This window comes from Protomyctophum parallelum (assembly GCF_964188405.1).
Source record: "Protomyctophum parallelum genome assembly, chromosome: 15".
NCBI classification, from domain to species: Eukaryota; Metazoa; Chordata; class Actinopteri; order Myctophiformes; family Myctophidae; genus Protomyctophum; species Protomyctophum parallelum.
In genome coordinates this window covers 2,937,037-3,185,559 of record NC_139710.1, presented here as the reverse complement: position 1 = coordinate 3,185,559, position 248,523 = coordinate 2,937,037, and the positions used below count along the sequence as shown (strand labels likewise).

Here is a 248,523-nt window from a genome sequence, read left to right as displayed (position 1 = left end):
GCTTTTATGGGAGGACTGAGTACAAATCACTCTGACTGTACATGTCTGCTGCTGCAGTCTCTCACTCTCTCTCCTCCTTGCTCCGGCTCGAAGGAATTCAAGGAATGTACTCTCAGACCGGCCAATGAAAGGCAGCGAGATCTTGTTACATAGCTATGCTACGGCCCCACTCTATTCTATATCCCATACCCCGGAAGGTACTGCCTGTGTAAGCAACCCGTGGCTGAATGCGTAGAGCAGATGGACAGAGTGTTTTTTTTTACTGAGGCCGCTGGTTCAAACCAGGGCTCCGACATTTTAAAATTTTAATGTTCTATGAACAGGGCTTGGCTGTAAACAAGTGTTATGCACACTATCTGTGTGTATGATGAATTCCTGTTCTGTTTATGATGAATTCCTGTTCTGTTCTTTAGCTACATAGAAATGTCTATTTGTAGTCTCTAAATGTTTTGATGAATTGAACAATGTGGACCCTGTTGTAAACAAGTGTAATGCTTAATTGGGTCGTCCACTCACAGTTAACAGTCTTTGTATTGAGTTTGTGCTTGAAATGTACTGTAAATTCTGCAAACTGTTAATAAATATTTCAATCAATCAATCAATCAATCAATCAATCAATCAAAAGTGTGCGTGTGTGTGTGTGTGTGTGTGTGTGTGTGTGTGTGTGTGATTTTTTTAAATAGCAGACCTACAAGCTCATATCGCTCATATGTCTGTCTGTCGTCTGTCTGCCCCCCCCCCTGGCCCCTCCCCCCCCCTGGCCCCTCCCCCTTCCGTGTGTGCGTGCTTGCGTGTGTGCGTGCGTGCGTACCCCTCCCCCCCCCTGGCCCCTCCCCCCCCTTTGGCCCCTCCCCCTTCCCTGCCTGCCCCCCCCCTGGCCCCTCCCCCCCCCTGGCCCCTCCCCCTTCCGTGTGTGCGTGCTTGCTTGTGTGCGTGCGTGCGTGCGTGCGTGCGTGCGTGCGTGCGTGCGTGCGTACGTACCCCTTCCCCCCCCCCCTGGCCCCTCCCCCCCCCTTTGGCCCCTCCCCCTTCCCTGCCTGCCCCTCCCCCCCCCTGGCCCCTCCCCCCCCCCTGGCCCCTCCCCCCCCCCCCCCTTTGGCCCCTCCCCCTTCCGTGTGTGCGTGCTTGCGTGTGTGCGTGCGTGCGTGCGTGCGTGCGTGCGTACGTACCCCTCCCCCCCCTGGCCCCTCCCCCCCTGGCCCCTCCCCCTTCCCTGCCTGCCCCCCCCCCCCCCGGCCCCTCCCCCTTCCCTGCCCCCCCCCCTGGCCCCTCCCCCCCCCTGGCCCCTCCCCCCCCCCCCCCTTTGGCCCCTCCCCCTTCCGTGTGTGCGTGCTTGCGTGTGTGCGTGCGTGCGTGCGTGCGTGCGTGCGTACGTACCCCTCCCCCCCCTGGCCCCTCCCCCCCTGGCCCCTCCCCCTTCCCTGCCTGCCCCCCCCCCCCCCGGCCCCTCCCCCTTCCCTGCCCCCCCCCCCTGGCCCCTCCCCCCCCCCCCTGGCCCCTCCCCCTTCCGTGCGTGTGTGCGTGCGTGCGTGCGTACCCCTCCCCCCCTGGCCCCTCCCCCCCTGGCCCCTCCCCCCCCCTTTGGCCCCTCCCCCTTCCCTGCCTGCCCCCCCTGGCCCCTCCCCCCCTGGCCCCTCCCCCTTCCCTGCCTGCCCCCCCCCCCCCCGGCCCCTCCCCCTTCCCTGCCCCCCCCCCCTGGCCCCTCCCCCCCCCCCCTGGCCCCTCCCCCTTCCGTGCGTGTGTGCGTGCGTGCGTGCGTACCCCTCCCCCCCTGGCCCCTCCCCCCCTGGCCCCTCCCCCCCCCTTTGGCCCCTCCCCCTTCCCTGCCTGCCCCCCCTGGCCCCTCCCCCCCTGGCCCCTCCCCCTTCCCTGCCTGCCCCCTCCCCCTTCCGTGTGTGCATGCTTGCTTGTGTGCGTGCGTGCGTGCGTGCGTACCCCTCCCCCCCCTGGAGAGAATCAACACCCAACCGCCTGAAGACAGGCCTAGGCTGGAGGAGCCCTGGATGAGGAACAGACCCAGAGAGAGATCTCCCCATCAACCACAGGGAATTCCATACAATCAACGGCCGGACTACAGACCACAGATCCGCCGGAGACAGAAACCTTGGCTGAACAACAGACGGCAGGACCAGCAGTCAGGACATCAGCCAAGAGCCGGAGAGAGACCACACCACCAGACCCGGACGGGTCCAGTAAGATATAACACACACATCGACACACACACACACCACACAGAAAGAGGTGACTTCTTAAAAGCCATCAGGACCATGAACAAATTGATCATAAGTACACATCATCTGCAGAATGTAAATTCTTCGAGCAGACCACCAGCAAGTATAGCAAGGAAAACCCTTGAACTCATTAATTTGATCAAACCAGCTCAACCAACGGATAAAACCACCCTATTACTTGAAGGGATATCCAGACACTGGTGCCATACAACAATCTTAGCCCTAGAGGAACACTACACTACACTGATAAACACAACCAAACAAGAATTAACAGATAACCTAACAGAGGACGAAGAAAAGAAAGCCTTTACCATAGCAATCAGATGGTCTAGAAAAAACTTAGGGAAAAGGTTAAAACAATTAGAGATAAACAAAGCCCAACTTATAATCACACAGCTTAGAACAACTAGAACTGTCATGTCTACCCCATCCCCCCCCACTGTTGTCCCTCTGAATGTCCCCAATTCACCCCCTACCTCCCCCATTCCTGCGATGCATATCTCCACTCCCCCTGCCCCATCTGCTGGTAGAGCACCCCATTGTTCTCCATTACCACACCCCTGTGTATCCTCTGCCCCCCTCTCCCCACCTTCCCTGACCCCCACCCCCTCCTCCCTATGTGCCTTCCCCAAAGTATTGATCACCAGGGCCCCACCGCCAACCCTAATTCAAGTCCAACCTAGAAGAGATCTTTCGGAAGTAGACTTCCCTCGCCTGACCTCACCAATACAGATAAGTACACCGCAGAGGCAAACACGGAGCCAAAAAGACAAGGCCAAGGGAGCCATTCCAGATGACACGCCACAGCCCCAGAGGACGGCCCGCAGCAGGACGGAACCAAGAGAGGAGAGGACCCCACATGGCCAGACCCAGGACACAGAAGCAACCCCTACCTGGACCACGACAGACCCAGGAGAGAACCGAGGACAGGAAACAGACGAACCAGAGATCATGGAGCCAAGGACCCCAGGAGAAGTTTACAGACACATCTCCACACAAAAGAAAAACCAGCGTTGGAGATTACACCCGGAGAAAAACATCGTCATCATAGGAGACTCAAACCTGAGCAATATCCCATCTCTCCTCCCATCTCTCAGACGACAGGATCTACAAGTGGATGGCTACCCAGGAATGAAATTCCAACACACGAAGGTCTTACTGGAGAGAATACCAAGAAACACCACAGTAGCACACTGTATCCTATCCGTTGGGATAAACGAGAGAAGCCAAAATAATCAAAAAACAACACAGAGGGCCTTGAGAGAGACCATCGTAGCAGCACAGAACGCATTTCCAACCGCAAGTATCCATATACCTTTGGTCAACTACTCAAATGGCCTCCCACACAGGGAGAAAGACAACTTAAGAGAATTAAATCGCAATATCACAAATAAAAATAGTTTCCTCCCAAAATTGGATGAAAGGGATTTTAAAGTGGGTCCTGATAACATACATTGGAAAAAAGAGACAGGCAAAGCAATGCTTGAAAATTGGCTTACTAGTTTAAACTTATTGACCCCATAAACCCAGAAAGGAGGGGGAGTAAGTCTAACATAATTAATTTGTCGCATTACTTCCAACCAGACCAACACCAGACCGAACTGCTGGAAAAGGGGCTTTCATTTGTTCCAACTCTGGACATCTACAAACAACAAACCAACAGATTAAAGAAAGACCTTTCCCAGTATCACCGCAGACTGAAACTAGCCACACACTTTGGAATGGACCAGACAGGAGAAATGGTACAGCCATTTCGACCAGGTTCAAACTGGGAACCGGCTGATACGGTACTCCCAAACAGCCTTAAACAACTAATCAAGGATGACCTAAATACGGTAAGACACATTCCAGGGCACATTAAAGAAAAAGATAACCTCACATTAGCACAAACCAGGGCACTTAGAGAACTAATTAACAACAAACAGATCGTAATCAAACCAGCAGACAAAGGCTCCTGCATAGTAATTATGGACAGACACCAATACCTGTTAGAAGGTGAGAGACAGCTTAACAATCGGGATCATTATAGGCCATTAGACCAACCAATTTACCTAGAGACAGCGAAAAAAGCCCAAGCCATTGTTAACAAACTGAGGGAAAAAAGACACATAAATGCCAAGCAACATAAATATTTAATAGGACAGGACAGCCCTCGAGCTAGGATATTTTATCTTTTACCAAAAATACACAAGAGCCCGGATTCATGGACAATACCATATGAAGTTCCACCCGGTAGACCAATTGTGTCGGACTGTGGCAGTGAGACTTATCAGACAGCAGAGTTTATTGAATACTTCCTAAACCCACTGTCGATAAAACACCCCAGTTTTATAAAAGACACTTACGATTTTGTGGACAAAATTAAAACTATTATAGTAGGAAAAGAGGCCTTGTTGTTTTCGATAGACATAGACAGCCTCTACACAAACATTGAGACAGAAGCAGGCCTACTGGCAATTAAAGAAGTATTTAATAAGTACCCAGACACAAATCGACCAGAAGAGGAATTACTCCAATTACTAGACTTAAATCTAACCCAGAATGATTTTTCCTTTAACAACAAATGTTATCTACAAATCAAAGGGACGGCCATGGGAAAGCGATTTGCACCATCTTATGCAAACATTTACATGAGCATATGGGAACAGACAGCACTAGAAAAATGCAGACTTAAACCAACACATTATTATAGATTTCTGGATGATATTTTTGGAATATGGGAACATAGCAAGGAAGATTTCCAGGAATTTATTGATGTTCTTAATAGCCATCACAGATCCATAACGATAAAATTTGTGACACACACTGAAAGGATTGACTTTCTTGATGTAACAATCTTCAAGGGCCCAAACTTTAACACAAATGGGAAACTAGACTTAAAAGTATTCTTTAAAGAAACAGACACCCACGCCCTATTACACAAAACGTCATTCCACCCGACACACTGTTACACAGGGATAGTCAAATCACAACTACTAAGATTCCATAGGATTTGCACGCAAAGAAGTGATTTCAAAATAGCTTGTAAAACACTATTTAAAGCACTTAGACCAAGGGGATACACTAGGACATTCCTCCGGAAAGCTCAAAGTACTTTTTTAGAAATAAGAGTACGAGATCCAGGCCCTAAATTGGCCCTGATAACCAGTTATTCAACACAGAGCACACTAGCCAACAACAGAATAAAAAGGAACTTTGAGAACCGAACGGATGATCTTCTAAAAGATTATAAAATTATATCAGCCTACAGAAAAAACAAAAACCTTAAAGATTATCTAGTACACAGCAAACTAAAAGAAATCAACGCACCAGCACGCGAGGGACCAGAATACTTCAAACCCAAACAATTAGTCAAAAATAGAACTACAAAACGCGTTTTAGAGATTAAACAACGATTAACAAGCAGAACGAGCAACTGCATTTACTTAATCACATGTAACAAATGTGGTTTACAATATGTCGGAGAAACAGGGAAAACAATAGGTACAAGGCTGGGACAACACAGATACAATATTAACAATGGAAGAAAGACAACCACAAGATTTGTGCAACATTTTATGGCTCATGGCATTGAAGCTTTAACATGCACTGGACTGCAACACAATCCCAACTGGACAGTGGGACAAAGACGTTTTAATGAAAAACAGTGGATTAAGAACCTCAACACGGATTTCCCTGGAGGCTTAAACATACCTAAAATCAGATCTTGAACACAACAAAACCTAAACGCAGGATTAAACTGGAGAAATCTAAAAATGATTGGATCAGACTTCCTTCAAATACATGGCGAATACATTTATTCCTTGCACTGTACCTACACATGATGCGACCTGCGGTCGCATCATGGGTAGGCACAGTGCACTGAAGTCTTTCAAATCCCCCCCGAGTTAGTACCTGTAAACCGGAGGAAATTCTTTTATAATTATTATTGATTCTCTATTAGAGACATCTTATCTCTACTAAAACCAAAACCACAAATGAAAAAATCCAGAACAATGGAACACAAACCCATTGATTCTGGTTGGACAGGGTGAAACAATGGCTAAAGAAACCACACCCATCAAAGCTAATTGGCCAAAGACTACTAGGTCACGCCCACCATTAGGAACACATAAAAACCAGGGTGACAGCACAACTAATCATTCTTAACAGAATCTTGCCTGAAGAAGGACCAACCAGTCCGAAATAGCTATAGCATGCATCAGATGAACCACTTGAGAGACCATCGCAGAACTACTGAAGATACACCTCCACCGGGACGATGGCCTGGAAACAAGCCATATCACCAGGAGAGAATCAACACCCAACCGCCTGAAGACAGGCCTAGGCTGGAGGAGCCCTGGATGAGGAACAGACCCAGAGAGAGATCTCCCCATCAACCACAGGGAATTCCATACAATCAACGGCCGGACTACAGACCACAGATCCGCCGGAGACAGAAACCTTGGCTGAACAACAGACGGCAGGACCAGCAGTCAGGACATCAGCCAAGAGCCGGAGAGAGACCACACCACCAGACCCGGACGGGTCCAGTAAGATATAACACACACATCGACACACACACACACCACACAGAAAGAGGTGACTTCTTAAAAGCCATCAGGACCATGAACAAATTGATCATAAGTACACATCATCTGCAGAATGTAAATTCTTCGAGCAGACCACCAGCAAGTATAGCAAGGAAAACCCTTGAACTCATTAATTTGATCAAACCAGCTCAACCAACGGATAAAACCACCCTATTACTTGAAGGGATATCCAGACACTGGTGCCATACAACAATCTTAGCCCTAGAGGAACACTACACTACACTGATAAACACAACCAAACAAGAATTAACAGATAACCTAACAGAGGACGAAGAAAAGAAAGCCTTTACCATAGCAATCAGATGGTCTAGAAAAAACTTAGGGAAAAGGTTAAAACAATTAGAGATAAACAAAGCCCAACTTATAATCACACAGCTTAGAACAACTAGAACTGTCATGTCTACCCCATCCCCCCCCACTGTTGTCCCTCTGAATGTCCCCAATTCACCCCCTACCTCCCCCATTCCTGCTATGCATATCTCCACTCCCCCTGCCCCATCTGCTGGTAGAGCACCCCATTGTTCTCCATTACCACACCCCTGTGTATCCTCTGCCCCCCTCTCCCCACCTTCCCTGACCCCCACCCCCTCCTCCCTATGTGCCTTCCCCAAAGTATTGATCACCAGGGCCCCACCGCCAACCCTAATTCAAGTCCAACCTAGAAGAGATCTTTCGGAAGTAGACTTCCCTCGCCTGACCTCACCAATACAGATAAGTACACCGCAGAGGCAAACACGGAGCCAAAAAGACAAGGCCAAGGGAGCCATTCCAGATGACACGCCACAGCCCCAGAGGACGGCCCGCAGCAGGACGGAACCAAGAGAGGAGAGGACCCCACATGGCCAGACCCAGGACACAGAAGCAACCCCTACCTGGACCACGACAGACCCAGGAGAGAACCGAGGACAGGAAACAGACGAACCAGAGATCATGGAGCCAAGGACCCCAGGAGAAGTTTACAGACACATCTCCACACAAAAGAAAAACCAGCGTTGGAGATTACACCCGGAGAAAAACATCGTCATCATAGGAGACTCAAACCTGAGCAATATCCCATCTCTCCTCCCATCTCTCAGACGACAGGATCTACAAGTGGATGGCTACCCAGGAATGAAATTCCAACACACGAAGGTCTTACTGGAGAGAATACCAAGAAACACCACAGTAGCACACTGTATCCTATCCGTTGGGATAAACGAGAGAAGCCAAAATAATCAAAAAACAACACAGAGGGCCTTGAGAGAGACCATCGTAGCAGCACAGAACGCATTTCCAACCGCAAGTATCCATATACCTTTGGTCAACTACTCAAATGGCCTCCCACACAGGGAGAAAGACAACTTAAGAGAATTAAATCGCAATATCACAAATAAAAATAGTTTCCTCCCAAAATTGGATGAAAGGGATTTTAAAGTGGGTCCTGATAACATACATTGGAAAAAAGAGACAGGCAAAGCAATGCTTGAAAATTGGCTTACTAGTTTAAACTTATTGACCCCATAAACCCAGAAAGGAGGGGGAGTAAGTCTAACATAATTAATTTGTCGCATTACTTCCAACCAGACCAACACCAGACCGAACTGCTGGAAAAGGGGCTTTCATTTGTTCCAACTCTGGACATCTACAAACAACAAACCAACAGATTAAAGAAAGACCTTTCCCAGTATCACCGCAGACTGAAACTAGCCACACACTTTGGAATGGACCAGACAGGAGAAATGGTACAGCCATTTCGACCAGGTTCAAACTGGGAACCGGCTGATACGGTACTCCCAAACAGCCTTAAACAACTAATCAAGGATGACCTAAATACGGTAAGACACATTCCAGGGCACATTAAAGAAAAAGATAACCTCACATTAGCACAAACCAGGGCACTTAGAGAACTAATTAACAACAAACAGATCGTAATCAAACCAGCAGACAAAGGCTCCTGCATAGTAATTATGGACAGACACCAATACCTGTTAGAAGGTGAGAGACAGCTTAACAATCGGGATCATTATAGGCCATTAGACCAACCAATTTACCTAGAGACAGCGAAAAAAGCCCAAGCCATTGTTAACAAACTGAGGGAAAAAAGACACATAAATGCCAAGCAACATAAATATTTAATAGGACAGGACAGCCCTCGAGCTAGGATATTTTATCTTTTACCAAAAATACACAAGAGCCCGGATTCATGGACAATACCATATGAAGTTCCACCCGGTAGACCAATTGTGTCGGACTGTGGCAGTGAGACTTATCAGACAGCAGAGTTTATTGAATACTTCCTAAACCCACTGTCGATAAAACACCCCAGTTTTATAAAAGACACTTACGATTTTGTGGACAAAATTAAAACTATTATAGTAGGAAAAGAGGCCTTGTTGTTTTCGATAGACATAGACAGCCTCTACACAAACATTGAGACAGAAGCAGGCCTACTGGCAATTAAAGAAGTATTTAATAAGTACCCAGACACAAATCGACCAGAAGAGGAATTACTCCAATTACTAGACTTAAATCTAACCCAGAATGATTTTTCCTTTAACAACAAATGTTATCTACAAATCAAAGGGACGGCCATGGGAAAGCGATTTGCACCATCTTATGCAAACATTTACATGAGCATATGGGAACAGACAGCACTAGAAAAATGCAGACTTAAACCAACACATTATTATAGATTTCTGGATGATATTTTTGGAATATGGGAACATAGCAAGGAAGATTTCCAGGAATTTATTGATGTTCTTAATAGCCATCACAGATCCATAACGATAAAATTTGTGACACACACTGAAAGGATTGACTTTCTTGATGTAACAATCTTCAAGGGCCCAAACTTTAACACAAATGGGAAACTAGACTTAAAAGTATTCTTTAAAGAAACAGACACCCACGCCCTATTACACAAAACGTCATTCCACCCGACACACTGTTACACAGGGATAGTCAAATCACAACTACTAAGATTCCATAGGATTTGCACGCAAAGAAGTGATTTCAAAATAGCTTGTAAAACACTATTTAAAGCACTTAGACCAAGGGGATACACTAGGACATTCCTCCGGAAAGCTCAAAGTACTTTTTTAGAAATAAGAGTACGAGATCCAGGCCCTAAATTGGCCCTGATAACCAGTTATTCAACACAGAGCACACTAGCCAACAACAGAATAAAAAGGAACTTTGAGAACCGAACGGATGATCTTCTAAAAGATTATAAAATTATATCAGCCTACAGAAAAAACAAAAACCTTAAAGATTATCTAGTACACAGCAAACTAAAAGAAATCAACGCACCAGCACGCGAGGGACCAGAATACTTCAAACCCAAACAATTAGTCAAAAATAGAACTACAAAACGCGTTTTAGAGATTAAACAACGATTAACAAGCAGAACGAGCAACTGCATTTACTTAATCACATGTAACAAATGTGGTTTACAATATGTCGGAGAAACAGGGAAAACAATAGGTACAAGGCTGGGACAACACAGATACAATATTAACAATGGAAGAAAGACAACCACAAGATTTGTGCAACATTTTATGGCTCATGGCATTGAAGCTTTAACATGCACTGGACTGCAACACAATCCCAACTGGACAGTGGGACAAAGACGTTTTAATGAAAAACAGTGGATTAAGAACCTCAACACGGATTTCCCTGGAGGCTTAAACATACCTAAAATCAGATCTTGAACACAACAAAACCTAAACGCAGGATTAAACTGGAGAAATCTAAAAATGATTGGATCAGACTTCCTTCAAATACATGGCGAATACATTTATTCCTTGCACTGTACCTACACATGATGCGACCTGCGGTCGCATCATGGGTAGGCACAGTGCACTGAAGTCTTTCAAATCCCCCCCGAGTTAGTACCTGTAAACCGGAGGAAATTCTTTTATAATTATTATTGATTCTCTATTAGAGACATCTTATCTCTACTAAAACCAAAACCACAAATGAAAAAATCCAGAACAATGGAACACAAACCCATTGATTCTGGTTGGACAGGGTGAAACAATGGCTAAAGAAACCACACCCATCAAAGCTAATTGGCCAAAGACTACTAGGTCACGCCCACCATTAGGAACACATAAAAACCAGGGTGACAGCACAACTAATCATTCTTAACAGAATCTTGCCTGAAGAAGGACCAACCAGTCCGAAATAGCTATAGCATGCATCAGATGAACCACTTGAGAGACCATCGCAGAACTACTGAAGATACACCTCCACCGGGACGATGGCCTGGAAACAAGCCATATCACCAGGAGAGAATCAACACCCAACCGCCTGAAGACAGGCCTAGGCTGGAGGAGCCCTGGATGAGGAACAGACCCAGAGAGAGATCTCCCCATCAACCACAGGGAATTCCATACAATCAACGGCCGGACTACAGACCACAGATCCGCCGGAGACAGAAACCTTGGCTGAACAACAGACGGCAGGACCAGCAGTCAGGACATCAGCCAAGAGCCGGAGAGAGACCACACCACCAGACCCGGACGGGTCCAGTAAGATATAACACACACATCGACACACACACACACCACACAGAAAGAGGTGACTTCTTAAAAGCCATCAGGACCATGAACAAATTGATCATAAGTACACATCATCTGCAGAATGTAAATTCTTCGAGCAGACCACCAGCAAGTATAGCAAGGAAAACCCTTGAACTCATTAATTTGATCAAACCAGCTCAACCAACGGATAAAACCACCCTATTACTTGAAGGGATATCCAGACACTGGTGCCATACAACAATCTTAGCCCTAGAGGAACACTACACTACACTGATAAACACAACCAAACAAGAATTAACAGATAACCTAACAGAGGACGAAGAAAAGAAAGCCTTTACCATAGCAATCAGATGGTCTAGAAAAAACTTAGGGAAAAGGTTAAAACAATTAGAGATAAACAAAGCCCAACTTATAATCACACAGCTTAGAACAACTAGAACTGTCATGTCTACCCCATCCCCCCCCACTGTTGTCCCTCTGAATGTCCCCAATTCACCCCCTACCTCCCCCATTCCTGCTATGCATATCTCCACTCCCCCTGCCCCATCTGCTGGTAGAGCACCCCATTGTTCTCCATTACCACACCCCTGTGTATCCTCTGCCCCCCTCTCCCCACCTTCCCTGACCCCCACCCCCTCCTCCCTATGTGCCTTCCCCAAAGTATTGATCACCAGGGCCCCACCGCCAACCCTAATTCAAGTCCAACCTAGAAGAGATCTTTCGGAAGTAGACTTCCCTCGCCTGACCTCACCAATACAGATAAGTACACCGCAGAGGCAAACACGGAGCCAAAAAGACAAGGCCAAGGGAGCCATTCCAGATGACACGCCACAGCCCCAGAGGACGGCCCGCAGCAGGACGGAACCAAGAGAGGAGAGGACCCCACATGGCCAGACCCAGGACACAGAAGCAACCCCTACCTGGACCACGACAGACCCAGGAGAGAACCGAGGACAGGAAACAGACGAACCAGAGATCATGGAGCCAAGGACCCCAGGAGAAGTTTACAGACACATCTCCACACAAAAGAAAAACCAGCGTTGGAGATTACACCCGGAGAAAAACATCGTCATCATAGGAGACTCAAACCTGAGCAATATCCCATCTCTCCTCCCATCTCTCAGACGACAGGATCTACAAGTGGATGGCTACCCAGGAATGAAATTCCAACACACGAAGGTCTTACTGGAGAGAATACCAAGAAACACCACAGTAGCACACTGTATCCTATCCGTTGGGATAAACGAGAGAAGCCAAAATAATCAAAAAACAACACAGAGGGCCTTGAGAGAGACCATCGTAGCAGCACAGAACGCATTTCCAACCGCAAGTATCCATATACCTTTGGTCAACTACTCAAATGGCCTCCCACACAGGGAGAAAGACAACTTAAGAGAATTAAATCGCAATATCACAAATAAAAATAGTTTCCTCCCAAAATTGGATGAAAGGGATTTTAAAGTGGGTCCTGATAACATACATTGGAAAAAAGAGACAGGCAAAGCAATGCTTGAAAATTGGCTTACTAGTTTAAACTTATTGACCCCATAAACCCAGAAAGGAGGGGGAGTAAGTCTAACATAATTAATTTGTCGCATTACTTCCAACCAGACCAACACCAGACCGAACTGCTGGAAAAGGGGCTTTCATTTGTTCCAACTCTGGACATCTACAAACAACAAACCAACAGATTAAAGAAAGACCTTTCCCAGTATCACCGCAGACTGAAACTAGCCACACACTTTGGAATGGACCAGACAGGAGAAATGGTACAGCCATTTCGACCAGGTTCAAACTGGGAACCGGCTGATACGGTACTCCCAAACAGCCTTAAACAACTAATCAAGGATGACCTAAATACGGTAAGACACATTCCAGGGCACATTAAAGAAAAAGATAACCTCACATTAGCACAAACCAGGGCACTTAGAGAACTAATTAACAACAAACAGATCGTAATCAAACCAGCAGACAAAGGCTCCTGCATAGTAATTATGGACAGACACCAATACCTGTTAGAAGGTGAGAGACAGCTTAACAATCGGGATCATTATAGGCCATTAGACCAACCAATTTACCTAGAGACAGCGAAAAAAGCCCAAGCCATTGTTAACAAACTGAGGGAAAAAAGACACATAAATGCCAAGCAACATAAATATTTAATAGGACAGGACAGCCCTCGAGCTAGGATATTTTATCTTTTACCAAAAATACACAAGAGCCCGGATTCATGGACAATACCATATGAAGTTCCACCCGGTAGACCAATTGTGTCGGACTGTGGCAGTGAGACTTATCAGACAGCAGAGTTTATTGAATACTTCCTAAACCCACTGTCGATAAAACACCCCAGTTTTATAAAAGACACTTACGATTTTGTGGACAAAATTAAAACTATTATAGTAGGAAAAGAGGCCTTGTTGTTTTCGATAGACATAGACAGCCTCTACACAAACATTGAGACAGAAGCAGGCCTACTGGCAATTAAAGAAGTATTTAATAAGTACCCAGACACAAATCGACCAGAAGAGGAATTACTCCAATTACTAGACTTAAATCTAACCCAGAATGATTTTTCCTTTAACAACAAATGTTATCTACAAATCAAAGGGACGGCCATGGGAAAGCGATTTGCACCATCTTATGCAAACATTTACATGAGCATATGGGAACAGACAGCACTAGAAAAATGCAGACTTAAACCAACACATTATTATAGATTTCTGGATGATATTTTTGGAATATGGGAACATAGCAAGGAAGATTTCCAGGAATTTATTGATGTTCTTAATAGCCATCACAGATCCATAACGATAAAATTTGTGACACACACTGAAAGGATTGACTTTCTTGATGTAACAATCTTCAAGGGCCCAAACTTTAACACAAATGGGAAACTAGACTTAAAAGTATTCTTTAAAGAAACAGACACCCACGCCCTATTACACAAAACGTCATTCCACCCGACACACTGTTACACAGGGATAGTCAAATCACAACTACTAAGATTCCATAGGATTTGCACGCAAAGAAGTGATTTCAAAATAGCTTGTAAAACACTATTTAAAGCACTTAGACCAAGGGGATACACTAGGACATTCCTCCGGAAAGCTCAAAGTACTTTTTTAGAAATAAGAGTACGAGATCCAGGCCCTAAATTGGCCCTGATAACCAGTTATTCAACACAGAGCACACTAGCCAACAACAGAATAAAAAGGAACTTTGAGAACCGAACGGATGATCTTCTAAAAGATTATAAAATTATATCAGCCTACAGAAAAAACAAAAACCTTAAAGATTATCTAGTACACAGCAAACTAAAAGAAATCAACGCACCAGCACGCGAGGGACCAGAATACTTCAAACCCAAACAATTAGTCAAAAATAGAACTACAAAACGCGTTTTAGAGATTAAACAACGATTAACAAGCAGAACGAGCAACTGCATTTACTTAATCACATGTAACAAATGTGGTTTACAATATGTCGGAGAAACAGGGAAAACAATAGGTACAAGGCTGGGACAACACAGATACAATATTAACAATGGAAGAAAGACAACCACAAGATTTGTGCAACATTTTATGGCTCATGGCATTGAAGCTTTAACATGCACTGGACTGCAACACAATCCCAACTGGACAGTGGGACAAAGACGTTTTAATGAAAAACAGTGGATTAAGAACCTCAACACGGATTTCCCTGGAGGCTTAAACATACCTAAAATCAGATCTTGAACACAACAAAACCTAAACGCAGGATTAAACTGGAGAAATCTAAAAATGATTGGATCAGACTTCCTTCAAATACATGGCGAATACATTTATTCCTTGCACTGTACCTACACATGATGCGACCTGCGGTCGCATCATGGGTAGGCACAGTGCACTGAAGTCTTTCAAATCCCTCCCCCTGCCTGGCCCCTCCCCCTTCCTGGCCCCTCCCCCTGCCTGGCTGGCCCCTCCCCCTCCCCCTGCCTGGCCCCTCCCCTTCCTACTCTCCCCCTGCCTGGCCCCTCCCCCTTCCTGGCCCCTCCCCCTCCCCCTGTCTGGCCCCTCCCCTTCCCCTTGCCTGGCCCCTCCCCTTCCTACTCTCCCCCTTCCTGCCCCCCCCCCTCCCCCTGTCTGGCCCCTCCCCCTTCTGGCCCCTCCCCCTCCCCTGCCTGGCCCCTCCCCCTTCCTGGCCCCTCCCCCTCCCCATGTCTGGCACCTCCCCTTCCCCTGGCCTGGCCCCTCCCCTTCCTACTCTCCCCCTGTCTGGCCCCTCCCCCTTCCTGGCCCCTCCCCCTCCCCATGTCTGGCCCCTCCCCTTCCCCTTGCCTGGCCCCTCCCCTTCCTACTCTCCCCCTGTCTGGCCCCTCCCCCTTCTGGCCCCTCCCCCTCCCCCTTCTGGCCCCTCCCCCTCCCCCTCCCCCTGCCTGGCCCCTCCCCTTCCCCCTGCCTGGCCCCTCCCCCTGCCTGGCCCCTCCCCCTGCCTGGCCCCTCCCCCTGCCTGGCCCCTCCCCCTGCCTGGCTGGCCCCTCCCCCTCCCCTGCCTGGCCCCTCCCCCTTCCTGGCCCCTCCCCCTCCCCATGTCTGGCACCTCCCCTTCCCCTGGCCTGGCCCCTCCCCTTCCTACTCTCCCCCTGTCTGGCCCCTCCCCCTCCTGGCCCCTCCCCCTCCCCCTTCTGGCCCCTCCCCCTCCCCCTGCCTGGCCCCTCCCCTTCCCCCTGCCTGGCCCCTCCCCCTCCCCCTTCCTGGCCCCTCCCCTTCCCCTTGCCTGGCCCCTCCCCTTCCTACTCTCCCCCTGCCTGGCCCCTCCCCCTCCCCCTGCCTGGCCCCTCCCCCTTCCTGGCCCCTCCCCTTCCCCTTGCCTGGCCCCTCCCCTTCCTACTCTCCCCCTGCCTGGCCCCTCCCCCTCCCTCTGCCTGGCCCCTCCCCCTGCCTGGCCCCTCCCCTTGCCCTCTTGCTTAATTGATTAATTGATTAATTGATTCATTAGTTAATTGCTTAATTGCTTAATTGATTAATTAAAATGGCTTAATTGCTAAATTGCTAAATTGATTGATTAAAAATGCTTAATTGATTAATTGCTTTATTGCTAAATTGATTAATTGATTAATTAAAAATGCTTAATTGCTTAATTGCTTAATTGCTTAATTGCTTAATTGCTTAATTGATTAATTAAAAATGCTTAATTGCTTAATTGGGGGGGAAGGGGCCAGGCAGGGGGAGGGGCCAGGCAGGGGGAGGGGGAGGGGCCAGGCAGGGGGCGGGGCCAGGCAGGGGGAGGGGGGCAGGCAGGGGGAGGGGCCAGGCAGGGGGGAGGGGGAGGGGCCAGGCAAGGGGGAGGGGCCAGGCAAGGGGAGGGGTCAGGCAGGGAAGGTGGAGGGGCCAGGCGGGGGGGCAGGCAGGGAAGGGGGAGGGGCCAAGCACGCACGCAGGGGGAGGGGCCAGGCAGGGAAGGGGGAGGGGGCAGGCAAGGGGGAGGGGCCAGGCAGGGAAGGGGGAGGGGCCAAGCACGCACGCAGGGGGGGGGGCCAGGCAGAGAAGGGGGAGGGGCCAGGCAGGGGGAGGGGCAGGCAGGGAAGGGGGAGGGCAGGCAGGGAAGGGGGAGGGGCCAGGCAGGGAAGGGGAGGGGCCAGGGGGGGGAGGGGCCAGGCGGGGGGGCAGGCAGGGAAGGGGGAGGGGGCAGGCAAGGGGGAGGGGCCAGGCAGGGAAGGGGGAGGGGCCAGGGGGGGGCAGGCGGGGGGGCAGGCAGGGAAGGGGGAGGGGCCAAGCACGCACGCAGGGGGAGGGGTCAGGCAGGGAAGGGGGAGGGGCAGGCAGGGAAGGGGGAGGGGCCAGGGGGGGAGGGGCCAGGCAGGGGGAGGGGCCAGGCAGGGGAAGCGTAGGAAGTGGAGGGGCAAGGGGAGGGGAGGGGCCAGGCAGGTGGAGGGGGAGGGGCCAGGCAGGGGGAGGGGGAGAGGCCAGGAAGGGCGAGGGGGCAGGAAGGGGGAGGGGCCAGGCAGGGGGAGGGGCCAGGAAGGGGGAGGGGCCAGGAAGGGGGAGGGGCCAGGGGGGAGGGGCCAGGCGGGGGAGCAGGCGGGGAGGGGGAGGGGCCAGGGGGGGGAAGGGGAGGGGCCAGGAAGGGGGAGGGGCCAGGCAGGGGGAGGGGCCAGGCAGGGGGAAGGGGAGGGGCCAGGCAGGGGGAGGGGGAGGGGCCAGAAGGGGGAGGGGGAGGGGCCAGAAGGGGGAGGGGCCAGACAGGGGGAGAGTAGGAAGGGGAGGGGCCAGGCAAGGGGAAGGGGAGGGGCCAGACATGGGGAGGGGGAGGGGCCAGGAAGGGGGAGGGGCAGGCAGGGAAGGGGGAGGGCAGGCAGGGAAGGGGCCAGGCAGGGAAGGGGGAGGGACCAGGGGGCGGGGGGCAGGCAGGGAAGGGGGAGGGGCCAAGCACGCACGCAGGGGGAGGGGCCAGGCAGGGAAGGGGGAGGGGCCAGGCAGGGGGAGGGGCCAGGCAATTAAGCATTTTTAAACAAGCCACACCCACAAACAAAGCCTCACCCACAAACAATCAAGCCACACCCACAAACAATCAAGCCACGCCCACAAACAATCAAGCCACGCCCACAAACAAGCCACGCCCACAAGCAAACAAGCCACGCCCACAAACAAGCCACAGGCAGGGGGAGGGGGGCCAGGCTGGGGAGGGGGAGGGGCCAGGAAGGGGGAGGGGGAGGGGCCAGGAAGGGGGAGGGGGAGGGGCCAGGCAGGGGAGGGGCCAGGCAGGGGGAGGGGCCAGGCAGGGGGAGGGGCCAGGAAGGGGGAGGGGAGGGGCCAGGCAAGGGGAAGGGGAGGGGCCAGGCAGGGGAGGGGGAGGGGCAGGCAAGGGGGAGGGGCCAGGCAGGGAAGGGGGAGGGGCCATGGGGGGGGAGGGGCCAGGCGGGGGGGGGCAGGCAGGGAAGGGGGAGGGGCCAGGCAGGGGGGAGGGGCCAGGCAATTAAGCATTTTTAAACAAGCCACACCCACAAACAAAGCCTCACCCACAAACAATCAAGCCACACCCACAAACAATCAAGCCACGCCCACAAACAATCAAGCCACGCCCACAACAAGCCACGCCCACAAGCAAACAAGCCACGACCACAAACAAGCCACAGGCAGGGGGAGGGGGAGGGGCCAGGCTGGGGAGGGGGAGGGGCCAGGAAGGGGGAGGGGCCAGGAAGGGGGAGGGGCCAGGCAGGGAAGGGGGAGGGACCAGGGGGCGGGGGGCAGGCAGGGAAGGGGGAGGGGCCAAGCACGCACGCAGGGGGAGGGGCCAGGGCCAGGCAGAGAAGGGGGAGGGGCCAGGCAGGGAAGGGGGAGGGCAGGCAGGGAAGGGGGAGGGGCCAGGCAGGGAAGGGGGAGGGACCAGGGGGCGGGGGCAGGCAGGGAAGGGGGAGGGGCCAAGCACGCACGCAGGGGGAGGGGCCAGGGCCAGGCAGAGAAGGGGGAGGGGCCAGGCAGGGAAGGGGGAGGGGCCATGCAGGGAAGGGGGAGGGGCCAGGCAGGGGGAGGGGCCAGGAAGGGGGAGGGGAGGGGCCAGGCAAGGGGAAGGGGAGGGGCCAGGCAGGGGAGGGGCCAGGCAGGGGGAGGGGCCAGGCAGGGGGAGGGGCCAGGAAGGGGGAGGGGAGGGGCCAGGCAAGGGGAAGGGGAGGGGCCAGGCAGGGGAGGGGGAGGGGCAGGCAGGCAAGGGGGAGGGGCCAGGCAGGGAAGGGGGAGGGGCCATGGGGGGGAGGGGCCAGGCGGGGGGGGGCAGGCAGGGAAGGGGGAGGGGCCAGGCAGGGGGGAGGGGCCAGGCAATTAAGCATTTTTAAACAAGCCACACCCACAAACAAAGCCTCACCCACAAACAATCAAGCCACACCCACAAACAATCAAGCCACGCCCACAAACAATCAAGCCACGCCCACAACAAGCCACGCCCACAAGCAAACAAGCCACGCCCACAAACAAGCCACAGGCAGGGGGAGGGGGAGGGGCCAGGCTGGGGAGGGGGAGGGGCCAGGAAGGGGGAGGGGCCAGGAAGGGGGAGGGGCCAGGCAGGGAAGGGGGAGGGGCCAAGCACGCACGCAGGGGGAGGGGCCAGGGCCAGGCAGAGAAGGGGGAGGGGCCAGGCAGGGAAGGGAGAGGGCAGGCAGGGAAGGGGGAGGGGCCAGGCAGGGAAGGGGGAGGGACCAGGGGGGCGGGGGCAGGCAGGGAAGGGGGAGGGGCCAAGCACGCACGCAGGGGGAGGGGCCAGGGCCAGGCAGAGAAGGGGGAGGGGCCAGGCAGGGAAGGGGGAGGGGCCATGCAGGGAAGGGGGAGGGGCCAGGCAGGGGGAGGGGCCAGGAAGGGGGAGGGGAGGGGCCAGGCAAGGGGAAGGGGAGGGGCCAGGCAGGGGGAGGGGAGGGGCCAGGCAAGGGGAAGGGGAGGGGCCAGGCAGGGGAGGGGGAGGGGCAGGCAGGCAAGGGGGAGGGGCCAGGCAGGGGAGGGGCCAGGCAGGGGGAGGGGCCAGGCAGGGGGAGGGGCCAGGAAGGGGGAGGGGAGGGGCCAGGCAAGGGGAAGGGGAGGGGCCAGGCAGGGGAGGGGGAGGGGCAGGCAGGCAAGGGGGAGGGGCCAGGCAGGGAAGGGGGAGGGGCCATGGGGGGGAGGGGCCAGGCGGGGGGGGGGGCAGGCAGGGAAGGGGGAGGGGCCAGGCAGGGGGGAGGGGCCAGGCAATTAAGCATTTTTAAACAAGCCACACCCACAAACAAAGCCTCACCCACAAACAATCAAGCCACACCCACAAACAATCAAGCCACGCCCACAAACAATCAAGCCACGCCCACAACAAGCCACGCCCACAAACAAGCCACAGGCAGGGGGAGGGGGAGGGGCCAGGCTGGGGAGGGGGAGGGGCCAGGAAGGGGGAGGGGCCAGGAAGGGGGAGGGGCCAGGCAGGGAAGGGGGAGGGACCAGGGGGCGGGGGGCAGGCAGGGAAGGGGGAGGGGCCAAGCACGCACGCAGGGGGAGGGGCCAGGGCCAGGCAGAGAAGGGGGAGGGGCCAGGCAGGGAAGGGGGAGGGCAGGCAGGGAAGGGGGAGGGGCCAGGCAGGGAAGGGGGAGGGACCAGGGGGGCGGGGGCAGGCAGGGAAGGGGGAGGGGCCAAGCACGCACGCAGGGGGAGGGGCCAGGGCCAGGCAGAGAAGGGGGAGGGGCCAGGCAGGGAAGGGGGAGGGGCCATGCAGGGAAGGGGGAGGGGCCAGGCAGGGGGAGGGGCCAGGAAGGGGGAGGGGAGGGGCCAGGCAAGGGGAAGGGGAGGGGCCAGGCAGGGGAGGGGGAGGGGCAGGCAGGCAAGGGGGAGGGGCCAGGCAGGGAAGGGGGAGGGGCCATGGGGGGGAGGGGCCAGGCGGGGGGGGGGGCAGGCAGGGAAGGGGGAGGGGCCAGGCAGGGGGGAGGGGCCAGGCAATTAAGCATTTTTAAACAAGCCACACCCACAAACAAAGCCTCACCCACAAACAATCAAGCCACACCCACAAACAATCAAGCCACGCCCACAAACAATCAAGCCACGCCCACAACAAGCCACGCCCACAAGCAAACAAGCCACGCCCACAAACAAGCCACAGGCAGGGGGAGGGGGAGGGGCCAGGCTGGGGAGGGGGAGGGGCCAGGAAGGGGGAGGGGCCAGGGGGGCGGGGGGCAGGCAGGGAAGGGGGAGGGGCCAAGCACGCACGCAGGGGGAGGGGCCAGGCAAGGGGGAGGGGCCAGGCAGGGAAGGGGGAGGGGCCAGGGGGGGCAGGCGGGGGGGGAGGCAGGGAAGGGGGAGGGGCCAAGCACGCACGCAGGGGGAGGGGCCAGGCAGAGAAGGGGGAGGGGCCAGGCAGGGAAGGGGAGGGGCCAGGCAAGGGGGAGGGGCCAGGCAGGGAAGGGGGAGGGACCAGGGGGGCGGGGGCAGGCAGGGAAGGGGGAGGGGCCAGGCACGCACGCACGCACGCACGCACAGGCAGGGAAGGGGGAGGGGCCAGGCAAGGGGGAGGGGCCAGGCAGGGAAGGGGGAGGGGCCAGGTGGGGGGGGAGGGGCCAGGCAGGGAAGGGGGAGGGGCCAGGCACGCACGCACGCACGCACAGGCAGGGAAGGGGGAGGGGCCAGGCAAGGGGGAGGGGCCAGGCAGGGAAGGGGGAGGGGCCAGGTGGGGGGGGGGAGGGGCCAGGCAGGGAAGGGGGAGGGGCCAGGCACGCACGCACGCACGCACGCACGCACAGGCAGGGAAGGGGGAGGGGCCAGGCAAGGGGGGGAGGGGCCAGGCAGGGAAGGGGGAGGGGCCAGGCGGGGGGGGGGAGGGGCCAGGCAGGGAAGGGGGAGGGGCCAGGCAGGGGGAAGAGGAGGGGCCAGGCAGGGAAGGGGGAGGGGGGCTGGGGACAGGAAGTAAGCTATTACACCCACTTCCTGACGTCCTAGAGAGACGGGACCACCACCGTTGCAATCGGGGCAAAAAAGTGAGTCTGGGGAACCCGCTCCCGTTGCTCAAAGACACTCCTAGGGTCTAGGGTCAAGGGTTGACCTTTGAAAGGCTTCGTTTCGGGCCTTGTGCTTTTAAAAATCTATAAAATATTCAGATAAAATCCTGTCTCTACAAACAAGACTGTTTCTGAATGTTTGAAGCATGCCGAATCCAATGGAATGGGTTTCGTAGCCCTACGACATTGCCAACTCTCCGCCAAATCAAAAGAGACACGTTTTTTTTGCCCCAAAAGCTCAATTAATTAAATAATTTTTCAAACACCACTTTTTCCGACTCACTTTTTCCAGCTGGATCTAATGAAATTGGTCCCGTTGAAGAAAAATGTTTTGTTATTTGTCTAACCACTTTAACGCTTATAAGTCAAAAACCCTTATATATTACGGGCCCATCTTTTAGTATGTTATATAGCTTGTCAAGACGAACAATCTGATATGTGGTTCATATGTGGTTCTCCACACACGGTCGTGTAATTCCTAACCCTAGGGTTACACTTTGAGGCGCGATAGCTCCTCCCACAAACGTCGAAAATGGGCGTGCCTTGCATCCACGCGTAGCTATCGATTAGACGAACGTGCTGATATGTGTCTCCCCGCGCACGGATGTGTGGTTCTCAAATTTTAAAATTTCAATTCCCCCTTCAATACACTGTCAGCTTCACCATGTCTATAAGGCTTCCGCTTTACACATGATAGTTGGAAAACTTTTGCTACGGGTGTCGCACGACAATGGCGGACATATCAGAGCGAAGATCTCGAAAAACTGAACACACCCATGTAAATTACTTGGCTGACGGACTTATCGTTCTCGAGCTATCGCGCGTTGAAAACTAACCAATTAACTAGCCAATTAAGATAACCGTAAGTCCCTGTGCTGGGAAACACATATCGGCGTGTTCGGCTCGTCGTGCTGAGTCCGAAAATGGTCTCGGTTTTTTCCAGAAGGTTTCGGGGGGCTGGGGACAGGAAGTAGCCGTTTACACCCACTTCCTGACGTCGTAGAGAGATGAGACCACCACCATTGGAATCGGGGCAAAAAAGTAAGTGGGAATACATGCCCCTTGATTAGAAAAAATAATAGGAAATATCTTCTTTTTGGATGCATTGGTGCCATTTTTACAAACTTTGGCGCCCTTTTTCACCACTTTCCCAACGTCAGACAGTCTCGTCGTTGATATATTCGGATTCAGCGGGAAAAAGTGAGTCTAGAAAGGTATTTTAAAAAGAAAATGCACAACACTCCCTGTAGTTTAACCGTTAGCGCCACCTTTAGGCCCTTTCCCAAAGTCGTTTTGTTTCAAACAAGACATACTTTTGTTCAGAAGGTGAAGCTGAATCTGGGGAACCCACTCCCGTCGCTCAAAGACACTCCTAAGGTCTAGGGTCAAGGTGTGACCTTAGACAGGCTTCGTATGCGGCCTCCCAGCTCTAAAATCAATAACATATTCAGAAAAAATCCTGTTTCCACAAACAATACTGTTTCTGAATGTTTGAAGCATGCCGAATCCAATGGAAGGGGTCTCTAAGCTCTACGGCACTTCTAACTATCCACAAAATCAAAAGAGACACGTTTTTTCAGCCCCAAAAGCTCAAATAATTTATTTATTTTTCAAACACCACTTTTTCTGACTCACTTTTTCCAGCTGGATTTAATGGAATTGGTCCCATTGAAAGAAAATGTTTCGTTATTTGTCTAACCTCTCTAAGGCTTCTAAGCTACTGGATATTAAGGGCCCATACAAACTTTGGCGCCCTTTTTCACCACTTTCCTGAGGTCAGACAGTCTCGTCATTGCAATATTCTGATTCAGCGTAAGAAAGTGAGTCTAGAGAGGTACCTTTTAAAAAAAATAGCAGATCTACAAGCTCATAGTGCGAGTGGTGCGCTACGAGCTTGTAGGTCTGCTATTTTTGAAAAACACACACACACACACACACACACACACACACACACACACACACACACACACACACACAGACAGACAGACAGACAGACAGACAGACAGACAGACAGACAGACAGACAGACAGACAGACAGACAGACAGACAGACAGACAGACAGACAGACAGACAGACAGACAGACAGACAGACAGACAGACAGACGCATGCACATATAGTAGGCTATTCTTTATTCAATTGTATGCATTGCAATTATTTGAAAACAAGACTTTTCAGAAAACCGTGTATTCATATTAGATGTTAAATAATTGGATGGCCAAAACAAATTTATGTTTTATGTTTTACTTTTGGCTGTCTGCTAATCACAAGGTAATTTTCTGCCTGTAGCACTTTGAGATTTGTTTCAAATGTAAAGTGCGTTATAAATACAATTTATTATTATTATTATTATTATTAAATATCTCATATTGCTTTCTCTAGCCCCCCCCTCTCTGTGTCTGTGTAACCCGGTTGGGTATATAATATTTTTTGGTTTCATGTTTTCTGTTTAAAAACGTTTTTGTTACTTCATAACTCATTTTTTAGGAGTTTGTTTTGTCTTGTTTTAAAAGAAAGCACTCATGGGGTTAACATTGTGTCTGGAACAGGGGGAGTGTGCTGCTGACGGACCGGCAGGAAGTGAACACCAGAGAGGATGTTGTTGCTCCATAAGAGGAGGGTGGCTGTAGCAAAGCAGTGATTCAGATAAACTGTGTCTTATATTCTCTAGTCTGCATTGCACAAACCTGCATGCACAGGCTGTGTCTCCAGAGAGTTTACACAACAATCAGAGAGGACAGTCATCATGTTTGGAGAAGCAACTGAATGTCTCCACGGAATGCAGTGACAGTGACTGTCTTTGTGTTGAGATGCTAACGCTAATGCTAACGCTAGCTCAGTGAGGTTAGTGGGATGAGAGGAGACTGTCTGTCTGTCTGTCTGTCTGTCTGTCTGTCTGTCTGTCTGTCTGTCTGTCTGTCTGTCTGTCTGTCTGTCTGTCTGTAGGATAATGCATCTCACAGGTCTGTCTGTTTGATTTTTTAAAAAGATTTTTCAATAGCTAAAGCACAACAAAAGGGGTTCCCCATTGTAGCTCTGCTATTTTTGAAAAACCTAAGACACTTTTAGAATCTGATCTCAGGTCAGAATGGGTAATTAATGAAACTGTCAGGATGTAGAGGACATTTTTAGAATCTGATCTCAGGTCAGAATGGGTTAAGCTGTATGCCTCACTGTGTGGAGTCTGGAATCATTATTTTGTGTAAGGCAACATCAAGGCTTGACTTAAACATTACTTTCCCAACTTTGTAAAACAAAATGTAACACAGGCACAGATATAAATGCACTGAATGATTTATTAAATAACTGTGCAACAATTAGACCAGGTTAATGTGTGAGCAGGCTAGCCTGGCTGCATTCCACATGTTATACTGTCAATACTACACTGCTGTGTCACAGAGGAGTTGTTTTCATACTGTAATTAACAAGGAGAGCAGCGGTTGTAAAAAAGCTCATCAGAGAAAACGATGGATTGTGAATTTGTTTTTTAAATCATTCTGACCTGAGATCAGATTCATACGAGGTTTCCACTGGGACACACACACTGGTCTGATGAACCCATTCTGACCTGAGATCAGATTGTAGAAATGTCAGACGTTCTTCGATTCTTTCAAAAATAGCAGACCTACAAGCTCGTATCGCGCCACTCGGTGGCGCGCTACGAGCTTGTAGATCGGCTATTTTTCAATAGCCGATCTACAAGCTCGTATCGCGCCACCGAGTGGCGCGATACGAGCTTGTAGGTCTGCTGTCTGTCTGTCTGTCTGTCTGTGTGTGTGTGTGTGTGATTCTTTTTTTAATAGCAGACTTACAAGCTCGTAGCGCGCCACCGAGTGGCGCCATATGAGCTTGTAGGTCTGCTATCTGTCTGTCTGTCTGTCTGTCTGTGTGTGTGAGATTTTTTTTTAAATAGCAGACTTACAAGCTCGTAGCGCGCCACCGAGTGGCGCGCTACGATCTTGTAGGTCTGCTATCTGTCTGTCTGTCTGTCTGTCTGCTGCTATGGTGCACGTTGGCTCATTTAGTGCATGGTGGTTCTCAAACCTTTTTAAATTCAAGGGCCCCCATAACTCTTAGAGGTACCATACCCATTTGGAAACCACTCAAGGACACTTTGAGACCCACTGGTGTAGCAGAGGGTTTCCAGTGAGCCAACATGCACAATAGCAGCACTCAAGACAATCTTTGTCTTGTTGGTTGATAAAGTACTCCTGATAAAGTACTCCTGATAAAGTACTCCTGACTGTAACGTAGCTTCTCTGCTCTCCTCTCCTGTACAGCGGTGAAGTTTGGTCGAATGTCCAAGAAGCAGCGAGACAGCCTCTACGCGGAGGTCCAGAAACACAGGCTTCAACAAGCACAAGCACAGGGTCAGGCGGCCCACCTCCTGCACTCCCACCCTGGCCTGAGCGGCCAGACGCCCGGGGAGGCGTCCTATCTCTCCGCCCAGTATGGCCTCTCCGCTACGGGCCTCACGGAGCTCCACCATGAGCTGGGAGGATATCTGGAGCAGCGCTCCCCTGGGGAAGGTTCAGCATCCTCCAAGGTCTGTCATTTGTCATGTGGATCCCTTTAATGGTAATTTGGAATGTTTTGTTTTTGTTTTTATTTTAAACCATGGTGTGAAATTATGCACCATTCACAACCAGTTTACTACGGAGCCCGTGAATGGCCATGAATTCAAAATATATTTTATCTTGTACGTACAAGATAATATCTCGTCCGTACAAGATATTATCTCGTACGTACAAGATAAAATATATTTTGAATGCATGGCCATTCAGGGGCTCCGTAGTTTTCAGTTCAACAGCATTTTATTAATTATTCAAGTTTCACCGTATTTCTTTTAGGTTGGGATGTGTTAAAACACCTTGAGGGCCCTATTTAATCCATTAATAAAATGTGCCCATCGTCAGCAAGCGCCTCTAGGCTGTAGAGCGATGCCATCAGTTTTCATATAGCACTAATTTGAGATTATCAATCTCCGTCTCGGGGCACATGACCGTGCACTTGAACTTGACGGTCATGGGCCCCGATGGTGTTAATTGTGCCCCAATATTTCCCCGAATGAATGAGGTATTTGGTATCGGCATAATACTTTTACGGTTCAGTTTTCCATAGCTTTACTTGATTGGCGCAAAAGATGTGTCTTGGATCGTAATTGCATTAAGCCAAGCCAAGCCAAGCCAAGGAACGTCAGGTTACGTTTTGAGCACTATAACCCCCTGTGCCAGGACGTCAATAGAAACGCTGGCACCTGGTCTGCGTTTCTATTGTAATGTATTGGCATGGATTGTGTTTTAACCCATTTTGCGCGGGCACCCCTTTTGGTGTTAGCATTACGTTCTGCTTTAGCTATTGAAAAATACTACAAGCTCATAGCGCGCCACCGAGTGGCGCGCTATGAGCTTGTAGGTCTGCTACTTTTTTGAAAAATCGAAGAGCGACTGACATAGAAACATAGCTTTTTCAGAAAACTGTCAGGATGTAGAAGACATTTTTAGAATCTGATCTCAGGTCAGAATGGGTTAATAAAATGTAGGCTTTAGCACTAAATCATTGATCAGCATTAGTCTATCAAATGTACCGTAGGTCCTGGTTCACTTATTTGACTGACTGCTGTATATAAACGCCACACTGATGCTTTTCAAAGTGGGGGGGGCAGCCAGGGTGTGCAAGAGATAAGGAGCCAATTAAAAAAAGGCTCCAATAAGCCGTCGCTGCGTGACGTGTCGAGACGTTGTAGATCGGCTATTTTCAACATTTCTTTCTCCTACTTTTTATGGTTATTTCTTTAAACCATTCTGACCTGAGATCAGATTCATACGAGGATTCCACTGGACACACACTGGTCTGATGAACCCATTCTGACCTGAGATCAGATTCATACGAGGTTTCCACTGGACACACACTGGTCTGATGAACCCATTCTGACCTGAGATCAGATTCTAGAAATGTCAGTTGCTCTTCGATTTTTCAAAAATAGCAGACCTACAAGCTCGTAGCGCGCCACTCGGTGGCGCGCTACGAGCTTGTAGATCTGCTATTTTTCAATAGCTAAAGCATAACATGATGCTAACACCAAAATGGGTTCCCGTTCAGAATGGATTAATATGTTATTACCGTACATAATAATAATAATAATAATAATACATAAATAAAAAATACTTGGGCAAATTAGTAGCCCATACCTTTGCAGGATCAAGTGTGCATAATTTGCAATGTTTTCACCCCATTCTTAACTGGTTTGTTAAACAAGTGCGAGGTAGCCTAGGATCATTTAGTCTTCGGTGACATCATGTTTTAGAGACATTTGGTCGTGTGTATGCGTGCGTGTGTTTGTGTGTGCGTGCGCTCCAGCCTTGAGGCCTCATCCTGTTTAGCCTGTTCTTAGTAGTAAAGTCAGGAGGTTAAAACAAACCGAGACTGGAGACAATGTTTACACTTTACTCTTCAGATGTCTTACTACATTTTCAGACAAAAATAAATAATACATGCATTCTATTAACCCATTCTGACCTGAGATCATATTCATACGAGGTTTCCACGGGACACACACTGGTCTGATGAACCCATTCTGACCTGAGATCAGATTCTAAAAATGTCAGTCGCTCTTCAATTTAAAAAAAAATAGCAGACCTACAAGCTCGTATCGCGCCACTCGGTGGCGCGATATGAGCTTGTAGATCTGCTATTTTTCAATAGCTAAAGCATAACATGATGCCAACACCAAAATGGGTGCGTTTTCAATAGCTAAAGCATAACATGATGCCAACACCAAAATGGGTGCGTTTTCAATAGCTAAAGCACGACATGATGCCAACACCAAAATGGGTGCGTTTTCAATAGCTAAAGCACGACATGATGCCAACACCAAAATGGGTGCGTTTTCAATAGCTAAAGCACGACATGATGCCAACACCAAAATGGGTGCGTTTTCAATAGCTAAAGCACGACATGACGCCAACACCAAAATGGGTGCGTTTTCAATAGCTAAAGCACGACATGATGCCAACACCAAAATGGGTGCGTTTTCAATAGCTAAAGCACGACATGATGCCAACACCAAAATGGGTGCGTTTTCAATAGCTAAAGCACGACATGATGCCAACACCAAAATGGGTGCGTTTTCAATAGCTAAAGCACGACATGATGCCAACACCAAAATGGGTGCGTTTTCAATAGCTAAAGCACGACATGATGCCAACACCAAAATGGGTGCGTTTTCAATAGCTAAAGCACGACATGATGCCAACACCAAAATGGGTGCGTTTTCAATAGCTAAAGCACGACATGATGCCAACACCAAAATGGGTGCGTTTTCAATAGCTAAAGCACGACATGATGCCAACACCAAAATGGGTGCGTTTTCAATAGCTAAAGCACGACATGATGCCAACACCAAAATGGGTGCGTTTTCAATAGCTAAAGCACGACATGATGCCAACACCAAAATGGGTGCGTTTTCAATAGCTAAAGCACGACATGATGCCAACACCAAAATGGGTGCGTTTTCAATAGCTAAAGCACGACATGATGCCAACACCAAAATGGGTGCGTTTTCAATAGCTAAAGCACGACATGATGCCAACACCAAAATGGGTGCGTTTTCAATAGCTAAAGCACGACATGATGCAAACACCAAAATGGGTGCGTTTTCAATAGCTAAAGCACGACATGATGCCAACACCAAAATGGGTGCGTTTTCAATAGCTAAAGCACGACATGATGCCAACACCAAAATGGGTGCGTTTTCAATAGCTAAAGCACGACATGATGCCAACACCAAAATGGGTGCGTTTTCAATAGCTAAAGCACGACATGATGCCAACACCAAAATGGGTGCGTTTTCAATAGCTAAAGCACGACATGATGCCAACACCAAAATGGGTGCGTTTTCAATAGCTAAAGCACGACATGATGCCAACACCAAAATGGGTGCGTTTTCAATAGCTAAAGCACGACATGATGCCAACACCAAAATGGGTGCGTTTTCAATAGCTAAAGCACGACATGATGCTAACACCAAAATGGGTTCCCGTTCCGAATGGGTTAAATTGTATTGTTGAGATGCACTGTGACGAGTAGATATGATTTACCTCGGTGGTACAGCTTTGTTCTGTTTTACCTTTACCTTCCTATATCTTGTTAATGAGAAATGTGGCCTCGGTGACCTAAGTGCTGTTTTGTTGTAAATATAGGCTTGGCCGCACTGAACGCACTGGCAGGTATGGCTCCTCGTCTGAGCAGTCACATGATGACTCGGAGAGGCGCGAGAGACGCGACAGGGACCAGGAACGCAGTCACGACTCACGGCGCTCCGGAGAGGACCGACAGGACAGGCGGAGTGACCGCCACGAAGGAGAACGCCGCAGCAGCCGAGACAGTCCGGAGGTAATGTCACTGGGAATAATATCACTAATCATTAAGCCATTCTGACCTGAGATCAGATTCATACAAGGTTTCCACTGGACAGACATTGGTCTGATTAACCCATTATGACCTGAGATCAGATTCTAAAAATGTCAGTCGTTCTTTCAAAAATAGCAGACCTACAAGCTCGTAGCGCGCCACTCGGTGGCGCGCTATGAGCTTGTAGATCTGCTATTTTTCAATAGCTAAAGCATAACATGATGCCAACACCAAAATGGGTTCCCGTTCAGAATGGGTTAACATTGTATTTCTATCTACAGTATTTACCACTGTACAACTGTATTTAAGTACAATGTTTTATTTTTTTCCTTTTTTTCTTTTTTTTCTTTTTTTCTTTTTTTCTTTTTTACTTTACTGGAGCATTTCCATCATCACCAATTCACTCATTCAATTGTAGAGCTGCTATCTTGGCCTCACCTGGTTCACAGCTGGTTTGAATGTCTTTGATGAAGTTGCATTTGCTCACGTCTCTGCAGGCCCTACTCTGCTCCTGACAAGTGACAGTATCAAACAGCGACTGGGCTCCGCTGTCTTTTTGATAAGTTCTCAGACTGATTAGTGGTTGTTCTTTTTTTTTTTTTACGTGACATCACAACGTTCCAGAACGCAGGAAGTTTCTTCGATCTATGTCTACCCCCATGGCTGATACAGGTACTGTATATACAGCCCCATGGCTGATACAGGTACTGTATACAACCCCATGGCTGATACAGGTACTGTATACAGCCCCATGGCTGATACAGGTACTGTATACAGCCCCATGGCTGATACAGGTACTGTATACAACCCCATGGCTGATACAGGTACTGTATATACAACCCCATGGCTGATACAGGTACTGTATACACCCCCATGGCTGATACAGGTACTGTATACAACCCCATGGCTGATACAGGTACGCACCATGATGATGCAACCACAAATCACTTCAATATCGGATCAGGACATCAAATCTAATTCAACAATATCCTTAAAATTCTTTACTGCTTGTCTTTCTTATGTTGTTCTTCCACTAGGAGACAGGTATGATTAAAGCACTGATATTCGGCATAATGATTATCTTGAAGATTATGAATCTGGATCAAAACAATGTCAAATGTTTTGTATTTCTGGGACAAAATGTGGCTGAATTTATAGGATTTCAAAATCTGATCCGATTAGCTAGCTAGGGATGAAAATGTTTTGAACTCTTGGGCAGACAGTTGGTTTATCACGTACCCACAGCGTCGTTTAGTAACATAGAACGCAGCGGCTGTGACGGCCATGTTCGACCCGGCCGGTTCCTCTTCCTTCCACATCAAGGTTGCTCACAGTGACAGTTCAGTGTGCCATTTTGGCTCGCGCTGATGGCAGGTCATAAACTGTAGCAGTCCTACAGCTAACAACAGGTATCAGCCCTGGGACTGATAATAACATAATATCAGTTATTATGCCCTTCTCAGTCCTTTTATCACTCCCCACCCCTAGGGGAAATTATGGTTGGTTATGTGATACGACTCGGTTGTACTGTGCATGGTGAAAAGGCCCTCTAAATAAAAATAAAACCAAACAATATTCTGACTGAACTGTGAACATTCATTTAATCTTTTATAGTTTAACATTATTGGGACAAATATCAGTCTGCTGAATGATCAGCATGGATGGTGAATGGTTACTGTGTTTGTTCTTCCAGGTGATACGTCAGCTCATCTCAACAAGCCAACAGTTACTATGGAGGAGACACTGCCTACAAGCTTCGTCCAAAAGGTCTGTGAGTTCAAAGGCTTATGACCGTACCACAGCCTTGCTGATGTACAGGTCTATACAGGACCATTTTCACCAAAGTAGCAATATTAGCTGACCTACAAACTCAAAACGTGCCACGATGCCGGCCATGCAATGCGTTGTGAATTTGTAGATCTGGTATTTAGCAAATAGTTGTATAAATATAGATAATTATATTGTGACTAAATAATAACTATTGTGACTAAATAATATCTATTGGATGACAGGTTATTTTATTTTCCATTTTGTGAAAAGTAATGGTTTTGGACGTACAACGTTTCTATCTCAGCAAAGTAATGCTGTATTCTGGGTCCTGACTTCATGAACACTGCTAAAATGCAGTGTGAAGGTGACATTTGATATATTGGATACAGAACTTAAAACCGTTTAAAAAAATGGAAAAGTGCTACACTAATGAACTCATTATTAGTATAAAAGCATCCATCAAATGATACACAGCCAACTAAGAACCGATGCCTCACGCAAAATGAGTAAAAGAAGAAATGTAGTCACACACGGTTATTAGGAAAATAAATAACTTTTTAACGTCTTAAAAGCTTCTAACTTCAACTGTCCCAACCATAGACGGAAATGACTTGACCAGTGATCATGTCTTACTTTCTCTCATAACCCCTCAGTCCGCCAGGAAGAAAAGCGTGACTATGGTGGATGTCCCGTCTGCTGTGTACCACTACAGTGAACCTGGAGGAGGATACGCCAACCACCACAGCCACTATAACAGGGTCAGCGCCATCTTCCAAGCTGCCAAGAGGGACCTGTTACAGGTCATCCAACTGCAGGTACTGTGTGGCCTGGGTCTGTTTCTGCATACTGAATTACAGACGTGTATCTTTAAAACCTGTTAAACCCCAGGGGGGTAAAGGGGGTAAATCCGCAACATCAGAGTTGGAACCAGAGACCAATTGGGTCTCCATTGCTCAGAGGTGGACAGACGCTGCCCCCGCCGGTGGGAGCAATGGGGCTTAAGAGGTTTTAAGCACTTGAACCCTAGCATCCATATTCTGGGGGAGGGGAACATTCGGCGTAAAATAGCATGTCTACAACTATCTTCTACAACACCTTCACAACACTTTCATTCTAGAAATGTTTTTGTTTGCTGAATATTGTGACTGTGATTGATTGAAATACACCTGGTTTTCCCCCCAGTGGATTATCACGGTCAATACCGTCTTCCACTGCAGTCTGAAAACACGCATATTCAGTCGGTTGGTCTGTCGGTCGACCCATTGTCCTCTGCAGCTGATTGGGGTCGCATTCTGGTCACACGCTATTGAGCAGCCTAAAGGGCCATTCACACTGAGCAGTATAACTGTAGCCGGCCAGCTGTGTTGTTGAGCAGCCTGCACCACTCAGTTCACACGAGTGTGATTATTTTTGTAGTTTTCTTGCTTTTTGATGCTGGTTATGTTACGCAGATGCACAATGTTGTACATGTGTAACACATACTGTATGCTATGTATGTTATTTAGGTAGGTGTATGCCGCTTTCTTTACCACAGACGCTACATGTTGTTTGTTATTAAGACAGATAGACTAGGTTATGTTTACCTGCTATCCTAATGACTTTGTAGCATCAACTTGTTTTCTAATTACTCTTCACTTAACTGATTATTGACTCATGCAGCTTATTTCAGTCTTGTCGTTTGTAAGTCACTCTGTATATGAGCATCCATTGATTTTGTAAATGTTATGATCTTCTTTTAGGATCCAAATCTGCTGGAGGGCAGAGTCAATATACGTCAGGTGAAAGCTGGCTGTCTGTTGGCCAATCAAGGAGACCAGGTCAGTCTTGTCTTTTGAGGTGTCACAGACCATTGCTTTTCTTTATTTATGTAATGTTTTCACTTTTTGGGGGCTAACCATATTCCTTAACAATTATAAACTTGACGTGCCTATTTTGGGCAGTTTATAATAGTCAAAAACATAGCTCAGCTTGTATAGCGGCTATTTTGACTATTTGTCGTTTTAGAGCTTAACCCATTAAAACCGGGACAGCATCTTTGTCATTTTATACTTTAGCTAATCAAAATACCAGATCTACAAGCTCATAGCGTGTCACTTCGTGCCGCATTATGAGCTTTTAGATCTGCTATATCAATAAATGCACCAAGTCTCTGTGTACATGTGTATGTCTGTAATCCACGTAAGTCGAGAACCCCACCTACTTCAAATTCGACACACGCGTTCACAGTTCACACCCCCACAGGGAGTGCAGTGCCCGGTGTCGAGTAGAGACTGACACGGGAGTGGATTTCCAATCCTGTCCTGTCCCAATCCTGGACCAGGGTAAAAAAAAAAATCCTGTCCTGTCCCACTCCTGTAGAATGACTCCTGATCCCATCCCGCTCCCACTCGAGATGACTCCCACTCCCATCCCGCTCCTGTTTTTTTTGTTTTTTTAATACCGCATTGTGCTAACGCAAGTCAAAAGAGCGTTGTCTCACTGAAAGATGACTACAAATATGGGTGCTTCTGTTCTTTTGGTTGGCGCCACGACCAGCTGAAAATGATCATTATGATTCTAGATAGATGACATTCCCGCTCCTGCACGCTCCTGTTGACTTTCATTCCCGTCCCGTCCCGATCCTGGGATTAATAAAAATGTTAATCCCATCCCACGGGATTCCCGCGGGACCCACGGGACCCACGGGAATCCTGACAAAATGTCACTCTCTAGTGTCGAGTCCTTCGGATAGGCAGTTGTCCAGAACCAGCACAAAAGCCTCTGCACCCCTATTATAGGGATGTCCGATATTGACTTTTTTACAGATATCCGATATCCCGTAATGACTCCTAATTTCCGATACCGATATCAACCAATATGAACCGATATATACTTTTTCCAGTGGTGGAAAAAGTACTCAAAATATTTACTTAAGTAAAAGTATAAATACTGCAATATAGAAATACTCGTTACAAGCAAATTCAACATGTACTTGAATAAAAGTACAAAAGTATTGGTATCAAAATGTACTTGAAGTACCAAAAGTAAAAGTACTCATTATGCTGAATGTCTCATTCAAGTTTTCAAATGTATAAAAATAATTTGAAAATAGCAGACCTACAAGCTCACAATGTGTCGCAATACACTGTGAGCTTGTAGATCTGCTATTTTCAAATGGCCGAAATATAGGGCTGAAGTATAATGTATGATTTGTAATAATAATAAAAGTAACTAGAACTGCACTCTGTCAAGTGCCTACTTGCTTATGGCCTACTACCGCTACAAACTGTCAAATCTCAGCTTCTCTGTGAAAGAACGTTTGAAATATTGAATTATTAGGTTACTACGCACCTAGTTTTTGGAGGTAAAAAAGGAGTATTGTTAAGTATGGTAAGAGACGGCTTAATAGTTAATATTTAAGCTTTTCAGAAAACAGTTTATTTAGAAGACATGTGTAGACTCGGGTCTTAAATGGGCTAAGTGGTTCATCTCTGCATCTCATGTCTGTATGGTACCCAGGATGTGAGCGTGGCCTTCGTGATCTCGGGGCTGCTCCATGTGTACCAGCGTATGATCGACCGCGAGGAGGACTCCCTGCTGTTTGTGGCCCACCCAGGGGAGATAGTGGGCCACCTGGCCGTGCTGACCGGAGAGCCTCTCATCTTCAGTGTCAAAGCACAGAGGGACTGCACGTTCCTCTCCATCTCAAAGGCCCACTTCTATGAGTAGGTGTTTGCATGAAAGGTGTGCGTCAATGGCGACCACATGCACAGCCATGCATATTGCATACTATAGAAGAAGTAGCCCATGGACACTTAACGATGTCAAATAATGGCAATTATGACAATACTGAGCCTAGCACATCTGCCTTCTGTGTGTGTGTGTGTGTGTGTGTGTGTGTCTGTGTGTGTGTGTGTGTGTGTGTGTGTGTGTGTGTGTGTGCACGTGCGCAGAATCTTACGTGAGGAGCCCAGGATAGTGTTGAACTTTGCCCATACAGTGGTGAAGAGGGTGTCGTCCTTCGTCAGACAGATTGACTTTGCTCTGGACTGGATGGCTGTGGAGGCTGGCAGGGCCGTCTACAGGTAGTTATGGAACTCTACCTACAGTAGTACAGTAGAAACCTTTTACGGATCTATTCGGTTCCATTTCCAAACTTTCAGAACGAACAACTTAAGTCCTATATGCAAAAATAGTGGATCTGTAAATTCACAACTTGTTGGATTGTGACATGTTGTAAGCTTGTAGATCCAAATAAATCCTATAATAACATGCCCAAAATAGAGACACTACCGTACCGTACATACCTCATTCCTCATAGACTTTTCAAAAAGTATTTATTTAAAGACGTTTACGCTGCGGACAAAGCCAACTCGAGTTGTGAGAATAAACACAATGTTTTGGGCCAAACAAATAATTAGAAAGAAGGAAAAAACGTCAGGTTACAACACCTTTTTGGTTGTTTTTCTTCTTTGTAAACTGTAGCACTCAAATGTCCCCTCAGACAGGGAGAAAAGTCGGACAGCACCTTCATCGTTCTCAGCGGCCGGCTGCGCTCTGTCATTGCAAAGGATGATGGGAAGAAAGAGCTGACAGGGGAGTATGGTCGTGGAGACCTCATTGGTGTGGTGAGTCCAAAATAAGTGGGTGATTTGATTTGATTTGATTTGACAAATGGTACAATCCAGGACCTATTAAATGACTAAAACATTATCTAACCAATCTGTACGGTAGAGTATGTTATTACAATATCATTAGTACAACTGCAGTTGTTGGAGGTGGTCTCCCTATACTCTTCCATTGAGAAATGTACACCCTGGTGTTGGTGGGTAGGACTGACCTACTGACTGATCATTAGTGAAGTTATTTGAAGAGGGGAGAGGAGACGGCGACAACAGACTTAAAACTTATGGACTGTATATAAAATGGTGGCATTTCTTCCTCAGCCTAGTGTGAATATGTATATTTTGGAAGCCAATTTTAGCCAAGCAGAATGGAATATGAGAAATCAAATTTGGATAAAATCTGAGGGAGTAATATAAAAAAAATGTTTTACATAAGTCAGCCTCCTGGTGGCGCTATAAAAAGCAGATGTGAAATACAGGGCAAAGGTTTTTCCTTGGCCTCTCGGGAGTGTGCAACTGTGCATACAAAGTTTTACACAGATCGGTGCAGTTATAGGTAAAACATGAATAGGCCATTTATAGCACCACCATGAGGCTGATTTGAGAATTGTCAAGTGGCATTTCTTCCTCTGCCTAGTGGGAATGTGCGTGCAAAATGTCAGGGAAATCACACAATGTGTTCATGATTTGCGGCATTTTGTTAGCCAATCATGAAAAATCTGAAAGACCCGTTTCGTTTAATGGCTATAGAGTGCAAAACATACTCTCCCCATGCCTTCGGCTTGGTGGAAGCAATAAATAAACAGATGTGACAGCAGCTAGTGTTTTGGTCCCCTATTAGGGCAAAGTCACTTTTGAATTGAAGAAGATATGCTTGATTATCAGCTAGCATAATTTACATTTATCAAGTATGTGTGGGAATCCATTGGGAAAACTATTTCCACTGTGTTCTTTATTGAGCTGCTTTCTATTATAATATGAAACGACAAATAGAAAAAATTGCAGCTCTACAATCTCAATGCATCACGTGATGCTATTTTAGCAAATTGAACACTGGCTATTTATTTCCATGTCTTACTAGAATTGTCCATTGTCCAGGTTGAGGCTCTGACCCACATGAACCGGGCCACCACGGTGCATGCCGTCAGGGACTCTGAGCTGGCCAAGCTCCCTGAGGGGGCTCTCAACTCCATCAAGAGACGCTATCCTCAGGTAGTCACCAGACTCATCCACCTGCTGGGACAGAAGATCCTCGGTAACATGCAACAGGTCAACGGACCATTGGCAGGTACACATGGCACTTGCAAGTAGGCCTATGTTTTGACTTCTTACAGTGGCTCAGGAGGTAGAGCGGCCGTCCTTGAAATGGGAAGGTTCCCAGCTTGGATCCCCGACTCCTCCTGGCTATGTGCTGTGTGTCCTTGTGTCCTATGTGTCCTTGTGTCCTATGTGTCCTTGTGTCCTATGTGCTGTGTGTCCTTGAGCAAGACACTGTGCCGCCTAAACTGCTCCCGATGAGCAGGTCGGTGCCTTGCATGGTTTCCTTTGCCATCAGTATGTGAATGTATGTGGAATCCATTGTGAAGCGCTTTGGAGAAAGGCACTATATGAATGCAATGTGTGTGTGTGTGTGTGTGTGTGTGTGTGTGTGTGTGTGTTTTGTGTGTGTGTGTGTGTGTGCGTGTGTGCGTGCGTGCGTGCGTGTGTGTGAGTGACTTACTGTATTTTACTGGTAAGATAAATATAGGTGCTCTCCCTTGGCTCAAATACCATGACTTTTGGATTTTATTCTTGAGTGATTATTGGTCTGATTGGTCATCAGACATGTGCAGTAAGTGGCTCCACTGCTTGCAGCTAATCTGCCCAGTGTGCACGGCACGGCATGCACTGACATTCTCCTGGCGTCCCGTCCAGCTCGCGGCCTGGGCCTCCACACCCCCGGCAGCAAATGGGATGCAGGGAACCCAGTGTCCAACCTGGCGACTGTCACCATCCTACCCGTGTCCGACGAGGTGCCACTCACCGCATTCACTCTGGAGCTGCAGCACGCGCTCAGTGGCATCGGTACGTCCTGTACAGAGCAGAGTGACGCATTGACATTGTATTTCTATCTACAGTATTTACCACTGTACAACTGTATTTAAGTACAATGTTGAGTTTTTTTTTTTTTTTTTTTTTTTTTTTTTTTTTTTTACTTTACTGGAGCATTTCCATCATCACCAATTCAATTGTAGAGCTGCTATCTTGGCCTCACCTGGTTCACAGCTGGTTTGAATGTCTTTGATGAAGTTGCATTTGCTCACGTCTCTGCAGGCCCTACTCTGCTCCTGACAAGTGACAGTATCAAACAGCGACTGGGCTCCGCTGCCTTGGACAGGTCGGAATTTGCCTTGCAACATGTGAAATTATCAGTTGACACAATACACAATGATGAAACTGAAATTTGAATTGTATAGTACCTCTGCTGGCCAACAGAAGTCATGCCAAACCTATCCCTGTGTAGTGTCCATGAGTACCGTTTGTCCAGTTGGCTGGGACAGCAGGAGGACATCCACCGTATTGTCTTGTACCAGTCGGACCCCACCCTGACGCCCTGGACCCAGCGCTGCATCAGACAGGCCGACTGCATCATCATTGTGGGACTCGGAGAACAAGAGCCCACCGTGGGGGAGGTGAGGCCAAAGAACTGTATGTGATTTGACTTTAGATGATGAAACAACCACATTGTCTTATTTTCAATCATTTCAAATCAGTTACCCTGTAATATTAGTATAATAATAATATAATAATATTCATGCTGAACCTTGTTAGTCCGTTTAGTAAATGGACTGTAGTGGAATATGCCCGACTCTGTCTCTCTCTGTCTGCCAGATACACATTCTGGCATTCCACCTACCCCTTAAAGGTATATTCAGTGATTTCACTTAATTCAAATATCACTTATTTTTTTGTTTTGTTGTGATAATCCTCCCTACTATAGAGTGTGCTGGAGTTCCTCCCTGTCCCCAGTTAACCCCTGGGGGTCAAAAAACCTTAGGTTTCGTTTTTGACTCTCTATCCTGATTGGACGAAAGGCTGGGTCCCACAGCCAAAAACGAAACCTACGGTTTTTTGAGTGAAATCACTGAATATACCTTTAAGAGATGTGCACCTAAATGCCTCATCTTATTCATGTTTCCATCTGCATAAAGGCTGCTTGCCTGAAGCATAATATTGTGGCTAATAAGTGTGTGATTGGTCTACTCTACAGTACATGTGATTATTTGGCACTAGATTACTTTGTAATTAGGCTAATCAGGATAAGCAGCTATTAGAGATAATTAATGAAATACCGAAACACTATTTAGTCGTAGTCGTATTATGATTAGGATTAGTGCCATTTGATTGATGTAACGCGGCACAAATTAATCCCTTTCTGCACCTGTGAAGATGGAGTATCCGCGGTACCCAGCGTAAATACCAACAACTGGGTAAGCAGGATGTTGCTGGATATAGTGCATGCATCACATGGACTGCTACATACATAGAGGCTGAACCCCTGTAAAAACAAAGCCTGCTCTCGAGTACTTTGCAAATCTTGTTTTCTGTACTCTATACCAGTGGCTCTCAAAGTAGGGTCCGGTGTTGACCCCCAGGGTTCCTTGAGGGGTCTCCAAATAGACCCATAAGAAGTTGGTAAACTTCTTGTGGGACATACCCCTGCCCACAAAGTTGTCTCCTGTGCTCCACACAACAAGTACAACGTGGAAGTGACTTGCCCTCTCTTCTTTTTATTTATTTTTTGATTCTTACTTACTTATTCATTAACCACTTAAATGGTAGCCTCGGAAACCCAGACGTTTTTATTTCCAGGGAGAAAAGAAAAAAGTCTGGGGCCGAGTCCACTTCAATACGGCATACAGTAGCGCAAACGTCACTCACTCTCTGCTGATTTCTGATCGTCTGCACCTTTGTTAAATTGACACACGTACACACACACACACACACACACACACACACTCCTCTCTCTCTCTCTGTCGCTCTAATTAATTAGTCTCATGTCGCGCAGCTGCGTCTAGATTCTCCCGCGGATCCTGCCTATGCCATAGAAAGCATAGGTGGACCCCAGGCTACTTAAATGGTAAAACCTTATGTAATTTGCATTTAATAATGACATACCCACAAATAAGTATGGCATAGTTAATGTCTTTAATTATATTGGTCCCAGTTTTTAATACGGCGCCATACCTGTGTGTGTGTGTGTGTGTGTGTGTGTGTGTGTGTGTGTGTGTGTGTGTGTGTGTGTGTGTGTGTGCGTGCGTGTGCGTGCGCGTGCAGCTGGAGCGCATGCTGGAGGGCAGTGCGGTGCGAGCTCAGAAGCAGCTGGTGCTGCTGCACCGCGAGGACGGTCCTCCACCCAGGGGAACAGCTGAGTGGCTCAACATGAGGAGCTGGATCTCCAGACACCTGCACCTCTCCTGCCCCCGCAGGGTGTTCTCCAGAAGGAACCTGCCCAAGCTGGTACGCAGCAGCACACACGCCATTACATACTGTAGGTTCTAACCACTTTTAAACGCTTCAATCTCAACGGACTTGAGTTAAAACTGGACACACACGCAACCGGCAGACTCCATTGGTTGTTGACATGTTATTTTTCAGAAAGTAGCCTACTAGCCTACATAGGTGCATCTTGAACTGGGCATGCTCAAGCATGTGATGGAGCTCCGAACCACTCCGACCTTCTTGAACATTTCACTCCACTCGCGTTCTCTGATGCACACATACAGTCATACATACTGTATGTCATGGCCATCAATCCTGTGGGTCCTGTCCCAAGAATAACATGCTGGAAAACACCAGTCTATCCATCAAAGTCAGAAGCCCTGACACATGGGGATTATTCGACTTCCTGGGCTGCCAACTAGTTTAACCCATTCTGACCGGGCACCCATTTTGGTGTCGGCATCATGTCGTGCTTTAGCTATTGAAAAATAGCAGATCTACAAGCTCGTATCGCGCCACCGAGTGGCGCGATACGAGCTTGTAGGTCTGCTATTTTTTGAAAAATCGAAGAACGACTGACATTTTTAGAATCTGATCTCAGGTCAGAATGGGTTCGTCAGACCAGCGTGTGTCCGGCGGAAACCTCGTATGAATCTGATCTCAGGTCAGAATGGGTTAACATTTCATACAACCACAGCAAACCACCGTGTCACTGAGCATTTTGTAGAATGCACTGGCCTATTTAGATATCGCTACACTGCTTGGAGTGCATGGAGTTTTGCGTGACTCAGTGTTCTTTTAAGGTAAAAGCAAGCAAAGATTAAGTGTTTGTATTAGAAGTACGCCTCATTCCCATGAATCCCACCAGACACCCTCCATGCAAGTGTACTCTTGACTCGGACCTATGTTGTTAGTTAGCAGAGATACACACAATAAGATAAACCATAATAGTAATAATAATAGTGTCCGGGTAGCTCAGTCGGTGTAGAGCTCTCGCCTTTGGACCCAAGTTCATGTGTTTGATTGCTTTGTGTGTGAGCATTCAGGTTGGTAGTTTTGATTTCAGCCAAGGGTAGCAGTCTACAACAGAATGATGCTGTCTTTTTGGATTTGTGTTCTCATCTGCTGCATTATCAAATATGAATTGATGTGGGTTTATTGCCTCCACTGGTGCATAAGAGCACACATTGAATATGTTCACCCACCGGGGACATATATACGATAGCCCTGGTTGCTGTCATTTGCTTTGAATGCTTTCTCGTACTTGCATGGAGTATGTGTGTTAAGGCTGCTTTAGAGCAAGGCTTATGGTTGGACGTATGGTTGCTAAAGCAATGAACCTTAGGTCGCAGTTAACTATGTAATCGTACATTTCCCGTCAGTGTGTTGGTCGGGGTGAGAGAGCATGTGACATCACGTGACATCATCAGGGATGGAGATCCCTGATGTCATCAATATTGACCAGCAACTCTACATCTGACCTCAAACCCTTAGATCTCCATATATGGAGCTGACCGGTTCTGACATTCCATTATGTTGATCCTTCCCCATCCATCCTTCCTCTTCGATGTCTCCCTTTTGACTGATACCTGTCCATTTGTACTCTAGACGGTTAGAAGTTATTAGTGCAGCCGTTCTCAACAGGCCCGAGTTCTCAACAGGCCCGAAAATTAAGATCTGACCCCCCATGCCAAAGCGCCAGCGCTCGCCCAGCAGTCTGTTGTCACCCAGGTGTATGCGTGCACGTGACCTCGCCCTTCAGGGATCTTACTGGTACAGTATGCAAGGGTAATTATAAAGAGTGTGTGTGTGTGTGTGTGTGTGTGTGCGTGTGTGTGCGTGTGTGTGTGTGTGTGTGTGTGTGTGTGTGCGTGCGTGCGTGCGTGTGTGTGTGCGTGTGTTTTCAGAGAGAGATGTACCAACGTGTGTTTGAGAAGCCTCCAGATCGTCACTCAGACTTCTCCCGCCTGGCCCGTGTTTTGACGGGAAACTGTATCGCTTTAGTTCTGGGTGGAGGAGGTGCCAGGTACTGCGATGTTACACACACATAGTCACATACACACACACACACCCTGGCAAAATGCATGCTAAGTTCACTACACTACGTATTTGTCGCTGTTCCTTTTCTTACTGTGTATCTGTGTTCATTATTTGTTTGTATGTCTCTCGCTTGTCGGTCTCTGCCTTCTGATATTCTCTCTCTGTCTGTAAGTAAGTCTGTTAGTACAGTCTGTCTGTCTGTGCATTTTTTTCCTCTCCCATCATTGCACTGGCTTGTCTTGGAGCCTTGACAAGGTGCGTACTCTTGTCATATACACACTTGAAAGTATTGTTAATATAATATATACAATAATATATAAGTATAAATTATAGACATACTGCTACTATATGCTATACCTCTTTCTCAGGAAATGCTGTTTTTATCCAGAGTTCTGTCAGTTCCGTGCCCCTGTGTATCACAGCGTACCGAGCAGGGCTGAGGGCATACATACTGACCGCAATTATTGATTTACTGGGTTTTCTTCCCACCTGGAGCAACCATGTTTAAAAATGTATTTACTGTACCCATGGTACTATGAAGTGCTTTAGTGAAAGCAACAACCAACTGTCAGGTGTGATGCAATCTGATGTCTCTGATGGTTCCATTAGGGTCAGCCATGCTAATAATGTATATGCTCCTCTGGGTACTATACTGTAAGAATCATCCACCAAATCATATCATTGCTCTCGGGCAGAAACCTCGTAGTTCTGCAAATGAGTGCCCTCTTTTATACTTCATCAAATAGACGATCTACAAAGGTCACTAGTGCAATGCGTGTGCATTTTTGAAACATTTTGGCATGCTCAAAATAGAGCGTCGCAGTCCCGCCGAGAGAGACCCGGAAAAGAAATCCCCGTTCATTTTCCTCATAGACTTTTCAGAAAGTATTTATTTAAAGACGTTTACGCCGCGGACAAAGCCAACTCTTGTCGTGACAAATCATGACAACAAACACAGTTTTTCGGGGCAAACAAAGAATTAGAAAGTAGAAAAAAACGGCAGGTTACAACACTTTTTTTTGTTGTTATTTGTAATTATTTGTTTGGTCCAAAATATTGTGTGTGTTGGCTTCGTACGGCGCTTAAAAGGTCTTTAAATAAATACGTTTTGAAATGCCTATGGGAAAAATGCATTGGGATTCATTTCCTGGGCCTGGCGTCGTCATGAAAGGGGGCGGGACTGCGACGCTCTAGGGAGGCCACATTGAAAGAGTTTTTGTTTGAATAATAACTACAGTGGGTCTATTAGAAGTTAGAACACAGGTTAGTGTTTCCATTTCCTGAAAAGTAACGGTTTCGGACATACAGGTTTCTCCCCGACAACGAGGATACTGTATGTGACATTGCCTAACAGATGTGTGTCATTTCAGAGGCTGCTCACAGGTTGGCATCTTGCGGGCACTGAACGAGGCAGGCATCCCTGTTGACATGGTGGGTGGAACCTCCATCGGCTCCTTCATGGGAGCGCTGTATGCCGAGGACAGAAGCACTAGTCGCATGAAGGTCCGGGCTCGTGAGTGGGCCATGGTGGGTGAATATTATATTATATATTATATTATATATATATATATAGTGGGCCATGGTGGGTGAATATTATACAAACCATTTTGTTGGTCTGTTATTTTCTACGTGTGACACCATCACTAGGTCAGCGGTCCGGGCCATCAATTAGGGCTTACACAGGACTCGTCTTAACCCATTTAGGATGGGAACCCCTTTTTGGGTTCTTGTTGCTACAGTAATGTATATAGTTACCGTAGTAACATAACATTTCTCTGATGATCTACATTCTACAAGGTGACAACATTGCAACATGTTGTGAACCTGTAGCTAGGCTATTTTCGCGGGGACCGCATGTAATTCCGACGGAGCATTAGTCGGACATGCGTCCGCAAGTCGGACATGCGCTGCTCCCGTGCTTGCGGTTAGGGTTAGGTTAGGGTTTGAGGTGGGTTGTCGGACCAATGACTAGTCTGAACTACGTACTGCAACCATTAACGCTGGTTGCTACTCCTTCCAGTACATCCTGGATTTGAATCTAGCCCGTGTTGCTCCTGAAGTGGGCACAGTATGTTTAACATGGAGACCACTACCCAGATTGACATATCACTCCCATACCAAAAGACGTGTTGTCTTCATAGACCTGTATACCTTATTATAATATAGCCCATAAGTTGTGTATTAGTTGACATAGATTGTTCTTTCCAACCTCAGGATATGACATCTATCTTCAAGAAGCTTCTAGACCTGACCTACCCAGTCACCTCCATGTTCTCTGGAGCTTCCTTCAACTCCAGCATCAGCTCTGTCTTCAAGGGGAAACAGATAGAGGTGACACATTCTATGATGATGTTGTACCACTGTTAAACATGGTGATTTATTTTACACAGAGACACAAGATGACAGATATTCTTTCTCAGTTCAGTTTTAAATCCATTATGACAGTTCACCTTTTTCTTGTCATTGTGATTAGACAAGGTTTTTATGCAACAAAAGTATGTGATGTGACTTCACATTGTATGTTAAAAAAAAAATAATAATAATAAGCAAACATAATACTTACATTAGTGTCTTTTACCCGCTGACCAAAGCCAGTGAAAAATAAATCATAATAATAATCAAACATAATACTTCCATTAGTGTCTTTTACCCACTGACCAAACCCAGTGAAAATAAATAATAATAATAATCAAACATAATACTTCCATTAGTGTCTTTTACCCACTGACCAAACCCAGTGAAAATAAATAATAATAATAATCAAACATAATACTTCCATTAGTGTATTTTACCCACTGACCAAACCCAGTAAAAATAAATAATAATAATAATCAAACATAATACTTCCATTAGTGTATTTTACCCACTGACCAAAGCCAGTGAAAATAAATAATAATAATAATCAAACATAATACTTCCATTAGTGTCTTTTACCCACTGACCAAAGCCAGTGAAAAATGTTTTAAACCTGCTTTCCTTTCTGTCTCTAAACAGGACCTGTGGATCCCTTACTTTAACATAACAACGGATATCACAGCCTCCTCCATGAGAGTTCATACCGATGGTCTGTCTGTCTCTGAAAAGACTCTTTATATATATTATATCACAGCCTCCTCCATGAGAGTTCATACCGATGGTCTGTCTGTCTCTGAAAAGACGCCCCACACTACTCTTTGATCATATTTCATACTTATTTTGTAAACATAATGTCCACACAGTGCTTTGTTTGAATGTATAGAGGGTGTGTATACTTGTGAACATCCCACATAGTCTTTGTATGTTTGTTTAACCAATTTAGAATTTTAGAGTTAAAAACATTCACTTTGAATTTTCAAAGATTTGCGCCACATTTTTATGGTTTTTCAAAAATAGCATACCTACAAGCTCGTGGCGTGCTATGAGCTTGTAGATCTGCTATTTTTCAATAGCTAAATTATAACATAATGTTTAACCCATTCTGAACGGGCACCCATTTTGGTGTCAGCATCATGTTATGCTTTAGCTATTTAAAAATAGCAGATCTACAAGCTCATATCGCGCCACCGAGTGGCGCGATACGAGCTTGTAGGTCTGCTATTTTTGAAAAATCGAAGAGCGACTGACATTTCTAGAATCTGATCTCGGGTCAGAATGGGTTAATCAGACCAGTGTGTGTCCAGTGGAAACCTCGTATGAATCTGATCTCAGGTCAGAATGGTTTAAGGTCTGCCTGTGTACATTGTCCTGGTCATGTGACATGTCATAACATCCTGATGATGGCCTACAGGTTCACTGTGGAGGTACGTTCGAAGCAGCATGTCCCTGTCTGGCTACCTGCCTCCTCTCTGTGACCCCAAAGACGGCCATCTACTCATGGACGGGGGCTATATCAACAACCTACCTGGTCAGTAATGTCATACAGTAGACAGACAGTAGGTGTATCCTCCTTTTGCAGTTTGACCAACAACCAGATTAATTTGTAAACGTGTCCTGGCCTTCCCCTGCCCGTCTCTATAGCGGATGTGGCACGCTCAATGGGTGCCAAGGTTGTGATCGCCATCGACGTGGGCAGCCAGGACGAAACCAACCTCACTAACTACGGAGACTATCTCAGTGGCTGGTGGTTGCTATGGAAACGTTTCAATCCCCTTGCCGAGAGAGTTAAAGTGAGTTTTGCATAATAAACGAAGGCTCCTAATTGTTTTACTTTTGTTGTCTTGTCTTATAACGCAATATCTTCATATTCCCCAACACCTAACTGACAGGTGCTGAACATGGCTGAGATCCAGACACGCCTTGCCTATGTTTGCTGTGTTCGGCAGCTGGAGGTGGTCAAGGGTAGTGAGTACTGCGAGTACATCCGGCCACCCATCGACCGCTACGGCACACTGGAGTTTGGCAAGTTTGATGAGATTTCAGTGAGTGTCCCTCTGATCACTGTGGGGGAAGGTGCATGGTGCCCTCTTAACACAAGCTCCCAGTTGGGTGAAATAATTGTACTCGTTTCTGATGCGGTTTCACTTAACAACCCGATCGCCCTGGACAAAGTTCACCGTCCTTTCAATTAGTAACGCCCAGCGCCCAGGATGAAGATTGATCAAAAAGACGGAGGTTGTTGATATCAAAACCGATCGCATCGCTCCACAGTCTGGGAGCGCCTGTTGCGCAACACTTGATGTTGCGCAACAGTGGGACGTCATCGAAAATGTTCCCCCCCCCCTGTTTAGCAGACAAGACCGAAAATCTTAAAACATTAATAACTCTTGATCTAAATCATAACGTCTAATTCTAAGCAAAGATTATGTGTTAAGACGGCCCACCGCGGTCCCGCCGCTAGTCGCGGTAGATTTAATCATACCTCCCGTTATTGTCGATTGAAACTGATATTTCTGCACGTCTGAGAACAGGAAATGAAGATGTCCATATCCATACAGTCAGCATCCCTGTGAGTCTCCCATCTGTCTCCCTAATCCTGGCTCATTGTTCCTGCAGGAGGTGGGCTACCAGCATGGGAAGACGCTGTTTGATGTGTGGCAGCGCAGCGGGGTGGTGGGCAAGATGCTAAAGGACAGGCAGCAGGAAGAATTCCAGAAGACTAAAAGCCAAAGGGGCAACGTGAGTCATTTCTGAATGAACAAGAAAGAACATGTTTTTGTGGTAGATCTCTCCTTTCTCTGTTGCCAATCAATTAAATTGATAAGTTCGGTTAACAGTTTTTCATTACTAAATTGATTGTCATTGTGTGTCTTTCAGGTCACTTGTCCAAATGCTTCCTTCACTGATCTTGCAGAAATCGTGTCAAGAATCGAGCCAGTCAAACGTGACGTGGTGAATGGTTAGTGATCATTGAAATAGCTACCTGAAAATATAGTTTCCAAAACACTACAAAAGATTGCATCATTCTCTTTTTTTTTTTAATCAGTCAAGGACTTATCTGATATCTTTTTAAACGTACTTATGTCTTAATCCTCTTTATGGCCATCTTGCAAAAAAAGGGTGGTGCGCTTGATCGCTGTGTTTTCGGCTCATCGTTTGTGAATGTCACTTCTTTTACAAATGACGTATACTACTGTATGTCATTTTGAAATACAGCTATTCAAATGATTAATTTGAATAGACACAAGACAGAATACTATGCAGTAAGCAGTACGCACATTTACCCATTCCTGGCTATTTTCCTTATTCTTGCACTATGTAATTGTATATAACTGTGTTGCCAGTCCCTCTGTGTACAAGCATCAACTACAGTATATGCCTCCTGTGTAAATGTAATGTTAACTGCCTGCAGAGGAAGTCTCTGATGAGTACCAGACAGACTATGAGTACCAGACAGACTATGACGAGGAGATGGCAGAGAGCGCCCTGTCAGACTTGGACATGTCCAACCCATGCACAGAGGGGGAGGAAACCGCTGACACTGCAGAGACTGTAAGTATCAAAGTCAAAGGAAGGGCAATCTGCTTCTGCTATTATTTGGTTATTGGTGCTGCTGACAGTTGTATAAACTGAGAATGACCAATGAGTATAAGGGGAGGAAGAGGCACTGTCGGATATGTTTGATCTGGCCAGGGATGCACATTTTAAAATGATTGAAATAAAATGATGAAATAAAATCTGTCCATGATCAAATGACATTCAAGTGCAGTGCAATATACTAAATTACAAAAGGCTGTCAACATTAATCCATAAGCCTCTCGTGCACCGAACATAGCTCACCTATAAACTGACAACGATTTTTTTTTTTTTCTTTTTTTTTTAGATAATTAAACTTGTTGAAAGTTCTCATCTAACGACATGCTCAAAATAGTGGTGTCTGGTTGAAAGTAGTCTCTCGAGGCAGACAGCAGATTCAAAGGAAAAGAGGCCGCTGTTTTACCTTTGTTTGCCGATGGGTTCCCATATTGGGTTGAAAGTGTTAAATAAGCGACACAAATAACAGTTTTTGCTGACCCCCCGAACCCCTCCCCCCACCACCTGATACTCTCCTGACTGCTGACTTTACTGTACCTGTTTTTCTCAGGATGATGACATTCAGATCCGGCGGCGACATCGGACAAAGACTGACTCAGACAGCACTGGTCCATGATATCCATCACACCGACTGTCAGACAGGCATGTCTAGACCAGTGGCTCCCAACCTTTTGTGGATCGTGGCCCACTTGAAAATGCGGCCCACCCATTTGTGGGTCGCATGCATTCTCAGAGCGAGTTTATTTTAATGATCAAATATCAGTCGATTGTGTTCCAGCTTGGACCAATGGAACTAACGTAGTAGTATACGATAAGTTCCTATTCGATTTTTTTAATATATATAAATTAATGATATTTTGCCATTACAAGCTTAGGCCCTCATTTATCAATTGAGTGTAAAATCTGCCCCAAATTCGAGTGTAGGTTTCGTAGTACACCCACTTCGCCACGGCATTTATAAAGTGATCGCAAACAGCTGATCCTTCCTTAATTTCGTTCCGACGTTAATAAATGTGACGGCTGAAATCTATCTGGCACGCCCTGTGAAATCAAGCCGAACAAAGTCAATAAAAACGTTTCCCTCTCATACACACACACAGACGCACGCACACGCAACACCTGCATGAATTAAATAGAGCTGTAGGCCTATCCGGTCTGTTTCTCCTCTCGCCTCGCTTGCCTTGCTGCCCGCCTCACCCACCCACACACATGCACGCACATATCGCAACTTAATTGCAAGCAATTGTCACTGTGTGTCACCAGTGTATAGGGTCCATTGGCCCAGTCAGTTTAGAGCTGGCCCAGTTTAACTTCGAGCCTTGTGCATGCAAATTTCTGGTTAGTAAACCACAGCATGCAAGCCACTTTGGGCGGCGGTGGCTCAGGGGTAGAGTGCCTGGATGGCAACCGTAAGGTTGCCAGTTCGAACCCGGGCTCCCCCAGAGTTACTGTCGAAGTGTCCTTGAGCAAGACACTGAACCCCTAATTGCTCCCGATGTGCTAGTTGGTGCCTTGCATGGTTTCCGCTGCCATCGGTGTATGAATGGGTGAATGTAATGCACAATCTCTGTAAAGCGCCTTGGATAAAGGCGCTATATAAATGCACCATTTACCATTTACCATTTTAATGGTCCCCCAAACCGTTCACACTTCACACCTATCGGCCGGGGATGCGCTGCACCCCCCCCCCCCCCCCCATGCTAATTTGCCCAGTCAATCATTTGATCCACCCAACGGCCTGCTGTGTGTTGTTAGTTGTAGCCTATATTAAATGATTAAAGTATTTATTAATTTAATATAGCCTACAACAATATATTAGCAACATCTCCTCCTCTCCTGTGCTGTCTGTCTGTCTCTATCACTGTGGTCCGTTCATGACACCGTGAACATGCACGTTTATGACGATCTATTTAGATTACCTCGCTAGTCGCTGCAGTGGCTGGGCTGTCAACTGTCAATATGAATGTGCAGCCTAAACCAGCCTCATGCACTGGCACTGGCGGGCTGGCAGCCTGGCTGGGTTAGCCTACCTATCTCCGATGTGGTCCCCTGCATTTGCACTGGCACGCCGGCACGGCACATTTGGCATTCGAGCGACACGTCGAGTTTATCCTTAAAACGACGACATGTAACATCGAGAAAGACATGGCTGTAGATTGCACTATAGCCTACCCGTTGGTTGGTAGACTTGACTATAGCTGCAGCACTGCAAATGCCTCTCGATCCATGTCATGGAAGTTAACTATTCCAGGGGGGGGGGGGGGGGGGGGGGGGGCACCAGTATGCGCTCATGCAAAACACTGTTTAAATGGCTTAAGCATCTAACTTGCAATATTGTTTTTAATTGCACGATTTTAATTGCTTGCACACTTGGAAATATTCTACCAATTTCATATGACGTGCCTTTACAAAATATATTTTATTAGTTTTATACATTTTAGGAGTGAAAACATATGTTGCCTGTGACAGCATGTCAGCAGTTCAGATAATGCTGCTCCGCTTGTGTACGACAGAAAAACAGCCGGGGACAAAGCCTACGACAGCTCCCGAACGTTTTTGTCCTGGCTCACGTTCAAGTTCAAGGTTTTGCGGAAATGATAAATGCCGGAAATTGCGGGAATTCCAGCGTGCACCCATATTTTGGCGTACGCCGCTTTGATAAATGAGGGCCTTAGTTTTTTTTTGCAATTCTTTGAGGGCACACTTGCAATGAACTGACGAGTCACGGCCCACCAGTAGGCCCCAGCCCACAGGTTGGGAATCGCTGGTCTACTACACTTTTCAATGCAATATGTCACTGTGTAACACTGTAACAGTAACACTGTGTTACTGTTACAGTACAATATGTCACTGTGTAACACTGTAACAGTAACACTGTGTTACTGTTACAGTACAATATGTCACTGTGTAACACTGTAACAGTAACACTGTGTTACTGTTGGTGACTGAACTTTGGCCTTGCACTACTACGTTTACAAGCCATACATTTTTTACTCTTCTACCTATAGTAACATAGGTGTACTCTTCTACTTAGTAACACATCATGTCTGTAGCCTTTTTAATGTTGAGCAATATACTGTAAAACGACCCGTAGCAACTTGATCAATACCGTTTTATGTCATTAATATCGGATAATCAGAGCTATAATTTCTATTGTTATGCTATGAGTAGTGTAAGGCATTATACTTAACACTGCTTACTGTACAGTACCTTGTATAGCAATGTACATGGAGTTATTCTCATGCAAGCCATTCAATGCAAATGTCTGCTGTGGTACCTTGTGGCCATGCTGGTCAAAGATCGGCTCCTAATGTACTAATTGTTGATTGATTAGTAGTTGTTGGGAAATTGTTATTAAGTTATTCATTTTAGTTCAGAGTTTGAGTCACGCACATTCAATGTACTGTAGCTGTTATGGGAATAAGCATTAATTTGCTTGACCTGTCTGTGTATGTTTAGTAATGTTGTTAGTGTACTGTAGACTATTGCAGAATGTAAAAAAAAAAGCAACAAACAAAACAACAAAAACAACAACATAGTTTGCCTTTAAAAAGTGAACAATTTCTTAAATGGTTGCCTTTGATGTGATACTACCAAAAGTATTATTATTATAATTTAATTTTTTGTATTTAATTTTTTGTTTTGTTATCATGTTCTTTATATTTACCACTTAAACACCAGCATCCGTATTCTGGGAAAAACCACCACAGTGAAGAGCAGATTGTGTTGTAGTGGACTCTGACGTATGGGTGGTTAACTAGTGGTTAACTAGTGGTTAACTAGTGGTTAACTCTGCTCTCTGTGGACTCTAACGTATGGGTGGTTAACTAGTGGACTCTGACGTATGGGTGGTTAACTAGTGGTTAACTAGTGGTTAACTCTGCTCTCTGTGGACTCTGACGTATGGGTGGTTAACTAGTGGTTAACTAGTGGTTAACTCTGCTCTCTGTGGACTCTGACGTATGGGTGGTTAACTAGTGGTTAACTAGTGGTTAACTCTGCTCTCTGTGGACTCTGACGTATGGGTGGTTAACTAGTGACTCTGACGTATGGGTGGTTAACTAGTGGTTAACTAGTGGTTAACTCTGCTCTCTGTGGACTCTGACGTATGGGTGGTTAACTAGTGGTTAACTAGTGGTTAACTCTGCTCTCTGTGGACTCTGACGTATGGGTGGTTAACTAGTGCAATGCCCATTCAGGGCGTGGCCACTGAGAAAAGCTCATCCAATCAACTCAATGTGAACCAGAAAAAGCACAGGTCTCCGCCAGGTCACGTACGTTATTGTGGGCCGGCAATGTTCGTTTCGGCCATGCCTTTGGGCCTGGCGGAGACAATGAATAGTTCTCGAGATATGCAAAAGAAGTTATGCACATTTCTGCATAATCTGCCGGTGGTGTACGCAGATTTCTAGGGAGACTGTATTCCGGCGACAAAAGTCGTGAAGAGATTATACAGGGACAATTATAAATGTGATACGCCTTGCTGCACTTTGTGTACTAGAGGGTTTTCTGAGATGAATAAAATGTCATTGCAACATTAATGTTCATGTGTTTTATATTGGTTTTCTGGGTATTGCTGTCTCCCTGGAATTCATCAGTCATGTGCTGGTCCAGTGGAAAGAGTGCTAAAGTACGTATGCCAGTCGGATAGCTCAATATCCATATGTATACTCTTGACTTTTGGGCACAGTTCAAACACAGTTCTGCTTTTTGGCTGTCATTTAGAATTCCCACCACTTTATATATCCTTCCTCAAAGCGCTGCACTGAACCAACGTTAATATGCAGTAACTGCACAAAGAAGTTTTGCTCACTCCTTTGCTGACCCTTACCCAGCGAGCACGGTCAGGACCTGGACGAATTAGTGACGTCTCTTTTGTGGCCAGATCAAGTCAAACCAAGACTAGTCCGATCTGGCCCAGAATATCACCTGATTTCAACCAATATGAATTCTGCCCACTAAGACGGACATCCCTGAATGAATCAGTGAGAGTCCGATCGAGGTCAGATCAATTAAGTCATTATCATAACTAGTCAGATCTGGCCCAGAATAAGCTATATTATTTCAACTGGTGAAGACATCCTGGAAATGATGTAAAGATCATCCCCATATGAGCTGTGATCTGGCCTAGTCCTGAACGTCACTGGAGTACGTCATCATGACGTCATTTATCTTGATAGGTATAGTCTTAGAAATGTCTTGGCTATTAATGGGTTAATTGTGGGAGTTGTAGTGTGATGTGATGCTGCGCCCCATCTCAAAACCTGTCCATGGTCCAACAGCAAGTACAGTATCCAAGGCCCAGATACCTGAGCCTGGTGTCCTGCTAGAAAGGAACTATTGTTTTACACAACAAAAGTCCCTCACCAAAATCAAGGCATTCACAGACAACAGTGATTCAGACATTTTACCTTGGGGTGACAAGACAGCCTGGGATAGAGAAAAACACCCCCGCTGACACATATTGACCGGGCACCCATTTTGGTGTCGGCATCATGTCGTGCTTTAGCTATTGAAAAATAGCAGATCTACAAGCTCATATCGCGCCACCGAGTGGCGCGATACGAGCTTGTAGGTCTGCTATTTTTGAAAAATCGAAGAGCGACTGACATTTTTTTAATCTGATCTCAGGTCAGAATGGGTTAATCAGACCAGTGTGTGTCCAGTGGAAACCTCGTATGAATCTGATCTCAGGTCAGAATGGGATAAACTGATCTACTCTATTCTTGTACTCCCTCTTGGCCTTGCCACGTGGAGTGCTGCACAAATGTCACCATGCTGGTGTATGTTCAAAGTGACTTTGAACATCATAAGCACTTCATGAAACAGAACAGGGTTATTTTATCTGTTCTGCTTTCATTCACTAGCAGCTGTTACTGTTTTGCTATGAATTTCTTTGTTTCTTCCATTTAGTTACATCTCGATATTTATACAGATGATAAATATATATATTCCCCCTGTGTTCAACTGAAAATTAATTGGTTCAGAACCCTAACAGTTGGTTCTGAATACTGAACTGAAACCAACAACTGCAATGGTAACCAAAGTGGGCGTGTCACTATTCTACAAGGGTTATGAGTGATATGTCTTTTTATGGGTATATGAGGATGTAGAAACCATTTAGACATTACTTTGAAGAGTCAGGAACTCTCAAACTCAAGGTTGTACCCCAGCACACAACGCAAACTCAGGAAAACATGTAATAAACGAGTAAATGAGGAACACACAACTAGACTTAACTTAAAAATAGCGTGCGCACGCACACACTCACTCGTGCACGCACGCACACACACACACACAAGCTGTATTATGCTACTTCTGGAGATACTGATGAAATGGTTCTCCGTTTAGCATTCTAATAACACATCCCTTGTCCTATCTATCAGAAGGGTGGTACACAAAATCGCACACAGTTTGTGGCCTTGGTTTGGGAGAGAACCTCTGTGAGAGTCTGTCACATATTTACAGGATGTGACACTGTGAGTGCCTTTGCTGGTCATGGCAATCTGAAGAAAAAACACAGATTTTCAGGAGACATTCAAACAACGTGGCCAGACGTTTGGATGTTTCAACAGAGCTCTTTGACCAAGTGCAGCAGCTCAGCTGGTACCTGTCTGGGACCACCTCCAGTGACCTGAACGAGATCCGGAAGGAAGGCTGATTCCAGTCAACTTCTACCATGTAGAGAATGTCTTATTTCTCCATGCCCAATGTGCCAATACCAGACTGGAATATGGAGATGCTCTCTGCAGACTCACCCATCTGCACCAGATCCCATACAGAGTGGATGAATATGGAGATGCTCTCTGCAGACTCACAATTTACAATTTACAATTTAGGCATTTAGCAGACGCTCTTAATCCAGAGCGATTTACAATAATCAAGAACAAAAGCATGGGAATACATCACAAAAGCATTTATCATAAAACATGCGTAAGCTAAGAAAGTAACAGTGGAATATCTATATTATGAGACTATACATATAAACTATATATATACTACTATGCTATACATACGTACTATGGCGTGCTATGACTATATACAATGCAATTATAGTGCCGTCTACATAACATGCTATAAGTCTGTATCAGATGCTATCTAAGTCTACAGAAATGCTATCTAAGGGGGTAGGGTAAGTGCTATGGGCCATGATGGAGTCTAAAAAGGTGGGTTTTCAGACTACGGCGGAAGATTGGGAGTGATGCTGCAGTTCTGACTGCAATGGGAAGTGCATTCCACAGTTTTGGAGCCAGAAGGGAGAAGAGTTTGGGACGTGTGGAGCGTTGTCCCGGCGTTTTTAGTGAGGGTACTTCCAGCTTCCCTGCGTTGGCTGATCTGAGTGCGCGGGAGGGTTTGTAGGGTTCAATCATACTTGCAAGATATGGGGGAGCCATACCTTTGGTTGCCTTGAATGCCAGCATCAGAGTTTTGTATTCTGTGCGGGCAGCGACCGGGAGCCAGTGGAGGGAGCGGAGCAGGGGGGAGACATGTGAGAATTTTGGCTGGTTGAAGACCAAGCGAGCTGCGGCATTTTGGATCAGCTGGAGAGGCTTAAGTGCACATGCTGGTAAGGAGGGAGTTACAATAGTCGAGTTTTGACAAGACTGTTGTCTGGATTAGGAGCTGGAGCAGGATTCCTGGGTGAGGAACGGTCTAATTCGTCGTATGTTATAGAGTGTGAACCTACAGGATCGAGTGACAGCTGTGATGTGAGCTTTGAACGAGAGCTGACTGTCCAGGACAACACCGAGATTCCTGGCTGTTTGGACAGACGTTACCAGGGCGTTGTCTACGGAGATAGTTAGCTCCCGCATAGGGCAGGACTTAGCTGGGAAGAAGAGAAGCTCAGTCTTGTCTGGGTTCAGCTTGAGGTGATTGGAGGACATCCACTGTGAGATGTCAGCCAGGCATGCAGTGATGCGCTCTTCCACCTGAGTGGCAGAGGGGGGGAAGGATAGCAACAGTTGTGTGTCATCGGCGTAGCAGTGATAGGATATATTGTGAGCAGAGATGATAGTGCCAAGGGATTTAGTGTACAGTGAGAAAAGGAGAGGACCAAGTACAGATCCCTGTGGGACCCCAGTTTGGAGGGTTCGGGGGGATGATAACAGACCTTTCCAGGAAACCTGGTAGGTCCGGTCGGTGAGGTAGGAGGAGAACCACTTTAGTGCCGTTCCACCGATGCCTAGGTCCGCTAGGGTGTCTAGGAGCAGCTGGTGGTTCACTGTGTCAAATGCTGCCGATAGGTCTAGGAGAATCAGTACTGCAGAGTGGGAAGCAGCTTGGGCAGCATGCAGTGATTCTGTGACTGCCAGCAGGGCAGTTTCTGTGGAGTGGGCCTTCTTGAATCCGGACTGGTTGGGATCCAGCAGATTGTTCTGTGAGAGATGGAGAGAGAGCTGGTTGGAGACAACACATTCAATGGTTTTAGAAATAAATGAAAGGAGTGATACCGGTCTGTAGTTCTTGACATCTGAGGGGTCAAGGGTTGGTTTCTTGAGGAGTGGTGTTACTCTGGCTGACTTGAGGGCAGATGGGACGCAGCCTGAGGTTACTGAGGTGTTGATGATGGAGGTGATGAAGGGGAGCAGATCAGGTGCGATGGTCTGGAAGATTGGAGACGGGACAGGGTCAAGAGGACAAGTGGTAGGTCTAGAGGATGTTACTAGTTGTAGAACCTCGTCTGGGGAAAGAGGAGAGAAGGAGGAGGTATGATGGGGTTAGTGTTGGTTGAGTCAGATGCCGCTTTATGTGGGAGGGGAGGAAAGGAGCTGCTGATATCATCAACCTTCTTCTCGAAGTAGTTGACAAAAACATCAGCAGTGAGGGATGAAGGTTGAGTGGGGGGAGGGGGTTTAAGGAGGGAGGAGAAAGTGGAGAAGAGCTTCCTTGGGTTAGAAGTACAGGATTGGATTTTGGTGTGGTAGAAAGAGGTTTTAGCAGTGGTTAGTGAGTGGGCGAAGGCAGAGAGGAGTGAGTGAAAGTGGGAAAGGTCATCTGGTAGCTTTGTTTTGTGCCACTTTCTTTCGGCTGCCCTTAGAGGTGTTCGTTCAGATCTGAGAGTTTCAGATAGCCAGGGAGCCGGTGGACATGAGCGAGCTGGCCTGGATGAGAGCGGGCAGTGTTGGTCGAACGCAGATGAGATAGAGGAGAGAAAGGATGAGGTTGCAGTGTCAGGTGAGAGGGAGAGGAAGGACTCCAGGGAGGGTAGAGAGGAGAGAATAGAGGATGAGAGGGAGGAGTGGTTTAGGGACTTGAGATTGCATCGGGACTTGAGATTGCATTGTTCGGAGGGTTAATAGGTTTAGGCGGGAGGGTGGAGAGAGAGAGGGAGAAGGTTATGAAGTGGTGGTCAGACCTAATTAAGGGGGTAACAGAGAGTGTGGAGGGAGAGCAGGCTCTGGAGAACACAAGGTCCAAAACATTACCAGCCTTGTGAGTGGGGGGGGAGGAAGATAGGGAGAGGTCAAATGAGGCCAGAAGGGATGTAACGGGAAGATACTTCTCTGCGGTAGGAAGGTTGAAGTCACCCAGTAGAATCAGAGGGAAATGAGCTGATCAGAGAGTCTAGTTCTTCCAGAAAGTTCCCGAGAGTTCCTGGGGGGCGATAGAGCACCCATCTGCACCAGATCCCATACAGAGTGGAATATGGAGATGCTCTCTGCAGACTCACCCATCTGCACCAGATCCCATACAGAGTGGATGAATATGGAGATGCTCTCTGCAGACTCACCCATCTGCACCAGATCCCATACAGAGTGGATATGGAGATGCTCTCTGCAGACTCACCCATCTGCACCAGATCCCATACAGCAGGGTTCCCCAATTAATTTTCCTCAAGGGCCATATTTTGACTAGCGTACCAGGCTGGGGGCCGAGTCTGCACGCGCGAGGTCGAGGTCTTGCCCTGAAAATTCATTTTCAGGGCAAGACACCATTTGAAAAGGATGCCCAGTTTGACATGCATAGGCTACTGACCCCCATTTAATGCCATTTATATCTGGGACCCTTAAAAAAAAACAAAAAAAAAACTTTTTTTTTCTTCTTTTTTTTTTGGAAATTCTTTCATGGGCCACAAGGGGGCGCTCTGTGGGCCGCAAATGGCCCGCGGGCCGCCTATTGGGGAACCCTGCCATACAGAGTGGATGGACAACTGTTGATGGTGGACAGTTAGCAATTCAATGGATGCACACAGCCCCTGTACCAGATGTACTTCTTTGCACGCTTCCTAACTGCAGTTGTCTCAGCAATGGGTTGAGATGTACAGACCTCTGCAAATTCCAGAACTGTACAAACCAAGCACCAGAGGGTGATTCAATGCCTACAGTTGAACAGGACAGTTCTGATGAGGAAGAGGTTGCATAGTTCAATATCATTGACTGCCAATGATGTCTATTGACGTCATTTCAAATCCAACGCACAGACCGCCATTGACATCTATAGACATCATGTGGTGTCAATGTTTACGATAGAGGGCGCTCTTCCGCAACCTGTGAGTTAATAATAACAGGTGAAAACATGATCAAAAGAAGTCCAAGACGGTTTAGTGTATACATTTAAGCCATTTGAAAATAGCCGATCTACTATTTTCAAAATATTTGTATACATTTGAAAACCTGAAATGGGACATTCTGCATAGTGAGTACTTTATACATTTGTACATTTTGAATTCTGGACTTTTACTGCAGTATTGATACTTTTACTTAAGTAAAATGATTGAGTACTTTTTCAACCACTGCTTATAATATTCATCCGTTCCTGTCTGTCTGTCTGTCTGTCTGTCTGTCTGTCTGTCTGTCTGTCTGTCTGTCCAGAATTCGTACGATTTAAATCTATCTTTTCCTTGGCCCCTCTAATTATCACTGTAGCGCAGATCTTTATTGCACGCACACTCTCTCTCTCTCTCTCTCTCTCTCTCTCTCTCTCTCTCTCTCTCTCTCTCTCTCTCTCACACACACACACACACACACACACACACACACACACACACGCTTGCTCAAGCACACACAAACACATACTGCAAGAGCATGTGCAACAGAACACTCACACATAAGCATTACTTCGTTGTGACTTATACACAAATAATAGTCAATCTACAAGCTCACAACACGTTGCAGTGCGGCACATTTTGAACTTGCAGAGCTGCTATTTTCGGTTGGCAACACTGGCACGCAACTACGTTTCAATCAGGCATTAGATCACTTTGCAATGGAGTGGAGCAGCTCTTACAGAAGTTAAGCACTTTACATTAATGTAATAATGGGTCCGTGGACCCCTGGGGCCCTTGGGGGATTCCCAGGGGGTCCCCAGTAAACGTAGGTAACGCAGCTATAGTGATTTGAAGTATATAGACAGCAGTGAACTACAGTCGACTGTTTTCACATTGAAAATGACATTTATAAAAGATAACTGAGCATGAATGCTTAGAATGCATCCCAGTGCTTCTCAATAATGGGTCCGTGGACCCCCGGGGCCCTTGGGGGATTCCCAGGGGGTCCCCAGTAAACGTAGGTAATGCAGCTATAGTGATTTGAAGTATATAGACAGCAGTGAACTACAGTCGACTGTTTTCACATTGAAAATGACATTTATAAAATGTTCATCGACTACCTTTTTTCACTGACTAAAACTAAACAAAAACTAAATAAAAACGAATCTATGATGACTAAAACTAAGACTAAATATACTGACAATTTCGTCAACAAATAAAAACTAGACTAAAATGTTAGTAAGGGACTAGTGGACAAGAGATCCAGTTTTATGCTGGGTTGCATGCTGAAAATAGCAGATATACAATCTGAGATTGTATATCTGCTATTTTCAGCATGCAACAAAAGTGTAAAATATGTCATTACAACGACATCAAGGCCTGTCAAAACACATTTTAGTCGACTAAATCAACTGTAGATTTAGTCGACTAAAATCGTATGACATTTAGTCGACTAAAACTAGACTAAACACTAGAACATTCCAGGTGACTAAAATGTGACTAAAACTAAGTGAAAACTATTCAAGAGACTATTACTAAAACTAAAATAGAAATTTGCTGCCAAAAACAACACTGCACAGACAGACAGACAGACAGACAGAGACAGACAGACAGACAGACAGTGAGAGAGAAGAGAGACAGACACACACAGAGGGACAGACAGACAGACAGTGAGAGAGAAGATAGACAGACACAGAGGGACAGACAGACAGACAGACAGACAGACAGACAGACAGACAGACAGACAGACAGACAGACAGACAGACAGTGAGAGAGAAGAGAGACAGACACAGAGGGACAGACAGACAGACAGACAGACAGACAGACAGACAGTGAGAGAGAAGAGAGACAGACACAGAGGGACAGACAGACAGACAGACAGTGAGAGAGAAGAGAGACAGACAGACAGAGATGGCGCGCTACGAGCTTGTAGGTCTGCTATTTTTTTAAACTGTCAGGATGTAGAAGACATTTTATAGACAGACAGACAGACAGCAAAGTTTCCTGGACTTGGAACGCACCATTATGCGTTGAACAAATATGTTTCTTAATCCATATCGTACACCGCATGGTGTAGACACATGCAGTCAGCTGCTTGAAATAAAACAAGAGAGGACATCCCATTCGGTTGTAGTTTGAAGGTGGCTGCTGGGCGTATTTTGAATTGTAATTAAACCATCCATGTGTGAGCATTAGTAGGCCTAGTGTGATTATTTGATGTGCCAACATCTGCCATTGACCCCCGTTATAAATGTGAAAGTACTATATTTCCAAAACTATGTAACATAGCGTCACCGTGAAAAGAGCACAGCCAAACCTTGGCCAGTCGGCTAATACACCAACCAGCATAGGCTCCCCTTGGCATCCAGATTTAACAGGTACAGGGGCGGGGGGGGGGGGGTAACAAGCATACTCGCCGCATTTAGCGATTTGGCGAGTTAACTTGAGGATTCGCCGAAACGTTACGAAACCTCGCCGAAACGTGACGGAACTCGCCGCGGGGGCGACGCTCCTTCACATTCTGGCGAGTGTTCGTCACGTTTCGGGGCACTTTTAGCAGCTTTCTGTTGCAAGTTTCTGAATGTTCTCAGAGTCCGCAGGCTGGTCTACAAGCTCACAACTTTAATGCTTAAAAACAAGACAGGTTAAAAATAACTTATTGATTGGAAAAGTGTTTAAAAAGAATTATCATTTGTTGTTTGGCATTGTTGTTAATCTTTGTCTCTCTGTTTTCAAAGGTTATGGAACAGAGTATGACTTAACAGTAATAGTATTTGGCTGCTAAACATTATAAATGCAGCTCTGATGCTGTCAATGACATTGATGGATACATTTAAATGGGATCCATCTTTTATAATGTAAGCAAGGACTGTAGGCCTATAATTTGTAAAATATATTGTAAATCTATAACTTCAAATAACTAGATGGTATTCACTACCTGGGTAGTGGGCAATTCCTGCTGTCAAAATATGACCCCCCCAGTCAAAAATACTTTGTTTGAAATAGACTCAAGCTTTCCAAGGTATGATTTGGGGTCCTAAGGATGAATACAAAATTAATATCAACATCTTAAAACCAAAATGTGCGTGTGCGTGTGAGACGCAACTTGGCGCCACCATGAGGCTGATTTGAAAACTGTCAAGTGGCATGATTTCAGCCTATAGTGGGAATAGGCGGCACTGTCTAGTGAGCTAATCTAGTGAGCTAATTTAAGGCTTCCGGTGGACGATCTCTTCAAAATAAGAGTACCCTCTAGAGTATTGAAAAAAAGTTTAATTTGCACATTAAAACTACAAATTAAGCATTTAAATGATGCTATATGATGCTATAAGACACACATTATGTTTCTGTGTAAAAATAAGTAATTAAATCATTATAATAATAATAATAATAAAGTTATCTAAATGGATAAATGCTATTCACTGGAGTGCATGGACTTTATAAAGTGGACACTGGACAAAAGAGGCCTCCGCGAGGCAACTATCTGGACATACCCACGCGTTCGGGGAGATGTCCTCTACCACACCACACTCTCCGCTAAGCGGGAGAGGTGTAAAATTCCCAGCAGCAGACCTTCTACTGGGGTCAATGCTCACAAAAGTACCGTTTCCGGACCCAGAATGGACACTGGACAAAAGACGGCTCCGTGAGGCAACTATCTGGACATACCCACGCGTTCGGGGAGATGTCCTGTACCACACCCCACTCTCCGCTAAGCGGGAGAGGTGTAAAATTCACAGCAGCAGACCTTCTACTGAGGTCAATGCTCAAAAAGTACCGTTTCCGGACCCAGAATGGACACTGGACAAAAGACGGCTCCGCGAGGCAACTATCTGGACATACCCACGCGTTCGGGGAGATGTCCTGTACCACACCCCACTCTCCGCTAAGCGGGAGAGGTGTAAAATTCACAGCAGCAGACCTTCTACTGAGGTCAATGCTCAAAAAAGTACCGTTTCCGGACCCAGAATGGACACTGGACAAAAGACGGCTCCGCGAGGAAACTATCTGGACATACCCACGCGTTCGGGGAGATGTCCTCTACAACACCCCACTCTCCGCTAAGCGGAAGAGGTGTAAAATTCACAGCAGCAGACATTCTACTGGGGTCAATGCTCACAAAAGTACCGTTTCCGGACCCAGAATGGACACTGGACAAAAGACGGCTCCGCGAGGCAACTATCTGGACATACCCACGCGTTCGGGGAGATGTCCTGTACCACACCCCACTCTCCGCTAAGCGGGAGAGGTGTAAAATTCACAGCAGCAGACCTTCTACTGAGGTCAATGCTCAAAAAAGTACCGTTTCCGGACCCAGAATGGACACTGGACAAAAGACGGCTCCGCGAGGCAACTATCTGGACATACCCACGCGTTCGGGGAGATGTCCTCTACAACACCCCACTCTCCGCTAAGCGTGAGAGGTGTAAAATTCACAGCAGCAGACCTTCTACTGGGGTCAATGCTCAAAAAAGTACGGTTTCCGGACCCAGAATGGACACTGGACAAAGAGGCCTCCGCGAGGCAACTATTTGGACATACCCACGCGTTCGGGGAGATGTCCTCTACCACACCCCACTCTCCGCTAAGCGGGAGAGGTGTAAAATTCACAGCAGCAGACCTTCTACTGGGGTCAATGCTCAAAAAAGTGCTGTGCCTTGGGGCATTGACATGAAATCACTGGCCTATAACATGCATTGCAAAGTAATACTAATTATTTTGGTAATTACTGGTGTTTGAGCTTACAAAAATGCTGGGACAAATATATGCCCTTTTGTCAACAACAACAGATAGCAAGAGCTGATGGTACTGATCGATTGTCTTATCACACAGCCACCCGTTAGCTTTCTCTACGCAAGCTAACCTCTAGTTTTGGAATGGGTGTCACTTGTGTGCGGCGATTGCATCTGTCTGTGCATTTATGCATTTGTTTGTCCTGACGAAACTTGATTATTTCTTGACTGTTTATTTTCTCGTATGACACGACATAGAAACTACTTGTGACTAATGTCTTTGTGTGCTGTCGAGCGGATTCTATTTTCATCAGCTCAAAGGTATAGCCTGCTGTGTCATTCGATTCATTTGTCCAGATATGCCATTTATGATCTTTACGGATGTACAATGACACATATGGTGGCCTGTCGTAAAATACACACATACTGGTCAAAGCATACTCATTTTGGTGGTACAGACAGGATAAATTGAACGTGTTTTGAATTTTTGTGCCAGCTCTTAACAGGAAAAGTAAGGTCTGTGGGCTTTTCCAAATTGTCCTCCGTTATTGTTCTATTATTATCCTTGTCTATTGTGATGCCAGCATCACCACATTTCACATAGAAATATAAGCACCCATTTACTTTTGACTCTCGCACAGCATTTGCTGCTGGTAAGATTTCTATCATTGTGTCATTTGCTTTAATTACAACATTGTCATAAATCAAGTCTGCCCAAAAGTGTCCAGTTTTGGCCATAGGGCCTATATGACAAATGATTGAGGCCAACTTATACTTAATTTTACCGCCGTCACAAATAGGAATTTCGATTACACCAGATGGTTCTACATGCCTGCGGCTCACCGACCCACGATCAGTAACACGCGACAGAGAAAGAGTAATGAAATCAGGAGAGTCATTCCAACATATTTGTCGCTTCATATCACAACCACATGCTGTACACTTGTCTGGTAATGCAAAAATATTAGTAATAGAAGAATTGCTTTCAACTGTCCAGGCACAGAATGTACAGATGTCTGTATGTTTTGCTTGACCAACTGTGTGGACACCACACATACTCAACCAAACTACTAGTTTGTGTATAAAATCTAATGGGTCATTGTGCATTCCTAAGGCCAAGTCTGGGATGCTATTCACTAGTTGTTGAGTGACACCACGGATTGTTTTGCAATCAAATGTGTTACCTAGATTTTGAAAAAACGCTTGAATGAGAGCTGCTAAATTCCCCGGCATATACTGAACCATCAAAGTAGGTGTCAATGGTTTCAATTTATCTTGTACTACTTGTAGATGCAGTATAGATTGTAGAGTTGCATTTAGCCAACAATTATTTTCATTATTTGCAAACCTGCATATACTATTGCAAAATCCTGTCTCTGTGCCTCTGATTTGTGGCTTTGTTTTGTCTGGCACACTTGCTGAGCTTTGATTTTGTAAGAACATATTTGAATGTGGGGATGGCCGGTGTTGATAAGAGCCCCTAAGATGTTTTGGCAATTTTCGTTTTTTGTTCCAATTTTCTACAGGTGCTGGGTTTACGCACTCTACCTGTGTTGTTCTGTATGCTGCTTTGTCACAGAAATCTATGGCTGACTGGTTGTAAAATAAGCGCATGTGCTATACACATTCGTCAAGTCTGTGTTTCTCATTTCGTAAAAGCAACACTTTTGTGTTTTTGAATGTGGCTCAGATAGCTGTGCTTTTCTTACACAGGTTTATTTGTGCAGCATAGGCTCCAGAGAATCTCTGCAAATCACCTGAGAGGAGATCTGACCATATTGGAATAGTTGGGAGCATTTTGAACAGCTTGTTTAAAATCAGTTCCCCATGGTAGGTATTTTCACCTGTGTCATTGGTGGTTTTCATTGCTTTATTGGCTTCAGTCCTTACTGTGTCAAAATGTTCTTTGAAGGGAGATGTACTTTCACTGACATCCTCAAAATCACCAAAGAAGTCATGATCAATCACAGTGTCATATGGACTGTCTTGTTGATCATGCTTTGTATCAACATTTTCTTTCTGTGGCGCTAGATTCTGTGTCTCAGACATGATGGTGTCAAGACTGGCTTGCACCACGCTGGAGTTCCTTTTACTACCAAGTACAATACAAGCAGCTTGTACTATTGTACTTGTTTGTTGTAGTGTTTTGGCATTAACTAAAGTGCTGAAGATGTACATAGCCAAATTATACCTCTTATCTCTGTGTATGTACTGTTGTTTGCAAATGTGACTTGCCTGTTTCATCAAATGACTCTTACATGCCCTTATGGTACAGAAATCTAAATCTTTGTTATCTGCCTTTCCTACCACTATTCTCCAGCAGCGTAACAAGTACATACTCATGCTATCTTGATTGAAGATACGCATACTGGCTTTTAAAAGCACTATGGACCTGTCACTATTAATCTGAATCGGTGTTGTGTTTGTACCAAATATCTCCTTCTCTTTGCATCTCAATTGTGTGAGTAGTTCCTCTATAGCCGATTGAGTACGCGGAGGCCTCTTTGTCCAGTGTCCATTCTGGGTCCGGAAACCATACTTTTTTGAGCATTGACCTCAGTAGAAGGTCTGCTGCTGTGAATTTTACACCTCTCCCGCTTAGCGGAAAGTGGGGTGTGGTAGAGGACATCTCCCCGAACGCGTGGGTATGTCCAGATAGTTGCCTCGCGGAGCCGTCTTTTGTCCAGTGTCCATTCTGGGTCCGGAAACGGTACTTTTGTGAGCATTGACCCCAGTAGAAGGTCTGCTGCTGGGAATTTTACACCTCTCCCGCTTAGCGGAGAGTGGGGTGTGGTACAGGACATCTCCCCGAACGCGTGGGTATGTCCAGATAGTTGCCTCGCGGAGGCCTCTTTGTCCAGTGTCCATTCTGGGTCCGGAAACGGTACTTTTTTGAGCATTGACCCCAGTAGAAGGTCTGCTGCTGTGAATTTTACACCTCTCCCGCTTAGCGGAGAGTGGGGTGTGGTAGAGGACATCTCCCCGAACGCGTGGGTATGTCCAGATAGTTGCCTCGCGGAGGCCTCTTTGTCCAGTGTCCATTCTGGGTCCGGAAACCATACTTTTTTGAGCATTGACCTCAGTAGAAGGTCTGCTGCTGTGAATTTTACACCTCTCCCGCTTAGCGGAGAGTGGGGTGTGGTAGAGGACATCTCCCCGAACGCGTGGGTATGTCCAGATAGTTGCCTCGCGGAGCCGTCTTTTGTCCAGTGTCCATTCTGGGTCCGGAAACGGTACTTTTGTGAGCATTGACCCCAGTAGAAGGTCTGCTGCTGTGAATTTTACACCTCTCCCGCTTAGCGGAGAGTGGGGTGTGGTACAGGACATCTCCCCGAACGCGTGGGTATGTCCAGATAGTTGCCTCGCGGAGGCCTCTTTGTCCAGTGTCCATTCTGGGTCCGGAAACGGTACTTTTTTGAGCATTGACCCCAGTAGAAGGTCTGCTGCTGTGAATTTTACACCTCTCCCGCTTAGCGGAGAGTGGGGTGTGGTAGAGGACATCTCCCCGAACGCATGGGTATGTCCAGATAGTTGCCTCGCGGAGCCGTCTTTTGTCCAGTGTCCACTTTATAAAGTCCATGCACTCCAGTATATAGCATTTATCCATTTAGATAACTTTTTTATGTTATTTAATTACTTATTTTTACACAGAAACATAATGTGTGTCTTTACAATAACTGTAATGTAATAATAATACTAATAATGTAATGTAATAATTATTTAATTAACGAATTAAATAACTTAATTTTATTCTGAAGGCAACCGGATGTCTTAAATTAGCTAGCTCTCAGACAGGAAGTTCTAAATTAGCTCATAAGACGGAGCCACAGGTGCTAATGGCTTAATTTCTTTCCCTAGGATAGAAAAGGCAAGGAGCGCTCGTTTTACCACGCCGGCTACTAGTAGTAGTCAAGGAAAGCGCCACCCGCGCGGGCGGAACCTCACCTTCTAATATAAACATAAACCCCATTCTGCCAGCTGCCTCGCTAGCCTAGTGGACTACTCCGCCGACTTGTAATAATACTTCACTGGTTCGTGCCCCACTGCCGCCACAAGTTTTACAACCGCAGACTTTTTAATAGTTTTTGGATTAAGGTTGCATTAAAAAAACTGGATTAAGGTTGGTGAAGGATGCGTTGCTCCCCTGCTTGCGGTTATGTTTAGGTTAGGGTTAGGGTTAGGGTTAGAGTTAGAGTTAGATTAGGGTTAGGGTTAGGGTTAGAGTTAGGGTTAGGGTTAGGGTTAGGGTTAGAGTTAGGGTTAGGGTTAGAGTACTAGTAGGCATAAACACTTGTGTGCGGTCCAAAACACAACCCAGCGCTTCCTACTCCACTGACAACCAATCACAGCGCGCTTTTCTATCCTAGGGAAAAAATATATGCATCCCGTAGGACTATAGCGCCTCTCAAAAACTAAGGGGACCCATGGCCATAACAATGTGTCTGACCCACAAATGGGTCTGTGACTGCTGTGCTGACCCAGTGGTTAAAACGGAAACTGTTAATACAGCTGTGTGGAGACTATATTACTGATACAATTTAGGCATTTATCAGACGCTCTTAATCCAGAGAGATATACAATAAGCAAAAACTAAAAGCATGGCAATACATCACATAAAAAGTAGTTATCATGAAACATGCTTAATCTAAGAACATAACAGTGGAATATCTATAGCCTATAATGAAACTATAGGCTACATCTAAAATACTATATATACTGATGCAGAGCTTGTGTGTCTGACAGGCTCTCTGCTGTGAAGGCGGCGGCGCACACGAGTTGCAGCGGCTACTCCAGCTCATGTTGCTTATTGTATTGTGCTTGTTGTAACTTATTTGTCAGTATGCGTCCTTTATACAGAGACAACGCTTGCAAATATGTGTATGATAGACAGTCTCTGTTGCATACAGTAGGTAGATTGCTCATTCAAGCCCATATGAGCGTCGCAGTGGAAGCATTAACGCGACTAGGGTTGCTGATTGATTGAGCACGGAATGTGATGAATGATGAGAGAGCAAGAGCAAGCCTTGAGCGCCCCTCACTTCACACGGGTGTGATTTTTTCTCTCATCAGGGCCTGTGGGGCATTTCCTCCGCCACTGTCTTGTGGAGCTCTGTTGTGTTCAGAATAGCTCTGGTGAGACCCATAGCCGTGGCATAGGCTAGCCGCTATAGGCTCTATATTGCCACGGCTATGGACCAGAGCTAGTTCAGAACCATGGACAGCTACTCGTGTCACTGATAGGAGCGTCTGGGCTGCATGCTGTCTCTCTGTAGTGGAATTCACCATAGCTGACAATAAATTATCTGGATTGTCTACCAGGCTATAGTTTGAAGTATGAGGAGGATTAGCTAAATAATATAGATGACAGATTGACAGTTGTCTCATGAAGAGAACATGGGCGCATTTGTACCCAATCTGACGCACTATGAGAGAGCTATAGTCTCGCTGCGTAGCACTAGCCAGACGTAATAATCTACTGCCTTTGCAATGCAAAGACATATATAGGCTATGAGAGAGCGGCTGTCGAAAGAAGCAAGCAGAGTGCGCTTCCTGCATGTATAAATTAAATTGATCCTAAACCTAGCTCTGATAGCGTTAGGATAGGAGGACGTCTCTCACTATATGGACCAGAGCTATGCTTAAACTCAGCCTGAATCTTTTCCTAATTGTCAAAGCCTCATGGAGTGAAGTGGAGGCTGATGATATACTCCACAAATCATTTTATAAACCTAAACCAACCATTTCTCTTGTGAGGGCATCCGACATTATCCCTCAATTGTCTAATTATTTATCTGTTTCTCTAATTCTACAAAGACAATTCAAATAGCTTTATTGGCATGAGAAAACATACTTTTAAATTACCCACTGTCGTGGGTGTCCTATAGGGGGCGCTCCTATGCAGGGAGGTCGCAGAGGTTTCAACCTTTTTCATTATTTGAGACACGGACCACCATGTGATGACATGACATTCAGGATCTCAGAGAGACTAAACAATATTCTGTTATCGTTGGATAAGATTTTGCAAACGTCGATAAAAATAATTATTGTGTAGACTTCTTCAAAATGAATTTGTTTAACAATAACTTTTACTCTTGACATAGCATAATTATGGTTTCATTTTACTCTCCATCATTTAGGTGGGGACCACCTGGAACCTCTTAAGGACCACTGGTGGTCCCCGGACCACTGGTTGAGAGAACCACTGCTTTAGACTTTTGGATGAGAAAATGTCTCAAGTAAAAAAACAAACCAAAAGTGTTTTTCACATGCCTTAAAGTAACAATGCAGTGTTTCTCTGTTCTAATAGACCTTGAAGTCATGAAAGAGCTCTTCAGAAGGGAGTACGACTGTCTGTGTCACTGATACGTGATAACATGTTCTTGTTAAACAAGTGACAGAGCCAAGGATGGAGCCCACACACAACAAACATTTTATAACATTTGATTCCATCAGTAGTTACACATCTTTATTTATTCACTTTTATATAGTTATTATTCTATATAAGGTGTGAAGGTGGCTTGTCACATGTTCCAGGTCCCATAAGACCAAACTTAGATGAGTTCTATATCGGGGTGCAGCATGGGTCTATGCTGTCAACACCTTCAGAAGAAATTTTTAATAACTAGATCCAGGAACCGACCGAGAACAAAGCTATAGGTCACGGGAATTCAACTTTATAATAGCCATTTTCTTCAGCTAACCATGACTGCTATCTGCCTGGGACATTCCTGCTGGGGTTTGTTGTTCTGTCTGTGTGATCTGGGATGGATGGATGGGGGAATGTGGCTGAATTGAGCAGTAAACCTAAATGGACTCAGATCTATAGGTGTGTCGTGTGTGCATTGTGCTAATCGATGCACACCCGAGAAGTTTAGATTAGTGTGAACACTTGTACCGTACGAGGATCAACATCCGTGCCCTATATCTACGTACGGGTGCACCGGCCTACACTTCATGTCTACTTGGGTACGGTACGGTATCTGGTATGAAACCCACACCACAATCCCTGAAGAAGAGCATTCCAGGTGGTAACGCTGGTTTTCAATAGATTATCCTGCATCGTGGCTGTGAGTGTGGCCTTTACACTTCTGCACCAATAGGTAATAGGAAGCACCTACTATATACTGTGCACTCTTCTCCTGTTTGTGTGAAACCCATACACAGAAGCACATCATTTGACCTCTTCCTCCCTCCCTCTCTCTATATCTCTCTCCCTCCCAGGCCTCCCTCACACTGAAAAAGGCAACATACCAGTTAGCGTATATGTCATTTAGGGTGGTTTGTCATCCCAGATTATGGCAGATTTGCAGCTGCTAATGGTATAACATGATATCATGGTATAACAGCTATAACTATACATGGCAAGCCTAAAGTGTTTAGAATAATTTAAACTTTAACTTAAGATGACAGCAGTCATGTTGATTTGAGATAACTGCATGAACCCAAGTACAGTATAGTAGCAAACCAAGACATGAGCAGGGGGGGGGGGGGGGGGGGGGGTGATGCAGACAGACAGCAGCCTTTGTTCTCTGAACTGTAGCCCATGTAGTCTCAGGACCGCAGGTCAGGCCTTTTGTTATAGTGTCCATGTGACGCAACAGATTGAACTCAAACTGACACTAATTCAGAGCACATTTACAGTAACCACCTACTGTCACCTCCTTTAATCCATGTACTGTATATGCTGGATTTCATTTCATAAATAACATTCTGGTACAGTAAAAGACACAAGTGAATGACATAAAGAGACATTTATTGACATTCATAGTTCAAATTCTGGACAGATACTGGTCGGCATTAAATTGGCATTTCTTTCCCCTTAAATGTATAAAAAAAACAAATTAAATGAATGTATGCTTTGGAAAATGGACATAAATAATGTCAAGTATACCTGATTTTAACATGCACGGTACATCATTATCAGACCACTCAACATCTTTTAATGACTGGCTGGTTTTGTAGCATTACTTTAGTAAAAATAATAATAATATTGGTCCTTGAATGCTATTACAAAAATATATTATTATTTGGCCACACATTTGTAAAAAGTATTGGTCCCTAAATGTTATTACAAAAATATATTATTTTTGCTGCACATTTGTTCAAATCAAATATTAAGATTAAAGTGTGTTCTCATCGGGGACCAATGTTCCAGTTATTCATTTCCTGTCCCATAGTTTAGTTTAGTTTAGTTAGTATTTGCACACAATCACACAGATATACAATCAACACACCTGTCTAACTATACAGTACATGCCTGTAGTTCCATCAATACTCTCCATATGATGTACATTACTGTACATGGAGTACATTCTGTGTAGATCATCTTTACACCTGTGTAATTACTACAGCTATTGTTAAACACACTTGTTAGTTTACTTTAGTTTACACACAGAAAAATAAAAGTGTCAACTAGAACCTAAACTGGTTCCAGGAAGGACCTTTCAACCAAGGTTATATTTAAAGAACCATTTAAATGAAGGGTTCTATAAATAAACATGCAAAGGTCCCTCTAATAATTACCATTCACTAAATAAAGAAAGAACCATTTGAACACCATTATTCTTCTGTGTGTAGTGTATCATTTGCAAACAGTGATAAAGCATAAAGGTATACAGTTGAAAAAAATACTATTCTAAAAGCTTTCTCTCCATCTGATCACTACCATCACACTGCAATGAACCACTTTAATCCTGATCCTAGTATCAGAGGTCAGAGGTTAAACCCTGTCTGCAGTGAACACCTCGTTTCATCCAGGAGACATGAAGGAAAAATAGATTTACAAAAGCTTTCTCTGTAAAGACACAAAGTAGCTCCATCTGATCAATACATCACACTGCTGCTCAAATCAATGAACCGTTTTAACCCTGGAGAGACACGTATATGGAAAGTGTAAAGTTTTTAATCAAATTAAAACATGCTTTAACCCATTAAGACCTGAGGGGAGGATTCCACAAGTTGCCTTCTAAATCAGTAGTTCTCAAACTGTTTCGTGCCCATGAGGACCCCCAAAATGATGATGTATTTGTCCGTGGACCCCTCACCTGAAAATGTTTTGTGCCAGGGACCCCCCAGAAGAGAAGATTTGCGTAAAGAAAATGATCTAAATTATTCAAAACGCTGTTTCAAAAACACACTTTCAATATATTAAAAAAAATAGCAGATCTACAAGCTCTCAGCGCGGCACAAAGTGACCCGCTGTGAGCTTGTATATCTGCTATTTCTCCAATAGCCAAATCTGAAATGACACAACAGATGCTTTCCCGGTTTTTATGGCTTTAAGAGGCTAATTAAATGAGAACATTTACTCCAGGCTTTAACAGGTTAATTAACCAGCGTGTGTTAGGTGTTCCTCAGAGGTTAACAGCTGTCCTTCAGTATGAATTATTAACCTTCATATTTCTTGAAGCAGACTTAGTAGGACGGTTCTGGAGCAGGGTCCGGGGTCGGACCAGGGACCGGGTTCATCCAGGGGACCATCAGAGGAACGTTGTAGTACAGAGCAGGTCGTTTGGCGAAAGCACCATGCAAGAAGAGAACACCTTGGAAGAACCAGTCGCTGTCCTTCACACACATCAGTGCCCCGCCCTCGTCACGCTGTAACAACAGGAAGTTGTGTTTTTCAGAGTGTGTTTTTATGTGATAAATATCATGGTTATGTTTCCATCAGTGTGTCACTCACCCGGGAGGGAGTAGTCACACCATATGCAGTACAGATCGTATACTTGGTGATGAGGGGTGATGGGTGATGACTCAGGTCTCTGCACTGCTGGTTGGTGATGACCGTCACATTTCCCTCATGGAGACGGCCAGTGACCCCTGGAGGATAGGCTGGGGAAACACACACAGGATGTACACACACTTTATAAATACAGAGGACATTTATATTCCATTAAATATATAGATATATAGACATATAGATATATAGATTATTTTTAACAGTTTGTTTGCCTAAAATAGGTGTATGTATTTATTGTTCACACATTTTCAAAAATAGCGATCTATAAGCTCATAACATGTGATGTGCTGTGTGATCTTGTAGATCTATTTCTACTCTGAATATAATATTGAGATGAATTTCCAGTGAAGTGACGTACAGGAAGTCCCGCCCTAATTCTCTACAGGAAGTGACGTTACTGCTGTACAGATCTGTTTACATCGCAGGCCATGAAAGCTGTGCTGTGATTGGTCAAAGAAAGACAGCGCCCCATTATCAGTACATGCTGATAATGTGACCAATCAGATTCCTTGTCAGCCTGTATGAATGTGTGTGTGTTGTTTCCTCACTTGTGCCCCGCCCCCATCCAACTATGACGCAAGTAGATCCAGCAGGAACTACGTCATCAGCCTGAGGGAGACAGATGGGTCCAACATGGTTGGTGAAGTTGACAGGATGGGACAGTCTGGCCAGATCCATGCCACCCCAAGGCAAGCTGGTCGAGTTGGGATGGCGGTAGACCTAAAGTGAACAGACACATGTTTAGATAAAAACACAAGACCTGTTTCCAAAACATTTTCAAAAGAGGCTCAGTTCGTAGATCTATTTTCAAAGGATTTTAACAAATCATGTTTGACTGAACTGAAGAGCAGATAGTTCAGTGCTTTGCTCAAAGGACACATTGGCTGTTGGAATTGAACCTACAATAAGCACCAAGCACCTTCCTGGGGGGGGGGGGGGGGGGGGGGGGGGGGGTCAGACCACTGCAGTAAGGACTGAGTCTTGACCTTTGACCTCTACCAGCTGAATCACTAACTTCATAATAATTAATGAATAATAAATGAATAATTATAATATAAACATTATAATGTATCGCTCGTTATGTAATATGTTCTGACATATTGAAGTTCATACCTCTTCTATCATGATCTTCTGAGTGTGTTCAGAGGTCGAGTTGCGGTCGTGGGCTCCGAAGACCACATAGTCACCAACGCTGGAGAGACAACAGAAACAAATTATTATTTAATTTTAATTCCATTATCAATAAGTAATTATTTAACAAATTTTGTCTATAAGTAGCGCAGCTATGGGTTGGTTTTAAAACATTACAAATTTAGTCACTTTAGCCCTATTGTTAAAATAGCCGATCTTCGGTTCATTAATACCACAATAAGACCAGGGTTTAAATGGTTAAATACACATTAAACATTAAAACCTGAGGCTGATTCTATAAATTCACTCTTAGCTTGAATGTTGTGTCCATATATGGACATCTTGCACCTAGAATGACTAATGACCAATAGTGGGGTCAGGTTGGAAGAGATGAAGTGACAGACAGAGAGAGATAATAAACTGTGTTTAATTATATCTCAACTCTATGTTTATTACCTGGCATAGTCAGTCACAACAAAGGAGTCGTTAATCAGGGTCGCACCTCCCCAAAAGGTTCCATCTTTACCCTGAAAGATAAAAGTTAAAATGTGAATCAAAGACAGAATAAACCTTTTGCCGTGTGACGTCGTCGTACAATGGAGCATAAATGAAACACTCCTCCAACATAATATGGCCATGTTCTATTAGCTCAGTGGTTCTCAAAGAGGGGTCTGGGGACCCACAGGGGTCCCTGGGGGGGTTCTTGGGGGTCCTGAAGGGGTTCCAGGTGGTCCCCGGCCAATTGTGTTAGGCCTACTAAAGTATGAAAATCACTTCAAACACTTTCTATACAATTTGAAAATAAATGGTAAATGAGCTGGTAGATCTGCTGTTTTCCAAACATCTTGAACGACAGCGTTGAGAACCACTGTATTAACTGAAGCAAGCAAGAATGTAAATATGAATTTAATTTAGCATCAATGTAGAGTTTCTTTTGATCTTCTCTATTTGAAGGAAGACAAAAAGCAGGATGCATGGTTTCCTCTATGTCTGGATATACCGTTGAAGTATAATTCACCTTCATATACTGTTGTATAAAGTACATTTACCTCCATATACTGTTGTAACAAGTATAATTTACCTCCATATACTGTTGTATAAAGTATAATTACATAGATTTACTGTTATTGAGGGACAGTGGGGCACTAGCCCCTCCTATATACAACTTTAAGGTTTGTCTTTCAACTATGCTTGTTTAAGAAAACACCAATCCAATCCAATCCAATCCACTTTATTTATATACCACTGCAGTAAGGACTGAGTCTTGACCTTTGACCTCTACCAGCTGAATCACTAACTTCATAATAATTAATGAATAATAAATGAATAATTATAATATAAACATTATAATGTATCGCTCGTTATGTAATATGTTCTGACATATTGAAGTTCATACCTCTTCTATCATGATCTTCTGAGTGTGTTCAGAGGTCGAGTTGCGGTCGTGGGCTCCGAAGACCACATAGTCACCAACGCTGGAGAGACAACAGAAACAAATTATTATTTAATTTTAATTCCATTATCAATAAGTAATTATTTAACAAATTTTGTCTATAAGTAGCGCAGCTATGGGTTGGTTTTAAAACATTACAAATTTAGTCACTTTAGCCCTATTGTTAAAATAGCCGATCTTCGGTTCATTAATACCACAATAAGACCAGGGTTTAAATGGTTAAATACACATTAAACATTAAAACCTGAGGCTGATTCTATAAATTCACTCTTAGCTTGAATGTTGTGTCCATATATGGACATCTTGCACCTAGAATGACTAATGACCAATAGTGGGGTCAGGTTGGAAGAGATGAAGTGACAGACAGAGAGAGATAATAAACTGTGTTTAATTATATCTCAACTCTATGTTTATTACCTGGCATAGTCAGTCACAACAAAGGAGTCGTTAATCAGGGTCGCACCTCCCCAAAAGGTTCCATCTTTACCCTGAAAGATAAAAGTTAAAATGTGAATCAAAGACAGAATAAACCTTTTGCCGTGTGACGTCGTCGTACAATGGAGCATAAATGAAACACTCTTCCAACATAATATGGCCATGTTCTATTAGCTCAGTGGTTCTCAAAGAGGGGTCTGGGGACCCACAGGGGTCCCTGGGGGGGTTCTTGGGGGTCCTGAGGGGGTTCCAGGGGGTCCCCGGCCAATTGTGTTAGGCCTACTAAAGTATGAAAATCACTTCAAACACTTTCTATACAATTTGAAAATAAATGATCTACAAGCTGTCGCATCGTGGTGAGCTGGTAGATCTGCTGTTTTCCAAACATCTTGAATGACAGCGTTGAGAACCACTGTATTAACTGAAGCAAGCAAGAATGTAAATATGAATTTAATTTAGCATCAATGTAGAGTTTCTTTTGATCTTCTCTATTTGAAGGAAGACAAAAAGCAGGATGCACGGTTTCCTCTATGTCTGGATATACCGTTGAAGTATAATTCACCTTCATATACTGTTGTATAAAGTACATTTACCTCCATATACTGTTGTAACAAGTATAATTTACCTCCATATACTGTTGTATAAAGTATAATTACATAGATTTACTGTTATTGAGGGACAGTGGGGCACTACCCCCTCCTATATACAGCTTTAAGGTTTGTCTTTCAACTATGCTTGTTTAAGAAAACACCAATCCAATCCAATCCACTTTATTTATATACCACGTTTCAAAACTCAGGGTTTACAAAGTGCTGTACAGGAGAAAATAAAAACAAATGCACTAAAGCTACCACACAGAATAACAACAGCGAGAAAACAAAGTATAAACAGTGAAAACACCTGAGACGGAAAAGCAACAGCATCACAGTCACAGTGAGACAAAACATATACAAGGAGCAAAGGAACTCAAGCCAAGGTATAGAGGTGCGTCTTTAGGTGAGATTTAAAAGTCTCGATGGAAGGGGCCAATTTGACGTGGGAGGGGAGTGCGTTCCATAGTTTGGGGGCTACAACAGAGAAGGTCGCCTCTGGACTTTAAGTGGGTCTCCTTTGTGACCCTGCAGATTTAGCTGGCCCTCAGACCGCAGTGACCTAGGAGGAGTATAGACCTCAATAAGGCCAGACAGATAAAGAGGAGCCAGGCCATTAATAGATTTAAACTTTTAAAGACAAATAAAATCATTTTTAAATCAACTCTGAAGCAGACAGGGAGCCAATGAAGGGAGGCCAAGACAGGTGTGATATGCTCACGTCTGCGAGTAACATGTGAGTAGACGTGTGGCAGAGTTCTGGACTAGCTGGAGTCGAGCAAGGGAGGCTTGATTTAAACCAACGTACAATGCATTACAGTAGTCCAACCGCATAAATAAAGGCATGTAGGCTATAACCCGCTCAAAATCGCTAAAGGATAGCACATATAATTACCATGGATATAGGCCTACTGTTGTATAAAGTAGCGTACATTTACCTGGATATACTGTAGTATAAAGTATAATTACCATGATGTAAGCGACCCAAGGCCAAGAGTGAGGAAAAGATTCTTCGCCATTTTCCACGCGTGAAACAGGAACATTGTGCCTCTTCCCGCACTGTGGCCTCGGGGCCACAGTGGTTTGAGGAGTAGTTGGAGTGGTTGGAGTTGTGGACGGAGTGGTTGGAGTTGGAGTTGTGGACGGAGTGGTTGGAGTTGGAGTTGTGGACGGAGTGGTTGGAATTGCGGACGGAGTGGTTGGTGCGGGAGTTGGGGCCAGGTCCCCCATCCCTACACATGAAGACATGATAAAACAACAGGACAGCTCTATGAATAACAGATAAATACAGGCGACAAGACACAGATCATAGATATAGAATTACTAAAGACCTATAGGCTAATAGTCTGATACTTGCTATACTACAAGTAAGACACGCAAACGCGTGAAGCGAACGCAGCTCGTGTGTGTGTGGTTGTGTGTGTGTGTGCTACAGCTGCGCCCTGTGTGTGTGTGTGTGTGTGTGCGTGCGTGCGTGCGTGCCACAGCTGCGCCCTCTGGTGGCGGGCCGGTGGTGTAACAGCGTGACACACACACACAGCGTGACACACAGACACTCAGCCCCTGCTGTCATAGTAAGTGGCTCACTGCGTTCGCAATAATTGTATGATGAATTAAAATATCTCTATATGCTAATAGTATCCTAATCATTGCTATAGCCACAGTAAAAGGGGTCTCCCTGTTATTTTAACCAAAGGCACGTAATGCAGACAAATTGGATTCAACTGGAACATTCTAAGATGTATATATAGCTATGATAAATTGCAAAAACAAAGAAAAACAAAGCACAACAACATCCTCATTATGTCAGTTGTCTTACCGCGGAGCAGTACCACCAGCATTATTATTCCCACAGATATGAGCAAACCGAGGCCAACAATCAGAATAGTACGGAGGCTCATCTTGGCTGCGACAGAACCCCAGATCTGAAACACACACACAAGAGCACACACTTTGATCACAGCAGCTGTGCAATGCACACTAATAGGCCAGTGCGCCGGTGCGGTATTTCCGAACGCGCCTTGCAGTATAGCACCGCAGCGCGCTCAATGCTTATATGACATATGATATCAAGGCATTTAAGTAATGTAATAAGTTGCTATAACCCCGTACCCCTGTCCCACACAAGTGATACTTGTCCAGACCATAGACCACAGACACAGGACCATATGCATTGGGGGACAAAGTTCTTAAGAATGTGTTGTTGCGACTGTAGGCCACTGTTTACTATGAAAACCTACATTTCCCGTCAGTCAGTCAGTAAGTGTGTCATGTCACGCCTCGTGTCATGCCTCCATATATGGTCACACCTCATGGCATCACGCTTCGTGACACGTCACGCCACCATATATGGCCGTTTCCATATATGATATAAGATCACGACACTGACCTCATCAAACCCTGGATAGCCATACATGGAAAAGACTGGATCATCACCTAGATCTCCATATATGGAGCTGAGCCGGCCAGCAACTCTACATCTGACCTCAAACCCTTAGATCTCCATATGGAGCTGACCTGTTCTGACATTCCATATGTTGGTCCTTCCCCACCCGTCCTTCCTCTTTGATGTTTCCCTTTTGACTGATACCTGTCCATTCAAACTCTAGACGGGCCCGCCCCAAAGTTATTAGTAGAGTTCTCAGGCACAAAAATGAAGGCCCGGCCCTACCTGGGCCCTCATCAAACCCTGTACACTCAAGACACTGCCCCCGCTGCCTCCATATATGGAGCTGACCTGTTCTGACATTCCATATGTTGATCTGACCTCATCAAACCCTGTACACTCAAGACACGCTCCATGGCCAGTACAGAATTAATTCAATATGTTGATCTGACCCCCCCATGCCAAAGCACCAGCGCTCGCCCAGCAGTCTGCCGTCACCCAGGCAGATGTGTGCACGTGACCTCACTTCTCGCCCTCAGGGCGTCTTACTGGTATAGTCTGATTGGCAAGATGGTCTACTGTTATTTATCTTTCTATTCCCACAACAATATAGTCTACAGAAAAATATGGCATATTTTGGACATCATTGATCATGACTAATACATTTTTAAGAAATATAATGTAATGTAATTTTTTTTTAATGTAATCGTTTGACAGCCCTAATACTATATATATAGGCTATATATATGTATACACATACATACACACACACACACACACACACACACACACACACACACACACACACACACACACACACACACACACACACACACACACACACATATATATATATATGTGTGTGTGTGTGTGTGTGTGTGTGTGTGTGTGTGTGTGTGTGTGTGTGTGTGTGTGTGTGTGTGTGTGTGTGTGTGTGTGTGTGTGTGTGTGTGTTGCTCATTCCACGGACGCGTGGTCATGACAAGCTGTACCTCGTTGTAAAGGTGACTAATCAACGATTAAAATGATGTAAAACACAATACCAATTGGTATTATTAAAGTGGAGAAATAATGGACCAAAGTTAAGTTTCGGATCACCGCCCTCACGGAGCACGGCCCGCTCACGGAGCACGGCCCGCTCACGGAGGACGTCTCGTCTGCGAGACTGCAGCTGCTATTGGGAGATGAACGCTGTCCCATTTCACAGACATGCACAGAGCGTGTAACCTGACTCTGCCAGATGGGGGCGGTATTGAGTAACCATGTTCCCCATGTGTGTAGCAAGCTTCTTGGATCTGGCAGCGTCAGGTTACAGAGCGTGTGCCCTATGCCACCTACACAGGGTAGTGCCAGAGAGGCAGAGGGCGCTACACTGTAGCGCCCTCTGGTGCTGTAGCGGCGACAGCACCAGAGGCAGAGAAACTCCGACAGTAAGATCACAACGTGACAGGAGGAATGATTACGCTGAACGAGAGTACATGGTGGACTGTAAATACTGCGGCCAGACACATGCCAGAAGGAGATGCCATGGGAAATTGTGCACAAAATGCAACAAATCAAATCACTTTGCAAAAGTTTGCAGAAGCAGAGATACAGGCAGATAGTGAATAATAAGAAGATGATCTTAATATTGAAGCCATCAATATTGAGGAGGTTACAAGCAGTGCAGAGGAGGAGGAGAGATACAGCTGCACAGACAAATGCCATTTCAAAACAAGCACTCATAACAACAGCATCAAACAGTACAATGTTGTCAGCTCAGTGGATTACTTTCTAACCAAGGTCACGGTGACTGCTAAAACATTCTGTCTTAAGTCGCTATAATAATAATAATATAGTCCTGAAAGTCCTCACCTTGGCTTGGACATTGGCCTATAGAAGCTGCTTTAAAAGTACCAGCGAAAACAACTTATTTTTTCCGCGCTGCGGGGGGGGGGGGGGGGGGGGGGTGCGGGGAGGCGGGGCTGCGGGGGGGGGGGGGGCCTTGAGGATTGATCAAACTCTTCGGCTCTGACCATGATACATTGCATAATTTACATTCATTCCACATAGCTTGAACTTTTCCACGAGATTAATTCACTCGGGCAATTCTCTACTGCCAGCTAATAAAATACAGTAAAGAAATCGCCTATTCCGTTGAAAAACAGAATATATTGCCCTTCATTTTAGGGCAGTGTGTGTACTGTATACTATAGCATAACTACACAACAACTACGCAACTTCACTGCATGACATTACAGTAATTAGTTATTTGCCAGCACCTGCTCCAATAATAGGCCTATAAATCAAACTGGAGCATCACCATCGGCGCACAAAAAGAACATAATTAAAAAATAAAACACAGGCAAATCGTATAGGCTACATAAGTACAATAATACGATCAGGTGCAATTAAATGTCAAAGAGAAAAGGTGTGTTTTCAGTAGAGATTTGGTCTGGGTCTGTAGGAGCTGCTCTGCATGGGAGTTCACAGTGCAGGGCAGTCTTCAGACAAGAAAAAATATATATATCGCTGGCAACGGCAAAATCAGTTCTCCGCATCGCCAAAATAAATCTATAGCCTAGGCCTAGTTTCATTGAAGATCTTTGAATTTTCGGTGCGCGCACTCACCATGTGAATCCAAGCAGGTCCTCACAAGTATAGGTACACCGCCAGGCTCCACAAGGTTCTCAGCGCAATGGCGCATCGATAAAAGTTGGGATTTCACTAGTGGCATTATTCAGGCAATAGGCTACTCAACAGATTATTATAATTCCAATATATTTTCATTTGGGTGTAAGTAATGTTTTTATATGACTTATCAAACATGGTAGCCTATATTTAATGTCCACTGAGCTGTGGTGCGCTTGCCTACACTCTCTCAATGAAGTGAAGAACTCGCCAGAATGTGAAGGAGAGTCGCCCCGGGTATGAATCGGGAATGAATCGTTGAATGCGTTTTAGCCAAGTATAATAAACCAGCCGTGTTATAAAATATCAATGTCGTTACTTATAATATATTTCAGATTACAACTCACATTTGTATAGTCAAGACGTACTCTCCATTGTTGTCTCCACTGCTCCATTGTTTCAATTAAGCTCTCTCTGCACCTGTCGCGAGGCGAGAGGAGAACTGACTGACTCGTATACGGGTCTGAATGCCCAATGATTCTACACGGGCTGGTCAACCCTCTCTCTCTCTCTCTCTCTCTCTCTCTCCCCGTGCGTGTGCGTGCGTGCGTGCATGTGTCTCATAACTTCCTCAAAACATCAGATTGCTGCACCTTTGAGGGCCTTTCATCAATGGAGAGTTGCTACGTTGTATGACTTTCAGGGTGTTGACCTTTGTATTTTTTGCTCTCTCTTTCCCATGCCGGCAGTATAGCTCAGAGGTAGAGTGGCCGGTATACAGCCGTATCTCCTCCAGAGTAGTGTCGAAGTGTCCTTGAGCAAGACTCTGAACCCCTAATAGCTTCCGGTGTGCAGGTTGGCGCCTTGCATGCATGATTTCATCTGCCATCGGTGTATGAATGTTTGTGCGAATGGGTGAATCGTGAATGTAATGTACAATCTATGTAAAGTGCCTTGATTGAAGGTGCTATATATACAGTATATATTTCACATCACCCCTATCCTGGCCACCCTACATTGGCTGCCTGTCTCATATACAGAATACATTTTAAAATACTTTTATTCACTTTCAAAGCTAGATCCGGACTTGCTCCATCTTACATTTCTGACCTATACTCGACCCCTACGAGCCAGCTCGTGAGCTACGATCATCCGGCACGACCCTTCTCTCAATACAATCAGGCTGCAAAAAAACCTGTAGGCGACCGGGCATTCGCTATCCATGCACCGTCTCTCTAATGCCCTGCCCCTAGAGATCAGGCTTGAGTCTGTGCCCGTTTTAAATCACTCCTTAAGACTCATTTTTACAAAGCTGCATTCAACCCCCTACCCATGTGATCTGTGATTTCATTGATTTCTTCTGTTGTTGTTGATTTTGTGCATTATGTATAATATGTATAATAATGCATTTTATTCTATTGTGTGCCTTCTTGCTATGTCTTTACATAATATGTTTCTCTGTTAAAGCACTTTGTGACTGGTTCTTAAAAGGTGCTATACAAATAAAGCTTTATTATTATTATTTACCATTTAGGAGCCATCATGTCATTCAACATTGTTCACGACTTTTGAAGTTTGATCAAGTTCATCCGGCTGTTTCTATATCCATCATAGCAGGTGAAGAAACTCACAAACTTAGATAGATAGATGGATAGTTAGTTGATAGAACTAAGATTAAAAACTGAAATAACATTGCAATGTAGTAGGCCAGCACCAGAGACAGGAAACAAGATGGGAGTCGGATTTGAACTCGGATGCTGATTATTTGGAAGCCTGGGCCAGGTACATAAACTGAACACCTGTGGCCTATATAGCTGGCATGACAAAGAGCAAAGCCAAACAACTTGCCAATTACTGCTCTGTTTCAGCTGTTAGGCCTTGTCTGCATGGAGGAGAAGGTGCCATGTGTATCCTTTAGGTGCCCATGAACTAACCCAACCCTGTTATATTTGTTTTCTTGTGAAATCAATTGTAATTTGCGCATTCAAATAAAGAACTTACGAAGAAGAAATTACATTGAAGCAATCTAGAATGCAGACCTGGGTCAGACCTGCAGGGTTACATTAACAGTGACTTATTGTTAATTTCTGTCCAATGTTAATTTTTTGAGATCGACAGCCAAGGTCAAAGGTCAACAATGCAAAAGCTGAGCCACCAGCCACATGGTAACATGCTATATGCAGAACTGTAATGTTAAGGGCAATTACAATATGGCACTCCATAATTGTAACCAGGGGTGGTCTTTTAGATGGACCCAGGGCAGAAATTATGGGCCCCTGGGCCACCGCCATGCAACCCCCCCCCCCCCCCCCCCCCCCCCCCCCCCCCCCCACCCCCCCCCCCCCCCACACACACACACACACACACCACACCACCACCCCGGAGCTTTTTTCTTCTTCTTTTTTTTTACGTGGCTCATACTGTCTGCACACATGTATATAGTATACGCATAATAATTATGACATATAGGCCTGCAATATTCAGGATTTACAGCAAGGGATTGCTTAAAAATAGTAAACAGCCAAAAACTAAGCCAAATAGCCTAAATGCAAACTGAGGGTTTGTGTCCTTGTTTAATAACAGTGACAAGGACCGTTTGCTTTGAAGGAATAATTGATTGAACATGCACGCCATAATATGATTTGATTTGGGTGTGTTCTAAAAGAAAGTGTTTGTGTTGATTATTGTGTAATTTGTTTGTATGTGTAAACTTGAAACATTATTGTAGGCCTACTATTTTCCCTTCATCTTTATCCTTTTTAGTGTAATAGTAGCTGTCATTCTCTCGTAGCCTATTATTTATTTCTCAATCTTACCACGAACCTCGCGTCTCGGAGGACAGTCAAGACAGGCAGTGTCAGTAGACCAATCACAGGCAGGCGGGGCGTTACCATGCCTCAGCCATGCCTATGCTCGGACACAAACGGAATTCACGCCTTTTAGATGGGTCCCAGGCAGGGGGGCAGTCAGACAGATATTTTGTGAAGCCACAAGAAAATCGGGATTTCCTGAAAGTTCATATAATGGCCTGTTGTGGCGCTGTCATTGGGCCCAAAAAAAACCCCATAGCCCCATAGCAGTCCATGTATTTGGGCCCAACTTCACCTAGACTGTATTACCTTAATAAACATGGTCATGAATACTTTTTGCTTCCAGTAACTAGTTTAAAGTCTAATTTCTAATGTCATAATATTCTTTTTGAAAATTATGGTACCATTTATAAAAAGAATGACCATAAAGTCGAGCATGTTCTGAGGGGCGGGAATGGATTCCCACTCGAGTCAAAATAAAAACCAACTAAGAAGAAGGGGGGAAGTCCCGCCTCGTTGTCTGGCAGTGTTGGCAAAATATTACTTTAACACTAATATACTACTTATTACTTATTACTTTAAAAAAAAGTAATAAAGTTACAATACTTATTACTCCCTGAGAAAAGTAACTAGTTACTTATTACTTTACTTATTACTTTTTTCTCTCGCCCCCAGTATTGCATATTTTGTCCCCAAAAGTCTTACTTTGCATTTTCAACATTAGCAGTCCCCCCTCCCCTATTCTGCAGTGTTTATATAACTCATGATGATGGATCCATTTGTACACATTGATTAGAAGTAGATTTCGACGTGGAATATAGCTTCTTCCGTATGCACAACTTGCAGCGGACAATAATGTTCATCTCGTCTTGATCACGGACATACTCAAAATAATGCGAATACTTCCAAGTATTGAATGTTATAACGCTTTGTTGTGCCGGTGTCTCTGTCTCCTCCACCTCCTCCATTGTTAGTTTATTTACATCTCTTCTCTCTAACAGTGCAGTCTAACGAGTTACACACACTAGTTTAGGTTGTTGTTCCGTGTTCCGGACGGTTTAAGGCCCGCCCTTCTGCATCCGATACTTCACACATACGTACCGACGAGTGTGCATCGTTTCCATATCCGCTCTAGAGTCTAGATCTAGAGCGGATCAGCAGTCTGCAAAGCAACTCCTCCCAAACCCAGTCTACCATTATAAATAAACACTCAAACCCACAGTTCCACCAAGGCTCGTGAAAATAGTAATAATATTACTTTTGAAAAAAAGTAAATGTAATATTATTACTCAAAATGTGAAAGTAACTAGTTAAGTTACATATTACTGAAAAAAGTAATAATATTACTGAAAGTAGTATATTACTTAAGTTACTTGCCAACACTGTTGTCTGGGCCAGCCAATGGGCCAGCTGGGCCCAAACGGATCTAGAAAGATGGCGACTTACAATTCAAGGACTGACAGGCTTCATTTTATGTTCATGTTAGACCCGGGGAACGCTTTGTCCATATTTTTTACAGTCTATGGTCCCAGGGACACTTCATGAGTTCAGTACTGAGCTACTTTGGTGACAGCTAATGGAGATCTGAACAAATAAAGAATATCTGTGTAGCCTAAGTGGTGGAAACCTTCTTTGTTCTTGATTCACCTGAGGCGGAAAAGAACTCCCCATTTAGGCTACAATAGAGCATCGATTGATTGATTGATTGTTATTACTATTACATTATTATTGATTATACATTATTAACAGTTTGCATGGATGACAGGCACAGGGAAGTATAGTAGGCCTACAATAGCTGCATAAATAAGGATCAAGAAAGCCTTTCTGCTTTGTACTATCTTGGTCCATGTACTCAATTAATCATAAACTGAACAACATTAATAACAACATTAATTAGCATTAGGCTAGTTTTCAAATTAATATTGACCAGATCCCTCACATCTGAAAATATGTTGTGCCAGCCAGGAACTAGCCTACACAAGATTTGTGTTGTTAAAATGTTTCTATACATTATTCTGTAACACTTTGAAGAAAATCCCCTGCTTGATATGGTAAACAAGAGAATGGTTAAAAAGTGGTTGAAAAGTGATTTATTGGAAAGAAAAGAAGGGAAAAAAAGTGTTTTTTCTTTATTTTATTTTTTCTCATTTAAAAAATAATAATGTCTGTAATTCACTTAATTAACAACATGTTGGGAAAATTTGAGAGCAAGAGTGTCTGTCCTGTTGTCTGTTTTGTTTGTCTGTTCACACTTGTCATTGTTTAACTGTCTTTTTTATTATGTATTGTATGTGGAACATTTACATTGCCTGTCTTTTTTTTCTCCATTTTATATAACTGAACTACTCATTATCATTGTCGATAATCTTCTGATGTTGTCATACAAAGAATGCCTAATAAAAACAGTATTAAAAAATAAAAGTGGTTTAATTTGCTTTCTAGTGCGATAGGACCCCCTGGAACCCCGTCAAGGACCCGCAGGGGGTCCCCGGACCCCAGATTGAGAAACACAGAACTAGCGCATGTGAACGGATGTTGTTGTTCTTCTTCGTTGGTTTTAGTCCCACTCGCTGCTGGAGAACTGGAGTATATTAATACTTTTTAATATTGCAAATATTTAGTTCCATTATTGGGACACTTAGGTGAGTGGATGAAATGATGTTTGTTGCACTGCGGACACATACTGGTTTTGCTATAAAATACACCCAGGCAGGCATTGACTGTTTGTTTACCAGTGGGTTAGCCTAGCCTCAGTAGCCTGGTAGCTAGAGTCCCATTGAAATGCATGGGGCCTTTGGGCTAAGCTAGGCTAGGCTAAGCATAATAGTACATACTAGCCTTGTACCAATTAAGACTGGCAGCTATTTATATATCGATCCGACGATTAGACATGTCAGAATTAAACAAAAATAATAATATATGTTTAAAAAAAAAAGTCCTGGTCCGAGGGAAAGTTTATACTAACTTTGTCCAGGCTAGGCTAGGTGAGGTGAGGTGAGGTGAGGTGAGGTGAGGTGGTTGGGTGGTTCAGAAGTGGAAAGCAAGCAGACAGACAGTAGATTTTCTATAGAAGAAGAAAATACAACTAAAACTATAAGCAACCCAAATAGGTCTTGAAACATGATGCACATAAAGTTATGACTGTCTGTTGTTGTGGGGGAATTCAGTGTAGAGTGTACACTGGCTGTTGCATACTGTAATATTTACATCATTTAGAATGCATTTCATGTAGGCTAATATTCAAGGTTTTTATTTTTACATAAAAAGTGTCACAACATACTAATTTGGCATAGGCCTACTGCTCTGAATTAGTATGTTATGGAATTTCTGTAAGGCTGCAACGATTGGAGATAGATAGATAGATAGATAGATAGATAGATAGATAGATAGATAGATAATGTATTGATCCCAGAGGGGAAATTCAGATGATCCCATAGCTCATACAAGCATACAATAAGGTTAAAGGGGGGGCACGTATTAAAAAGACAAATATTTTAAAAATATATTATGAATAAGCATCATCATCATACTATAATTCAGTCAATGTCTGTGTGTCTGTCTGTCAGAAACACCGCCATATCTCCTCACCGCCTACACCAATCGCTCCCACTTTTCACACAGGCATTGACCATAATAATATGGAGGTCTTAACGAAGCCCTTTTTCCAATTTAACAAATTATGAATTAATAATGAATTTATTTGTGAATTAAAAAAGTGAAAACGCACCCAGGGGTAAGGGCTAGTAGAAATAATTAAAAAGGTGTCACGAGATATTGTACATAATTATGCTAGAAAGCCTATAGTCCAGTCCATAAGCCTAGCGGCTGGCTGTGGAGTTGTAGAGTCTGATTGCTGTTGGTACGAAAGTGTTCTTGAATCGTTTGTTCTTACACGAAAAAAAAACGGAACAGATCTTTGTGACAACTTTTCTGGTCTGCCAAGATTTTGTGGAGGATGACTTACATTGTCCATTATGGCCCGCATCTTGTTTTGTGTGCATCTCTCTCTCCACAACAGACTCCAGTGAGTGAGTCCGGCCTTCCCCCAGTACTGAAGGCTCATACATAGTCTGTATTTTCGGTGGTTAGGTGACCACCGAACTACAACATGACGTCACGAGCCGCGGTGAAGAGCAAACCACCGCCACCGCTCCAGCCCTTCTCTCTGTTTTTACTCACCACCGCTCAACGTTATTTCAGCTCCGGTGGTCAGCTCACCACCGGAGCGGTGGTCACCTCACCACCGAAAAACCAGACTATGAATAGGCCTTAAGCCAGCCGCCTTCACCAGTTTGTTCAGCCGCTTTGGCATCTTTATCCATCACACTGCCTCCCCAGCAGACTGTAGCGTAGAAGAGGTCACTTGCCACTGCTGTCTGGTAGAACAAAATCGATGAATCGTAATCGAATTGTTAATTCAATTAGTTGTCAACTAATTTAGTAATCGATTAATCGAATCGGCACTAATCGCTGGAGTTCTTTTGCAATTAATCATGTGTTTTTTCCATTTGTTCTACATGTAACTAAACTAAAGAGGAGTGAGCCACCTCTCTTCCCTTACAATCTGATGATAGTTGCACATGCACAGTAGCGACTGCAATGCAAAATATGACACAACAATGCAGTATCACATGGTATCCAAAAACATCTAATGTCTGAGGCCATTTTACCCTCGACATCTTATTTATAAGATGGCATAGGCCTACTGATGGCATAGGCGGAGGGAACACGCCGCCAGCACCCATAGCGTCCCCAGCGGTAATCGAACCCAGGACCTTCTAGCTGTGAGGCGACAGCCTGTGCCACTATGCCTCCTTCCTCTTTGTATCTGCCAAGTTTTTGTTTCATAAACATCCAGCATAGACATGTTATGATCTGCCAATCAATTCCGTGCATGTGATGTGATTCTTATATTCTTCTCTAAGTGTTTGGGTGAAGGCCTGGTGATGCGAGGTTTGTGTTTGGTAGTAGGCACTAGGCTCTAATCGTTGCTTGAGGCTACCTGGACCCCACTTAGACAGAACAGACAGGTCATGCTGAATGTAGAACTGGTATACTCAGTATACAGCACTATGACCTGTCTGTGGCTCTGTCTACAGTATGACCTGTCTGTCTGTTCTGTCTACAGTACGACCTGTCGGCCTCCATGTTCTCTCCAGATGAGACGGCACAGTGTTCCAGCCCAGGTGGAGGAGGTGGGTGACCATGAAGGCTGCCAGCCCAGTGTCCAGCAGGTCAACATCTCACATTTACCTCCTGTTCCAGGGTCTGGGAGGGGGGGGGGGGCTCTGAGGACCTCAGGGCTCTGGGATGTTAGATTAAAGGTGGCAGAGAGTGATTTATCGGCCCATTTAGTGATTTATCACCTTAAAAATGTTGTCTAAAATGATGGGCGAGCCAGTTGAAGTGTAGCCTCGGAAACCCCTGATAAAGAGTAGGACAAGTGAATATTGCTCAGTAAAGTAAACTTTGTGCTATTTCCACCTATTTAAGGCCTTAAAAGGCTACTGATTCACAATAAAACCAAATATTGGCATTCTGATTGTTCTGAGAGGTACACTACCCGTAGACCATCTGTGCAAGTATGATGTAAAAACAACCAACAGGTAGAACTGTTGACTGACAATGAATACATGTTTAGCCATAATTTCAAAAAATATTCTGGGTTGTGACCTTCCACAGGCCCCCCTTTTGAGATGCCGACCATTTAAAAAAAAAAATAACACTGTACATCTGCATAGTATAACTAGTATGTATTGAAACTATGAAACATGAAGAGTTTGTCATGTAAGGAATGAGGAGTGTCGGGCGTGTGTGTGTGTGTGTGTGTGTGTGTGTGTGTGTGTGTGTGTGTGTGTGTGCTGTTGCAAATTGGGAGAGAGATGGAATTTGCCATTTGGCACAGTTTACTTTAGACACAAACTCTTTTGAGATTTAGCAGTGGGCCCTGATCCAGAACAGATTGAGATAGTCCTAAAAGAAGGTAGCATGCACGACTCTCGTCTCCATCACTTTGACCATTTTACCGGTCGCACGCTCGGGGGGGGGGGGGGGGGGGGGAACATTTTTAACCCATTTTGGGCGGGGACCCCTTTTGGTGTTTTAAGCAGTTATACTTTAGCTATTGAAAAATAGCAGATATACAAGCTTGTAGACAGATAGACCCTGACGAAGACCTTTTGGTCGAAACGCGTTGGTCCTGTTATTAAATTATTAAAATTTTCACCAAAGACGGAGTGCCTTGGATTATTTTCTTTTCAAGTCTGCAATTCACATTTTTGACAAGCAGTACTACTTGGAGGAAGGATACTTTTTGTCTATATGGTTTTACCTGTATCACCAAAGAGCACCCATCTAAGAGCCACTAACAGATCCCTGCAGCGCTTCCATTCCTCTATTTCTATACAAGCTTGTAGATTGCTATTTTCTTTTAATCACAATGTGGCGCAAATCTTTGAATATATATTATTTCAGAGGTTTTTAAGTCAAATCTTTGCTTTTGGTCCCTGGAACAACATATTTTCAGATGGGGGTCCACGGCCATTGACATGAAAAAGGTTGCGCACCACTGACAACACTTTTTAGAATTGTCCTAAGGTCTAAATGGTTTAAACAAGAGAAGAAAACCAGCACTCGCAGATCTGTCCTTTAAGGCACGTATTTATTTTTGATAGGTATATGTATGGTATGCTGCAAACAAATAGCACACAACGAATGCGTTTCGGGCAGAAGCCTTCGTCAGCGTTGTATACTGCGGAGAGGGGGTGGGGGGGGGGGTCAGTACTCAGTCAGAAGACCTATATAGCAAATGGTAGAAAACCATATTTAAGTGCTAAAGTGGCTACAAAGCTTATTCTTTGAAGAGAAGATACGTTGAGCAATGCAACACAACTAGAAAACACGTTTTGCAAAGATTAACAGAAGGCATGTCTTAAGGCCTCTCTTCTCTAGAAATACACAATTAAAGTCCAGTCCATCCCTCTCTCAAAAGGTAGTCATTCACTGTACAACGCAAGGGACAAAAGTAGCCTACAAAGTTAGCTATAGTTAGGGGCCTCGTCCCAATCATTCTTAATAATTAAAGAAGGAGCAACTCCAAATGCTGTACTACAATTTAAGACATAGTCAAATTTAAATACATGCAGAAACATGGATGGAAAAATCCACCAACCAAGTTTCTAAGTCACATGCATTCTTTAAATTAATTACCAATTGAAATCCTAATCTAAGTGTGTGTGTGCGTGCGTGCGTGTGTGTGTGTGTGTGTGTGTGTGTGTGTGTGTGTGTGTGTGTGTGTGTGTGTGTGTGTGTGTGTGTGTGTGTGTGTGTGTGTGTGTGTGTGTGTGTGTGTGTGTGTGTGTGTGTGTGTGTGTGTGTGTGTGTGTGTGTGTGTGTGTGTGTGTGTGTGTGTGTGTGTGTGTGTCACAGCACAGCCATAGCAATTCACTGTAAAGATGCGGTTCGTGTTTGGAGTGGAGACATTGGTTCGGTCTACACTTTACGAGGAAGGTTCCAACAAACGCATCTTCAACAAGGACATACACGTTGGCACGGTAAGACTTTCATCTCTAACATTTAAAGTTCCGCTGACATGCCCCGAAATTAATATTGTTTTTAACCCTGGACGGGAACCCATTTTGGTGTTTTAAGCATTATGTTATACTTTAGCTATTGAAAAATAGCAGATCTACAGCTACAGCTATATACTCTGTGCCGCACTATGAGCTTGTAGATCTGCTATTTTGAAGTCTTGAAAATGTGACAGTAGGCTTACAGGAAATGGGGAGAGAGATGGGGGAGTGACATGCAGTAAAGGCCGTCGGGACCGGGAGTCGAACCCGCGGCACACTGCCAAGCTGGATTACCAGCCAAGGTGCCTGGACCGCTGAGAGCGAACATTTTTAACTCAATTCTTTGCTTCTGGGGGGAGGGGTCCCTGGAACAACATATTTTCAGATGGAGGTCGACGGCCAATTACATATATTTTTGGGGGTCCTTGACATGTAATAGTTTGAAAACCACTGACAAAAACAGAAAACTGTCATGATTTAGAAGACATTTGTAGAATCGTCCTCAGGTCTAAATGGTTTTCATGAAGCCTCTTAGAAGAGTTGCTCAGGTAGGAGTGCAGGAGTATAGGTTCTATAATAATGGTCATTAGGCTGGGTAAATGGAGAGGAAGTATTTCAGCTATGCACTGCAAATGTACTGCCACCACAATTACACCATCCATGGTCTGTAGCACTGCACAATTAATCTGGAAATTCAGACACCTATGCAATCTCATTTTGTGAAGAATCGTGCAGCACTAGTTGGCTGTCCAATTCATTTTAGTTACTTATGGTTTTTTTTAATAAATATTTTCAGGGAAAAAATGTGAATAGTGTGAGAATCCGCATTGTCCGTCCCTTGGGTTTTGAGTAACTGAAGCCTTTTGGCTTGGACAGAGAGTGTCTTTTCATCTTAGTCCTGCAGCAAGTCCTCAAAAAAGGCCTTAGTTTTTTAGATACCCCTCCCTGAGGTAGAACCAAACACAACCATGTTTTTTCTTATCTTTAGGTTCTCCCATATATGAAAATATGAAATGGATTTTTATTTTGGGGGAAAAAATACGTTTTTGGCTATTCTTTAGTTTAGACCTACCTCAATCTCTGAAAAAGGCAAATCCGAATGGGGTAAAGGGGACAAAAAAGCCTATAACTTGAGAATGTATCTTATAAAATAAAAAACTTATAAAATGTACTATGAACCAGGTTTCTACCCTATGTCACTAAAGAGTCAGAATGTAATTTACCTAAAGAAGTACTGAAATATTGTCCTTTAAACATACAGGCATTTAGGCAGAAATTGTACCTTTGTGGTGAAGACCTTTACTTTCTCTAATTTTAAAGAAAAACATACTGTATATACCTGTCTGATATGCTGTTGCTGCATTGCCTAGGATGCTATTAAACAATATCCAGTGATTGTTTGGAGTTATCTAGTACAGTTTTATTGCAAATCAGATTTCTTTAGACGTACCTAGTCTAGCAATAGAGGCCCTCATATTTTCAGACACCGGTAGGCCTACCCCTCCCTGAGTTAGAACAAAACACAACCACCATATATATAGTTTTCTTGATTGTTGTGAACTTTTATTTTGGTGTGAAAATTGTACTTTTGTGGTGACAGGGAAAGAGCGCTCCTTTACTTCAGTGGTTCCAAAACTCTATCACGTCAAGGACCCCCAAATTGATACTAATGAGTCCACGGACCCCCATTTAAAAAGATATGCCTGCAGGGACCCCCATAAGAGAAGATTTTTAATTTCAAGGACACCCAGTTTGCATTAGGCTACGGACCCCTATTTAATGGCATTTCTATCACTGGGACCCCCAATTTATATAGTAAAATCAATGTTAATTTAACTCTACAAATGGAACCAAATGGACCCGTCAGGGTTCCATTTGTACACTCGTTAGGGTCCATTTGGTTCCATTTGTACGCTCTCTGAGTTACAGACCCATAAGGGTCCATTTGGTTCCAAACTATCATTTAGCTGGGTACCCATGGAACTCCCTCAAGGACCCCTGGGGGTCCCCGAACCCCACTTTGGGAACCACTGCTTCACTTCCTTCTTCTTCTTCCTTCTTCTTCTCATTTACAAGAAAAAAACATAAATTCCTGTCTAATATGCTGCCATAGGTGATTATAGGCTATAAGTTAATGATGGTCATCATTTTTGGGTAAGGAAAGTCCAGGTGGCTTTACAGTACCATATCACCAAACTATCAGAATATGACAAATCACACCCGAGAATCACACACTTCATAATTAGTTCACACAAAGACAGAGGTGTTTACAGGAAAGGTACAGAAATGGATACAATTTGCTTTTTGAACCCACCAAACGGTGCAGGCAGTCAGCTGATATGTTGAGAACCTTGAAGTGGAAACAAATGTTGCCGACAACGCCACAGATTTATGCGATGATACATTTGTAACTAATGATGTGCCATATGTATGTCATGAATCATGATATGTACCATTAACAAATGTCACCGACAGTTACTCAAAACTTTAAGTGAAGGACAATGGAAACGTACTGAAAGTAATTAATAAGGGTATGATTGCTCACATCCATCATATAGCCTTACAACATGGTTACAATCCTCTCAAACTGTCCTAAAACCAATAACATCAATATATAAACAGGCTATAAAAATCATGGATGAAAAAACGATGAGATGGCACCTTTGTGGTATTTAAAAAAACCCACACACACACAGTTTTACGTTTGAAAATTGTGTTTCTTTTCCTACCATATTTTTTTTTTAATGTTTACATGGTCATGTGTCACCTTGAATATAGTTTTGTAATTTAGCTTAATTGAATTGCACTGTTTATAGCACTTTAAAGAAGACAATAGGACAATGACCATTCACACCTAGTGTCATCCCTAATCAGTGTGTTTGGGCCCATGCTGTGAGTGCTTATAGGCAGGAAGTGACACTCTGCATTCAGATTTGAATTGTTTGAACTTGAACTTGACGCCAACATTGTTCCACCTTCCTTTCCCCCTGTTTTTAGTATTGTTAAACCATATAGGAAATAAATTAAATTTTAATTGCAAGTTAGAAGTTGTCCCCGTCTGACGGTAATGGCTGAAAGGCAGAGTTAGACTGAACTGTGTAGAAAAACATGGTGCTATTTTATCATGATCATCAGTGAGGACCAATTATATGAAGATAGGTTGAAAAGTGGTGAAGTGGTCCTTTAAGCATTTAGCAAGAAACTATAGGATCAACAATGTATTATTAGAAACTAATAACTATAGGATCCATGAACAATGTACTATTGAAATAACCATCTGTACATTTGTAACTATAGCATACCAGGTAAATAAACAATGAACATCCACAATACAATGTAACAGTGTTTACACTGCATTTAGTCTCTCTGCTCTTAGGCTCTCTGCTCTTATGGCTTCGGTACATAAATACTGTTAGGCCTATATAAACAGAGGAACTAACTTTAATTCAATTACATTTGAATAAATTGCTGCTACTTGTCGCAAATGTATTTTATACTAAGTGAATGCAAAAACTGCTGCTGTCAACTTTCAAAAGTATAAAACTAACGTCTCCTATATGGATGTATAATTGTAACTATCTCTGACAGAAAATGCACAATCTTTGTATAGTTTCACAAGATATTACTCAAGTATTACTCAAAGTGTCAATGTAACACAGCTGTATACACCTTTATTTTATTCCTATCTAAATTCAATATTTATTTGTACATATACTCTATCTCGATTGTCTTGCTTGGCTGTGTAGTACTTTAGGCTACTTCACTTTGATTCATTGATTGAATAGTTTGACGATTTAAAGATACATTTAAAGACTTGCAAAGCGATAAAAGGAAAATCAACCAGGTGCTCGATGGAAATGCAAAAAGTAACAGTGAAAAGTATGCTGGTGCATTTATTTATACTGTGTGTATGCGTGTGTGTGTGTGTGTGTGTGTGTGTGTGTGTGTGTGTGTGTGTGTGTGTGTGTGTGTGTGTGTGTGTGTGTGTGTGTGTGTGTGTGTGTGTGTGTGTGTGTGTGTGTGTGTGTGTGTGTGTGTGTGTGTGTGTGTGTGTGTGTGTGTGTGTGTGTGTGTGTGTGTGTGTGTGTGTGTGTGTGTGTGTGTGTGTGTGCGCGCGCACACGTGTAGGAGTCCTGCCGTGTTGGAGACGTTTAACTTCCTGGAGAACGCAGATGATGAGGGAGACATTATTGATGACATCACAGATAAATAGACCGAAGAAACACAAAACAAAGGTGCACGCACACACACACACATGCACACACACACACACACACACACACACACACACAATTGGTAAATGAAGGCCCTACTACTTGATCATACTACAGCGCGAAGACTCACAGACCCTCTTCTAGAATGGCCCGGGGAAACCTAAATGGCTTTTTGTTTTTCTGTTCACGTTGTATATATTTATTAACCCATTTTGGGGCGGGAACCCCTTTTAGTGTTTCAAACATTATGTTATAATTTAGCTATTGAAAAATAGCAGATCTACAAGCTCATAGCGCGCCACCGAGTGGCGCGCTATGAACTTGTAGGTCTCCTATTTTTGAAAAATCGTTAAAATGTGCCTCAAATCGTTCAGAAAATTGTCATGATTTAGAAAACATTTATTTAAAATTTCGACGTCAGGCCTGACATTATAAAAGTACAAAGTTACATACCGGTAACTTTGTACGTCGCCTAGTTATCAGACTAAATGCTCTTGAAGAAACTGTTTGTGAGCTTTATAGGGGATCTGTCAATGCCTATAAGTATATATATATATAGGCCGAATAAGGATCTTGAAGATACAATCCCTATCCAGATTCCCCCCCACTCTCTAAACCAGGCTACATACACAAGCCTGGATCCAACGTGGGGCGAGACCCAAAAACACCTCAACACCCTGTTTGGAGCCTTGGATACAGGCCCGGAGTCGCAGACATGGCAGAGGAAATATCACCTGTTCACCCAACATTCATCATCAACCTCAGCAGAGTGATGAGAACCTGACCAACAGATTCAACATCCTGAGTCTTGAGGATTTCCCTCAGCTGGATGGTCATCATCCCACTACCTTCTCCCCAGAGTCACCTGGAGATATGCCCGCCCACCAAGGTCATCCTCGACTCTCTTCGGAGGCACCAGATTCCCCACAATTTCTGGAGCTGACACACCTAGAGGCATCAGTGGCTGCTGCTACCAGTGTTCCTGTTGCTGTGAGTATTGGTCGGGCACCCTTCCCTACTGTCACCTCTGCTATGGTGAACATAGAGGTACACCACGTGTATCTGCGTTGTCAGTAGTGAGTTGTGTTTAGTTTTGCAGCCCATCATCAGCTCCATTGACTGTCAATTGTTGACAGACAGTCAGCACACTTTGATCTACGACCTGACCGTACCTTATGCATTTGTGCCTCACAGTGACCACATCTCACGGCAGGCATAGTTAACTGGAAACAATATTAACTCGACAGTCTGTGTACTAGTTAAGCTGTTACCCATCATACTAGTAAGTGGCGTGTTGTAAACTCAGCATTTTAGTACACAGTGTGTTGGTTAAACCTAACACAGCATACTAGTAAACAGTGCATTGTTAAAACCCAGCATGCAGGTCAGTACAGAGGCCACAGTGATGTCATAGTTGGCACAAAGGCAAAGTGGGAGAGAGCCGAGGCTGCCTAATTAAATAGCAGGGCCTAGGAAGGGCGTCTGGAGATCTGTTGCCCCCATCAGGTCACTTTGATGTACTGTATCCTTTTTTTTCTCATTTATTGGGGACTTCTATCTACAGCTAAAGGGCACATCCATGGGCTCCACTTTTGCGCCAGATTATGCCAATCTATACATGGTTTTTTTTAGTACAACTTTGTTTTTAATCCTGAAAAGAATCCTTTTTGTCAGAAAATCCTGAAATGGTACAGATATCTAGATGATGTATTTTGCATTTTCCAGGGAAAAACTGAATAATTGGCAGACTTTGTGTCATTCCCTAATGGTGTTTATCCTGAATATGACTTGCAACGAGTGTCATTCCTAGACATGTGGATAGAGCAACAAAATGGAGGCCTCATCACTACCCTATATAAGAAAAAAACTGAACGTAACACTTTTCTTCTAGCCAGTAGTGCTCACCCCAAAGCTCAAACAAAATGGCTTACCAAAAAGTCAGTTCTACAGACTTTTTGACTCTTGCCATTCTGATGAAGATTACATAGAAAAAGCCCTGGAAATGAAAAAAACGCTTCCAAGAAAGGGGCTATTCTAGTAAATGTGTTGATGATGCCTACCAAATTGCTCTAGACACATCTGTCTTATTGACAAAAAGTGTAAAAAAGGAAAAACAATATTCAGTTTCCTGTATCACTACCTACACTCCCCAGGCCTACATGATTAAGAGCACAGTCATGAAATATTGGCATATTTTGACATCAGATCCAGCTCTCACACAACATTTTAAGGATCCACCTCTGTTTGTATATAAAAGAGGACCAAATATACGGGGCAAATTGGTTAGAGCCAACATATTGCCGCAACCAAAACAGACTCTCCTGGCCCCCCTTAAACCAGGCAATTATCCCTGTGGAAACTGTGCCCAGTGTAACAACACTTTGAAAACGAATGTCTTTAGACATCCCAGAACAGTTACAGCCTTTCCAGTAAAGGGTGTCATAACATTTAACACAAAAAATGTTATATATTTGTTAAAATGCCCATGTGATATAATCTATATCAGTAAAACTATCCGTCCCCTAAAACAAAGGATCAGTGAACATAAAAGGTCAATCAGAAGAAAAGATGAAAACTACCCCGTAGCCTGTCACTTTAATAATCACTCTCATCCTATCTCCTCCCTTAGGTTCCAGGGAATAGATAGGGAGGGGGGATAATCATCAAGTTCAAAATTTAAACGCACCCATTTAGGAGTTGATTAACACTATAAATACAAGACTTTTGACACCAAAAGTAACTCTGTATCTTGAAAATAACCCCCCACCCCTTGAAAATCTAAAAAAATAACCCAAAAAGGGCCATTCCGCCTGGTATGCATAAGTTATTCTTGCTGTTTTTCTATATGCTGTTGAATAAATACTTTCAAACACATTTGGGAATTGATAAACACTATACATAGAAGAACTGTAACACCTCAAAGTAACTCTGTATCTCCCAATTCCTCATTAAAATGAAAAATACCACAAAAAAACGAGTTTTCTGGCTATTCCGCCAGTTATGCATTCACTAATCTTACTGTCTGCTAATACTATTAAAGACTTTAAAGTCAGAATACTTTGTTGAAGATTAGATCTTAATTTCAAAGACAAAACAGGTCATTTTTATTCAGTCACATTGACAAATAACTTTAACTTCTCAGTCTCTTAATAGCAGCTCTTATGTAATTCTGTCACTCCTGTCCAGATGCCAGCCTTTTACCCAGGAATTTATCATATTCCAGTGTGGTTCGGTCACTCCTCTTGCCCAGGTACGACATGAGGGCATCTCCAAACTCCTGTGCCGTTTTCATCCTCCTCTTCCCACTGGGCAGTGTAATCTGGATTTGGAAGATAGGATCGACTTTAGGCAGAAGCGTGGTACTTTCTCTGGCAAACTGAACCTCCAACTTCATCCTCTGCTGCTTTGCATTGTTGTTCAGAGTTGTATCCACAAGGAACTTCTCAACTTCCCCACTGTCAGTGAAGGGGCCACCTCTAGACTTCAGTGTGTCCAGCATGTCTAGTCTCTTCCTCTCCTTTCTTTGAGCCATCTCTTGTTTCTGGTCTGCCCCACTCTCAAATGTTGTCTTCATGAGTTTACTCCAGTTGAGTTCAACCTCCCTTTTTGCTTGGGCTGCTGCCTTGAAACCTCTGAAGGATGGAATCTGTCCAGCCCTAAGCTCCTGCCTCTTCTGCAAAATTATTGACCTGCTGACTGTGTTTAATGTGCGTAGCTTCTTCAGTCTGTAGTCCATCTTGCCACATTGTCTCTCCACTCCAATGTTGTGCACAGGGGTTTCATCTATCTTGGTTGCCTGTTCGCTGACAGGAAGGGGTCTTCTCATCAATGCCATAGTCCCTCCTCTGTCTGGCCAGGACAGTCTGCAGGTGGGGCTGCATGAGATTGGTTAGCTTCTTCACTTCATCCAAGTGTTCGGCAGCCATGTCTGACACTGAGTTCAGGACCTCCTCTGTGTAGGTCTTCTTTACACCACTGAAAAGCTCGTCAGACACTCCAGGATACTCGGGTGTTGTGAACATTGTGTAGTTGTCACTGATTGGCTGGCCCAATACTGTATGCAGCCCCTTGTAGAACTCCCTGAGCTGAGTATTGGTAGCATCTTTCTCTATGGTTCTGGCATAGAAGGGTTCCACCAAGTGCACACCCAGGCAGGCAAACACCACAAGGACCACCTTGAGGTAGGGAAGCTCCATCACTTCTCTGACGAGGCAGGCCAGGCGGTTGTTTATATGAAGGTTCTGGCTCAGGAACTCTGTCAGATGGCCAAAGTGGTAGGTTAGGACTGCTGCTGCCCTGGAGAGACACCCAAACCTGCTGTCTTTGTAGGCAAACAGCACACTGGACACCTGCCTTTGCTCAAGGAAGAGGAGGAATTCCTTATAGCGGTTCCAGGGTTTGTGGGCATACTCAGGAGCCAACTTGAGGCACATGTCCAGTGCCTGTCCAGCTACACTGGCATTCTTGCTGTCTACATCCAGATCCACCATGAAACTCTTTAGCACTTGCTCCATCTTCATATCAGCCTCCAACAACTGCATTACCTTATTCATGGCACTGCTGAAGCCCAGTGTATATGTAACTAAATATCTGCCCTGCTGGTGTTTCCAAGTTGTAAATCTCTGCCAGCAGCTTTGAAAACCCTTTGTTGTGCTCTGTACTGTCAGTCATGTGTGTATCTACTAGTTTATACACATCCTCTACACTGACTCCTCTGACCGATGCCAGTATTTCGAACCCCATATCCACTTGCATTGCTATGTCCTCAGTGGTCTCTCCATGATTTCTCCTGTTTGTTTGCAGTCAACAAGGAGCCAAGATGCATTATGTAAATGTACCTTAATACAATAGAACTTTGGAATATCTGACAGGTGAACCAAAGTCCTCTCTAAGATTTAATTTATTTTTTTAATTAAAGAAAATGTGAAAAAGTGGTAAATTAACATGTCCGATTTATTTTTTTGGGTGGGGTGGGGGGTTTATTTCATGCTAGGTACCAACTCCCAATACAAAATATCTCCCAAATGACCCAATGCACCATCCCTGAAATGGGCATAATCATTTTCCAATATTTTTATTTTTAGGCCATTTATCCCCCCTCCCTAGAATAGAGCAGATTACTCTTCAGATAGGGGGTGATGTCGACAGAAGGTTATGCCAGAGAGAGAGCTCTATTGGATCCACACTTTAGAAAGTTTACAACCCTTAGGTCTCAACTGAAGATTTCGATATGAGTGTTGTTCTATAAACAGATAATAAAATATTACATTTGCTCTTTGCTTTATGATGGCTATGTGCCTGATGTTTGCATTTGATTGCATTATTGGCTTTTGTTCATTCTGTTTTTTTTTTTTTGTTTACTTCGTTTGTAAGTAATTGTAATTTTTTCCTTATAATCTTTTCCTTGTGATGTTTTCTCTTGTCTAAATGGACACTATAGCCAAATTTCAATACCGCAACTTTCACACTCGCTCACTCCCCTCGCGTCCTCCACTCGCTCCTCGGCTCCGCCCCCAGCAAGGAGAGGAGGAGGAGAGGATTCGATGCGAGGACAGAGTGGTGGTCGAATGTTCCTCTAGAATCGGAATGTACTACGCTGTCATTTCAAAGCAACGGCACATTCCGCGATCACTAATGACGTGTATCAATTCAATTCAATTCAAAGGGCTTTATTGGCATGGGAAAACATACGTTTACATTGCCAAAGCAAAAGTGGTGGAACAATACAGTGTCACACTGCTGGAACTCCGAACAGAGCCGTACAGTCTACAGAATAGTCAATTCATAATTTTGTGCATGTAACCGAGGCCAATGTGTATGTATTGGTAACATGTGCAAGGCAATTAAGGCTATTTATTCCTGAAATAGTGAATAAGCGCCAGGATGTGCACACGTATAAATCACCCCCTCCTCCGACAGTCAGTCCTCCTCCGACGGTCTTTGCAAATAACGGACACTATAACAGGAATTAGGTATAGTCTCTCTGACTTACATATTCAGTTCAGTCCACATATAAATAAATAAATTTTTGTCACCGTCATTCATAGCAGTCTGTGCATTCAGGCATACACAGAGATAAATTAACTATAGCTTTTGAGGTGCGCACAATATAGCCGGCCTAATTTATATATCCTACTTTTATTATGCTTATATCACACAACGCAATAAAGCCAGTGGCTTGTTGTGGTCCTTTTACTTTCACATATGTAGGCTAGATAGGCTACTTTATCATTCTGAAGCTCTATTCATTCAGCGAAAATGTGTTTTCTGTGCCACATGTGGAGGAGGCGGACTTATGTCACTGGAGAAGGAAAAAAACATGTACACGTGATGCGGAAATCCGCTGCGAGGAGACAAAATACCCCACCGAGCCTGCACCTGATGTACACTCGCTCTATGCGGTCTCGGAGAGCGCACTCGGCTCCTCCACTCGACTCCACTCTCCTCCTCGATGGAGCACTTTAACAATTGGAACGTTAACCATTTCCGGGTCACGCTGGAATGACCCCGAGTGACCGAGTGGGAGTGAGTGAGTGGCCGAGATTTTGGGTATTGGAATTTGGCTTTGGTGTCTTTGGGTGCCTTGTAGTTTCACTGAGAACTACAACTCCCATGAGTTATCATTCAAATTGAAATGTTTGACATAGGTGTGATCAATCATCCAATCAAGTGATGAACATATATTCTGTCCTATATGTCACTTTTTTCATTATGCCTGAAGAAGGTCAGTAGACCGAAAGCTTGCTAAATATATACATTGGTTGTGCGCAGATCTGAGTGTGCGGAGCTTCCCTTTATTTTTTCTCATGTACTGTATCCTTGAAATAAATAAAAGCAACAGAGAATGGTATCTTGAACAAGCCTATGGATTGATTGGTTTAACTGTTTGTGTACAGGCTGTAGCAGGTCTGCTGGCTGATGCACGCTCTCTGTCTGAGGTTGCCAGAGAAGAGGCCTCTAACTTCAGATCCAGCTATGGATACGACATCCCTCTGAAGGTGAATATTATCTATTGGTCTGAGAACACGGAGGAATCACATGCTTGGCTGTGTAGTTTGGTTGATTCTCCTTTTTTTTTTCATTTGAAGGACCTCCGATTTGATTTGCTTTAGGCTACTTCACTGTTTTATCTTTGATTCATTGATTGAATAGTTTGACGATTTAAAGGTACACGTTCAAACATTCCAACTTGATAAAACAAAAAGCCAGACTTGCAAAGCGACAAAAGGAAAATCAACCAGGTGTTCGATGGAGATGCAAAAAGTAACAGTGAAAAGTAGGCTGGTGCTTCAAAGATCAGTGGGACTGGAATCATTTTTTAAGTTTTATAAATAAAGCACATTGTTTTTATCCACCCTCTCCTCATTTTTAACTTTTTGAGTGCTCGGATCACCACCTTGTCTTTTAAAAAGCCAGGCTTGTTTCTATTGTGGTCCATTAAACAGTCAAGACTCAAACATTCCTGTAAGTCCATATGGGCTGGGCTTGTAAGTCCATATGGGCTGGGCTTCTTCGGAGGCACTTAAACAGAGAAAAATCATCAAATCAAAGGTAGGTCTCTCTGTCACTTTATCTACCAACTTTGGTTAACATTGTTGATACAGTAGTTAAGTAGAGCAGTACATATCTCTGTCATTTGCATTACAATGACAGTCATCAATTGGGCCTGCATTAAACTAGAGTTCTCAAAGCCTGTGGCCTAATTGCATAACCAACGTTGAAATTAAAAACGTTTCAGAACCACTGTATCCCCCTATCAATAACTCAGCCTGTGAACACTTGAATACAGAGAGAGTTTTGTCGGTGTCGCATTCCTTTACGGTGAATGAAGAATCCTAGTTGATGAATTTAAGTTATAGAGGGTATGCACATGCATAAAGTGAATGTCAAATCGAGTAGCAAAGTGAGTTTAACATTGCTTAATGTTGTTTAATGCAATCATATTGGACTTTTCTGTTTGGATGTCTGGGCTGTCGAGGCCAGAAAGTAGTTTTTTGCCACTCAGTAGGCGTTCTGCATAATGGAAATAATTCCCCATTAATTTTCCTCATAGACATTTCAAAAAGTATTTATTTAAAGACCCTTTGCAGGGGTGTCAAACTCAACTTGGGGAGAGGGCCGCATTGGTCAAAAGGTCACTTGATGGGGGCCACAACCAGTTGTGCACGCACGCTCGATGTCTCAGTCAGTCACTGCTATAATATATATCTATCTATCTATCTATCTATGTATGCTCAGACCCAGCCAGCAAGCCACACACATAGTGCTCAGACCCAGCCAGCCACACACATAGTGGTCAGTAGGGCTGACCTTCAATTACGTTTTTGATGATCGACGCTTCGATATAAATTAGTTTCGATCTTCGACGCTTCGAAACCCAACGGGGGGGGGGGGGGGGGGGGGTGCGAGGTGCGCGATGCGCGCGATGCGAGGCGTGCACCTTAAACAATAGCGGAGAGAAAGGAATGCTTGGATTGGTCTCATTTATTTAAAACGATAAGCATTGAAGCAACAACTGTTGCAGCCTTCATGAAAGCAGTGACGCACAAATAATTAGGCTTAATAAAACAAGTCAACTGCCTGACGCAGGCATTACCTCTAAAAAAAAAATATATATATAGCCTATAATCAAAGCTTCTCTTCCGATTGAAACTCAGATGTGAAAACACCAAAAAAAGCACCAGTCCTGAAGCTCCAGGCGCGCTAATTTGCGCCGCGGTCTACGCCGCTCTCAGACCCTTCCGACGAGGCTCTTTCTTGGGGTAGAAAAGTGTGGATGTGAAAAAAAGTGTGGATGACCCATGTGGATGGCTCAAATTAGCGTGCCAGGAGGTCAGGGGCCTTTTCCCCTGTCCTATGCGTGATTCGCCGCGAATTTTTCGCCGCGGATTTTTCGCCCCACTTGGGCCATCCCATATGTGTTCTTTGTTCTCCTTGCATATTCTAAAATGCAACCACACTTTAGATTTCTTTTGTGGCGGCATGAGTGCAGGCTGCTGTGTGTGTGTGTTGACTTCCTTGTTGTTACCACCACGAGTGAGGGGGAGAGGGGAGGAGGCGTTGCGGTGCTGCGAGGCGCGAGCATGGCTCGCGGACCAAATGGGGCCGTCTCGCGGACCAAAAGCGGCCGCTTTTTTTTTAATGACTATTCGATTCAAAAAATTTAAATCGATTCCCGTGCGTATCGATTGAACATCGATTAATCGATTTTTTTGGGTCAGCCCTAGTGGTCAGACCCAGCCAGCCAGCAAGCCACACACATAGTGCTCAGACCCAGCCAGCCACACACATAGCTCCGTAAGGGAGTGGTTGCACCACTCAAAAAATCTTCAAAAAACTGAAGAGGCTACTGGAGATTCTATAACCTGATTTGGACATGATCTTATGCAGGACAATGTCACTATGACAGAAAGAGAAGATGGGTCTGGCCACATTCATTCACCCCATAATCTCAGTGGAAATTGGGGAATATGTTGACAATAGTCGACAGCTCTGCCGATTAATAATCAATAATTGAACCCACCCCCCATATTAATCAATATCAGATAAAACGTATAAGATTTTATATTATGCACATGACATGGTCACATAACCATTATATGTTGAGTGCATGCTTTGATGGTTACAGTTTTATAATCAGTTTTGATGAGTAAACCTTTGTGGAGATCTTCTCAGTTCTCATTGCATGCTATAGTTACTGCCATTCAGGATGGAAAATGAAATCCATTTGGATTTGGGGAGAAGTAGTTTCATAAGGGGCTGGTATGAAGTACTTGATATAAAGAGAACATGTTCAGTTCACTAGTCTACACTCTACTCTACACCTGCCTTCATTTCATCTGATTGTCTGTCTGGCAGGCACTTAACAAGCGATCGTTAACTGTGTCTGTTAGAGCAGGGGTTCCCAACCTTTTTTGGACCAGGTACCCCTTTTGCGGTAGATATTTTTCCAGGTACCCCCTCATCCTCGCAACACAGATAACAATATATTTACAACCACAAGCAGTGTTTCCTGCAGGAAAAAGCTTTGGCATGGTGCTGGGCGCAGGCCGCAGGGGGGCCTTCTTGCGTCGAACATTTTGATTAATTAATTAATTTGATTCAATAATTAATGAATAAGATTAATAAATTAAGATTGATTTGTATTATTGCTCTTGTATTGCTATTGGAGACACTGGGGGGACACTGGGCAGGCACTGGGGAGGCACTGGGGAGACACTGGGGAGACACTCGGGAGGCACTCAGGGAGGCACTGGGGAGGCACTCGGGGGGGACACTGGGGAGGCACTCAGGGGGACACTGGGGAGGCACTGAGTGGACACTGGGGAGGCACTGGGAAGGCACTGAGGGGACACTGGGGAGGCACTGGGAAGGCACTGAGGGGACACTGGGGAGGCACTGGGAAGGCACTGGGGAGGCACTGGGGAGACACTGGGGAGACACTGGGGAGCATGGGGAGGCACTCAGGGGGACACTGGGTAGGCACTGGGGAGGCACTCGGCTGGTCACTGGGGAGGCACTCAGGGGGACACTGGGGAGGCACTGGGAAGGCACTGGGGAGACACTGGGGAGACACTGGGGAGGCACTGGGGAGACACTGGGGAGACACTGGGGAGGCACTGGGGAGACACTGGGGAGCATGGGGAGGCACTCAGGGGGACACTGGGGAGCATGGGGAGGCACTCAGGGGGACACTGGGGAGGCACTGAGGGGACACTGGGGAGACACTGGGGAGGCACTGGGGAGACACTGGGGAGGCACTGGGGAGGCACTGGGGAGGCACTGGGGAGACACTGGGGAGGCACTCAGGGGGACACTGGGGAGGCACTGGGGGGACACTGGGGAGGCACTCAGGGGGGCACTGGGGAGGCACTGGGGAAGCACTGAGGGGACACTGCAGGAGGCACTGGGAAGGCACTGGGGAGGCACTGGGGAGAAACTGCAGCCACTGGGGAGACATTGGGGAGCCACTGGGCAGGCACTGGGGAGGCACTGGGCAGACACTGCAGGGAAGACACTGGGGTGGCACTTGGGGAGGCACTGGGGAGGTACTGGACATTTCATATCACACACACACACCATGATTCACAAGCCCCCAAAAAAAAAAAAAAAAATTGGAGACACTGGGGGGACACTGGGCAGGCACTGGGGAGGCACTGGGGAGACACTGGGGAGACACTCGGGAGGCACTCAGGGAGGCACTGGGGAGGCACTCGGGGGGGACACTGGGGAGGCACTCAGGGGGACACTGGGGAGGCACTGAGTGGACACTGGGGAGGCACTGGGAAGGCACTGAGGGGACACTGGGGAGGCACTGGGAAGGCACTGAGGGGACACTGGGGAGGCACTGGGAAGGCACTGGGGAGACACTGGGGAGACACTGGGGAGCATGGGGAGGCACTCAGGGGGACACTGGGTAGGCACTGGGGAGGCACTCGGCTGGTCACTGGGGAGGCACTCAGGGGGACACTGGGGAGGCACTGGGAAGGCACTGGGGAGACACTGGGGAGACACTGGGGAGGCACTGGGGAGACACTGGGGAGGCACTGGGGAGACACTGGGGAGCATGGGGAGGCACTCAGGGGGACACTGGGGAGCATGGGGAGGCACTCAGGGGGACACTGGGGAGGCACTGAGGGGACACTGGGGAGACACTGGGGAGGCACTGGGGAGACACTGGGGAGGCACTGGGGAGGCACTGGGGAGGCACTGGGGAGACACTGGGGAGGCACTCAGGGGGACACTGGGGAGGCACTGGGGGGACACTGGGGAGGCACTCAGGGGGGCACTGGGGAGGCACTGGGGAAGCACTGAGGGGACACTGCAGGAGGCACTGGGAAGGCACTGGGGAGGCACTGGGGAGAAACTGCAGCCACTGGGGAGACATTGGGGAGCCACTGGGCAGACACTGGGGAGGCACTGGGCAGACACTGCAGGGAAGACACTGGGGTGGCACTTGGGGAGGCACTGGGGAGGTACTGGACATTTCATATCACACACACACCATGATTCACAAGCCCACAGGGTACCCCCTGGCTATGCGTCGCGTACCCCTACGGGTCCGCGGACCCCACGTTGGGAACCGCTGTGTTAGAGAGGGGCAGAGAAGAGTGGCTTTGCTCAACTTGATTTATACTTATATTCTCCACTCTGATGAAGGTACATGTTCGATATATCATCCAGCCTTACTTATTAGCCTATATTTTAGCTATTAAAAAGAAGAAAAAAAAAATATATATATATATATTTTGCTTGAGGCAGGCGGGCCGCACAAGACGACGTTGCGGGCCGCATGCGGATCACCAGTTTGACACCCCTGCTTTAAAGCCTCGTACAAAGCCAACTCGAGTTGTGATAAATCATGACAACAAACACAATATTTTGGGCCGAACAAATAATTACAAAGAACAAAATCAAACAAAAAAAGTGTTTTAGCCGTTTTTTTCTTCTTTCTTTATTTTGTGTTCAGCTCAACAAATTGTGTTTATTGTCATGATTTGTCACCATCCGAGTTGGCTTTGTCTGAGGCTTAAAGGCATTTAAATAAATACTTTCTGAAACGGCTATGGGGAAAATGAATGGGAAATTCTCTTCTGGTGCCCTCGTCGTTCTGAAAGGGGGCGACACTGCGACACTCTATGGGTGGCTAATATTAACCCCTTGAGAGCTCGGGCCTATTTAATACATTAATAAAACTAGCCCTTACCCGTTGTGAATTACTTGAAGGTACTGCACCCTGGGTGCGTTTTCACATTTTTAATTCACTAATGAATGCATTATTGTATACGCACGCACGCATGTGTTACTTGTAACTCTCAGTGCACATGGAACAAAACTGACCCTTACAGATCCCTTACAGGTCCAACACCTGTGGGCGGTCGGCAAGAGAAAGTTTAGAAAATCATAGCAAATAATTTGAAAATGTTAGTTTTGTGTTTCTGTGTTTTTCTTCTTTATATGCCGTTATTAATTATTGCCTACAATGTAAATTGTGAAATTACTTTACTGTTGAAATGTAAAATTTACATTTTAACGAATGGACCTGTAAATGAACACAACACAAACTAAGGCACTGGTGTGGTACTTCTGGTTTACTGGAACGGGGTTCAACTCCCTGCAGTGCTCTGCTCAATTAGTTGTATTTACATGGTTTATTTGTATTTTCTGCTCATTGTGTTGCCTTTTCATTAGGGCCGGGACTAATTGCGATTAATTTAGATTAATTAACTACAGAAAAATTAATCGCGATTAACTACAGATAAATTAATCGCACCTTTTTTTTCACCGCGGAACGTTTCTCACTGGGCGCTTTTCTATAGTACTGAAAACTGGAAATAATAAAAAGTCACCCCATTTTGTGTTGCCTAGAACTGGAGGTCTGACAAAAAACAGTAACAATATGAAGTAGGCCTAAGTACAGCTTTGTGATGTCACTGAGATGTACTTGTTACTGTTACTATTTTTTTTTCAGACCTCCAGTTCTAGGCAACACAGAATGGGGTGACTTTTTATTATTATTTCCACAACAGGTATATTAATGTTGAAAATGAGTGGTATCCTGTAGTCACTATTCGTTGATTCACTGGGATACCAAAAAACATTTAAAAAAAAGGTTTCTCGCTGTTCTCGGGTTGAATATTGATATGCGATTAAAATGCGATTAATCTAGATTAATTAATCGCAAAGCCTCTGATTAATTAGATTAATTTTTTTAATCGAGTCCCAGCTCTACTTTTCATAGATGATAACCCGCAGGTTCTTTACTGTGTTTGTACTCCCTACAGTTAGGTTACCAAGTCTATGTATCTATGTATGTATTTCTGTTCACTAGAACCAATTGTGAGAACTTGTCTTATCCTGATTTATTTTGAGAAAGATCTATATATTATTAATTTTGTTCCATACTTACCTTTGGCTCCATTTTACTTGTCATAATTGATAAATAAAACATATTTTTAAAGCAACACAACACTGACTCATCAAAGTTAAAGATTAAAAAAAAGATGAAAATCATGAAAAATGTCAAAATTATATTATTAGCATATTATATTATGCAAAGATTTAAAGCTGCAAAGATGCAAAACTACATACTATAGTTAGTATAGTATGTCAAAATTTCAGAAGGCATACTATAGTATGCAAAGATTCAAAGCTTCAAAGTTGCAAAGATTCAAAGCTACATACTGTAGCATTTGCAAAATTTCCGAAGGCATGCTATAGTATGCAAACATTCAAAGATGCGAGACTGCAAAGATTATATTATTATATTTATAAGGTACTACCTGGAAGACTTTGTCGATTTGTCGTGGCTGCTCAAAAATGATGACAAATGGCATGCTATAGTATGCCGTTCGAGATGAGCTATAGCTCATGATCAAAAATGATGAAAAACAAGGATTTTCGTCATTTTTTTCAAATCCTCAAAAATGATGAAAAACGGCGTGCTATAGTATGCCGTTCAAGATGGGCTACAGCCCATTGTCTCGGAGAGATTTTCGTCTTTTGTTCAAATACTCAAGAATTGTGAAAAACGGCATGCTATAGTATGCCTTCGAGATGGGCTCATGGTCCATGGTCCATGGTTGTACGGATATTTAAACTTAGCCCTCCGCATGGGGGAGTTTACAGTTGGCTCAATGGTATTACTCAACACAACCACACAATATTGCTAAACTGAATAAACAACGACTTGCTTTTTGTCATTTATTTATAAACACACTCATACACAAACACACACTCTAACTATACTGTGTACAGTTTAGACCGACCCGTGTCCACTCTAACGTGGTTGATTGTGCATAATTATTTGAGCTCCAGTAGCAATAGCAGCAGTATAGTAGTTGCAGCGGTATTAGTAGTAGTAGTAGGTAATATACTGAAAACACAAAACACAAAAGAAACACTATAAACATCGGGCATAACAACTGTGTAACAATAATAAATGAGTAAAATATAATAGTAATTATGTCAACAAGTATAATCATGGACATTAAACTCCGTACTCACACACTGGACCGTCCACCCTGTAAACTCAATCCGACTGATCACAGCCAGCTCGCACATGCGCATTGATGCCCCCTCGACTATTATACCCTTCGATGGTACTCAAATAAACACAGGTCAAATAAGAACCACAGCCGACACACGCTCGCGTTCTTAGTCAAACAAATACTATTAAACATAATGATATGTACACAAAATGATCCTATTATATTAATGCTAAAATAAGAATGTACACATTGTTCAAAATTAAGTACGAGACCTCATCTCAACCACAGGAGGTCATCATCCACCCATAATTAACCAAACACCTCCCACTTAGTCTAGAGGTTAACTAACCGAATAGACTACAAACTCCCACTGATAGTCCCCAGTGAAAGCAACCACAAAATAAACAAATCTTTAAGCTGTGCATAAAGAATTCAAGCGTATGTCAAGAAGGCACACAGGTTATCCTCAACCGTGAACCTTTACATCTTTACGAAAGAAGGTCAGCTCAGCCGCCTCAAGAAATACTCGCTGGTATACAATCAAAACAAATAAACATGCCCACACACAAAAAGTCTTGGGTATTTAAATGTTTCAATGAGGACTTAAATCCTAATCCACTGTTCGTTTTCAATCAGGATCAGGCGGATGTACCCAGTTAAGACTCAAACGGAAACGACCACGGTCGTAGAGAAGGACCCACTTATTTGGGCAGCAAGCCCCACGCTCCTTGGCTGCTAGCATCTCCTCCCACTGCTCTTGATCGCCAGTCCTGCCAAGCAACCAGGTGTGAGCAGTTAGGAGCATGTAACCTCCAACCCCACAGAGCCTGGCCAAGGCACCGTATCCCGACAGGACCACTTGGCCTTCGAGACCCAGTCCCCAAAGATTCTTCTCTCCGCTGTCAGACGCCACTGCAAGAGACCCCACAGCTGCCCCTGGCGAGAACCCCACGACGTCGACCGCCGAAAACGTTCCATCATCAACTACAAAGAAAGCTTTTCTCTGCAGTTTTGCTTCAACTGGTCTGTTTAGAACCTTGCAGGCTCCTTGCATCCAGTCAGCCACAGGCCCAGCCCCGCGCAACCTGCCCATACAAGGCACGGTAAAAGTCTGGAACCAGACACCCACCCCCTGGATGGCACTCTGGCTGTCGATGAAGTCGCTCTTCTGACCCGATTCCACCAGCTGGGTTACAACTCTGTCCCTCCCACTTTGGCGCACCCAAGGGTCAAGGTGAAAACCCCCGGTGTTGAGACTGGCTACAACCCCCGCTAAGATTACACTCTCTCTCTGGGGGTCGCTGAGGGCCACATTTCTCACGACGACGCTTCTCACCTCCACTCCAGCACCGACCTGAGACAAGCAGGCACCCTCATGCATAACGACTGGAGTGACACATCCAGCCGGCTCGTTGCCCACGCTCATCGGCACCACAGCGTTGCATGCAGCCGTGACCTTGAACTCCATGCCGCTTTGCTCCAGACAGCACCGAGGAACCTCCACTCTCACGGCTCCTGATCTCATGGACAAGGCGAAATGTGTCAACGCCTGCCCTGCAGTCAACTCACTGCTCTCAAACAAATCGGGATGCACTCCACTGACGGTCTTGCCCAGTGGAGAGTCCCACAGCACCAGGTCGCCGCACTGCTCCATTCGTTGAGGTGCAAGGCGTCCTTCACGGGCTGAAATTAGCATTTCCACTTCCTTTGGGCGCCTCAGCTCTCCAGGCTTAACTCCCGGGAAAAGCTTCGCCAGACGCCTGGGGTCAACCGCACAGTCAATTCTGGCAATTTCCTCCAGACCGTAGCACGTCATTTCGTGACTCTGTGGTAAAGATGCACCTTTCTTCAAGACCTTCAAGCACACACGGTATTTTCTCGTCTCCACTTCACATACCATTCCCCCCACTCCGTGCACGACTAGCTTCATAGGCTCTCCTTCTAGCCCCAGCCGCTCTGCTGCCTTGTGGGTGATGTAGTTTGTGTCCGAGGCCAGATCGATTAGTGCACCCAGCCAGTCCCCACGTCTGGTTGTGACTTCAACCAGCATCATGAGAGCTGGCAGCTCCTTTTGCACATCACCGTCTGCACACACCGTTGTAGACACCTTGTTAGTGCAAGCTTTCCGAATTATGTCCAATTGCTCCGGCGTACGTTTTGCCTTCTCAAACATGGCCTCCATCTCCTTGGTTGGACCACGGGACTCTCTTTCCGCAGCCGCCTCCTTCTCGTACTGTTCCTCTTCGCATTGTTCCTCTTCGCATTGTCTCTGTGGGTTTTGCCTAAGGCACAACCAATAGTGGTGATCAGACAGAGCATGGCCCTTTTTGCACTCCTCCTTATAGCACAAAAAGTTGTTCCTTTTGCACTGCCCACCGTGCGGTCCCAGGCATTTGACACATGCCTTCGCTGTTTTTGCATGGGCCCTCCTGTCAGAAGCACTGGCTTTTTTGAACATCTTGCAGCGGAACAACTGTCCTGTGTGTCCGTCCTCTCCGCACACTTCACAGGGACCTTGCAATGAGCCACTCCTCCCCACACTCACCGTTGCCCTGGTAGAAGCACGCTTATCTTGTGCTCCACCCCCCGGCCTGTCATTCGGTTTGTTGTGCGGTAGTGAACCCGGCCGCCTGGTCTGCAGTTGCACCATCTCCATTAAGACTGTGGTCTGGTCCTGAAGGAAATGCAAAAGTTTGTTAAACCGATCCTGTACGGTCACTCCATTTTGCAGGTCGCAACGAAATAACAACCACCGTTGTTGCATTTCGTGCGGTAGCTTCCCTTCTAGTGCGTACACCACCAACGGATTATTTATCGCATCCGCGCACTGCAAATCAGTCAGCTCCATCACAGCTCTTAGTCCAGGCATTCTAGCTCATTTTGGACCTAAAATCAAAAGTAATTGTAACAAAAGATTTTTTTTCACAGACCATTTCTATGAGGTCTCCAGAACAACATACTAAAAGTCCCAAGAAATCCCAGTTGGGGAAATATGTTGAATTGGCATCAATCCAAGATGTCCGCCGATAAGACTATTCTCAGAAACTGCATAGACAATTACCAATCTTGGAATAAATTCCTTACCAATAAGTAATTGAAACAGATTTTTTTTTCACGGACCATTTCTATGAAGTCTCCAGAACAACATATCAAAAGTCCCAAGAAATCGTAGTTGCAGAAATAGGTTAAATTGACATCAATCCAAAATAGCCACCAACTGGGACTATTATGAGAAAAATGGCCAATCTTGGAATAAATTTCGGACCAAGAGTTAATTGTAACAGATTTTTTTTCTTCACAGACCATTTCTATGAAGTCTCCTGGACAACATACTAAAAGTCCCAAGAAATACTAGTTGCGGAAATATGTTTCATTGGCATCAATACAAGATGTCCACCAATAAGATATTCTCAAAAGAATGCATGGCCAATTACCAATATTGGAATAAATTCCTTACCAATAAGTAATTTAAACTGTTTTTTTTCACAGACCATTTCTATGAAGTCATCAGAACACCATACTAAAAGTCCTAGGAAATCCTAGCTGTGGAAATATGTTTAATTGGCGTCAATCCATGCAGGATGTCTGCCAATTAGTGGCTCAGCAGCAGAGGCTCAGAGGTAGTGTGGCCGAATGGGAACCGCAAGTTTCCCAGTTCGAACCTGGGCTCCCCCAGAGTTAGTGACAAAGTGTCCTTGAGCAAGACGCTGAACCCCTGATTGCATCTGCAGGTTGGTGCCTTGCATGGTTCCCTCCACCATCTGTGTGTGAATTGGTGAATGTAATGCACAATCTATGTAAAACGCCTATGTAAAACGCGCTAATATTTACCCAAATTATGACGGGCACAATTTTCATTCGTCTGAGATTTCAATTGACTTCCAAATATATTTTGAGTTGAGGATATTCAGATACAATACTGTGTATTTTAGCCATTTTGAACCAATATAACTGAAGGCTGTTATTATCATGTTCTATCTAGACTATAGAACACGCTGCCATCAGTAGGCCTATACACGATCATCATTTTGTTTAGCACTTTGTTCGTTATAAGCTAACAAGCCAAATGGGCATTACATTTATAACTAACATTAATGTTAGATTAATGTTAGATTAATAATGTATGTATCATTTTTCCAGAAACACAAACAATTTAGTTGCCACTCACCTATTAATTACTTTCCAAAACTGAAACTAAATAAGAATAGTTACAATATAATGATAATAATAATAGTAATAATAGTAATAATAATAATAATAATACTCAGTTCTATTGACTTCAAAGGCATTTGACTCGAGACGACATACCAAAGTAGTCCTGACAGACTGTTGTCCGCACAGACTAGACTAGACTATGCGGACAACATCAGCCTGCTCTCCGACAAAGTGGAACAAGCACACCTTTTTTCCAACAGTACTCCTACAGATGTTGTCCAAAAAACATGCAAATGACATCAAAAACAGCCGATCTACGAGGTCATGCTGCAAAACTGTGTGCACCAAAAACAGCCGATCTACAAGATCACGCTGCTATAGGAGGTTATCACCTATAACATCTCACCAGAACATCCACCTCTGACAACAACAGGAGGCACTGTGCTGAAGGAAGTCAAGGACTTCAAGTAACTGGGCTCATGGGTCAACTGAACGGAGCAAGATCTGAAAGTGAGGAAGGCACTTGCATGGAGGTCCCTGAACGGCATGGTCAGTGTATGGATCTCCCTCCAACCTCCCCTGTGAGATCAAACTCAGCTTCTTCTATGCAACGGTGGAGTCTGTTCCTCTATGGCAGTGAATGCTGGACCCTGAAGCCAACCCTGCAGAAGTCTCTAGACGGGTGCTACACCAGAATGGACCCTGAAGCCAACCCTGCAGAAGGTTTTAGACGGGTGCTACACCAGAATGGACCCTGAAGCCAACCCTGCAGAAGGTTTTAGACGGGTGCTACACCAGAATGGACCCTGAAGCCAACCCTGCAGAAGGTTTTAGACGGGTGCTACACCAGAATGGACCCTGAAGCCAACCCTGCAGAAGGTTTTAGACGGGTGCTACACCAGAATGGACCCTGAAGCCAACCCTGCAGAAGGTTTTAGACGGGTGCTACACCAGAATGGACCCTGAAGCCAACCCTGCAGAAGGTTCTAGACGGGTGCTACACCAGAATGGACCCTGAAGCCAACCCTGCAGAAGGTTTTAGACGGGTGCTACACCAGAATGGACCCTGAAGCCAACCCTGCAGAAGGTTTTAGACGGGTGCTACACCAGAATGGACCCTGAAGCCAACCCTGCAGAAGGTTTTAGACGGGTGCTACACCAGAATGGACCCTGAAGCCAACCCTGCAGAAGGTTTTAGACGGGTGCTACACCAGAATGGACCCTGAAGCCAACCCTGCAGAAGGTTTTAGACGGGTGCTACACCAGAATGGACCCTGAAGCCAACCCTGCAGAAGGTTCTAGACGGGTGCTACACCAGAATGGACCCTGAAGCCAACCCTGTTGAAGGTTTTAGACGGGTGCTACACCAGAATGGACCCTGAAGCCAACCCTCAAGAAGGTTCTAGACGGGTGCTACACCAGAATGGACCCTGAAGCCAACCCTCCAGAAGGTTCTAGATGGGTGCTACACCAGAATGGACCCTGAAGTCAACCCTGCAGAAGTCTCTCAACATGTTACCAACAAGATTCTGTAGCCAGTCGACTAAAGAGCCATGGCCCAATGGGCGAGTAGTAACGCAGCACTGTATAGCCTACAGTTGTCCGCCCCACCTGGAAGCGCGTCCACGCGTGCCAGCCAGGAGCTAGGCTCGACTGACTGGGGGACCTCCACCCCAGGGAGACTGACAGAGCTGCCGACTACTATAAAGGTCTGTGTCGCCTGCGGGAACATACTTGTAGAGGTTAACCATACACACCACTGCCACCAATGTAGCCACGGCCGGGGCGGGAGATGAACCCGGGTTCCCCATTCCACAGGCACATACGTTACCAGTCATGGACGAATGAGCCATGGGCGAATAGTAACACAGCACTGTATAGCCTACAATTCAGTATGAGGGGATACCACCCTGAGCCAGACAATGTCAGCCAGGAGAATGAGACTATACCTGTAGCAGGACATTGGCATCAAGAACTGCCAGCCAGCAAATTGGTGCTGTGGGAACCAATACACAGGCATTGATCACAAGGACGTCCCACACTAACATATGTGGATGTACAAAATAACTACTCAGGAGCGCAAAGTACCAACACCGGGACAATGGAGTCTGAGGAGATGTTCCCCGGTTCCCCCGTTAGTCTAGTCTCTAGACTTGATAGCACTTTAGTTGGTAGGTGGTATAGTTGCCAGGTTCTAATTTGTTTCCAATTTTATACAGAGGATTTACTCTCGGCAGCTTGAATTCTTGTAGGACTCTGACTAATACATTTGTAATATAGTTCGTCAACCAACAATTGGTATGGTGAAAAACATTGCACAAATTCCTATGAGCTGTATCCAATTAAACTGCAACCCATTTTGTATTAACCACTCTGTCCCAAAATAAATCACTTAAAATCATTCAAATGTATGCCATTTTATAATAATGTGGTGGCTATTTTGGATTGATGCCGAGTAAATGATGTGTGGTGAAAGAAATCCTGTTACAATTAGCATTTGGCCAGGAATTTATTCTAATATTGGCAATTTTTCTTATAATAGTCTCAATTGGTGGACATCTTGGATTAATGCAATTAAACATATTTCCGCAACCGGAATGTCTTGGGACTTTTAGTATGTTGTTCTAGACACCTCTAAGAAATGATGTGTGGTGAAAAAAATCCTGTTACAATTACCTCTTGGCCAGGAATTTATTCTAAGAATGGCAATATTTCTGATAATGGTGTCAATTGGCAGACATCATGGATTGATGCCAATTAAACATATGTCTGCAACTAGGATTACTTAGGACTTTTAGTATGGTGTTCTGGAGACTTCATAGAAATGGTCTGTGCAGAAAAAAATCTGTTAAAATTACCTGATGGTCAAAAATGTATTCCAAGATTGGCCAAATAAGCCCAATTGGCGGCCATTTTGGATTAATGCAATTAAACATATTTCCCCAACTGGGATTTCTTGGGACTTTTAGTATGTTGTTCTGGAGACCTCATAGAAATGGTCTGTGAAGAAAAATCTTTTGTTACAATTACTTTTGATTGAAACGCTATTTTGGCTTGTGATCTACAGCTTTTTCTGATGTGTCCCCATCTTCACTTCCTGCCTGGCTCCCCCGCAAGCGGCGTTTCAATTTTCTCATGGTGTCTTTCATCTCACGGGAATTGTCTTTGGCGCTCTCTCGCAACACAGCGCCCTCTGCTTTGGGGACAAACGGGGCCCACTTGTCCACCATCCCATCAAGTTCTGTGACAGCAGCATCCAAAAGCTCAAACATGTCCCCACACTGAGATGTGGTTATTTCACTCTGCATAAGCCCTTTGGCCTTGTCAAATTCGGCTGCCAGATTAATTTTCGCCTTATTAAACTGGCCTGACACAGTAGGTGAATCCCTCTTTCCATAATGTCTCTTGGAGCAGCTGCATTGTCTCACGATACTTTTTGCGACAGTTGTCCCCTTTCTCCTTCACTTCTGCCACCTCCTTAGCGTGGTCACCTGCATCCTCCTCTAGAGCACAGAGGAAATCATCCTTGGTGTCCCAGAATACATTATAACAAGCTATTAGAGCTCTTTCTTCCTCTCTCAGCATATCACCACTAAAAAGGTCTAAAGTGTCTGCTATCTTGTTAACTTTCTTTGTGAGGTCCCTCTGTGCATTTGTACGTTTCTTCCTTGTGTCATCTATTGATGGCGCCATAGCGACACCAAGTGGCCAAAATAAGTCAGTACACTTGCAAATGTCAATGTGCGTCCCGGTCCGACAGACTGGACAAATATATAGACCGATTCCGTACCGGTTTCATGGTCGCAGCCTACGTATTTCCTGTAGGCGGACTCGACGTAGCTGCGGGGGTAAAACCCTCACCAGGCGCACATCTTCCACTACAGTGAACGGCAGAGTGACTGATGTTAGTTTGCCTCAAACTTTACTCCTTTACCTGCTTTTTTACTAACACTAACATTACAAAGATGCCCAGAACATCGAGATGAACCTGTGTAGTTTATGGCTGCTCCAACAGTAGTGGCAACATAACAAATAAAATAAAACGGAATGTCTAATATCCACCGCGATGGCTGAGACCAGAGCCATTGAGTAATGGTTGAGACAAAGCGGTGAAGAATCCTGCAAGATACATAATTTCAGTCTTACCCAATACCCAATCTTTCTGTTTTATGAACACAAGGCTGCTGTATTTTATACCTCATACTAAGCATTTAAAGTATGAGGTATAAAGTACAGCAGCCTTGTGTTAATAAAACAGAAATATTTGGTATTCGGGAAGACTGGCGTTATGTATCTTTCACTGCTTTGTCTCAACCATTACTCAATGGCTCTGGTCTCAGCCATCGCGGTGGATATTAGACATTCCGTTTTATTTTATTTGTTATGTTGCCACTACTGTTGGAGCAGCCATAAACTACACAGGTTCATCTCGATGTTCTGGGCATCTTTGTAATGTTAGTGTTAGTAAAAAAGCAGGTAAAGGAGTAAAGTTTGAGGCAAACTAACATCAGTCACTCTGCCGTTCACTGTAGTGGAAGAGGTGCGTCTGGTGAGGGTTTTACCCCCGCAGCTACGTCGAGTCCGCCTACAGGAAATACGTAGGCTGCGACCATGAAACCGGTACGGAATCGGTCTATACGGAAATGGGGAGGATACATAATGCATATTGCTGTCAATCCCATTGTGGTGTGAGCGCAACGTGTTTTTCTTTCTTGTTTTCCGTGAAAGTGTAAATTGATATTACCCAGGTGTAATGGCATTTATTTTTCCCTTTTTTATTATTAATTTGTTTTATTATTATTTTATTGTATTGTCTGTATTGTTTTATCTTTTCTGTAAAGATTTCGTTGTGTAATGTATTTATTATTTTATTGTCTAGTTTTGTTTCGTTTGTTGTCTTAATTGTTTGTGAAACTAAATTGAAAAAGCAATAAAATTTTGAATCATAAAAAAAGAAAATGGCAGATCTACACAATGACCCCCTTGCAGATTCTGCACAATGAGTACTTTCTACTTTTGTATTACTTTAAGTAATTTTTTATACAAACGCTCTTGTACTTTTACTCAAGTATACATTTTGAATTCCGGACTTGTACTCAAGTTGTAGCAGAGTATCTCTACTTAAGTAAAAAGTGTCATTTTTCCCAGGTCCAGCACTGAGTGACAATTCCATTCAGGCATTGTGTTTGGTGTCTTTTGGGTCCCCGCTCTGTACATTTTGAAACCGTCGCGGCGAGCAGCGCATTGAGCGCAAGGCTGAGGGCCAGGGCAGAGCACTGAGCAGAGAGGCAGCTATCTGCGGTAGCCAGAGGAGTGGATGAGGTGGGCATTATGTGAAATTCACTCAAGCTGGTAATGTAATAAACAAAGCTAGTACGGCTTCACTGCAGTAGACAATGTATATATGACCCGGCCTCCAGTGACGCGTTCATGTTTGCTAACGCTAACGGTTAGCTTAGCTTGAGTGACTCACTAGCTTGCCAATTAGCCTAGATGCTAACGTTAGCATGTTCGATAAAGCCCATATTTTATAGTTGGTTGGCGCCGGTGTCGCGCACCGAAAATAGCCGATCTACAAGCTCACTGTGTGAGCGACACCCGCACGCAACTAAGCATGTAAACTAAACACAGCTGAGGACATTTGGCACCGGAACAGGGCAAGAAAAAACTAATCCCAATTTCATCAGCATTTTGAGTAAAAAATATTACGGATGTTATTGTGTAGAGAAGATTTGTCCTCGCTCGCACGAGCCCTCCCTTGAAAGTGAGCATGCGCACAGCGTGTTGTAAACAATGAGACTATTCCAGACCGTCTTGAGCATTGTGTCTCACCCAACAGTTTATCTGCTGGCAAAATAAGACGACTTTACACCGCGTTTGGTTATCATAAGACATAAAAATGGTGCTTGGTAAGTAGTGAGACGCATTTGTCAGCCGATGTCATGATCTGTAGTTCGATTAGATCAGCATCATGTCATTGTTGTTATAGCGTGAAAATAGACCATCACTTGGGCGTGACGGCGTGCGATTATATTGTGTGACATTGTTGTTACATTGTTTATTTTCCTATTCCCCGCTACGGTGTTATTATTTAGATATAAATGCTTGCCATTTGGACTGTTAGTTTTCGCTTAGAATACACTACAGTGTAACATTGTAGATTTTCAACCGCCTGCCACCTATGAGAGCTTCTCACTCCCATCCCGGCTGGCGGTACTACCGTACTTGTTGGTTAGCTACCGTGGCTAGCTCACCAAGATAATCCTCTAGTCTACATTCTAGGCGGCGTGTTTTTAAACGTAAAATGACACGTCGGCTATAGTTTACGGAATAAATCTCTAAGGAAACCCAACTGTATGTAATTGGGCATTGAATAGCAGCTAATAATCAATTCATGTAGCAAGCAATGCATGCTAGTTTTGGGAAACCTACTTGGACATGCTTAATGACATGGCTTTACTGGTCTCTAAAACCATTCCATATTGGGCAACGTTGGTTAAGACTTTCCCTGAATGGATAGCATTTATTGGCAAGGTGTGCACAACTGGCACTATTATTAGTCTATTTGTCGTGGTTGTTGAAATGTGATTTGGTTTGTACTGTAGGCAGCTGAAGTATGGAGGCGGTTCTGACCAGGTTGAGGGGGCTGAGTGCCGACGAGCTGCGAGGAGAGTTTGCCAGAGCGGACCTGAAGTGTGGCCCCATCACAGCCACCACCCGTGCCATCTTTGAGAGAAAGCTGGCCAGAGTCCTTGCAAAGTCAGAGGACAGCTGCAGCACAGAAACGGACAGCAGCTCAACTACAAACGACTCGGGTAGTTCAGCCTCTTCCAGCACTGACCAGAACTCGGCACCATGTGCCACATCAGCAAGTGCACTAACTGTCAACAACACCAGTACCAGCCCTCCCCAGGCTGCCAGTGAAGATGTGGACTTTGGTTATGGCATGGGACTCAACCCTCCTGAGGAAGAAGAAATCTCCGTCAAGTCAAGGACCACCTCAAACTTTTCTGCAGAGGGCAGTTGTCCTGACACTCCCTCAAAGCATGAACGAGTGTCTCAAACCTTCTTTGGAGTATGTCCGGTGTGGGAGGATGTATTTGCTCGAAATGGTAAGAAACACAGGTTGTTACTTGTCTTGTTGTGCTAGTAATACATTTGTTGGAAAACATTTTAAAGGTGTTCCTCACCCACCAAATGTGTCCCTTTTCTATCTATTACTAGAATTATTGGAGATTGTCACATTCTTGAAATAATACAATTCCTAAGTCAATAATTTGATGACCAGCAGTGGTTCTTTATCGAGACACAAAGGGATAGATATATATAGGGGGGAGTCTGTCTATCCCTGGCTTTAACAACATCAAGACTATATAAAAAAATATTTTGTAAACTCCATAACAACTCTCACATTGTAATCCAGGTGTTGAAGGTTATAAACAGTTTCTTTGTTTCAATATAGGTTTGCTGCTGTTAAACTTGGGCTATCTCTGGTCTGGACGGGTTGTGTAATTAGAAAGCCTACTTTCCTTAGTGGACGCACTTTGAGCCCCCCACCACACGTATAAATGCACTTTTTGGCCAGAAAGGGATTTAGTTTTCACCGGAAAAATACATAATTTTAGTTACTCCACTGCGCCCTCTACCGATATTGCCAAGAGAAAACCCTCATAGAGAATATCTTTCCATCAGGTGAAGAAAAATCCCTTTCTGGCCAAAAAGTGCATTTATAGGTGTGGTGGAGGGCTCAAAGTGTGTCCACTAAGGAAAGTAGGCTTTCTAATTACACAATCCGTCTTTGTATTGGTGAGTAGGTAGAGGTAGGGAGAGGCTGGTCTGCATTTATGTGAGCCCAGGAAGTCGACAGTAACATAGCTCTAAATGCGACGGCATTAGAGCTATGGACCAGAGCTAAGCTTGGGCCCATATTCTTCAATTCAGTTTTGAGCTGGAGCCAACCCCCAAGTCTCCGATTGAAAATGTCAAAATCGATTAAAATACAATAAGTCTTAATCTAATGCTATATCAGACCACATGTTTTGCTAGCAAGTAGCAACTGCAATAACAGAAGGTCTCCTAATTACTTTTTTCTACCTAATAAGACAGTTTAAAATGAATGTCAAACATTCACTTTTGCATTCAGTGTCTTTTTGCCAGCCACAAACATCAACACAATGAATAATGATATGTTCTTTGTTTTGTGCAGAGAGGGCACATGTATATACAGATAAGAAAGAGGCCCTCCAGGTGGTAAAGATGATGAAGGGAGCCCGCTTCAAAGCCTTCTCTAACCGGGAGGATGCTGAGAAATTTGCAAAGGGAATATGCGACTATTACCCATCTCCCCACAAGTCCATGTCCTGCGTTTCCCCAGTCAAACTAGGACTAGTCTGTAAGGGTAAGTATGGTCAGATGGGTGAGACAATTGTTTTTGCAAAGATGGTGGTATAGCAAAGCTAGTTTTGTAATATATTTAATCCGCATGTAGGTCCTTGAGGAAGAGCAACAAAGAGAAAACATACAGTGTATACAGTATATAGGCTCTGATGCAGCCTGATGGCGATTCCAGGGTTGGTTTGGTCTGTTTTTTTCATTGGTTTGGTTTTGATTGATTGAGCTCTTCATTGAAAATTAAATAACTAGATAAAGTGCCCCTCTGGGCACAGGTCTCCACCAGGGCAGGTCAGGTTGTGGCCTCCGGGTGGCGCTATAATAGGCCAATGTGAAAAGGGTGCCATTTCTTCTTACGCCTTGGATGGCAATTCAATGATTTGAGGCATTTTGTTCCAAAAATGTGCTTTGCAAATATCCACCTGTTGGTGGCGCTATAACAGGCCAATGTGAAAAGGGTGGGATATATTCCTCAGCTTAGTAGGAAAGTCTGTGAAAGAGTTCACGTAAATTGCACGCTGTGTTCATGATTTGAGGCTTTTTGTTCGAAACGGGCCAATCCTGCAAACTTTGAAAGCCAATGTTAGCGAATTAGGATGGAATATGAAATATCGGACAGATCCGTCTTGAACACATGACTATAGAGATAGTGTGTAACGATTTGCGGAAGAGTAATATAAAAAAAAAAGTTTTTCAAAAGTCTGCCTCCTGGTGGCGCTATAACAGGCCGTTGTGGAAAATTTGGGGCAGAGGTTCATTGTTGGCATCCAGGGAGTGTGCGTGCAAAATGTGGCACCGACCGGGTTAAGTTTCTGGTCTAGAGGGGTGGGTCGCGGCATAGATTTGCACACGCCCTGATTGGATCTCACCGATCTGTTCGTCACCCCCGGCAGCTCCTCTCCCCCCAGTGCACCGCTACGTCACATCATTTGGAGCGACGCCCACCCGGAAGGGTTGACTCCCACTTCTAGCTAAGAGCGGCTTTCATTTTTTGCACCGACGAAAATGAAAGCCTGGTACCGACAACCGAGGCTAGGACCTACCTGACCAGTGCTAGAGTTTTGTGTTCATTCTATTACTTCCATTCTACTATTTTGGATAGTTCTAGACCACCTACACCTACTGTATTAGCGACGTTGCGATGTGCCATTGGCTATTTTTGAGAATTTTAAGACTTTTGAAAACCTTCACCTATAATGACATGCCCAAAATTGGTATACCAGGGGCCTGTTTCACGAAACTTGGATTAGGGATTAAGCCAGGATTTAGAAGATATCCTGGTTTAAAATATCCTGGATCAGTGATTAATGTTGCCAGATTAATTTATCCAGTTAACCTGGATATGTTGAGGCTTCATTCGGTTTCATGAAAGCAATGCTACATTAGTTACCATGGAAACTAATGCTAGCCTGCTCTCGACCAGGCTAACAGCCAGGTTTAACCTAATGCTGATGTCTGTGTTCATTAAGCAGTCAATCTGATCACAAACCAAAGTTGTACATGCCCAAATCTGTGCATGTACAACTTCATGGTCTCAACTGCGCATGTTTCTTTCCTTCCATGGAGCACCATGGAGCAACATGGCGTCGCCCGTACGGTCTTCGCATCTCGTCCTCTTTAGACAGTCCGTGGTTGAGACCAGGAAGTTCTACATGACAAATCATAGATATGGCACAAATGGCCCAGCAGATTGCGTGATGCCACTGAAAGGAGAGATGCTTACATCCGACCAACATTACTGTCTATGTGATGATCCATGCTGGGACTTACTTATCCACTTGCTGTTAACGCGTTAATATAAAAGGTCAAATGCAATGACATGATATGTACAAGCTAAGGCTGTCCCCGAACATCCAGAAGTTTGAACGTTCGCTCATTAGGGTTGGCACTCTAATCTTAATTAATGGGCGTGAACCATTCGTTTGTTTTTATTTATTTATTTTATTTTCCTTTTTTTAACTAATATATCTCGGCGAGAATGCGATATGCACAATAAGAGTACTATGTTCATGTTGTGTTTACATGTTACAGGTTTAGATGTTATTAATTAATAATGGTGTTAAGCAACATTATTAATCCTTCCCGGGGACGTGTTGTGAACTTAATGCAATGTCGCTCCCCATAGGAACTATTTATGAATTGCAGCCTGGTTAAAAGCACTTGGAGGTTCGGAGCTCGAAGGTTATTTTTTAAATTAATTAGAAACGAATGGTTTGGATGTTCGCTCGAAAATCCCGGCCGAAGTTCGAGTCCTAAAAACAGGGCTAGGGTACAGCCTTAGTACAAGCATCTCTCCTTTCAGTGGCATCACGCCATCTGCTGGGCCATATCTATGATTTGTCATGTACGAGTCCACCGTACGGTCTTCGCTTCCCGTCCTCTTTAGATAGTCCTTGGACTACATGTTGTCTCAGTAAGACAGCCCTCCCCCTATCGACAAGAAGGAGCAGTGCACCAAAGCATTATGGGAATTGTAGTCCAGGAAGGAAGTGAGCCCAGTGTCGATGACATCAGACACACTGGGCTCACTGGTAAAATCTAAAATACCTAAAACCACATATTGCATGCATAAAACCCCCCAGGAAAGTGTTCTAAATCTTCTAAACGTCGTTAACATAGTTAACATAGTTTTGCTAAAAGGGTGAAGTGTCCCTTTAATTCCTGGATTAGTTGATCCAAGTTTCGTGAAACAGGCCCCAGGTTGAAAGTGGTTGAAAATCGGGACCAATAGGCTGCATTATTTACCGATGTTGTAAAAAGAAAAAGAAGAGAGAAAAACATCGGCCAAACTGATATATCGGTCAGGCTGTAGTTACTTGAAGTTCAACACTCACACCTGTATTGTCATCATGTTCCTTTTGATTACAGACAACATGGAAGTGGACACTATCAATCGAGAGCGAGCCAACAGTTTCAAAAGCCCCCGAACCCAAGACCTGACTGCCAAGCTGAGGAAGGCTGTAGAGAAAGGAGACGAGGGAGCCTTCAGTGAGCTAGTCTGGAGCAACCCTCGCTATCTCATTGGATCTGGAGACAACCCTACAATTGTACAGGTGAGCAGATATGTGGATTATGTACACATCTGATTCATGTTTTTCACCTAAATGTCTCTACAACACAATGAGATTGGAACCATATAATGGTAACTGCATTGTTTGTGGGAATGGCCCATCACACAGATGTCTAAATTATACAGAAGGTTGATAATACAAGAAGTTCAGAGAAATATTAGATGTTAGCTTTTTAATTTGCAAGTGCAGTAATCTCCTACCACTGATGATATGGAAGCCTGGTAGATGTGTTGGATAATATACAACTAACCCCCACAACAGTTATTGGTTATCAGTTAACCAGTTAAACCTTGATTATGACAACCTTGAGACAAAGGGAATTATTGTTTGTTATGGAAAATGACAGATTCCAAACTGGAGTATGAAGGTATTAAAAACATTTTGACCATTTTAAATAAAACGGTATTTAGATTTTAAAAAAGCGCTTTTTAAAATGATGTCTTCCTAGCCTATATAGTGACCAGATATGTCGTCTTATTTCTCTGTCATGCAACAAATTGTAAAGTGTGGTGAGTATACAGTCTTTAACGCTCTGAAAATACTTGGTGTGTTGTCTGAATGGAGTCAGTGTGGCAACTTCTTTCCAGTATCATTCCTGAACTTAATGTCTATAAAGGCTGCCGGTAAATTTGAACAATCATGTCACGTGACGTCTTCTGTAGACTTGTCTTTGGTTTCCTTATCCTATCCTTCCTTATTGCCAGTGGATTAAAATGTTATTCTTTCTTGTATGCATTTAAATAGCACTCTTATCCAGATTGAGTTCCAGTAGAAAAATATAAAATTTCTACAAGACTACTACACAGTGAAGTATCTAACTTTGAGTGTACAAACTGCTATGGCTACTCTGAAATATTAACACTCATTAGGCTTCTACGGTGTAATTTATTACAATCAGCCAGTAGGGAGGAGTACATGGATAATCCTCATATAAAGGCCAGTTCAGCTCAAACATTCGCAAACGATACAAAAACCCTTTTTAGAACGACTCAGTCGTGTGAACTCCCTTGTTGAAAGCCTTAGGCTGGCGACTCTTGGCATCTGGAAAGGCAGAACTTGTCAAGTGAGAGGTCAAGGGTTTTAGAATGTAACATGCACTTCCCCATAACACCCATGGTGGGCTCAAAGTTATAATAATATCATTTGGTTACATGCTTGAGAACTGTCCTCTTCATTTACCCATCCTATAACTAATAAGAGTAGTGAGCGATATTCACAGCACTATGGGAGCAGTTTGGGGCCAAGTCTTGTTCAGGGACCCGACCCCTGGGGATATTGTTTTGTTGTGACTTGCCCAGTTTTAAAACGTTTTTTTCTTTGCATTATTTTGTATGTTTCGCATTCGATTCTAAATCTTTGATCAGAAATGGCCTTAAAGGAGCTATAACATAAAATTCTACTTTTTAAATTTCTTTTGTGTTTTTGGGGCTCCCATGTGTGTTTTCTATCCCCACAAATAACCAATTTTGAACAATCAGGCCTTCATGTCATATGGGTGTTTTAATGGAAATTGCTCTCAGAAACAGCTCGACTGATTTTGGCCTCCTCGTGATGTCATCAATGTCACCCTACTTTGTATAATTCCTCCTTTTCTTCAGTCTTCAGTTCCAAATTTGCATTTCCACTTTGTTTACAATGTCCACCATTGTTGATTTTCCAAGCTGGCATGGAATGGAAACAAGCCTGGTTTTATCTAGCATGAGTATTATAATGACTCAAATATTAAATAATCTGCATATCAGTACCCTCTCCACCTCAGGACAGTGTGGTACTGCAGCTAAAACTGCTTTCAAAGTCCAGAAAGAATTGACAAGGCCTGGTTATATCAGAGTGGTGATTGAGGCTCAAACCATTAGAAATAACTTTGAGGGACATAGACCATATGATTATTAAATATTAAAAGCAGTTTTAAAATGCATGTTATTTGCGCTTTAAGAGAATACTAATGCATGAAATGGGAATATCGGTGGGGGTGTAGCCGCAATTTGCAACTCTAGATTGTTTTTTATTATGGAATCAATCTATAGTTGCAATACCCTCCTTTGACTCCCTACTCATCCAAATTGCGTTTGCGATCTGCTTGTTTTAAACAACGTTAAACTCACCAACATTGCAGCTGTAGGCCAAGCTAGAATTATCCTCTTTCAATCTGCCGATCTTGTTTTTCATACAAATCCACCGTAGACATGTTATGAGCTACTTTCCTGTCAAGAAATTTTGTGCATGTGATTCTTTTTCTAAGTGTTGCAGTTTGGAAGCACTCGTTTTCTTTAACGCGTTGCGCTGCTGCCTCCTGCATTATTTGCAGATTCGAAACGGGTGGGATGCAGGGCCGTTCAGTGACTTACAACGAGTGCTTCCAAACTCCAGCACTTAGAAAAAGAATCACCTGCACAGAATTTCTTGACAGAAAGTAGTGTCTACGGTGGACTTTTATGAAAAACAAGCTCGGCAGATTGAAAGAGGATAATTCAAGCTTGGCCTACAGCTGCAATGTTGGTGAGTTTAATGTCGTTTAATACAAGCAGATCGCAAACGCAATTTGGATGAGTAGGGAGTCAATGGAGGGTATTGCAACTCTAGATTCATCCCATTATATAAAAATTGAGAGTTGCAAATTGCGGCTAGGTGGGGGTGGTGACATTTCAGCCTTTTTTATCGGTCTTCCAATATTTAATAACGGTGTATTTTGATACACTCCTTTTGATCACTATATATTTTGATGTTTCACGGATTTGATTCTAGATGCAAAAATGATATATTGAACAGACATTGCCTAGACATCTGAAGATTATACTCCTCCTAAGGTCATTAATAAAGTAATGACATTAAACAACCGTTTGCTGTTGTGCTCTGCTTAGGAGGGCTGCCGCTACAATGTCATGCACGTTGCTGCCAAGGAGAACCAGGCGGGAATTATCCAGCTGCTACTGGACACTCTGGAAAACCCCGAGTTCATGCGGCTCATGTATCCCGACGACAAGGATGTCATGCTTCAAAAGCGCATCCACTACATTGTCGACCTTTACCTCAACACTCCCGATAAGGCTGTGAGTTTACACTTCACGTCACACCACTGATGCCCACACAGTATCCATAACCTGTCCCCTGCATTGCAGAGCTACATTATACCACAACACTCTTGATGAGGTTATTAGCTCCAATTGTTTAGTAAAACTTAACATAATGCATCCACCGAATCACTAACTAAAACTTACCCGTATCCCTATAAACCGTAATTTCATTTGAATGTGAATTATGGCTGTCAGTTCTCTCATCATTTAAATCCAAAGATAATAAAGGTAAAGGCATCACTCTTCTCGGATGTCTTTGCCCGTTACAATGTGATACCAGTGATTGGACTAGTTTGGCGAGGCCCATATGAACACAATGTGGAGGTCCTGGAGGATAATAAAACGAACACTTGCATTTGAGAACCACTGTGCTAACTCCTCCAGCATTGTACCCTCAGCTGTACCTTCCCTTCACTGTCATAAATACAGGCTCCAAGAGAAGGATTCAAGAAAAGTAATAGCTGTGTTCATGTTTTCTGTTCTGCTCTGTCTCAGGGCTTTGAAACGGCTCTCCATTTTGCCTGCAAGTTTGGCTGTCCAGAGGTGGTTAATATTCTCTGCTCACACCCTGACATCGACAAGAACTGCAAGAACAAGTATGACCAAAAGCCCTGTGATGTAAGCTATTCATTTTATATTCAAATGACACCTCAGCCCTAAATGGGTATAACATTCTCTTAAAACAATCTTAAACAGACCTATATGCCTTAAAACATTATACATTTTGCCCTCTCCTCTTCAGGTAATTTGTGACAGAAGAAATAAAACTCAAGAAGTGAGGCAGAAGATTTGTGAATATTTGGAAGGTAAGCACGTAGCTTGAGTTTTTTCATGCAGCACAAATATGTTCCAAATGGGGTGGGGGTGGGGGGGGGGGGGGGGGGTGATATCAAACATCCCACGATTCTGGTCAAGTTGAAGTTGAAGGCCGTTTTTAAATAACCGCTACAGTTAATGAGAAATGTCTACTGAAGGTTTATGGGGCTTGTGATTGGCTGAAGCGGGGGGCCCACTGAAAACAAGCGCTCCCTTACGTCTCCCCTCCTACGGAAACAATAATATCGTCTGGTACTGTACTACTGACTCCCTCCTTTAACTACGACACCATCACCATGGTGCAACCAACTGTCGATTCAAAACGGTTGAGGGTTCATAAGCAGGTGTAATGGGGTTAGTGCACAGACTATGTATGCATTACTATTTATATATACTTTGTCTTTGTCTGTTGTGCCCCAACGACCCTCTGCGGTTATGGGATTCCGTGAGTGTGTGTTACAAATTAGTTTAGTTCAGTGCCCTTTAGTTTTCAATGTTTGTGATTTTGTGTGTGACTAAAGTTTTAGTTTAATTTACACAATGCATAGTTATTTTAAAAACAATGACTCATGTGTCTCAGACCGCTGCTATATACCATTACTGAGGGCCACAGACAACTCTGCTCAGCCTGTGATTGGTGCACCCTGGTCTCCTGCTCAGCCTGTGATTGGTGCACCCTGGTCTCCTGCTCAGCCTGTAATTGGTGCAAACTGGTCTCCTGATCCATTGGACAGTCGCTCTCGTTCATACTCCCCACAAAGTACAAGAAGTCCCAAGGATCCAGTCATGGCAGTCAAAGCCTTTGCTGGCCCACTGAGCCCTTCTAAGGCAAGTTCCATCTCTCTCTTAACCCATTCTGACCTGAGATCAGTCGTTCTTTGATTTTTCAAAAATAGCAGACCTACAAGCTCGTAGCGCACCACTCGGTGGCGCACTATGAGCTTGTAGATTGTACAAGCTCATAAAAAAAAGCTTGTAGAAAAAATATTTTATTACTTAAAGGTGGCTAATTTGACTTTATACGTTTATTCCATATGTAGTTTTAAAGCCCTATTCAAGTTTTATTTATTTTTTCTGTTAAATGTTTCCCTTTGCCAACCTGTAGTGCTAAACATGGATTCCAGTGGCACTATAGAAATTGTTTTTTTACAAGTGGCTTGAAAAGCCAGCTGTCAACAAACACCCAAAGCCGAGGACTAGTGGCGATTGAGAGGCAAAAGTGTTGTGCCTTAAGTTTGCGCCACTAAGAAAAAAAAAAGTCCTTTCATAATTTGTGTGTGTGTGTGTGTGTGTCACTTGTAAATTACTTTTCACTTCTTGTTTTATTGGTCTTCTAAGGACCCATTTATACTGCAGTCACATCAAGTCAAATCCGATTGTTTTCACCCGGCCTGACCTTTCACACAGACGTTTGCAACAAGTGACCGGATCCGATCTGTGTGTTCAGATTGGCAGATCTAGCCTGAATCAGATCTGTGCCACATCCAGATTGGAATCTGATTAGTTTAAATAAGTCTATACGCAAACAAGTCACATACTGTACAAGTCGCATGGAATCTGATTTAGATCAGGTTGTTGCATTCAGACTGAGACGGATCTCTTCAAATCATATTTGAATTCAATTTGGAACCACCTCTGAATGTGGCTCAGGTCACAAATACAGGCCAGAGGTGGAGCTTAGCAAAAGGTCTATTCTCCTGTTTGCTATGATTTCAAATAGGGTTGCACCGAAAGGGAAATTCTTGGCCGAAACCGAATACCGACTATAGGAAACAGTCGGCCGAAAACCGAATATCTGAAAATCTTTTTTCCTACCATTGCTGTCATGGCCGTACCTTAAAGCTACCTGATTTATGGCAAAACTTAACTTAAATGATAATCACTATTATGGGTCCATAAAACATTGATTCAGCTCTTTTGAATGCATTAATTGCATACACTATTCAGTGATATATTTTCTGCCTATTCGGGCCGAAACCGAATAGGCCGAAAATGAATTTTTTGCCATTTTCTGCCGAATATTTTCTACGGCCGAATATTCGGTGCATCACTAATTTCAAACCACAACACCGTATGCAGTTTTCAGAAAAGCAGACGGGTTAAACGCAAGAGAAATTAGTTGGAGGTCTGAAGTCCAACCTGTACTGAAATGGTGACATTTCCTCCAGGCAGAGGAGTTCCGCCGGGCATGGAAGACGCCGCCCAGAGACAGAGACAGAGCACGGCATTTCCACCACATCCTCAAGTCAGACCATGACCGTGGGGCCGAGAGAGTGGGCAGGTAGGGCCATTCACAACCATGCCTTACCAATACCAACCATACCAACCATCCAGCCATAATTCATCACAGGCTTTTCTCGCATGTCTGGTTGCTTTGGGCAGTGGTTTCTAAATGATGTGATGTAACGATGCTTTGAAGTTGAGTCAAGTCCAAGATTACCATGGGATTTTCTAATGAATTACAATCTGCTCAGTCAATAGAGCACTCGCCTTTCGACTGCAAGGTGTTGCGCTCCACCTCAGCAATCCATCTCCCAGCGTGGATAGACTCCCACACCCTGGCTGATACCGACAATAAGCCTCTTTGTAATGACAGATGTACAACTCTAGAAAATGTTATGTAATTGTATCTAGACCGGTGCCCATTGGGCACTAGCCTTCTTGGGAAGAATCCCAATTGGGAATGCATGCCCCACTCTGTAATGCATTACCTGCTGGCAAGAGTACCCGTCTGTCCTTTTTATGCCCATATACTGTATGGAGGTCCCGTGTATGCCTAATTGCCCATATATGGGCGCATTGATTGGAACTCCGGTTCTGAACAACCGTATACCTGGGAGACTCGCTGCCGGGCACCTACATATGAAGACAATATACGTGTGCCTTGAGAATGAGATTTTGAATTGACAATAATTGTCCCCAAAACTAATCACAAAAGTTTGAAATACCTGGCTGGCCATGGTTAATGTCTCACCAGTCACCCACTATGTCACTGCTGGTGTGGGGACTGAACCAGTGACCATTTTACATGACAATTCCTCTACGACTAGGTCACCTTACTGCCCTGTTATCTTTGCAGTACCCTAGCTGTCTTGACCAAGGAAACGCAGTAAAGTACTTCTTTGTCCTACATAATAGACAAATTATTATAACACACTTGCCCAAAACAAAATGTTTTTACAATATAGATGCAGTTGTGACAACAAACTTGCTGAGCCTGAACCATGTTTCAATATAGATGCATACTGCTAAAAACTGCCAGATTACCACAGCTGTCTGTCTCTCGTAAATAGGCATCTGCTACTCCAACATTATGTTCTGTGCCATGGGTTTTGTTACAACACCCAAACTGTCATCTAACTCTGTAGCCAATGAATAGTCTAAACACGGTTTCATTTGTTCAGTTGATGTTCAGCTGATGTTGACTTGCAATGCAATTTTTTTTTTAGAAAATTCAACATTCAGAAATATTATATTTCTACTTTGTATAACAGTGTAAGGGAAAATAATTAGCTGAAACATTTCTCTTCCCTTGCAAGTTAATCTTTCAAGTAGAAGCCTAAATACATTGTCGGATTGTTTAACTAAAGACATTTAGAATACATGGCACGGTATTAAGACGTATAGGGTCTAACTTTTTGTGTGAAGGAATACAAAACATTTCCTGACCCTGTCTTACCCTAGAGATCTGGCTCGTGAGATGGGGCACCCTTGGGCAGAGTATTGGGACTTCCTTCAAAGTTTTGTAGACCTTTCATCAGCCGAAGGCCTGCGTAAGCTTGAGGACTACCTCAACAATAAAGACTTCAGCCAGCGGGGTCATGAGGAGGCTGGGGAGAATGAGACCATCAACCGGTTCAGAACACCCTCTCCAGGTAGGCGAGGTCTTTCTGTACACGGGAGTTTGTAATCCTTTTGAAATCCTATGACAATATCTACATTTAGGAATACTTTTTTTAAACATATTTTTTAGATAATCTGGACCACAGGTGAAGGGTGGGTGTAAAAAGTATTGTAATTGGTTTGTTTTTCCTTACATGAAAACCGCAAATGATGGGATCTTGTACAAATAAGGAATTTGCCCATTTTTGTTTTACACGTGTAAACCTAACTAAAAGGGCCCAGGTTTATTTATTTTTCACATTACTTGATTTAGTAATTGTGTGAAGCATTTTGTAAATGTTTCTAGGTGAATGCTCTGCAAATATTACTACTGTTATTATTGTAGTTTTTACTGTACTGTAATAGTGAATGTGTTCCTAAACACAGTACTTCAGTACTTAATACATCCATTAATCTCCCCGCGGTTACAGGTAAGCCTAAGAAATTCTGCAACTCCATTTCTGTGGGCGCCTTCTTGGACGAAGGGGATGACATCACGCTGGAGGAGATGAAGAACCGGCAGAATGCAGCGCTATCCAGAACCATCACCTCCTCAGCACGCTGCAAGGAGAGTGGCTCATTGAAGGGCGGCCATGAATTTCACATTTTGCCCATCGCTCCGGGGTTACACCACCACCGTGCCGACCTCATTGAGGCTGCGGCCGAGCAGGATCCGCTGTTCTGCTGCCAAGATGATGACCTCTTGTCTCCCGCTGCGGACTGTAAGAATGGATTATGCCCTTCCACCACCACCCCATTTTCCTCCTCTTCCCGAGACAGGACTCGCAACGGAGACAAAGTGTCCCCCCGTTCCTCCACCTCATCCTCCTCTGCTTCCTGCCTCCTTTCTCCCATCTCCAACCTCATGGTGGAATTTGAGCGCATGTCGCTACAGGACTCACTCGATGGCCCTCCTGTCATCAGGGAGAGAAGGAGCAGTGGTGGCAGCAGGCACAGGGAAGCACGGGACGCCTCTCCCTCCCACTACAGCTCCGCTGGCATAGAGTTGAGCTCAGGGCTGGGTCGGCTGTCATTGGCTCACACTTGTCAAGACAGCGTGTTTGTCACAGGCAGCGAGGAGGCCAGTGAGGAGACTGGGTGGAGAACTGAAGGAGGAGGAAGTGAAGGGGAGGATGGGGATGTGAGTAGCATTGGAAGCTCGGAGGAGTACTTTGACACAGAAGACAGTCTGGATGGCCTGGGGGGCCAGAGGACTAGGGGGGCAGTGTCTGGCCGTACTCTCTGTGCCAGGTCCAAGTCGTGGGACCATGGAGGGCGGGATCTAAGCAGCTCTGGATCCTCTGGGTCGTCCTACAAGTCATTGGACAACTCGGAGTTCTTACCCAGGACACCGCCGCGCATTAGGAAAGGGCTTTTCCTAGATGGGTAAGTGACTCTACTTACTATACCCTAGTAAGTAAGGCTACTACCGGTAGTCATTAATTCGAGAAAAACTTAGAGATAAGGGATTTTAAAACAGACTTTCGTGTATGTGTTCATTTGCTTTTCCTGTTTTCACAGAGAGTCGCCTACAAAGTTGGACAGGGATGTCTTGGTTGCAATCGAAGCCATCGACATTGACTCTCAAAAACACCCCTGCATTCATAAGTGGAAGAGCACAATAAAAAAATACTCCACGTCAGACATGCAAAGGTTGGTAGCCCTTTTTGTGTTATGTGACGCATTTAGTCTTCATGCAAGTTTTATTAATTAAAATAAGCTTTGATGGCTCACTATGGGAGAGGGCGCCCTCGGGCGTGATCATAGAAGCATTATATCATGTGCTCACAGGCAAGGATTGTCTGGGCATATCACATGGACAGGGGACGGATTTACCTCCCAAGGGCCCCCGGGCTAGACAACATCCCAGGGCCCCCCTGGGCTGCGCAGTGCGTTAAAAAATTGGGGTATTTTGTTTTAATTTCACTGTAATTTTGGGCTACCCCCCTCCACTAGTAGCAAGTAGTGCACTAATGCAGTTTTACAGCAAAATATTTCACAATGTGCTCTATAAAATCACAGTAAGAGAGATGAGCAATAAAGAAAGAGTAAAGCCACTAATAGTGCACTAATGCAGTTGCCAGTTTTACAGAAAAATATTGGGGGTATTTTGTTTAAATTTTTGTCTAATATTTGGCGTACCCTGCCCCCCCAAAAGAGAGAGAGATATACAGACAGGTAGGTCATTGTGCATGGCAGGCTTTAGGGCTTTTCACAACTACCCCAGGGCCACAACACAGCATCACTGTCTGCAGTGCAGAAGCTCTCAATGTTTGGCAGTCGGGGGGCCCCCGGGCTGCAGCCCACCCTAGCCTAACGGTATGCCTAATCCCCCCCCCCCCCCCCCCCCCCCCCCCCCCTCCAAGTGAGGTGATTGCGCCGGTATTTAAATGCCTTAACTTCTGACAGTCACTTTGAAAAACATGAATGGATTATAACACTTGTCTTCTACACATTATTTTAATTTATATAATGTCAATGAGTTAATGAATAAAAGAAGGAACGAACCATTTTGTATTTACTAAATAAACAGTTTAAACTTAAAAGAAAATGAGGTAATTTCATCGTCTACTCAGGCTTTTGTGAACACCCCAGACGAAGTTGCTTGATTCGGTATTTAGATATTTGATATTCATTTTAGCTGTCCCTTATACAAACCCATTGTAACTTCAAACTCCATTTAAACATGTTAAGTTTCATCAAACACCCGTCCTTGGTTCTGGTGACTGAAGCCCCACACACACCGTCTGCGAACGCCGCACGTCAAAACAGCCGCCTCCATTATTTTCAATGAACCTTTCCCACACCGGCGGCATCCGACGCAAGTTCACGCCTCGCCTGACGCTCCGATACGCCACTGTTCTATTCCTGTGCCACGTCGCTGCGCACCCGGTGTGTGTCAGGCTTCATACTGCCCTCCTAATATTAAAATAAATCACACCCGTGTGAAGTGAGGGGCGCTCTTATCATTATACATCATCTCATGAATTTATGTGATTGGTTAGCCGATTTGCTCGTCTACATATGGCGTAAAATTTTCCCTTCATTGTCAATGGCATTTAATGTTTGTCATATTTGAGGAACATTATGACCTAATTTCTCGCAAACTAAACTGCATTTACTTTCACTACACAAGAAAAAGGGACATAACATTGCAAATGCTGAAAGTCATTTTACAGGATTGTCCAACACTGTCCATACTCATTTTTGAGGGGCGCTAGCCCCTCCTATGCCCAGCTTTCCATGTTTGTTTGAACTGTCTGTGAACACAAACATTGGCTTGTGATTGGCAGATCACCCCATAGCGATGATTTCATTGGCTGAGCAAAGTACATAGATACAAGTGAAGACGCCAAAAGTGATTGGCCGCAATTACATTTGTGATGATGTCATTGGCTGAGCACGGAATGTGATGATGTATGATATTTATATGATGATAAGAGCACCCCTCACTTCACACAGGTGGGATCTTTGAGCGGTGCTAGCACCTCCTATATCCAGCTTTTGGTGTGTGTAGACTGCACAAACCTTGTCGGCTTGTCCTACACAAACGGAAAAAAAGAAATGCACTCTGTCGAGGTGCCAACTTGCGCCTTTCACACAAGTCAGCCATACATGGCCTACTTGTGCGCAAGCAGAGTGCGCAAGTGCTGCTACTAACTAATGTATATTACAACTGCTGTTCTAAATCCTTTAGACCCGTTATTGACCTTATACCAACCTTGAAACATGCCTTAGTTACGTCACCATCAACGGCCAATAGGGGACCCCCATTCTTACCCCGACGTACATACATACCCAGCCAGTCACCAAACGTACCTTAGTTACGTCATCAACCAATCCCTGATTGGCTGAGGGACGCCACCGACATACGCAGCCGAATACAGTACTTGCACGCTCTGCTCACGCAATTAATAACATTAAAATGCCATTGACAATGAATGGACAATTGTGAGTGTTTGTGTAAACGCAAACATTGCGTAACGCAAACATCGATGACGAAGATGAGGACACAAATTGTGATTGGCCGGAATGAGATGCCGTACGAATGAGATGCCGTACGATGCCTCACTTCACACGGGTGTGATTTTTTTATGTTCTATTTCTACTACTCGGTAACATAATCCATACGTTTCCCTCCAGCTGGCCCAGCCCTGCAGTGGTGAAGCCTCCCCTCCACAGCCACAACCCTGGGTCTCCCGCAGGCAGCAGCAGCCTGGCATCCCCAGGCAGCCGGTTCAGCCCTGTCCGCCACGCGGCTGCCTCTCCAGAGTTCAGCCGCTACAGCCCCGCCCATGCCAGCTTCAACCAGTCATGTGTCAACAGTTATGTGTCCCGTTACATGTCCCGCAACCCTTTTAATTAAGCGGTTGCTTCTTTATTTTGGTGCTATTTCTATATGTTGTGTGTATATAGATTCCTTTTGGAAAATAAAGTTGTCAGATTTGGGATTTTGTTTGTTAAATCTTTTCAGGTACATTGTCAATTATGCATTAATATAACCATAATTAAGATTAAACACTGCAATTTGTCATTGACTACAACTTTTATTGGGGACCCATACAAAAGACCACTCCCGGGACTCATTGCGCCGATGCTCCACTGCAGCCATCCGGCGTCTGTCGCGTCATCGCCAACGCATGTTGGCGATTGATCAATGAAGTGTGCTCCATTGCCGATGGTTGTTTGGACGGTGTCGGCATTCGCCCTCGTTCACCGTCCAAATGTAACGCAACGCACTCGGTGGAGCCCCGGCCTTACACTGAGCACCAATGTTGCTGCGCCTCAAGCACTTCAGTGAGCCGCCCCAGACGCTCCTTACCACACCTCTTATGCCAGTAAAGCCCTGTTGAGGCTGGTACGCCCGTCGCCAGAGCCCAGGACCACATACCTAACAGAAATATGCACAGTGTCTGGAAAGACTTGTATCAAATGATGTATGGTACTACTATTGCATACAGGAGGTCCTCATCACTTCTCAGTTGTGATATACACAATGGTGAGGGGGGGGGGGAAATGACAGTTTCCTTGACAATGTACTGTATGGCTGTGAGCCATGTTGATTCAATGGTAATGGTGTTATTTGTGGCAATTGTGAAAGCACCTGTATCATAGTTCATTCTAAACTTTTTGAATATCTTTTTGTCTGTCGTCGCCCCCCCCCCTAAAAATAAGCATTACAAATATAAATGTCAATATTTTAATGAATTATTTTTTGTATGTCAGGTCAGTAGCACAAATAATTAAATGTTTCTATTAAAACCGACTGCCAGTTCCTGTTTTCCTCAGTTTGGGAATTGCCTTAATTTCTCTGAAATGATAGACCAGTCTTCATTCAGTTTGCTACATGCTCTCCAACCCGTTTGAAACAGAAGAATCCCTAAACTCAACTTCTGTTTGTTTCTGTGTTGGTCACTGGTGACAACTGCAAACTTGGGAAAGCAATGGTACACTGAGATCTTCCATATTTCTTTAATTTGGTTTTATTTAATATATGAATTTTACAGATATTTTTGTTCATTTCATTGAAATGTTGTTCATTTCCTTAAGTATATTTTGTACATTAAGGATGTCTTTCATTCTGCTTTTAGGTGGCCTCAGACTGCATGCATTTTCTAAAAGCACATGTGACTTTGTGTGACACTCGGTACTCGGACATGAATGACTAATGGGTGAGTAATAGTATACGGTAAAAATCCTCCAGTGCACATCTTGCTAAAGGAAAACCATCCAGTCTGAGATCTCAAAGCTAGATATGTTTTGTTCAAATTGGCTGATCGAACTAAATCTGTACATAACGGGTTATTGCAGTGCTTACAAAAGGCAAATTTAGTAACATGTAAACGGTCAAATGTGATGTGCAAAAACATGCTGTAGCCAAACTTGCAGAAGAAATAATTTTTAGAGGTTAATTCACTGCTGTATAAGAGGTCATCAACTAATCTGTTCAGCATCCCTGTTCTGGGGCCAACATTCAGTGAAAATAGCCAATGTTCACACTTGCAGATCGGCTATTTTAGGCAGGATATTTGGTGTAGAGCGAAAACCAGGTTGTCTAGTATAGAGCCCTTGGGAAGCCGGTCAAGTCTACATATTGACCGTATTACCATGGGCCCTATACTTATTTGACTATTACCACTTAATATTACACTAAATATCGTGTGAAAATGGCTAATCTACAAGTTTGCAACACGTAATGCATTGTGCTTGTAGATGATGGGGGGGGGGGGGGGGGGGGGAGGTATCGTCACTGAATGTTTGCTCCATATTAGAGACGGTAGGGTTCTAGTGGTTTGACTTTGCCACAGATTATCAGTGAGAGGAAGTTGTGAATGTAAAATCCCCTGAGCTATACCTTTACTGGAGAGCACAACCCAACTTCCTGGAGAGGATTGTATTGTACGTGTGCTCTCAGGTGTCAACAGCAGATCTCATTCTGGTCTTCTGAATGTTTATGAATGTGGAACTTTGCAAAAATGCACCTAAATACTTAAAGTCATGCTTATTGTGCTTTGGGCATTCTGTGCTTTATTAAAAAAAAAGTGAATTATCTCCTTTCTCTGGATGTCTACTCATTTACTTTCAACTAATCAATAAAAATGTCACTCCTTACTTGGCTGCTGAGGTGTCAATTTGATTTTCCTTACTAATATTACAAATAATTCATGCATTTATAATTGTTCGAACTACACTAATTTTGGCAAAATTCATAAGGAACTGAGATGCAAAGAGCACAATTAAATCTAGGGGGATAAGTAATCGGACCAAGACCAATATGGATGATTTTGATTTTTTTAATTAAATCATTTTCACATGTATTCAGTATTACACAACGGATTTGAAATCCTCATTTACAGGGCACCTCGAACGTTACGTAGAAATATTCTTGGTTTAAAAACCATTTAGTCACTTAAGTGTAAAAGTCCTCAGGTTACATTCAGGAGGAATCTCCAAAGTGGTTGTCTGCTGTTGGACAGGACAAGAGTTGGCAGTCGGATCCTTTAGTGAGACACCTGGCCTCTGTGCAGTATTCTCCCTTTGTACTGTAGGTGGTAAACTATGGCACTGGAGTGATCACGAAAAAATGCCAAACAGACTTAACTACTTACCATGGCATTATAGTTAGTGGTTAAATTATACACTATTTTAATTAAAGGTTTTATGACATTCATTTTCATTTATTTTTCGTTTTTCTTTTAGGTTTTATGACCTCAATTACAACCAAAAAACCTGAACTTTGAACATTCAGTGGATTTTCTGTGGTCTGAAGTTTTCTTTGGGTTTTTTTTGGGCCTTTTGAGCTACAATGAAAACAGGCAACACAGTGAAACAGTGACATCTGCTGGCAAATCCCATTGACATATATGGGATTTGCGCAAATCAGAGCACCTGTTTGAGCCAGAAAACCCCAGATCACAGAAAATCTACTGAATGTTAAAAGTTCGTGTTTTTTGGGTGCAATTGAGATTAAAAAAAAAAAAAAAAAAAGAACAATTCCAAAACCTTTTTTTTAATGTCACAATCCCTTTAACAATTTACTGTCAAGAAGACACTTGAGGAAAACTGAGCCAGCGAAACAAATGACAACCATCTAGAGTACATCCCTTGTGCCGAGTACGTGAGTGAATCAGGTCCGTGTCAGTTTATCTGGGGGCATAAAGCCAGAGTCTCCCAGAGCCCTAAGGGCCACCCTGCCACTGGGGCGGATGGTGAGCCAGGTGATGCTACCATTGTTCAAACCCATGCGTAGCCAACCCTCTGGTGGAAACTGGAGAGCCCTGAGAAACACACAAAACAAATGAAATGACAATGGTGTGGTTGACACTTTACACAATCTCTTATCACCAATATAATGAATTATAAGTGTGATATGAACCCTTGTGATTATGGTTAAATTCTTAACAGAGTCTGCTGTCTGTCCCACCTGGCTATGAAATACCCATTGTACCCGTGCCAGAGTACCCGTTCCACCCATCTGTCTGCGTCCCTTTTATGCCCATATATGGAAAGTTCTGCATCTGTCTAACCATGTCCTTTATTCCTATATATGGAGTTGTGTCAGGCATGCCCAAATATTGAGTCTTGTGATGTCAGAACAGGCCAGATCCATATATAGAGCCTGGGACCCTGGGCAAGGGGCCCTATACTTTCCAGAGCCCGGGCAGAGGCCTTTTGTGGCGACACCGGGCACTGCAGTCCCTGTGGGGGTGTGGAGTGCGTGTGTCGAATATGAAGTCGGTGAGGCGAACGGTTCTCAAGTTGCGTGCATTACACACATACAGAGACGTGGTGCATTTATATAGATAGGTGTGGCCTATAAAATGAGCCTTTAACATACACGGCAGTAACTCCACTGCAAACAAGTATTTTTAACAGTTTACAAAGCAGGTAAGAACGTTTACATTAAATAAGCATTTAATGTTGACATCAAGCACATATGGTGATGGAAGCAAGCACAGATTAAGTCAGAAAACCTTACAACAAACAGCTATGCCAAAGTTCTACTACTGTATTCAAAACAATTAGCAGCAATAGCTGCCAACATATAAGCCAATAAGCCAACATAAAATTCAACATACAAAAGGTCAGACAAATTCTCCACCTGAAGCCTTATTTCTAGTATACTTTGTTGTATGACCACCAAAAGCAAATTATGTTCAACTTAAACAAGATTCATTGCATTTTTCAGTTGAAAATCTGTTATGTTTGCCATGCAACACTATCATACAACAAAGTATAAATTAGCCATGAGTCAGGGAGAATATTGACCACACCGGAAACGGAAATTGCCATGACATAACACACCTGCAGACAAAATAGCGGATGACATTGGCATGACAGACGATGATCTCATAGCTGTCCTCCTTCTGCTTAGGATCAGCACGATGGATGTAGCGGCGGAAGGCAGCTTCTATCCGAGCCCCGTCCTCATGGTACTGCTGGAGGTTGGTACAGAGGGTTGGACAGCCGCCGTGTCAGGTGAAAATGTGTGACTTAAAAGAATAATACTTCTTTACTATGCTCCTCATATGAAGAGCCTATAGAGGGTATGTGCCACATGACATTATCATCATAGCTGGAAGTTATAAACGATGTATCGTGTGAATTTGATTTTGGGAAATTGTCACTAGTAAATTCACAATTTACAAGTATACTTGTGACTCTACTAGTGTCATGGACTAAATATGCCAGACTACCACTATGGCCCTTTAACCCACATCACCTGATGGCTGAGCCTACTATATTTAAATATTTTGTCTATTGCAAGCCTGCATCTGCATGTGTTATGTCTGCAAGTCTTCTTGAACTTCAACAAAACTAGTTTTCAAACGATAAATGCAAACATTTACAGAGGCTGTATCCTCTGTTATTTGATGGCATTGAATGAGGCAAGTGTGACTTTTTTTGTTCAAAATGGACTTAAACTATCTGTGTTTGTGGGTAGCTAGCTTCAGGTGCCTAAACAGTAACACACACTGTACAAGACATTTGCATGTACACAGCTGAAATTTATCTCAGAAACGGCAAAGGAACATGGGAAATCACACCATCTGTCAACATTTAGGGTGCGCTCGGATACGCGCACCGGGCTGCTATATCCGAATGCACCCTTAGTCTAGAGTGAGTGTGGTTTCTCTCACCACAGCATCAGGTTTCCAATGAGTGACAGGTGGCACAGGCTCAATAGGTGCTCCCTCTCTCAGCAAATCACAGCTCAGCAGCTCAATTCCTTGACCAGTTAACGAGATGAGATAGGATCAAATGTATTGATTTGAAGGACATTTTCAATTCAGCAACAAATGTATTTATAGAGGAATCAGCATTGAGATAACCTGACCACGCCAGATGGTGGCAGTAGTGAGTTCCTCCTGCTTCCATCTGGTCTCTCGGGCAGAGACGAATCAGACTATGTACTCCGAACCTGTGCTAATCGGAGTGATATGCTCTAGAGATCAATGCGACTGATGACATATTGAAGCTGTGCCACAGCGCACATGTAAACACAACCTAACAAGACTACAACTCGAAATGATTATGGCGATATCAGATCTTTGTCCCGCTGCTTCGGGTTCATCGTTTCTGCTTGAGAGAGACCAGATGCAGGTAGGAGGGAACGTGTGAACTCAATACTGCCGCAATCTGGCGGAGTCAGGTTAGCATTGAGTAACGTGTATTAGAATTCAAATATTTATTTTCCACCTTTTTCCTGTGTCAGTCTAAACTCTAAAGGAATATGTCACCAAATTAACTTTGTTATCACACATTGTTAAAATGTGTATTCAATGGGGTTTTTTTTTTTATCACTTTCCTTAAATTACAGTGAATGAAGAATCCAAAAACAAAAAGTACTTGAATTGAAGAAGAAAAAGTCTAAGATTATAAAACAACTATTAAAAATCTGTTTATTCTTTATTCGCCATATGACATAATGACAAACATCTTCACGGGGTTAGTGAAATGTCATTTTGGGAGTGAAACATTTATGATGGCCTGTAAATTATCCAGTTATCACTATACTTGATGACATTCCAGACCCGAAGGAGCACTTGATGTTGGTGTGACAATGAAGATCTACATATTTCTCTGTAGTGGGTGTTGACTGACCTGGGAGGTACTTGCTGATAATGTGTGCAGTCTCAGTGGCCCTGCTCATAGTGGAGTGGATGAGTACATCATACTTTAGTCCCAGGGCTGCCAGTCTCTCGCCGGTCAGCTCAGCCTGCTCCCGACCTAGATGAAAAGGAACACTTTAGCTCCGACATAGTACATAGACAGTAAGGTACATTTAGGACAATGTTATGCAATGTCCAATACGTGCTCTCTCGTGTCTCTTTCAAAGTGTGACAGAACTTCATGCTGAAACCACCACATAAGTTATTTAAACAAAATTAAGATGTTTTGCACTTGGCAGGTGCTAAATGTCAATCCCTACAATTGTGCCCTCAGGCTGCTGCTGTAAAATAAATAACACTTTGCTCTCTTAGTCCCCAAGCTAGATGGAATATAAAGATCACACACTCGTGAAGTGCGGGGCGCTCTCATCATGCACTGACGTACATCATCAATTCATCATACATCATCTCATTCCGGGCAATCACAATTTACGTCCTCACCTTCGCCATCAATGTTTTTGTTATGCAATGTTTGCGTTTACACAAACACTCAAAATTGTCAATTCATTCTCATGTAATGTTTGTGTTAGGACAACATTTGGGTTGTACACACCAAAAGCTGGACATAGCCCCTCAAAAATATATATACAGTACATACACTTTAAATTATATAATAATAAGACTTGTTTATAACATACTGATATGCTGAATAATTATGTTACAATTAGCCCTTCACTAAACCCCACCCCAAAAGCGATTGTCCAGTGCCAATCCAAATAGTTTAGCAACCGTTGCTAAGGATGTCAAACTTTCATGTTTTCGCTGTCAGTGCTATTTTGCATGGCTGTGTTGTTGAATACATACACAGCTTAACTGAGCCACCCTGGCGATGGCAATAATACTAATCACCGTAGTCTTACCATGCATTACATGAAAACTCCTCGGATGGTCATAAGTTGATTGAGTTGGATACCGTTTCTCCCTCTAACATTTCCTCGTATTCTAGTTTATTGGAATAATGTCATGCATATTTGTCCAGTGCATAGCCTACTGCAGGCCTGGTTGACTAGATTTAGAAGACATTTTGAAGCTCTTGCTACTGGAGAAATCCCGTCATTTAACATGCATCTCAATGTGTGAGAAGGAAAGCTTGCCATCTCTCCTCTCTTAGCAACTGTTGCTAATGTGCTTATTGGACAAGTTGATGCCACCAACTTCCCATTGCTAATTTGCTCTGTATGAATTAAATAAAGACAGTGTGTATCACAGGCAATGTGTAGGTGGAATTGCAGGCAGGAGATTCTGCCGTGGTGACAGTGAGACCCTTGCTTCTCAACATGCTGCCAATGCATTCAACCTAACAATAGAACAATACAATAGAAAAATACCTCATTTATGTTTATGAAAGTATTGGGCCTGCGTGCGGACATACAGTAATGTCATCAATACTACACATCCCCAGTTGGCTTCCAGCTGGAGATGGTGGCATGTCATCCCCCTCTCTTCCTTTGCTGAAATTCCTGTATCTCTACAAACAATGGTCTGTCTGAATAAAAGCAACAACAAAAAAGGAACAATATTAGTCAGATGATTATTTAACCTAATGGTGTGAGGACCCTCTCCTTGTCTCCATTTCCACTTAGGTTGTACTGGGAGTGTCTGATGAGGAGAATATTGCGTGTAGCTTTAGGTTTGCCATTGTCCTGTTCTGAACTGGGGTCTTCGGTTGAGGTTTCTTTCTTCTTGGTGCCATTTGACAGGGTCGCCTGGTCCCTCCTACATAGAGTAACAAAGAGTAGATGAGATTAGTGGCTTTGCTACAAGATTAAGTGAAAACATGACCTACGTGACCTACTGGGTGGGTTCCAGGAACACCTTGTAAATATAAAGTGTTGATGACAGATGACAGACGTCAGACGACGAGAGTACACAGCATAGACGGGAGATTATACAGAGATAGTAAAATCACGAGGGTTAATCTGAGTGTACAATGGCTGGACCTGTAAAGGTCACAGTTAAAATTAACTGTGTATCAGATATAGCCGTGTGTGTGTGTGTGTGTGTGTGTGTGTGTGTGTGTGTGTGTGTGTGTGTGTGTGTGCAGCACACCACACAATACACATACTTATCCCAGTTGAAGTCCCACGCATGTCCAGTGGGTGAAGGAGTGTGGTTGTTGGCCGCTGTCCACGCAGGCTGTGCAGCTTGGACAGTCAGTCTGCTCCACACACCTGCTGGTTCTCCGAAACACCCCCGAGAATCAGCAGCGGCGGCCGCAAAAACCAACACCGCAGATCCTCCAGCGAACCCGCATAAGAGTTTGACAGTTTTCCTGAATGACATGCTGGAGAGACAGATATCTAACTACGTTAATACCTGGATGGATGATGGATCACTAGCCCCCGTCTCCTCTCCTAAATTAATGTAGACTCTTTCTTCTTCCAGCTAGCAAATGATGACGCACAAACACGCCGCTGGGTTTATTGACAATGTACAGTCCAAAACAGCGGGTCGTTAGTCAGTGCAATGCGCTTTCTGGGTCCAGAATGTCTAGACGGCTACGCGAACTTAAATGACACCGACCATCTGCGTTGGTGCTGCTGGGGAGGGGACAACTTTAGCTCGCTATGTAATGTTCCTGTCTACAGAATGGCCATATGACTGTGTGTCCTACGGTGTCCCGTGTCGGTCAAAACAGAGCATATGGTTTTCATACGCCACACAGACTGCCGCTAGAGGGAGCCCGTTACTTATTATGAGATGAGCCGCTGAGTGTGTAATCTATCTAATCCATATTATCCATATTATTACCCCCCCCATGGTCAAATTATTATTATCCCATCCCTACCAAAACCTCAAAAGTCACTACTAGTACTAAATTACTACATTTAATTATTACTAAATGTAATAACTATGAAAGTAAAACTAACTAATTAACACAAATATTTGAAACCAACCCCGCAGGGCCCAGTTATTGAAATACATAATAATAAAACAGCATTTTAATGTTACTTTTACGTTAAAGATTTGTATTCATTCATTTAAACACAATATGAATCTATGGCTGAGCCTGTGATTACCCTCTTGTAGGGGTTTGTTGGAGAGGCTCCACCTTTTGAGCGATTGAGTGACCTCACCACCAGTGGGCTGGATTGGATTGTAAGGGTGGGATTTCCAGGCTCGGGGAGCAGCGCTGTGCTTCTGCCCGTCTATCTTTGGATCTATGCGGGTTAACGGTAGCGAACACGGACTGGATGAATCGCTAAATAACCGCTAATATTGCTCACTGGATGTTTACATGCGCGCTCCAATCGGAATAAATAATTGAGGAATGTGGACATTACAGAATGCCCAACAGCGCTGGAAAGAGATTTAAACCCACCAAATACATCCCGGTGTCCACAGCTGCCACACTTCTTGTGGGATCGACCACTTTATTCTTCGTTTTCACGTAAGTTTGTGTTGCTGTTTTTGTTCTACTCGAGCATATATCTTTTTTTTTTTACCGTTTCCATCAGCCTCGTGTGCGTTACAGAGGCTGGAGTCAAATGCAGTTTGAAGTTTGCATGTGACGGTTTGAGTCCTGTTTAATATAAATGTGTGTTTTGTGATATTAATAGAATTATTCTCCCCCGGCCGGCCTAACATAGCAATCGAACCCGGGGCATCTTTGAAGTCTGCCCCGTTTGAAGTAATTTTACAAGTCCAAGTCAGATGTCGCCTGGATCGCATTTCTTACTGTAATATCTCATATCTGCAGTCAAACTTCATGCCGTGCAAGTTAAGCGGCGGCACTAACGACCGTGTGTGTACTGTGTAGGACTCGGAGGCGACAGTTTAGGCCGCGGCTATTCACTTTCCATTGAAGAAATGCCTGCAGGCAGTTGCTACAATTAAAATGGTACTACATTGTCCCGACAGTCAGAGTAAGTCTGGACTCTGTTGTCACGGGTTCAGGATGGTTACAGTAACACAATTATCAGTTATCACACAGACGGTGTCAGTGCAAATAAATTCTCCTATCTGCTCTTTCATTTAATGATTTTGAGAATAAATGAATTGATGTCTTTCTCTTCCATCTCACCTGTCGCTGGTTCTCAGTAGACTAGACATTGTAGACATAAAGCAGTGTGTCATGGCATAGACATTTAAGTGATGATCATGATAGACCTCCCCTGATTGATCTCATTACCTAGATCGATAGGATAGCTTTATTGCCAATGCAATGCAATCAATTGGGAAGTTATCACTGATCCATAACCACTAACCAGTGTTGTTCCTGCTTCATGACTAGCCCTGATACATGACTGCCATGATGATTACGAGAGTCAAGAACCAGGGCTACTTCATGACATGACAGTTCGAGATTCTATACAGGTGCTGATTAGTAGTGGAAATATTCCAGTGGCCCTTTATTGGGACCAAGAACTATTGCTGCTGTTTGAGGCATTGCATAAACAAATGGTCTGATTTACAAAGGCTGGTATATTCTCCAAAGTGGAGTAAACGTATACATTAATTGATCTAGTGAATGTGATTCAGTAGGCCTATTAAGACTTCTTCTGGAAGGTTTTGTCACAGAGTCAACACTACATGACATAGTATTGCAAGATATAGTGTTTTGTAAGACATTGTTGCATGCATGCATTTTTACTCCATGAGGAATTTATCATAACATCATGCATACTTTGACATTGCTGTGCATGCTGAAATGTCCAGAAATCCAACAGGGATATGTTTGTGTTGAATGGGTTGATCCCCGAGCAGATGGGTTGGGGGTGAAGATTAGGACTTTACGCTGCTGCTCTTTGTTTCCCCCAGTAAAAGGCCCAAAGGATTTGAGGCTGATATATTTGGGACCCCCTGGGGAAATACAGGTCCAGTCTGGGACAGCACACTCTAGTAGTCTATTCTGATTCAGCAGATCCACTATTGCATTTTGCTACTGGGGAATCCACACATGTTCAGTCTTTGACTGTTAGCCTTTGAGCGTTACAACTATTTAAATAAGTTAATTAGGCCTACATTTGACATGATATTTTAGTTTGATGACTTCCAGTGTAACAGTTTAGGAGGCTTATATTCTTATTTCAACAACATTGTATGTGTGCAAAGGTGTTGCAGAGATGTGGAGATAAACCAACACTTGGACCTTTACTGGATGCCATGGTGCTAGAGCTCCATGGCAGCAGTTGTTATATGGCATTGAGTCCATTGGGCACCTGGAGGAGGTATTGTTTTGGCCAAAGTGTGCTCACTGTACACTGATTTTACGGTGTCCGTGCCTTGCTTACTGATGCCTGAGAGTTTGTGTTCCCCTCTGAGATAGAATTAGAACACATTAGTGGAGCATTATTTATATCTATTCTACACAGCATGACCACAACTCGGCAGTAATAAACAGATGATAAACTCAGCCTTTGGCCGTGGCAACATCTATCTATAATAATATTACCCCACCATATTCTATGTATGCAATGAGATCCTGCCATATCTAGCTTAGATGCCCCACTGTATCTAGCTTTGATGTACTATTTCTAGCATAGAAATCCTACTGTTTATAGCCAGCTCTATGTTACTTATACACAGTATAAGTTGCATTTAACTGTCTAAACAAAATAACCAGGGTGGCCAACTGTCACAATAGCCCAATATTTCAAGAGTAGGTATGGATAAATGTGTGTAGTGTGGAAACTATCAATCGATCATGCAGAAACATCTGTTCACCATGTTTTGTTGTATGGCAGTAAATTCACTAAGAGGCTGTTGGTAGTGGCATTTCAATTCTGAAAGGAGACCTGGGAATTGGTCCTGACAGGAACCTAATCTTCAACTTCCACATCTGTTTCCTCCTTTTCACTATGGATCCATTGAATTGGACTTAATTCACATATTGGCAGAATGTATTGTTTCGTGTTTTTCAAAAATGATGGAGCTTGCACAAAAAATGAATTTCACCCATTACAGCTATTTGTTTTTTCCCGAATTAAAAACAAAATTCAATGATTTTGTTTTTAGTAATTTCATGCAAAACAAAAGCAAGACTTTTGCACACCTACAGGTGCATATGAGATGGATAGCCAGGTGCCCGACGTACGGAAAAAGGCATAGAAAGATAGCCGAAACGTTGCCATTCCCTTAAACTTTTCTACTGCATTTGAACTGAAGACACTAAAGGCTCATACATAGTCTGGATTTACGACGGTGGGATGACCACCAACTACAACATGACGTCACGAGCCGCGGTGAAGAGCAAACCACTGCTCCAGCCCAATTCTCTCTGTTTTTACTCGCCACCGCTCAACGTTATTTCAGTGGTCGGTGGTCACCTCACCACCGAAAATCCAGACTATGAATAGGCCTTATGACAGTGTGCAGGAGTTTTCTTTCAGTAATTTCATGCAGAGATTAAAAAGAAATTCTAACAAATTCCCCTCTTTCAGGTGACTCCAATTGCATATCACATAGTTGTCTATACCCTCCTCAGACCAAACAGAGTGATTGGCAGAGACTGGAACTATTATGCCCATGCAAAATTGCATTTTGCATTTGCATTTATTGGAGATATTGCATTTATTGGAGATAAATTAAGGGGACAAAAAGGGATCAACAATATTTACTTGCGCAAGCAGAGCGCGCAAGTAATATTTTCGCCCGGTCCGTATGCACCGTCCCAGCCAACCCGCCGCTTTTCATGCGTATGCAAATAAAACAGCAAATTGTGCCTGATTTGCTGGGACCAGATTACATTCATGACCATATGTCTTACGTCATCATTGAGAGCTAGTCATACATATGTATACAAATTATATATGTAATTTGTAAAATAAAATAGCAAATTGTGCCTGATTTGCTGGGACCAGAGTACATGGTGTGTATATGTATAACTAGCTCTCAATGATGACGTAAGAAATATGTGGATTAAAGGACCCAATGCCAGAGTGTAATTGGTCTTCGATTGTGACGTAATGACGATATGTTTTAGTGTTGGGAGGATTAAAGGTAATGTTCCTGTGTATACATGTATGTAACCTGGTCCCAGCAAATCACGCACAATTTGCTGTTTTATTTGCATACGCATCAAAAGTGGCGGCCTGGCGGGTTGGCTGGGACGGTTTTTGGCGCAAAGTAACCACAGTATACCGCTAATCAACTTACAAATTACATATTATCTGTATGACTAGCTCTCAATGATGACGTAAGAAATATGTGGATTAAAGGACCCAATGCCAGAGTGTAATTGGTTTTCGATGGTGACGTAATGACGATATGTTTTAGTGTTGGGAGGATTAAAGGTAATGCTCCTAATCTGGCACCACTGCCTTATCAGGCACAATTTGCTGGGACGGTGCATACGCATAAAAAGTGTCGGGTTGACTGGGACGGACAAATTACATATACATATACATAGTATATGTATATGTAATTGGTTGACAGTTTGTAGCGGTCGAAAGTACTTGCGCGCTCTGCTTGCGCACTAGTTGGCCATTTATGGCCTACTAGTGTGCAACAAGCAAGTATGCACTCGACAGAGTGCAGTTCTAGTTTATCAAATTTAAGTGTGTGAAATGTGTCTTCCTCCCTGGTTTAACAGTGAGATATTGGTGCTTTCACATGTGGTTATTATCCCTGAGATTATAGCCGTTAAGTGCTGCTCAGCGCCATGCCCTCTTGACTGTGGTGTTTCAAAACATTGTGGTAATCTGCTCATATTAATGGGGTGTTTAAAAGCATAATTGAATGTCTGTTTTCATTCAACCTAATCTGCATCCAGAGAGCGGAGCTTTTGTTCTGTTGATTTCACTAACCACTCAAGCTCCTGTTTGTTAATGATTTCAGTTCAGTGTGAACTGTATAATAGTAGAGTCCATTACTCCCTGTACACTCTATTAGGCTAATAGTTGTGAAACTCCTGGTTTATTTCTTGCTTGTAGTACTTGGTGTGTTTGGGCTGTCTTAGTTGCCTTATTTTAATATACTATGGGACCTATTGTGCCTTACCCCTTATCCCTAAATGTCTTTGCTTACTAGCCGATCTACATCGACATGTTGTGAGCTTGTAGATTGGCCATTTGAACAATTCAGAAATGCTTTTCAAAATATATTAAAAGGTAAATGAGTTTAGGTATAAGAGGTAAGGGAACATGAGCAATTTTCTACTCTTAACTAAAACACAGTCCCAAAACAAAGCTGTGAATTCATGCTGATGATGTAGCCTACAATGTGATGTAGCCTATATTTCCCCATTTGCTCTTAAAAAGTATGTTACAGAACATATGCCTCAAAACTAGATAAAGTTCCCCTCATGGTACAGGTCTCCACCAGGGCAGGTCAGGTTGTGGCCTCCTGGTGGCGCTATAATAGGCCAATGTGAAAAGGGTGGCATTTCTTCTTACGCCTTGGATGGCAATTGGATGATTTGAGGCATTTTGTTCCAAAAAATGTGTTTTGCAAAAATCCACCTGTTGGTGGTGCTATAACAGACCAATGTAAAAAGGGTGGGATATATTCCTCAGGCTAGTAGGAAAGTCTGTGAAAGATTTCACGTAAATTGCACGCTGTGTTCATGATTTGAGGCTTTTTGTTCCAAACGGGCCAATCCTGCAAACTTTGAAAGCCAATGTTAGCCAATTAGGATGGATTATGTAATATCGGACAGATCCGCCTTGGACACATGACCATAGAGATAGTGTGTAACGATTTGCGGGATTTGTGGACAGAATCTGGAGGAGTAATAGCAAAAAAATGTTTTTCAAAAGTCGGCCTCCTGGTTATATAACAGGCCAATGTTGTAATTTGGTTCATCGTTGACATCCAGAGCGTGCAAAATTTGGCATCAACCAGGTTAACGGTGCCGGAGATTAGCTGGTAACAGACGGACGGACACACAGACTCACACACGCATGGACGCCAGAGTGCAAAACATACTTTCTCCCCATGCCATCGGCCTGGTGGAGACAAAAATGGCAATCTATTCTACAAGCTCAGATCGGATTTTGAAAAACTTATTTTCTTTGTTTTGTTTTTCACACTTCTAATAACATGCCCGAAATTGGGACACTTGGATAGTGGTTAACACAGAGAACAGTGATGTTTTGTAAATCCATTGAACACTAGTCTACGCAGAAGATCGTTGGATCTTAAATCAGTCTACCGGTTTTCCGGTAAGCGTTTTTTTCTGCGTCTTTCTGACCACTCCGTGTGATGTAGACCTCTCTGTAGGAGATTACAGAACTGCAGTTCAAATTGTCTGTGGACCACAATGTGTGGTTATATCTCCGTTTCATTTTGTGTTCATATTTTACCGTATTCAGTGCTGTATGTATGACATCACGGGCTGTATTTTGCGTGTCTTAAGTAGCAGGTCTTATTCCCTAACTTGAGTAAACTAAAGACCTGGAGGCGTGATCAATGCTCTTTGGCTATTCTGATACAGCCCCACGTGTCAAGAGTCTTGGTTCCAAACTCCCAACTAGGGTTAGTTAGAGGGGAGAGATAATTTATTCGGAAAAGCTAATGCTCTTTAGACTTACTGTATATCCAGAGCCAATCACAATGAGGAAACGGCTAGAGGCACAGTGTATTGTTCAAGGATACTTACAGCTGGCCTGGCTGATAGACTCATTAGCTGTTCAGAGAGGAAACCTCTTACCTGTTACCTTATGGTTATGAGATGGTTTCTCCAGCGACAAGGCCTCCCTGCTACCATGCAGTATCCCCATTTGTACATAATAATGCTCTCATACACTCTTTCGCTTTTCCTATCTGATTGTGCGCCTATCTTCTTCCTGTTGTGCTCTCAAGGGGTGAAGAAATATGTTAACATTTTATTAAAAGCAATTGGTGCTTGTTTTGGTTCACACAGCAAGCATTGGTAATGATTTAATCCAGCAGCATTGTCTATTATCCACACCCTACTTTTCAAATTTCAATACAATACAAAATGTTAATGCAGCATTGTCTGTAATCCACACAAATTTCAATACGATACGATACAATTAATAGCCTACTATCGAGCAACTGACGGTGAAGGAGAATTTATATAAATTCCGTGAATTTCCATTGATGTGTAAGAATAATTATGATCAAGAAAATGGCACTATTTTGATGAAAGAGACAATATATGTCACGCACGTCACGGTTGTTGTTATATGGATTTAGTCTATATGTTTCTAGCTGATGCCAGGCCCATTAGCAGTAATGAGCTTCGACATATGGTTCAGACTAGACTGTATCTGATAAAAAAGAGTGTTCTAGGGACTTCAAACCGTGACTGATGGGTTGAGTCAGGGCAAACTAATAGCATGAAGCTAACGTGTGTCACACTTCATTCACTGACCCACATGGTCTTCTGGAATACCAAAACACTCACACGGCAAAATATTGAGTGTTAATGTAACTCAGTATGGAACCGTAAGGGTCCATTTATATACTCAGCGACCAGGATATTTCAATGTATGTCTACCATCTCTCACTCTTCTTGCTCCTCCCACCCCTAAAACACTCGTACTCGATAGCTAGACCTAGCCAATGCAGCATGGTGGCGAGTTGTCATATATCAACCTTGTCTCCTGCCAAACCAAGGTATTTCCAGCTGTTCCATCTCTTCAGAGTATTCTCTTGCATTGCAGTGCCACAGCCCCTTTCCTTTCCTCACCTCTCCTTCCCCCGTCACAGCCAAATGTTCTTTTCAAGCTCCAGGACACCCACAGCTCCCATAAAGGACCAGAATCACATCACTTCCCAAGCACTTTTTTTTTTCCAGAGCAGAGATATGTTGACAGCTTACACAGGTTCATACCATCACTGACACAGGCTACAAGGACAACTAGACCTCAGAAAAAGAAAGAAAAGAAGAAAAGAAACAATCTGAAACACTTTCAGCAGTGCACTGAGTGCATGTTATTCTTATTGCACTTGCAATAAGAATAACATTGAATTCCTTGTGAAAGCTTGTTTATTTGTCTTGGTGAGACTGGTGCAGAGGCATACAACATGTGAGCACTGACTGACAATTAAAGACAGAGTAAAACTGACTACAATTAGGCTTTGTGCACAGTAACATTGAGTGTTAATGTTTCCATTCATAGAAAAGAATACCAGCACTCACTTTATATCCAATAGGATTCTCTTGTTTATTAAGGTTTCCCCCAGCAGCAAACAAACAGACGTTTTGGCTTGTAGGCCGCTGAGGAAGGCCTCAATGAATCTTAATAAACAAGAGAATCCTATTGGATATAAACTGAGTAATGGAATTCTTTTGTATGGACTGTCTCTGTGCAGGCGTGCACCCGATATATTTTTTATGCTGAACTGCTCAACTGAGTGCTTCCACCCTAAAACATGATCATCAGGTATTATTACAATATAAGGGGGAAGAACTTTTTCCAAAAAGTGTACAGTATTTGTTAAAATCATGCTTTTATGTGGACACGTCCACCAGTTCATTAAGTATGCCTGGTTTGCCTGATGGGCAGGGCTCCAGACAAACTTTTTTCACCACCGTCCCGGAACCGTCCCAAAATACAATTTGAACCGTCCCGAAGTAAATGTATACCGTCCCGGGGGAACAAAAGTACAAAAAAGCACCACTCAAATTGTGAAATGAATAACTGTATTCCTATTGTAATAGAAATACAATTAAGCCAAACAAATAATGAACAGTATTGAATACATGCAGTACATTATTTGTTTGGCTTCATGTTTCTTCTGTAGATACACTGATTTAGTCAAAATGCTCCCAGATGAAAAATAGGGCTTGGTTAAAAATGTTAATAGAATTAATCAGAGGCTTTGTAATTAATTAATCTAAATTAATCATATTTTAATCGCATATCAATATTCGACCTGAGAACAGTGATATTTATTTTCAAATGGATTTTGTTATTTTGGTGTAGCCTACCAGTGAATCAATGAATAGTGACTACAGTAGCTTATAAAACTTTGGTGTAGGCTACTTGATCAAGACCAACAGATAACGTGCAGCAATGCAGGTATATGAATACTCAAATGTCTATTACATGGTTGGCATGAGAAAACAAATAAAAACTACTTTATTAGGGGGAATACTAAGACGAAGGATCAATAAATAATAATAATAATAAATACAATCAATAAAAACTGTGGAATGAGAGCGTTTTGGGGTGTGCATTCCACAGTGTTGGGGCAGCAATTCCAGAACAATCTGAGCATTAGAAAACATCTGTTGCTTTAGAGGATATATACTTATTTAATGTCGATGCCAGCGAGTGCAGTACTTTCATCCGATGGAGCATTGGTCCAAACGACAACCTACCTCCTCCCTCACCCTAACCCTAACCTCCCCCGAGGCAGACACCTAAACCTAACCGCAACCCTCTCCCGACCCGCAGCGCACCTCGGAGCATTGCTCCTTGCTCTGTCGGATGATAGTATGCCTCCCGATGCCAGCTAGCAAGCCTAGCATGGAAGCTAACGTTAAACGTTGGTGTAGTACTGTAGCCCCATGTCCATATGGAACCTTTCTGTGGCACACAACCATGGTTTTATGCACGCTTCCAACCGATAGTTTTTCAATCTAAATGTCCCATCCACGGGGCAAAAGCAATATAATTCCTATGATTCCGTTGGGTGAATGTATAGTGTGTGCGTTGTTGTTGCTGTTGTCAACTGTCTGACTCTGACGGCACGGCAAATTCTCATGCTGCTCATCGCTGCACACGAAATGCGCATTTTCAGTGTAAAAACTCCTCTCGTCCCGAAACCGTCCCGAATGAGATACATTTACGTCCCAAATAGATATTTTACAGTCCCAGGGACGTCGGGACGCCGTTAATCTCGAGCCCTGCTGATGGGTGGTGATCCACCTCAACTGAAGCCGCACCCACAGCTGTAGTTGTATGATAAAGGGGGAGGGGTTAGGGGAGGGGCTGATAGTGTGGTGTCATTATATTTACTTCATTGGCCCGTTTGACTGTCAAGGGTTCATCCTCCAGGAAGAAACCCTAAATACAAAGTTAATACACCATTGCACATAAAAACAACTCCAGGGTGTCTAATGAAGTACTGTCACCTCATAGACACATGAAAAACTGGAAAAATACAAACATTGTGGCACTCCATCTTTAAGCTGTAAGAATTTGTTATGACATTTGCTGGACACACACAATTCTATACTTTTAGTGCTGTTATCTCCTCTTCCCACCCGTTACCTCTCCTCTCCTGCTGTCTGACACAACCTGGTCCAACCAACAGTTTGTTGAAGTAGTACAGATCTATCCAGTACAGACAGATGAGCGAACACGGCTCCCAGAATAATGGACCAGGTCATCTAATCTTATTCAGTTCCAGTCCTCCTGTCATTGCCTGACAACTGGGTTAAGGTAATGCTGACAGATCCACTTACCTGGCTCTATCACGCATTCTGAAGCCTTCTGTCCACATAGGACACACGCGAATGTATACACAATAAAAGGAGCCGTTATATCTGCGAGTGCATGTATTGTGCATTCAGTCAGATGACAAATGTAATATCCCTCACAAACCAGGGAGAATTTGTCTTTAATGTGTCAAATCCTGCCATCTATGTTTTGATTTATTTTAGAATTGGACAAACATTTTATATTACAGTTTGTACCCCACTGTGTCATTTGGCATAATCATTTTTTTCTTTCATTTGAAGAACTTTGCTGCCTGCCAAAAATAAAATAGTTCCTTTGTGATGGCAATGGCTAGACTAAAATGCATCCATGTGTTCCGTTTCACGCCAGCCATGAGCTACAGTGCACACACAGCAGTGTGTGTGGGGTGCGAAAAGTGCGGGAAAAGTATTGAGTAAGCCCTTCCACAGACACACAGTTTTGCGTTAAATACTTGTGAGGACACTTCATCGATTTTTTACAATTCGCAGCCAAACTGTAGCCTTCAAGACTGACCTTAACCGTAATCTCTGAAAAGCGAAGAAATACAAATATCGAATTTTCCACTTTCTGTCCATGTGAGGAGTATGAGGACACAGCTAAAACAATTGCGCGCACACAGGTTGTTTGAGATGAGGAAAACCCTCCTCTTGGCAGAACATGTGGGATTGATTTAGACCCTCCAGCCTCTCCCTCTCTCCCTGGGTGTCTCCACTCTGTTTTAACCTCCTGTTGTTTTGTCAGAGGGAGACCGTGACCGGGAATAAGTAGAAACAGATCTCTGCCGCCTCTCCCTATGTGCACGCACACAAACACATACGTACAGAGGGGTTTTTCGGAGAGATCAAGGTGTGTGTGTGTGTGTGTGTGTGTGTGTGTGTGTGTGTGTGTGTGTGTGTGTGTGTGTGTGTGTGTGTGTGTGTGTGTGTGTGTGTGTGTGTGTGTGTGTGTGTGTGTGTGTGTGTGTGTGTGTGTGTGTGTGCGCGCGCGCTTTAGCCGTGGGCATGGGTGACTGAGATGGGGAGACTGGCCTGACTGAGCGATTATAAGAAGTTAAAGGACAACTTTAGTTTTTTTCAACCAAGGTTCATGTTTTAGGTTGTTATTAGAGAAAGTAAAAGGTGAGTGTTCATTTGCTGCTTTCTTTCGTTTTGGGGATTTTAGCTCTTTTTGACAGGTCGGCGGGGGCATTCGAGCATGGGGCTAAATATGTATTTCTTTTTACCAAATTTGATGGTGATTTATTTATTTATTATTTACTATAGTCCTACTAGACCTCAGGAAATTACATCTGGCCACAGAAGATCACAGGATCTACTGAATGTGAAGGTAGCCTACTGGGGGAAGGCTTATACTGTGTGTAGCTCAATATGTCAGTTTGTCACATTCAATAGATCCTGTGATCTTTTGTGGACAGATGTAATTTCTTGGGGTTTATTAGGACTATAGTAAATAATAAATCGCCATAATATTTTGTAAAAAAAAAAACATATTTAGCCCCATGCTCGAATGCCCCCTGTCAAAATGCTGCTAAAATCCCCAAAACGAAAGAAAGCAGCAAATGAAAGAAAATTAACACTCACCTTTTAGTTTCTCTAATAACAACCTAAAACATGAACCTTGGTTGAAAAAAACTAAAGTTGTCCTTTAATTAAGAACATACTAGTCATACCATATAGTATCTATGCCCACTTCTCAGAAATCAGCACTTCAGGCAGAAAAGCATCTCTGGACATGACTGTGGCACATCAAATGGAGGTGCCATTCATTCATCTGTACCATAGTAGGCTGAACTTTGAGAGTAGACAAATCGACCTCCAGTGGATTTTTACTGTGCAGGGAGGACCTCTACACAACCTCTATATAGCTACATCAGTAGCCCGTAAAGATGCCTCACATTTTACTGCAATGCTGCCCTAGGAATTGTTTGAGGGGGACAACTAAAACATCTTACACCATATTGATTTTGTTGAAGAAGGACATAAATGGCCACCATTATCATACCTCTACACTGCCCACAACAATACCACTTTTGTAGTGTACCACTGAGGATCCCCATTCTGGGCGGGAACCCCTTTTGGTGTTAGCATTATGTTATGCTTTAGCTATTGAAAAACAGCAGATCTACAAGCTTGTAGGTCTGCTATTTTTGAAAAATCAAAGAACGACTGACATAGAAACATAGCTTTTTCAGAGAACTGAAAGACATTTTTTGAATCTGACCTCGGGTCAAAACGGGTTAACCACTTAAACCCTACATAATTGTACTTCATTGGTCTATAGTTATTAGTTGGTCCCCTTCTTGTTTTGGCTCTACACCAAATGTCTTCACCAATAATTATAGCTGTCTGATCTACAGGCTCACAATGCGTTGCAACACAGTGCACTGTGAGCTTGTAGAATATATATATTTTGGCGAATGTTCGCCTATTATGACATGCCCAGAAACTGGTTAATTTGGGTATTCCTGTGATAGTTGTCACCTTTTTTTGACAGTTAATAAAGAATATTGTTAGGTGTAAATTGTGTGTGTGTGTGTGTGTGTGTGTGTGTGTGTGTGTGTGTGTGTGTGTGTGTGTGTGTTGTTTTATGTTAAATTGGTCAAATATTTACAAAACCCACAGACACAACCACTTTCAACCTGGGTGTCCCTATTTTGAGCACGCGATTCTAGGTCAACATTTTCAAAGATTCCATACATTTAAGAAAAGAAAAATAAAGCATAGCAGATCGACAAGCTCACATGTGGCATCGCATTGTGAGCTTGTAGATCTGTTGAGTGGTTATAGATCTGCAGTATAAAATAGAGCATCCATTTATGAAATATACTTTTCAGTGAGCATGTTCTTTTTGGTTCATACACACGTGTACATGTACACATTATGTACACAGACACTTATCTTGACACAAAGTCAGGCATCCCTCCATCCAGAAGCTGTTCAGCATTGATGGATAGTTGCGTTTTCAACGAGACTGCGCACTGGCTGCATTTGATGTCGGTTTCCATGCTCCGTCTTGAAAAGGGCCAAAAGTTGTACAGGCATAGACGATGCAAATTGGCTGATTTGACTGTGCAACCTGATTTGGATGTGCAATCCAATGCAGAATATAATTTGGTTTACTTTCCATCTGATTGTGGATGATGGCCAATACCCACATCTGATACAAGTGCTGTGAAAGATGAGTGGGAGGTGTTGTTATTTACAACAAAGACTTGTTTAATAGGATTTGTTTACACACACTCACATCTGCTTCTCTTGGCTGTTGCTGTATTTGCCCACAAAATGAAATCTGGAATTATTATGATATTTTTACTTTAGACAATTCAGTGTTCAAAATAGGCTAATATACTCTTAGTTAATTTCTTGTGATGTTAGGGGGATGAAACATGACATTTTACAACCCACAACATCTGAGAGCGCACATGAACGTGACGTGGATGTGCTTTTTGTGGACTTTTCTTAAAGTCCACATTTACTACTCGGCTGTAGTATTGTGCAGCTATGGTAATGTAATTGATATTGATGTAGAACAATAGCTTGATCCTATTCAACGCAGTGAGGACTTCTTCAACTCTCCATATGTAGATTATGTGGTCACATGATGCAGTTTGAGCCAGGCTGGGAGCAATGTGATGAATGCACCGTGCTCTGCGTGCTGGCTAGTGACCAAGTGGCCATTGGCTACACTGGCAGTGCAGTCTATGCTGTGTGGGTCTCTTTGGGAAACTCACTGTATTCTTAAATGCTGATACAGGGCACATTAATACACATCAATATGAAGACTTCTGTAGATGTACTGTACATATAACTGGAAATACAATGTAGTTAGGGATGTTAATCGTTAATCGATTTATCGCGTTAAGAAATTAGTCGGTTAAACTTAACAACTATTCGTAATTAATAGGACACGGAAATGATGCGGTTCTATCATTGGGTGGTTTTCTCTGTGAATGCAATAATGTAGTAAATAATGTATGCGAGTGCGTGCACGAGTGGCCAAGGAACGGCGTGTGTGTGTGTGTGTGTGTGTGTGTGTGTGTGTGTGTGTGTGTGTGTGTGTGTGTGTGTGTGTGTGTGTGTGTGTGTGTGTGTGTGTGTGTGTGTGTGTGTGTGTGTGTGTGTGTGTGTGTGTGTGTGTGTACGCGCACGTATGCGCACGTAATCTATATCCACGAGGCCGTTTTTCATGCACACATTGTCATGATTTAATTCAGGTTATGAGCAGTTTGTTTATAGCATCACAATCCACTCAGTCAGAGGTGAAACAAGCTAGTGACCTTTTTTTATTGCTCACAAAGTCTGTCCCAAACCTGGCTGTCCTTCTGGCTCCTAACAATGTGAATTATCGCTAAATTACTGATTATACTGACCCCATTGTTTGGCCTGCCAAAGCCATCCCCTCAATAGTGGACTTATTATTATTATTTTGTGCCACCCCATTATCCATAAACTTATTTGCAATGTCTTACTATTTTGAAAAAACATTTTAAAATCAACATGTTGTGAGCTTGTAGATCGGCTATTTGAACTATTTTAAAGGGTTTTTCAAAATAGTAAAAACAATAAGCAAACTAGACAAAGTGCCAATCGGCACAGGTCTCCACCAGGGCAGGTCAGGTTGTGGCCTCATGGTGGCGCTATAACAGGCTGTTGAGGAAGATTTGGGCCGGAGGTTCGTGTTGGAGGGATGCAGGTACAATGTTTTTCCATGTGTGCATACATAAGTTGTATACAGATCGATGCAGTTATAGCTAAAAACAGGAATTGGCCTGTTATAGCGCCACCGTGAGGCTGATTTTGAGGAAAAAATTGTGGCATGTCGTCCTCGGCCTAGTGAAAATGTGCGTGTATAATTTAACGGAAATTGCACACTGTGTTTGTGATTTGTGGCCTTTTTTCGAAATGGACGAATCGTGTGAGCTTTGGAAGCCAATCTTAGCCAATCAGGATGGAAGATGGGAAATGGTGGCGCTCCGTGTTGATCACATGACTATGGAGATAGTGTATAACGATTTGCGTGAAATTTGGATAAAATCTGAAGGAGTAATAATAGAAAATGTGTTTTACATATGTGGGCCTCCTGGTGGCGCTATAAAGAGCAGATGTGAAAAATTCCAGGCAAAGGTTTTTCCTTGGCCTCTAGGGAGTTGGCATACAAAGTTATCCACAGATCCGTGCAGTTAGAGGTAAAAACACTTTCCGGCCAGTTATAGCGCCACCTTGAGTCTGAGTTGAAATTGTTGATGTGGCATTTCGTCCTCGGCCTAGTGGGAATGTGGGTGCACAATTTCACGGAAATCACGCGATGTGTTCATGATTTGCAGCAATTTGTTTGAAACTGAGCACTCCTGTGAACTTTGGAAGCCAATCTTAACCAATCAGGATGGAGTGTGAGAAATCTGAAAGACCGGTTTCGTTGAATGGCTCTAGAGAGACTGTGTACCAATTTGCGTGATGTTTGGACAAAATCTGTAGGTGTACTGTGCAAAAACTTGTTTTGCACAAAGCGGCCTCCTGGTGGCGCTATAACAGGCCGTTCTGGAAAGTTTGGGGCAGAGGTTCATCGTTGGCATCCAGGGAGTGTGTGTGCAAAATTTGGCATCGACCGGGTTAACGGTGGCCGAGATTAGCTGCTCACGGACACACGGACGGACACACGGACGGACACACGGACGGACGGAGTGCAAAACATACTCTCCCCACATGCCTTCGGCCTGGTGGAGACAATAAGTAGGGATAAGCGGTAAGGGGTGGCACAAAATATAGCTCTTACTCTCCACCTGGCACCTGCAGATGATGAACTTCCTTTACCGAGTCTGGACTGATCTTGACTGTATAGTCAGGGAAATTACCCTTTAACCACTGAAAGGGATATTTCACTTTGAAACATGTTAACATTTTGAACATCCACTCAGGCTTCTGTGAGCACCCCAGACAGTTTTTAAGTTGATTGATTCAGTATTTAGATAATTATTTTCTTGATGTGACACAGTGATGTGACACAGTGATGTGACACAGTGATGTGACACAGTGAACAGAGTGACAAGAAAGGCGAGAGACGGTGATATAAAGTGCCTCGGGTTGAATTCAAATTGGCCTCTGCTGCAGCAATGACTATAGCCTTATTTATGTGGTATGCATTCTAACTGTGAACATTCTACAAAAAATAAAAAGAATATGCGATATCTATACTTTTAGCATATGGTTATCTTCCACAAAATGTACTGTATATTTCACAGAGCCAAGAATCAGAACAATGCTCAGCCTCAACCCTCAAACCACCTGGCATGTTGAGCACTCTTTTCATTCTTCACTAGTTCAGTGATTAACCAAGGTCAAAGTATTGTATTGTGTTGTACGACGTCAAATCTGATTCATTGATAGACTGGCACAAACTCAACCATCATTGTAGATGACAGCATCTCTTGAATTTTTGGAATATAAAAGCATTTTGATATTTCTACTGAGCAACATTCTTTTTTTTTTTTTAATCTGAATTCTATCTTTATCTACTAACTGCATGCCAGTTGAAACAGATAAAGTGTCTTCGTCCTCACAACACACAATACCAAGGAGCTTGCAAAACAAATCTTCATTGCCGCTTTCTCCTAAACAGATGAAGTCATTGGTGTCCAACGGGGCAAAGAATGACAGCTTGTGCAACATAATCCAAGTTTCTGCAGCCAAATGATGAGTGCAAATATTGAATACAGGCCTCACAGAGCTCTCTCCGGTTGTGTGACCAAGTAGGCAAGCTATCAAAGGATAACAACTTGGTTAAATTCAGTGACATTGATGGCAGGTTTTCATGGACATGGATGTGTAGTGATGTCATCTTGCTCCAGACTGTACCACTCAGTATTCTGAGTACCACCCTTTTAAAATGAGAGCCACAGCTTGCGTGATGTATCACTGCCATTGCTTAATTAATGTGCCTCAAGAGCAAAGCTTACCAGAGCACAATATTTACACATCCCTCGATCTGAACATCTTACTTTCTCTTTTTCCTCTCTTTGTATTTCTCTCTCTCTCAGTCTATACATCTCTTTGTTTCTATCCCCCTCTTAAGGCCGATGGTAACAGTGGAATTTATATTCCTACACTGTTCTTCACTGAATAATCAGTCAAAATGTTTGTGCATATCATCAGTTAGTGTGTTTTACTGAAGTGAACAGTATGCAAGACCATGACAACCCAGCTCTGTGCTTGCTGCCCCGGTACATTTATTCGACGCTTTCCAAACATATACTCTTGACACTTACAGTATACTACCAGTTACTGTCGGCTCACATTTCTCTCACCACCTACTCCGCTGATCGCTCTGGAATGTAGTTGTTATCTGTCTGAGATCCCAGCCAGTGGTTAAAGGCTACTGGTTAGAATAAAATGATGCTGTATTCACTTCAGCTTGGAATTGTATTGTTTGAACGCCAAGAGTAAGACCTGAGGTTGATTCTAAAAAATGTCTTGGAAATCAGTAGTTCTCACACTTTCAAGATTTTTCTAAATGTTCAACAAATAGCAGATGTACAAGCTTGCAGTCTGGCATGAACATGAAGTGACGCTCTGTGTTGGCTATTGTCTAATAGTCAACACAAAAGGATTATAGGGTTAATATTGCCATATGAGTTATTGCACAGGATAAATGACGTGCAGAACATACCTGCAAGATTTTATTTTTAAAATTAATTGAATGCCTCATTTTCTTTTAAACAAAGCAGTTGCTCTTCTAGATCCTCAAAATGTGAGCCCATAGCATAGTTCCTTTAATTGCACTGACAGAACTGTGTGTGTCTCTTTGTGAAACTGAAACTTTGTGAAAGTTCCAGTTACGAAAATTGCTCTTTCTTTCTTAGACAATTCTCTCTGAATGTGGAGTTCATCTTTTTCCTGAGCCATATTAAATCCCCCCAGATACAGTATATGTGCCTGTGGGTCTGCCTTATACATGTTTTATTTCCTCTGTGTTAATGAACTTGTTCAGGGTTTGGATGTTTATCTTTGACAAGCTCACAACATTTCACATCCCTAAGCATATTTCAGCCTGCATTAACACCCCAGGTATTGCACGTTCAGATTTCACCACTGTCATTGTGTGTAGTAGAATGACTTTAGTAAGGTCTAGCTTATCATGAATTACATTGTGTTGTATAAGCATTTGTAACACAAGTTGATTGTGTAATTTTGTCTTCATTTTTGGTTTGAAGATCTTCTGTGGTCATTTGTGGTTTATGGGTGCATTGAAGCCTTTTTTTTCCATAGGTGCCTGTCATAACTTAATTGAAATACAGTCAGTATATTAAAGTATGTAACACTTTCTTCTTTTGCACATTTATTATTAATAATTATGTATTGAATCTCTGGCTTTGTATGGCATATCTTAATACTGGTGAGTAAGAAACCTTTACATATTTTTAGGCTGGTCTTCATTAGTGCTCATTATGTAGGCTTTTCAAAATCCTGAATGTTCCCATTCAGGTTCTGTGATAGGAAGTAACAGTTCAGTTATAATTATGTTGCTAGGGTGAGAGCTTGTGGGGGAGTGCAGGCACTGACCAGTAATGGAACTGCATCTCCCTGCAACAACCTCCTGATGTATTGGATTTTAAATCTAAATCAACCTTTGCCACAAGCTGAGAGGGAGCTGCGCCATAAATTGCAGAGCAAGCAGAAAGCACACTTTGGTAGCGCCGGAATCTAAACATTGAACAAATTGTTGAGGGTTTCTATCAAGTAAATGGTGGACAAGTACAGCTGTCAAATAATTTCGTCACAGAGCAGGTTTAATAATGCAACATAATTTCATCACTCCCGAACTGTAAGTCATAAAATCTATGGACTTTTGTCAATTATTCTCCAAACATTTTGTGAAATCATGTTTGTATTATTGACAGTTATTGTATAGTTACAGTTACTGTATATGTCAACATTTTGACCTGTGGTCCCAGGAGAACATAGCACAGCCCTGATGGTGGTCAAGGCTGTCCATTTGGTAAGGCATTGTGGAAGCCTTTGACCAACACTGTCAGAAATTTATTTTAATTAGTGTATCTCACTTCCCCAAATAGCCACTGCAATTCCGTGTTTAATGCCTTACTTCTCCATAGGAACGGGGGGGGGCATTTGTGTGTGTGTGTGTGTGTGTGTGTGTGTGTGTGGCTGTGCAACAGTCAGTGACACTTGGTTGTGAAAACCAACCAAACGCTATTTCGTGCTCAGACAGACAGACCCAGCCAGGGACACACATAGCTGTCTATAGGAGTGGTTGCGCCACTCAAAAATAATAACGTAATGTTTACAAATACAATAATTGCATAAACCGTACAGCATTTCATAAAAAGGCTGTGCAATAGAGGTGAGTTTTTAGAAGAGATTTAAAAGGGGACACCGAGTTTGCCTGCCTGAGGTCCCCAGGCAGTGAGCTCCACAGCTAAGGGGCCCATACGGCAAAAGCCATCGTGTCTTTAGTGTTGAAATTCTATTCTGTGTAAAAGGTGAGGGAGTTTTACATGCCCATTTAGAGTGTGTGTGTGTGTGTGTGTGTGTGTGTGTGTGTGTGTGTGTGTGTGTGTGTGTGTGTGTGTGTGTGTGTGTGTGTGTGTGTGTGTGTGAGAGAGACTGTGTGTCGTCCAAAACAAGGATGCCTGTTTGAAAGAGATTGATTGCTATTTCTGTCAGTAATCCAGTGTTATAGCTGTATTGCCACTCTGGTGTAAGCAGAGCAGACAGTGGTGTCCTGTAATTCCTCTCACTCCTTGAGTCAGCAGCACAAAGACGAAAGTGTGTGAAAACGTGATGCTACCCAGCAGTTTGGCAAGATGGCCAAATGGTTTGAGTGATTGCATTGTAACGGAAATGGCCCACATTCAGCTCCCACCGATGTGTCCGGTGGATGTGTGTGTTCTTGAGGAAGACACTGAACCCCTCCCTTCTGCTGACACATTTTTCAACGTCCTTGTCCAGACGATTGCCTCATAAGCACAGAATGAGCAGTCAGAAATTCAGAATGAATGAGGAGACTGATCTTATGGCTTATGCATGAGGCTTGGACTAATTACTTTTTGATTACAGGACATATAGAATGGGAACAGATCATGAATGCAAAATTATTATTATTTTTTTTTTTACATAAGCAATACAATAATTTCTAAGTAATACTGTGTTGTTTTATATTGCCCTGCGAGCAAAGTGTTGAGCTTGTACTATTTGTGTGCGTTACTTACTTCATTTGCACACTTTTCTAGTTTGTGGTTTGTTCTCCACATTGGCAGGTTAAGTGGTGACTGAGTGAGGCCTATTTTTACACTCCTCTGTAACTGGAGCACAGTGCTCTCTTATTGAAACGGGGAACATGGCTGAGAGGTAGACAGGCATCAATCAGACCTTTCTGTCCCTTTCCGTTTCTTCTTTTTTTTCCTGAATAAACCACAATACAGTAAACGGTATGTGGACAGGGCATTTCAGAAGAACCATCTTTTTTTTGTGTGTGTGTGTGTGTGTGTGATGAGAGCTGGGAGGCTGGTATGGCCTTGGTTGGCCTCGCCAGACTGTGGGACTCAGGAATCCCAGCAGTGTCTGTGGACACTGTCTGTTTTGGCTCCTTGCCAGCGCTTATCTTCAAACCCCATTCAGAGGACATTTTTTATCGTCCTGCAGTGTGTATAAACTTAAGAGCCTGAGAAGGCCTGGTCGGCTGAACTGTGTAAACGGCTCAGACAAACTTTATTATCTGTACCTCCACTTCAAGTCTTCCTCCCTCACACACAATGTCAAGTTCAGGAAAAAGGGGGGGGGGGGTAAGCCATTCACAAACATGCATAAATCTCAAGATCTGCAAACAATCATAAGGCACTTCCAATCGTCAGTCGGCTCATCATGCCTGGCTGCTCCCACGGCCCGCTGCCATTGGGAATGAATGGAACAGATGGGCCGGGGCTTAAGTGGGGAAGTGACTCTGCTGGTGACACCTGTGCATCACAGGAGGTCTTCTTGTTCTTGGGGACGTGCACTGTGAGCATACACATACACACCCACACTCCCAAGCGCGTGGACGAAAACGGGCACAAGCACAGATAACACATGCACCTGACGCAGAGATCCAAATACAGGTACCCCTGCCACCACGCACGCACACACGCACGCACGCACACACAGTCTGGCAGGCTGAGGAGGGATATGGGTCCCAACCAGATGGGCATAATCAGTTGATACAACACTATGAGAATGCAAGTTTTAAACGGAAATCACAGAATTTATTAGTGGGATGCATTTGATCTGTCTTGGGTTATAACTATACCAAGTGGCTTGTATGAACCACGAACCTCAAATAATGGTTCATTATTTATAATGTGTTTGTGTGCCTGATTTTAATACCAGTGGACTAATGTATTACCTATTGGTAGTTCCGTTGACAGTTTGACAAATTGGGCAATTTGTGCTGAGGAGCTTTGACACAGCATGTTTGGAATCAAGCGGATACTCTTACTTTCTCATTAGACGTATAACGGACTCTCGCTCTATAGTTCTCCGGTTTCTCCCGATTAGTATGAGAGGAAGTGGAATGTCCAAGCTTTGTCTTTGTTTATCTTTTTACAGAGTTTTAATTTCACAAACATGGATAATGGCACACAGACCATGGTCATACACACTTGTACTTACACCAGCCCACACACCGAGTTGAATGGACCCACATATTACACACAAACCCCAAATGCACATACTATGGCATTGGCACTTTTATTTCTCATGTTATGGTACTCCCTGTAACGACCTTTCCCATGATGCATTTTGCAGGCAATCATCGGCCTGGCACACCCCAGCATACTGTGGCCTGCTATTACATCAGCCTGAACCTGATTAATATTTTCTGAAGTCAATATCACTATTTTGTCATAAACAAAACACACAAGGACAGTGTCACAGCCACACTACCAAGTATAGCAGCAAAGAACAGTAAGTAAGCAAAGTGTTGTTGTCACTAATATGGGAGGTACCCCAGTGATACCTCCCTGGAATCACATCAGAGACACAGAGAAGACTGCTCAGTGTTATGGTTGCTAATTGAACATTTAGACCTACAACAAATATAGTATTGAAAATCCTGATAGCGTACGTCTTTTAGCCTTCTTGATTTGTATGTCTTCAAGTCTAATTGAATCATATAGTTTTCTGAATGCAGAGTTCTGCCGCTACTGCCACCATTATGGAGCCAAATCCATGCCGATATTATGTGTGTGTTCGTAAAAGAAAAATGCGTAAAAAAACAATCCGTAAAAAGAAAATGCGTAAAAAAACAATCTGTAAAAGAAAAATGCGTAAAAAAACAATCCGTAAAAAGAAAATGCGTAAAAAAACAATCTGTAAAATAAAAATGCGTAAAAAAACAATGTGTAAAAGAAAAATGCGTAAAAAAACAATCTGTAAAAGAAAAATGTGAAATAAAACAATCTGTAAAAAGAAAATGCGTAATATATACGGATAGTGTTTTTTTGTGTTTGGACTTACGAACAGAAAAAATGCCAACCTGAGTTACAGATGCTTTTTTTGGTTCCCCAGTGAAATCACTGCCAAAAATCACATGACGGCTGAGAGCCAATCACGTGAGGCCTTTTCCTCTACCCAATCAAAAAGCTCCATAAGTCTGCCTGGCAACTGAGGTTGCCATGTTTGTCTGGGGCTACGTTATAAGTATAAGTATAAGTTTATGAATTTCAAGTTTAGCTATATATCCATATCTTGTCTTAAAACAACCACTCAATGGCCAATTGACTAATTCATTATTTTAGTAGCCTATATTAAATAGGGGGGTCTCAAGGTTCGGGGACCCCCACTGTCCCCAGGGACCCCCCGGGACCCCCAAATGGTAACTCTGTCATTTCTCAACTGTTTTGGACGGGGGTGGGCTCGTTGGAATCTTGTCGCCCCCCTGGGGGCGTCTTTGGGGGTCTCAAGGTTCAGGGACCCCCAGGGACCCCCCAGGACCCCCCAGGGACCCCCAAATGGTAACTCTGTCATTTCTCAACTGTTTTGGACGGGGGTGGGCTCGTTGGAATCTTGTCGCCCCCCTGGGGGCGTCTTTGGGGGTCTCAAGGTTCAGGGACCCCCCCGGGACCCCCAAATGGTAACTCTGTCATTTCTCAACTGTTTTGGACGGGGGTGGGCTCGTTGGAATCTTGTCGCCCCCCTGGGGGCGTCTTTGGGGGTCTCAAGGTTCAGGGACCCCCCAGGGACCCCCAAATGGTAACTCTGTCATTTCTCAACTGTTTTGGACGGGGGTGGGCTCGTTGGAATCTTGTCGCCCCCCTGGGGGCGTCTTTGGGGGTCTCAAGGTTCAGGGACCCCCCCGGGACCCCCAAATGGTAACTCTGTCATTTCTCAACTGTTTTGGACGGGGGTGGGCTCGTTGGAATCTTGTCGCCCCCCTGGGGGTGTCTTTGGGGTCTCAAGGTTCAGGGACCCCCCCGGGACCCCCCAGGGACCCCAAACTGGTAACTCTGTCATTTCTCAACCGTTTTGGACGGGGGTGGGCTCGTTGGAATCTTGTCGCCCCCCTGTGGGCGTCTTTGGGGGTCTCAAGGTTCAGGGACCCCCAGGGACCCCCCGGGACCCCCCACGGACCCCAAAATGGTAACTCTGTCATTTCTCAACCGTTTTGGACGGGGGTGGGCTCGTTGGAATCGTGTCGCCCCCCCTGGGGGCGTCTTAGGGGGTCTCAAGGTCCAGGGACCCCCCAGGGACCCCAAAATGGTAACTCTGTCATTTCTCAACCGTTTTGGACGGGGGTGGGCTCGTTGGAATCGTGTTGTCTCTCTGGGCACATCTACAGTACCCTGTTGAATGCATATTCCTCCTTCATCATACACTTAAATATAAATCCCAACAGCTATAGCCTATGTACACCCACGCCAATAAATCACACCTGCATATACAAATTACCCATCATGTTACAAAGCTCTAACACTAATGTAACTGCCTCTGTGTCAGTCAGTGTAGTATTTTTCAGTTATTTATTTAGGTAGGAACCAAAGTTCTCTAGGGCGGAACCTTTGTGTTATATCGCTCTTTTCCGCCTGACATTTATTAGCGTTACACCTACCCGAGGAAGTCTACTGTTTTCATCGTGTTTCAGTGTTGACAGTTTGTGTATCTGCAAGGTGGCTCATAGCGAGTTTCACTTGCATGTTAAACAGCTAAGGACTACAAATGTTTGGCTGCAGTCAATTATGAGTATTATTGTGGGGTTGTATGTTAGATGTGGTATTGAAATTGATGTAATATTACTTTCATTACTGTATACAAATAAACTTTGGTACATAATTCACATTAAACATCAAATCAGAAGCAAGAGTGTAGCAACTCATAATGTAATAGCAACTCATAATGTAATAAGGGCTCAAAAAGGCTCATAATGTAATAAGTTAAATGTAATAAAAACTCATAATGTAATAATCAGCTCATAATGTAATAAAATCATGAGCGCATAACGTAATAACAGCTTTTTCAAAAAAAGACGTGTTACATTATGAGTTGCCTTAATAGGCAGCTCATAATGTAATAAAAGTTCATAATGAAATAATGGCCCATATTGGTGAGAAAAGTCTTACACTGTCATTGTTATTACCTCTGTTGACAAAAGACTTTCATATGGTCCATATAGTCTTACACTGTCATTGTTATTACCTCTGTTGACAAATGTAGACTTCCATATGGCCCATAATAAAATGTGACTTAGGCCATTTTAACACACCTTTCAAAATGGGAGTGAATGGGACTGAATGGGAGGTACTGTTACTATGGGACTGATATAATGGGAGTGAATGGGACTGAATGGGAGTGAAAGGGAGGTACTGTTACTATGGGACTGATACTATGGGAGTGCATGGGACTGAATGGGAGTGAATGGGAGGTACTGTTACTATGGGACTGATATAATGGGACTGAATGGGAGTGAATAAAAGTGAATGGGAGTGAATGGGGGAGTGAATGGGACTGAATCGGAGTGAATGGGTTGAATGGGAGGTACTGCTACTGTGGGACTGTCACTCCCATTCAATCCCATTCAGAGTGAAAGGGAGTGAATGGGAGTGAATGGTAGGTACTGTTACTATGGGTCTGTCACTCCCATTCACTCCCATTCAGAGTGAAAGGGAGTGAATGGGAGTGAGGGAGTGAATGGGAGGTACTGTTACTATGGGACTGTCACTCCAATTCACTCCCATTCAGAGTGAAAGGGAGTGAATGGGACTGAATGGGAGTGAGGGAGTGAATGGGAGGTACTGTTACTATGGGACTGTCACTCCCATTCAGTCCCATTCACTCCCATTCAGTCCCAATCACTCCCATTCAGTCCCATAGTATCAGTCCCATAGTAACAGTACCTCCCATTCACTCCCATTCAGTCCCATTCAGTACCATTCACTCCCATTCAGTCCCATTCAGTCCCATAGTAACAGTACCTCTCATTCAGTCCCATTCACTCCAAATTCACTCCCATTCACTCCCCTTCTGTGTCAAATGTCTTTGTTCTCTGATATTATTTTAAACACTGTGGCTGACCCTAAACCATGGTTTATTAAAAATAATTGGAATAAAACATTTTGCCTAAGTCACTTACTGCAGAAGTAATTTGGCCTAAATAACGTTTATAATTGCCTATATTGTCATTTTATCCTTACATGTTACATGATTGACATACACCTTTATTTGTATGTCAATAGTCATATTTATTCATATTTTTAGTTTAATTAGTTTAATAAGGTGACGATATGAAAGTCTACATTTGTCAACAGAGGTAATACAAATGACAGTGTAAGACTATATAGGCCATATGAAAGTCTACATTTGTCAACAGAGGTAATAAAAATGACAGTGTAAGACTATATGGGCCATATGAAAGTCTACATTTGTCAACAGAGGTAATAACAATGACAGTGTAAGACTATATGGGCCATATGAAAGTCTACATTTGTCAACAGAGGTAATAACAATGACAGTGTAAGACTTTTCTCACCAATATGGGCCATTATTACATTATGAACTTTTATTACATTATGAGCTGCCTATTAAGGCAACTCATAATGTAACACGTCTTCTTTTGAAAAATCTGTTATTACGTTATGCGCTCATGATTTTATTACATTATGAGCTGATTATTACATTATGAGTTTTTATTACATTTAACTTATTACATTATGAGCCTTTTTGAGCCCTTATTACATTATGAGTTGCTATTACATTATTAGTTGCTACAAGAGGCTACCAATCCGTTTCGTCCATTGCCGAGAAGTGACAGGTCGGCGACGACAACGAGGAAGGATGTCAACGCTAACACCGCAGCCTCGATTGAAGGACCTCGTGACACAGTGGAGCGTTGCGTGCAACCGCACCACACATTATTGTTTGGGAGGGTCGGACGTTCTCATGAGCCGAGCCCTGTAGGAACGGTGTGTGTTGTTCATTGACTGTGCTTTGCATTGTTGAGATAACATTGTTCATTTCTGGCTAACATCAAGGGGAACTATAATTGCTAAATGCTAACATTGCTACCAGCTAAAGTGCATTCATTTGCCGTTGCAAAGTGTCGTTTCTAACGTTAACGTAAACAAGAAGACCTGACGTAATGCCTTATGGTGCCGTCCACTAACAGTTAACAGTTCTATTGAGTTGTACTTGAAATGTACTGTAATTCTGCAAACTTAATAAACCAATCAATCAATCCACGCCATGACTTAAAAAAGAAGCGTGCAAATGCACAGAGACTTTAGTCGCTTGTATATCTGCTGTTAATGGTGTGTTTCGTCTATTTTTGTGTTTACAGTAAAATGTACCTGCCTTGCACTAATGCATGCTTCAACGAGGAATGCTAACAATCGAAGCATGCTAGTTAGCTCACGCATCGTACGGACTGGTCTAGTTTATTGTAACCACAGTTTACATTAGTGTATGTGTTTATTTCTATTTTTATATAAAAGCAACAAAATAAATTTTCGTTGTGGCTTGAGTGTTTATTGCACAGTAATTGAGAAATTGCACAGTTTTGTCGGGAAACGGCGAACCTTGTCAGAGGGAAATCGCTTGGTTAAATGTCCATATCAAGTGATATCTGAAAAGTGTGTGAGAGAGAGAGCTATAGTAAGAAGAATATGCAGATGAATATAAATGGTTCTCTCTGTCTCTCCCTCCCATCAATAAAGATCTATCATAAGAATGTCAAGAGTTACCATGTGGGAGCCCCCAGGGGTCCCCGAACCTCCAAAAACAACAAGCCCACCCCCGTCCAAAACGGTTGAGAAATGACAGAGTTACCATTTGGGGGTCCCTGGGGGGTCACGGGGGGTCCCCGAACCAACAAAACCCTGAGAATGCCCCCAGGGGGGCGACACGATTCCAACGAGCCCACCCCCGTCAAAAACGGTTGAGAAATGACAGAGTTACCATTTGGGGGTCCCGGGGGGCCCCGAACCTCCAAAACCCCGAAAACGCCCCCAGGGGGGCGACACGATTCCAACGAGCCCACCCCCGTCCAAAACGGTTGAGAAATGACAGAGTTACCATTTGGGGGTCCCTGGGGGTCCCGGGGGGTCCCCGAACCTCAAACCCTGAGAACGCCCCCAGAGGGGGCGACACGATTCCAACGAGCCCACCCCCGTCCAAAACAGTTGAGAAATGACAGAGTTACCATTTGGGGGTCCCGGGGGGGTCCCTGAACCTTGAGACCCCCAAAGACGCCCCCAGGGGGGCGACAAGATTCCAACGAGCCCACCCCCGTCCAAAACAGTTGAGAAATGACAGAGTTACCATTTGGGGGTCCCTGGGGGGTCCCTGAACCTTGAGACCCCCAAAGACGCCCCCAGGGGGGCGACAAGATTCCAACGAGCCCACCCCCGTCCAAAACAGTTGAGAAATGACAGAGTTACTATTTGGGGGTCCCGGGGGGGTCCCTGAACCTTGAGACCCCCAAAGACGCCCCCAGGGGGGCGACAAGATTCCAACGAGCCCACCCCCGTCCAAAACAGTTGAGAAATGACAGAGTTACCATTTGGGGGTCCCTGGGGGGTCCCGGGGGGTCCCTGGGGGTCCCTGAACCTTGAGACCCACAAAGACGCCCCCAGGGGGGCGACAAGATTCCAACGAGCCCACCCCCGTCCAAAACAGTTGAGAAATGACAGAGTTACCATTTGGGGGTCCCTGGGGACAGTGGGGGTCCCCGAACCTTGAGACCCCCCTATTTAATATAGGCTACTAAAATAATGAATTAGTCAATTGGCCATTGAGTGGTTGTTTTAAGACAAGATATGGATATATAGCTAAACTTGAAATTCATAAACTTATACTTATACTAACGTAGCCCCAGACAAACATGGCAACCTCAGTTGCCAGGCAGACTTATGGAGCTTTTTGATTGGGTAGAGGAAAAGGCCTCACGTGATTGGCTCTCAGCCGTCATGTGATTTTTGGCAGTGATTTCACTGGGGAACCAAAAAAAGCATCTGTAACTCAGGTTGGCATTTTTTCTGTTCGTAAGTCCAAACACAAAAAAACACTATCCGTATATATTACGCATTCTCTTCTTACAGATTGTTTTATTAAACATTTTTCTTTTACAGATGGTTTTTTTACGCATTCTTCTTTTACACATTGTTTTTTTACGCATTTTTATTTTACAGATTGTTTTTTTACGCATTTTTCTTTTACAGATAGTTTTTTACGCATTTTTCTTTTACAGATTGTTTTTTTACGCATTTTCTTTTTACGGATTGTTTTTTTACGCATTTTTCTTTTACAGATTTCTTTTTTACGCATTTTCTTTTACGAACACACACATAATATCGGCATGGATTTGGCTCCATACACCATCTTCTGTGCCAAAGCACATACACTCGCACAGATTTATTTTGATGTTTTTAACGAGATTGCAGTGAGATGTATGTGCATTGATAGTGTTCCAATCCTTTTCCATAGGTCTGGTCTGCCTCTGTATGTGTCAGCGTCTGTGTGTGTATGTGGATATGCAGTATGTGTGTCAGCACTTTTGAAATACACAGTGGTGCCCAGTAGAACTATACCACTATTTGCTTGCTTGCGTTGGACAGCTGCCTAATGGCATTTATACATTATGTCAACATTTGTTAAGTCAACTTTCTCTGCACAAAAAAGGCATTATTATGCATCAACAACAGGCTACAAATACCCAGCCTATCCTTGAATAGTGAGTGGTTAAGAAGGGTGAGGTGGGGTCAAATATGCTGCATTTGTTGTAGACCCCCAATAGGGCACAGATGAGCTTTGAGACTGAAAGGAATGCTGAGTCAGCAGACTCGGCACTATGAAGATACCCCATTTGTCCATTCAGCTGTGCGTCCCCTCCAAATATAGCCATTTCAAACACAAAGATAATGTTGACTTTCCTCTTACTGTGACTCTGAATACGATGTGAATAATACAAGCAGACCAAACAAGCACAGAGTTTACAAAATCAGGCGTTGAGGGCAAGGTGCAAAGCGAATGCTATAGCTTGCTGTTTAGGCGTGCATACATTGCTGCATGCGTGCGTGTGTGAAAGACGGGGAGCTCTAAAAGGGAATAATGTCATGGTAAAGTAGCTGTGAACTAAAGACCTACTTTCCCTGTTTAGTTCTTCTATGATCCTGAAATCTCAGAGATTGAGTCTCTCCATAATCGCAGCAAACTGATTCTATTCTTGTATCACTCTCTGTTGTAGCATGCAGTAGATGTTTGGGACAATGGAACAATGTCCCAACAATGAAATGAGTGCATATGTTTTGAGTAAGGAGTTTTGCGCTTCAAATATTATTGGCACCTTTACCTTCTTTCATATGGTTTGGGGATGTCCAAATTGTTTCCTCCTTTTGCAATATGGTCGCCACTATACTTTCATTACTATTGCAAGTTAACCGTCTTCCTGCCATTGCCGAAGCCCTTCGGCAATCAAAGCCTCAATTTGATAATACACCTTGCTGCCATTGCCGTAGCCCTTCGGCAATTATACTTTTATAGTGCATATGATCGATCGAGCCATAATGCTACTCACGTTAGCCGGTTAGCTAGCAATGTTGTTAGCACTGCACTGGATCGTTCAGATTAGATCGCGGTCGCCATAAGAATCCATTCTATCCGTTTCTTTCAATCGCCTGTATCTCCTATTCCTTGTCCCAGATGGCATTTTTGGTCAAACCAGCGTTTCTTTGACGGCACAGAGCCGACGTTGTGCAGTGCTATATGTACCGGCATTGATTCGATTATGTAAACAAAGGTTGTCTTGGCAACGTAAAGCTGGCAGGGATAAGCTCACTTCCGGTTGAGGCAAAATGTGGCTTTTCAAAATAAGAGCTCAAATTAAAAAAATGCTGGCATGAATTAGGTCCTAATTTCTCAATAAATGGCAGCAGTAAAAGGGTTAATATCACGCTTTCTCCATCTTTATTTATTTTAAATTCCATCCATCTCCATCTTTATTTATTTTAAACGGCACACGCAAGCGTGTCTCCTTTGCTGGTTTAACAGCGGCTAAGAAGATGGTTCCTATGTGGTGGATACCTCCTCATACTTTTAACGTTTTGCCAATGGACACTAACCTTTTTAGTTATAGTACCGGTATATCTATGATTCTATGTTAACGTATGGTCTAGCATAGCAGATAAACTTAAGGATATGATTTAGGCTGTTCTTACACAGTGGTAAGAACCTTGCTCAGGTACAGTATGCCCTCCTTTTCGTGACATCATTGGCCCTGGGAGGGGTGTGTGTGGGATAGTTTTTTCTTATTTCTTTCTTGATCCTTTGTTGTGTTAGTTTTACGTGGTGATATACGCAGTGTGCACATCTCGTCTTGGGTTCATTCTTTTATTTTTCATTCATAATGTCATATTACATAATTGTATTGTTTCTGAGTGTGATGAATACAATAAAATTAAGATTACAAATACAAGCACAAGCAGTGAAGTTGGACGATTTCTCTGCAATTAGTGCATTGATGGGCCAACAGGTGGAACACTGGTGTAATTGATTAGCCTGGAGGGATTTGGCCAATCGGCTGACAAATTGTGTATCTTCATCCTCAGGGACAGTCAGTCAGTCATTCAATCAAAAACATTTGCACGTGGGCCTGGGCCGTGGCTCAGCGGTCCAGGCACCTTGGCCGGTAGTCCGAGTCTGGCAGTGTGCCGCGGGTTCGACTCCCGATCCCGACGGCCTTTACTGCATGTCACTCCCCCATTTCCTGTCAGCCTACTGTCTGTCCCTCTATACACAGAGGCATAATGTGGGTTGTAGTCCTAAATGTCCCCATAGTAGTTTGACTCACTGACATAGAAACATGAAATGGAACATGACGTGGAATGCTGCAGAATCCCAAGAGCTTCAGCCCATAGGTCAGCTCTAAATATTTAACAACCGTCAGTGTACTGCTCAATTTGTCTCCCTTGTGCACAGTTGACCTTTTGGGGTGGCGTTTTCCACCCACCTAGTATGACATAAGAGCAAAATGTCTGCATGCGAATATGGTCAAGTAGAAGATGATACGACTCATTACGATGTGATGTGATGGAGGAGTCTTACCAACTGGGCCTGTGTGCCAATACTTAGTATGTATTGGCACACATTAAAGGCTATGATATTTATTTGCAGCACTGTGTATGTATTACATACACCGCTGCAAATAAATATCATAGCCTTTTGGCTTGAATCCCAGACACTGTCCTTTTGATCGTGACAATAAGGGACAGAAAAGGTTTCCACAGTCCACACCATGGGACATTAGATCGAAATGTCACTTAAAGGGCCACTTCACCCCTTTTGCAACCAGATCTTATTTTAATGGTGTTTGGGAGACAAGAAACACTTTCCTGGATTTTTTACATGGTTAATATGTGTTTTTAGATATTTTAGTATTTCAAAGTGGCCATGGGCTCTGTGATGTCATGGACACTAGGGCTGACCCAAAAAAATCGATTAATCGATGTTCAATCGATACGCACGGGAATCGATTTTTAAATTTTGAATCGAATAGTCATTAAAAAAAAAGCGGCCGCTTTTGGTCCGCGAGACGGCCCCGTTTGGTCCGCGAGCCATGCTCGCGCCTCGCAGCACCGCAACGCCTCCTCCCCTCTCGGCTCACTCGTGGTGGTAACAACAAGGAAGTCAACACACACACACACACACAGCAGCCTGCACTCATGCCGCCACAAAAGAAATTTAAAGTGTGGTTGCATTTTAGAATATGCAAGGAGAACAAAGAACACATATGGGATGGCCCAAGTGGGGCGAAAAATCCGCGGCGAAAAATCCGCGGCGAATCACGCATGGGACAGGGGAAAAGGCCCCTGACCTCCTGGGCTCCAGGCGCACTAATTTGAGCCGCGGTCATCCACACTTTTCTACCCCAAGAAAGATCCTCGTCGGAAGGGTCTGAGAGCGGCGTAGACCGCGGCGCAAATTAGCGCGCCTGGAGATCCAGGACTGGTGCTTTTTTTGGTGTTTTCACATCTGAGTTTCAATCGGAAGAGAAGCTTTGATTATAGGCTATATATATATTATTTTTTTGAGAGGTAATGCCTGCGTCAGGCAGTTGACTTGTTTTATTAAGCCTAATTATTTGTGCGTCACTGCTTTCATGAAGGCTGCAACAGTTGTTGCTTCAATGCTTATCGTTTTAAATAAATGAGACCAATCCAAGCATACCTTTCTCTCCGCTATTGTTTAAGGTGCGCGCCTCGCATCGCGCACCCCCCCCCCCCCCCCCCCCCCCGTTGGGTTTCGAAGCGTCGAAGATCGAAACTAATTTATATCGAAGCGTCGATCATCAAAAACGTAATCGAAGGTCAGCCCTAATGGACACTGGGCTCACTTCCTTCCTGGACTAGAATTCCCATAATGCTTTGTTCCACAGCTCCTCCTTGTGGATAGGGGGAGGGCTGTCTTACTGAGACAAGATGTAGTCCAGGAAATAAGTGAGCCCAGTGTCCATGACATCACTTTGAAATACTGAAATATCTAAAAACACACATTACCCACATAAGAAACCCAGGAAAGTGTTTCTTGTCTCCCAAACATCATTACAATAAGTTCTGGTTGCAAAAGGGGTGAAGTGGCCCTTTAAGGGAGTGTACACATACCTTGTTTATAATAATAATATTTTTGATTGCTTGTTTGTGGTTGTCATCTTCACATTGATGTTTTTGTAACTATGGTATGGCATTGGATAAATAAAAGTAAAGAAACATTGATCATGTCATTCTGAGTGTGACTCTTTGCCCTTCATCATCTGTTATGTTTTGATAGCTGTTCAATATTTGGATGTGTGAGATGACTATTGTGCGTTGATAGCACTATGCTACGTATGTGATTGGATATTGTGATTGTACAGTAAGTACAATTATTCTACAGTCACTTTCTTTAAGAGCAGTGACTCAGGGCTAGAGTAGAACCGCAAAGTTGCCAGTTCGAACCCGGGCTCTCCCAGAGTTAGTGTCGAAGTGTCCTTGAGCAGGACTCTGAACCCCTAATTGCTCCCGGTGAGCAGGTTGGTGCCTTGCATGGTTTCCTCTGCCATCGGTGGGTGAATGTGAATGGGTGAATGTAATGCACAATGTATGTAAATTGTAAAGCACCTTGGTTAATGGCGCTATACAAATGCACCCTTTATCATCAGATGGATTTATGAAATGCAATGTAAAGTGGTAAGGTAAAGAGGGTAAGGGTAGGTAAAGAGGGTAAGGCTGTAAGGGTAGGTGTATGTTTTCCTTTGAGTTGTCAACAATTCCAGTGTTTCCCTCCTCTAGTCCTTGTCCTTGAACAGGACTCTCCTCCCGATGTGCAGGTTGTTGCCTGGTTGCCAGGTTGTGTGAATGGGTGTGCACAATCTATGTAAAGCGCTTTGAATAAAAGTAATGTAAATGCACCATTTACCATTTAGATGTTATTGCTATGCATTACCTGCAGCTCCTGTCTTCAGCATCAAATCAAATTGATTCTCTAGTTTGTAACGTTGAATTCATCAGCCTAATATGTTTGAGGTGTCTGTTCACCCTGGGTATAATTTATTTTATCTACAGTAGAACTTTCTACCATACACAGTCATTCAAAGGAAATAACAGTATTTCCATTAACTATTATGGTAATGTAGCTGACCTAGCGCCTTGCTTTTGCTGGTTTAATCAATGGCTTGGGGATTGAGGCTTATTCTGCATAATCATTTGACTATTCTTCTGTTGCTTTGGTTATAAATCAATGGTGGTGGAAGTGTCAGCTAAATGCCTTATGTAAATTAGAAGTTTAATTTAAGATTATTGCTAAATATCTCAATTCTAAATGTGAAATAGAGAGTGACCCAATCTGGCTTTTTATTAAATGAAATGCCTTTAAACCCCAATGTAACTCCTAGTGCCTTGATAGTGATGCCTTTTATGGTGTAACCTCGCTAACTCAATAATACATGGCTGTGTTTAAAATGGGGGTAAATCGTGGTGTTGCATGCCTCCTACCAGTGTGCTCTCGCAGCAGCCATTTGTCTCCTACCTGCAGGAGGCCTGTCATATTTTCCACCGTGGGCCACAGCAAAGCCAAGCCAGTCTCAATAGTGCCTCCATTCATTCAGTAGAACCAATGAGCGCAGGGAGGCATGGGCGGACCCTAGTCGACGGCTGCCTCTCTCTTCTCCCAGTGAATAGGTGTGACTGACTCATAAACCGTTCATTTTATTCATTGGTCAGGAGAGATTTAGTTGGGGCTCCGAGTTGGTTTATAATCCAGGCTCTGGGGACTGAATGTGGATTGGATGAAAAGGAGTGTCATTGTTGGGCACAGAGAGAGAGACAGGCCTAGGTCTGTCTGTGTGGGTGTCTTTTTTTTAAGAGCCTCCTTTGACGTACTGACTGTATGACTGACCTCTCCTTTGAAGCCATTGCTGCGTGGATGGCAACTTTGCAATTTCTAGCTGTATACAAGATATATCAAGATCTAATGGACGGCTTGTCATGTAACTGATATCAAGGGTGTCGTCCAGCATTAACTCTGGGGGGTGCTAGTGGGGCTAGATTCTAGTCTTCTCGTTCTGCCATGAACTGATGAGCAGGTCAATGCTCTCCTAAACATTTCCCCACCTTATTTTAAGAATATCCCTTCTTAGTTCTTTCACATAGTTTGAAGGTAATCTGGGGTTTGTTTTACATTTAGTTACAATATGGGAAGGAGATTGTCTATGATACAGTATAAAGATCACACACCATCATAATCCAGTACTAATGCCATCAGAATGGAGTTTTGCCACTGCTATCTTAGTGCAAAATAGATTTTTATCCCTGCACACTTCTGTGTTCTACTGTTATGATTTATGGTTTACATATATATGGTCTTTAGGTGGATGACAGCAGAGCAAATTGGAGGCTAGTCTCCTGCTATAATACCCATGCACTGTGTGACAAATAAATAAACCATTAAACACAATAACATGACCAGCTTCAATAAACAGGAAAAGTGAATTGTCTCTTCTTTTCCCCTCTCTCCCTTTTTCCTTTTCCCCCTTTTTTCTGTCTGTGGAGAAAAGTGGGACAGTAAGCTTATTTAGCCCAAGTTTATTTTTAGTCCAGCATGACCAGGTAGCGGAAACAAGAACGAGACAATTTCCATTTCAAAGAGACCGTCAATCTGGACATACTTGATACTACACTACAGTAATTCTTGTGGCCACCTCCTTTTCATTCTATTTCTCTCATTTTCGCTTTCCTTTTTCATCTCCCTCTGTGTATGTATGTATCCCGCCCCATCTTTACATTCTGTGCTTCATTTGGCTTTCTGCCACCATAATTGGGAATTAGAAGAATGTCCCTGTCATTTGTCAACCTGTGAATAGCTGTGTTACTATACTGTTGCAGATTTATAGATTCTGCAATTCTGAAAAAAGGCTGTTTTCATACCACCTGTGGTTTTCCAAATCTTTCCACAGTGCAAATGTCTCCCACAGGCCAGGGAAATAATAGTTAACTTCTAGTTGTCTAGTTTCTGAGAGAATAGTCTTAAAACTCTACCAGAACAGAGAGAGTTTTCTTTTCATACGCAGCTTGCAGGATGGTGGGTCAGAGACTGAGTATGTGATTATACATGGCAATTACTTTGTTACCACTCATCTAGAGGAACTTAAAATGACTGTGTTGAATAAAGTAAGTTTATACAGAAGTACAAGCCTTCAAAATGTAAAGGTCGGACTCGGAACACATCAAGCTCGGAACACATCAGTGTTAAAAGTTGTTAGAAGTTGCTCTTGCACACACTGCGCAGACTACAGCTGACAATTAATGCTGGTTCTGTTCTGCACATGCGTGAGAGGAATTAAATCTCCCATATGGGCGAATACATTCATTAATGTTAATACCGTTAATGTTTGATATACTTACCCTTCTCAAAAAGGTAATATGTAATGAATGCAGCTCTTTGGGTTCAACACTGACATTTTGTTTGTCTGCAACATTGACATTGATATAGAGTGTGACATTCTTTTAATAGAATAGAATGCAATCAATAAGCACCACTCACAAATAACCTCACCTCCTAGACCTAGAAGAACACGTGTCTGGCATGAGAAGATGATTAAATGTGACATGCGACCATGCATTACGATTATGTGCTCGCTCACTCTCTCTCACACACTAGCTCTCTGCCCTACTCTTGCGAGTGAAATGCTCTCCCTTCCCAACACGCGGAATCGGTGGCTGATTCACATACTCATCAGGTGACTGACCCACTCAGATGTCTGATAATACCGTTGATGCTGTCGTACATACAGAACATTAACGACGATTCAATCTGATGTTGGGCTTGGTTTTGTTGTTCAGGGCCTTAGGGTTCATTTGAATGCCACTCGGAATAATCCTAAAATAAACAAACCTTGTACAAAAATATAGATGTTGTATGTTACTACATTATGCATGCACCAAATGGTAACAAACAGTGGAGCACATGTGACTTTGTGTGTTGAGGAAAGGTTTTATAGTGTTTGTTTGTATATAGACTTGTCATTATCCTAGCCTCGTTTGGAACCTCACCCTCCACTATTAACTCCAAGAATAGGTTCCGTGTCAGGATATCCCTGCATAGGTCGAAATGGGTCGAGCCCTCCAAGAGCAGTGGAGAAAACCCTCTTCGCAGTAACATATCCAAAAAGTAAAGATATTTCCTGAGTGGAAAGTATTATCTAAGTCCATATGAGTGAGTGGACATTTTGTGCAACTGACTTATTTCTTTGCGAGTGAGATCATAATCTGCCCTGTGTGTCTTGTTTGCTGCATCATTCAGGAACAGGGCCCATTATGTCTCGTCTCAAATAAATTCACAGAGCATGAGGTTCCAGATTGATTGCTCATGTTGATTCTTCACAGCTTGTCTTTATCATGCTGAGGGTTTGAGCAAATGTTATCACTAGTAGTTTCTCAGAAGCAGGATTTGGGAAACTCAAGTGTGAGAACGTCAAACCATCAACACCACGGTAATCATTTGTGGTCAGAGAACATTCCTTTGTTCTGTTATAGAGCCTAGACCTATAGACCTAGACCTGGCCAGTAAATCTCCTGGATGTGAAACGTTAAATCGCACAGCCCTCCACTGGTGTAGTGTCATGGGATGTACAAATGGTCTCAGGCGATGAAATAGATTTTTTGTGCTGGTCTCTGGACTTGGATGGCAGACAGCTCAATTTGGATCACTGACAACTTCAGAGTTGGAGGGCTCATGTTTCACATTGAAGAGTAAAACGGTGATTGATTTTTAGAAGTGTTGTCTATGCTGACGGTCATGTTACAGTGGTCAACTGAGCGTTAACTGCTGATATACAACTCACTCAACTAGTTTAAATTCTACTGTATTGTTGGCTTACTCTGCTGTCACGAGATATGGAGAATTCATAACTTGATGGCACTAATACGTAGAGACTTGTAGCTTTTCTAACCAGTTGGCTGATTCCCCGCAAGAACTCTGATTGGAGCCATGAAGCAAGATATAAAAAAAGAAGAAAAGGAAAGAGTAAACATTACGAAAATAAAAAGTCGGTAGGCCTACATAATCTTAGAGACACAGATAAACACATAATTAGGTTCAAGAAAATAATTAATACATTGAAATTGGAAGAAAGATGTTACAGTCAAGTGCTTGAAAAGTCTACTGTTATTTATTCCGACATGGATGGCCAGTGTTTATCTCTGTGATGCAGTCCAACACTTGACTGATTCATTATCCCTGGGTCCCTGGATGGAGTGGCTGAGATGTCAGCACCTATCTGAAGTGATGGGCTCTTCTGTCCTCTAGGCTCTCGCCCCGCCTGCCACATCAGGTCATCCATGTCACTCATCTCTCTGTTTCCCTGTATCTTCTCTGTTTAAGGTCTCTGACTCTATCCTGTCCCTGTGTTTACACTGTCAATTGCTGGGGCTGTGTATTGATGTGATTCAGCACCAGACAGAGAGGTCACAAAGCTCTCAGTGTTTTCCTGCCAAGTCATGAAGGGTGCAGCGCCACACACATACACACTGGTCATGAACGGTGCAGCGCCACACACACTGGTCATGATGAGATGCTGGCTGTGGGTACATCGCAGGGCTTATTGTTGGATACTCTAGCAGTGTTTGTAGGCGAGTCAAATTAATCAACCGGGGATTCTTCTTGAAATGTTTTTTGGTGTTCATGAAGCTTGACTTCATCCTCTGCAAATGCTCTAGGCCTTAGTGACTCGAAGTACTGCATTTAACATTGGTGGACAAAGTGGCTGCCCTCAGAGCAGCAATTTAACATTGGTGTATGTAGCATTTAAGGTGCCCTGAGAGCAGAATTCAAAAGCTGCCATCAGAGCAACAAATCAACATTTATGTATGTATAGTATTTAAGCTGCCCTGAGAGCAGCATTCAAAAGCTGCCCTCAGAGCAGCAATTTAACACTGGTGTAACCAATATGCATCTGCATGTATAGCATATCTATATAGCCAACAGTAATAATGCAAGGAATAACGACAAGTCATGAATGGTGCAGGGAATATGGAACTCCTGAGCCTTGCAGTGTTAGCATCATTTGTTCCACAGTTCAATGGAATTTCACAGTTCAATGGAATTCATGCCATTTTTGGCTAATTTGTAGCATCTTTGTGTGAACATCATGTGAGAGTAATGTATGTCAGGCGAGGGAAAGAAAAGGAGGGCTCTTTTAAAAGCCTCAGAACATTGTCCTTTGCCCAGATGCTACTGGCCTCTTCTTCCTTTGTGCGAGCTACTGAGCTCATGTGTAATCTCATTGTGCTCTGACAAAAGCCCAAGACCACACAGGTCGTATAAAATTCATATTTCGAAAGGTCATCATTCTAGCCGAGTGAATAGCCAGACTCCCCCGACTTGGCCCCAGGGGCCTGTTAAACGTATTCCCCCTTTTAATAACATAACACAAACACATTTAGACCACAGCAATACCATCTATGACGATGTAGTCCCTGGCCTCACCTCCTGTAAACAGCGAGCAGAGCAGAGATTACAGTCTTTGCATTTTCTGTACTGCATCGTCAAGACCCATTCATTCTTAGAAGAAACTGTTTTTTCATTAAAGGTTCTCTTTTTTGAGGGGAGCATTCAGCTATTTGTGTAGATTTTTATCTTACACAAACATTAAATTCCCATTGACAATGAATGGATAATTTAGTCATATGTGTCTGAGCAAATTGATATTTTTGTTCTACACAAAAATGTAATTACTATTGACAATGCAAGGAGAATTTACATCATAGTGTCTAAGCATATTGTCTATTTTATGTCATGATGATGTACGATGAGCGCCACTCACTTCACACGGGGGTGATTTTTATTATGTACATATTTTGGAGCCATACTGATATTCAGCATATGAGAAAACCTTCACAGTAATATCCTGAGTGTTTATATCCAAGTGTAAACTGGAAGGCTACGGTCCATCTTTACAATATCTCAGGATTTTACTGTGTGGTGTTGAAAATGGCAGTAGCCGGGGGTGGTTGGTCCTTGTAATTAGTGCAAACTGAGATTCTCAGCTTGGTAGGGCTCTAGGCCTTTTCTTAATCTTCTCCTTAACTGTGCTATTGCCTTGATATTATGGCCCACCACTTGAGGAGTGGGCATGAATCATTTGTGGCTTCAGTCAAAACCAGACTCTACATCATAATGTCCTGTCATTCACTGTTTAACTGTGTGCCGACAGTGCAGCCGCATGGCATCTTCTCAGCTGTTGTGAAAAAAATTGTTATTGTGCGCGCAATAAAACGTGTGTGAGGGTGCCTTGTTGGTGGGTTCAAATTGTTAGTAGGACTGGAATCGCAGGCAGACTACAGATAAAGTTGATACATGTCTCAACTTCTTTAGAAAATGCAGTTTGTGCTCAAGAGCCCCTTGTGGGTCCCTTGCCTAAACCCCTGTGCACGAGTCTGTCACGGATGAGATCCACCCAGGTAGAGCGTGCACATGTAGTGGTTCTTCCGACTTAACGATGCGAGGGAGAGGTAGCCTCGCGTTGCGATACTAATACCAATCTGGCTGGGGCAATTTGCATTGCAGTTTACAAAGGCAGATGAAGACCATACATAAAAAATTGCTAAAGATTGTAGGTAAGGCCAATTTATTTGTATAGCACATAACAAGGCAATTCAATGTGATTTACACAGAACATCAAGCAAGTCACAATCATAAAATTACATTAGTATTAGGGGTGCACAATTATGAAATTATGACTATGATGATTATTTGCCCTTCTGACCGATTCCGATATTATACAGAGGAACCACAATGGAAACAAGCCTAGGCCCTAGGGGCTTGGCCCAAAGCCTGTTAATAAAGTATTCAATCAATCAATATATAGCCTATACTCTTTTCAAAGTGTCTGTTTTCACAACTGAATGACTACTGAATGAGATCGGTACACAAATTAAATGTAGAAAAATTTAAAGTTTTTCTACATTTTTACTTAGATTTTACTTACTTACTTTGATTTGGCCTTTCTTCTAGACTAGAGGTACTAGACGCTTTTGATTTATATTTTTATTGAAGTTTTACATTTTTCATAAAATTAATTATTTTTGCTGGTAAAAACCAATTCATTATTTAATTAGATAATTTTTAGACCGTTCCGATACCGATATGGCATTTTTATGGCCGATATGGCCCATTCCAATTATGCTACCTCTACCGGTTATATCGTGCATCACTAATTAGGATGCATAAATCGAAAGAATTAAAAATAACATAACATATGTTTTGTGCATAAAACAAAATAAAGTAAATAAAGATGGTCAATAAGACTATTGTTGAAATCATAGGTAATTCACATGCTCAGATATGTATGGGGGAGCATTTAATGTACAGTAACGTGGGAATACACAGGGTGGGAGTAGTAATGTTATATTCATCAAAATAAAGACAGGTTTGGTGTTGAAATACACTCCATGATATGGAGTGTATTGCCAGGAAGACCTTTGAGAAACAGTATGTTGGCAAAAGGGGATAAGCTTGGTTTTGCAGAAAAAAAGTGTTTTCTCTTTAAAGCGATGCCAGCATCCACTTGGGGGGAGGGTGAGAGAGAGCGGGAGGGTACGACGTGACCTACAGGCAATGTTTGTGTCTAGAGGTGGACATTCCCTACCACTGTCTGTGCCACTACAGGCATACCACTGGTTAATTGTGAAGCATTGTACAGTAGCTGTACTCTTGCTTTCATGTCTCAACCATTCCTGCCTTTGCATATCCAATTTTGGTTGGCCACTCTTTAAGCCAGTTCAGGTGTGTTTGCACAGGCAAGAGATCAAGCTCAAGCTAATCATCATTGCACTTGATCATGGCACGATCAGTCAAAGGCTTCAGCCCTCTTCACAGACGTGGGATCCTACTGTGACTGTAAGTGATTTTTCCTGATGTGAAATACCCCAATAACATGAATCAAGACAGAGAGAGAGAGAGAGAGAGAGAGACAGACAGAGAGAGAGACAGAGAGAACTAGAAAGACAAAGTCAGGAAGGTTCGGGATTCCCAGAGTGGATTGGAGAGGATTTGATCCTTTAGATAGAAGCACCTGTTCATCTGGGATTACAAGGAAGCTGCACTCTATTTTGGTCTGCTGGGGATGCTCACTATATCATACTCTGGTGCCTGTGGCTTTCGTGGGTGTCAAAACAGAGCCTCTCTTCTGACTGTTGGTCACAGTGTGGGAAAGTTCCCTTTTTTGGTAGACGACGACACACACACACACACACACACACACACACACACACACACACACACACACACACACACACACACACACACACACACACACACACAGTCACACACACACACACACACACACACACACACACACACACACACACACACACACACACACACACACACACTTATTTTGGGTATGTTCATTCCTTGTGGCTTTTTGTGCTGCGATTTGCAGTCATTATGTGAGGAGAGCTCATCATTTGGGCAGAAATACTGCCAAGTGCTGGAATCGTGTGAGAAGTGGGAATATGGCTTCAAAGCTTAGTGTGAATCAGGATTTTAGTAGCAAGGTTCACTACGAGTGATATTTGCTAAAAATAAATCTAATCCCCAGACATGACCCGTGAAGTCCTGTTTAAAACTAGTAACTTACTTTGATTTGCCTTAATTTTAAGAGTAGCTTAAAATTTGAACGAAATAAGCCTGTGAGTGGAACATCACGTTTAATCTCTTTCCAGCAGTGAAAATTGGATAACCTGTCTTTTCATATACACTGTACTTTTGAGTTGGAACTAGTTATAGTGTGTACTAGTGGCTCTGCTTAGTGACCAATAATTGATCTATTGACCAGCTTCCAATTAGAAATGTTGTAATGGATGGACATAAAATATTGTTGTGTTTAAATAAAGCTTACCTGTACATGTTTAGATTCAGAATAATTATCTCTATCTCGCCACTGGAAAATAAATTGGTCCGACTTTAATGGGAATTTGCAAAACAGCAGCAGAAGAATAAAAATAATAAATACGGTAGGGTTTCATCCCTCCGGGCTTGATCCCCTAATAATATAATTTCACCAGGGATAGATAGGCATAGATATAAGTGAAAGTCTTTACCAACTAAACTGTATACAGTTAAACTCGCTATGAATTGTTTCTTTAAATAACCTTAAAAAGAGAGAGAAAAGAAAGAGAAAAAGTCCCCAGCGTCCCACCTTCATTGTTTTCAGAGCCTTGCCTGCATGGCCACACCCAGTCAGCCCACTCGGGAGGATTTTTGGCTGGCTTAAAAACAATCTAAATCACAGATGACTCTACTCCACCTATAATTAGCTCAGTGTGTGTATTTATAGCCAAACTCTGGCTCTCCTAACACGTTAAACACAGAGCTGAGTTAGCCCGGCCTGGATGGTCCTCCTCCTGCTAAACACAGAGCTGAGTTAGCCCGGCCTGGATGGTCCTCCTCCTGCTAAACACAGAGCTGAGTTATCCCGGCCTGGATGGTCCTCCTCCTGCGAAACGGCAACATTTGTTTACTCTCATTAAACATCCTTTTTAAAATGTCAGATCTGTGGGAGTTCTCATCTTAGGCCAAAATGGCAGCACAATGTTTAAATGGTAAATGATGTATTTTATATAGTGCTTTTATCCAAGGCGCTTGACATAGATTGTGCATTACATTCACCCATTCACACACACATTCATACACCGATGGCGGAAACCATGCAAGGCACCAACCAGCATATCAGGAGCAATTAGGGGTTCAGTGTCGTGCTCAAGGACACTACAACACTAACTCTAAAAATAATAGTTGCGGTTACCATCCAGCCACTCTACCCCTGAGCCACCACCGCTCCTGTTTAGTAGTTTAGTAATTTACTACAGTGCTAACTTACTGCAGTGAGAGACCTTCATATCCATGTTCGAGTAGATCCACATTTGCATGAACTTAGTTAGTTACCTGATTAATCCTTTTATGACTTTGAGAATTCTGTATCGTTTCCCGGTTCTGCCCACTCCCCATAGCTGATATGGGCAGTGGGCTGCTATAGCATAGCATGATGCCCAACTGTCCATTGGCAAGATACTGAAACCAGGCTTCTCCCCACGAGCTGGTTGGTGCCTTGCATGGCCAAAAAAGCCTTACATGAATAGAAACATATAGAACATCCAGACCACTTTTTCTTGGTATAGGGAGTACACTGGAAGAAAAGTGCTGCTTTAATTTACCAAGCAAGCAAGCTTGTCTGCCTATAGACTCCAGGGGGGAGGGTGGTTGCTGTGTACGCCGGTCCTCTGATATGTTGTATTGTGGTGCCGTGTGTGGTATATTTGTTACACGTCTTAGTTTTATATTTCCTGTTTTTATATTTGCTGCAGTACAAATTTCTCAGCTTGGGACAAATAACCTTGAAAACCTGAAAAATGCGCTCGCGCGCGCGCGCACACACACACACACACACACACACCACACACTTTTCAATTTCCTATGAATTGAATATGAAGGACCCCAATGCTAACCAGCTATGCTTTCTTGGGTTTCAAATCTTAGCAGACCTTGAACTGTGCTTTTTTTTGTGCTGTAGTATTCAATCAAAAATAAGCATACGGTGCATTTTTATCAACAATGTGTTGGATATTCAGGGTTTACCGGTACTTATGCTGTTGGGACAGAGAGTTCAAAGAGAAAGCTATCAGAACCATGGATAGTGTTCTGACACATGATAACACGCAACAGACAATCAAATCAACAAGTCAACTGATACAACAAACTATAGCTGGAATGTTATGCATATGAAAATCAAGTTCCTATTGTAGATAACTAGCTTAACTAAATGTGCGTGGGTGGGTGGGTGCATGAGTGTCGAGTGAGCGAAGATTGAGATTAGAGAGAGTGATTGTGAGAGTGTGCACATTTTTAATGAAGATCGCCAAAGACGTAATACATTTCCAAACCATTTCATGTGGGGTTTTTTTGCATTATTACACACTCCAAGGATAAATAATGACTTCTTCACGGGGCCCCCGATTCCAAAATACCCGAGACCCGCACGGGTCGGCGCCGTGTTTTATCAGAATCACTCGGGCAGGGTTGGAATCGGCCGTATCCCCTGAGGTCTGTCATGTGTAATACCCGAGTGGCTCCGAGAAGACCTGTACTGTACTGTGTGTGACGTGTGTGTACTGTCTGTGCTTTTTGTCAGGTGAAACCTGACTAATGAAAGTTCCTGAAAACTAGACGACTTTGTCTAGCCCTAGTCATACGGCCTAGGCTGATTGGCTGCCTCGTCTCTCTCCTCTGGCCAATAGGACACGGCATCCATGCACACATGCTCCTCTGGCCAATGGGATAGCAAGCAACGGCATGCCGGCATCTTAGAGTATATATATGAATAGAGACGGCACCCAGAGGAAACCCTGAGGCGAAATGGACATAGTGGCCGAATTTGGTATTGCAGCGCCCAAACACATAAACGCGCTGGTCCGTTGACTATCATTGTGCACGTTCACGATGACACGTGAACGCTGTTTCATACGTGAACGCATGTGAACGCATGCAATGATAGTCAACGGCAGCGCGTTCATGTGTTTGGGGCAAATCCATCCCAGAATGCACACTGTTCCTACCCGGAAAGAGGAGTGAAATCGCCTCATGCGCTTTAGAGCAACTTAATGCAAGTGGATGGGAGGAGAACTTGGGTGCCATCTCTATTCATATATACTCTAAGGCCGGCATCCATGCACACACCGTCGGGTCCGCACCATGGAAGGGATGATTTCCGCACCACACCGCAGCCAGCCAGCCACTCCACGACCGCAACTCAAAGCGACAACAGCTAACTATGAGCTAACTGCATGGACGGACAGCATGAAAGCCACAACAAAACACAGTCATTGAACCACGAACAGAAGTCTCAAACGAACGCAAACAGCGGCTGTGAGGTTCTGACACAGAAACATACGCGTTACTAAAATAATAATACTAATAGGGGGGGGGGTACACAACGGAGACAAGAACACAACGGAGACAACGCTTCTTTCACCTGACAAATATTACTATGTAATCATTTCTTGGAGAAAAAAAATCGCAATGAACTGAAGTGCTGTTTAGGATCCGGTTAGTGTAGCAACGACATGAATGGCTGTGTTACTTGTGTGATGATTATGCTGGTTTAGGATCAGCAGTGCAAGAGCTATGCAATGCACATGCGTACCATGCAAGGCAAGCCAGGACGGGCTGAGTTGAAAACACCGGCGTGCAATTCTATATTATTATATCATGGCTGATGGATCCTGACAACAGTGTTGACCTCAACGAGGTGAAAGAGAACTTAGAGAAGCTCAAAGCAAATTGAAATAAGGTTAAATGCACGCACACTGAGGAGATGAGAAGAGACCAGTCTCCCCCATTGCTCATAGCCCTCCCTCTCACCCTCCGCTGCAGAGGTTCCAAATGGGATCCAAATGGGTTTGGTTGTCTTATTTGAAAATGGTTTCGGACCGAATCGGAAAAACTAATTCACCGAATAATGTTGGGGGTCGGAACCATTTTTTTTAAACCCATGAAGAGCTCTACACCATATGGTCAGAGGCAATAGCTTTTATCTAGCTTCCTCTTAAATGTCTTTATTGGCTTAAAAGGTTTAGTTATCAGACATATTGGACATGCTGGACCCATTCTCCACCCAACACATTGTTGGAGGTCTCTGTAGACCTGGCTGCACCACAGGCCCAGTGCAACTACACTGCTTGCACTATACGTCTATATTTATATCCTGGCAAGTGTGAATGTGTGAATTCTCCAGTGGCTGCATTTGCAGTTAAACCATGTCATCTTCTCTGGGACTGCACTCTAGTAGTAATATAGGTTAATATTGTAGGAGTTTATCTTGTCCAAAAAGCATCAGTCTTCATTTCCACACACCGCCAAGTGCTGCTGCTGTCAATGAAGTTCATTTTCACCAGCTGTGCCCAGAATCATTTAACAATTCCGTAATGAAATCCCAGAACCCTCAATGCATGCGTATTGTTAAAGCTTCACATAGCAGTCTAGAGTTTGTGCTTTATTGAATTTGCAGTGAATTGACATCAAGCAGGCGCCGTTCTCTAAGTCAATCTGGCCTTTACATTTTGCTCCGCAATTTCATTAGGAATCGCAGTTCTCAGGACCCTGTCAGTGGTATAAACTCCCCCCCGCACAGCTTTAGAGTAAATGGGGTGATCTGAGTGTCAGGCAAGACTTGCAGGGCTGCCCATTGGGGAAGAAGTAATTGCACTTCATACTTTTAAATGGATTAATTATATTTTTAGCATTGCTCTAGTGTTGGAATTGTTGGTCTGTTCGTACCAACACTTTGGTACCAAAATAGGATATCTCAATGGCTTGATTCCCGCAGATCTCTGCTGATTCTGATGAACCCATGGCTCCTCTAGTGCCACCCATAGGTGGTGGTAGTAGAAGTTGTAGTAGTACACTACAATTTTACAATAATTTACAATTTAGGCATTTAGCAGACGCTCTTAATCCAGAGAGATTTACACTAAGCAAGAACAAAAAGCATGGCAATACATCACATATATAAAAAGTATTTATCATGAAACATGCGTAAGCTAAGAACGTAACATATCTATATAATGAAACTATACATACATATAAACTATACATATATACTTAGCCCCATATGTTCCCTCTCCCTACGCTCATTCTGTAGCTCCGAGATGAGGTCACACACTGGGCCCCTCCCACCGCGTTTCAGAAACTGCGCAAGTTTCCGCTATGTAAGTTTCTTACCCTGACGCCACGATTAATCCAAACGTGAAGGGGACGTGAAGGGTTTACACCAATTCAACCATAACAACGCCCAAGAAAATCCAACTAGAGATTTGAACCGAGCCTTTACGTCCCGTATTTTGTCAGTCGCTTCCATGTTTATCAAGGAAGTTGAAAAGCTTCAGCGCCTCCCCGGCGCCTCCCCTGGTCGAAATTTCCAACTGACTTCAGTTCACTCGACATGCACGCGCACACGCACACTTCCTTGATAAACATGGAAGCGACTGACAAAATACGGGACGTAAAGGCTCTGTTCAAATCTCTAGTTGGATTTTCTTGGGCGTTGTTATGGTTGAATTAGTGTAAACCCTCCACATCCCCTTCACGTTTGAATTAATCGTGGCGTCAGGGTAAGAAACTTACATAGCGGAAACTTGCGCCGTTTCTGAAACGCGGTGGGAGGGGCCCAGTGTGTGACCTCATCTCGGAGCTACAGAATGAGCGTAGGGAGAGGGAACATATGGGGCTAATATATACTATACTATGATATACATATGTACTATGTAGTGCTATGACGACATACAATGCAATTCTAGTGCTGTCTGTATCAAATGCTATCTAAGTCTACAAAAAGTGCTATCTAAGGGGGTAGGGTAAGTGCTACAGGCCATGATGTAGTCTGAAAATGTGTGAGTGATGCTGCAGTTCTGACTGCAACGGGAAGTGCATTCCACAGTTTTGGAGCCAGAAGGGAGAAGAGTTTGGGACGTGTGGAACGTTGTCCCGGCGTTTTTAGTGAGGGTACTGCGTTGACTGATCTGAGTGAGTGGGAGGGTTTGTAGGGTTCAATCATACTTGCAAGATATGGGGGAGCCATACCTTTGGTTGCTTTGAATGCCAGCATCAGTGTTTTGAATTCTGTGCGGGCAGCGACCGGGAGCCAGTCGAGGGAACGGAGAAGGGGGCAGACGTGTGAAAATGTTGGCTGGTTGAAGACCAAGCGAGCTGCAGCATTTTGGATCAGTTGGAGGGGCTTAAGTGCACATGCCGGTAGGCCAGTAAGGAGGGAGTTACAATAGTCAAGTTTTGACAAGATGTCTGGATTAGGAGCTGGGCTGACTCCTGGGTGAGGAACGGTCTAATTCGTTGTAAGTTATAGAGTGTGAATCTACAGGATCGAGTGACAGCTGTGATGTGAGTTTTGAACGAGAGCTGACTGTCCAGGACAAGGTTCCTGGCTGTTGGGACAGACGTTACCAGGGCGTTGTCTACACTTTGTCTACACTAGTACAGTAGTACTAGTAGTAGTAGTCAAATCTGCCCCTTACACAGATTTGTGTAGGGGGCAGGTTGAGGGCGGTCTGTATACGGGGAAGGTTGAGGGCGGTCTGTATAGGGGGAAGGTTGTAATTATATGTTTGGCAGTCTGCTCAGGCTTGCCAAGCCTGCTTATAGTGTGTGGCTCTAAGGATGGCATTGTTGGCACTCCCTCTTGAGGTTGTGATGTGTGTATCCAACAGACAATAAATGCCAATGTGGCTCTAAAGATGGCGATTGATTGATTGATTGATTGATTGATTGATTGATTGATTGATTGATTGATTGATTGATTGATTGAAAAGTCTTTGTGGTCTTGTTTCCATTGGGGTCCTATGTATTCAATTCATCAACAAATGGGAGGACCTATACACTACAGCATGACCTCAAGGTTTTTTGGCTCTTTTACCTATTTTCAGCCACCATTCTGAGGCCAAAGTCCACTCCGACCTAGATCTACAAGCTCATGAGCTTGTAGGTAGATCTGCTATTTTTCAATAGCTAAAGTATAATAATGCTTAAAACACCAAATGGGATTCCCGTCCAGAATCGGTTAAATGTGTTCTACAAACAGTGGATTGGATTGTAATTGAGTCTGTATATAGACAGTAGTCTTCTATGAATAGTTGTGGAATTGAAAAAGTTTTCTCATACATTTTCTGGCAGTAGGAAATATTAATTTGGAGCACTCTTCTGTGTTTGTCTCTCATCATCTGTCTTAGTGATTTTCCTCTGCCGGGCCTAAAACCAATATTGAATACATACAGTACATCGTTAAAGCATTCCATAACATTCCTATTCTACCCCGGATTTGAACCCGGTTTCTCGCACGAGTGCTGCATTTCTTTACCATTGTGCTAATAGAGCCAGCCTGCTTGCTCGGGGGATAAATTGAAGTCGTACAAGCTCACAACGTGGTGATTATGTATTAACTGTGACAGGCCTATAAGTCCTTGCTGGTTACCGGTAAGTATAATTTGACTGTACTATTGCCTGCCACCTCTCTGTCGCCATCACCACTGGCATCCACACAGATTTAGCCACAGCTCGTCTCTTTCTCTGTGCAATCTATCCCTCTTATGTTTCAGCCCAGTAGACACAGCAGGTTCAGCATTGCAACCTTGGAGAAGATAGACGCTCCAAGAACGCATTAGGACATGCTTTTTTTGGAGAAGGTAGAGTTTGTGGTTGGTTGAAGGGAGGGGGGGGGGGGGGGGGGTTTGGCTGGCTTTTCCCATGAGGGATTAACATGATAGTGCCCTATATTTATTTACATCCATCCAATAGCAGGCGGTTTCTCAACGAAGCAGGTGTTGGTGGTGCGAGAGGGCACCGTCAATACAACTTGTTTGTAGGCTTGTCTTGATTTATTTCTTTTCGCAAAACATTAATTGCATAAAAAGGAACCATTGCCACATCAATGGACATTTCAGCAATCAATGTGTGTGTTTCACACACATAATTGAAATAGTTGAAATTGAGATAACTAACAGAATAGATGGTCAGATTCTCATGAAACTCGGTACTAGGAATGATCAGTAGGCTTGGGTCAAAAATTAACCAACATAATCGGTTATATTTCAAGAACGGGCAGTGTAAGGTGTTGAGCGATGTTGGTGTGGACCGGGGTTGCACCACCAGGTGGTAATTGAGGTTGTCATGTTATAGTATAGCAAATATCAGACGATTTGTTCTTTATCACAAAAACAGAAGGCTAAAGCAGCAAGTGTTTCAGTCCTGAACAGAGCCATATGAATGTTTTTGAGCATTTTAAAGCAATCAATCCGTTCAGAGAATTACATATGATGGCAGACGGCATAGGCACAACGATAATATTTATTATTATTATTATTATTTTAATCCTTCAGACTGCTGGCTGTGTGCATAGGCACAACGATAATATTTATTATTATTATTATTATTATTATTTTAATCCATCAGACTGCTGGCTGTGTGGTACAACGATAATATAATATTATAATATAATAATATACTATACTAGTATATACTATAGCTTACACCCTACAGTACCAGGATGCTGTGGCTGACCATGAAATTATATTCATTTATTTGACCATGCCCCAAAAAAGGCTAAATAACAACGCAACAAGGCTTTTGTTTCTAAATAAAACACAGCTATTGATCAGACCACTTGAATGTATGATTGAATGACTTTTCGATTCAGCTGCATGCACATTATTAAGAAGCCGCCCGTCTGTTATTGAACACTTATACACTTTTTACTGTGTGCAGATGTATTTTCTCTTCACCGTGACATTATAAATCTTGAGTCTTTTATTCAGAAGTTTTCTTTTCTTTTCCTCAAATGTCACAACCCCCCCCCCCCCCCCCCCCCCCCAAATCCATGGAGCAGTGCCCTGTAGGCCAGGTGTAGGCAATCAATACTGAGGTGTCGAGCTGCGCTTAATGGTACACATCAGCTATGGGTATAGCAGGTCAACCCTCCGTGGATTGGTCTATAGCAGGTCAACCCAGTTTATTAACCTGCCTACCCTCTTATCGCTCCCGTTCTTTGTACTTCCAATTCCCAGAGAACACTGGCAGGAGCCCTTCCCCAGCGCGTCCATGCTTAATCGCTAAATGCGATCATTGTCTTGTCATAGCCTGCTAAATCAAAGGAAATCTTTGTTCCCTCTTTCCCCATCCCTCAATTCAACCTGGGACGTCACAGAATGGGATTTAAGTTCATAGTGGTGTTTTCCGTGAAAGTGTACAGTCAGCAGATCATACTGTATCTGGCATGGCTTCTGTGAGGCTGGTGGAGAAGCCGTAGAGACTCAGAACCAGCAAGCTGTCACTTTTCATTCTTAACTCTACGACCAACTAAAGAGAGCCGTCAGTCGCTAAGAGTTGGGGAGAAGAGACAGAAGTGTGTGTGTGTGTGTGTGTGTGTGTGTGTGTGTGTGTGTGTGTGTGTGTGTGTGTGTGTGTGTGTGTGTGTGTGTGTGTGTGTGTGTGTGTGTGTGTGTGTGTGTGTGTGTGTGTGTGTGTGGGTGGGCGGGGAGGGGTGGGAGTTACGCAGGGAGCATAATGAGGGTGGATGAATAAGAGAGATGGTGAAGTGAAAGCATGCATGTGTTTGTGTTACTATGTTCAGTATGTATAAAATACTGTGTGTGTGTGTGTGTGTGTGTGTGTGTGTGTGTGTGTGTGTGTGTGTGTGTGTGTGTGTGTGTGTGTGTGTGTGTGTGTGTGTGTGTGTGTGTGTGTGTGTGTGTGTGTGTGTGTGTGTGTGTGCGCGCGCGCAACAGAGTATACATTCATGTCACGCAGCCCATGCAGATCTCAACATCACACGCACATGCGCCCACTTGGCTGGATAAGAACCCTGTCCTGTCTGACAATATACAATTAAGATTCCTGCAGATCTGAAAGACCCACTGATGAGTTTCCTGGAAGAGGGAGATAGAGGGGAGAGAGATAGAAAGAGGAATGGTGTACGTGGGGATGTATACTGGATGCACCTGCCTCGGCTACATGCCTCATGATGGATGGAGAGGTGAAACTGAGAAAAAGAAAGAGGGCGGGGAGAAGGAGGAGGTGGGCACACTGGTTAGCTTTTGAGCTTGAGTTGAAGGACATTGTGGTCCTTTTATTCATGCTTTGCTTGAATCTTGTTCTGTACATGTCAGCGTCCCCTATGAAATTAGTCGGGATGGATGAACCAGAATTCATTCCAAATGTCTTTCTTTTTTTACTGTCATAACAGGTATTAAGCAAAAATATTGAATCTACTCGGGAAGATGAATTTTGTATTATGAAATGAAAATAAATAAATATGATAAGTTTTCTATAAAAAAAGAGCACAATTCGTTTTCTCTCTCAATAATCACGCCATCACCAGAGCCACTGAGGATATTGGCCCGGTTTCCCAAAGAACACCTCTTACACCATGGTGTAAGAAGTGGTGTTCAGTTGCTCCTCTAGGCCGCACACAGAAGCCTGTGAACATAGACATTCCGTGCATAGATGTGCCACGCAATGGTAGGCCTCAGGCCTGAGGCCTGGTATGGTAGGCCTCAGGTCTACCATTCTGAAATTTAATTGAATAATATTTGGACTGCTGGACAGTTGACAGTAAGCTGACAGTAGGCTCTCTTTACTCTTAAAAAAAATAATATATATATATATATATATATATATATATATTAGAGCTGGGACTCGATTAAAAAAATGTATCTAATTAATCAGAGGCTTTGCGATTAATTCATCTAGATTAATCGCATTTTAATCGCATATCAATATTCAACCCGAGAACAGCGAGAAACCTTTTTTTTAATGTTTTTTGGTATCCCAGTGAATCAATGAATAGTGACTACAGGATACCACTCATTTTCAACATTTTACTGTCATTAATATACCTGTTGTTGAAATAATAATAAAATGTCACCCCATTCTGTGTTGCCTAGAACTGGAGGTCTGAAAGAAAATTACAAAAGTACATCTCAGTGACATCACAAAGCTGTACTTACTTCATATTGTTACTGTTTTTTGTCAGACCTCCAGTTCTAGGCAACACAAAATGGGGTGACTTTTTATTATTTCCAGTTTTCAGTACTATAGAAAAGCGCCCAGTGAGAAACGTTCCGCGGTGAAAAAAAAGGTGCGATTAATTTATCTGTAGTTAATCGCGATTAATTTTTCTGTAGTTAATTAATCTAAATTAATCGCAAATAGTCCCGGCCCTAATATATATATATATATATATATTATTATAATTTTTTAAGAGTAAAGAGAGCCTACTGTCAGCTGTCCAGCAGTCCAAATATTATTAAATTACATTTCAGAATGGTAGACCTGAGGCCTACCATACCAGGCCTGAGGTCTACCATACCATTGCGTGGCACATCTATGCACGGAATGTCTATGTTCACAATCACAGGCCTCGGTGTGCGGCCTAGAGGAGCAACTGAGCATGTGCAACACCACTTCTTACACCATGGTGTAAGAGGTGTCCTTTGGGAAACCGGGGCATTGTCTCACGGTGTGCGCGAGCAGCAGAGACATGGCGATGTGCAGTCACTCGCCTGCACATAGATTCAATCACTGAGCCACATACTGTATGTATGGCCTATCACCTGGGATTATGGTTTTCATATTGCAGGTCTGGCCGTGAATATCTCATAATACTGTCCTCAGAGAATATCCAGTGATGACTTTGACCACGATGTCAAATCCATCAGAGATGAATGAACAGCTGAATCTCTCCAAATGAAATGTCCCAGAGGTGTTAGGCTCAACAACGGGGTTTAGCTGATCGTACAGTAAAGCTCAAAGAGAGTCTGATTTTACAGTGTTGCATGTGTTTGTGGTTTGGGGAGGGGTTGGGTGTTTGTGGTTTGGGGAGGGGTTGGGTGTTTCTAAGCTGCTGTGAAAAAACATCAGCTACTATATAAGCAGGAAATTGAGATTTTCATTTAGGCCATATCAATCTACCCTGCATTTGATATAAAGGCACGTACACATTGGACGACTTTACAAGTCATCGGTTAGTCATAATCGCTTTGCAGTTCACACTACACAGCTGTCATTCTTGAAATCGGCTGTCCTAAACGAAACAAAATACAGACGCAATATAAAAAAAAATTATCTGTCTTTTTAATCATATATTTATTGTATTCAATGTTTGTTTACCTTGATGAGTGTAATTTTCCCCAGGGCTCAATAAAGTAGAAATATTTATTTTATTCTATTCTTTCTGAATCTCCAGCATCTGTCTGATCCTGAAAACACGCAAGATCTTTTTGTGATTTTGTGATTATGTGATACCATGCACAAGACGGAACACATTTTTTCCTTGTAAATAATTCTCTCTCACTCATGCACACTCACTCACACACACACACGCGCGCACACACACACACACACACACACACACACACACACACACACACACACACACACACACACACACACACACACACACACACACACACACACACACACACACACACAGCATACTGGACACTGTATAGATTTCAACCAGTAATCAATAACCAGTAATAAAGGTAAAATATGAAATGACTTCATAAACTGTATAAACTTACATCATGCACGTGACACTGTGAACCCGGAGCATAAACAATATGCTTGGACATTTCCCTTCTGTTATATTACATTCTTAGTGTGTGTGTGTGTGTGTGTGTGTGTGTGTGTGTGTGTGTGTGTGTGTGTGTGTGTGTGTGTGTGTGTGTGTGTGTGTGTGTGTGTGTGTGTGTGTGTGTGTGTGTGTGTGTGTGTGTGTGTGTGTGTGTGCGTGTGCGTGCATAAAGTGATTGATGATCAGTTCATTAGGCCGATGGGGTCATGGACAGGCCCTTCCTCTGTAAGACATATGGTGGACTTGACATACGGCAAGAATCTGCCATGCCGTGCTCTTACCTGGTTTTCAGTGCCAGCAATTGATCCCCTTTTTGGGCGGGAACCCCTTTTGGTGTTATGCTTTAGCTATTGAAAAATAGCAGATCTACAAGCTCATTGGCACCACTCGGTGGCGCGCTATGAGCTTGTTATTCTGCTATTTTTGAAAAATCGACTGACATAAACATAGCTTTTCCAGAAAGCTGTCATGATGTAGAAGACATTTTTTTAATCTGATTTCAGGTCAAAATGGATTAATATGACTGCTCAATGAGGGATGTATGGCAATGAGGAGTTATTAATGTATCAATAATAGCGGTCGACCATCAGCTTCGTCTGGTCCCAGGCTGACTCACATCCACGTCAGCTTTTTCATCTGGTGCTGGATCAGAATAGATGGCGCTTTAGAGAAGGACCAGGTCCGCACACCATCTTAATACTCCCAAAGATATATTAATTGAGCGGCAAATTCATAACATTAACTTTCGGCCTCTTATCTTTAGGCCTCTGAGGCTGACACGTTGTGAGTTAATAATGTGCCCATGTTACAGATGACTATGCAGCTGCAGTGCCTAGAATTAAATCACACCAACCTCCCCCCAAAAAGCAGTGATGGGCAAGCTACTTAGAAAATGTAGTAAGCTACACTACCAGTTACTCTCTATTAAATATAGCTCAACTACAACAAAGCTATCCCCAGATAATTGTAGCAAGCTACACTATAAGCTACATGGCAAAAGTAGCTAGCTACATGGACACTACTTTTTTTTAAAATATTTTTTATCAACTTAATGATCAAGTTTCCACCGAACAAATAGCCTATAGGCAGGCAAAAATGCTGAGTTTGATTTTTTATTAAAAAACAAACAGGAAACAAGCCCTCTGTCTGGCTTTTGGTGTCAACTTTTTCACATTTACTTGTATTAATGTACCTTGCGGTGTCAGGAGCCGGCTGATTCATGTGTTCAGTGTTGGGAAAGTTCTTTTTTTTATTAACTATAGTTCAGTTCACAGTAAAAAAAAATTAAAGGAACTAATTCAGTTCATAATTCAACGTTTTGAACTAAAGTTCATGGTTCCAAAAAATTAATGATTTTAGTTGTTATTTTATTTTAATTATTATTGCCACAGCCTAGTCAGACTCTTCTTATCTAAACCAACCAATCATGGTTTTTTTTCCAGGGATTTTTTTCCCCCACAAAACTTTATTTAACAGTCAATTTGTAACGTATAGCTTTTGTTGAAAGCTACATCACTACTTGGGTCTAAAAATAGCTACACTACAAAAAACGCTACTTGGTTCAAAAGGAGTGAAGCTACCATCAAGCTACTGATAAATGTAGTTAAGCTATGTAGCTTCGCTACTTGTAGCTAGCTACTGCCCAACACTGCCAAAAAGTAGTTACTGCCTAGTATAATTTTAAAAAGCTCAGCTGGGGCCCAGGCCGTGGCGTAACGGTCTGGGCACCTGACTGGTAATCCAGTCGCAGTGTGCCGCGGGTTCGACTCCCGAGCCCGACACGGCCTTTACTGCATGTCATCCCCCCATCTCTCTCCCGTTTCCTGTCAGCCTACTGTCTGTCCCTTCAAAAATCAATAAAAGGCGTAAGCCGCAAAAAAAATATATATATATATAAAAAATAAAAAATAAAGCTCAGCTGGTAGAGCTCTCGCCTTTGGACCACAAGGTCATGGGTTCAATCCCAGGCACCACCAACTCCGTGTAGGAGTAGCACAGCTTGGGTGCAGTAAGTACTGGGAGCGTGTAGCACTCCACCTCAGCAATCCATCTCCTGCGTTCTCTGCTGATAACGACAATAAGCCTCTCTCCGACCTACTTATTTACTTGTGGGAAGTGATAGTATCTGATCAGTTTAGATCAGTATTGCACGATTATGGCTAAAATGCAAGTGCAAGATAGGGCCATCAATGTTTTGTATAGTCTTTGTCTTTATTGTTTATCCGTACCACGTTAGGTCAAATTGTATCTATGTTTGTACTGTGCCTCTGTGAGCTTGACGTTGTACAGTGTTCTGCTTAGTAGTATTAATAAATAAATAATAATATACTGAATAATGTATTAAAATTAATTTCCAAGTTTCAAGTTTCATGATTACATATTGTGAAAAACAAAATCAGGATTTCCATTTTTTCCCCTGATTGTGCTGTTATATCGATGTATAATGTACAATCTAGATTTTGAGTTGATTTCATTCGCATATTACCAACATTACAAGCATTATTATTATGGTTAATTCCTTTTCCAACTCTGTCTGGTACAAAGATACAGCAAACTCGAGTAGAAAGTGTCCGTTAAATGCAAGGATACAGTTACTGTACAGAACACATACTAGTGTACACTTTGTACTGTAGTTGTCTACTTCCTGGGTTTTGTATATTATGTCAAAGTTGGACCGTGGCTTTGTGGCAGGAGATGCTTCAGTGGTGAGAACTGTACCATAGAGCTGTTTAATCTGTGTTTTTGGAAAGCAGGGTATTTGCACTGTAAATATCACCAGAACCAGGCGGCATGGCAAAGAGCTGAGCCATCAGCAGCACCTACTGTTGCTGCCAGCACAGGAACATGTGATTGTACATAGTATTTTTCTGTTTATGGATGGCTGAGCATGTACACTATTTTGAGGTTTTTCAATGCCCTACTTCACATTCACTTCATATAGTCAGTCACGCATTTACATGTGGGCAGTGTCAAACTATGCACCATTGTACCACTGAGCACTTATTTTGGAGCAGCTGGGAGTTAACCACATGAAACCTGGCGTCCCTATTCTGGGGGCGAACACTCAGCCAAAATCGCTGTTCTGCAAGCTCACAACGTGTCACAAGAAGACCCGTGAGCTTGGAGATTAGCTATTTTCGACGAAGATATATAGGGGTTGAGGGGTCTAATATAGACCCTTAGGGGACTGTATGGGCTATGTACTGTAGGTACTAGGTAGGGTTTAAGTGTACGCACACCAACAGTCAACAGTTCAATACTGTAGATGCTGAGGAACTTCAGCCATGACCAGCACTCCCCCTCCTCCCATCTGTTTAAATCCAGCGTGTTATTTTTGTTTCCCAGTGGACACAGACTAACATCTGGTGTCTGTTCCAGACAGAGGACTGGTCTTGTCACTGGGGAATGGTCAGCGTGCCGTGTGTACAGTATGAGTCTGTGCATCCATTAGCTCTGTTCTTGTGACAGAATCACATGCCCTCACAAAGATGGAAAGATATTTTGTGCAGACATATTTCTGGTGTTTAGGGGCCAGTGTATAGGTTAAGTTTTGAAGAACGTTTAAACGTTTAGCAAGTGGTTTTGAGGTTTTGTAGTTGAATGACTGCAGTCGGTAAGAAAATCGATGGAAGGTCCTCACATCAGTAGTATTATTTGTATTATTTGCGTGTGTGTACGTCTGCAATCTGCATGCATTTGCAGGTCCATAGCATGCATACATAACATGCATGTATGCTTGCATGCTGGTTGCCCAGTCCAAGTTAAACCCTGCAGGAAGTGAGCATAGAGTTGGACTGACCTCGCTGATGACGCTTGGAGATAAACAGTCAGGTCTGTGTCAGGGGGGGGAGGGCATGCATCTGGGTCCATAGGGGCTGAATGGAGAGTAGGGGGGGTTGGGACACAGTGGGCCAGGGGGCCCTGAGACACAAGCCATGGGAGTCCAGGTCGCAGCGACTCTGCAAGTGATGGACATATCTGTCTCACTCCTGTTAAAGTGAAACACTCCTGTGTGTTGTTTGGCCCTACCTCTTAGGGCTTGTTCCTATGCTGAGCGTATGTGGGTGTTTCCCCTGGGATTGAACCTACACGCCATGGCTTTTCACATTTTCCATTTTCTGTTGCAGGTCAGTCTCCCTAAGTCGTTTAACCACTTTGTACAATCAGTAGTAAAATTAGCCAATATACTGTACTATACAAAAATGTAGTTAATTCATCCTGCCTGGTCCTAGATGAGGTGATGGTGCCCACACATGCAGCCTCACAACAACTGAGGAATGTAACACAGACAGACTAAGCCAACTTCTGCCATTCAGATTATGCATTGCTCAGACTCGCCACATTTCAGCCTAGCAACTGGAAGAGGCCCAAGTGTTTGTCTGGAACAAGGTGACGGCCAAATTAGCCGAGACCCCCTCACCCCTCCCCCTCCCACCTATTCCACTATAAGCCTGGCCCATATAGGGTTTCATGCAGACGCAGATATTTCGGATTGGACAATGCGTTGTCTTCTGTTGAGTGGTGACATTTGTATTTGCAGACTGTGATTGACCTTGCTACGGTGGTCTAAATACTCACAGATACTAGTGTGGTTAAGCCCCAATGTCATTGGCCCCCTAAGCCCTAACTTATTCTAGTTGACCCGTAGAACTGTAGTGGGTTTCCATTTCCGACGGTTAGCCTGATCACTGACTGGAGGATCTTCCAGATGCTACCATATGTAATTTCCTATTAGGGAGATTATGCTACATATCAGTCCACAGTATTCTAAGCTCCAAATTCACTTCAAGGCTATTGAAGTCTATTCAAATCTACAAGTCAAAACGAGCTAGTCCACCAGAGAACTAATCTATCAGAATGATAGAGTACAAATTATTGAGTTCTCTGAGTGGCGGAGGAATTATTCTAATTTAGATTGCCAGGTGCAATCTAAATGTAAATGTAATTAAACATGTTAAACATCTAATGCAAAAACCTAGCCAGAGAGACACTGTGTGGGTGTGGTACTGTTTCCATTCATAGACGCATGTTAATCTGAGTGGGGGTAGGGGCTCCGTGAGCAGGTATTGTCACGTTGTGGTTTATTGTGGGTTCATCGCCGGCTCTGTGACAGATTGGCAGATACTTTGTTAATGAGGGGTAGAGACACTGTCTGCAGATTATCCACGACAAGAAACGTCACTCAGTTCAGGTAAAAAAAAAAAGTCCCCCAAAAATTAAGCTTTAAAATTGTGTTGCATCAGTGGTAACGGAGAATAATACATTTGCATATTTCCCCTAATTTCTTGCGTTTCCAGGACAGTAGTAAGCCAGTTAGGTCTCCACATCGCTAAAACATGCTGAATCTGTCAAATTGAAATGATCTATGGCAATGCCTAGGACAGCGTTCCTCCTTTCCTGTCTCTCACAATCTGATGGAAATGGAAAGGGAGTTATGAATATGTAAATGTTGAGTTAAAAGGGCATATCAGAGGGCGAAGGATTTCATTCCGTTTCCAAACGGCCCTCTCATGCATCCATGTAAAAGTGAAACAAGTTCATCCCTCAGTTGAAATTCACATGATGCATGAGGTGTAGCATCAGGCAGCTGTGGTTGGATGTTACACCTCTGTTGCCGTCTAATTACCCTACCAGCTGTAAGTAGAATTCTAACCTTCGTTCAGACTGCAGGCAAAGCCAATTTGTTTTTCAAATCTGATCTTTAGGATTGACTGCCCACACTGTTATCTGTAAGTGATCAGATCGCTTGCCGAAAAGACGTGATCTACGAGGCGCCACAACACTAGCCTGGTTAATAAACCAGACTAATATGGCACGGACCGCGGGATATTAGTCTGGGGAGGCTCAGCTTGGATTTCATTTCCAGGGGGGGGGGGGGGGGGGGGCGGGTTGAAACATTTTCTCTTTGACGCAATTGGTCAGAGCTACTGTCAGTCAAAGGTCTCACGCATTGAAAGTCACTGTACCAAAGCCCGCCCATATTGCATACCGTGTCCCGATTGGCCGCCTCATTTCTCTGGTGTAGGAAATGGGCGTACAATTGAGCCTCTCCAGACCGTAATCCGCCGGCAGGCAATTTATTTTTGCCAACGGCTGATTCGGTCTGGTTTATTAACCAGGCTACCACAACACACCACTTTTAACCCATTTATTATTAGGCCTGACCTAGAAATCTGATTTGAATCGCATTTCAAACCACCTACAGTAGGTATGTGGCTCAAATTTGATTTGTGAAAATCTTTTCCTGTTCTGACTTTCAATCTGGATAGGGCGATAGGCGAAACAACGGATGCCAGTCTGATAAAAAAAATCACGAACGCAATGTCCATCAATTTGAATCACTTGTCGAGGGTGGTTGAATCAACAGAGACACAAAAGCATTCCATTTTCATCCATAGGGGGCGCCGTAAATGCGGGGAATAAATCCCCTCCTATTTACTTACACATGATCACAGGGGTGACTTGACGTTGTAATTGGCTAGCTAAATCAGTGGGAGGGGCCTAAATTTACGAGCCAACCACACTTTTTTATTTGCAATTTCCCCAAAATTGCTACTTTCCTGTTCTACTAGTGCCTCTGAGACCAAATAGATTACTCCTCAAAAATACATACATCAATGATATTATATCTATTAAATTGCAGGACTAGTTAATAAACCAATTAGATTAACCTGAGCCTCATCACTGTGTTGGTCTGCGAGGGTCTCCCTATAATAAGACGTGTGTGTGTGTGTGTGTGTGTGTGTGTGTGTGTGTGTGTGTGTGTGTGTGTGTGTGTGTGTGTGTGTGTGTGTGTGTGTGTGTGTGTGTGTGTGTGTGTGATATCGCTCATTCATTGTGTCCCAGGCTGCCCTGCCTACTTGTACTGCAGCATGGAAGAGAATCTCTGTACTTGTGCTCACACACAGTGGGTGGTTGGTGTGGTGGCATGGCCAGCTGGTTCTCTCAGGGCATTTTGGGATCAGCGGGCATCAGCAGGCAGCCTGGATGATCACAGCTTTGAATGAATTAACCAATATCAGGACACTCCCAACTCAGACTGATACCTACCATGTTGTTAATGTTGCCCAATGAAAGAGCAAAAACGCCTGCTGTGTTCACAGGTGTCATTCAAGGTAGAAAATAATTCCTCACAGGCCGGAGTTCGAATCGAATCGAAACTGACTATGAAATTAGGTTTTTCTTCACTAAAATTGCGTTAAGCTTGTCTGACGACCACCTCAGTTAAACAGTTCAATAGACTTTCAAAGCCAACACTTTACTCAGTGACTTGTGTTTGCGGAATAGAATAGAAGCAAGCATGGAAATGTGTGGGTTTCAGCAGTTTCTATTTGAGAAGCCAATAAGATCATCGGGGTGCAAAGTACTGTCTAAACTAAGTACTGCACCCAAGTCCTCCACACAGGGAATGAAAGACATGTCATGTAGTATTTGTAATTCTACATGACATGTGCTAAAAACTCATATTGACTCTCTTTGATGTTCCAGACTCTTGAGCCCTTACACACACCCTTCTCTTTCACAGCGCAACAAATGCTGAGGAAAGCCATGTTAACAATTAATTCAATAACACACAAAACAGCTGAGAAATCTGCCAGGGGTTTAGGATAGTTTAATTTATTTGAGGAAAGATCCTGAAACAATCTAGGTCTACATTATTTTGCTCTCCAAAAGTCTACATTAGTAACAAGACAATGTGGGTACTATAGAGACGTCGGCCCGTTCACCCTCCTTCAGCCCTCCTCTTCTAGTGGTGCGTCTTTGTTTTCATTCCTAGACACACACACACACACACACACACACACACACACACACACACACACACACACACACACACACACACACACACACACACTTGAAGAGTATCATCCCATCGGAAAAAAGCATGCTAGACAATGAGCCTTTCCTGAAATTCTTCATTCTTCAGTGTAGGCTATGAAGCCTCAAAACACTGCAAGATGTTGCGGAAAAAGGCAACAAATCGAACCTGGTCTGGAAACGATGGCTGTGGGTAAACGTGATTGACACAATGTGATTGACACAATGTGATGTTTCCAAATTTCAGACTTGGTGGACAAGCTCCTTTGGGTGGTAATTTCTTGCAGCGTGAGAGAACAAGTGAGAGCATGCAGTTGCCAGTTTCAACGTCAGGGATGATTTTCTGGGTAAATAAAGAATAATAAAAAAAAAGAAAAGAAGCCTGAGAATCTGTCTTCGTTGACTGATGATCATCGGCGGACCAGGATTTGTGCCTGGCCTTTATAGCCAGGCAGATGGCTTCTTGTCACTAGTCAACCAGGGGATGTTTCTCTAATTCACAATACAGTATGCATGTGTGTACAATGCATATGTACTACACGTAATATGTGTACTGTATGTCTTCATTATGTTTGAAGCAGCAGGGCACTGCAACGTCATGCATAACTCTATACTTACCAACTCACCTTGTAGGTGCTTGTTGTTTTGCTGAATAAAGCACTTCTAAATCTAAACAGCATTGTGGTCTCATCGTACTGAAAAATGTAATGGAGTCCAGTAGGGAAACTAAAGAGCCGGTTGTAATGCAGGATGTGACTCACACTGTATTGATCAATAGAAAACTTCATATAGCTAGCCATAGTGTTCCATAGAACCATAGAGGCATAGAACCGTTCGCCCCACCTAGCCATAGTGTTCCATAGAACCATAGAGCCATAGAACCGTTTGCCTCACCCACTTCAAATTCGACACACGCGTTCCACATCCCCGCAGGGGGTGCAGTGCCCGGTGCCGAGTCAGTCGGAGCCACGGTTGTCCAGAACCGCCCCAAAAAGGCCTCTGCCCGGGCTCTGGACAGGGCCCCTTCCCATGGTCCATATATGGATCTGCCTGTTCTGACATCACAACATGGGCACCGCTCTAGTTAGAATGAATGAACCATCTTTGACTGAGGAAATTAAATTCCCTTTGAGGCAGTGAAGAAACCGAGTCAGAAGCCAGCCCCAGTCTTGTGACTCTGATATGAGATACTGATACTGCAAAGTACAAAGCTGCTGTGTAGAGATCCTGAATGTTGCCTGCAGCCTCACACACTGATCACTGCCCAATGTGTGTGTGTGTGTGTGTGTGTGTGTGTGTGTGTGTGTGTGTGTGTGTGTGTGTCTGTATGTGTCTGTATGTATAGCATAGTAGTGAATATGTATAGTTTATTATGTATAGTGTATGTATAGTTTCATCATATAGATATTCCACTGTTCCTTCTTAGCTTACGCATGTTTCATGATAAATGCTTTTATGTGATGTATTCCCATGCTTTTGTTCTTGCTTAAATGTAAGTCGCTCTGGATTAAGAGCGTCTGCTAAATGCCTAAATTGTAAATTGTAAATTGTCTGTGTGTGTGTGTGTGTGTGTGTGTGTGTGTGTGTGTGTGTGTGTGTGTGTGTGTGTGTGTGTGTATGTGTGTGTGTGTGTGCGTGTGCGTGGCAGCTTTCTGTCTATGTGGGGAGCCGTGTGTGTACGGTATGTCTGTGTATCTGTTCTGTGTAAATGTTATGTACGATATGTGTGGTTACACAAGTGCCCACTCTGCCAGCCCTGAGGAGCTCTAGCTGAGTTCTGTTTTGCTTCTATTAATCTATTATAGCGCAACATTCTCTTCTAAGTTCTAACTCATCTGGGGGAGAATATAGAACAGCTTAAAATATTTGTGTCATTGTTCGTTTGTTGTGAGATCAAACATGCAGACTCTTCAAAGAAGGTGAAAAGTGAAAACTTCACAAATACTGGCTCGTGGGCCTGAAGGATTTCTACAGTACCTAAACTGTAGCTACAGTCACACACACACACACACACACACACACACACACACACACACACACACACACACACGCACACAGTCACACACACAGTCACACACACGCACACACACACACACACACACACACACACACACAGTCACACACACACACACACACACACACACACACACACACACACACACACACACACACGCCTCTTTTTTGCAGTTTTAATTACTACAGAGTTTCCAGGCCTTTTGGTGGCCAGCTTTGGGGCAAGAATCGAACAAAGAACCAAATTCATTACATTGCTGCTCGTTTGGCAGAAATAAGAAGCCCACTCACCAAGAGTTGTCCAAACTTTTTTTCTTTCTTTTTTTGTCGAGTTATATGCTTCCCCTCCCTGCCATGGTATCATGGTTACATAAGCTGTAAAAGTGACTTGTAAAACAGCCATGATAAGTGGCCACTGGTTGTTTGTATCCACACAATTAGGTAATATCAACCTAGTCTCCCCTGTCACGTTTTCCCTCCCATGTTGTCTGCTCCCACGCAGTAAAATCCTGTGTTAATTGAAGTGTGAAAAGGGACCCAAATGGACCCTTATAGATCTTGCAAATGGCTGCTGTCACTGCATTTTCCTCTCTCTTTGGCTCAAAGCATAATTTTGCCACTGACGGATGTTAAAATTGCTATTTTGTTAGATAGTGGAATCATTTTTGATTGCTCTGTTGTTGTATTTCGGAGGGATTTATCTAAAAGAAAATGTATCCAAAATGAATAAATATGAATAAACTTCTTCGAGCACGTACCAGTCAGTGTGGATGTAGGCCTATCACTCTGATGTAGTGGGGGGAAAAAAACATTTTGATAGGAAGAACTTTCAGATGGATATGAAACTAGAGGACAATATCTGACTCCATGTCTTAGGAATTAATTATTGGGTCAGTGCTACAAGTTTAAATACCAACGAGGTCAGTCTGCTGGATAAGACTGATCTATGGCTGTGTATTTGGAATTCATGAAATGTATGTAAGGTCACAGACATTCTAGGGCTATTAACTTGTAGGTCCTATACTGAATTGTATGTATTCACTATTCACCAAAACCAACTTGGAGTCAGTTGATTTAAAATGTATGTGTGTGTGTGCTCTTGATCCGGACAAGTGACTTTTGTGCCCAGACAAGTGAATGGGAAATGTACTTCTAGGTTCTATAAAGTAACAATGTAATTCAGGGGTGCCTTGGATGAAAATGTAATTTACATGGGTGACCTGGCTGAGACGACAACAAAAAAAGAGAATCACTAGTGTAGCCTGTACTCTGCTGCTGTACCCAGTAGGCTGGTTCAAACAGTAGAACACTAGTTGACTCTCCCAGATGTGAGCATGAAGCAGGGTACTGCTGTAGAAGAGCATCAGTCTGCTCAGTTGAGCATGAATCAAATGTGTTTTGCGGGTAAAACACTCTCCCGCCTCCGCAGAGACCTGGCTTCAACTCCTGGCAGCGGTGCTGCTGGCCAGGCAGGCATTACAACAAAGTGATATTAGTGGATGCGAAGCCGGTGAGGGATCTTGTCCTTGTCACTGCAATAGAGACCCCTGCTGGTCGGTTGGCACACGGAGGGGATTAATCGGAGACCCCTAGGGGGTGTCTATACTTAGTTCCCTCAGTTTCCCCCCCCTACACTAAAGCCAATCTACAAACTCACAATGTGTTGTGTTGTGAGCTTCTACTGTAGATCTGCTATTTTCACAGAATGTTTGCCTATTTTTACAAAATCCTGTTGTGACATGTCCAGTATTGGGATGCTAGGGTTCATGTGGTTAAAGGAGAATTCCATACTAAAAGGCTTTCTTACCTTTCTTTGTAGTTGTTACGTCCCCACCAAAGAGGTCCAGGTGTTATTTTGTGCAAAAGCTCCTTATTGGCTATTTCCCCTACCATAAGCCCTAAATGAATGATGAATGATGCATTGAATTGAATGGGAATTGAATGGGGCTATGGGGTGTTGTGCTAATTCGCTTATTTCCATCACTCAAAATTATAATTTCTTTGTATATATCCTCTCTTCATAATGTAAATAATATCCCAAGCGGCACACTTTACTACTTCTTTCGATGGAAATAAGCGAACTAGCATAACACCCCATAGCCCCATTCAATTCCCATTCAATGCAATGCAATTAATTGAGGGCTTATGGTAGGGGAAATAGCCAATAAGGAGTTTTTGCACAAAAAAACACCTGGACCTCTTTGGTAGGGACGTAACAACTACAAAGAAAGATAAGAAAGCATTCTAGCATGGAATTCTCCTTTAACCTCTCCTCTCCTTAATAATGTCTCTCTGGTGCCTTGCTCTGCCTTGTCTCTCTCTCTCTGCCTCTTACCCTTGGCTGTCGGCTGCAGGTTGTATCACTTCAATTGCCATTGGCCACCACACGTTTTTCCCTCTCAGCTGGCTCGGAGATGGGTGAGTTAGGTGACGGCTAAATCATAGTTCAGAGGTTGAGGTATAGTTCAGGATTGTAATCTGTAGAGAGGATTATGGCGTTACAGACAGTCTAGGGATTGCAGTGGAGAGTACATGCTAAAGGATCAAGACTGTTCCTTACCTAAGAGGCACTTAATTACTGTAGGGTCTTGGTATCATGGTTACTACTTGTACACTGTGGAGTACAACGTCAGAACCATAGTGCTCAGGTAATATCTTTTAAGTTTAATTCTGAGATTGTAAAAATGTGGAGATTTGAAAAGAGCTAATTTCAGCAAAAATTGCTTCAGTAGATCATTCCACTTGGGATCATGGGTGCTGACCAGTCATTAGTCCTACAACTACAACCTATCTCAAACCCTCACCCTAAACCTAACCTCCCACAGGGCAGCACACCTAAACCTAACCTTAACCCATGTCTAACCAATGACTAGTTTAAACTAAGTATGCACCCCAAGTAGGATAAATCATGTTTATTCCCTTCTTAGCTTCTAAGAAAATTGAAAATATCCGCACACTGGGTTAAAGCTTCCAAACAAATGTATTTAAAGTGACCATGTCAGCCTTCATCAGGCAAAATCTCAGGGTCTTGTCAGTGAGATGGTTTGGTGTGATTAAGTCTGAGCTTTGTGCCCAAGTTCAATATCTTAAGGCCTAAACAAGCTCTCAAAATGTCCTCTTTAACTGTATGCCTGTAATTACAGCAGCCAAACTCTCTACAGCCACTGCTCTGAATTATTTAACAAAGCACCCATGGCAGAATGGAATGGGGCGACAAAGATTGAAGATCATTTCAGGTTACTGGTACCAGGAAATCGACTGACGTCAGACTGTGTGTGTGTGTGTGTGTGTGTGTGTGTGTGTGTGTGTGTGTGTGTGTGTGTGTGTGTGTGTGTGTGTGTGTGTGTGTGTGTGTGTGTGTGTGTGTGTGTGTGTGTGTGTGTGTGTGTGTGTGGTTATTTTAGATTTGGGGGAGTTAGGAAAATATTAAGATTAGTGATTTAGATGTTAACTTTAGGGGTTAGAGTAGACAAAACGGCTGTTGTTTCCGAGGCTAGGGTTAGAGCTATGTCTGATTTATTAGTTGTCGTTAACAACATGTTGATGTCCGTGTGTGCAATTTGTGCACACATTCGCTTTTGTGTTAAAAATGTATCCGTCATTATTCCAGGCAGAGGGAGACTCTTTATTAATTCATAAACTCTGTCAGGCTCTCCCCTGGACATCTGCATTGTCTCCACTCTCCAGTTTTAGTCATTAACACAGCTTCAGTATATCTCCCTTTTTTATTCTTCTATCTAGAGGGACACAAGAATAGTCGCTACCCCGGTGTATTTCACACACACACACACACACACACACACACACACACACACACACACACACACACACACACACACACACTCTCTCTCTCTCTCTCTCTCTCTCTCTCTCTCTCTCTCTCTCTCTCTCTCTCTCTCTCTCTCTCTCTCTCTCTCTCTCTCTCTCTCTCTCTCTCTCTCTCTCTCTCTCTCTCTCTCTCTCTCTCTCTCTCTCTCTCTCTCTCTCTCTCTCTCTCTCTCTCTCTCTCTCTCTCTCTCTCTCTCTCTCTCTCTCTCTCTCTCTCTCTCTCTCTCTCTCTCTCTCTCTCACACTAAAAACTGAAGAAAAAAAAAGAAAATCCAATTTCCTTCTGTCTCCTTGTTTAAAACCACGTTATCCCTCTACACTTTGTTGTATATGACAAATTGCGGAAATAGTCCATTATTGATAATTCTCACAAATAATGACATGGCCAAAATGGGAACGCCCGGTTGAAACCTGTTAATAGTAGAAGGATGAGTTGGGTCTCATTCTGTGTATTGGTACTTTGTGTACTGTAGGAAAGGTTGACCCTAGCTCCCTTACACTAAGGGTGTACTGTAGGAAAGGTTGACCCTAGCTCCCTTACACTAAGGGTGTACTGTAGGAAAGGTTGACCCTAGCTCCCTTACACTAAGGGTGCTCAGTGTGTACTGTAGGAAAGGTTGACCCTAGCTCCCTTACACTAAGGGTGCTCAGTGTGTACTGTAGGAAAGGTTGACCCTAGCTCCCTTACACTAAGGGTGTACTGTAGGAAAGGTTGACCCTAGCTCCCTTACACTAAGGGTGCTCAGTGTTTACTGTAGGAAAGGTTGACCCTAGCTCCCTTACACTAAGGGTGCTCAGTGTGTACTGTAGGAAAGGTTGACCCTAGCTCCCTTACACTAAGGGCGCTCAGTGTGTACTGTAGGAAAGGTTGACCCTAGCTCCCTTACACTAAGGGCGCTCAGTGTGTACTGTAGGAAAGGTTGACCCTAGCTCCCTTACACTAAGGGCGCTCAGTGTGTACTGTAGGAAAGGTTGACCCTAGCTCCCGCACTCTCCCTTAGCTACATCAGGCATAGTGCATTCAGTTTCTGTTTATATATACTCACCAAGGAATCAACAGGTAGTTGTGTTGATTCATTTCAAACTGGTGTCCATTTTTGGACCATTTGTTAAAATGATCATCAATGTATTTATTTTTGTGGCTGAAATTGCCTAACATGCTATTTTGAAATAGGATCCCTGTGAGCTTGAAAATGTACATAAACTATAAGGCTTTATCTGAATCATGTGTATAGTACGTATCTATATTGTTACAATATAGATGTACCGGTACTGTATCTTCAATTCAATTCCTACATGAAATATTATTGTATGTAGACCTATTGATCCATTTTCTTTTACTGCTGTTGCAAATGTGCTCTTACTGTCTATTTGTTGTTTTTAAATGCTCTGTACAGCACTTTGGTACAATTACATTTTTTTTACATGTGCTTTTTAAATAAACGTGATTTTATTTGAAACCAAATTGGCAATAAAATACATAACTCACTTACTAGAGAGTGAGAGAGGAAACGGAAAATCTATAGGAAATCTATATTAATGTTCATTTATCCATTTGTGTTCCAATGAACACTGAGGATTTTACTAATGTATAGAGTCAGAAAAGAGCTGTCTGTCTGTCTATACATTTGTTTGTATACAGAGTCTTCCTGAAAGCCTCCAGCTTATTCCAGGAAATGCCTTGGCTAGCATACATTATGTGTGTGCGTGCAAGAAGGTGTAAAAAGTGGGTACATTTATTTGTCGTACGCGCTCCAGCAGACAGTTCCCTAGTTGATTGCACAGTATGTGCATTATTACTGTGCTGTACTAGATGTAACACAGCTCACATGCATTGCACATACTGATGTGTACATGTGGTTATGGCTATAGGCAAGAGAGTGTGTCCTCCAGGACTGTAGCACAAAAGAATAATCACTACAGAATCTTAAATAGATTGTCTCACCTGGGCAAAATGTTAACATTTTAGGGTAATATAAATTCTTTCATCTTTCTCTCTCTGTGTGTCTCTCTCCAGGTGTCCCTGGTTGACCAAGGCCATCTCCGCTGCAGTGCCTCTCTATAATGGCGTCGTCTTCCTCTTTGTTCTGGCGAACTTCAGCATGGCTACCTTCATGGACCCTGGAGTATTCCCCCGAGGTTTGTGTTGAAATTGGCTGTTGGAAATTGTGTGTGTGTGTGTGCGTGTGTGTGTGTGTGTGTGTGTGTGTGTGTGTGTGTGTGTGTGCGTGTGTGCGCGTGTGCGTGTGTGTTGTAGTACTCGAGTCCTTGACTCGTACCGAGTCCGGTCTCGAGTCCACATTTTCATTGACTCGGTCTCGCCCTTCATATGACTTGGACTTGACTCGGTCTCGGACCAATTGACTCAGGGGACTTCCCCCACCGAGTCCACTTGAGTCAGAGTCAGTACTGTGCGTGCATGTGCGCGCGCGCACAATACTCCAGGGTCCATGAAGGTAGCCATGCTGAAGTTTGCCAGAACAAAGAGGAATTGCAGGTCCAGCTGTATTTCCAGTTGTCTCCTAGCAACCTAGTATCATTCATACATTGGCAAAGAGCTCCCAATAGCATAATCATTGAAAACACGCAGTTGACGTCCAGGGACGTCCATGGCAGGCAATGTGTTTTAACTTAAGTATTCTCGTTGTCATATGGTTCAAATGTATCATTTGCCAACCTGAAAATATGCACCCTGTCCGTGTGTGTGCGAGCGTCTTTCTGTATTTCTGTGTGACTGGGTGCAAATAATCTCAGAAACTGCTGGATCAACGAGCACCTGCTTGCACACTCCCAGTAAAGGAAGACACTCCACCCCATATGGATTCATTTAGTTCCTTTTATACACTCAGAATTACGGGATTCTGTGGCCTATTGCATACCACAATGGGGGTCTTTGAAATTGAAAGGTTTGAGTGCCACCAATCTGAGAACCCATTGTCCAAAAATAAAGGAAAAACGGCACCCTCTTCTGTCTCGAGAGATTAGAGAGCCACTGCTGTTAATCTACAGTTGCTTTTTGGTTTACCTGAGGTGAAATATAGACGTCAGTAAGCAACACCAGGAGGTTTGACCTTTAACAGTTGGTAACATTCATTGATGGGACGTGAACGTAAGCTACATCTTCCACAGGTTTCTCTTTTAATAGCAGTCCTGTGCAACGGTAAGAGAAGTCCAATCCATTACAAACTGATGTCTCTGGATTATATGGAAGTTTATTTCAGTTTATAACAGTCATAGAAATTATATCACCTAAATTGTGACATTTCATTAGGGATTCTATTTCATGAATGAATGATTGATTGACAGACACAAATGAAATGTGCACCTTCCATTCAACAAATCTGTGCTTTAGTTTACACCAAGCACAACCAACAATTATTTTATGGAAATAAATGTGTACTTCTATCTAGAGGGACTGTGCGCACACAAGAATAGTCGCTACCCTGGTGTGTGTGTGTGTGTGTGTGTGTGTGTGTGTGTGTGTGTGTGTGTGTGTGTGTGTGTGTGTGTGTGTGTGTGTGTGTGTGTGTGTGTGTGTGTGTGTGTGTGTGTGTGTGTGTGTGTGTGTGTGTGTGTGCGTGTGTGTGTGTGTGTGCGTGTGCGTGTGCGTGTGCACTGTGCAATGCATGTACACATGTGACTATGATTAATGGTGTCTTCTGTGTCTTGTGCACATAGTATGTTCACTACTCCTACACCAGAGCTCACAACACCACACGCCAAGGCCGTTTCTCAACATCCCATTATCTCCCCTCGTCAGCTTGTTCGAATCCATACCTCCATACATGTAGGCTGGGATTTACCCCCAGGTCTTCCATGGAGCCCTGTTGGAAGCGTTACTGTTTGTGGGCATGTATTCAGGATCGGAGCTGTTTGTGCCTCTAAAACGTGGTACATTCTGCCATACCACATCTCTCTTGCAGTGGCTCTCAACAGAGTCTTGCAGTGTCTTTTCAAGGTCCACCATTCATTCATTTGATTTTGTGAGGCATGGTAGGTGAACATATAAAATAGCTTGCAAGCTTGTACAATAAAAAAAATGGCTAGTAGACATCAGTCCAGTTAGTAATCTACTTTTTTCCCCTAATTTATGTTATACCTCTAGCCAGGGGGCCAGGGGGAGGCAGTATAGAGACCAGGATTACTGCATGTTTTTTGTGAGGGTACCTACCCTAGGGGACACGGGGAGTACATGCAAACTCCACACAGAAAGGCCCTTTTGCCAACCCCGCCCAGGGTATGGGCACTGATGACACGGAGGAGAGAACACACCCCCAACGCCCACAGCGCCCCCAGCGGGAATCGAACCCAGGACCTTCTAGCTGTGAAGCGACATCGCTTCCAACTGCGCCACCGTGCCCCGTTAGTAATCCATTCTACCAGAGTCATAGCTCCATTTCTGGTGATGAAGAATTGAAGATCCAGACAACTGATTTTCTTTTATATCAGGACCCATTTCATTCTAGCCCGGAAAAATAGTAGTCAGGGTCACTCCAGGACCACAAGGGTGATTGTTAAATAACAATCATTGAACCCATTTCCAGGTTAGTGTTTGTATGTATGGTTGTAAATGATAAGCGCCTGTGTTTAGGAAGTGCCTTCCGGCCCTCATAAAGGAGTAATTATCTTTACAGTGCATATGGCCTAGGCTATTTACCCTCCATTGAGAGATAATGAAGTCCTTCTGCCCTTCCCGCTGTGGCTTTTATGGAGAAACGGGGAATTCATAAAGTAGGGAGGGACAGCATGAGCATGAGTTCGCAATACTGGTTACTGTACTCTGACAGTATATAAGCCTTTGGTATTAGTACTTATTGCAAACTGTACAGCAAACTGTACAGCAAAACAGCAGGGGGGGGATGGGCATTTGATGTAGAAAAGAGTTTAGCACGTTATTACAAATCACTTAATATTTGGGAAAACAATCTGTTTGCTATTTTTTAATCAGTTTTGAGCTGTGCTTTCTTAATCTGTGTGTGTGTGTGTGTGTGTGTGTGTGTGTGTGTGTGTGTGTGTGTGTGTGTGTGTGTGTGTGTGTGTGTGTGTGTGTGTGTGTGTGTGTGTGTGTGTGTGTGTGTGCGTGTGCGTGTGCGTGTGTGTGCTGTAGTCTAGTTTATTTCAAACAGTATACCATATTTATTCCCTGCACGATATGTGCACGTATAGGCTATACGCTCACACACGGGGTCAATGGATGACATGATTAGCAGACGCTATATGTTTCCCCCCCCCCCCACGGCGCTGGCACGGCATACTACTAGCTGTGTGTGTGTGTGTGTGTGTGTGTGTGCGCACACTCATGTATACAGTAAGTACAGTACACACATGCACCACTCACACAAATGGGACGTGCACACATTCACACTGATGTATGGGGCTTTGGGAATGAATGCAGTCTAATCCCTCCTTCTAGTAGATATGCCCCCTGGGGGCTCGCTAGATCGTCTCCGTCAATACAGTCGTATACTCGTGATCTGCCAGTGCACACACGCTGCACATCCAGATTCAGACACGATATAGGAAGAGATTCATGTCAGAGTTTTGGGAGAAAGACACAGATTTAGAGACTATAAATCCTTACAGACTGGAAGTGCCGAATCGACCCCTCCGAGTCCGAGGGCCCTGGAGCTACACCAAATCAAAAGGCCCCATACATGGGGTTTGTGTGCGCCTTACTCAATCATGAGCGACACCTTTTGCGTGCGACCAGTGAATGAACGTGTGTGCCAGCGCTATCGCTGCTGCTCCCATAGAGTTATGAGGCTGCGCCCCGACGCTGGATCTGCTCTTTTTGAGTCCCCTCCCACCGAGTGGTTAAGAAACAACCAAAAGCACTAGCTGGGGTTCCTCAGCTAGTGTTTTTGGTACAATCGGAGACTATGAATTCGGTTTTGACGGAAGCAATGACCTATTTGAAATAGTCTCTCGCACAGGGCCCTGCAAAGTCTGCAAGAAACTAAATATTTGTCATGGGACAAAATGTCTGGTACATCACACGTAATTACCTTAAAGATTTGAATTAAATTACACCTTGGATGTTCATCCGAGAGTCTTATCCGAGAGTGCCATAGTCTTCAGTGCAGGATAAAGTGGTTTAATGCATCCATTATCAATAATATGCGTTTTGGGACGCAAAACGCACCCTATTTTCATCTCTGTGTAATTAAGAATGCACTTAGGCACTGGTTTGGGTTGTGAATTGCCACTTAAATCCTTAATGTCAGAATATTCCGAATAATGGCAGAAGAATAAGATTCTATTGATAATGGTAGTACCGGTAGTAGGACGTTGTCGTGGAGATGTGATTGACTGTGTTCCAGTACCCCAGTGGTCTGAGGAGCGTCTCTGTGATCTTATAGCTACTTTCGCTACACTATGGTATGTGTTCTTATATCGCTGTTATCTGTAGTTCGATCTGTATGCCGGGTTCAGGGTTCAGTAAGTATAAATAACGTCATGCTATGATGTCACGCTGGCGTTACAGGATAAGAAGGTGATCTCATGCTAGATGTTGTATTCTCTGTAACACAAGGGGATTATATCTTTTGAAATAGTGTTCCTTTGCCAGTGAGTCAGGTACTAAAATTGAGCCATGGACTGTAGGAAATATGTCTACATTACCAAGAAATGGTAATTAACCACTTGACCCACAGCAACCCTATTCTGGGGAGAATATTTGCCACGCGGAACATTTGCAGGCTCTCAAAATACATTTTTGAAACACAAAGATGTATGTATATAATTTGTGCACAGTGATCAGCATGTATATACAGGTATATGCTACCTTAGATCGCACACACCATACCTGTAACTTTCATTAGCCCTCAAAAAACAATATGGTTATAGTAAGGGGTTATAGTGGTATAATAATATCAGTACTCAATAGGTGCTTGGAACACAGACAAGCTAGTGCTATATAATTATTCTAATACAAATTAAATGATGAGGATTTAATCATATAAATGATATCTACTTTAATGCACTGTGTAACAGATGCTCCCTCTCCCTTATCCAGTATGTTGTTGGCCCAGTATCTCAGTTACGTACTATGATCAGTTATAATAACAAACAGGGATTTATTAGTATTAAATTAGTTTTGCCTGTGTATTTGCCCTTAAATAGGGGTCTTGTGGGGCTTAAATTGAATCACAGCTGATCCTTCTCTCCTATGCCTATCATATGCAATATCCTGCTCAGCGTTCCCTCTGCCAATCTCAATAAAAGAATATACCGTAGCAGGGTTCAGTGGACTGCCATCTCTCATTTAGGGAAGAAAAGATTATAGACCCGGAGCTGTCAAACGAGTGCATATGTTTATTTTGGCATATTTCAGCTAGTGTACTGTACCTTTGAAATCTATTTATATTTTAAATCTATTCATAGCCTAGGTGCCATAATGACAGAGTAATCTCTCAGACTATGGAACTCTGTATTCCTGTGGTCTCTCTTTCTGTTCTCCGCTACTGTCTTCATCTCTATTATATTTCTGCCTCTCCTTCATTTTTCGTTCTGCTTTTTCTCTCCACTCATTCGTTCCATTTCTGTCCGTTTTTCTTGTCCTATTCGCCGCCTTAAATCTCTCTTTCTCTCAAGCTCGTTCTCTCTCTTAATGTGTTTTCTCCCTCTCGCCATCTGCCTCCCTGTGTGTGTGTCTCTCTCCTTGTCTTTCCGTATCTCTCTCTGTCTCCACCTGTGCTTTAGCTGCCTCTGTTTCCCTCCAGGTATCTTACTGTGGGAGCGTGAAATCATTTTTCAAGATGGTGCCCCTTCACTGATCCTTTCTCAGTTTGAATGAGCTCTTTGATCAGCTGAAAGAAGGTTTTGTCCTTGGGTCTCAACAGAACAACACGGCCCTCACTGTGTCGTGGTGCTGCGTGCAAACGTCCACAAAGAACTAGGGTAGCGACATGGAAAGGCGTGGGAAAGTCATTATTCTCATCAGTCATACATGAGGATATTTTGCTATGGCAAGATTCTCCACTTTTTAGTTCATATTTATTCTCGTTTAACTTTTAGCCTCTGGTAGTGCCTCCTCCGATACACATGGAGTTGCCAGTACCAGTCCGTCTTTTCACAGGGAGATTTCTTTGTTTTTACACACTATTTTGTCCAAATGACTGAATGTCAGTCTCCAGATGTTCTTCAGAGTATGTATGACACTGATTTATTATGACACTAGTATGGCACATTAGGAGCCCACTAGGACAGCGGTTCTCTGATTTTTCTTTATGGGTGCTAGCCCCTCCTATGCCCAGCTTTGTGTGTTTGTGTGTAGCGATGATTTGATTGGCCCCATAGTGATGATTTGATTGGCTGAGCACCCCATAGCGATGATTTGATTGGCTGAGCAATGTATGTATTGTATTGAGGATAAAAAGTGAAGACAGAAAATTGAGGACGCCACAAGTGATTAGCCGGATTGGACTTGAGAATAAAAATCACACCTGTGTGAAGTGAGGGGCGCTCTTATCAGTTCCACTATGCTCATGTGTTTTTTTTTTTCATATTACAAGATACATTCATTGAAATCCTCTTGCATTATCGCTAGGCTGAGAGAAAAGGTCCCACTTATCCCACTTTTTCTAGAACTTATCCTCTTGTAGACTTGTAGTCTAAGTATGAATGTTACTTTTCCACAACATACAGTTCCTCAGTAATGTCCATCCAATGTTCTTTCGTTGGTGGGTCCTGTTGGTACCAGCGTCGTGTGATCGCTTTCTTACTTGTTGCTAAGAGGATCTTGATTAAATATTTATCATGTATTAGAAACTCTTCAGGGATATTTCCCAGCAATAAAAAGGAACAAGTCTGAGCTCTGAGGTATCTTAAAACACAGAATGGTCTCCAAGGTGGAGTGGATATTATATATAATTCTAAAAAGACTAAGAAATATCTTTATCAGAGCCAGAGAAGACCTTCCCAGACTTCTATCTTGCTGGTAATATTCTCAGTGTGTGTAATGAGTATGTGTACCTTATTTCAGATGACCTCTCTGATGACAGTGACATTTTTAGACGACGTCTGTACCAAAAACTTCTCCCTGTGAAAAAAGGGACTGGTACTGGCAACTCCATGTGTAACGGAGGAGGCACTACCATAGGCTAAGAGTTAAACGAGAATGAATATGTGTGGTGAATCTTGCCGTAGCAAAATATCCTCATAACCCTGAGGGGTCCATTTGGTTCCAGGGGCCTATGCTGTGGTGGGAGAGTTTCTTGTGACTCAATGGGTTCACTTTCACCATGTCAATAATAGTTTGTATCACACGTTTTTGGATTAAGATATTCACCTTGCTTAATAGTAAACCCCTGTCAGCCCCTTAGTTAAAATTAGACTAGATTATGTATACAATTTCCATTTAACTGAGTGTTGCTCTTTGCATAAACAGCTAACAGTAGGGGCTAGCTTAATTTAATGCGGTTCCCTGTTGTTCCTCTCTCATATAGTTATAAATCACAACTCTGTGTGTGTGTGTTTGAGTAAGAGATGGAGTGAAAGTGCATGTGCCTCACTCACTTTGTTTGCTCATATTGGGGTCTAGTCTTGGTCTAGTCTTATCTGTAGGCGTCCACACCACAACGTTGTCTTTCTGTGTGTCCCCTCCACAGCGGACGAGGACGAAGACAAGGATGATGACTTCCGGGCACCACTTTACAAGAACGTGGATATCAAAGGCATCCAGGTCCGGATGAAGTGGTGCGCCACCTGTCACTTCTACAGGCCACCTCGATGCTCACACTGCAGTGTCTGTGACAACTGTGTGGAGGTGAGAATAGGACATTCACACCGTGCCCAATCTGGGAACCCGTCGGTGGAAAAAAAGCAAAAACAGCACCCTGTGCTGTGTGTTTCCTTTGCATTTGGGGGCGGGCCCAAAAAGAGATTCTATATAAAGAGAGGACACTCCCATTAACCCATTCTGACCTGAGATCAGATTCATACGAGGTTTCCACTGGGGACACACTGGTCTGATTAACCCATTCTGACCTGAGATCAGATTCTAAAAATGTCAGTCGTTCTTCGATTCTTCAAAAATAGCAAGCTCGTATCGCGCCACTCGGTGGCGCGATATGAGCTTGTAGATCTGCTATTTTTCAATAGCTAAAGCACGACATGATGCCAACACCAAAATGGGTGCCCGGTCAGAATGGGTTAAGTCCTATAGTAACAAACAGCGCCCAGTGCCTCCGCCATATTGGAGCGATGACGCAACTTCCGCTTGCTTTAAAAAACATTAAAAAAGTCATGCTGTACAAACAAAAAACGTATTTTCATCCTATTCTACTCTCAAATATTGATTTACTAATTTATTCATATTTATGAATGGATCAAAGCAGAAATTAGTAACATATTCATTCAGAATGTCAGGGTGTTTGTGTGTGCATGCATGTATGAACGTACGTGCACGACCATGCATGTTTATGTGCATGTTTGAGGTGTTGCATAGACAAAGGGTTCCGCCATCTTGGAGTGATGGCGGCAGCGCTACCGCTGCGCCATCTAGTGGTGATTCCAAATATTTAAGGACTGTCTCTTTATATAGAATCTCTTTGGCGTGCCTCAATAGAATGTGTATAATAGGATGTTGCCCGTTTGGCCCGCCCTCAGCCCTCCACATCCTGTGGTGCGCCTGTGTTTTCAACAACAATGTACTGTATATACGCGCTCTGATAGATTCGGTAGCGGAGCTCAGAATCTGTTCTTAAAGGTTTTATGACATTCATTTTCATTTATTTTTATTTTTATTTTTTATTTTAGGTTTTATGACCTCAATTACACCCAAAAAACCTGAACTTTGAACATTCAGTGGATTTTCTGTGGTCTGAAGTTTTCTTTGGGGTTTGGAAGCCTTTTGAGCTACAATGAAAACAGGCAACACAGTGAAAACAGTTACATCTGCTGGCAAATCCCATTGACATATATGGGATTTGCAGGGTCTTACATCACTTACTGCCGGCAAATCAGAGCACCTGTTTGAGCCAGAAAACCCCAGATCACAGAAAATCTACTGAATGTTAAAAGTTCATGTTTTTTGGGTGCAATTGAGATTAGAAAACCTAAAAAAAATAAGAACAATTCCAAAACCTTTTTTTAAATGTCATAATCCCTTTAATAGATTACACCGCCTAATATAAGGAACAATATGAACACAACCAGTGTGGTCAACAGGAGGCTCGGATATGGTCAGTGGATTACAAGCTTTTGTGGATCAGAGCACACAAAAGAAAAATACCATGTATGTATGCATGTATGCATGTATGCATGTATGTATGTATGTATGTATGTATGTATGTATGTATGTATGTATGTATGTATGCATGTATGTATGTATGTATGTATACGTACGTATGTATGTACGTACGTACGTAATTATGTATGTATGTATGTACGTACTGTATTATTTTAAAAATAATAAAAAAATCGGTTAGGGTTAGTTAGGCCCTGGCCAACAGGTTGAGAACGATATAATAATGTCTTTGATAGAGAAATCCTTTTGGACGTCTTGACGTAAAGCACAATCTTATGTTAAAGATACAAAATGGGGTCCCGGTGTAAAGCCACTCTAAATTACTACTAAATACACATAGTAATAATTCACAGCTGCATTTTATACTGAGGCACACAAATAATTACACATTATTATTATTACGCACTATTTCAAACAAAAACTCACATTAACACGGAGGGTGCGTTCGGAAATAGCACACTGAGCGTAGCCTGGTTAATAAACCAGACTAATATCGCACGGACCGCGGGATATTAGTCTGGGGAGGCTCAGCTTGGATTTCATTTCCAGGGGATCGGGTTGAAACATTTTCTCTTTGGCGCAATTGGTCAGAGCTACTGTCAGTCAAAGGTCTCAAGCATTGAAAGTCACTGTACCAAAGCCCGCCCATATTGCATACCGTGTCCCGATTGGCCGCCCCATTTCTCTGGTGTAGGAAATGGGCGTACAATTGAGCCTCTCCAGACCGAAATCCGCCGGCAGGCAATTTATTTTTGCCAACGGCTGATTCGGTCTGGTTTATTAACCAGGCTACACTGAGCGCACTGTGCAATGCAAACTAATAGGCGAGTGTGCTCTGGTGCGGTATTTCCAAATGCGCCCTTAGTATGCATCCCTTGTCTATAAGGCATGCATTATAAACATACTTTATAATCTGCTTACTATATAATTATAGTAAGTACCGATGTTCGGATCGAGTCAACCCTAGTTATGATAACTCATAAATAGCCTCATAATGCTTTAGAACAATAATCATAACACATTATATATATTTTTTAATATATTTTGTAACCCATTTTTCACCCCTGTGTCAATCATCTAATGTGATCCTGGGCTCTACACACCCTCCACCAACCTAGTCCCCATATATGGGGGACAAGGGGAGACCAACCTAGTCCCCATATATGGGGGACAAGGGGAGAGCAACCTAGTCCCCATATATGGGGGACAAGGGGAGAGCAACGGACTTGAACTCATGCTTCCTTCATGCCTGAGTGTCTCCTTTACACCTGACAGGGGGGAGTTTCCCTGGTTGGACGTAGCGCGTGGAAGGAACACCTTATTCCAACCAGTTCCTTTCCCCTCCATCAGGCGCCCCGGCTGGCCAGGGGGAGGCAGTTTAATAACCAGGATTATTGCATGTTTTTTGTGAGGGTACCTACCCTAGGGGACACGGGGAGAACATGCAAACTCCACACAGAAAGGCCCTTTCGCCAACCCCGCCTTCGGGTATGGGCACTGATGACGCGGAGGAGGAAACACGCCGCCAGCACCCACAGCGTCCCGAGCGGGAATCGAACCCAGGACCTTCTAGCTGTGAGGCGACAGCACTACCAACTGTGCCACCGTGCCCCCCATAAAACATTATAAAGCATTATAAAACAATTGACTTTGTTAGGTTTGGCTTACCCCAAATAATCAGATTTTGGAAAGCAGATAATGGTGTTTACCATTTCAATAACCAGTGTATTACCTTACAGGATTGGTGTTTCAACTGTAAACACTCGCAAAGGGATAGTGTTTTAACACTGCGCTAAGGAGTAGTGACTAATTGGTCCTCTGGAGACGGCCATACACCCAATGGCCATATACAAAATACCAGACGCCATGTGGATTTCACTTACAGATACAGTCTTTAAGACATTATTATTGATCATCACATCACACGTGATCCTTGTTATGGTTACCATGACCACTGATGGTATCTAATTAACACTGCACCAGGTGATTTCATTAATTAACACATCTTAAACCACAGCGGTGGAAACTAATTAATGGGTGTACTGTTTGGCTGGAATGGAAACAAGTGCATACAGTATGTGCTCTGTGACACATGACTGCACACCCCTGAGACTCGATATTAGTTTCCCCTATTTGGTTTGAAGCTGTTCTTTCCAGCTGGGCTGCTGTCCTTGAAGCTGCCTAAGAGCTTTCATGTACAGTACACAACATCTCAGTATATGAAAGGGGTCATACACTAGTATGGCTTTGAACTAACCATCAGGTAGTGTAGCGGTACTCCAATCTATAGTAAGTTACGTAGAGGTGCAATAACGTCTGCTTATGGTAGGTAGTAGATACGGTAAAAAGTAGGCATGTAACGATATATCGATATATATCGATATTGATCCCGACGATATTAATCGATTTATTGAAATAAAATAAATTATTTTCTTAGGGGGGCTAGTGAATTATGGTGTGTGATGTGAAATGTGAGCTTTAGTCATATTCCATCATATCCAAGTGCTTTTGGAGTCAACATTTTGTTTGCCAATATGTATACATAGATGTAACAGCAGAAAGTATACATGTCTAAACGAAAAATAGAAAAGACTAATATTTCAGCCATTATAATTCTACACCCCATCGCTGGACCTCATTATGCACTGTCTCCCTCTCCTTCTGTCCTTTTCTACCGCTGTCTTCCCTGTCTTCTTCCAAATGCCCGTCCCTGTCTTCTTCTGTCTCCCCGTCCAGCTTGCTCTCCGAGTCTCCTTCCCTCCCTCCTCTTCCATTCTGCATCGTCCCTACCACCTCTTTGCCCTCCGTCCCTAGCCTGGTTAATAAACCAGACTAATATCGCACGGATCCGCGGGATATTAGTCTGGGGAGGCTCAGCTTGGATTTCATTTCCAGGGAAACATTTTCTCTTTGACGCAATTGGTCAGAGCTACTGTCAGTCAAAGGTCTCAAGCATTGAACGTCACTGTACCAAAGCCCGCCCATATTGCATACCGTGTCCCTATTGGGCGCACACGTTCTCGTGTGTAGAAAATGGGCGTACAATTGAGCCTCTCCAGACCGAAATCCGCCGGTAGGCAATTTTTTTTTGCCAACGGCTGATTCGGTCTGGTTTATTAACCAGGCTACTCCGTCCCACCCTATTAACCTCCTTGTCTGCTTTCCTCCCTCCATTTTTGTTAGTTTAAGTTAACCCATTTTGACCTTGAGGACCTTATAGCTTTTAACCACTTTAACCATCTGTTGAAAAATAGCAGATCTACAATATAGCACTGAACGGCGCGCTACAAGCGTCTAGATCTGTTATTTTGGGGAAAGTCGTGAAAACGAGTGCAAATCTTTGAATATATATTATTTTACAGCGAACGTTTTTTTTTTTTTTAAGATATTTTTTTTTTGCGGCTTACGCCTTTTATTGATTTTTGAAGGGACAGACAGTAGGCTGACAGGAAACGGGAGAGAGATGGGGGGATGACATGCAGTAAAGGCCGTGTCGGGTCCGGGAGTCGAACCCGCGGCACACTGCGACTGGATTACCAGTCCGGTGCCCAGACCGTTACGCTACGGCCTGGGCCACAGCGAACGTTTTTAACTCAAATCTTTGCTTCTGGGGGTCCCTGAAACAATATATTTTCAGATGGGGGTCGACCGTTGACGGCCATTTACAATATAATGTTTGGGGTCATTGACGTGAAATAGCTTGAGAACCACTGACATAGAAAACTGTTGTGATTTTCGAAGACATTTTGTAGAACCTGGTCCTCAGGTCTTAATGGGTTGAGTATAATGACCTTGATCTGTCCATCTGTCCCCGTGCAGGACTTCGACCACCACTGTCCCTGGGTGAACAACTGCATCGGCAGGAGGAACTACCGCTACTTCTTCCTCTTCCTGCTGTCCCTGAGCATCCACATGGTGGGTGTGTTCTCCTTTGGCCTCCTCTTCGTCCTCCACCACCGGGAGCGGCTGGCCGCCTTGCACACCACCGTCACGTATCCTTCCAGACACTGTTGATTCCGTTGACGAAAAATGTTCGTCGACTACCTTTTTTCACTGACGACAACTAAATAAAAACTAAGCCACGATGACTAAAACTATGACTATTATATACTGAGAATTTTGTCAACAAATAAAATCTAGACCAAAATGTTAGGGAGGGACTAGTGGAGGCTATTTTAAGCATGCAACCAAGTGTAAAATCAGGCATTACGATGCCATCAAGGCATGGACAAAATACATTTTAGTCGACAAAATCAACTGTAGATTTAGTGGAGTAAAATGTTATGATATCATTTTTGTTTTGATTGTATTGCTGTATTGTTGTATTGTTCTTTCTGCTTTGGCAATGTAAACGTATGTTTTCTCATGCCAATAAAGCCCTTTGAATTGAATTGAATTGATATTAAGTCGACTTGACTAAATGCTAAACTAAACTAAACTAAACACTAAAACACATAAAATAAAATAAAACACTAAAACACATAAAATATGACTAAAATAAATGGAATTTTATTCAAAATGTGCGGTCAGAATTACCAATACTTCCACCACCTGCAGATCTAGCTAATGCTTGTGATTCCTCCTGTTTAAATTGTGTTTCTTGATTCATTTAGGTTGAGACAGACTGTGACTAAGGAAAAGATGGCTCTGTTTTTCCTTTGTTTTGCCATGCAATGGGTACCCAGATTGGGTTGAAGTAAACAAGTCGAACTAGACACTTTGCTAGAGGTGGTTGTGTCAGCGTCATATTAATATTAATCAAACTCGATACAATTTTAAGCTTTAACGTGACCTATCACCCAGTAAAGGTGCCTGCTGAGTCCGACTGTATGATATTGGCCGCGTCTACAGCTGTTGCTAACACTCAAAATCACTTAACACCAGGAGGGCAGTGGCAGTCAAGGTTATGTCCTCAAGTACACTTTAACATGTGCACAACAATGCATGTCAATCATTTATGGAGGCAAAATAGCAGGAAAGGGGGAGCAATTAAATATTTTACTGACACCGTTAGAAAAAAAATCTAAATTGGGCCAAATGAGCGCATTCCAGAGCCCTGTCTCTGCCAAACATATACGCTAATGAGAAACCATGTAGAAGATTACCAACGTCTGAATAGCAGAGGGCTTCAGCTCTGTACAACATGGATATGAACTGCCCCTTGGGCATGTTTTATTTCTTTGCCTAGTCAGACATACATGTTCATGTATAATGTCCGGGTAGCTCAGGCGGTAGGAGCTCTCGCCTTTGGACCACAACTTCATGGGTTCGATCCCGGGCACCGCCGACTCAGCGAATGAGCAGCACGGCTTGGTGCAGCAAGTCTCGCGGGAAGTACTGGGAGCTGATGGTAGGTGTGGCGCTCCACCTCAGCAATCCATCTCCCCGGGGTCTAGCGCATTGTAACGGGGATATACTTCTGTGTGTTACCGGCGGATACCGACAATAAGCCACCCCCGACCTAGTCCCCGACCTACTTCATGCTTGATTGAGAAGTGTTTTTGGTAAATGAACCAGGTTGACTCTGTCATGGGGAGTAAACCAAAGACGTACAATACATGTTGTTCTAGTTTTCCTTAACCCTGCATGTGTCCAGTCTGGTTGTGATGTGTATAGCAGGGCTGTTTATTATCCCAGTCATGGGCCTGACAGGCTTTCATATGGTGCTGGTGACCAGAGGTCGCACCACAAACGAACAGGTGAGACGTTTGGAAGCTTGGAGGACAGCTGTTAAATCCTGTACTGCTTCAGACGAAGTGCACTGGTTATATTAAGCAACACGCATGGATGCACACAAATGCGGTTGTCTCTATGCACGCACGCACACACACACACACACACACACACACACACCACCTTCAACCATACACTATGTTCTGTGTGTGTATGCGATGTCCTTGCGTATCTTTTCCCTACAATGCTAAAGGAGTGTCTTTATTTCTCAGGTGACAGGAAAGTTCCGTGGAGGAGTGAATCCCTTCACCAGGGGTTGCTGTGGCAATGTGGAGTATGTCTTATGTAGTCCGCTGGCTCCAAGGTAAGACATCTCTTTGGAAAGGACGATGTCATTTTTCAATTTCTTCTTCTTTGTAATATGTCAGGTTTTTGCGGAATCCAACTCCAATTGACCATAATTCGAGACCATAATTGTCGAGTTGAAGTTGCATGTCTGAAGTGGGTGCATATATAACAGTGACGCTACTACAGGGGGGTTGTCCACATTTTTGTGTGAAAATGCTTCATCTGCAACACCATTTTATACAATATGTATAGTGGAAGCCCCTGCTTCATCTCTCCCTCAGTTAGGGGGTTCTTGGGCTGAAAAACATTTAAGAACCCTGGTGTGTATATAGGGTCTTGAAACACAAAGTATAAAGTTGGATTCCCAAGTAAAAACAAACGTAAAGAAATGGACATTGACGGAAATGAACTCCTCCTGTGCAGGTACACACTGGACCCCAGGAAGAAACCCTTAGTGAAAATCCAGCCTCCTTTTATCAGACCTGACCTCTCTGACAGACAGATCACCATCAAAGTCAGTGACAATGGGATCCATGGCACCATCGTTCGCTCTAAGGTGAGTAGCTCACATGTGGAGGTTTTTTACTGTAAGAACACTGTTTCCCAAAGTGGGGTGTGGGCCTGTGGGGACCCCAAGGGTCAGTGAGGGAATTGGGGCCATTGACGGAATCGGTTAATAATAGCATCACTTTAACCTGTTTTAACTTGGGCTAATTGAAAAATAGCTGATCTACAAGCTCACAATCTGCACTGTGAGCTAGTTGCTATTTTTTAATCTTTTGATCTTTTGAGAGTCAATAAAATATAACAGGAATATTTTGAGGAATTAAAATAAAGACCAATGAGGTTTATGGCAATAAAGCCCAGTTATCATTACATGGATGTAATTTACTATATCTATCCACTCCTGTACACTATTTTTAAAAGCAGAGAATATATCCACTTTTCTCAACATCTATGGGGAAAATGCCCACCCCAGTAGTGCCACATACCAAGAGCCACATACCATATGTCTTTACTGCAGCTAATACTGGTTTGGATCCAACCAAAGGCAATTTACTGCATACCCCCACCCCTCTATCCCACCTTTGCTGTTTCTCTAATTACTGTGTAGCCATCTGGAATAAAGCAATAAATTAATTAATAAATATTGGAAAATTGGGAGGGAAGATCAGTGTTCAATATGCTTTTTAGTGCTCTTTTGATGTTTTTTTCACGAGACACTCCCAACATACAGTATTTGCCAGTGATTGACTTTTCAAAATCCACGCTTTCTCTGGGACCTCCTGATATCTTAGAGAAAACTAGGGCAGCAGTCGCAGTAGCCCCTGAGAGGTAGACTCTCTGGGGGTACGGTAAGGTAGGTGTGTGTGTGTGTGTGTGTGTGTGTGTGTGTGTCTGTGTGTGTCTGTGTGACTGTGTGTGTGGCATATATGACTGACAGGTGATTACAGCTGAGGCTGGTGTGGGGAGTATGACCTCCGTGCCCTGCATGGACTAACACAATGCCTAATTTGTAACCTCCCCACTGCAACCTCTTCCCATGTCTCTTCCTCTTGCAGTCAAAGAGCAGTTTGGAAGGCCTGGACGATAAAGACACCCAGCCACCGCTGCCTCCCAAGGCTGACAGGTATAACCAGCTGAAAAGCCAGCTGACATCCAGTGAAGGTAAGGAGCAGAAATGGGAATAAGCTAACTAGCCCTCTGCCACCGTGCGTGCAGCCTTCACAGTCCTCCATCTAACTAGCCCTCTGCCACCGTGCGTGCAGCCTTCACAGTCCTCCATCTAACTAGCCCTCTGCCACCGTGCGTGCAGCCTTCACAGTCCTCCATCTAACTAGCCCTCTGCCACCGTGCGTGCAGCCTTTCACAGTCCTCCATCTAACTAGCCCTCTGCCACCGTGCGTGCAGCCTTCACAGTCCTCCATCTAACTAGCCCTCTGCCACCGTGCGTGCAGCCTTTCACAGTCCTCCATCTAACTAGCCCTCTGCCACCGTGCGTGCAGCCTTCACAGTCCTCCATCTAACTAGCCCTCTGCCACCGTGCGTGCAGCCTTCACAGTCCTCCATCCTTCACAGTCCTCCATCCCCCACTCATTCACTGTCACCCCCCCCCCCCCTGTACACATGCACAGACACACAGACACACCGTACAAACAGATAAACAGTCTACATACCAACTCCCTATTCTCTTTCTCTCTCTCTAACCCACACACATACATTACACACATGTTTACACACACACACGTCACATACAAGGTCCCTCTCATTTCTCCATCTGTCTTTCATCCCTCCTCATCCTATTTCCATCTTTGTCTCTCTCAAACACAGTGGACACATGACCATATGCATGCACGCACGCGCACACACACATGAGCACAACACTCCATCCCCTACCTCTTTCACGTAACAGGTCTGCACCAAACCTGGTCTGTCTCCAAATTCTCTTCTCCATCACTGTGTGCCAGTATGCGTGACGGAGCGTTAAATCTGTTGGATTTCCATCCTCCTGTCAGGGGCGATTTCTATGGGGAGGTCTATGGCCATCAACGATGGCCATAGACCTCAACAATGTGGGCTCTGTACATCGAATCAGCAACAGAGGAAATTAATTCCAATTGTCATGAATTAATGACTATTGCACTTCGATGTGGACCTTTGGCGGAGAGGAGAGTGACAGGAGAGGTATATGAACTAGGAATGGGTGTTAAATGCAGAATGAATGACTGGGCTATTGGATATCCCAGGGTGTCACTTGGTTGCTAGTGTGTTGAGTTTGACCACTAGTTCTCAGTTGTGTTTTCTTAGGACCCAAATACTTGTTATAATTATTTCTCCATGAAATGTGTGAATATTTTGCGAGACAGTTTTGGGTCAACTGGTTCGACTCCCGAGCCCGACGGCCTTTGTCACTCACGGCCTTTGTGTCACTCCCCATCTCTCTCCCCCTTTCCTGTCTAATTACTGTACCCTATCAATAAAGGCAAAAAAACTGCAAAAAATATCTTTAAGAAGAAAAGACCCACTGGTTGATAACGGCTGCAATCGACTGTTGCATTCGGTAGTGTGAAATGTGGATTGTGGATAGCATGTCCTATAGAAGTATAGAACCTATGATAGACCGGTCCATCCATAGTCTATAGTTCTATACTGTCATGGTGCATTATGTCAGGGAGGGAACGCAGTCTTTTCTTCTATGAAATACTACTGCTCTCTGGTGGCAGTGTACAGTACTGCAGTTGTTGAAATGCTAGCTGGGATACTTCACTGCTCAACAAACACTGTTTGCATTTCGTGATACTCTCTCCATATTAGCCACTATGAAACTTTGATTCAGGATTAGTTTATTGCCTTATTAAAACACTGTGCACATCAAGTACCTAACATTGCAACGATTCATCATGGTGTCATACATCATCTGGGCTGTGTACAGCCATTTTTGTGAGCTGTAAAAAATGTTTGAGCAGTGTGTTTTGTTCTCTGTCTCAGGATGAGTCTAATCTGCTGCTTGCCTTAGAATTAAATAGTCTACTGGAAATTTCACTTGCCCAATTGTGCTGACCTCATCACATTTGTCATGACAGCAAAGTGTTTTTTGTGCAAAACTAATGCTTGGAATGGATTCAGAATCATGAAAACACTCTAGTTTAACACATCACATGATACTTAAAGATTTATTTTTTGTTTTATACAGGATGTTAATGGTATGGCCACGTATTATGCTAATTACTCAAATTGCTCAACATGCAGCTTTTAGCAACCGAGCTTAATCTCATCTGCTAAGCCTATAGATGAGATTTGAATCATAAAAGTTTATACTAACCAACATTTCTGGGTCTAACATGGGACCTATAGTGGCTTTGTACTGCACCGTCTTCTCTGGAGTCCTGCCTCAGGGCGGACCAGAGGTAGAAAGATGTCATCGAAGGGACACATGCTTCAGTAGGCAGGAACTGGGGGTGGCAATGAAGGACCGGGAAGTCTGGCGTAGCATTGTGGAATCCATGATCTCGACCACGGTCGAAAAATGATGATGATGACTACACAGTCCTATGATTCTTCCCACTTACTGGTCCTTTAGCAAGAACAAAAACAAAAAACCTAGAATACCTGTACCAATACCTGAAAACAGCATTTCAAATACAACCATTGATATTATCTAGACCTGGAATTGTTACTAATTTCATCCTGTGACTGAGCATTAATTTGCCTCTCTCTTTCGCTTCCTCTGTCCCTTCCTTCCTTTGTCCCTCTTTTCTTTGTGTGTTCTAGAGAGTTCTCTATCAGGTAAAACCCACCCGTCCACCCCGGCCATGTACAAGTTCAGACCGTCGTTCGGTACCATGCCCAAAGTCCATTACCACGTAACTGGAGAGAAGGTATGCACAGTAGAAGAGCATCATATCCATCCCCCTCCCACCCCAGTCAGGACTGCATAGTTTTCCGTCTTAAATGTCTGTAAATCAGTGTAATAATATGTAATATACTCAGCTATGTCAGCTCACAGAATAATGGATTAACCAACCAGCCAAAATTTGAATGATAAAATAAATTGCAGTGTTATCAAGCTTGAATCAAAACTAGTGGAAACATGCAGTCTTCTTTCTCTACTTGCTCTAATGTGCATGGTTCTGTACAACACACAGCCATTTGAACGAGACATGTGTGTACAATGTCCTGTTGTGTTGTTTTCCTCTCAGATCGTGATGCCGGACGAGCGGAAGACATCGGCCATTTTGGAAGAGGGCGTCCGCGGTCACGATTATCGCTCGGAACCGAATCTGGACCTTCCCGACTACAGCAACGTTCCGCTCCACCGCACCTTCCAGTCCTCGCCTTTCCAGCTCGACTCTTACCCGATCAACTCCCGCTCGCTCAGCCTGAAGCAGAGCCACTGCCGGCTGGAGAAGGGCCACCTGTCAGCCTTACAGCCTGAGACGGTCACGTCCACCCCCTACAAGAGTGTGTTTGCCCCCAACACACTTTCCAACCGTAACGGCAGCCTGTCCTATGACAGTCTACTGAACCCCACCATCTCTCCAGCCACCGCCGCCGAGTGCATGGCCCACCCCAGCATGCCCTCCATGGGCTTCCACTCGCCCTATCTTCCCACCAAAATGTGCCACAGACGGGGGCCCGAGCTGCAGAGGCAGCAGCAGGTGCCTCCGACCTATAGCCCGGTAATGTCAGCCAGGGCGATGGGCAGGCAGTCGCCCCACCATAGGGACAGGGACCCTTCCCCGGTGCGCTACGACAACCTCTCCCAGACCATCATGGCTTCCATCCAGGAGAGGAAGGAGATGGAGGAGAGGGAGAAGATGCAGATGTTGCATGGCCGTTCACATGGCTACACCGGCCAGGACTCGGGTGTAGTGTTTGACAGCCCTGGGAGCTACGGCCTACCCCCTGGTGTCTGTTATGCCGACGGGCCCCGCGTTGGAGGCCCCCCCTTCTCCAGGGGCCCCACACCTCCAGCTTATGGAGGATCGAGGGACAATCTGATGGGGGCTGGGCTGGTAGGGTATGGCCAACGAACCCCTGTGCTGCGCCATGCGGGCTCGGCTCTGGGCCGAGCCCCCAGGACTTCCTCAAGCTCACTGCACACAGAGCACAGTAGCTCGAACAGCAGCCAGGGCAGGGCCATTCAGGGCCATGAGCCCTCCTACCGCTCCCCAGGCCACCAGCCTCACCACTCCCCCGCCATACCCCGATCCCCGTCCTACACCCACCAGAAACTCTCCTACATCCTCGACAGGACAGACGCGCCCCGCCCGGGGGGTCCCAGGTATGAATTGTGACATACCCCTCTGTCGGACTGCATGATAAGTATTGGGAAGAAGAGCGACTTGGGGGGGCATGCAATTCCAGCTCGAAACTCTGTTCCCGGTGGAGTGGAGCCGGGGATTTGTGGGCAACTAGTCTACTTTGGTTTAGTCCACATGTGGCATAGCCGTGTCCACAGTATACTGTAACCTACTTACAGTATGTGTACAGTATTTGTCAGACCATCATAACCATTCATTGTTAAGTTCTGTCTGGTATGATTTGTGAACTACTTTGTGTATTATAATTGAATTTAAACGTTTGCCTTCATAGAAAAATATTAAAACATTTGTACTGTTTTCTAAATCTGCTGTCAGAAAAATAAAGTTGCTTGACTACACTATTATTTTCCCTTGCATGCTTTTTCAACACACTCATCCAATGCACACCTCCAGACTTCATTAACAAATCACAGGCTTTTGGCATGTTTGTCTCATTTCATGAGTCCCCAGACTGTAGCTCTTCTGTTCTTAACTTACACCTGAATATGCATGTGACACTAACCAACCCACTAATACTATCTATAGTTTGACAAAATAGATCCCGTGCATGCAATATTATCTACACTTCTGGCTCTTTGTATTAATTCATTTTGTCTTTTCTTTCCCATTCAGAGAGACCATTAAAGTTAATGGGCAAATGGACTGTCACCCCAGTGCCCACGGCACCCCACTCAGCCCTGGTCGCCACAGTAATGTCAAGAAGGTCACTGGGGTAGGAGGCACCACCTACGAAATATCTGTGTGAGCAAGGAGGGGGGGTTGGGCAGGAAGCGGACACGGCAAAACCATCTTCAATGGCGAAAACAACCACAACCTCTACTGCAAAGAGAGACGAGATTCTCCTCTGTTATGTTTTTGTAAAGACTAGACATCTGCTAATCTGGGGGTGCACTGAGTTATTCCATTCAGTGGGACCTCTCTGCTTCTTGTGGGTCTGTCTAGACCTCTGACCTCTGACCTCTCTGCTTCTTGTGGGTCTGTCTAGCCAGTAGCCTGTGTGTATGTTTGTATTGCAGGGGATGGGATATCAATCGGAAGTGCTGAAGGTTGTATTTGTGTGTGGTGTGAGTGCTATTGTTTATACATTTGTGTGTCTTGTAATTCTTCTTCGTGGTGGACCATCCGACAGCGCATAAATGTTATTCCTATAGCCTCTTGGTTTCAGTCATCAAACCATCAGTTATTATCCAAAGTGTTTATCTGTCTCTCTCACATGTACACACACACACACACACACACACACACACACACTCACACAGTCACACACACACACAAGTACAAGTTTTTGGTAGCCGCCATATTTGGTGGCTACCGATAGTAGAAGAGATTGCACAGAATTGTGCAGGCCGTTTAGCTGTTTTCTCGGCATCCCAAGTTGTTGGAAGCCTCTTACAACCAACCATGTACATGTCCTAGGCTGCCAAAGATAAACAACAACCTATAGCCTAGCTCTGTGATGGTCTGGAGGAGTGACTGGTATTTAATGACTTTGGTCATAAAGGCTTCTTCTAAGCTAGAATCAAAGGTGCAGGACACTTCAAGAATGGAAACGGATCTGTTCCTTTCATTGACAACAACATCTGGTTTATTAGCAGAGTGATGTGGAAACATTTCAGGATTTTCAGTTGAAACATGGAAGGTTTGACAGAAGAATGTTTGTACATTCTCAGACAGTGTAAAACTATTCAGGAAATGTTAAGTTTGGTGGGGAGGATCTGTAAAAGGTCATTAAATGTCCTCATTGAGAGCAGTGTTCCTTAGAAATGAATGTGAAACAGAGTGGTCAGCATGGGGATGGGAACAGAGTGGTCAGCATGGGGATGGGAACAGAGTGGTCAGCATGGGGATGGGAACAGAGTGGTCAGCATGGGGAAGACAAGCAAGTTTCCCCTGGAGTTTAAGTCCAGTCCAGTGTGGTTGTTGCCGATGTTGGAACATATCGTTGCAGTCCGGAGGAAACCTCATTAACTCCATTTTTTTAAGGATTTTGATTCTTTTTCCCATAAATCAGCGCTATTGAACATCCTTTACGTGTTTAGAAAATATTGAACCAATGGAAAGTAGTAAAAAACACATTGGACAAAAAAACCTCTTAACTCCATTGGACCATCAAACTGTCTGCTAAAACAGCTAACTCCTCCACCTCTCTCCTTCTCATGCAAGTAATTGACAACATCTAATGTCACAATACCAACTTTGAGGCAGTATTGCATCGTTTAAAAAAATATATGGTTTTATTCATTTCCTTAAAAATGTATATTTTGGAGTTATGAGGTTTCCAACGGACAGCAGAGATATCCAACCGGGTCCGCCGGGTGGATCTCTCACACACACACACACACACACACACACACACACACACACACAACATAACAAGAGACTAAAGAATGATGAATGCATTGATCTCTATCAGTGTTGTACGATATCCACAGACGATGTTCTTTCCACATGTCCAAGTGAGTTGACCTTGAGAAGTGGAGGTTCTTCACATGATATTGTATATTTCCAGGTGCATCAGAGACGGTCACCACCAGACTGAACATGCAACAGCAGAATGAACAGAAGAAATACTAGTTGTTGCTGTAGTGTACATTAAAGGAAACTCCAGTGGTTCAGTTCACAATTGACTGAGAAATGCTTGGGGAATTTAACATACGAGTATTCTAATAAAACAGGGCTACACTTTTAACAAAACTATGAGTACAGACATTATTTAGTAAGTTTACATTATTTTACTCACATGAACCTTATTAGAAGTTGTAGTTTACAGTATAACTAATCAAAAGGACTACTGGTTCATATGACAAGAATGTACTGTGAGAGACACCAGAGTATAGAGTGGTTGTCACACGTTATGAGTGAGATGCCTGCATAATGAAGGCGCCATTGATACATTATCACCTCTTCCTCTATGAAAAGATCTAAGAAAATGTTTAAATACAAGTTAATAGGGGGATGAAATTACGGTATAAAATGTTTAACGGCAAACATTAAGGAGGAAAAAGTGATAACTTGACATTGTTTACTAACATGATGGCATGTGCATCAGGGCTGTTGGAAACCACTAGACTCAAGGATTTTCAGTCAAGGAGTGTGCTTTTCTAAGAATATTTGTCGTCCCATTGTCTCCCTACAGAAGTTGCAGTGTAATTGAGTTTAATTTAGGTCAGTTCAGTGTTACCCAGACAAGTGCTGAGAAGTTATACTCTGAATATGTTATATATTCTGATTACATATAATCTGAATACCTCATTAAAATGTCTGTCTCCTGAAACACAGAACTGATCCAGCGTTAAATACCAAAATATATACACTGTTATGAGATGTGTTGACTTTATGTTCATATCAGAAATGAAAGGATATAGAAAAATAAGTCACTGTCTGTTGTATAATGAAGTAAAACTGCCCATTTGTTCTTTTGTATTTTTTCCTTTTTTATACCCAAACCATGTTTGATACATCTTTTTTTTATATAGATACTCAAGCTTGGAATGGATGTTGTTGTTTTTTTTTTTTTTTTTTTCAGTTTGCTTTTGTTAATTTATATCTTTAATGAATAAATGAGTTTAATGGGTCATAGATAAATGCAATCATTTAAAGCTTGTATATTCTCGTGTATAAATGAATAAATGTATGTATTATTAAGAATATTGGAAGCAGTATTGGGGTAAAATAAAAGCTAAACTTATGCTGCCTTGAGATTTCAGTGCCAAAAAGTGGCTTCTGAAAATCAATCTTTCACATAATCTCCTGGCAGAGAGGGACTCTCGAGTGGCCCTTGCTGGGGTCATAATAGGCATTGTGACACCATCACAATGTCATCTAGCATCTCTATTCTGGGGGAGATGATATCCAATCTACAAGTTCAATTGCAATGTATTGTGAACTCGTAGATTAGCTATTTTCGCAGATGATATTTGGTGTAATGGAAAAAAGGAGGAGATTAAGTAGAGCCCATTGGGTACCCTAACAAAGTACCTTTATTCTTTATATGGGTTAGTGGTTATCATTGAAGTACCTTTATTCTTTATATGGGTTGGTGGTTATCATTGAAACAGCTGTCTGGCACAGCAAATGGATCATATTACACACCACGCAGATGGTAGGAGATGGGGCTTTCTTAGGTGTTTACTGAAGAAGTTATAGTTTCATAAGTACATTATATTTGTTCATTAAAAGTTGCTGATTAAATCTAGCTATCTAATGAAAGTTGTTAACGTGTTTTGCCTCTTCCTTTTTTGTTATCACAGCCGGGCTAGAAAGGCCGGGAGCAGGTATTGTTTTCCACCCTGTCTGTGTCTTTTTTTGTGAGCAGCTAATTTCCAACACCTTTGAAACTTTGCATGCACAGTTGCACACTCCAAGTAGGCCAAGGAAGAACCTCTAACCCAAATCATTCAAATCAGCCTCATAATGTGTCCTAGAACTCTTGAACTGTAGGTCGTACAAGCAAAACTTACTTGGGTCATGACACTACTCAGTATTCAGTACTCACAGGTATGCCTTTACAGTAAATATGAATATTTCTTCTGCATGATTTGACTTTTTATCGTCAATGTTTTTCATGGTTTATCATTTCATTTCATCATTATTGTTTTCATCATTTCACATTGAATACTTCTATCTGCTCATTTCAAAAGGCCTATTCATACTGTGAAAGTGTGCAAATCTTGAACATAATGTTTTAAAGCAAACACAACTTTGGTTCAACACTGTTGTGGTAAATGTTCTCTATAAATAAAGTTAATTGGATGAGAAATGACTAATACTACTACTAGCCTACTACTAATAATTATCTTGTAGATCAAATTAGGTTGACTGTAGGCAAATTTTCTCCTCAATTCTCTGTTGAAGCCATTTATTTGTCAAAATCACAAGGGACTGTCAGAGCCAGGACTTGAACCTCTGACATTGTGCCTACAAGGCAGTCACTCTATCCATTTGCCCTGCAACAATGTCAACATTAAGACGAATATGGTCCCTGATAAGTATTTAAACATGTTGGCAACATAAAATTATTGTCAGGCTGGGGAATCTGTCATAGGTATTAAATGACCGAAAAGCCAGAGGCTTGTTTCCATTGTGGTTCAAATTCAAACATCTAAACAACAGCACAACAAACAGAAATCTCCTGTTATTTTTAAATTATTTGTATCAATGTTGTTACTCAAAGGAAAAGGAACACTGTGTTGTGGCTAGGGCTGACCTCGATTAGTCGAATAGTCGACTAATCGATCGGAACGGGTCTCAGTCGACTGACCACCTCATAGTCGACTAAAAAAAAAAAAAAAAAAAAAGATTTTTTTTTTTTTTTTTTTTTTTTTGCCCCAAAAAATTGTATATAAAAATACAATATTTACAAAAATATACAAAAATATTGTATTATTCCACTAGGTCTGTGGGGGACATAAACACATTTGAACATTCTGACTGTTCAAATCTCCAATGTGCATCTGGAGTGTGTCTGCCTGTGTGGCAATGTGCCACTGCCTGTGACTTGAATCGCACAGTGTGCTGGCCTGATAGACTCCAGAATCTCAATCTCACCTGCTGTGCTCAATCTGGCTAATGACAAGCCTCTCAGTTGTTAAAAAGAAAGATTTGAACAGTCAGAATGTTCAAATGTGTTTATGTCCCCCACAGACCTAGTGGAATAATACAATATTTTTGTATATTTTTGTAAATATTGTATTTTTATATACAATTTTCTTGGGGCAAAAAAAAAAAAAAAAAAAAAAAAAAAGTTTTTTTTTTTTTTTTTTTTTTTTTGCTTAGTCGACTATTAGTCGACTAACAGCTAATTTATTCATCTATCAGTCGACTATACAAATCCTTAGTCGGGGACAGCCCTAGTTGTGGCAGGTAGCAAATATCTCAATGAGTTATAGGGAGCTGGCTACATGATTGGGAGAGCAGTGTGAATTGGCCGGTACCGTACCGTACCAGTGGCACTAGTAGTCACTATAGTGGCCCAAGATACCTTGACGGTCGTTGCAACAGTCATCCACCGCTTGGTTCAAATCCTGTGTTGGGTACTGAAAATGAAGCCATTGATGCGTGAGCAGTGGGTTTCCAGACAATATAGTAATAAAAGTTAAATAAAATAATGCCCAAGAAGTTTACGGACTCAACGTTTCTTTGTTTTAGTGAACCATAGTATAACTCAATAATCAATAAATCAATAGCCTAAAAAGGACAATCTTCTCTATTATGATGTGGATGGAGGAATGTGTGGGACTGACAATCTGTTCCACAGTCTGTAGTGGATCCCCACATGCGCAGTGAGTAGACACTGTCTGTGAGACCCCACAGTGGACACTGTCTGAGACCCCACATTTGTGAGACCTCACAAATGATGATGTTGTATTACTGTTGTATGGTAGACAATAAAGTGGGTTTCCGGTGTGGTAATCTGAACACAGCGTCTTTACACTCTAGTGAAATAGTGCATTTCATACTTAATGTAAACATACAACAGGAGTCCAGAGCTTGTAGGTCTGCTATTTCTTTTTAAATTGAAGACACTTTTAGAATCTGATCTCAGGTCAGAATGGGTTAATAATGAAACTGTCAGGATGTAATAGACATGTTTAGAATCTGATCTCAGGTCAGAATGGCTTAATGATTAGTGATATTATTCCCAGTGATTACCTCCGGACTGTCTCGGCTGCTGGCGTTCTCCTTCGTGGCGGTCACTCCGCCTGTCCTGTCGGTCCTCTCCGGAGCGCCTCTCCGAGTCACCATGTGACTGCTCAGAGGAGGAGCCATACCTGCCAGTGCGTTCAGTGCGGCCAAGCCTGTTTACAACAAAACAGCACTTAGGTCACCGAGGCCACATTTCTCATTAACAAGATATAGGAAGGTAAAGGTAAAACAGAACAAAGCTGTACCACCGAGGTAAATCATATCTACTCGTCACAGTGCATCTCAACAATACAATT

General features: G+C 43.8%; 4 protein-coding genes across 7 annotated transcripts; 3 read left to right on the top strand and 1 right to left on the bottom strand.

Moving 5' to 3' along the window:
* The first annotated feature begins 30,860 nt into the window (after nt 1–30,860).
* On the top strand, nt 30,861–50,811 carry pnpla7b (patatin-like phospholipase domain containing 7b). Its single transcript, XM_083783707.1, has 23 exons — nt 30,861–30,905; nt 31,927–32,000; nt 32,657–32,818; nt 33,743–33,820; nt 35,502–35,707; nt 35,936–36,067; nt 36,487–36,610; nt 37,706–37,895; nt 38,522–38,671; nt 38,921–38,984; nt 39,111–39,279; nt 40,925–41,107; nt 42,997–43,115; nt 44,500–44,656; nt 45,344–45,460; nt 46,124–46,193; nt 46,896–47,012; nt 47,126–47,274; nt 47,374–47,526; nt 48,101–48,223; nt 48,362–48,443; nt 48,897–49,036; nt 49,629–50,811. Exons 1-23 carry the CDS (start codon nt 30,881–30,883, stop codon nt 49,692–49,694), a joined length of 2,850 nt encoding a protein of 949 aa, XP_083639833.1. The 5' UTR covers nt 30,861–30,880; the 3' UTR covers nt 49,695–50,811.
* A 70,828-nt stretch (nt 50,812–121,639) lies between these two features.
* Nucleotides 121,640–142,252, top strand: ankle2 (ankyrin repeat and LEM domain containing 2). 2 transcript variants are annotated; one of them, XM_083784403.1, is made up of 13 exons: nt 121,640–121,706; nt 122,994–123,496; nt 124,591–124,782; nt 127,644–127,828; nt 130,708–130,896; nt 131,416–131,538; nt 131,663–131,726; nt 132,317–132,568; nt 133,909–134,017; nt 135,421–135,611; nt 136,050–137,004; nt 137,140–137,271; nt 139,762–142,252. In XM_083784403.1, the coding sequence occupies exons 2-13, from the start codon at nt 123,001–123,003 to the stop codon at nt 139,982–139,984; spliced, it is 3,111 nt and encodes a 1,036-aa protein (XP_083640529.1). In that variant the 5' UTR covers nt 121,640–121,706; nt 122,994–123,000; the 3' UTR covers nt 139,985–142,252. The 2 variants fall into 2 exon arrangements, with proteins under 2 accessions (XP_083640529.1, XP_083640528.1); XM_083784402.1 differs by lacking the exon at nt 121,640–121,706 and adding an exon at nt 122,182–122,293 and having other exon boundaries at nt 122,990–123,496.
* A 184-nt stretch (nt 142,253–142,436) lies between these two features.
* LOC310872495 (serine/threonine-protein phosphatase PGAM5, mitochondrial-like) lies at nt 142,437–148,880 on the bottom strand. 3 transcript variants are annotated; one of them, XR_014570394.1, is made up of 7 exons: nt 148,357–148,880; nt 147,832–148,007; nt 146,225–146,349; nt 145,260–145,355; nt 144,424–144,557; nt 143,150–143,396; nt 142,441–142,772 (listed from the first exon to the last, which is right to left on the bottom strand). XR_014570394.1 is itself a non-coding variant. In XM_083784405.1 (6 exons), exons 1-6 carry the CDS (start codon nt 148,572–148,574, stop codon nt 143,246–143,248), a joined length of 894 nt encoding a protein of 297 aa, XP_083640531.1. In that variant the 5' UTR covers nt 148,575–148,880; the 3' UTR covers nt 142,437–143,245. The 3 variants fall into 3 exon arrangements, 2 of the variants coding, with proteins under 2 accessions (XP_083640531.1, XP_083640530.1); XM_083784405.1 differs by having other exon boundaries at nt 142,437–143,396; nt 145,260–145,348; nt 146,224–146,349; XM_083784404.1 differs by having other exon boundaries at nt 142,441–143,396.
* A 526-nt stretch (nt 148,881–149,406) lies between these two features.
* Nucleotides 149,407–245,260, top strand: LOC310872194 (palmitoyltransferase ZDHHC8B-like). The gene is made up of 11 exons (XM_083783936.1): nt 149,407–149,682; nt 220,506–220,627; nt 228,097–228,254; nt 233,556–233,728; nt 235,333–235,435; nt 235,682–235,773; nt 236,181–236,313; nt 237,320–237,425; nt 240,030–240,136; nt 240,458–241,542; nt 242,195–245,260. Exons 1-11 carry the CDS (start codon nt 149,579–149,581, stop codon nt 242,325–242,327), a joined length of 2,316 nt encoding a protein of 771 aa, XP_083640062.1. The 5' UTR covers nt 149,407–149,578; the 3' UTR covers nt 242,328–245,260.
* Nucleotides 245,261–248,523: the final 3,263 nt, after the last annotated feature.

Excerpts from the sequence above, each read along its gene's own strand:
- pnpla7b (XM_083783707.1), top strand. The coding sequence starts at position 30,881 with ATGTCTACCCCCATGGCTGATACAG. Across the intron at positions 30,906-31,926 it reads TACCCCCATGGCTGATACAG|GTGATACGTCAGCTCATCTC; the intron begins GTACTGTATATA and ends TTGTTCTTCCAG. Across the intron at positions 48,444-48,896 it reads CAAACGTGACGTGGTGAATG|AGGAAGTCTCTGATGAGTAC; the intron begins GTTAGTGATCAT and ends AACTGCCTGCAG.
- ankle2 (XM_083784403.1), top strand. The coding sequence starts at position 123,001 with ATGGAGGCGGTTCTGACCAGGTTGAGGGGGCTGAGTGCCGACGAGCTG. Across the intron at positions 124,783-127,643 it reads ACTAGGACTAGTCTGTAAGG|ACAACATGGAAGTGGACACT; the intron begins GTAAGTATGGTC and ends TTTTGATTACAG. Across the intron at positions 137,272-139,761 it reads TCCACGTCAGACATGCAAAG|CTGGCCCAGCCCTGCAGTGG; the intron begins GTTGGTAGCCCT and ends GTTTCCCTCCAG.
- LOC310872495 (XM_083784404.1), bottom strand. The coding sequence starts at position 148,574 with ATGTCATTCAGGAAAACTGTCAAACTCTTATGCGGGTTCGCTGGAGGA. Across the intron at positions 146,350-147,831 it reads GAGGGTCCTCACACCATTAG|GTCGGGAGCAGGCTGAGCTG; the intron begins GTTAAATAATCA and ends CTTTTCATCTAG. Across the intron at positions 145,356-146,224 it reads TTATCAGCAAGTACCTCCCA|GGTCAAGGAATTGAGCTGCT; the intron begins GGTCAGTCAACA and ends ATCTCGTTAACT.
- LOC310872194 (XM_083783936.1), top strand. The coding sequence starts at position 149,579 with ATGCCCAACAGCGCTGGAAAGAGATTTAAACCCACCAAATACATCCCG. Across the intron at positions 235,436-235,681 it reads GTCGCACCACAAACGAACAG|GTGACAGGAAAGTTCCGTGG; the intron begins GTGAGACGTTTG and ends TTTATTTCTCAG. Across the intron at positions 237,426-240,029 it reads CCAGCTGACATCCAGTGAAG|AGAGTTCTCTATCAGGTAAA; the intron begins GTAAGGAGCAGA and ends TGTGTGTTCTAG.